General features: G+C 45.4%; 8 protein-coding genes and 1 long non-coding RNA gene across 26 annotated transcripts; 5 read left to right on the forward strand and 4 right to left on the reverse strand.

The window, feature by feature from the left end:
* Nucleotides 1–43,784: 43,784 nt before the first annotated feature.
* UPP1 (uridine phosphorylase 1) lies at nt 43,785–53,948 on the reverse strand. Of its 2 annotated transcripts, XM_077917677.1 has the most exons (8): nt 53,879–53,948; nt 52,494–52,556; nt 50,618–50,735; nt 50,237–50,395; nt 47,813–47,927; nt 47,498–47,707; nt 46,799–46,945; nt 43,785–45,715 (listed from the first exon to the last, which is right to left on the reverse strand). In XM_077917677.1, the coding sequence occupies exons 2-8, from the start codon at nt 52,538–52,540 to the stop codon at nt 45,558–45,560; spliced, it is 954 nt and encodes a 317-aa protein (XP_077773803.1). In that variant the 5' UTR covers nt 52,541–52,556; nt 53,879–53,948; the 3' UTR covers nt 43,785–45,557. The 2 variants fall into 2 exon arrangements, with proteins under 2 accessions (XP_077773803.1, XP_028559391.2); XM_028703558.2 differs by lacking the exons at nt 52,494–52,556; nt 53,879–53,948 and having other exon boundaries at nt 50,516–50,622.
* A 666-nt stretch (nt 53,949–54,614) lies between these two features.
* LOC144325178 (uncharacterized) lies at nt 54,615–57,909 on the forward strand. Of its 2 annotated transcripts, none has more exons than XR_013390510.1 (2): nt 54,615–55,858; nt 56,531–57,909. It is a non-coding gene; the product is annotated as an uncharacterized LOC144325178 (long non-coding RNA). The 2 variants fall into 2 exon arrangements; XR_013390509.1 differs by having other exon boundaries at nt 54,615–55,238.
* A 12-nt stretch (nt 57,910–57,921) lies between these two features.
* Nucleotides 57,922–80,542, reverse strand: C13H7orf57 (chromosome 13 C7orf57 homolog). 10 transcript variants are annotated; one of them, XM_028751813.2, is made up of 10 exons: nt 80,447–80,526; nt 75,525–75,581; nt 73,716–73,913; nt 72,550–72,673; nt 72,237–72,393; nt 66,571–66,618; nt 65,169–65,269; nt 63,605–63,720; nt 62,754–62,904; nt 57,922–58,720 (listed from the first exon to the last, which is right to left on the reverse strand). In XM_028751813.2, exons 2-10 carry the CDS (start codon nt 75,577–75,579, stop codon nt 58,678–58,680), a joined length of 993 nt encoding a protein of 330 aa, XP_028607646.2. In that variant the 5' UTR covers nt 75,580–75,581; nt 80,447–80,526; the 3' UTR covers nt 57,922–58,677. The 10 variants fall into 10 exon arrangements, with proteins under 10 accessions (XP_028607646.2, XP_028607645.2, XP_028607644.2 ...); XM_028751812.2 differs by lacking the exon at nt 80,447–80,526 and adding an exon at nt 76,516–76,621; XM_028751811.2 differs by lacking the exon at nt 80,447–80,526 and adding an exon at nt 76,020–76,149.
* Nucleotides 76,220–96,114, forward strand: SUN3 (Sad1 and UNC84 domain containing 3). Of its 2 annotated transcripts, none has more exons than XM_028751805.2 (13): nt 76,220–76,351; nt 79,089–79,229; nt 80,322–80,419; nt 81,404–81,494; nt 84,197–84,252; nt 86,481–86,569; nt 91,858–91,886; nt 92,550–92,721; nt 93,207–93,291; nt 93,784–93,899; nt 94,828–94,995; nt 95,515–95,607; nt 95,881–96,114. In XM_028751805.2, the coding sequence occupies exons 2-13, from the start codon at nt 79,114–79,116 to the stop codon at nt 95,995–95,997; spliced, it is 1,230 nt and encodes a 409-aa protein (XP_028607638.2). In that variant the 5' UTR covers nt 76,220–76,351; nt 79,089–79,113; the 3' UTR covers nt 95,998–96,114. The 2 variants fall into 2 exon arrangements, with proteins under 2 accessions (XP_028607638.2, XP_028607639.2); XM_028751806.2 differs by lacking the exon at nt 76,220–76,351 and adding an exon at nt 76,473–76,581.
* Nucleotides 96,115–96,339: 225 nt separating this feature from the next.
* On the forward strand, nt 96,340–105,749 carry HUS1 (HUS1 checkpoint clamp component). The gene is made up of 8 exons (XM_028751807.2): nt 96,340–96,489; nt 96,569–96,696; nt 96,776–96,952; nt 97,582–97,689; nt 99,323–99,397; nt 100,469–100,568; nt 104,089–104,208; nt 105,345–105,749. Exons 1-8 carry the CDS (start codon nt 96,438–96,440, stop codon nt 105,425–105,427), a joined length of 843 nt encoding a protein of 280 aa, XP_028607640.2. The 5' UTR covers nt 96,340–96,437; the 3' UTR covers nt 105,428–105,749.
* A 2,836-nt stretch (nt 105,750–108,585) lies between these two features.
* Nucleotides 108,586–201,550, forward strand: TNS3 (tensin 3). Of its 5 annotated transcripts, none has more exons than XM_077917678.1 (20): nt 108,586–108,655; nt 127,108–127,191; nt 144,683–144,758; nt 145,556–145,682; nt 146,534–146,599; nt 148,187–148,291; nt 160,308–161,558; nt 168,072–168,232; nt 170,720–170,846; nt 187,161–187,320; nt 189,876–190,507; nt 190,943–191,029; nt 192,550–192,681; nt 194,669–194,764; nt 195,611–195,688; nt 197,699–197,776; nt 198,233–198,401; nt 199,057–199,125; nt 199,256–199,282; nt 199,870–201,550. In XM_077917678.1, the coding sequence occupies exons 2-20, from the start codon at nt 127,136–127,138 to the stop codon at nt 200,012–200,014; spliced, it is 3,642 nt and encodes a 1,213-aa protein (XP_077773804.1). In that variant the 5' UTR covers nt 108,586–108,655; nt 127,108–127,135; the 3' UTR covers nt 200,015–201,550. The 5 variants fall into 5 exon arrangements, with proteins under 5 accessions (XP_077773804.1, XP_077773805.1, XP_077773807.1 ...); XM_077917679.1 differs by having other exon boundaries at nt 144,686–144,758; XM_077917681.1 differs by lacking the exon at nt 127,108–127,191 and having other exon boundaries at nt 108,639–108,655.
* Nucleotides 201,551–204,318: 2,768 nt separating this feature from the next.
* SART3 (spliceosome associated factor 3, U4/U6 recycling protein) lies at nt 204,319–232,668 on the reverse strand. Its single transcript, XM_028701996.2, has 19 exons — nt 232,301–232,668; nt 231,035–231,161; nt 230,483–230,587; nt 229,496–229,680; nt 228,472–228,577; nt 227,846–227,970; nt 222,902–223,057; nt 221,749–221,887; nt 217,383–217,490; nt 217,100–217,177; nt 216,518–216,576; nt 216,259–216,368; nt 215,305–215,417; nt 212,070–212,146; nt 211,422–211,596; nt 208,815–209,272; nt 206,220–206,372; nt 205,858–206,039; nt 204,319–205,365 (listed from the first exon to the last, which is right to left on the reverse strand). Exons 1-19 carry the CDS (start codon nt 232,487–232,489, stop codon nt 205,185–205,187), a joined length of 2,826 nt encoding a protein of 941 aa, XP_028557829.2. The 5' UTR covers nt 232,490–232,668; the 3' UTR covers nt 204,319–205,184.
* A 1,497-nt stretch (nt 232,669–234,165) lies between these two features.
* ISCU (iron-sulfur cluster assembly enzyme) lies at nt 234,166–240,656 on the forward strand. Its single transcript, XM_028701997.2, has 5 exons — nt 234,166–234,322; nt 235,881–235,994; nt 236,145–236,255; nt 236,894–236,972; nt 239,839–240,656. Exons 1-5 carry the CDS (start codon nt 234,224–234,226, stop codon nt 239,934–239,936), a joined length of 501 nt encoding a protein of 166 aa, XP_028557830.1. The 5' UTR covers nt 234,166–234,223; the 3' UTR covers nt 239,937–240,656.
* Nucleotides 240,657–249,998: 9,342 nt separating this feature from the next.
* TMEM119 (transmembrane protein 119) lies at nt 249,999–258,803 on the reverse strand. 2 transcript variants are annotated; one of them, XM_028702580.2, is made up of 2 exons: nt 258,528–258,803; nt 249,999–253,999 (listed from the first exon to the last, which is right to left on the reverse strand). In XM_028702580.2, the coding sequence occupies exon 2, from the start codon at nt 253,973–253,975 to the stop codon at nt 253,097–253,099; it is 879 nt and encodes a 292-aa protein (XP_028558413.1). In that variant the 5' UTR covers nt 253,976–253,999; nt 258,528–258,803; the 3' UTR covers nt 249,999–253,096. The 2 variants fall into 2 exon arrangements, with proteins under 2 accessions (XP_028558413.1, XP_028558415.1); XM_028702582.2 differs by lacking the exon at nt 258,528–258,803 and adding an exon at nt 255,800–256,013.
* Nucleotides 258,804–269,746: the final 10,943 nt, after the last annotated feature.

Genomic DNA, 269,746 nt, shown 5'->3' on the forward strand with positions numbered 1-269,746 from the left:
GAGGAAGTATATGGTCTAATAGAGCAACTGAACGTATCAAGGAGCACACCAGGGACAGTGAGTGCCTGAGGCATTATTTGTGGCTGCCAGAAGAGTCTTTAATGAAAGCAGTTCCCTGGATTGTGTGCTGCTGATCGCGGCAAGATCTGTTCATTGTGTTTGGGAATTAAGAACTTCTAAACTCACTCTAGACTGCCTTTCAGGTTTCTAATTGGAGCAATAACAGAGAACAAGTCAATGGAAAATGACATATGTGACCAAGTTAGGGGACAGAAAATGGAGAAAATCACCATGGTTGAAGAAAAAAGTCAGCACTTAAGACACCTAAGATCAATAAGACTTAGTCAATGCATGCCTAACTCTACCTAAGTGCAATATAGCAAGAGCAAGTCATTACTAAGTCCTTGTTCCACTGATTTCCTTGGGGCTGCTCTATTAGGGCACAGCCATGCCGGGAAGATTTGCAAGCAATTTAAAAAAATATCCCCCCCCCCCACAAATCAGCCAAATCGCAAAGCCACACTCTTTCATATCACCCCACTCCTAGGGGCCCAGGTCCCTTTGCTCACCTCCCCCCCTTTTTTAGGGTCCTCCCCTCTAAAAAGTTGGTGAGCATTCCTATATTTCTTTCTTTTCCACGGTTGCATTTCCCAACAAGCCCTGTAAATGAACTTGTAAAGGGTTGCTGGATGGCAAGAGAGCTGGGATTGGGCAAAAACCTCTGACATTCTTTCTTGTGGCTCTTGTGACTGGAGCAGAGAGACGGGGGTGGGGAGAAAGAGAGAATGCAAACTGCTTGCTCTAGACTTCTGGGGAGACATCTCCTTTCTAGACTCCATCGAATTTGCTAGTAATGTGCAGCTACATGGCTGCTTGCTGTAAGAGTGGAATTCTAGGAATGTATTTCTGATAAGCAAGGACTGTGTGGATCTCAGAGAAGGTACTCAGTACGCTGAAAATATTAAAAACATACCACCAGCTGTTGGTGTCATGCAGCAACTACTGAATGAGCAATTGAAAGAACCCAGAGCATAAAATGGGTTGGACGAAGCTAATGCTGGAGAAGGCACACAACCATGCTGTCAGGGGTTCAGGAGCAGAGGCGAGGGCAAGGGAGGAAACAGCGAGGGGGAGGAGTCCGAAGAAAGGATGAGTGATGGCGACGACCCGAGATCTCCGAGTCTTTCCAGTGAATCGGAAGAGTCACAGAAAGGAGCGCCAGTGGCCAGAGCAAAGGGGGGGCCTAGGGGGACACCCCAGGAGGAAGGGACCAGCGGGGGTTCAGAGGGCAGCAGTTGGAAATCGGGGCCAGCGTCCCCACCAGAGCGCAGTGGAGAGGAAGGACGTCAGGGATCGAGCCCTGGCAGCTCGCAGCAGGGAGGAGGGCATGAGTCAGGAGTGACCACACCCCCATCGGGGAGCGAAGGAACGGTCAAGCGGAAAGTGGAAGGCTGGGCGCGCGCGCCAAGTTCAAATGCACGGGAAGGCGGCGCAGTAAGCAGCCCGGAAAGGGAGCCAGGTCCTAAAGCCCGACGCAAGGAGACAGGAGGGTCCGGGGGGTCAGCGTCAGAGGAGTCCCGGAGGGAGGAGACCACGGGGGGCAGAGGGACCCAGAGAAGGACGGTCAGGCGGAAAAGGTGGAGTAAGGTGAGGATATTAAGTTGGTGTACGAGGGGCGGAGATTCAGACGGAGCTTCGCCGGTCTAGCCATAAGACATAGAGTTGCACGCAGCAGCTTGGAAATGGAAACTGTAACTCAATAAAGACTTTTATAAAGCGAACGCTGGCTAGCGTGATCCTCTGTGAGCTGGGATCGGGGAGCAGCTCTGACAGTAAGCTCCGTCTCCATTCCTGTGGGCATCGAAAGCCTAGCGGAGAGGAGAGAAGGCTGGTGCCTACTCGAGAGCTCACAAACGGCAGACAAGATGACGGCCGAACAACAGATAGCAGATCTCAGAGAAGCAGTGACACAACTGAATGCCGAGGTACTTGCATCCAGGAAGAGAGAGGAGGACGCAGCTGCCGCCTACAGAGATCTCCAGGTCAGATTGGAAATGCTTACGAAGCAAGGGCAACTGACACCCAGACCGGAGGGGATTGGGTTGGGGAGACGAGCAGGCGGTCTAGTCTCTCACTTCGATGGGAATTTGCAACAGTACCCCAACTTTAGAGCAGATGTAAAGTGTGCACTGCAACTGCTGGAAAAGGACTTTAGAGATGAGCAAGAGAAGGTGGGGTTTATCATGTCCCATTTGCATGGAGATGCTAAAGCATGGCTGCGCAATTTGTGGAGAGATAAGGATCCGGCGCTCCAAAATGCGGATGCCTTCATTAAAGCGATGGATGGGTGCTTCTTATCAAGCATAGACGTGGATCTTGCCCGGAAGGAGGTGCATGGACTTAAGCAGGGGAGGGCCAGTGTACGGCAGTATCATGCCCGCTTTTTTGCATTGGTCAGTGCCCTGGAATGGGACAGAGATTCGGCGCCTGTCAGAGACCTGTTTTGGGAAGGCTTGAGCGGCCCGGTTAAGGACGAAATTGCGAGGGGGGAGAGACCCCGGAGCACGCAGGAGATCGTTCAGAGGGCGCTCGCAGTTGGGGTCCGCCTGGAGGAACGTCCTTGGGGCAAGGACGAAGGGCGCGGAGGGCGCGAACCAGCCAGAGGCTACTCCTTCGTTCCCAGAGAAGCAGCGCGTGCGCAATCCACGCCTCCGCCAGGAGGAGGAGCGGAACCTATGGAGGTTGGCGGTGCAAGGGCTCAGTCAGCAACCAGAAAGCAAAGCCTCCTAGAGGGAACCGGAAGTGCTACATCTGCGACAATCCCCAGCACATGGCGAAAGAGTGTCCCCAGAGGCTCCACAAGCACACTGCAGCCTCAGCAATGGTAACTGCAGCGACTCAGCAAGGAGAACCACAGCAGGGAAACGAAGGAGTCTGGCTGGAGACAGAGGCACTGGGGCCCAGCCAGACGTGTCAGTGAAGCAGTCCCCAGAGATGTTGCAACCCACGGACCCCCTCCCGCCCAAACCAGTAGTACGGCTCACCGCATCGCTCCAACTACCCAATGGACTCACCATGGACGTGCCAATCACTATTGACTCCGGAAGCAATGCGGACTTTATAGGGCAAGACTTTGTCGAACAGCACGATATACAGTTGCTGCCTGCCACACTGCCCCTGCAGGTAGTCACGGTGGATGGCAGGGAGCTGCTCGGGGGGCAAGTCGTGAAGCAAACGCCACCAATGGTGATGCGACTTGGGAACCACAGGGAAGTCATCAGCTTCAATGTCACTCAATTATCGGACACGCCCATTGTACTGGGCATGAGTTGGCTGGACAAGCACAGCCCGGCGATGGCGTGGAATCAGAGGCAGCTGACTTTCGGCTCTTCCTATTGTGCTGAACACTGCATCCTGCCCCAGCAGGAGGGAGAGGAAGAGGAGTCACAGCTGCAGCTTGGGACGCTGCAAGCTGTTCCCCACAAGTACGCAGACTTTTTGGAGGTTTTCTGCGAGAAGGAGGCGGACAAGCTACCCCCCCACAGACCATACGACTGCAAGATCGAGCTCCTACCAGGGGCGGCGTTGCCAAAGGGGAAACTGTACTCCATGTCTGAGGACGAGCTACAGGACCTCAAAGAGTTCATAGATCACAATCTGGAGCGCGGTTTCATCCGAGAGTCCAAGGCAGTGGGGGGCAGTCCGGTATTCTTTGTCAAGAAGAAAAACACGCCCCAAAAAAGGCTCGTGGTGGACTATCGGATTTTGAACGCTGTGACCAAGCCATCGGACTTCCCCATGCCCAGGATCGACGACCTCCTCGCGACGGTGCACAAAGGACGCGTCTTCACCAAGTTGGACCTCCAAGGGGCGTACAACCTCATTCGTATGAGGAGGGCGACGAGTGGAAGACGGCCATGTTCACGCCCCTGGGCACCTACGAATACAGAGTTATGCCTTTTGGATTACAAAATGGCTCCCACTGCTTTCAAGCTTTTATGCATCACGTCTTGGCAGGGCTGCTCTACAAGAAGTGTGTCTGTTTCCTGGATGACATACTCATCTTTTCTGAATCGCAGCACGATCACGACAGAGACGTCAAAGAAGTGCTGAGCAGACTACAGCAGCATAGGCTCTACGCCAAGCTGGAAAAATGCCAGTTCGACGTGTCGGAGGTGGACTTCCTGGGCTACAGGTTGTCAAACAAAGGGCTTGCAATGGACAGCGCCAAGGTTCGCGCAGTTTTGGATTGGAAAAGTCCGCGCAACCGGAAGGAGGTCCAGCGGTTTGTGGGCTTTGCGAACTTCTATCGCAAGTTCATCAAGGGGTTCGCGATGCAGACGGCGGCCATCACGGACACGCTCAGCTCCAAGAAGAAGAAATTCATCTGGACGGCGCAAGCAGAGCAGTCTTTTCAGGCACTCAAGCGTCTCTTCGCGTCGGAGGAGCAGCTACTACACGTCAACCCCAGCAGACCAATGAGGGTGGAGACGGATGCTTCAGACAGAGCCGTAGGAGCAGTTCTGTTGCAGCAAGACCCACAGGGGGCTTGGAGGCCGGGAGCGTTCTACTCCAGGAAGCTCACCAAGTCAGAACAGAACTACACCATCTGGGACAGAGAGTTGTTAGCCATTCATGCAGCCTTCAAGGCGTGGAGGCACTTCCTGATCGGAGCCAAGCACACAGTGCAGGTCCGCACGGACCACAAGAATCTGGAGCACTGGCGCACGGCGAGGTTCCTGAACCAGAGGCAAATACGTTGGGCAGAGTTCTTTGCGGACTTCGACTTCCGTATAGAGTATGTCCCGGGGGACACCAACATCATGGCGGACGCCCTCTCCCGTAAACCGCAGTACCTCGAAGAGGCGACGCCAGCGGCGGCCATGCATATCTTCGCACCGACAGCGTGGGCGTGCGCTTCGGCGACTGTTGACCTGGAGGCGGTACGACGTGCATTGCGGGACGACTCTTTCGCGCGAGCAAAGATGGCAGAGGCGCACAGGGGCACGGCGGCGACCAACGAGTTCCAGGTTCGCAATGGATTACTCCTCCGTAAAGGGGCCATCTACGTGCCAGGGGACGATCTTCGCGCCAAGGTACTGCAGCAGTTGCACGACGCGCCCACTGCCGGGCACTTTGGCACAGAGAAGACGATAGAATTAGTCGCCAGAGACTTCTGGTGGCCCAGAATGAGAGGGGAAGTCGCGGACTACGTGGCGAGGTGCGACACCTGCCAGAGGGCCGAACCAGTACACAGACCGTCGGCGGGACTGCTGGAACCTCTGCAAACCCCGTTCGAACCATGGGAGAGAGTGGCCCTGGACTTTGTCACGGATCTGCCCAGCTCGAGGGGCAAAACGGCAGTGCTAGTGGTGGTGGACTTGTTCTCCAAGATGGCACATTTCATTCCGTGTGCGAAGGTGGCCACGGCGGAACAAACCGCCAAACTGTTCATAGATCACGTGTTCAAGGTTCATGGTCTGCCGCGGTCTATACTGTCTGACAGGGGGCGGCAGTTCATCTCGAACTTCTGGCAGAAACTGATGGGCTTCCTGAACGTCAAGATCAACCTGGCTTCGGCTAGACACCCGCAGACCAACGGGCAAGCGGAGCGGGTCAATGCCATCATGCAGCAGTACCTGAGATGCTACGCAAATCAACAGCCTGCGACGTGGGTGGACTACCTGCCGCTCGCCGAGTTCGCCTACAACAACACGAAACACGTGTCCACAGGGGTGATGCCGTTCTTCGCCAACAACGGAAGGCACCCCAGAACCTTCCCGGGACTGGAAAGAATGGGGGAGGGGGAGCCGCAGACAGCAGACGCGTTCGCGTCAGAGTTGCAAGAGGTCCACGACCAACTTCGGCGGCACCTGGAGCTGGCTAAACACGCATACAAGGTGCAAGCGGACAAACACAGGAGAGTCGGTGAAGAGATCCAGGTGGGAGACTGGGTCTGGCTGGCAGCCCAAGCAGTGCCGGCCAGGTCATTAGCGAAGAAGAAACTAGGGCATAAACAACTAGGGCCCTACCAAGTCGAAGAACAGGTCAACCCGGTGGCTTTCAGGCTGATGCTTCCGGAGGGTTCCAGAATGCATCCGGTGTTCCACAGGTCGGTACTCACTCCCTACAAGACACCTCACAGGTTTCAGGAACCAGGAACGGATCCGAGTACGCTACGAGAGGGAACCGAACAAGGGGGAGTGACACAAGAGGAGTCCATCAACGAGGTCACAGAGATTTTGGACTCTAGATGGGGAGAAGAGGGAGTAGAATACCTCCTCGCCAAGGAGGGCTTCCCGGCCAGTGCCAACAGCTGGGTGCCAGGCTACGCCTTGGAGGAACCTCTGCTCAAGGACGAGTTTCACGCCCTTTTCCCACACAGGCCCATGCCAGCAGACTTTTTCGACGATTGGCTTTTCACACCGACGCTTTCAGCCAGCACTTTCCACGGGTTCGACTCGGACGAGGAACCGACAATGGACATGCGTTCCCCGGAGGGGTCGCCCTCGGGATCTGCCTCAGAGCCCTCGTATTGGTGGGACGATAGACCAGAGGAGCAGTGGCGCAGGAAGTGGCTGGAGGTTCCAGGTCGAGCGACGGACCCGGGAACGACTGAGGCGGAGACGGACGTGGACATGTTCGGGGAGGACCTGGGCTTCGAGCACGGCGGCACAGAGATGGAAGCGGAGGTGACCGCTGTCGACGAGCGCAGGGAGGAAGAATCGGAAGTCTTCAGTTGGAGGCCCGCCAAGGGAAGCGAACTGTATCCGGCATTCGTCCCCATGACTCGGCAGCACCCAGCTCCCGCACCGGAAGGAGGGGAGGGGGAAAAGGGGGGCTTCGAGGGGGGGATGGATGTCAGGGGTTCAGGAGCAGAGGCGAGGGCAAGGGAGGAAACAGAGAGCGAGGGGGAGGAGTCCGAAGAAAGGATGAGTGATGACGACGACCCGAGATCTCCGAGTCTTTCCAGTGAATCGGAAGATTCACAGAAAGGAGCGCCAGTGGCCAGAGCAAAGGGGGGGCCTAGGGGGACACCCCAGGAGGAAGGGACCAGAAATATCAGCTTTGAAGGCAAACAGTAGCTGGGAATATGAGGGAGAATGACATGTGGCTATAATACAAGCATGGTGGTATTAATTTTTTGGTATATTTTTATTTATCTTGAAGAATAATAAAAATGTCTTTAGAAGTACAGATAGATATTTCTTATATTTGAGTTACGTTATTGCAAAGGTTGAGAAATGCAATGCATCAAGTAAAAATAGAATAAATAATTATTTACACACCCCCACAAGACCTCCCCCAACAATAAAAGTCTTTTTTGTTGTTGGCAAGTCATACACAATGTATCCTGCAGAATAACATTTCAGCAAAACTCTAGCATTCTGACATTAATAAGTTATTTATAATGAATACATGCCGGGGGGGGGACCCCACCTCTAAACTGTATTCCAGCCACAAGTGACAAAACAGAACTTCCTGATGAATCTTAACTCAGTGGCTCCACACAGTAGCCTCCCTTTGAAGTTCCTTTGCTCAAGGATGATCTCCTTAAGGTCAGGTACAGAGTTCCACAGAAACCACCTTCGCCTTGTCAATTGTCACATAATTATCCCTATCAGTTCCATTTTGTATTATTTTGAACCCCCTCACTCCTGCATCTTATCTGGCTCTGTTTGACAAGTTGGGCCGGCCTCATGAACCAAGGCTGAATGGAAGCATGTGTGCTCAAAACTGCTTCCTCCAGTTGTCTGGGCTGTGTGAGGGTCAGACAGCCACTTTGCCTGCATGCCTCATCCCTCCAATGGTGCGCAGGGAAAGCTATACCATCCCTGACCTCCACTGATGTCCAGGAATGCAGGTGTCCAGGAACCGTTTTTATTCCCCCCTAAGTGTGGCATTCCTTTCATAGGTCTCAAGTTCCTGAACCGATACACAACTTAATGCAGCTGAATGTATGAACTGCCTTTACTGAAATAATTCTCTTTGTGTTATATCTGTGATAACTACTTTTATGCGCACAAGTCATCACCTGATATTGCAGGAATTAAGTGATGTGTGAACATCATGATATCAGGAGATCCTTGGAAACCAAATTTAATTTCAGATTGTTACTCCTAACCTGATTCTCAAGAAAGGAGTACAAGGAAGTGGACAATATCCTGTTTAAATATGCTTAAATTGTTATAACATCTAAATTCCCACTACTGTACTTGGAATATAGATGTTGGGTGAGCAGAACACAACAAATTCAAAAGGCTAAGATCTAAAACTAGATATAAAATGTCTCTTATCTGTCCATTAGCAATACCTTGTAGAGTAGGCCAAGTCTGACCCTCAAGCTAACTCTTAACTATGGAGATCTAAAACCCCATCAAATTAGGAATTTCAAAGCACAGACTAAGCCTTAACTCAAGCGCTTAAGGGAGACTATTGCTATGATAAAAGGAAGCTCTCCAGAGCTCTTCTTGGTCTGATTCTTAGCAAGTTTTACTTTGATGGTTGATGAAGATCCCAAGACAATGTAGCCCTTTCGTACAATTGCTTGGTCTAAAAGTATTGGGACTTTTCTTTAATGTTCTGAGTCCTGTGCTCTATTTCTGATCATTTTATCTCCTCAATTAAAATTGCAATACATGGGGTGGTGCAATGATGCATCTTTCATTCTGTGATGACATTTTTGTTTTGTTCCTGTGTGTGGGTTGAATGCACAATGGCATGCTAACTGTGTGTGTCAGGTGCTGTGAGGCTTAAACATGGAATTGGTGGGACAAGTGCCAGTTCCCTCCCCCGGCAGGTCAAGTCAGGTTGCAAATGCCATGGAGCAGAATTCTTTTGTGCCGCTTAGGGCTGGCATACTACTAACTCGTTCTGGAGAAAACAGATCAGTAAGGTGGGCTTCCTCTCTGTGAATCTAGAACATGGTTTCCGCTGCCTGCCTCTCCTTCCTGCCTGATGCCCTGCCCCCCAACAGACATGGATTGCTCTGGATCATCTGGCCCGACCTGCAGTGATCCATAGCTGTCTGTACCAAATTCATGCAACTCCCCAGCCCCTCTGAGTGTGCCAGATTTGGCTTGGGACCTGGCTAAATCCAGTGCACAACCCAAATAATTATGGTGAAGCTTTCCCCATAATGTCTTTCCAAATGAGAAAAGGTTTAATCTGTTTAATTTCTCTTTAGAAATAATAATGATATTTTTATTATTTATACCCAGCCACTCTAGGTGACTTCCAGCAAAATATAAAAACATAATAAAATGTCAAATATTAAAAACTTTCCAGTACAGAGCACTTCCCAATACAGGGAATAAGACCGAAGCAGGAAAAGTGCATTAAAGAGGAAGGGGAAACTTCTTGAGAACCTCAGAGATCCTACCACTTGGTGTCCAAATTCACTTCAACTCTGGCTTCATTTGTTGGTCTGAAGCTCAACATCAAAAAAACGAAGATCATGGCCACTGGTCCCATCACTTCCTGGCAAATAGAAGGGGAAGAAATGGAGGCAGTGAGAGATTTTACTTTCTTGGGCTCCAAGATCACTGCAGATGGTGACAGCAGCCACAAAATTAAAAAACGCCTGCTTCTTGGGAGAAAAGCAATGACAAACCTAGACAGCATCTTAAAAAGTAGAGACATCACCTTGCCAACAAAGGTCCGTATAGTAAAAGCTATGGTTTTCCCAGTAGTGATGTATGGAAGTGAAAGCTGGACCATAAAGAAGGCTGATCACCGAAGAATTGATGCTTTTGAATTATGGTGCTGGAGGAGACTCTTGAGAGTCCCATGAACTTCAAGAAGATCAAACCTCTCCATTCTTAAGGAAATCAGCTCTGAGTGCTCACTGGAAGGACAGATCCTCAAGTTGGCTCCAATACTTTGGCCACCTCATGAGAAGAGAAGACTCCCTGGAAAAGACCCTGATGTTGGGAAAGATTGAGGGCACAAGGAGAAGGGGACGACAGAGGACGAGATGGTTGGATAGTGTTCTCAAAGCTACAAAAATGAGTCTCACCAAACTGCGGGAGGCAGTAGAAGACAGGAGTGCCTGGCGTGCTCTGGTTCATGGGGTCATGAAGAGTCGGACACGACTAAACGACTAAACAAAAATACTATAAATCACTGAGAAGCAGGAGCAGACAGCTTGCTCATTTCACAGAAATCACTTAGAAGAGTACCTGCATATTTTGTTTCATATCTTTTTTGTAGGATGCCTAGAGACTTAGCCCCATTCCTTTTTTAAAAACAAAAACCAAAAACAGGTTATCAATGAAAACCTTCATGCGCACCAGGGCTGGTAGCCCCTGCCTTAAGCAATGTAAGCAGAGTTCCACTACAGAACATTGATGTTTATTTGTGAAAACGCTTCATATTCCGCAAAGAGAAACACATGCGCTGTCATCTGAAATATACTCAGTGGGGGTATTTGGGAGGGGACCCATTTCCTGCAGGTGACTATAGTAGCATTTCTAGAAGCACTTAATGATTTTTAAAATATTAAGTGGCTTATAAATACATAGAGATAAACAGATAAGTGCAAGAGCTTGTGGTTTGAGTCATCTGAAAAGAATAAAAATTGAAATCGTTGCTGATCATCCTAAACCTGCTGATTAGAGTTAGGGTAAGGGTTATAAGGGATGCGGATGGCACTGTGGTCTAAACCACAGAGCCTAGGGCTTGCCGATCAGAAGGTTGGCGGTTCGAATCCCCGTGACTGGGTGAGCTCCCGTTACTCGGTCCCTGCTCCTGCCAACCTAGCAGTTCGAAAGCACGTCAAAGTGCAAGTAGATAAATAGGTACCGCTCCGGCAGGAAGGTAAACGGCGTTTCCGTGCGCTGCTCTGGTTCGCCAGAAGTGGCTTCGTCATGCTGGCCACATGACCCGGAAGCTGTACGCCGGCTCCCTCGGCCAATAAAGCGAGAAGAGCGCTGCAACCCCAGAATCGATCACGACTGGACCTTTACCTTTACCTTTTAAGGGTTATAAGGGCCACTTTTCCACAGAATTGTATGTCTGCATTTTGCTGATGGAAACTGCAAATTGGCGCTGTTCAGAGTTTCCCTCCAATAAACAAATAATAATAATAATAATAAATAATAATAATAATAATAATAATAATAATAATAATAATAATTGATTGGTAAGATTATCCTATTGATAAGAAACGTTCTCCAACTACCTTAACATTTATTCATACATCACAAAAAGAGTTCATGACCATTACAAAAACTGACATCTTCATAATATAAACTTAAAATCAAACAAGTTGGTTGTTAATTTTTCAGGGGTAACATACACCATAAGAAGCACAATGGTGCTACTATTGCTTCTGAACCTCTTCTTATTATTGGCACTGATATATTGCCACATTTTTTGCAAACAGCATATGGCTAGAGGTTAGAAATGTCGGCACGTTGCTGCGAAGGTGAGAAATCCCATATGGTGTTGATGTAGCAAAGTGCACCTTGTCAAGCTGGGCTGGAACAACTGTTCTTCTCTAAATCCGTACTTGATTAATTTTATTGATTCAACCCTTGCAATACCAAACATGAACTTCATGGCCCACATGGAAAGTTTTTTGAAGTTTTATGCATGTAACAAGAAAATAATTATCCTTGCAAATAACAGCTAATCAATCTGCAATAGATTAAGCAGAACATGCATGTCAAGCTAGTTTACAAAGAGGGTCACAGAAAAAGAAATTGAGGACTTCTCCTGACTAGCTGGGACACACATCTGCAGGATGAATTGTTGGTAAAGGAGTCTAAAGTAATTCCTTGTTGTCTACACTACAGGATGCCTGCAATAGTCATTTTCTATGCTGCTTTTCTGTTGTGGCATTTTGGTACATAATATAAAGTAGGTCCATTCCTTGTGGCCTGGCAGAAGCACACTGTTTACTCCTTAAAGAGAGAACTGCCACAAGTAAAAAAGGATTTCAGAAGATTGTGTGATTTTCTGAATGTCTACAAAGAAAATCTCCATGATCAGGTAAAGCATGTTGCCACTCTACAGTAATCTTTGAACTTTGGTCTTGAAGCTCATTTTCAGTGATTTTTAGTTTGAGTGCTGCTGTCAGACTTTTAGTTTCTCTTACAAGTTCACTTTCTAGAACCTCACCAGTTTCCTGTGGAACAGAATATGTTGCCAGGGTCATTTTTTTGGCCCACCATTGTGACTGGTTTACTGGATCCCTGAACTCTTCTGGAGTCATGACAGGACATTAAACTTTTGTACACTTTTATGTATATGAAGTCATCACTTACTTAAAGAAAATTGCTGCATGCATGGATCCAGGTTTTTAAAAATGGGTGCCCAGGTATTCTTGCCAACCATCTTTGGGAGCTCTCTGGTGGTTATGGGTTGCAAATGAAATGAGTGTTCTTTTGACCAGCTCCATATTCTTGAGAATATCATTGGATGCAGCCTGTTGGATTCCAGTTTCCATGAAGCAAGACTTGGCAGACTTGGAGTCAGGAGCTTGTACAAGGGATATGAAGGACCTGGGAGGGGAAGCCAGACCAAAATCCCTGTAGACAGTGGCTGAAATAGGAGGGAACCTGACCCCAAGGAAGGACGTCTGGGTGGAGAAGGAACTTTTCAGCCGTTTACTAAATTCTTGCAGTCTTTTAATGTTCCATTCTCTTTGAGAGTATTCTATGCATTTAGTATTTGAGCAACTGACTTAATTTTTTGAGTAATAAAATAACTTTTTCCCACATATGTCGTTTGATCTGTTATTTATATATCTTACATCATTATTTTTATTTATCTTGAGCTGCATGTCCTCCCTCGACCCTTTTAGTTCATGTACAATGGGGTTTTTTTTGTAGCAGATGGGTGGTGAAGAATTGGGATTCAGCTTATGTTGCTCTACCAAAAGTGTTTTCCTTCTCATCCAACTGCAATGTATTTGAAGACTATTCCAGCAATACAAATAAACAACATGTTTGTGTGTAATTTCATTTTGACCCCTTTCAGTAACTACCTCAACTAAGTTAGATAGGAAAAATATTTAAAAGGTGGGAACATGGTAAGTTTAAGGTAATCATAAAAAGGAGAAATTTAATCCACACATGTGAAAAGGCTTTGAATGGGGAGAAGGGGAACAGTACATGCAAAGTGCCATGAAGATTAAATTTCACCGGTCAGAAAATGGCTCTTGGTTTGAAAAGCTTTTGTATGTCCCCTTGTTTGTTTTGAGGGTCAAAAGCCACAGAGACACCTCTTGTCTTCTGCTCATCGGGATTTTGGTTTCTTTGCACTGGAACTGCACCACATACAGGAGCCTCGTTTTATGAGACTGCTGAAGCCGTCCACGTCAGCCAGCATTTTTGCAAACTGCAGCTTAACAAGGGCTCTGTATGCGGATGCCAGAATACGGAAATAATTAATGATCTCTTGCAAAGGCTGCCTCAGCTTGGTTCTCACCTAAATTAAACATCCTTGTTAACTCTATCCATCTTTGCAACTTCAATACATCACCCGTATTTCTGTAGAGACAAATGGTGATGTATTTAAAATGTTTCATTAGAGATCATGCATGAGTGAGCAATCTATTGCTGGCCACTGCCGTGGAGTCTCCAGCGTTAGGTAGCTTTCTCTGTACTACACAGCTCAAAAACTGTGAAAATCTACAGCACAGTTGATAAAGGTGGGAAGCATTGGCCCAGTCTACTCCTCTCTGAGGCGCTTGGGGAGGGGAAGTACGTACCTCTGGTTGGGGGCGGCAACTGCAAGTTACCTGGTCTCTGCAGCTGAGCAGGTGCTGCAATTCTCCAGCACTCTGACTTCACCCTGAGGGGTGCACTCCATTGTCTCTCGAGACAGACAGATGCCAACAACTCATTTAATCCATACATGCTCTGCTAAAGTGATGTGGGAAGAAAACAGCATGAATTGGAGCACTGAAAGGTGCTGGTGTTTTCTGGTGCTTCCAGTAACAATAATGTCTTAATGTCTTGCAAGTTGCCAGTGGCTTTTGTTCCACATCTAGGAAAATAAAATTGAATAGGCACAGGGGGTGTCAAGGGAGCCGTGGATTCAAAAAGGTTGAAAATCTCTCCTGTAAGGAGACTGCATTCTGTGTCTACAACCGTATGCTGTTTGCACGTACCTGGAATTGCATTACTGTCAGTAAAAGCAACTGACTCTTCTTAGAAGTGGCATTTCTCTGGTCTTTTGCACTCTGCACATGCCCCAACACCTATATGGAGATGCCAACAGGGTTGAACCCGGGATCTTCTGCCTGCAAAGCAGGGGCTCTGACACTGAACTTACAAACCTTCCCCTTCCTAAAGTATACAGCAGATTCTGTGGGGGAACTCTTAACACAACCTGCATTTATTCAGTTCTTTCAACAGATTCATTATCCACTATAAATACCTTTAATAAATCTAATGAAGGCTATAGTGAGGCCCGCCGGGCACCAAAGACTCTGCCCCCTGCCCCAGCCCAGCCACCCCCAGCCTTTGGGCACACACTTTTGTCTCTTGAGACAGATGGATGCCAACAAGCAACAGCCAACATAATTTTATTAGGGTATTTTTATTTTATTATTTTACTGTAAGTCGCTTCAAGACCTTCATAGTGGGAAGCAATGAACAATTCTGAAAAACCTAATAAACCCAAACCTATTTTAGGGAGGAATCATGGCTTAGTGGAGACCATGTGTTTTGCATGCAAAATGTCCCAGAAAATATATATATAAAAGGATTAGGAAGAAGGACCTCTGCTGAGTTTCACTGGCAGCCAAAGTCAACCCCCTCGTTCTACCCGGACACTGAGGTCCAGCGCTGAGGGCCTTCTGGCAGTTCCCTCACTGCGAGAAGCAAATTACAGGGAACCATGCAGAGGGCCTTCTCGGTGGTGGCCCCTGCCCTGTGGAACGCCCTCCCACCAGATGTCAAAGAGAAAAACAGCTACCAGACTTTTAGAAGACATCTGAAGGCAGCCCTGTTTAGGGAAGCTTTTAATGTTTGATGCACTATTGTATTTTAATATTTTGTTGGAAGCTGCCCAGAGTGGCTGGGGAAACCCAGCCAGATGGGCGGGGTATAAATAATACATTATTATTATTATATAAAGTTGACAACGTTAGACTGTATAGACAAACAGTTTAACCTGATCTAAGGCAGCTTCATATGTACACAGATTTATTTAATAGAATGTGTTTTTCAGTACCTTTTCTTCCACAATGAACATATTGTGGAAAAACTGAATTAGTCAAGTAATTCCCCCACCTGCAGCCTGAAGTGGTGCAGTCCAGGCATTTTGTGTAGATTAAGAATTTCATCTATAGCAGCTGTTTCACATCTGCATGTCACTGTCATTATGATCTTGCAGTAAACGAGTGATGGGTATGCATGCACAAATTCACTGCTATTTTAAAAATGTGGCTTCATTTTGACTTGCAGAATAGGTACTTGATTTTATAAGACTGCCCTCCCTTTCTCCATGTACCAAAGTTTGATAATATTTTAAGCACTATTCTCATTTAAACTGCTTGAGGTTTAAGTCTCACCTTCCTTAATTTATGAAACATGAAAGTTCTCCCAATTTTTTTCTGCACCTCCTGAAACTTAATGTACACACTCAGATTTTTTTAACCCATAGTGTAATATTTCTGAAAATCAATACAGAAAATAAGGCACTGCAAATAACCCAGGAGCTCACTAAACAATAAAGGAGTCTATAGCACCAAAGAGCCTTACTTCAAAAAATGATTAAATGGCCTATTCTGTGGTGGGGGGTTTTAATATAAAAAAGTATTTTCTTTTTCATGCTGCTCTCATAAAAAGATACCTTAGAGGTGCAATTCCATCTTTTACAAGAGGGATTTAATGTTTGTAATTTCAGACCAGAATAATTGAGATGATAGGAAAGGAACCGGAGACCGTTAAGAAAAGGACTTAGTGAGGCTTTTTAGTACGAACAATTATGGGGATGTATGCTTTCAATTTAAACAGTTATTTCCAGGCATTAACACAAAGAAAAAGAAAAATCCTGCTTTTACCATCAACAGAAATCCAGAGTGCCATTTTGAGATTTTGCATACAGCAGCAGATTATCTGGTAAGCGCACCTGGCATCTCTTGGGATCTCATGGAGACTGGGATGGTGTGTTACGATATAAAGCGCTAAAGAAAATAAATCAATTAATCAATCAAAATATCCCTGACCAACGTGGGAGCCTGTGAAAGACACTTTAAAGCAAACATTGCTTTTGTCTTCCATGAGTCTGGAGACTGGGAGGTATTTAGGACTGGAGACCCATTACACACACAGCCATATTTCCAACTGGTTCCACAATGGCCACTACCATGTGGTTTTAAATACAAGTGTTCTTGGGCAGGTAAAATAACTCTAGCATCTGCCGCAATGTTTGCAGCAGCAGGCGCAATTGTAAATGCCACTCATCCTTTATGCTTAGAACCTTTCTGTGAACCTGGATGGGGGGAAGGTGAGCTACTGTAGTTGCAAATTATTTTTCAAGTCCCTTGTGTTCAGGGAAGCTGCATGTGAAGGAGCAGCACTGAGCTGGTTGCTCCAGGCTTAGACCGCATGGCTCTAACAAGCCTTTTTGTGTTCCTATACCAATAATTTAGGAACTTTCACCACTGCAACTAAGTCAAGTTTCATTGCCTGATTTTTGTTTTGTTTTTGTTTTGTTTTTACTGCTATATGGAAAAGCACTCTTTGGAGAGTTTGTAAATAAACTGTTTTTAACTTCCCAAATGCAGTCTTTTTCTGTGCTGGGTAAGAGGGAAACTTAGAAGGGGATATTTTAAAGGTCTATCAGCCTATATTCCCACACTTTAATTTGCTGCACGTTTTGTAATTTTAAATCTTTGCTGGGTTTCTCTCACCAAAGAATCCTTACCCCAATCCTAGATCTTGGCATGTAGCTAAATAATATGCCAACAAGGTTTGGCCAGATGGGGAGTTCACACCAGCCTATCTCCAGCTGAGCTGGGATAAGGGAATTATGCAGGCCCAGCCTCAAGTAGCCCAAGTAGCCCAACCTATTCCTAACTCACTCATCCAGTGGATCTTGGATTTGGATTGCACCATAGGATGTAGCAACACAACCGTTAGATCACAAGGACAATGCAGCCCATCAGCCATGTTTCCTAGGTGCTTAGAATTGGGTTTGCAGCCTCCTTCAAAATGCGCTCAGTTTGAAATGGGACTCACCTCTTCTCCCCACCTTTGTCTAATCTTCTCTTCTAGTCTCCCACAAGTAGAAAACTACAAGCTCCATGATGTCTGAGAGGCCTTGTGGAGCATCTACACAGGAGCTAATCTGGTCACATTACCTCCTCCCTTCCTGAGAGTCAAGGTGTATTTGCTGCTGCTACTAAGAAAAGGTGCCCTTTAAAGTCTTTTATAAGCATACCGTCCCAGAAAACACAGTTTTCAACCTATCCAACAAACCAATATGTTTAAACAATTTAGAGGACCTGTTTCAAACATGGTTATGGTGGTAGCTGTCCCTCATGAGGCAGATTTAATTAGCTCCCTGCTGTGTCACAAGCTGTCAAGGAGATTAGTAGGCAGTTGAAGCAGATCTCAGATCAAGGCAGACTTTGATTTAACAGGATCTCCTCACCTGAGGCTGCTTCATCTGGGTCAGCTGGGGCTAATAATATAAAAATCATCTAAGTTCTCAAGCGAGTCAGCAATACAGGGTGGAATGAGTGAAAAGTTACCCCTGACAGTCAAAGATGTGTCACATCAGGTGCCAATTCAGCCTACTTTCAAAAAAGTTAGCTATCTAACATGTGTATTAAAGAGTTCTGCTCTGTTTATTCTTATTTGGAATTCTGAAGACATGGACAGAATCTTTTCCAATGATCTGTGAATGTCACCCTGTGGTGATTTGGAATTGGCTCGGTTCCATATTTTTCTGCGTACTTCCACCCCTGCAAATTCTTACAGCTCCAAAGCTTTAACTAGTCTTGACACAAGCTGATTGTTGCATGTTTTATCAATGAATAAGTCCTATTCGTATTCCGTTTCATACGGGACTAATTTGGCAACTGATTCATAGAAAGCTTGGCTATGAGCGCTTTCCTCCTTGCCCCACGCCCTTCCCAGGGAAAACCTGAACTTTAGCATTAAATAAGAAAAAATGGAAATCTGCAGAAAACCCGTCTGCTATAATTCGCTGCAATTAGGAGCTAAAGAGAGGTTTTCCCTGGGGGGGGGGGGGAGAGCAGGACAAGAGGAAGTGTGGATAAGCCCTAAGTGAGTACAGAATTGTATCCTAGGCGTTAGTTTAGGGTTGGAAAGCAGGGTTCTTGCCATCCTAACAGCTGTGTTATCATGCAAAATTTCAACAGGTTAACCTTTTCTAATACGGAAATACAATTATGGGGAAACCTTTATCTCCTCACATTCTTTCTGTCAGATTTTTTGTTCTGCATGAGAACCCCTGTTTTACTTGGGGGTCCTCCACTTCTCCTGCAAAGGAAGATGCATATATTTATATGACACATAGCATATGCAGCCCTCAGGTAGGTCAGGGGGCCCAATGCACACAAAGTGAGCTGTGGACGCCTTTGGGCAGCAGTGCCAGCCTGGGCCCCAGACTGTGTTTCATGTATTTCAGCCTTCCTTCAAAGAACTTATAGGAAGCCTCATTTTCCCTTCACACCAGCTCTGTAACTTAGAACGAAGAAGAACTTTCTGCCGGTAAAAACCTTTCAACGGATACCTCAGAAGGTGGTAGGTTGGATGGCCATCTTCCACGAATGCTTTAAGTGAGATGAATCATAGGAAAGGTGCTTCTAATTCATAGAAGGTCTGTTCCCTCTCTGCAATTCTGTGAATTCTGAGCGCCTTTCCTGGGCCCCAGGTGGGCTTTGGCACTACAGTCTCCTTCACCCAATGCTCAGTCCATATACTTGTGGTGGATTATTTGACTTGCTTAATGCTTCACAGCAAGTGCAAAATATCATCCATGATACACACCGGCTTTCAGTCTATTTTCTTTACTTTTGTCACATCAAAATATAACTCTGATAAAAATACTCTTGATAATAATTGCTCTTTTTTAATTCATCCCAATTAGTTACTCTTCAGAAGTATGAGACGCACCTAACTTTCATCTTGTGTATTTTATCATCTACTCGGGAAAGTTCTAAACTCTGAAGTTATAACTTTAATAAATTAAACCTAATTATGGATTCCACTCAGAAAAACAAGTCACCTGCCAGGTTGACAAATGCACTGAGAAAGGGGAACAAAAATGACTCCTCCTTCCTTACTCTTCACTTTGAATTCAAGCCATTTTACCTCCATGGCAGAGACAGCATCATTTTGCTGATGAACTCAACAGTACGCACGACACAATTCATGTGATACTTGCAATTATCCACTTGATTACCTAAAATTTTGAAGCTGATAGCATCACTCATCACAAGTTGAGTCATCATGGATGATTACTGCTTGTTGCCATAATGCCATAAGGGAAAAACTTGGGAGCTAAATTGGGAGGTGCTGGTGGGGAATGTCTGGGTGGTAACTCACCCCATGATGGTTAATGCCACTTTGAATGTATTAACTCATGTTCAGAGTGAAGGCGCTTAAAACATAGATACAAGGTTATTTTATAACCGCCCTGCAAAACTTATTCAGCTTTGTGGGTCACAAGTTGTTCAGAAATACGTTACTGTAATGTCATATAATGAAAATGGATCGGACCCTGAACTATATCTATTGTTATACAATTGGTGGCCTCCAAGCCCAGCCCAGCAGACACTTCCCAGGGGCACTTGGCTGGCAGAGGGAACAGCAGAGCTGATAGCATTGCAATAGAGAGCCATGGAGCTTGGTCCGCAACTCCTTGTCCCAGGTGTGACCAGAGACTGAGATTTGGAAGGCTGCCAGGGTAACTGCTCTGGGCGAGGGGCCTCTGGGAAGAAGAACGAGGAAGAAAGGCCGAGATCCATCTTGGAGAGGGTGAAGGAAGGACTGCCTGCAGTGCTCTGAGCCAAGGTGTAAGATCTGGACCCCCTCCATACAGACTGAGGGTGTAAATAGGCGAATAACCCCTCTTCCTTAAAGCACAACAGCCTCCACCATGTTTTCTTTTCTCCAAAGGGACACAGACCCTGTGTGGGCATCTGGGATCCCATGCGCTCTTGCTGCAGCTTGGCAGAGAGTGGGACAGGAGCTTTTGTGACACTACTCTGGTCTCACAGGGGCCAGCCAGATGCATACGGAAAGCCCAGAAGCCGGACCCAAGTGCAGCAGCACTCTCCTCCCCTGTAATGGGCAGCAACTGGTGTTCAGAGGCACACTGTCTCCAGCAGTGGAGGGAAAATATAGCTGGCAGCCACTGTCCTCCATGAATTTGTCTAATCCTCTTTTTAAAGTTATGCAAGTTGAGGGCCATCACTATTGTTATAGGAAAAAACTGCTCCTTTTTCCTTATGGGGTATCCAAGAGCCCGTATAGAGTCCTTAAATAGGTTCCCTATCAATAGGAGAAAATAACAGGCCAACCAGAGAATATTGAGAAGCAAGGCAGCTAGTAAGCCTGATCTTTATTAAAGCTGTTGCAACGGGGACCTCACTCACCACGTGCCAGAGGGAGGAGGAGCCCAGAACAATGGTGCACAAGCCCTTATATAGACTTCTGAAATTGCCCGCCCCGTAGCCAGATACCACCCCCAAAACATCATACATACATCACAGAAATAGGTGGTCTACAGCAGAAATCCTGTCTGCCAGGATACCTGACAATGGATACCTGACTACATTACCTGGACAGCCCGGCCATTCTTTTGTGATGGTAAATACTTTAATTCCTGAATCCTGGTCACAGGCTCACCCTGTTCATACACTAATACGCCCTTAAGACAGGTAATCAAAAGACAATGGAGGGGCTTTCCCATTTCCTTCCTCCTTGCAGAGAAATATTTGAGGTCAATTTGGGAGAGTCCAAATGGCTTCAGGATTGCTCTCCTGTACTATTTCAGACACGGGGTTTATATACTTATGTATGTGTTTGCCTTGTATATTTATGAACATATGATTTATATATATATGAGACCTTAGGAATTCTAAGATCTCTCATATATACACTCTGCAGGGAGGAAGGAAATGGCAAAGCCTCCAGATTGTCCTTTGCTTGCCTTTGTGGGAGCAAATTCTGCACTTTGACTGTGAAGTCCTTTCTTTTTTCTGTCCTGAATCTTCCAACATTCGGCTTCATTGGATGGACTCAAGTTCTAGTGCTATGAGGGATTATGCACCCACTTCTCCACTTCATACACCTCTAGCCTGCCCCACTTCTAGGCACTTTCAAACTCTCAGATGACCTCACCTTCATACTATTGTTTAAAATCATGCTGGGCAAAATAGATCCTTGCAGGATTCCACAGTGCATGCCATGGAATCAGGAAAAAACCCTGAAATGCTACTTTCTGAAACTCACCTTCAGTTAGGAGAGGAACCATCTTTTCACTGCGGCCCCAACTCCCATTCCGGGGTTGAGCAGAAAGATTTTGTGGCCAATGGGATCAAACACTGCAGAAAGATCCAGGTGAGGAAGCCGGATTGTCCTCCGCCCCCTCCCCCGCCCCCGCTCTCTGGGTCCAAAGCCAGGACCTGGCTAATCTGCTGCATCCAAAAGAAGCTGGACTTGCTTGTCATGCCTTTTGCTTTCTCTTCTTTCTCCCTTTGCTTGTGCAAACCTCTCTTGCTGTCCCCTTCGCCCACTGCTCTCTCTCTCTCTGTGTTTCTTGCTGCTTACTCATTTCCAGTTGTTTTTCTCCTGGTTTTTTCTAGTTGTTTTCAAAGTTTCATCCTCCTCTCTTTAGTTTGCTCTTGTGGAAAAATCTCTGCACCTATTGTTCTGAAAATTGGCATGAGCATCCCTCAGAAAGCACAACCATGCAGACAAATTGCCTCCAACTCTGGCAGAAAATAATTAAATTAGAGGCTTCCTTAAAAAAAAAAAAAAGTTTCCCTGCATATAAAACCCACTGAGTTGATTTGCCTGCAGTTTGGCATGCTCAAAGTGGCTGGGGAAACCCAGCCAGATGGGCGGTGTTAAGTTGTGGGCGAACATATCAGACGACACAGCGATTCTTCCAAAGCAGCTCTTTATTTGTAAGCTGGAACAGAACTGAACTGAGGAGCTCAGTCAGCCTGCTTATATAGAGCTCCAGAACAATGTAACTGTTGCCATTTTCTAAAACTATCCAATCACTGAATGTCACTTTCGATCCTTCATTTGCATACAAACTATCCAATCACTGAACGTCACTTTCGATCCTTCATTTGCATAACTATCTACAGTATCCCCCTGCTGGCCCAGAATGAGAACTTCAGTACATAACAGGCGGGGTATAAATAATAAATTATTATTATATTATTATAGTCTGGAGGGGCTCCTGTGCCTGCCAAATTCCATCCAGCTTACCTGAAAAGGGGGGGGGGAGATTATGATCAGTCCGTTGCGGGGGGCAGAGTTTTGGATTTAACATATCTGATTCATATCTGAATAATGTGGCACTGAAACATAACTTTAACTGTCAGCTTTCAGTTTCCATCTGTTGTGCTTCTCTTTTGGTAACCTGTGAGCTTACTCCCAACTCACCCGTTCTCTTTCCTGGGGAATCTTGCCTTGCACTCCTCACTAGGCAGATTTTCCAACGTGCCTAAGTATTGTGATAAAAAAACTGACCCTTTGCAATGGGCTCCCAAAATGGGTTTCACACTTTCCTTCTGACGCCATCATTTTTATCATAATTTTGTAGCTGAACAGTTTCTTTAAATAGAATTCATTGCCAAGGCTTGATTGCAATGGTGAGTCATTAAACATAATGACAGTAAATGCATCCTATTTATTCCTGCTGCTTAATCCAGCTCTTGGCTTTAGAGAAAAGCTCATCTCTCGCCTTCTCAAAATCAACTAAATACAAAGACTTGTGCACGTGAAAAGAAAATAGCTCTCACATTTTGTACTAATGTTATTTTCTTCACCAACATTTGTGTATTGCCATATCATAATCAAGAAGGATGTAGTTATCGGACTTCTGGGGAGGATCCAGGGCTGGTTATATTCACATCTGCTGTTGACAGGGGTAATTAAGTGGTGATTAACAATAGCTTCCAGTGTGACATCAGGTATGGAAAACACATGCATGTCCAGACCTTGCCTGCCCGCTTTAATATTAGGATTGGGACTAAGAGAAGGGAAATTAATTTTTAAAATCTGTTTGTATGGGCTAAGGACTTCTATCCATCCTTCCTTACAGTAGACCCTTCCGATTCATCCTGTTTTATTAGTATACGTGAGAATATATATTAAAATAAAAGATTGAAAATAGGGAAGAAACACCTCTTTTTTCTTACTCGTCAAAGCAATGGGGTCTTTCTGTCCCTGGGAAATCCAAGGCTAGTAGTGCTGTGGCTTCTGCGTTTGAGGGAGGGGGTCTATCAGGCTTCTGATCCCAGACCAGCCATACAGGAGTCTATAGGGAGAGAGAAAGAAGACAAATCCAGCAGAAACCAAATACTGAAGTGAAAAGGGAAATTAAACAAATGAAGCGGAAGTTAATTAAATAAAACTTCTCAGTAAAATTGCCAGAGTTCAGATCAACATTGTAAAGGAATGAATGCCAAAATATTCAATGCCACTAATTGAATTGTTCAATGCTATTAATGAGGTGCATAGATTTTTTAAAAAAGAACAGTGACAGAATGAATACGGTGGGGATGTTTGATGTTCATTATAATAAATTTGCTTTAATTCTCCTACTGGAGCACCATTACTTGATATATTAATTACAACTATAATTGGAAAGGTCATCACTTGCCAACAGCTTTCACATCCAAGAAGAAATATTACTGGTTAGAAAGTCATCTTTTGGCAGTCAGACAATTGTGGAGATAAAAAATTTGAGTGTGATCCATTGAAATAATTAGGTAGGACACATTGGCAAAATATTTTAGTATTATGTCCACCTCATGTCTCCAAGCTTGAGACGTTCCGGGGGTGCCGCACTTAGCCAGGCCCAGTTTCCTCTGGTGGGAAGCCACAGGCGTCTTGTAATGTCTGAGTTCATTCTCCCGTCTCGACTGGAGCATCGGTGGAGGCCCTGCATAAACACTGCAATAGACTGGCCCAGGCAGAGTTCACTGCTTCGCCTCTTATCTCTAGAGATAAGCACCTCATGTTTTAAGCTCACAGAGCTTACAGAGTTTTCCATCTTTCATACTGTTGTAAGTTCAGTGCAGTTCAATTTATTGTGTCTAGGAAACAGCCACTACACACGTGAAAATAATAATGACAAGAATACAACTATGAATAGTGGTTTAAAATTTCTACTCCCTGACCTTGAGAGGATAAATCATTTCCCATTCCCCTTTTAAGCTTTATTACACGAATTTGTAAAGCCTTTGCAAGAAAATTGGGTGTTCTAAAGGATATATACCTCTCCACATCGGACAGCATAAAACAGGTCTTTTCAAAAGACGCCCTTCTCTTCTGCAGTCTTCACAATGGACAGTCGCGGAGGAAGGGGGGTGCAGTGGGTCTGCCCTGGGTGTCATCCCGGGGGGGGGGTGACATTCAGTGCGCTGCGAATGGGTACACTTGGGAGTTGCGGGCGGGGAACATGACAAAGGTCTGCCATTGGTGGCTCGTTCCGCCCCTGAGCAGCTATCCCATGCCCCCCCTCGGGAGCACGTCTGCCCTGGGCAGCGCAGGCATATGCTCCGCCGCTGACAATGGATGCATTATCATAAACCCTATAAATTTATAACTGGTAGGGTTTTGATTATTTGGGATGTGAAGGGAGAAGTACAGCAGAGGAATTTCTGAGCTAGCCTATGTAAAAGAACCTGGCCAAGCCAGGGCCGTTAAGAAGTGTCCACCCCAGGTGTGAACAGAGGCTGAGGATCTCAAAGGTCACTGGGTGTGAGGTGACAGGGGAAGACTGTCTTTAGCTAGGGTGCCATATTTCAAAATGTGAAAATCCAGACAGAAAAGTTGTGGAGTTGACCATGCTGTGAAAGCTGGACTCCCTCCCTCTAAACTCAGGTGTAAATAAATCCTATTTCTCAAAGCTGTGACAGCCTCTGCCAGGTTTTCAGTTCTCCAAAAGCAGGACAGATCATGGTTGAGGGCTGCTCACAGCTTGGCATGGCTGGACTGGCATGGCTGGTAACAATCCTATATCTCAAACCGCAGTCCCTCTCCGCACAGAGGCAGCTGGGCTGCGGTATACTAGAGTGGGAGGGGGGATTCCTCCTCCTGCTCCCTTTCATTAGTGCTCTTTTGTCAAGATCAATGCAATTTGGTTTGCATTACAGAGACCGGGCTGGGGGAAGCCTGGCTTAATCCCCCTCATCTCTGCAGCCGCAGGTGAGACCTAGTGGCGGAGGCAGGTGGGGGGTTGCTGCCTGCAGGGAGGGAGCGTTGCAGTGATCTGTCCCTGTCCCACAGTCTATTGGCTTTGAGGGCAGGCTGGGTTTGAGCAGTTGCCCAGGAAAGATTCTGCTGCTGTGCCACCAGCCGCCCAGCAGTTCAACTGTCTTCTTTATGTTGGAGAAGTAATATGAGGACGTTTGCTTTGCAGTAGATCTTCTGCATCTGGAATGATGAAATGGAAACAACATACTCATTAGTTATTTCATTTGGCTATATTAAAGATTTGGTCTTGACAGATAATAGAGAAATTGTCCTAAATTAATGAATTGCAGCTCATTTGACCATTTCTCATAACTGGAAAAATATAAGAAATCCAGTACTCAATGATTGGATGATAAAAGTATGGAAGATAGTAAGTTTGATCAAATTAACATGGTCAGAGTCAGAGAATGAAGAGAGTTACCATATAATGATTTCATTGGCAAATGGAAAGTCTTTATAATGTATTGGGGGGGGGTTAAAAAAACCACACTTTGAAGTATGATGAAGTCTGTTTTGTGCATATGTACGGTATTTGTACTCTCTCTAGTTCAGTATACAATTATATGTTTATTCTATCTGTTTTCAAACTAATAATACTAAGGTTAAGCATCAATAAATAAATAGCATCAAAAGAATAATCAGTAGATAAATGTCAGAAAAGGGAGTCAATGGAAGTTGAATACCTGCACCAGTAAGGTGTTTTGAGGGGAAATATCTCTCCCTCTCTTCTGAAAAACAGGAAATAGGAGAGCATTTGGTAAAGTTTCTAATCATATTATACAATAAATGCACATCTTCAGCATGTGGCTGCAATCCTGTACACAGTTAGGTTGTTTAAGAAGGTCCATTGATGTCCAAGGGATTTGGGTAGCCTGTGCCTAAGATTGCAGGTAATGTTTAACTGTGCACCTGTTTTAAGTTTTCGTTTTTAAAGTGACAATTCAACATAAAAATGAGCCTAGTCGTTTCAGCTTCTACAAATAGGTTTTCTTAAATTTCTAACTGGCTTTCCTAATATAACAGAACCTTCTGCACTCACGTAGAATCCCCAGACGGCAGCTTGTACTGCATAGCAGATTAGAAGAACAGAAACATTTTCACGACTCAGTGAACCTCCGTGCTGCTTTTGTGGCCTCTAAAGCCGGGCTTCACCTGCGAATACCCACCTCCCCTCCGTGGCCGATAACCGACGTCCTGCACTTGTATAGGCCTACAGTTGTGTAAAGTGTCTGACACCCCCTGCTAGCATTTTGAATCAGCAGCATTATTTATTAGATATCATTTTAATTACTCGCCATTCATCTTTCTTTTAAACCAGTGCAATTTAACATAGTGAACTGAAAGAGAATTTGACTTGCTCCTTTGCCCATTAATAAAGGAAGCAGAAGGACCAGGTAAAGTTGAGCTAAGCCTTCAAATCTGCTTCACTCTCCAAAGGGTCATATGTGGTGTTGTGTAGCCTGGGTGGGCTGGGGGCTTGGTCATCTGAGGGGCTCCAGGCTTTGAAAAAAGCCTGGGGAAGACTGGAGCACGAGTGGTGCAAGCCTCCCTGTGAAGTGACCAAGCACTGGCTGGCGCGCATAATCTTGCTCACCATGCGGGCTGCAAAAAGGGCTCATTTTACAGCCTGCATTGCATCCCCTAGTAGCCGGCCAGCGGAGTTATTTCAGACAGTCCAGAGGTTACTGCCTCCCACTGCAGGGAGGGACCCGTGAGCCCTCAACCGCCCCCTGGGACCAACCAGAATAAAGTGGCTCAACTTCGGAGATTCTGCACCTGCGGCCAGTGGCCACGTGGAGGGTGTGTTGTGGGATCAGTTTCATTATGTGATCAGCTGGTGTGGACAAAGTACTGGCATCAATGCTACTTGCCCTCTCTTTTTATATATATAATTTTTTATTGGTTTTTTCCACAATTTTATACATTTTAACATAACCATTTCAAACATTCAAGTACTGTACAAGGTTCTTTTGAACCTTGAGACCTCCTTCCCTCCCTCCCTGGGTTCCATGTTTAAGATTAAATTTACTGCATCTTTTACCATTATCCATCTGTTAAATATCCATAATTAACATTTAAAAATTCCACATTGCAAGTGTCATTACATCCCTGCCAGTGATTTTAACTGTCTTTTAAATAAATTACAAATTTACTCCAGTCTTTGGAAAATACTTGATCTTCCTGGTTTCGGATCTACCCCATTGGTTTTGCCATCTCTGCATCTCCATCAGATTCATCTGCCACTGTTCTTTGGTTGGGACTTCTCCTTCCTTCCATCTCTGAGCTAGTAGAATTCTTGCTGCTGTTGTTGCATTCATAAAAAGTCTTTTATCCTCTCTTGGTAACGCTTCACCTATTATACCTAATAAAAAGGCTTCTGGGTTTTTTTAATAAATGTATTTTTAAACATTTTCTTTAGTTCATTATATATCATTTCCCAGAAAGCCTTTACCAATGTACATGCCCACCACATATGGTAAAAAGGACCCTCCCTCCCATTACATTTCCAACACAGATTTGAACTTGTTTTTGTACATTTTTGCAATTTTACTCGGTGTTAGATACCAATGGTACATCATTTTCATATAGTTTTCTTTCAACAAACAGCATGCAGTAAACTTTATTTCCTCTTTCCATAACTTTTCCCAAGATGAAAGTTGAATATTGTACCCAAAATCTCTAGCCCAATGTATCATCACTGCCTTAACTTGTATACCATTCTAAAAGTAATTTGTACATTTTAATAACACTTTCACATTATTTTCCAGCAGTTCTTTTTCAAACCTTGATCTCACTGTATCAAAACCTTTTTTTAATCAATCATTTAATTGGTGATGCTGTAGCCAATCCGTTAATAATTCTTTAATATCTTCAAATTTTCTCAGTTTTAGTTGGTCTCCTGCCTCTATTAACAAGTCTTTATAGGTGGCTCAATCACCTCTCAGATTTAATTTTTAAACTGAAATTGCTTCCAATGGAGAGAACCACCATGGTGTCCTCCATTCTAATAAGTTTTTGTACTTATCCCAATACCTCGTAGATTGATTTTCTTATCAAGTGGTTCAGGAATCCTTTTTGTGCTTTCATTTTATCATACCATAAATATGCGTGCCACCCAAACAACCGCGTGGCCTCTCAACCCCTGTCCTTCCTGGCTTCTAAGATATTGCAGAGGGGGTCTGACTGGTTGCGTCCAGAGCCTGGCTATTGCTTCATTGCCTGCGGGAATGGTTCCTGCTACCAGTCACAGCTTAGGTCCAAGCTACCCGAAAGACGAAATCCTCTCAGTCTCGCTGTTAAGTTGTGGGTGAACATATCAGACGACACAGCGATTCTTCAACAGCTCTTGTTTATTCACAGGCCAGAACAGAACTGAACTGAAGGGTTCAGCCAGCCTGCTTATATAGAGCTCCACTAGAACGCAGCAGTAACCATTTTCTGTAACTATCTAATCACTGCACGTCATTTTCGATCCCTTATTTGCATATGTGGACCTGAACTGTCTACAGTATCCCCCTGCTGGCCCAGGGTGAGAACTTCAGTACATAGCACTCGCCTCCCTCACAGGCATGTTTGGTGGGGATGCGGGAGAGGGCCTTCTCGGTGGTTGCTCCCAGGCAGCGTTGGGATTCCCTCCCTAGAGAAACTAGAATGGCTCCTTCCTTGCTGTCCTTCCACTGATCTTCTTGTTCCAGCAGAGTTTTGGGAACTGCCTGCTTTTAATGAAAGGGCTGGTGCCATGCTCTTTTAATTGTAATCATTGGTATGTTTTAAACAGGGGTGTGTGTTTTAATTCTATCTATGCTTAATTGCTTTTTAATGATTGCTTTTTCTATGTTTTTAGCAGTTCTTGTTTTATCTCTAAAGCATATTGAGCCCTATCATGGAGAAAGCTAGGACATAAACAAATATATATTATTGTAATAATTTGCACCACTCTGACTCTCTCTCCCATAAGCTGAACTGAAGTTATTTTGGCCATGGATGGGGTGGGGTGTGTTGGGGGGCATTTTGAGGAGAGCTTTAGCAAAGACAGCACGCACTCTGTTTCTAATAATGAAATAATATCCCTGTGTGTGTGTGGATCTTTGGAAGCTTTTCTCCTAATGAGTGTGGAACATCTTCCCCACCTGCTCCCCCCACCCCCCCACCTGCACTGTGCATCAGGCCCCGTGCAGCAACTTGTTCTCTCAGCCTGTGCTGTGAAGCAGTAATCATCTTCAAAGTGAGAATATCATGTTCCTAAGCAGTGGGGTATGGCAGCCTTTGAGATTTCTGCTTCTGTAACAGCAGTCCTGGTTCTGGAGCAGCGTTTCCAATCACCTACCCAAGAGAATCCGCAGGAGAGCAGCAGCTGCCAAGTTCTTGTGGAAAATGAAGGCTGGTAGCTGGAAAACAGCAATAATGCCGGTTGCAAAGGCTGGATGGAACCAGGTACAAAAGCTGCAAAAATAAAAAATAAAAATAAAGCACAGCATTAATGTTGGCACCCTGATGCATATGCTATCAATTCAGCCGAATGCTGTTTCACTTTGTCATATAACACAATCATATCCTAGAACAGTAAACACACCTAACTTCTCCAGAGTTCTTTTCTGGCTTCCACTGGTAGCCCCAGGGCTTCCCCACACTCCCATTTGTTTTGCCCTAGACGGGTCTTAGTGGTTTTCCCCTTGACCCACATTTGGTTGCCGAAGCACCTGAGCCACAAAGTTCCCAGGAGAACAATAAAGCAGAGTATTTTGGTTTATGGGTTCAAATAGGCCACAACTCTATTGGTTACAGATGTGAGCGGTTTGGCTTAGGCATTGGGGTGACGCCAGGCTATATCTTGACTCCCGCCCGTCTGCAGGGAGTCCACTGAAGGGTAGACCACGGATAGGAGTGCCCTATGCCTTACATCAAATAGGGGCACCCCGAGGGGTCCCCATAGGGGCTGTGACATGGCCTTAGCCCATGCCCAGGCTTCAGACAGGATTCACACCCTGGATCCCTTTAACAGGGTACCCTTGGTGAGGAGGGGCAGGCTAAGGCTACAACCTCCCCTCCAACCAAACGACGGCTTACCCAATGCCTGACCTCACACAAAGTTGTGACATTTGCTGCTAGGTAGGCGAAAACCAAATGGCCAGTGACAATTTGCCAAGTGGAAAAATTCCTACTCGGCCCCAACAATATGGCGGCCGAGAATTGTCCATAGCAAGGTCATATCTGAGCAAAGCATGAAAAGAGGGTGGGTGAGTTGGCTGATCCGGTGATGGGGAGAGAGAGGGGGCCAGCCAGCCGCACAAGTGGCCACACCCACACAGAGAGCTGATTGGCTGGGGCTGTCCCACAAGGGCATGACGCAGGTTAGAGGTGGCAATTCATTGAACTATCCATTCTGACCCTAAGGTCACATTCCTGGTGAATCACTGCCAGTTCAGACTGTTATGTATTGAAGTTCTCCCCCTGCCCACCAGGAGTATCATGTATATAGTTTTCACTCAGGTCCACGTCAGTTACTTTAGGTGGGAAACCCTGGGTTGTTGTTGCTACAATGCTGACAGCCGGCTGCCTATAAAAGCAGGCCGGCAGAGCTGTTTGCTGTTCAGTTCTGTTCCAGCTTACAAATAAAGAGCTGCTTTGGAGAAATTGCTGCGTTGTCTTCTATGTCTACCCACTATTTAACACAGTCCCCATTCATATACATGTGAAATTAAAATTTTGGGTTCAGTGTGCATCATTTTGCAATTGTTTACAGTGAATTGAACTTGCTATTTTACTGCTCATTTCCCCAGCTTGAAGAGATGCTTCTGGAGTTCCTTGCAGACTTCCTTTTTGTGTCCATCTAAGCTGGGCTGCGTTGAAAGGCATTTTGTGAGAATCTACTCACAAAAAAGTATCTTGCATGCCGGCAACTAGGCCTATCTCTCTCTCTCTCTCTCTCTCTCTCTCTCTCTCTCTCTCTCTCTCTCACACACACACACACACACACACACATATAAACACACACTGTGATTTACTGAGTGATTCGTTTTGCAACAGAAGAAAAGTATTTTGTAATACACTGCACAAAGGTGTACAAGATTACAATGACTCATAGAGCAATTTCCTCATACCCTAATTTACCATTCTTCTTCATAAAATTATGGATACATTATAACATTTACTGTCAGATTAACAGGCCCTAAAAGGTCAAAGTAGAAATGTGTCCATTAATTAGTGAAAGGTTAATGCAATAATTTGATACAACATCAGTCAAAAGGCACTCTCTGACAATAATTTACATTATAATGTGCCCTTTTAAACTCTAATATACAATGTTCAGGGCGGGGAAGGAAGCTTTCTCAATAACAGTTTGGCTGTGATTTATTGCTGAATGGATGATTCAAGAGTGTGTGCCAGAGATGTTAGAAATAAAGACAAAGGCTGATTTTCTGGGTTACTCCAAAACATTCTAAATTATTTATATGATTTTATGTCTGTATTTACAATCGCAAGGTGCGACATATTGCTGCTAACTGCACCAATTTCATTTCCCATTAAGTAGATGCAGGACAAGTGACATTTTAAGGCTCAAAAAATGTATCCAGCAAAATGCCAGACTAGCAAGAGCGTATTGCAGAAAGGGAGACCCTGGAAATCCTATGAAATGAAGCGGAGTAAGTTAAGTGAAATGCGAGGATGGAGGAGAGACACAGAGAAACAAAACCAAAAGGACAAAACAGTCCTTGTGATTCTTTCCCTTGCCCTCTCTACCTTTTCTTTATCATCTTCCTTCCTTTTGCAGTTTATCCATAGTTTTCTCTTTTCCATTCCCCCCTTATAGCTCCTTAGCCATTTCCTCCTTCCACAGTCCTGTGACTAGTTTTACTTGATATTATAAATAAATAAAAGCTAATTCCCACCTATAAGTTAAACCTTTCTTCCTTAGCATTGTAGTAAGGAAGCTCCACTTTTTCTTTTATGTGGGTTATTGGTGAAATATCTGGGGGAAACAGGAATTCAGGGCCATCTGCCATTGCCAGCGGATTCTGCCTCATCACTGACATCAACGCTTCCTTCTCCTAAATTGCAGTAGAATTCACTTTTAATTTATTCTTTGCCCTTTTTGAATTCTGCCTGTCTGTGTGCTCTAGTTGTGCTGCTTTTACCCCTCTCTTGTTTCTAACATTGCACCAAGCAAGATCCCCGGGGGGGGGGGGGGGAGGGAGGTCCAGGCACTCGCCCGGGGTCTGGGTTCCTTTGGCGAATGGAGTCTGGAGGAGACTGCTGTAGCTTTAAGAAATGTGGTTTATTCACTTATCTGCACCTTCAGTCTGCATAATATTTTGTACAAAAATCTCTGGCCATGGACACCTTATATTTACAGTGAATTATAATTAGTTCGAAAGCACGTCAAAGTGCAAGTAGATAAATAGGTACCGCTCCGGTGGGAAGGTAAACGGCGTTTCCGTGCGCTGCTCTGGTTCGCCAGAAGCGGCTTAGTCATGCTGGCCACATGATCCGGAAGCTGTACGCTGCCTCCCTTGGCCAATAAAGCGAGATGAGCGCCGCAACCCCAGAGTCGGCCACGACTGGACCCAATGGTCAGGGGTCCCTTTACCTTTTTATAGTTAGGGGGATGGATGCTCCCTGGCTCTTGAATTGAAGGGGAGAGAATTGAAGAGGTTTATCGTTTGCAATATATTTGCATTCAAAATGCTTAATTTTGGCCAGATAGTGCTCTAATCATTTATAAGCCAGATGGTTAATCATTTTTTTAAAAAAATAAAAGGTTATAGTAGCACTATAGGCCTATGTAAAAAGTTTTCCTAGCTATTTTGAACAATAATAGTGTCCTCTTTGGCAAACAAAATGTTAATATTTTGTACAAAAATCTCTAGCCATCCACACCTCATATTTACCATGAAATATAAATAAGGGGATGGATGTTCCCTGGCTTTTGAACTGCAAAGGGATAGAATTGAAGAAGTTTAACATTTGCAGTATATCTGCATTCATAAACTGCCATACACACAAAATGTGAAAAGGAAAAGCAGCAAAACCCCTCTTCAGCTCATTGCTCCAGGATCTTTTCTCCTGAAAGGCATCTATTTCCTTCCTAGCCTGTCACTTTAGATTGTAAGGATCAGCAAGAAGCAAGCCTAAAAAACTCTAAAGTGAAATAACCATGCTCCAGACAGCTCAGTTATATAAATGAGATCTTCTTCCAGCCCTATTCCAGATAATTGGTGGGAGTCCTTGCCCTGTATGTAAAGCAGAGAATGAAGAAGCAGATTTGGGGCCATGGCAGTGAGCTCCTCAGCCCCCATGGAGCAGTTAAGACAGAACTGGGCTGGTGAATCTAAGCCCGCTTTAACTGCGTGTTCAGACCCAGAAACCTCCCCCCTAAATAAATTCACACTTGACTCAAATTTTGGTTTTTGGCAGAATTTAGGCCATAGCTTTATTGATTACAGAAAGTGACTGGTTGCATAGGCTCTGGTTTGACTAGCTCCCTGCCATGTAGGTAGCGCTGACCCAGGGTTCCAGCATAGGTCAGCCAAGGGTAAACACCTGGATAAGCGGAAAGCCGGGAACAGGCTATCTCCACCACCCAAATGTCCCCCTGGACTCAGGCACGGGCACAACCCCCTCTCAGGGGTTGACCAAACCATTGAGTCCCTGGATTCCTTTAACGGAATACCCTTCACATAGGGATGGCAAGAGTGTTCTCCCATCCCTATCACCTGAACCAGAGCCTATCTGCAACCTTACAAGTTGTGACATTTGCTACGCGGCAGGCAAAACCCAAATGGCAACAGCCAATCAGCCAAGTGGGGAAAATTCCTGCCGTGCCCCTTTCTCAAGGACAGACAACACACGACGGCATAGCAAGGTCAAGCGCAAAGCCCTAAAAGTAGGGAGAGGTGGGCGGGTGTTCCAAATGCACAAGTCAAAAGAGAAAGCTCTGGGTCATGTGCATGGGCATAAATAGGTCCCTTGAACCATTTGGACTGTGTCCCATTGGCCAGATTGCACCCAGCTATGAGGGACCTACCAATCGGGTGTTGTGACTGACCATTCGTACCCACCCACAACACAGGGAGTCGGTTTTCCAGGTCTCACCTCCCTCTTTAAGGGAGGACCCGATTTCTTAAAGATTACTGCAGTCTCAGTTTTCATGCTTTGTGTGTGAGACAAAAACCTTAAGAATAATTTATTTTATCCACACATCTCCGAGTGTCCCAAAAGGCTTGTCTTTGGCATTCAATGCGAAATGGAAAATCTGACTTCAGCCAGTGTGCTGAATTTTTTATTTCTCTTCTGGTTTTGCAGCATTCGGGTTTCAAGTTGTTCGTGCACTAAGCTGTTAAAAAACCAAGGTACTACTGTATTCTGTTTAAGCTTGAGTAGTTCTTTGGAGTTGCTTAGGCTGAGATCCAGTGTCTACCGCCAAATTTGCGATGTCTTCCAAATGCACACCTAAGTCAGTGAGCTTGCTTTCTAGTGGCTTTAGAAATGTGCTCCAGCTTTTGGTTAGCTCTGCTTCGAAGCTTTGGAGCTGAGCTGTCCAGTCATCCTTGAGACTGAGTGCTTCTGGCTCCAAAGAAGTCGTCCCTGAAATATTTTTGTCCTTGCTGTATTTAGCAGGTTGGGCTGTCAGTTTCAGTCAAATCCCCTTCTTTGATCCCCAGCGTTCAGGCAGCATGTCCTAATACTCCATTGATGAACTGTGAGTAAAATAAGTTTTTCTGCTATTGCAGGAGGAGTTTGTATGCCAAAGGACTGATGAAATTACCGTATTTTTCGCACCATAGGATGCACCGGACAATAGGACGCACCTTGTTTTAGAGGGGGGAGAACAAGAAAAAAAAATTCTCTCCCTCTCTGCCCAGCGCCCCTTCAGCGAAGCGGCAGGAGGCGCTGCGCAGAGAGGGGGAGAATTTTCCCCCTCTTGTTTTCCCCCTCTAAAACAAGGTGCCGTTTAAGGTGCGTTCAGACACCTTCAGGCGGCTACCTTGGAAGCCTGGAGAGCGAGAGGGGTCGGTGCGCACCGACCCCTCTCGCTCTCCAGGCTTCAGGTTCCTTTCGACCTGCTCTTTGGGGCTGGCGGGGGGAAGCCCACCACCAGCCCCAAAGAGCAGGTCGGGGAGCAGCACAAAGGCGCGCGGCTATAGAGGCTCCTGCCATAGCCGCATGTCACCTCTCCAGCCGGGAGAGGGTCGCGGGGGGCTTCTTTAGCCCCATGCACGCTCTCCCAGCTGGAGAGATGGTGCGTAGCTAAAGAGTCTGCTGCAATTGCTGCATGTCACCTCTCCAGCTGGGAGAGGGTAAGCGGGGCTTCTTTAGCCCCGTGCACGCTCTCCCGGCTGGAGAGGTGGCGCGCGGCTATAGAGGCTCCTGCCATAGCCGTGCGTCACCTCTCCAGCCGGCAGAGGGTCGTGGGGCTATGCTGTCTTCACTCCATAGGACGCACACACATTCCCCCTTCATTTTTGAAGGGGGAAAAGTGCGTCCTATGGTGCGAAAAATACGGTAGGGAATTAAGCAGCTATTCATCAGCTGAGACAGCAATTTCCCACCTTCAATAGTGTTATGAGTGTTTTTTGGTGGAGAGTAAGCTGTAGGCCAAGGCTCTCCTCACCACTGGATCCAGCAAGCATAGGAGCCAGCTCCACCTAGGGGCTGAGGTCCCTTCACCCCCCATAAAATATTCAGTGGGGCTGGAGCCTGGACCCCCCAAAGTTGATAAGCACTGCCATTCAAATGTTGTGTGTGTGCTGCATCTTGTGGTCGATTATACAGGGCACGGCTTACCTGCCCCTTCATATATTTTTTAAGTTAGCACTCCGGCCAGTAAGTGTTAAATATAAGCCAGGCTAACTTCCTATTGAGGTGGAATAAGCCATTATGGGGAACAGAGGAAAGTGGCTCTCTGCAAGTGGGCAGGCGGGTGGCCCTCCCACAACTTATGGGTAGTTAGAGAGACAAAGCCAGAGTTGAGGACAGATTGTTGAGAGTTTGGAGTGATGTAAGCTAGAAGAAAATCAGCAAGCAGGAGAGAGAGAGAGTCAGAATGACATTTGATTTCTGTTTGAGGCTGTGGCTATGGGGGAAAGCAAGGCCTTCTTGGGGTGCTAATGCTGTGAACCCCCCATCCTAGGCTCAGGTTGCATATATGTGTATCACAAAGACACCCCAGTCTTTGCTGTGCCTCATTCCCAAAAGGAAACACAAACCCTGCTAAGCACCTGCAACCCCTGGAATCTCACACTGCTTAGAGATTGGGGTGGCTGCAAACATATAAATTTACAGAGGTGCACGTAAGTTTAGCCATTCATGTGTCCACTCTTTATCTTATTGGGGTCAGGGTCAGCAACCAGCACCCGCTTCTGCCCGTCTGCTGCAGCCAGCACCCCCAACTTGAAAAGTCAACGATCTGCCAGTGGAGAAGGTCGGTTCCTACTGAGGCCCCCATAGCCCAGGTCAAAGCTCCGAGCGCTGAGGGAGTAGCAGCGGGTGACCACAGGCATGCGGAGCGTGGCCTTGGCAGCCCCACTCTGCAAGGACCAGCTGCCCACTGACCCCCAGTCCCAGGGAGGAGGAGGAGGCTGTGCTGGGCCTCTGCGCCATGATGCCGAGACAAATGAAAATCACCTCCAGATTTCTAACCCTTATGGCAAGTTGTGTCAACATAAAAAAAAGGTAAAGGACCCCTGACAGTTAAGTCCAGTTGCAGACGACTCTGGGGTTGTGGCGCTCATCTCGCTTTACAGGCCAAGGGAGCCGGCGTTTGTCCACAGACAGTTTTTCTGGATCAGGTGGCCAAGCATGACTAAGCCGCTTCTGGCAAACCAGAGCAGCGCACAGAAACACCATTTACCTTCCCGCTGGAGCGGTACCTATTTATCTACTTGCACTTTGACGTGCTTTTGAACTGCTAGGTTGGCAGGAGCTGGGACCGAACAACGGGAGCGCACCCCGTCGTGGGGATTCGAACCGCCAACCTTCTGATTGGCAAGTCCTAGGCTCTGTGGTTTAGACCACAGCGCCACCCGCTGTGTTGACATACAGCTGTACAAATCACCACTGGATTGACTAGGCATTCAGACAATTCTCATAACAGAGGATACAGGTTTTGCAACTTTAAAAAGTCACTTTTTAAAAGGGACCCACCAAACACATAGTTATTTAAATTTCTGAACCACTGTAATATTTACATTAATAATTTAGCTGATCAAAAATCTGACCCAATTGTTAAAAGTTGTCATGCTTGACGTATGAATGTAATTACATGTAACAAATGCAATTACATCTACAATTAAATTATACTTTCTAATTCATCCCAATTCTCCCTTCTCATCTTTGAAGTGAATATGATTGATTACTACTTAGCTTTAATTTAAGCAGCTGTTATTGCTAGGTATTATTTGCCGTTTCTCCCTTTTTGTACGGTTTTCAGCATACAGGCAACTCTCCATTTACACAGGGGTTACGAGGCACCACATGTTCAAGCGAAATAGCGTATATTTGAAACGACATTGGAAAAGCCTGCAAACAACCTCTAAACCTCTGGAAGCCCTTGTTATTTCAGAGCCTTTGATTGGTTGACTGACCAAACCCAAGCAGTACTCAAGGTTCCTTGTCATCCTGGGAAAAAGTGACCAGTGGGGTTCTGCAGGATTCTGTCCTGAGCCTGTTGTTGTTCAACGTCTTTATAAATGACTTGGATGAAGGAATTGAGGGGATGCTCATCAAATTTGCAGGTGACACCAAACTGGGAGGGGGAGGTGATGCCGCAGACAGAATCAGAATTCAAAATGACCTTAACAGATTGGAGAACTGGGTGCAAACTAACAAAGTGAATTTCAAATGGGACAAATGCCAGGTTCTGCACTTAGGCAGGAAGAACCAGGTGCACAAATAGCGGATGGGGAACACCTGGCTTACTAGCAGTACATGTGGAAAGGATCTAGGGGTCTTGGTAGACCACAAACTTAACATAACAGTGTGATGCAGCAGCAAAAAAAAAAAGAATGCTATTCTAGGCTGCATCAACAGGAGTCTAGTGTCCAGATCAAGGGAAGTCATAGTCCCACTCTATTCTGCCTTGGTAAGACCAAACCTGGAGTACTGTGTCCAATTCTGGGCACCACAATTTAAGGAGGACGTTGACAAGCTGGAACGTGTGCAGAGGAGAGCAACTAAGGAGATCATGGGTCTGGAAACAAAGGAGCGCTTGAAGGAGCTGGATTTGTTTAGTCTGGAAAAGAAGAGACTGAGCGGAGATACAATAGCCATCTTCAAATATCTTAAGGCTTCTCACATGGAAGAGAGAGCATGCTTGTTTTCTCCTGCTCTGGAGAGTAGGACTTAAACCAATGGCTTCAAATTACAAGAAAGGAGATTCCAACTAAACATTCAGAAAAACTTTCTGACAGTAAGAACTGTTTGGCAGTGGAGCAAACTCCCATGGGAGGTGGTGGACTCTCCTTCCTTGGAGATTTCTAAGCAGAGGCTGGATGTCCATCTGTCATGGATGTTTTAGCTGAGATTCCTGCATTGTAGGGGGTTGGGCTAGGTGATCCTTGGATCTCTTCCAACTCTATGATTCTATGAAAAACCCTTTACAAAACCAGTAGCACTTACCAGATGCCAAACATCACCACAATCACTTCCTCCAAAGCGCCTTGCTGAAACTCCAACTCTTCATAGGCCTCAACAGGATTGCTAGGGGCTGGATTGCTAAGAGCTGTTTTTGCTGATTTTTTGCCCTTTCTGGGCTCTTTTAGGGCTGCTTTTGCCTTTTTTAAAGTCACTTCCAGGTTTGTCATAATGCACACAGTTGAGCATCAATTGGACCTGTGTAAATGGGGAGCTGCCTTGCCAACCTGGTGCCCCCTATATTTTGTGGACTACAGTCCTATCATCTCTGACCATCAGCCATGCTGACTGGAGATAATGGGAGTTGTATCCAAAACACCTGGAAGGCACTAAGTTGGCGAAGAGTGAGTTAGTATAAATGCAACACTTCGACACTTATTTTTTAGTTCATTAAATTAATTTCATTTATGAAATATTTTTTATAACTTTAAGGTAAATCTAAGGCTACATTCCTATAGGTTTTTGCTGCTTTCCCTACACTACTGTGCCCTTCAGTCCCTCCTCCACCATAACATGTCAGACTATGGCACTGTTCACAGGGAAAGTCGCTGGATGATTGCACTGCAAGCTGACAATAGCATATTGATCAGGTACTTGTAAGGATGAGTGGGGAAAGACCATAGGTACCCACGATACAAAGAAAATACAAAAAATCACAGGCGCGAAAGAACTTAGTCCCATTTTATTGTTTTGTCAAAGTAAAGCTGAATTCCAGACATCTGTGTCAAGATTTCAGCACAGGCTTCAGCTTCTCAGATCCATCCATTTTAATCCAAAACTCAAAAGTAGCCAAATGTCAGGACATCTCTAAGAAAGTGACATACAGTCCTCAAACGGGGCAGCAGCCAATGGTCTGAATCATTAGACCTGGCCCAGGAGATTTATTGTAGCCCATCAATTTAACTCCTTTTATGGGGGGGGGGCTCTACTTGGGCATCTATGAAATAGGACATTTGCTCCTGGCTGCCAGTAGATTAAATCCCAGCAGCAAGAACACAGAAGGTAAATGGAAAGCATTTTGGAAGAATAAAATGCCCATGTGCCCACAGGCTGTTTATGGTTGTCAGTCATATAAATTTACTAGGTGCTAAAAGGCAGGCAAATATTGATTACTATATGTCCAGGTGATAGAACTGTTCAAAGAGGCTGGTCCTCTGCTTGCTGAGGTCTAAAACACTTCCACATACCATCTTCCAGCCAAGGCAGCTGAGAGGACACGAGAGAAGAACTGCTGCAATGGAAGAAACTTTACAATTCATCTGAAGAGTGTGGATGTACTCATTCTCACACACACACACACACACACACACACACACACACAGAGAGAGAGAGAGAGAGAGAGAGAGAGAGAGAGAGAGAGAGAGAGAGAGAGAGATGGAGATGGTGGAATTTCTTGATCACCAACACCCATGGCAGCTGGTGAAACAATCCAGTGCTCTGTTTCCTTTTTTGCAATTTACTGGCTTCTATTCCTGTGACCACTGCAGAAGGAATGAGTCAGACTCCATTTCAGCAAACACAGGAAACCCAGTTGTGCAAACGACACAACAATTCTCTATGTCAATTCCAATTGTGCAACTATTTTGCATGTCTGATTTGTTTTTCCCTTTGAAGTGTCTCCATTTACTCTTTTCATGGCAGCCAGTAGCGTTCTTCATTGTCTTCCAACTCCTGTCTGCTGCAGGAAAGCCAGGTGTTTGTGTGTCTTCTGCTAGTTCTTGCCTAGGTTGGCATCCTTCTATCTTGGGAGACAATGGAGGAGGTGAGGCCCAACTGTTGGCAGGTTGCAGGACCTGCTGTGGCTGTAGAAACCGATGGGGATAGACATGTTTTGTTGCAGAGCCCTAGAATAAATAAGCTAGAGTTCAAAGGGGCTCTCTCATTTACGACCCAAGGCCCTTTGACGCTCTTTGAAGTGTGGTTTACTCATCTTCTCGGCCACATGGGTTCAGACCATCCTATACATGCACAGGATCATATAATATATAAGTGAAGGTACTTTCTTTGCCCCCAGTAAATTTGGGACCCAGCAATCAGGGACTGATGGAGAGGACTGGTGGTGCAATAAGATACTGATTTTTCATTAAGATTTTTATATTAATATTTTATTTGGTTTCAAGATTCAAAATTACATTTTAACACTCAATAATTATAATCCTATCCTACCTGTAATTACATATAGTTGCATTTTAAAGTTCCCTCATACTGAGTTTCATCCTCGTTGACAGGTCACTTAATATAATGTACTATTTCCCCCCCTTAAACTTCAAACCCCAATGTGGACTTCATATATAAACAGAGCCGTCTTTCCCATAGAGCTTAGTGGTGCGTTGCACCAGGGCGCCGGCCTCTCAGGGGTGCCCCAGCAAGTGGGGGTGCTGCTCGGCTTTGCCAGCGGCCTCCCCTTTCCCGGCATGCCCCCCAGCTGCACCCCGCCAACCATAAGGCTGGTGGCCACGCAGCTTCCCTCCCAAGTCTCTGCAGGGATTGCTCTGCCACAGCGGCATGGGGGAGAGTTGCACACACACACACACACACACACCGGGAGGCTGGCAGTGCGCAGCTACGGCCACCCCAACACTATCTGTGGTAATTTGGGGGCACTGGGCGGATATTTGCACCCCGGCGCTGCATCTGCTAAAGACGGCCCTGTATATACCGTATTTTTCGCTCTATAAGACGCACCAGACCACAAGACGCACCTAGTTTTTGGAGGAGGAAAACAAGAAAAAAAATATTCTGAATCTCAGAAGCCAGAACAGCAAGAGGGATCGCTATGCAGTGAAAGCAGCAATCCCTCTTGCTGTTCTGGCTTCTATGATAGCTGCGCAGCCTGCATTCGCTCCATAAGACGCACACACATTTCCCCTTACTATTTAGGAGGGGGAAAGTGAGTCTTATAGAGCAAAAAATACGGTAGTTACTTTTTAAATAGACTAAAAAAGTATTTCCAGTCCACCTTGAAAGAATCTAAACTTGAGTCTCTTATCAAGTGCTGTCAGTTTAGCCATCTCTGCATAAACCATGATTTTTGTCAAAAACGCTTCCTTCTTTTACTCATGAGCATAAAGATTTCATGCCGCTGTGGTTACATACATAAATACAGGTAAACAAAAAAAATGGAAAAGACCACCAATTTGTAAAATAATAATAGTAAAAGGAACTCCCCACCACCACCACAAGGGACCATTAAACCTGAACAAGCAAAAGATGGGAAGAATGCAGAATCCAAGAGGAGAAAACAAATTTCAGGAAGGTTGTTTATGGAATTATCAGGTGAGCTGAAGGAAAACCTCTGCTTAACCGAGAACCCCATTGCTGCAAGACGCCCAGGGAGATGGCACTCAGTAATTAACATTAGTAGAATTTACGTTGCACGATTAGTTGTGCAATTGGTCCTCAGAACAAACAGTTTGAAGTCAGCTGCATAAATTTCACACAAAAAAGTTTTGGGACAGTTAAAAGATAATTTGTAAGCCAAATGAATAAACAAACCAAATAATGGTGGAGAAAAAACTCTCTTGTTCCTTTCTTTGCTTTGTGGAGCACCAGCGACATCCAGTGGCCACTAAATTCCTGTTATCTCCAACACAGAAACAAACAAGCTAGCTAAAGCTACGAGAAGAAACTCAGAACTCCACTGATGCCTGCTGTGTTGTGTAGCCCAGATGGGAACATTTTGCAGGGAAGGCAATGCCTTTCCAAGCCAGATTAGTGCAGTAGGCAAGAGAGACAGGCATATGGCAGGAGTGGACCATTGGGTGTGTGCGCTCTCTCTCTCTCTCTCTCTCTCTCTCTCTCTCTCTCTCTCTCTCTCTCTCACACACACACACACACACACACACACACACACACACACACACACAACAGAAGCCTTCCAAACTGAGAACTTATTTTCCCCAAACTATACAACCAGTTAAAACATTTATTTATTTATTTTAAAGGTAAAAAGGGCAAAGTTCCCCGCTTGACCTCCGGGATCAAAATCTGCCTTGGTGTTGATGAGAGGGAAAGCGAAACAAGCTCCCTGAGCCAATCTGCTCCCCCCACCCCATTTGGATAGCCCCCTCTCCCAGCCCTATTCCCTGGGCCAGGGTGCAAAGGCACCCGGTAAGGAGACAGGGCTGCGGCCACAGGAAGCCTCTGCTCCCCCAGCCTGCCCATTGGAGGCCCTGGCTGAAAAAAGAAGGCTGGGAGTCCACAAGGGGTTTGTGCCGTGCTCAGAATAAAGCTGGCTACTACCCCAAAGGACCTCTCTGACAGGATCTCTCTCTTGCTCACAGACCAAGCAGCACAAAGGCAAAAGAGAGTTGAAGGCAGAGTCTGTCCCACGACCTGCACAGGGAGCCTAGGCAGGATCAAAACTGGAGCAGCTGCCCCCCCGCCACCGCCCATCAAGGTAAGAGTTGCTTAATTTGCCCAGTCCTGCCAAGTGGAGTCAGCAGGAAGGACAACGCTCCTCCACTGCAGGAAAATCTGTTATTTAAATGACTAGTAATTCTTTAAGCAAAATAAAACACAAAATATTATTGACTACTCCTATGGAACCCCCAATGGGATACTGTGGTCCTCAAAAGGGACCCCCTTCCCAATTTTTCCACATTTTTAACATGCTTTTTTAAAATTAAAATGAAAAATCGCTCATAGAAAAAAACCATCACAAAAAGAGGCATGGAAAATCAGAGCAAGAGACAAAAAGAGGGCCAGAGACATCAGCAATACATTCCAGACATTTAATTTAATAGAAATTACAACAAGCCTATAAAAAGTATAGGCAACACAATGAATGAATGAATGGATCTTTATTATTAAAAGCTATAAGCCATCACAATTGGTCACAATGCGTAGAATACAAATAATTGATTTAAAACTGAGCAACAGCAAAGGAAACTTGCAAAAATGTAAAAATCACTCTTGCCTAAGTTTACTCCACGTCTCACACTCCCCCTTATGATACTTGTCTTGGTGCCTAGCTCTCAACTTACTTGCAGCCAAGACAAATTTTGGAACCAGTGCAGTAATAAATACATTATTGCCAGCAAGCAAAATAGATTTGCTCAAGGGGAGGTCGGTTGGAAAGAGAGCAAAGGATGCAATCGAGGAATTTTTGTCCAGGGGATATATACCGTATAAAGGGCATCGTAACAAATAGTGTTGAATGTCCTCCACTTCTCCCAACCAACTCTTGACTCATCCTGATCCCATAAAAATCTTTGATAAATAGTCCTGGAAATTAGACCTTTCATGGTCAACTCTAAACCCAACTATTTAGTTAAACAACTTAACCATGGCTGGTTTGATGCTCAATGCGTCACTCAGAAGAACATTCTAAAAACACAACAAACATGGATACTCCTTATTTTGCAAGAGGGGTCAGCTGCATTTCCAGCAAACCATAGTTTGTAAAGCTCTGGATGTATTCCTGCTATGTTGTATTATCCACAGGCTGGAGGTTGGCAAAGACTGGTTATGTTCTGCATTATTAACGTAAACAATAAAATCATACCAAACAGAAAGAAAATTCTCTTCTTCTTTTTTAACCTCCAGAGGCTCTCAGTTTATACAGGCAACCCCTGATTTGCGTGGGGGTTGCATTCTGGCTCATCACACGTGACGGCAGAGCGTGTATAAGCCCATTCTGACCCCTTTTCTGGCCACTTCCAGGTCACCCAGATGCACATGTGTGCAGTTGGGTAAAAACTGAACACACGCTAATTGGTCCTTGCCTGTATATCCATTTTTATAGTAGAGCTTACCCTCATGCACCAGTAAGAAACATCTGCTGGGGTTAAAAGGTAAAGGTAAAGGGACCCCTGACCATTAGTTCCAGTCTTGGCCGACTCTGGGGTTACAGCGCTCATCTTGCTTTATTAGCCGAGGGAGCCGGCGTACAGGACTAAGCGCCAGCAGGACTAAGCCCCTTCTGGCGAACCAGAGCAGCACATGGAAACGCCGTTTACCTTCCCGCCGGAGCAGTACCTATTTATCTACTTGCACTTTGACATGCTTTCGAACTGCTAGGTGGGCAGGAGCTGGGACCGAGCAACAGGAGCTCACCCCGTCATTGCGGGGATTTGAACCGCCGACCTTCTAATCGGCAAGTCCTAGGCTCTGTGGTTTAACCAATACGTCCCTTCTGCTGGGGTTAGAACTCTGTAAAACCAAGCTATTTTTCCATTTATAATCAATAAATTAATTGATTAAAATTATTTTCCCTTTACTGTTCTCACTGGCTTCCTTGCTGTGATTCTAAAAGGTTTTTTTTCTGGCCCTTCCAAGCTTTCTAACATTGCCCATTAAAAAAAATAAAATCACATGTCCCCTTTTACACCTCAACCATCCCTGCGTTGAGATGCCATTCCCAGAAGCCTGAGCGTGGGGTAAATGTGCTCTCAGCCCCAAAAAAGCTTGTCACCCCTGAGTTACAAGGTTATTTATCATGAATTCAAAAATGAAGAAATGTTGAGTTTTGTATTTATTTACAGTATAAAGCTAACTAAAAATGGCAATGTCACTTTTTCCAAGACGTTTCTTAATCCAGTGCCCCACCAATATCTGCGGCCTCTTCTGGTATTCACCCAGCACATCGTGGGGGGTGGAGATTTGGTCGCCCTCCAGTCGGTTCAGGAGTGTTACACAGACCACAGCACCTGCGTTTATAAAACAGAACCCAAGACCAATACACAGAGGTTACTTGAAAATAACACTATGAACCATGTGGGGAAAAGGACACTTTACCCAGGATAAGATGAACTGAAACTGATGAATTAACCCAGCAAACAAAGAAACAGTCAAACACAGGGAAAAGTGACAGATAAAGCCAATTCACAATGGAAACAAAACCTTCAGCAGGAATTGGGCATTTGTTAACAAGCCCATAGCCTGTTTTACCTCCACCTTCAAAAAACAGAAGAGCAAGGAAGTTCCTCTGTGCACACAGGGTGATTATTTTGTTCCTCAGGGAGCTGCGGTCAGCAGGACATAACTCATCAGATCTTTGCTGTGGTGTATTTGCTGCTACCTCACTTTTCCCCACAGAACCAGCTCTTGTGATTTGTTCTTATATTTAAAAAAAAAAATAGGATACTTTAAAGCTTTCTTTCTGTGGTTCTGAAGTTTGGATCTAGTTAAAGGTTCTTCACCTTCAAACGTAAAAGCATTCTTAATCATGTCATGGCTAATTAGTGGAAATTCTGCACTTTGGAGGTATGTTGAACTTCGACTGAGATCAAATTAGGGGTAACGGGAGACTATCAAGCATCCCACATAAGCTGCTTAGGACCAGAAAAGGGCCAAATCATAAATCAAGCAAGAGAAGGAAGCAGTATAAACTGCAAGTGGCATCAAATCAGTTGGAAACATCAAACAAACATCAAACATGAACTGTATGCATGTTTTGGTCAAAATAAGAGAAGATCTAATGGACACAGCAATAGTTATGAAATATACTGTTATTCTGGATTCGGAATGTAGGGCAAGAAGCTTAGACCTTTGAAAGAAAAACTGAGCCCAAGATTTTCAGACTTAACTTTTCAAACTATTGTCTGTCTCCAGCCTTAGATAAGCTATTATGGATTGCACCTGGAATTATTGATTAAAAATTATACTAAAGCATTAAGATACTCAGCATGTATGATCAATATTAAAACTCCTCTGTGGCTATGAATTACATGATAAACTATTGACTGTTGAAACTGGTGACTTATGTAAGACTGGACACATGTGCTGCTTACCTTTGATACCAATAATATTGCACATGGCTGCAAAAACAGAAGATTCCATCTCAATATTCCTGACTCCGGCCTTGTAAGCTGCCGTTAAATATTGTGCCTTCTCTTCCTCAGTGTATGAGCAGATTGCGCCATCAAGACGAGCTTGGCCTACAAATGTATGAAATGCAGATTTTAATACATGCAATGAAATCTCTACAATAGTACCCCATGGAGTTGAATTGCCTGATCAGCTATACCCGGCTCACCGCTTGAACTTTGGCCAATGGATGGAACCAGAGCTACTGTATGGCTGGGGAAGATTTCAGCTCACTCTGCATTTGGGACCAAACCATCCCATTTCCCTCCACCCTACTTGGACCAATGTGCAGATCAGAACATAGTTCTGAGAATTAGGCCACACCATCAGTTATATGTGTTATTTTTCATGGGGAAGCATTCAACTGTGAGAATAATCCCCTCACATCTAAAATGTAAGGTGAAGCTGTTCCTTTAACCTATCAAGATTCTGCTTGTGTAAACTAGATCAGACTTGTGGGGGACTATTGGTTTAATTATCCAAATATTCAGATTTTATTGTTTCAATATTATTCCGTTTTGTTTTTAAATGCACACGTTTAGCGAACGTTTTAAATGTTTTGCTTCTCTTCTGTTTCCTTTGCTTTGTTGTTCATGAATATGGCTGCACCCTTTCGGCCTTACCTTCATAGAAATCCAGAGTGCACATGGTATTCCCAAAGACTGTTTTGAATTGATCCAGTTCCTTGGCACACTCCATCAAGTCTTGAGCCAGTTCCTCGTCTAAGTTTGTGCTACGATATACAGGCTCTCCCAGAACAAACTGTTCAAACTGAGGTTTGAAGGTGGCATCTACAGATTGCTTGGTGATCACCACAGATCCAGGTGCCAAACCTACATTTCAAATATATGTTTCATAATTATATCTAGAGCTCACAAACCAATAACTGTGATTTCATTTCATTTTTTGCTTTAAAGTAGTAAGGGCATGAGGAATACCTATTCCCCCAGATGTGCCGATACGAATAATGGTTACATTGGAACACTTGGAATGACACAGCAGCTTGAAGAGTTCATGCAGCATGATAGCAATGGAAGGAATCCCCATTCCATGCTGAAATGGAAAAAGGGGGGTGGGGGAAAATTCATAGTGAATAAATCATTCTGTTCTAGGTTATTGTGGGGATGTGGGAAAGGAAGAAAATAACTATTTTGATGGTTACAACCTTCTATTATATTGAAGCATTGAAGCAGGAAGCCAGCAAAGCATTTATCCTGAAAGAAAATATTGCACTAAAGCCATTTTTTATTCGGAGATTTTCAAAATACGGTCTGTAGATAACCATAGTAGCAAATATTAATGATAAAGAGACTTGCGGTTGCAAGAGTGTACAATGTGAAGTCAAGTACAGTGGTCCCCCGCAAGACGAATGCCTCGCAAGATGGAAAACCCGCTAGATGAAAGGGTTTTCCGTTTTTGAGTTGCTTCGCAAGACGATTTTCCCTATGGGTCTTGCAATTTTTTTCCCGCTCCCCCCCCCCTTTTTCTAAGCCGCTAAGCCGCTAATATCCTTTTAGCAACTAAGCCGCTAAGCCTTTAATAGCCGCTAAGCCGCTAATAGCGCTAATCCGCTTAGCCGCTAATAGGGTTGCTTCACAAGACGAAAAAACCGCTAGACAAAGAGAATCGCAGAACGGATTCTTTTCGTCTTGCGAGGCACCACTGTATATTAACTAAAAGAGTCTCTCCAAAAAGTGGAGGAACTATAGTGTGGCTACATTTATTCACATCAGCAAGAAAGCAACATCACGCATCATCAAAGGCAATTTTATTTAAACCCTTCAGAGCTTTTAATCTACCTGTTAATTTCTCAGCCAGGACCATTTGCCAAAGGTTAGCGCACCATCTAGAAATAGGCCATTTCCCCAGTGTTTAGCAATCAGTTGGTAAGCTGTCACTAACATGAAAGTTATCAAAAACCTTGTAAGCTATATCAGCATATTGATTGTCAAACAGAAATAGCAACACAACTATGGAAGCTTTCAGCTTTGCCAATTTCCTCAAATACCTTTCGCAAAAATTGACTGACTATAGAGCAATTCCACCACAAGTGGTAGAAAGTTCCTTTTGTGTTATAGCCTCTCCAGCATTCTTTGTTCTATAATCCGTATATCACTCAATATAATGGGTGTAACATGCCACCTGTAAATGAATTTGGGAATATTTTCATGGATTCCTGGGTAATTCCATGAAAATGTCAACAAATAAGACTCATTTTTCATTTTATTATATTGTTAGCATGTTCTATATAATTTTAAAGTTATTTCCCCAAATTTTATCATTTGGCAACAGGTTTTCACAATGGCATTTTACATGTGAATAAAAAGAATCAGAAGTATGACATGCAAGGTGACTCAGGATTTCTCTATTTAGCCCCCTGAAGCTCAGTTAAGCACCTCTGCAAGAAAATAAAGAACAGGTTAATGACCCTTTAGTGTACCGATAGCTTTGCCTTCTCATCTGGTGAACTGACAAGACATTTTATGTTAGGAGGAAAATCAGATGAGCTTAGGACAATAAAATGTACATTGGTTTAGTGTGTAATCTTGACCACAAAACATGTGCTTTTTTCCATCTCAACAAATGAAAAGAAAAATTCATATTCTTTAACTTTATTCTTTTTTTTTTACCATTTTTACCATTAAGAAAATGTGATGAGCTAGTAACTAATATGTGTTTTACATGCAAAATTTCTTGTGATCATTGTAACACAGTTACATTGTTCCTCTTCCTCTTTAAGACTGATTGTGCTTAAAAGGGAAGGGAAGAGATTTCTCTCTGTTATTCAGCGCTGAGTTTGAGCGCAACAGCATTCTGCAGGGAGCTGGTTGGCACATCTGAATACTTTCCTGAGCCCAGTGCTAAGGATCACCCATCTCCTGACAGGGGAGGAGTGTTCCTGCTTAGTGCTGAGTTTGGGCATGCCAGAAAGCTCCCTTAGATGGTTTTAGTTTCTGCCCTGAAGCCAAAGGAAGGAACCTCTCCATTGTGAGAGGCTGCCCTGTCCTGGAGCCTCCGCAGTGGTTCTCAACCTGTGGGTCCCCAGATGTTGTTGGACTACAACTCCCATCATCCCTGAGCTCTGGCCTTGCTAGCTAGGGGTGATGGGAGTTGTAGTTCAACAACATCTGGGGACCCACAGGTGGAGAAAGGCTGCTCCAGAGGAACACAAAGCACAAGCCCAAAGCCCCCATTAGCCCACAGTTTTGTGTCCTTTGTCAATTGTACATATGCAGTTTGTATATATACAAATCTAATCCAATAATGCATTAATGATAATTTAGAGATATTTTTAAAAGAGAAAATTCAGTTTTAATTGATAGACAATGTATTGCATACCCACAAATATCTGGCCCACTTACACTGATGGATAGCACAGGCCCTGCTTTGTACATCGCGTAACGATCGGTTCCTGCACAGATATTGGGGTAGTCCTGGCCTGGGCTGCCAACTCCCAACTCTTCAGCTATGTAGGTAATAAAAGCTTTCATTCGCGAAGGGCTTCCTCCAACACACACAAACTAGGCAAGATCAAAGAGAGGAAACTGTAAGAATATTAACCATGGAAATATTTAACAATGCATTTTTTAAAACATTTAAAAAATAGAAATATGAAAAGCCTGTTCATGCTACAAAGACACCTTTTAACAATTCACACTAGACAATGCAGGAATGTGCAGCTGCCCCACATGGGGATCAACCCTGCGACCTTGTTGTCACCAGCACCATTTACATCTCCAAACCTTTACATCTCCAAACAAGGCAGGGAAGTCATGGGTGCCAGTCCCCAGAGCAAAATGGTACAGGATGTCATCGCTCATCTTCTCAAGATGTTGATTTGGGACACAAATGGGGGTTTCCCTGTCAAAAGAAGGGAGAAACTTAGTATGAATTTATAGCAGCAGAATGAGCATCTTTAAACAAGGCAACAAGTATAACGTCTGGACAATTAGGATTCTTCTGGCTCACAGCCTTGAAGGTTTAGAATTGTCTCACATATCGTATTACCAAGAGTGGAGTTGGGCCCACCAAACTCAGCTGTGCCTGCCCAGGGACTCGGTGAAGGAACCAGCCAGATTGGAGAAGGGAAGGAGATGAGCTGGAGTTGGTTCTGTCGCCATCCAGAATAAAGCTGATATGCATTTTTCACCACTGGAGTGATGGCCTTTTTTCTGGCTTGCAGATGTCACTTCCCCGCAAATGTAGCAAAAGTTATCTGCACTATTAACACATTTACGAGGCATCACTACAGGTGGATTTACACTGCAGGGATCACTTGTGTAGAACTTATGACACAGGGTAAATGGGAGAGTAGCCCACAAAGTCACACAAATGACTTGCTCACCAGTTGATACTTTGCTTTATACTAATGATTGCTTAGTTATTTATTTACCACTATTGTTATTATAGTGGTAAATATACGCGGGTGGTGCTGTGGGTTAAAGCCTCAGCGCCTAGGACTTGCCGATCGAAAGGTCGACCTTTCGATCGGCAAGTCCTAGGCGCTGAGGTTTTACCCACAGCGCCACCCGCCACCCACCCTGTGAGGTAGGTTTGGCTAAAAGATGGTGACTGACTCCAAGGTCACCGAGGGAGCTTCATGGCTGACTAGGGATTCAAACCCAGCTTTCTCAGGTCCTAGTCCAACACTCTAACCATTACGCCACACTGCATTCATAAAGCCACAATGTCATGACTCAACTGCACTACTCAGCTGCATGCCATTGGTCCTGGTGTACCTGATGAGCTGGTGCAAGATGGCACCGTATGTCGCAACCAGAAGCTTGAAATGCAGTGTTACCAAATGAAATTCTGTACTCAGTGTGGCGTGGGTTGCTTATGCATGACCATCTTTGTATCTTCTAAACAGGAACCAATCAACAGATCCCACACACACACACCCCTTGTTTTTGTGTTCAGCATCTCAAAATTAGTAAAGATTGCTTATTTTCCTTTCAGAGGCATCTTGTGTGTTGTGGGGTGGTTTAGTTGGGATCTCCTTTCTTGTAGCTACCCTTCAGAATGCAGAGTGATGAGGGAGCAGGATTATACCCGTCACGCCCGCTGACCATGCTCTCTATGCACACACAACGTGACGTATGGGAGATCTGTGTGTACATAGTTAATATGCATGTAGGTGCTTTCAGACATTACACAGATTGCACTAAGGTGTAAGGCTAGCAGGCACAATCCCACAGCTTCTTCCACATCCATTCAAGCAAAGGCCTGAATACTTTCTAGCCCTCATGTGCAAAATTCCCTATTTCATTGATCTGCTGTTTACAGAATTACATTTCTATGGGCACAACTGCATGATTGTTATTTAGAAGGCAATCAAGACAAGATTTCTTAAAAACAAAGGTTTTGCAGCAATAAATCATGTTCTTAAAGGTTACTTGAAAGTCAAGTAAGCGTAAGTATAAGAACAAGCAGAGCAATTGAAGAAAGGGCACAATGGCAAGCAGATGTCCCTCTCCCACACCCTGCCTTATCCACCCCCACTTCTGTGATAGCAATACAATGGAAGTTTGAAAGTAATGTCCCCCTACTCCCCCCTCCCACAATTTGTGAGGCAATTTATACCTAAACCTATTAAATAGCACTTGATTGACTTCTTACGTGGAAGATGTGTTCACGGTCTTCTCCACAGCATCCCCAGAAGCCATGATATTCAGTCAGACTCTGAGGAAGGAAATTTAAGAAATGGGACATGTACATCACATGGTCAGCACTTGTATACGGAACAAGATAGTTTGCCAGCTACAGAAATAGATTATTATTATTACTGGTTACTATCAGTATTATGATTGCTCTCATTATTTTACTTTCTTACCCATCCTTCACTGTAATGTCCCAGGGCAAGTTACAATTTAAAATGCAGTTTAAAAACTTACAATTAAAAATGCAACTACAACAAATCAGATGGGGCCTGCAGATATACATCTCAGGTGTCAATGGGTAAGCATATAATGAGGTCGCCAGATGTACCTTTGTAGGGAGGGAGCTCCACATCTTGGGGGCTGCCACAGAGGAGGCCCTCTCCCAAGCCACCCCACTGAGAGTCTGGAGAGGGCTCCCACTGCTGGTCTTAGCACCCAAGAGGTTTGTAGTAGGGAAGGAAGAGGTCTTTTGGATATTTTGGGGCTGCGCGGTTTAGGGCTTTAAACACTAATCTGAGCACCTTGAATTGGGCTTTGAAACAAAATAGCAGCCAAAACAGGACTTTTCTGCCTGGAAGCCCAGCCCGTAATCTGGCTGCTGCATTTTGGAGCAATGGAAGTTTCCGAATTGTCTCCAATGGGAGTTGCTCCAAGTCAGGCAAGGATTTGGGATTGCCCGCATGAAAGGTGTCCGCTTCTCTTCCTCTCCTTTTCCTTTCCTGCTCCAGTCCGTGAGAAGCCTTTTTTAATAGAGGTGCTTTGAGCAACAGTAGCTCTGTCCACAAGTTATTTTAATTAAAATACAGTGAGCATGCTTTTTCAGCAACCATCCGTGGGGCTGCATCTTTTCCCTATGGGCTGCTGAAAGCAAAGTGGAATTAGAGGAGTGGAGCAATAGCCGCATCCAGCAAAACACCCGGTCAGCCGGGTTCCCATGATGCAACATGTGCTTTTCTATTGTATTTCCTCCTTTATTGAAGGGGCGGAGTGGAGTTGAGCTGCGGCAAAGCGCAGGCTGCCGGGCGGGGGGCTTTGTGCCGATCCCATAGCGAAACAAGAAGACCCTCGAAGCCCCTGCCCGAGCGAGGCGCGCCAAACTCCGCCCGAGCCGGGGAAGGAACACGGCCAGGGTTGGGCGGCAGGTGCGCCCGGCGCTGACGAGCCCTCGGGCCGCCGCCGCGGGACCCGCTCCGCCGCCTCGCCGCCCGGGACCCGCCGGCAAGGAAGCGCCTCCTCGCCCTTCTTCGCCCGGGCGGCGGCGCCCCAAAGCGCGCTCTCGCCTTCGTCGCCTCCCCCCCCCCCCGAGGCCTCTGGCCGGGAAAGGAGACCCCGCGAGGCGCCTACCTGAGGAGGAGCGAGGCCAGCAGCCCCTTCCTTCCTTCCTTCCTTCCTTCCTTCCTTCCTGGCGGCGTCCGCCTCGCAGAGACACTTGGCAGGAGCGCTTCCCCGGCCGGCGAGGTCCCTGCGGGGGGGGGCGGGGGGGGCACCGATCCCAGGCTGAGCTTTCTGAAGAGCGCGAGGAAGTTCTCTCGGGAAGCCCGAGGGTCCGCGCTTCCCTATTTAGAGCACTCTGGGAGGGCAGGATCCGGCCTCTCTCGGAGACCTGCTGCTCTAACCTTGCTCTCAAGGCGAGCAGAAATATCTCCTTGTTCAGGGCGTGGACTTTCCTGAAGTTTACTTCAGAATCCAGCTGGTAGTTTGACACAATATGCCGGAAGCACCGAAGGACGCAACGGGGGAAACTCTGAAATAACATCACGCAAAGTGACGCCAGAGATCACCGCCGCAATTCCTTTCACTAGCAAACATCCTCTAAAGAAACAAAAATTTCATCAGCAGAAAAAACCATTACTACCAGCTGTGATCACAAATATTAAGTAACGACCTAGAGATTAGGCAAAATGTAAGATGATCAGGGGAATAAACTTCACAGACAATTGTGAAACTACATTCCTATAATTTACTTGTGAAAAGGCTAGCTGGATTATTCTGGGCAGACAATGTCCCGCCCCAGCATAAGTGGCTGAACATTTTCCAGTTCCGTGGCAAGCAGTTAGAAACATAGCAGACATTCAGATGCCCCCCATGCACTGAAAGAACACATGGGGGGGGGGGGGTCAGACCTGGGTCAGCCAGTGTACCCAGCACACACACACACACACACACACACACGCCTTGCTGGAAAGGGTCGAGTGTCCTTATCGCCTTGCGGAGGTCACCTCTCCTCACATCACATTCATCAGTGTAATTGTGCGAAAGGCCCTTTCCCTCGAAGCACAACCACCTCGTCCCCTGGCAGGGAAATGAAGGCCGAGCAGGAATGCAAGACACTTCTACAGGCTGCCTCTGAGTGAGCGTCCAAAAAGAGGCAATCAGATTTTAATTTAGATAGAGGCTGGCATTACCAGCTTAAAACAGGGAGATCAGGTTTCTTCCCCCGCCCCCCCCCCCGCCGTGTTTCAGTTTGAGCTTGACCTTTTTCACGTTTCCACGCTGTCTGCCCACACCTGTGGGTGGGGAGGAAGTGGGGATCGTGTCTTAACCTGATGTGAATTGACTGACTGGTTTCCCTGCCCCAAACTCATCCCAAACTCCGTACGGCTGTCATCTTCCTTCCAAGTAAATGTGAATGCATAAGATCACAGCCCATGGTGCAGAAGTAAGTTTCAATGAGTTCAACAGGCTTTCTTCTCAAGTAATGGAGGTAAGCAATCCTATTCCCATTTATCTGGGGGAAAGTCCAACTGAATTTAATAGGCTTTGTGTTTGAGTAGGACATGGTTAGGATCACACTGAAAAACTCACTGTTGCATATGCTGCAAAGCAGTCCTAGAATGCTCTTGAACTGGGATGTCTGTTTTTAATGGGAAAGCATTTTACAGAGGGGCACAGAGACACATTGACTCCCTCCCTTTGTGGGTGCAAGCAAGTATCTTGGATTGTCTTTTTACTGGGAGAGCTGTGTAGAGACAGAAACATCATCATTATTACCATCTCTCTCCCCCCCCCACCCCAATTTTGCCATGCGGGGGACATGAAAGACCACCCACCTGCAGGAAATCTGGGCTTCAACTGCCAGTTGAATATAGCTAGTTCTCAAATCAGACTGAAGCTGGTTTAGGATAAAGCATTGTTTGAACATCTGCAAACAGGTACCTGCTCAGCCAGCTCCTCTGACTATATTTTTTAACGGATGCTGCAGAGGTCCTAACATTTGTTTGCTGTTTGCTGCTGCCCCCATCACCTGCCACTCTCCATGTGGCCCGGAGGCGGAGTCCCAGCTGTGTCAAGACTAGCTTTGCTTCTTCAGTCTTTGCATGTCTGGTGAGCAGATACTATAAATACATTTTCTTATCTTAGAAATGTTCATATGCTAGTGGCTGATACACCATCCTGCAGCACAACTCAGTTCTTAAGTGGCAAGCTATGTAAAAATGGTCCTGGAGATGAAGGTTTTGGAGAAAGGAACAAGTGCCTCCAGTTTAATATTTCATTATAAATTTTAAATTAAAATGTATAATCAGCTATGATGCATAGCCATCGTATGATAAAGCAATAGCAACAAACCAGTTCCTAAGTAAGAATAACTTATTGAGTTATTCCATGTTTCATTCCATTTTCCATTTCAATCGTGGGATTAGTCCAGTTTTGACCTCGAAACTGCCTTGGCTGCTTCATATAATGACTTTTGTCAGGAGTGTGTCACTCAGTGGCTTCCAGTATCCTCCTATTGTAGCTGCCTGAACTGGGGGTGGATGGCAACACACTGTGGTAGTTCCAATCCTACTTGGAAGGTCATTTTCAGAGGCTGATGCTCTGAAAGTGCTTTTCAGCCCCATAGAGCCTTCAGTGTGGGGTTCTGCAGTGTTCAATTTTATCCCCCATGATGTTCAATATCTACATGAAACCACTGAATGGGGGCCAACCAGAGATTTGAAGCATGCTGCCAGCAATCATCTGGTAACACACAACTCTACTCTTCTTTTACGCCTGCAGGTGCAGCAGTGGATATTCTGGACCAATGCCTTGCCTTAGTAATGAATCACATGAGAGCCAATAAACTGAAGCCTGGTCCAAACAAGATTGTGAGTGGGCGGCTCCCTAAACCTGCTGAGTGGGATGAGCCCTGCTCTGAATGGGGTTACACTCCCTCTGAAGGAGCAGGTGCAGAGCTTGGGGGTACTCCCAGGTCCATTGCTGCAATTTGGGCCTCAAGTGGCCTCAGTAGTACAGTGCACCTTCCATCAGCTGCTGCTGGCAGCTCTGCTTCACCCTTCTCTGGACAGGGACAGCCTAACATCTGCTAGCTGTGCTTTAGTAACCTCCAGGCTAATTATTGCAATGCATTATACATAGGGCTGCCTCTGAAGATAAAGAACAGTGGTGGACTTGGGTACTATGGCACCCTGTGCGAGGCCAAAAGCTGGTGCCCCTGCCCAGCCTTCCCAAAGGCAGGTAAGGAAGCACCTGGCTTTGGGAAGGAGGTACTGAAAAGGTGAGTAAGGGAGCACCTGGCTGGGAAAGTGCTAGCGGCCTGAGGGCTCATGCCTCCTTCCCAAATCCCAGTGCCTCGCTTACCTGGCTTTGAGATGGTGCCCCCCTCGGCTCAGCGCCCAGTGCATGCGCACTCACACTCCTAAATCTGACCCTGTTAAGAGACTAAAGCTTGTGCAGAATTTGACAGCCAGGTTGCTGGCCATTGCAAAATGGTCTGGACATATAAAACCAGTGGTGTCACTCACTACTGCACCAGCTATTAGAGAAACATCAAATTTTAGAACTGGAAGAGAACGTGAGTCATCAAATTGCAACTGAAGCATCCGCAAAAGATGACAGCCCAACCTCTGCATAAAAACCTCCAATGAAGGAGAGTCCACAGTCTTCTGAGGGTGTCTGCTTCATTGTTAAACAGTTATTCCCATCAGAAAGTTCTTTCCGATGTTTAGTCAGAATCTTTTCTTGTAACCCGAATCCATTGGGTTGGGTCCTACTCTCCAGAGCAACATAAAAAATGCTTGCTCCATCTTCCATGGGGCAACTTTTTGGATGTTTAAAGATGGCTACCATATCTCCTCTCTTCTCTAGGCTCAACCTGCCCAACTCCTCAACTGTTCCTCATAGGGCTTGGTTTCCAGACTCCTGGTTGGCTCCTCTGCACACATTCTAGCTTAAATTGTGGCTCCCAGAACTGGACACAGGACTCAAGTGCTCCAGAAGCTATGTGATATTCTCATTTGATATGCTCCTTGTTTTAGGTGAAATGTAACTTTTGAGTAGATTTTGTATCATAATTTTGTCCTTTGCTGTTGTAACATAAATTGTCTTGGCTAATGTGCCTAGTCGATAAAAAAACCACTTTAATGTTTTAAGAAATAGTTAAAAGGCAATTGTTATCACTCTCTTATGATGTTTATTCAAACAGAATTCCAAGTATATATGCAAGTTTATATGATGTGAGGTATACATCAGAACAATATGAGAATGGTGTTAAAAACGATCATTTCAATCCAACCTCCTGAATAATAACCTCAATGCCAATATACATACAAGTTCAAAATATATAAAACATCACAACAATCTGGCTTTCTACTTACCCCATTCAACACTTGGAAGCAGAAAAATAAAGACTCAGCTTTGCAAAGTTTATGTTGCTCAAACTGGTCTCAAGGGTTTTGTTCCACTAGAGACTCTCTACAGTAGTGCAACCCCATAGCAAAGCATCCATTAACCAGGACTGCAGGGATGCTACTGTTCACCAACTCTCAAGCAGCCCACGTAGCTTTAGAACATGAGGTTACAAGGCAAACCTTGGCAGAAGTGGGTGAAAAGTAGAAGCAGAAAGCAGGTTCAGGTACAGGCGGAGGCATTAACAGCAGAAGCAAGCATCCAGGCTTTAAAAGCTTACGGGGGTAGATTATTGGACCAAACTCACGTCAGCTGCAAACTTACTGAAACAAACAGGAAAACCAACAGGAATGAATGTGGTCCACTGTTTAAATATCCTGGTTAAAAAGACACATAATCTAACACATCAACATATAATTATTGAAGCCTGCTTCCTAAGCTCTATTATAGTCTTCTGCACTCAGTGCTGTTTTGAAATAGTGAGAATTTTGACAATTCTATGAAGTATCTGCTTTTACTCATTGTCTGTTTGTGTTGATTCTGGCTGGGATGTCTCTGAATCTGAAAAACAAGAGGTGACAGAAAAATGAGCATTTTTTCTCACTCAAAGACATTAAATATCAATTTCTTTCTTGTACAAAAAAGATTCTCTGAGGTCAATGAAGGATGGCCCTGCTTGCGTAATATTGAAATGAACTAACAGCAATGAAATTGGGTTGCTCCTTGTACATTTGGACTGCTCTTCCTCTTTCTAATTTCCTTTTCAGTGTGAACAGTGTTGCTTTAATAGTACATTCTAGGGGTCTTAGGAGGAGGGGACGACAGAGGACGAGATGGTGGGACAGTGTTCTCGAAGCCACTAACATGAGTTTGACCAAACTGCAGGAGGCAGTTGAAGACAGGAGTGCCTGGCGTGCTCTGGTCCAGGGGGTCACGAACAGTCGGACACGACTAAACAACAACAACAACAACAACAACAAGGGGTCTTAGATGACCATAAGTCTAAAATGTGATGCAGCAACAAAAAAAAGCCAATGCTCTTCCAGGCTGCATCAACAGAAGTATAGTGTCCAGATCAAGGGAAGTTAATAGTCCGGCTCTATTTTGCCTTGGTCAGACCACACCAGGAATATGGTGTCCAGTTCTGGGTGCTACAAGTTAAGAAGGCTATTGACAAGCTGGAAGGTGTGCAGAGGAGGGCAACCAATATGATCAAGGGTCTAGAAGCCAAACCTGCTGAAGAATAGTTGAGCAAGTTGGATATGTTTAGCCTGGGAAAGAGGAGACTGAGAGAAGATATGACAGCCAGCTTCAAATATCTAAATGACTGTCAAATGAAATATGGGATGCTCTTGCATGGAAACCTGGAAGGCCCTGAGAGCATCCTAGAGCCTGCATGCTGAGGAGGACTTGTCTGTTAAGCAATCTGGAGAGTTTAAAAGTAATCTGCTTTGCTTGAGGGGAGGGAGGTAGAAGCATAGAATTGTAGAGTTGGAAGGGACCCCAAGGGTCACAAAATAACAACATATGATGCCCATCTGACTGGGTTGCCACTCCAACAAAATCTAAAGAACACAATAAAACATCAACCATTAGAAAGGCCTGCTCTGCACACCAGCTCTGGAAAGTAAGGCTGGTGGGGCAGCCAGCCCATTTTTGCATATATGCACCACCCCAGAACATACCCCCCCTCACAAGATGCAACCATACCGTATATTATATTTTTGTATGTTTTTCTTGTTGGTGCTTTTAGTATTAAACCACTTCAAGAGGTTACATAGGAAGCAATTCATAAATGCAACCAAATCAATAAAAGAAATGAAATGAAATGAAATGAAATGCAAGTGCTGTTGGTTGCAGCTTCAGATACTAGAATTGCATTTCTTCCCCTGAAGGTTCAGGTGTGCACCTTGGGTGTGTTTCTGGGCTCTCTGCTAACACAGGGAATTAGATGTGGTATCCAGAAGAGCCTTTAACCAGCTTAGGTTGATAAGCTTGTTGTTTCCCTTTCTGGATAACCTGTTTTAGATGTGGCTACCCAGCTATTTGTGGGGGCCAAGCAATCAGTTATGTGACATCAATATTGTGCCAGCTACAGTGGCTGCCAGTTTGTTCCCAGTCCAAATCAAAGTGCTGGTGATTGCCAAGGAAGCTCTAAAATAGTGGTGGCAAACCTGCAGCCTGTATCTGAATGTAATAATGCATGATTAAAAATGCTTTAAAATAGTGCAGAGTTGGCGGGAAAGTCTTTTGGAAGGCAGTATTGAGAAACCAGTGCTCACCACACCAACTTTTGCCCCTGGAAGGATGACCATGGGCCAAAGGGTTAACCACCCCTGCTTTAAATGGCATGGGACCAGGTTACCTTAGGGACCACCTGCAGCAATATGGAGACCCTGTTGAGATGCCTACAGTAAAATGTATTAGTTTGGGGGTCATAAGAAACAGGGTCTTCTCTGCCCTGGCCCCTTACCTATGGAATTCAATCCTTGGGGAGATGCCCTCCCCAATTTCACTTAAACTAGCTTCAAAGTCACATCTGTTTAGAAAGGCATTTGGAGTTTAAATTGGAATGCTAGGTAATTGGGGCTCTTTGAGCAGGGCTTGTTTTAGTCAGTTTTATGGTTAGATGGAAATAGGGTGCTCTGCTTATTGTTCTATTAACGGTTTTGATGAATTGCATGCGAGGTCTGTTCTAAATGGTAGTACTGAAGTTCTTTAAAATAACAAAAATACACTTTTTTATATCCTCAGTATTCTATTACATTGATGACTTCCACATTACAACCCCCCCCCCCAAATCTATGGAAATACTGTCCTAGAATAGTAAATTCCATGTTTAACCAGCACACATGAACCAATGGAGATGGCGCTGATGTGGGATCCATTAGCCTGCCAAGCACAGGGCATCCCATGTGTGCAGGTAGATTAATGAATACCTTTAAACTAAATTCCTAGGCCGGGTGTATGATTCTAGTCATGCCATGTAATGCTGTGCACCTTTACTTGGAAGAAAACCCTGCTGTCAGTGGATCCTACTTCTAGGTAAGTGTACAGGACTAGAGCGTCACAGTGCAATCCCATGCATGCCTGCTCAGAAATATAAAGAAACACTGGCTGAATGGGATTGCAGCACAATTTTTAAAATTATGGGTTTTATGTAATAATTGAGGCATATAACAGAGTTGTTATTCTGACACACAAGAGTTCATTGTCCTAATTTGGATTATTGTCCTTTTCTAAAAGTATTCTGCTTTGCTTTAGTATACCTCAGCTGCATGAACAAGTTTAATAAACTTCTTAGAACAACTCTCCCCCTGTCTCAGCCATCCTGGCTAATCAGTTTTCTTTCCTTTTCTTACCTTCTCCAACACAGCACATACATGGTCCCTTTAGAAATCACTGTGGATATCTTAACTTTGCTTGATCCATTCTCTAAAGACACTACAACACAAATATAACCTTCCTACCTGTGAGCTTCTGAAATGTGGAATTAAGTTCTAAGAAACAGTTTGGATGTGATATATTCTATATACATGGAAACACTTGAACTACATATGCCTTCCAACCCTACTATTGTGTATGTGCTTTACATCATGAACTTTAGATTCTTCTTGAGTTTGCAGCCTTCTGCATAATGGCCTCATCCAGTGAGGCACAAGTGGAAAGTAAGCAAGTGCTGTAGGACTTTAATTTTGTTTCTCCAAACAGCAGCATCCCACAATGCATTGCAAGCAGCTACTCAGGGGGTTGGACTAGAATCAGGCATGGCCAAACCTGGCCCTCCAGCTGTCTCGGGACTACAATTCCCATCATCCCTGACCACAGGTCCTGTTAGCTAGGGGTGATGGGAGTTGTAGTCCCAAAACAGCTAGAGGGCCAAGTTTGGTCATGCCTGGACTAGATGATCCCCGGGGTCGCTTCCAACTCTACAATTCTATGGTTCTAGTGTTTTTAAAATCAGCCAGTGATGCAGTGCAGAAAAAAATGAAGTAAGCATCACTGCATATGCCGATCTCCTTCTCATGATTGGGGACCTTGTGTAGAATGTATCATTGTATTTTATTATGAATTTCCAAAGCAAAACTTTCAACCAATTTAAAATAAATGCAGTGTTACTGCCCTCTATTTGGATATGCCCGAGAATAAAAATTGAGAAGAAAATATTTTCTTCTAGGTCTACTAATACCCAACTGCAAAGACTTGAGGGAAGTGAACTTAAGGGAAGTGTGAGGTGTTGAGGAGTGACAGGAGAGGCTGCTGCAGAATTTATGAGAGCGCCCACCCCTGGGACACCGAAGGAGATCTCTGCCAGCGGATAACAGCGAATGGGTGGGAAATAGAAACAAACCACTGCTCTATACAAAGCAAAAGGGTTTTCCCCAATTAATTAATTAATTAATTAATTAAGCTAGAAGTAAAAATTCATATTAAAAACATTTGTAATAAGCTTTACGTTTAAAAAGGTTACTTTCCTTCACTGTTAAATTCTACTGACAATTAAAGAAAAAGACTATATATGTTTGGAAATGAGTAATTCTTAGATCTGTTAAGGCAGAAATGGGCTGGTAGGATAGTGTTTTGGGTGGCATACATTCTGAGGTTGAAGAATGGCTTCTTAGGCTGGGCCCCCATTTCAAGTCCAGATTGAGATCTAGGTTTTCTTTTGTATGACAATGTGTGTTTCCTAGCTTTCTGCCTCTTTTCTATTTTCTTCTGGTACTCACTTGGAGGAAGAAGAGAATCTGTAAGAAACAACAGAAAAGGAATTCTTTATTTAATATGCATTCATGTCATAAAATAAGCCTCAGTTGCTTTAATAGTCTTACAAGGTATTTGTTAGGGGGCAAATGAGCTAAAAAGGTGTCCAAAAGCTTTTGAATACAATAGGATATTTGCACAGGCTTCATTCTGTAAATGCTATTATCTTATTAGAAGGCAAGTCTTTTCAAAAGGAGCATTGAAAAATAAATATTATATTTGGGTGCCATTTATCCATGCTACCTTGCATCTTTAAGTGGAATTATGATTTGGCATAAGCAACGATGTCCGATGTCAGACTAAAGTCCAGTACATGCTGCCCTGGAAGCAATTTCCATTGGAGTTTACAGAAGTTACATATAAAACTGTGTAAAGGTTTAGTGTATAACATACAGCACTCAAGTAGTTTATTTTCTATATGCTCTACAAATACTGCAGAATGAATGCAGATTAAGTTAGCTCTACTCTATCTGAACAGAAACAAAATCCCAAAAACTTGTCCCGAATAAACAATATACCGGGTTTGTAGGCAATACAAAGAATAAGCTATGAATTGAAGCCCAATTTCCATATATCTACTGGAATGTTTTATGGGATTAATACACATATTTGCATAGGTCTACGTTACAAAGAAAGACATAGGTCAGTAAATACTGCTTATTTTTTTAAAGTCTAAAATGTTACCATTAGGCTGCGAGTTCTTTTTCTCCCAGTCATCACGCTGTTGAAGCCACTCATCTCCATAACCACTGCTGATCAGTTTGCTGAAGTTTACAGGTTCGTTTTTTTTGTGAGCAGGCCTATACGAGAACACCAAACAAGAAGCAAGCCTTTTATCAAAACTGGTACCCATCTTTTCTTTTTCTTTACTATGATAACATTTTTTAAAAATAGGCAAATAAAAGTCGTTGACATTTTTAGAAGAGTGCCATGAGTCCAAATGGTCAATGGTTATACCTGGCGCCATGGTTTTTCAACAGTTACTTACAATAATTTACTGTTAGTGTTGACAACAAACACTATGGGGAACCTGATGGTCATCAGAGCATCCCAATGCAAACATACAGAGAAGCAGAGCCAAAGAATTACATTAGGTGGATCCAAATGTTTGAACATGTCTGGTGAGGTTTTTAAACACCAGATCTCTGTGCTATATTAAAAAGTGTTTTTGAAGCTTCCTTTTGTATTCGAAGCATTCTGGCTTTGTGGCAAAAAGGCCTCTAGTAGAAGTATTTGCATGGTTCTTTGAATGCCAGCTGGTAAAACAGATCCACGTGCAAATCTTCACATAGGGACAACATACATTGATGCACACCTTCTCAACATCCAGCAGTGAAGAAAAAGTTGCTTCAAGTAACCCCAGTCAAAACAGGAACTAATGGTAAATATGAATGACTAAGACAAGTAACTTACGTGATCGAAAGACGTCAAGCCTACAGCAATCCCAAATGATATCAGGGGCATGCATTGCTGAGAGGGCGCAAGATGGCACAACCAGGCACCCCCACAACAGGCTCCCTCCCTCACCAAGCTGTGCCCTGGCTGGGCCTTCAGGGCTGCAGCAGCAGCACCTCCTTCTCCTCATGGCCGGCTGAGAGGGAGGAGGATGGCGGCAGCAGCAGCGCCACCCACCAAGGAGAGGCGAGAGCCTCTGGCAGCCGTTGCTGGTCTGCCCTCACTGTGAGCTGGCTTTGAGCCTTTCTCCATCCATCCCCTTGCCTCACTCGCTGCCGGCTCAGACCACTGTGGCTTGGTAAGCGATGAGGGCTTGGGTCCGCGCAGCCGCACTCTGCCCCCGCCCCAGCACACACACACGCATCCTGGGTGCAGAGAACCTGTGCTACGCCCTTGAATATGTTCCCAAAATAAAGCAAGGTGTACTCTGGTCTCCATTTTCACCTGTTCCAGATTACCAGTCATGTAACATGACATCCAACGAGGCTTCTCATCTGGTACACTGACAAATAACTGAAACAGTGTACATATGGTAATCTAGGGTAGTTTTTAATAAACTACACTTTTTTAAAAAGTGTGCATACTGCCTCCCAAATATATCTTATTGTGATTATATGCTTATTGTTAAGATCAGCATATAGCCATCACTATGATGCAATACACTAATTCATACTCAAACTGAACTGGAGCAAAGGGTAACAATTTTATGCACAGCTTTACACTGGCAAGTTGAGTACTTGCACATCCATCTGTAAGGTCTGGATTTAAAACACAGCAATTATATTTAGCTAACATTGGAGGGAAGTAGAGTCGGTTTCCTCCATGAAATTCTTTAGTTGCAATAGGTTGTGGTGTTCTGTGTGGGTATCTTGGCGTTATAGCAGGAAGCTTTATCTGTGTAAAAAAGATAATGCTAATTCAGTAATGGACATACATATACCTATGATTAAAACAGGTTGAAATAACAGCTAAAAAGGAAGAATATTCCCTGCAATATATTCTGTAGCAATCTGTACATGGCTCCTGTATTAGGCTCCTGTTTTTGTGATGTTGTCGCTCAAAGTAATCTGATCTGTCTAGGCTGAGAAATAAAAAAGTTTGATATGTGATGACTAGAACTTTTGAGTTGGGCTGATCAAGACTGGACCCGTTCCCCATATGCTATAAACCCAATTCAAATCAGTTGTAACACAACATGTAGATTGACCCTTAGCATTACTTCCAAAGGGTGGTTAAGGTTGCTTAGTTTCTGTTAGGGCTTTATGCAAGGTTAAGTGCACCTTTAACGTGCAGGTTTTAAATATGTACACTGAAGTGAGACGGTGTTGGAAGGAGCATGTGTGCAAGTTCACATTTGCAATGTTGTGTCTGCACTACCTGTGTTTATTCAAGTTCTGATTACCAGTGGTATGTGCCATTTGAATGCTAAAATTGTAAGCTTTATCTTAAAATATGAGGGCCAAACTGCCCGTGCTGTTATATGCCTCTTTAAATTTTGTGTGCAGATTTGGAAGGAAATCCCCCACTGGTGACAATTTAGGATTTCCTCCTCACCCTACAAAGCAAATACCAGAGGAGGGGTTTTCCTCGGGAGGAAGGCAGAGAGTTAAAATTGCTTTATAAACTTGCTGGGATTCCAGTTACGATTACCATCCTGCATGTTAAATACAAGAACACATTTAAAATCTTGTCAAGTTTAGTCTCAGGTTTTAAGAAAAAGCTCACATTTTCGAGCAGGTGCATACTTCAGAATGACAAAACTTGAGTATACACAGGGTGATGCATACAGAAACTTCAGAATTTATTAACCAAGGTAACAGTGGAATATGAGCTTCCACGTGCCCATCCCAGCCCCTCCACCACAGTGAACTCCTTAGTCAGGCTGATTGGAATACTAAAAGAGCACTGATTGGAACAGTACTAAAAAGCTTTTCATGCTAACCAGTTTTATTCTTTACCAGAATCTGAAACTTTGAAGCTGGCTAGAAAACTACTAAAAATACAAATGCATCCAGGAATCAACCCTGACTTTTAAAAGGAGGGGAGGCCACAGCAGTAACTTGGAGAAAGATTTCGCAATGATGTGCTGATGGAATCGCCAAATACCTGTTTCTTGGCTTAGTCTTTAAAATGGTCAATTTGAGATTTTCCCTCTGTCTTTAATCAAATCCAATTCTAGTTTCAGAAAAACTCACCTCTTCTTTTGTGCTGCCTGGAGAGCCCTCAACTTGTACTCCATTTTCCTGTTGGGATTTAAAAAAACAAACAAAACATAATTTAAGTAATAGATCTTAAAGATAACAGAAAAGAGATCAGGAAAGAGTGTTTAATGTTTTACAAAAATGATCAGCTTGGTCACATAAAGTGTATACTACCTGACTTGCCTCCGAACAAACTTCATTTCAGAAAGAATAGAACCTTTCTGCTGGGGTGGGGGGCAAGGTAAAATTTAAATCATGAAAATGATGTACACAAATATTATGTCTCCTCTCTGAGCCACAGCTCCAGCAAGATTCTGATACTGCTTTTAAATTTTTTAAAAAGGTAACCCTCAACAGATCCCTTTGTTCCTGATCATCCCATTTCACATCTAGTTCCATACTCTTTAGAAACAGAGTATGGAAGCTTTAATAATAATATAAAAAGATAACCAGTGTTCCTGAAAACACTCCCAAATAAACATTAACGTTCAGAAAAAAAGAACATATATTCTGGAAGCTGAAAAGAATGGATCTATAATCACTTGAATAACCTGATCTAGAATGCACAAGAGGCTTCCATGTTTTTAATGAGACCTGAGAAGAACCCTCTGGGATTAAAATGTTTTTGTACTGTGATATGTCCTTAAGGATTTATTTCTTTACCTGGAACCAACACACTTTCCCCTGATAGAATAAACTAAGGAGGCTGAACTTTAAACAGTACTCCTGGCTAGTATTTCTTATATCCTGACAAAACAATTAAAACCCATAACTCTAAGTAAGCAGGTATCTGAAAATAGTTTATGACTGCAATCCAGTAATGTACTTATCTGAGAGTTAGGCCCATTAGACCCAATGGGACTTGCTTCTGAGAAGATATATAAAATGAAAGTTTCAGAAAGCTAATGAAATTTAAATCCAAGATTTCAGCAGTTATTTCTCAAGATTTAGCCATAAGGGTTGGCCATCAGGCAATTAAATTAAGTTTATATGTGATTCCTGTTGAAGGACAAAAGCCACACTATCCATTCAAAGTTAATTTCACCCAATTCAGTGGGAGAGGTTTTAATCAGAACAACTTTGCTACTGAAATCAACTACTATGCTTCATTTTGGCTGAATTGTGCCCAATATTACTTCAGAGGGATCCTTAAAAGAGCTGGGAGACAAATGCAGCAAAGTAAGATACTATGACCTGGTTTGCATGCGGTGCTATGCCAAACTATGGTTCGGTGTTACGAAGCAAGGATGCTGGTGCAGAGAGCAACAATCTCACCTGCGTCACTTCTTCCCCAGTCCTGCTGTTGCCACGAATGTCCTCAAAGGGCACAAGAAGCTATCCCTGAACAGAGAAATCTCTTTCCCATTTAGTCAAGGTCTTAGTTTGACAAAATTTGTATAAATTAAGCAGGGAAATTAAAAAACAAACCAACCTGATAATAATTTTATTAGTTTGTCAGCTTAATTACAATGATACAAAAAGCATCTTAAGTCATAACCAGGATGACAGAATGAGTTGGAACGCCACCTCCCCCCCCCCCCCGCCAGGGTCATCTAGTTCAAATCCCTGCAATGCAGGAACCTCAACCAAGTTACATAAGAAATTTACACCCTTCAAAGGGATTATTTCACACTATATTCTTCACTAGTGGGAAGTGCCTGGCACTTCCCAGGAATCTGAAGAAACCCCAAAATATTGCGATTTTTCAAAGGATAGTGTAATTAGTGAGTTTTAGGGCTGTGCACAACTATCCACTTACCCACCCGGGCTTCACCCTTCCCTGGGGAATGCTTGACCCAGCCCCAAATCAATTTGAGTGTGGCAAAGGGAGCTAATGTTTACTTAGTGTTATTCTGGCCTGTCATCTTGAGTCAACGTGTCATCTGGTATCTAAACATAGACCACCTCCTCCACCTTGGGAACGATCGTGCTGACGCTATCTCTTCAAAGGCATCTAAGCTTGGCACTGGTTGGCAACGTAAGAGTAAGTAAGAAGAGTTTGGATTTGATATCCCACCTTTCACTCCCTTTAAGGAGTCTCAAAGCGACTAACAATCTCCTTTCCCTTCCTCCCCCACCACAAACACTCTGTGAGGTGAGTGGGGCTAGGAGACTTCTGAGAAGTGTGACTAGCCCAAGATCACCCAGCAGCTGCAGGTGGAGGAGCGGAGATGCAAACCCGGTTCCCCAGATTACAAGACTACCGCTCTTAACCACTACACCACACTGGCTCCCATCAGATCACATCAGATTTGGCACAAATCACATCAGATTTGGCAAAGTTCCACCAAACAGGGTGATAGTATCTTTAGAGGTGTACAATTCTGCGTAATTTGGACCCATCATGCTATATTGGGCAAAGTCATATATCAATCCGTAATCTTGAGTCAACATGGTGCCCAGTGTCCAACTGTAGGATTAGACCACCACCTCTACCTTGGGAACTCTCTTGCTGGGTTTGGTGATGTTATCTCAAGAGGCATCTAAATTGGTGCAAGTTGGAACTGTCATTCCAAATTGGGCAAAGTCCTATAAAATGGGGTGACAATATCTTCAGAGGTATAAAAATCTGTGTACTTTGAACCCATCCTACCAAATTGAGCAGTTACACCAAAGTCACATTTCGGTCTGCCACCTTGATTCAAAATGGTGCCTTGTGTCCAAAGACAGATGCATATTGCCACCTCCATATGAGGAACCCTGATGCAGTTTGGGGACAATATCTCAAGAGGCATCCAAACTGGTGCAGGTAGGAACTACCCTGCCAAATGGGGCAACAATATCTTCAGAACCATCCAAATTGGTGTAGTCTGGACCCATTACACCAAAAACCAGGCAAACTCACACCAAAGTCACATTTTGATCTGCCATCTTGATTCAAAATGGTGCCTTGGCATCCAAACATTGATGAAAGCTGCCATCTCCCCCTCGGGAACCCTTGTACAGAGTTTGGCAACAATACAGTATCTTGAGAGGTAGCCAGACCCATAGAGAACAGAGACATACAGAAAAACGACTATCCAAAATATATGCTAGATTTTAGCACCCAAATACCATACTTTTTCCAAAAAAATGTTGATTTCTATAAACTGTAGGCACACTCCAGCTGTTTCTAAAAGTGACAAAAAGTACAAGTGTCTGCACCCCAGCCCCCAAATCTGCTGCAGTTCATGGAAGACATTATATATGAGGATTGTGTTGTTAAGTCCTACAACACATTCTGGGGCTGGAAGGTAAAGGAAGGGTCTGCAACTAGTCTAGTTTTAAGGATTCTGGAGTCTATACAGAGCCAACATCAATTTAGCCGCTGATAGTTTCTTTCCAGTTCTAGGACACAGCTTGGTTCTGAATGAAACAGCATCATATGGTGACATTTCATGTTCAGTGCAAATAAATTTGTGTAATTCAATAGAAAAAAATATTATGATTATTTTCATTTATTACCCACCTTTCATCCTAAGGCCCCATGGCAGTGATTATTATGTGACCTTAGGGTGAAAGTTGGGTAATAACTGGTTTCCCACAGGCATCTGGCTGACCACTATGACAGCAGGAGGCTGGAGTGGGCGGGCCATTGGCCTTGTCCAGCAGAGCTCTTCTTACGGAGAGGTATATTTTTAGGACCCACCTGATTTTTGTGATTGTAAGTTGCTTTGGGGCCTGAGTCAATCAGAGCTATAAACACTGTGAACACCATGGGCTCAGAAACAAACTGGCCACTAGTGCAGCTGTTTTAAAACAGGGGTTATGTGAGATCGAAACAGAACGCCAGCCAGTAATCTGGCCGCTGCACTTTGGACTAATTGAAGCTCCTGCTGTGTCTTCAAGGGCAGCCCCACACAGAACAGAGTGCAACAATATGATCTGGAAGTTATCACAGCATGGAGTACAGTGACCAAATTGCTTTGTTTAAAAGGTGTCGTAGCTGGTGAACCAGCCACAGTTGGGGGAAAAGGCACTCCTGGTCACCAAGGCCACCTGAGCCTCCAGGGTCAGCGCTGAATTCAAAAACACTCCCAGGCTGTAGACCTGCTCTCACCAGAACAAGCCATCTCCTCACCTCCTGGACATCAGAACTTGGGACACATAACACCTCTGTCTTTTCAGGATTCAGCTTCAGTTTAATGGCCCCCATCCAAACCACTGCCTCCAAGCACCTGTCTAACACCTCAACTGCCTCTCCTGATTCAGATGAAACAGAGAGGTAGAACTGGGTGTCATCTGCATACTGATGACGTTCCACTCCAAATCTCCTGATCACAGAACCAGAGACCTCATATAGATGTTAAATAGCATGGGAAACAAGATACGACCCTATGGGACACTACAGGACACCAAATGCTAGCCTCCCATAACTACTTCTTAGAAATGTCCCAGGAAGTAGGAGTGGACCCACTGAAGTACAAGGTCCCCAGCCCCAACCTCCCTGAGACAATATGCTCCTCTAGAAGGATATTGTGGTTAATAGGATTGAAAGCCACCAAGAGATCAAGCAGAACAAGCAAACTCAAGCTCCCATCTCTTTCCCAACAAATGTCATCAACCCAAGTGGCCAATGTGGTTTCAGTGCCACGGGCAGGCCTGAAACCAGAGTGGAATGGATCCAAGTAATCAGTTTCCTCCAAGCATGCCTGCAGCTGGACCAACTTATCGAGCACCTTGCCCCCAAAGGGGATATGATCATTTTTAAACACTTCCACAAATTCTATGAAATGAGCCAGTCTGGCTGCTCCTGCCTATCAATGTTTTTAGCCAATGAGTGAAGACGGATTTGTGACTGACAAGTGAGCTGTTTGGATACCAGATAACAGGAAACGCTGGGTCCTAAAGAGCTGCTCTTCCACCTGCCCTTTAGTGCACTTTTCCTGCTTCTGTCTTATTTTTTAGTTCCTGGAATCTCTGTAGTTTGTCCTCTTGCTTTCCCTAGCAGCCAGGTTGCATTTTGTTTGTGGTGGCTTCATCTGAGATCAGGTAGTTTCTAGAGGTTATTTTCTGCAAATACTGTTAAACAATGTTTGAGTGGATGTTAACTTCAAAAGGAAAATTTGAAACATTTGCTAAGGGGCATGTCACCTGCTGTACAGCAGTTCAAGATCAAGCACTCATTAAGAATTCACTGTATAGGTAACTTACAGTATAATGTAATCTACTCAGAAGTAAGTTTCTTTTTATTTAATGGAGCTTGCTCCCAGGTAAGTGGATGCAGGATGGCAGCCTAGGCTTTGGTTTAGGGTTGGCACTGGGGCGAAACAGGCATTTCTGCATTGTAGCAGACAGAAAATCAATAAGTGAAACCTTTTTGGTGGGGAAATAAAGTCATGGGAAAAGCTTCACCATGACTGTACTCTCTAATGTTGTGTTATGCCACACTCTCCATGGCAGCTGTGTTGTGTTATGCCATGTCATTTCCCCATGGTGGCCATTTTTTGATTGGCACCCACAGCAATACCTGATATAGATCTGCCCTGAAATCTATGGATGCAGGGCAGTATACAAATTCTAATAATAAGAAGAATAAGAATATATTTTCAACTGCAAATTTGACAGAGACCCACATTATTAGGCAGAGAAATACAAAACACCAGATGTGCTAGTTCATTGGGATTTGCGTGAGGTGCTGCTGTCCTGACCCACTCACCAACCAAGAGAGATTCACATACCTCTCTTTTCTCTTTGTTCTCTTTGTCTTCAGCATCTCTTTGCCAAACACTTTTCATATCAAAATCAAAAGGCCCTCTTTTAGGCTCATAGCTGGCAGGTTGATCAGCCTTAAACTCCTCGTGGACCATGTAGTCTGGCATAGCTGAAACTCGAGGCCTGCAGAAAACAGTTTTACCGTTTACTGTGAAGTATTTTGTTATGAAAGGTTCCAGGTGCTTCCAAATGCTGTGACATTTTCTTCCTTTCAACATTCTTCAACTCCACTCTTCCTCAGTCACCCAAAAGAGATTAGCATGAAGACAGAATACTTACTTAGACTCATCAGCTGCTGCTGCTGCTGCTGCTGCTGGTTTCCCATGATGTGTATACCACTCAGGTGCACCATAAGACCCCAGAGACACTTTCCGTGGAGTAGGTGTAAAATGTCTCAACAAGTCTTAAGTGAAGGAGACAAAGTTATTTAAGTTTTGTTTTTTTAAGCAAGTAGATAACTAGTTTTCTGGACATTATTAAAACAAGAGGGCAATATAAAAAATGCTTCATTCTATCCCTCCCCATGAGATTAAGGGGCAAACTATACTAGGTGACAGAGACCTACGACAGGATCTCCTGGTGCTGGCCCTGCCACTAGTATGCAGCCTGTAATCACATTTCCCTGAGGGAATGTGGTCCTTGGCCCTGAGAAGGTCGTCCACTGCTGCTCTAACCAATGTGCCTTCCCAACAAATGTTTCAAGCATGATTTTTTTTTAAGTAGACGGAGAAACTTATTTTCTCTCTCACACACATGCTCATGCACCATGGCTCACACACAAATCTGCCTGCCTTCCCCAATTCCCTACACTACAAAAAAGAATACTGAAAATATCCAAATAGAGGCAGAAAAGGAGGGAAGGGAAACAGATCAAATGATTTCATTTTTTTTCATTTGAATTCAAGAGAAACAATCATTTGTCAGAAGATCTCTACTTACTAACAGAGCAAACCAATATACAGAAATAAAAACACAAAAGCAACTGCATTTATGCCTGGATTAACTCCCCTCCATGCTGATTTACAAATAAAATTGTTCCCTGAGGCTGTTACTTATCTGGGGGGAAATGTGCATGTTTCCTCTGATAGCTGCTTTCAGGTAAGGTGATGCATTTACAGCTTGATTCAATGCACTTTTACTCTGAAGTAAGCCCACTGATTTGAATTGGCCTTACCCAAAGGTAAATATGCAATTTTTAGTTACGTAAGTATGAATTCAACCAAGATTGCCACAAAAGGTTACAGAATACTGCTAAAATTGTGGGTTCTTTCAAAGCAAAAGAACCTGCATTTCTGCAACATCAAAGCTTTCAGGGTGGCATGGAACATCCATATTTTGTGTTTTTTATCCTCCCCAATGTCCCCAAATTTCTTATAGCACTTTCCAGACCATTTATATGTATAAGCCTCCTGAAATTGCCATGAGATTCATATGATTTTAACTACCAGGTCGGCCTCCTTGTTTTGCCAGCTTTACATATTCCGAGTCAGTGTCTTTAATCCACTTCCTTCGCCCCCCAAATGTAATCTCACTGTGAGGATCTCCAAAATCACCGAGACCTGGGATCTGGGATGTTGGCTGCTGTTGAGCTTCAGAATTAACCGACTCCTCTGATCGCTTGAGTGGCACGTGATAGTACCAATCTGCATTAACAAGCAAAAAGATGAATATCACATTTTGAGATTTGTATTATATTAAGTGGTATAAACTTAATTTGATTTTGTTCTGTGAACCACCCTGAGACCTCCAGGTATAGATAGGGCAGTATATATATTCAATACATAATAATTATAGTTATTATAGAAAACAATGAAAAACAGGAAAACTATTCCATTTTTTGTTTTTTTAAAAGCATTTATAAAGAATAATTTATATAACTTCTACTCCCCATTACTACAAAAATCAATGACCTAATATAACAGGAACCCACACAATTAAAGTCCTGGCTGCCTCTCCTGGTACTGTTCATCAGTTAGAAAGATCAAGGGCATTTCAATGCCAAGTCAGATAGAAATGTCTCTACATCAGGATAGCCCAACCTGCAGCCCAATGGCCACACATACCCCCCCCAAGCTCTTTCTGTGAACCCCGCAAGGTGCTTGGCTGCTGCTGTAACCCTCCTGGCTTTCTCCTTTACACTGTTCCTCATTGATCCAAAAGGCATCATTTACTGCCGCTTTCCTGGTCTTCTTTTCCTGCCCTTTACTGCAAAAACACACCAGTCAAATTGTTTCTTCTTGTCTCCAAGCAGCTCCATGACTGCTTCTGTTGGTCCTCTTTTAGTCTTCTCCTCCAAACTAGAATCTTGGTCAATTTTTCCCTCCTGGACACAACAACAAGTGTGCACAAGAATGTGTATGTGTGCAAGCATAGGAGTCAACTCCTAGGGGTCAAGGTCCCTTCGGCCCACCAATAAAATATTTGAGGAGGCAGCTACCCCCCCCCAAAGTTGATGGGCATTGCCATTCAAATGGTGTGTGCACACCACATTTATGTGGGGTGTGGCTTACCTGGGCTCCCCCAGTATTTTATTCAAGTTGGCACCCCTGCATGGAAGAGAAAATAGGAGCTTTTCTCCTGGTTGCCTGCCTCCCCTTTTATTTTTAAATTGCCAAGCATGTAAAGCTGAATGCACACAAGTTAAATGTGCATAAGTAGTGAGCTTACTGTACAAAATGAAGATGTCTAAACACTGTAAACACCACAGGATCTAGTTCTGAGAAAGGTATTATACAGTCCGGAACTAAAGTTTGAGAAAAGATATATGCACAAAGATGGAAAGATACAGCCCTACCTACTATGGGGAAATGGTTGGTAAAATTATTCGACTTAGCCGAGATGGCAAAGTTAATGTGATTAATTAAAGAAAAACCACTGATATTTACTAAGGATTGGAAACTTCTTATGGACTTAATTGTGTGAAACAGAAAATGAACTTGTTATAGCTGGATTTTAAGACTGAAAAAGTATTGGCGTATAGAAAACAGAACCGTTGGATGTTGATGAGCCTCTAGCTGAGGGCTGGCTGGACGGCAGGGGCTGCCTTGGCAGGTCCCGTTGTCAGGACCACCATTTTCTGCACCTGCCTCTTGCCTTTATTTTGCACTGAAGACACTGATCCACAGTCCTTATTCTTTGCTCTGTGCGTCCTATCAAATTCAAATGTACCTAAGCTATTTTCACCAAAATAAAAAAGAGCGCAGTTTTGAAACGCTTTACATGAGAAATATCACATTTATAAACTGTGTACTTGCCACATGGTGCGTATCGATTTGGGGGTCCACGGGGCTCTTTATTTGTATTCCTCATACCTGCACAACGGGGAGAACAGGGGGGGGGGGGTTTTCAAAAGGAAGCATTTGGCCAAATCCCTGCCAAAGAAGCCAGGCCAGCCGGCCAACCCCCCAACCCCCCCATTTCTGAATCCGAAAGGCTTTTGCGCGAACTTTCCCGCCCACCTCGCAGCATCCTGAACCAAGTTCACCACAGCCTCGCTGCAGAGGCGGACTCCGGGGCTGCAGCCGGAGCTGCCCGACTCGGGTCCCTTCTGAATCCCCGGGTCCGCCGACCCGATTCCCCGCTGAGCCTCCCGAAGGAGACGCCGCCCACCCCGACCCAGCCGGGGGAGGCTCCTCCGACGGCCGCGGTTAAGGCTGCCGGGGGAGCCGCTCCGAAGGCGGTTCGCCCGGCTGGAGACCCTCCGCGAGAGGAAGAGGAGGACTCTTTCCTCCCTGGTCGCCCTCTCTCGCCTGGTTCCGGGCGAAGCCGAGGGAGCTGGCCCCGCGGGAAGACACCCTCCGCCGCCGGGCCCGATCCTTGGCGCCGCCGCCGCCGCCGAGTTCGAAGTGGGACGGGAGGCCGCCGCCGCCGCCGCCGCCGCGAGAGCGACCCAGAGGCGGAGGAGGAGGAGGAGGCCGCAAACAATCCCGTCGCCCGGCAACGGCGGCTTCGCGCGCCCTGGGAGCGGGAGGCCGAGCGGGGGAGGGAGGCGAGGCGGCCGGGAGAGGGAGAGAGCGAGCGAGCGAGGGGGTCTCGCCGGCGCCCCACGGAGGGCGACCCCAGCGGCAGGGGGCTTCCTCAGGTGAGCCGCCCGCCCGCCCGCCCGCCTCCAAGCGGGTTACGAAAGGGCGAAGCAGCCCTGGAGTCGAGGGGGACTCGCGAGAGAAGTTCAAGCCCTGAGGCAGATGGAAACCCCCTCGGCTCCCTTCGCCTCTGAGGTGGCTTGTCGGAACAGGAACGCGTTACCAGGAGGGTGTAGCTGGATTCACACGCGCACACTCGTGTGTGTCCCCAGATACACGCTGCTGAGAGGTTTGATCTTAATCTTGTCCCCACGAGAAGCTCTCACACCAAGAAAGCTTGGCTGGTTCTATGAAATAGGAGTGACAAAGGGGACTGTGGGTGCCCTGGCCTCTGCCACCCGTCTGCGGCCCCAGCCCTCGGGCCAGAGCGCGACAGGATGATGCTGCTGCTGCTGCTGCTGCATTTCCATAAGATCAACCAAGGCCAAGTCTGGTTTCCTTAAATATATCTATTGGTCTCTTTGAGGCTTTTTGCGTCCCCTCTTCTTGGTTCTGTACAAATCCTTTCAAGGAGTTTTGATATGTAAAACTTCAACAGGATTCCTTTAAATTTACTTTTGTTTGATTACTTGTTTCAGGAAATTATACTTTTGTTGTAATTTTAGGTCCGGCTTAAGGTGAAGAAATGCTTTTTGCGAGTCTAATTTCGAGTAGAAAGTGCCCCTCCAATAATAGTAATAATATTGGTTGCCCTGGCCACTTTCTCTCCCTCCCTGAAAGTGGGGGGGGGGGGGGTGACCTAGCAGTGCCTTCTATAGCAATGTACAGCTCTCTGGTCCTTCACCCCTCCATTTACTAACTAGCATAGATATGCAGGGGTAGATTTGACTACAAAAACAACCACACAAGAGATACGGTTTATTTACACATAAGTGGTACCTTGGTTTAAGAACAGCTTAGTTTATGAACAACTTGGATTAAGAACGCCACAAACCCTGAAGTAGGTGTTTTGGTTTGTGAACTTTGCATTGGAAGTAGAACATGTTTCACTTCCTGCTGAGTGTAAATTGGGCCCCCCGCTGCTATGGGAAAGCACGCCTTGGTTTAAGAACGGACTTCCGGAACAGATTAAGTTCATAAACCGAGGGACCACTGTATATACAACCTGAGCCTACAATGGGTTCAAAGCATTAACACCTCAGAAGGTCTTGCTTCTTCCCATAATCACAGCCTTGGGTTGAAGCCAAAATAAGGCATGGCTCTGACCCCCAACTTCTGCCTGCTAGCCCAGCTCTCTCACACCCCACTCTACCTCTTGTCCTTCTCCTCATCTGCCAAGTGGGGGGGGGACCCACCCATTTGCTCTCCAGCACAAAGCCGCTTCCTTTGTTATACTAACGACCATGCTCAGGCCCCAAGAAGCTGGCCTGGCTACCCCAGAAATTAGAAGGGACTTGGGCATCATCATGACCATAGCAGTTTCAAAGATAATGCCTAAATAATGACATGTTTGATATGTTTTTTCATTCACACTGATATAAGTAAAAAACCCTCCTTTTCCCTTGGGGTACCCAAGAGCCCATATAGAGTCCTCTTTATAGGTTCCCTATTGGTAGGAGAAAATAACAGAGGCCAACCAGAGAATATTGAGAAGCAAGGCAGCTAGTAAGCCTGATCTTTATTAAAGCTGTAGCAACAGGGTGCTCCCCACACACACGGGGGGGGGGGGGGGAGCACAAGTGTGCAAGCCCTTATATAGACTTTTTGAACTGCCCACCTTCAAACTCTAGACCACCCCCAGGAACATCATACATACACCACAGAAGGGGTGGTCTAAAACAGAATCCTGAGTGTGTTGTTTATCTCCTGTCTGGCAAGTTACCTGATTGCATTATCTGGGTTTTGGCCACTCTTTTGTTATTAAAGTAAAGGTAAAGGTACCCCTGACCGTCAGGTCCAGTCGCGGACGACTCTGGGGTTGTGGCTCTCATCTCGCTTTATAGGCCGAGGGAGCCGGCATTTGTCCGCAGACAGCTTCCAGGTCATGTGGCCAGCATGACTAAGCTGCTTCTGGTGAACCAGAGCAGCGCCGTTTACCTTCCCGCCTGGAGCGGTACCTATTTATTTATTTACTTGCACTTGACATGCTTTTGAACTGCTATGTGGGCAGGAGCAGGGACCGAACAACAGGAGCTCACCCCGTCGCGGGGATTCGAACTGCTGACCTTCTGATTGACAAGCCCTAGAACCTAGGTCACAGGCTCACACCTTGTTTATATCTTGAATGTGCCCTTAAGACAGGATTTGTGAGGACAGGATTTGTGAGGAAAGAGACAATGGGGAGGTTTTCCACTTTGACGTTGCAGATAAATATTTGAGGTCAATTTATTCAGGACCTTTTCTGTGGTGTTTCAGACATGTACAGTTATGAACATTTCACCCACATTTAAAATGGCACATTGTTAGCTATTTTAGGTCAGTATACGCTGCAATTAGGGATGCGGGTGGCGCTGTGGTGTAAACCACAAAGCCTAGGGCTTGCCGATCAGAAGGTCAGCGGTTCAAATCCCCATGACGGTGTTTCCATGTGCTGCTCTGGTTCACCAGAAGCGGCTTACTCATGCTGGCCACATGACCCAGAAGCTGTACGCCGGCTCCCTCGGCCAGTAAAGCGAGATGAGCACCGCAACCCCAGAGTCGTCCACGACTGGACTAAACGGTCAAGGGTCCCTTTACCTTTACGCTGCAATTCTTTTTAGTTCCCTTTTATATATTTCCTTATTCATATTATTTTAGCATCAAGGAGTAAGCGCATAAAAATATGTACAGAATCCCAAAGAGCTCAGGGAGTATCTATTCAACAGAAGACTCTAATGAAGCAAACAATGGCTGTAACAATGACACCTCAGACTCTGACACCCAACAGCTTTTGGAGAGGTATGCATGATTTTGAATATTAACTAATTTATTTCAGTATTCAAGAAACATACAACATGACAGATGTGGTGAAATGTTCTCTCTTTATTCTTCCCAAATAGCTGTCCAGCTGTAGTAGCTTGGGGCTGGGGACTGCATGGCACAGACATTACTTTGTATTTCATGTTATTTAAGGATATTAAATCTATTACATGTATTTACTTATATATATTTAATTAAATATTTTAAATAACATTAACTATAACACAAACACTTTAATTTACAATGTGGAAATTTAATTCATTGTGTGGCTTTCATGTTCTTGTGTCTGAGAGGTTGCACCATCCTGCTATAGATAGTGGATAAAAAACTTGTTTTCCTTTCTAATTATTTATTTATATTTCTTATAATGTCTGTGTTAGCATCCAAGATGCCATGAAACAATGTAGAAATATCAAAAGCAATACATAGGTAAAGACAGGTAAAATTAGTCCAATAAAACAGAACTGCCTCATAATTTAGAAGCTGGGGTCATTCAATGAAGCTCATTCAGGCTCAGGACAGACAAAAATTGTGACCTGTAGATTAAATGGATTTAAAAAACACACACGAAATAAGCTTAGCCTTTCAGGGATGTACCAGCCATAGCAGCTAAATTAATCTGTGTGTATAGAAGCAGTATATTCTGAACAGCAGGTGCTGAGGATGAACATCACCTTCATGCCCTGCTTAGGTTCTTCCAGAAGCAAGACTTTTGGTCAAATCCACCTGGTCATTTCTTGAGCTCTAGTCTCAGTCAGTTTTATTGCACATAGCCAAAGGCTGCCGCAATGTACACAGAATTATTTGACAAGAAAATATACTGAATTGGTTAAAAAAGACTTAAAACATTTGTATTATTAAAACATTAGGTACTCTAAACAAAGCTATAAAAGTACCCCAATGTACAAATAAAAACATTAAACAATAAAATTCATAAGCTAAAATCATCACATGGTCACTAATGTTAAAAACAGTATCAATTAATACAGTGTGCAATTTATACTCAGAGTTTGGTGACAAAGATAGACCCAAAGGGGCTTCTTGAGCTCTAACACTTTTTTCATTTTGTAGTTTGTCCCAAGGGAAAAAATCACCTTGCAGCTGCACCAACAGCCACCCTCTCTTCTCTCATAAGGGGAAAAATGTTCAGTGTCCATGCCCACCCAAGAGTAAGTTCAGTTGTAGTTATTACTCACTTATAAGGGGGCTTTTGCATTTTTTATGGTTTGTGAACCCAGATGCTGAACCAACATGTTGACAAGATTTCCTTCACTATTTCACATCCTTCAGTCCTGTGTAACAAACAAAAAATACCAAAGCATAGTAAGAAAAAAATGATTCAAAATGGTCAGGTTGACTAAATTAGTTTGTCCCTTGAAACAGTGTTCCTTTTTGCTCTTATCCTTTTATTTCGAAATAATATTTTTGAGAGCTCAAGAGCTCATTTTGTGACTCTGTTCTAAAGTCATATTGGGCCACTACAATTACATATTTTCTTGTTTTATCCAAATTTACTGCCTATTTTCATAATGCTATGGGTTTGCAGCATTTCTGTGGGGGAGTTGGTTGACATAAACTTTCATATTTTTTCTGGTGTCTAAAGAGTTTAATCTTGGGTTTTGTTTTGTTTTTCAAATCTTGATTAATGAGGCTAATAAACATTAGTTCAAACAGCTTGTCAATACAATAGCATGATTGAAAATGGAGAACATTTCTTTTGAAATAATTGCATTGAGGTTACATACTGAAGAATGGATCTGTGTTGGATAAGGACAATAAATACAATTAGAATTTCACAGAAATAAGAGATTCTTCAGCTGTGGGAAAATTACATTTCTCATGCTTGGCTCCGGTTATAGGTTAGCTTTTCAATTTATAAAAAACAAATTGTAAAGTACGTTCCAGTAATTTTCATTAGTATGTCTGTAATACAAGCTGTGATCTCCTGAAAATTAAGCACATTCAACTCCTATTGATTTCAATATACCCCCTCCCCATTTTCCTGGAAAACTGCCAGCAAGTATGGTCTTAACAAATTAACTGCATCTGCTGAATAAATATGACCAATACAGCAATTGCATAGCATGAGCTTTGTAAAGTCATTCTAACGATGTGTTGCATTGTTTAATTGTCCTCTTGTGTGTATTTTCCAGAAAGTTTCACTAGACTCATCTGTAATTTGATAGGGCTGAGCCTAATAACTCCATTTTGCTTAGTGAAAAGAGTCTGCATCACTTTATCAAGGTAAATATGAGGGGCGGGAATGTTTTCTGAATAACAAACTGAAAAAAGGCTGCAATCCTAACCCCATTTTCCCAGGAGAATTTCCCCACTGAATTTTCCCCACTGAATTTAATACGACTTATTTCTAATGGTTAGAATTGCACTGTAACACAGTACTTTCCCATGTTTTTAAGCAAGACCCACAAGTAAACCTACTCATCCTTTCAAGACCCACTAGTAAACTAACTCCACTTCCTTCACACCTGGGCCAGCACAGATGCTGCTTCTGCTCCCGCCCGCTGCCTGAGATGACACGAGATCGCCCAGTGAAGAATACACATCCCTTATTGTGCGGACCACCCAGGAACATTTAGGGACCCACATTGTGAGGTGTAACATAACATAATAACTGGAGTAACAAATTATGGTACAGCCTACAGTCAAATCTGATGTGATGTTAACCATGTGGTTCCCCCACCCCTTTCATTACTACATTACATTACTGGAGATGCTTATCAGGATCAGGAGGGCTGCAGGAGCAGGAGAGGCTTCAACCCTTTTCCACAGTCGTGATCCCGATTAGGGCCCCTACAGCTTCTGTTGCATTGGAAGGAAAAATCACGTTCTTTGTAACAAGTGGAATCCCTTCTGAGGCATGCAAAGTATTTTGCCATGTGTTAGCACCATGCCGCTGTGCCATTTTTGTACTTTGCAAGGTATTAATATTGGTGCTACATTGTACTGCACTGATGTACCAGTACAAAGGAGTAAGCAATACCTGGTTCCTCAGTTTGAGTCCTCCACCTGCACAGATATCCACAGGAACGAACAATGATGCATGCTTATTCTTATTTATTGAATTTATATACTACCCTATATAAGGAGGTTTCATGGCAGTTCACAGAAAAGAGCAACATAAAAACCACAGTATATATAATCAAAATAAAAACAACAACCCAATAACACCCCCCCCCCCAGACACACACCAAAAAAGAACCACAATTTAAAAGAGCATTGGATGTCAATCAGATCAACCAAAGGCCTGGTTAAAAAGAAACGTTTTTGCCAGGCACCTCAAGGTGTACAATGAAGGCACCAAGTGAACTTCCCTGGGGAGAGCATTCCACAAATGGAGAGCCACTGCAGAGAAGGCCTGTTCTCGTGTTGCCACCCTCCGGACCTCTTGAGGAGGAGGCACATGAAGAAGGGCCTCAGAAGATGATCTCAGGGTTCGGGTAGGTTCCTATGGAAACAGGCAGTCCTTGAGGTATTGTGATCCTGAGCCGTTTAAGGCTTTATAGGTCAAAACCAGCACTTTGAATTGGCCCAGAAACTAATTGGTAGCCAGTGCAGTTGGACCAGGATCGGTGTAAGATGCTCAAACAATCTTGCTCTGGTGAGCAACCTGGCCACTGAATTCTGCACCAGCTGAAGTTTCCGAACCGTCTTCAGAGGCAGCCCTACTCATAACACATCTCAGTAATCTAACCTTGAGGTTACCAGAACATAGACAACAGTAGTTAGGCTATCCCTGTCCAGATAGGGGCATAGCTGGGCCACCAGCCGAAGCTAATGGAAGGCCACTGAGGTCACCTGAGCCTCGAGGATCCAGGAGGACCCCCAAGCTATGAACCTGCTCCTTCTGAGTAAGTGTAACCCCATCAAGAGCAAGTGGTCTCCCACCCATCTGGTCTAGGGAACCACCCACTAACAGTGCCTCCATCTTATCTGGATTGAGCTTCACTTTGTTGGCTCTCATCCAGTCCAGCACTTCCACTGCAGATGTAAAGGAGAAATAGAGCTGAGTGTCATCAGCATACTGCTGACAATGTACTCCAAACCCAGCGGTTTCATGTAGAAGTTAAACAACATGGGGGACAGGATTGAGCCCTGCGGAACCCTACATTGAAGGTTCCACGGGGCTGAAAAGCATTCCCCAAGTCACACCTTCTGGGAACAACCATCCAAGTAGGACTGGAACCACCGCAAAGCGGTGCCAGCCACCCCTAGTTTGGAGAGTTGCTCCAGATATATGCACTTGTGCAGGCCAATGAATGCTTTTGTGCAGAAACAGGATTCATTCAAAACAGGGGAAATGTGTTCTGCCAATTTCTCCATGAGCTTTTCTAACACTTAATTGGGGTTGAGGCAGGCTTTAAAAGGGAACTTCTCCAGGTTGCATCCACTAACTCTATTTCACTATCAAGCTAGATGCCTCTAAACTGTCACTATTTTGCAGGAGATTGAAGTGCATACCAGGAAATTTAGATTTGAACAGTTAAAGCACTGTCTCCTGTCTCCACATGCTCACTTTTTAAAAAAGAAACAGGAAAGTGGTGAGGAAATACATTGACAAGCGTAGAATGAACAAATGATAAATGGAAATGTAAAAACACCCCACCAGAAAATCAGAATGAATGTTCATTGTTGTATAACCTCCCTGCAAACAAATCAAAATGAAAGCTCAATAAAGACAGGATGAGTAAGACTTCTTCAAGCAAATCGGAGTGAATGCTTAAAAAATCTGGAGGAGCCATCTTATTGAAATTAGAACCAGATTATTGTACAGTATACCTGAAAGCAGTAAACAGCATCAAGCCCATAATAGAACCAACAGTCTGGGCTTTCTGGGGTGTCTAAGTTGGAGTGGCTAACTTAGCTGTTTGTTCAAAGTTTTATATGACTAGAATGTAATGCTAGAATAATTCTCTGTTGTTTTGCAGGGCGAGCTCTGCTCAGAAAGTTGTGTCTTGGGTGTCCCTGTTCCTACTGTTTTTTGGTGCGCTTCTTCCTATGGGGCTAAGTATACACTGAGTATGCACTGGTGTACATTATGGCTAGCTATGTTTACAAGGACATAAGATTCACATAATTCAGTGGAACTTACTGTACTAGCCTATGCTGGACGTGGATGGCACTGTGGTCTAAACCAGTGTTTCCCAACCTTGGGCCTCCAGCTGTTTTTGAACTACAATTCCCATCATCCCTGACCACTGGTCTTGCTAGCTAGGGATGATGGGAGTTGTAGTCCAAAAACAGCTGGAGGCCCAAGGTTGGGAAACACTGGTCTAAACCACTGAGCCTCTTGGGCTTGCCGATCGGAAGGTTGGTGGTTCCAATCCCCACGATGGAGTAAGCTCCCATTGCTCTGACCTAGCTTTTGCCAACCTAGCAATTCTAAAGCATGCCAGTGCAAGTAGATAAATAGGTATCGCAGCGGCGGGAAGGTAAATGGCATTTCCATGTGCTCTGGGCTCCGTCACAGTATTCCATTGTGCCAGAAATGGTTTAGTCCTGCTGGCCACATGACCTGGAAAGCTGTCTGGACAAACGCCAACTCCTTCAGCCTGAAAGCGAGATGAGCGCCGCAACCCCATAGTCGCCTTTGACTGGACTTAACCATCCAGGGGTCCTTTACCTTTACCTTTCACTAGCCTATGCACGTCTGTTCGCAAGTAACTCCCAGTGGGGCTTACTCACTATGAAGTGTGTTTAGGATTGCAGGTTTGTCAGCATGCTGAGGATAGTAACCTTAAATTGATGGGCCCAAAGAGGACTTTGGTTACCTGTCCTTCTATGTACTAGCTATTACTCATGTGATTTAATAACATGTTTTATAGCGCAAGGAATGGAAAGTTGGAGTTACTGTGAAGTGTCTTTCTGGTCAGCATAGAATGGCACATACATGAATGAATTAACTCATCTTCTAGAGGCGGGCTAATTTTTTTAAAAATAAAAAAATTGCTAAGACCAGCCAGAATGGGAGGTGACCTTCCTGTAACTGCCAGATATGAGCAAAGCTGCTAGCGGCAGGTAGAGGACAGCAGAGTTGTCATGGGGAGCCCTGTCTGACCTTCCCAGAGTACTGTGCAAATGCAGATTGAGAGAAGTTGCCCCCTAATCCTAGGTTTGACCTAGGTGGGGTGCGTACAAGGTGGAGCTGACAGGAACAGGATGTAAACCAGTTTTCATCTGCTACTCCATGTGGGAGGAGAACCTAAGCCACAACCCACTGGAACATCTTCCTGCTGGAAGCTGCTTCTGCAGAAGCACATTTGTCCACTTAAGCGAAGGTGGACAGGTGAGCCCAGGTGATTGCCCTGCATATAGATTCTAGCAGGGTGCAGGTGTGTAAAGCTGTGGTGGTGATTACACACACTAAGTGATATTGATGCCTGTTGGAGGACTCTTGGCTTTTGCCTGGTATGCAAGCATGATTCAGGCCCTGCCCGACCTGCTGATAGTGTCAGGGTACTTTCCTACTCAGGGACCCCTGTTTCAAGGAGGCAGACTAGGATTCTGATTTTCTTAAGGGCTCTGTGTAAGTCAAGTACACCCTGAGGCCCCGCCTGATGTCCAGTGTATGCCATTTCCTTCCCTCAAGGTGAATTGGATGGAAAACAATTTGGGTGACATGATGGCCTTATTCTTATGAAAGGAAAAGTCTTCTTTTGTTAAGAAGTTGAGTTATGGTGCTAGGCTACCCTGAGTAGCATGTGCAGATAGCAACTGGCTTAAGAACCCCCTTTGGCTCCCTGGCTACGCAAAGGGATCTGAACTCTATTCTCCACAGTCCTGACCCAGTACTCAGTCTAGTTACCTTAACTCTGGTTTCCGCTAGTGCTGATGAGAGAGCCTTTGTTCTTGCCTGGCTTCTGCATTCTTAAGCCCTGCACCAGCTCCAAGTGCTTTACTTGGGAACACAATGTGTGAAATAAAAGAAGCAGATAAAGCCATGTTATGGGTTAGCTAACCTACCCATGTAGGAGCGCTTTTTTCAGGAGGTACTCAGGGTATGCAGTACCAGCACCTCTTCTTGTTGTTGTTAAAAAGTGTGGCAATTACTGTAACAACTTCATGGTTAGTGCTGGCACCTATTTTTCTAGAAAAAAATCACAGCCATGTAGGATGACATACTGAGATTGTTGCCATGTTTAATCTGCTGAGAAGGAAGAGAATAATCAATCTTGTTAATACAAAGAGGGTTTTTATTACTATTATTAATAGGTGCTACCTACATGGGACTATTTGATGGAAAAAAATTTCAGATTTTTGGAGAAGAATGGAGGGACTTCTCTATTTGTGATCTCATCCAGGTGATTTTTTGTTTTGCTTTGTTACAACAATCTCCCTAGGTAAAATCTGAGAAATTATAGAGCACAAATTATGTTTATGCATTATCTCAATTCAATTTGCAGCCAGAACAAATGCTGTCCTTGAAGGTTTCACAGATAGAATATCTTATGATCTCTTTTGTGTTGAGAGTAGGATTACACCTTTTTCTAATCCTGCATCTGCTTCATAGAACCATAAAACTATAGAGTTGTAAGGGACCCCAAAGTAATCGAGTCCAACCCCCTGCTATGCAGAAATCTCAACTAAAGTATCTAGCATACCTAAGCCAGTGAAGCAGGGCTTTTTTTAAAGCCGGAGCTCACTAGAGCTCAACTCCGGCACATCTCAGGTGGGTGCCATTGCCGTTCTAAGAGAACAAGGGAAAAGTTCATGGTGAGCTGCAGCAACTCTTTCTTTCAAAAAATAGCACTGCAGTCAAGCTTTTTCTGACTTCATGCCAGGGTCAGCTTACCAGCTTATGTCAGTTTAAATGCATAAGAGCAGGGCCAGTAAAAAAGGTGGCGACCCTAATTTTGGCAAAACCAAAGATTTCCACCTTGGCTAATATTAGGGAGTCTCATCCTCAGAGCACCTTACCTTTGTGAGCATTCAGTGAGGCTTCCATTAGCTTTTTTGTGATCAGGTTTGTACTGGAAAGATCCCTGCACTAAAGGCAGATTATATGTCAGCTGCAGAACCTTCTGATTTTGAACTTTGAGGAAATACCTTAGTAAGGGGGGAAACCACCAAAGAGGAATTCAAACAAATAGCCAGCACGTGTAGACACAAAGTCAGAAAAGCTAAAGCACAGAATGAACTCAGGCTTGCTAGAGAGGTTAAAAGCAACAAAAAAGGCTTTTATGGGTATGTTCGTAGCAAAAGGAAGAACAAAGAAACCGTGGGGTCACTCAGAGGAGAAGATGGTGAAATGCAAACAGGGGACACAGAAAGGGCTGAACTCCTCAATGCCTTCTTTGCCTCAGTCTTCTCCGATAAAGAAAACAATGCCCGACCTGAAGAATTTGGAGCAAATGATTCAGCAGAGGAAACACAGCCCAGAATAACTAAGGAGATAGTACAAGAATACTTGGCTAGTCTAAATGTATTCAAGTCTCCAGGGCCAGATGAACTGCATCCAAGAGTATTAAAAGAACTGGCAGATGTAATCTCAGAACCACTGGCAGTAATCTTTGAGAATTCCTGGAGAACAGTCGAAGTCCCGGGAGACTGGAGGAGGGCAAATGTTGTACCTATTTTCAAAAAGGGGAAAAGAGAGGACCCAAATAATTACCGCCCAGTCAGTCTGACATCAATACCAGGGAAGATTCTGGAGCAGATCATTAAGCAAACAGTCTGTGAGCACCTAGAAAGGAATGCTGTGATCACCAATAGTCAGCATGGATTTCTGAAAAATAAGTCATGTCAGACTAACCTGATCTCGTTTTTTGACAGAATTACAAGCCTGGTAGATGAAGGGAACGCAGTGGATGTAGCCTACCTTGATTTCAGCAAGGCATTTGACAAGGTGCCCCATGATATTCTTGTAAAGAAGCTGGTAAAATGCGGACTTGACTATGCTACCACTCAGTGGATTTGTAACTGGCTGACTGACCGAACCCAAAGGGTGCTCATCAATGGTTCCTCTTCATCCTGGAGAAGAGTGACTAGTGGGGTGCCACAGGGTTCTGTCTTGGGCCCGGTCTTATTCAACATCTTTATCAACGACTTGGATGATGGACTCAAGGGCATCCTGATCAAATTTGCAGATGACACCAAACTGGGAGGGGTGGCTAACACCCCAGAGGACAGGATCACACTTCAAAACGACCTTGACAGATTAGAGAACTGGGCCAAAACAAACAAGATGAATTTTAACAGGGAGAAATGTAAAGTATTGCACTTGGGCAAAAAAAAATGAGAGGCACAAATACAAGATGGGTGACACCTGGCTTGAGAGCAGTACACGTGAAAAGGATCTAGGAGTCTTGGTTGACCACAAACTTGACATGAGCCAACAGTGTGACGCGGCAGCTAAAAAAGCCAATGCAATTCTGGGCTGCATCAATAGGAGTATAGCATCTAGATCAAGGGAAGTAATAGTGCCACTGTATTCTGCTCTGGTCAGACCTCACCTGGAGTACTGTGTCCAGTTCTGGGCACCACAGTTCAAGAAGGACACTGACAAACTGGAACGTGTCCAGAGGAGGGCAACCAAAATGGTCAAAGGCCTGGAAACGATGCCTTATGAGGAACGGCTAAGGGAGCTGGGCATGTTTAGCCTGGAGAAGAGGAGGCTAAGGGGTGATATGATAGCCATGTTCAAATATATAAAAGGATGTCACATAGAGGAGGGAGAAAAGTTGTTTTCTGCTGCTCCAGAGAAGCGGACACGGAGCAATGGATCCAAACTACAAGAAAGAAGATTCCACCTAAACATTAGGAAGAACTTCCTGACAGTAAGAGCTGTTCGACAGTGGAATTTGCTGCCAAGGAGTGTGGTGGAGTCTCCTTCTTTGGAGGTCTTTAAGCAGAGGCTTGACAGCCATATGTCAGGAGTGCTCTGATGGTGTTTCCTGCTTGGCAGGGGGTTGGACTCGATGGCCCTTGTGGTCTCTTCCAACTCTATGATTCTATGATTCTAAGGGGGTGAATGCAATGAGGACTATCTCCACGGCAGTGTCATGCGGTCAATGGACTAGGGGGACTAGCCTAGTCCACTAAATGTTCCTGGTAAATTAGAGTATTAAAGTATTAAAGCCTTGTGCCTCCTTCCTAAAGCCCAGGAAGCTTAGGTAGGGAGTAGGGCTGGGTGATACCTGGTTTTCAACATTACGATATATAACCAGTTAAACATTGTGATATTTCAATATATCACGATATCTAAAATAAGACTGGAGCTATGTAGAGGTGAACATGGTCCTGGCAACTGCTATTACTTATGGGTCTAACTCTTAAAACTGATAAAATTTTACTTAACATATTGTTACAACTGTTATGTTATAGTACTACTGTGTACCAACAATAGTACATTTTCTCTAAAATTAAAGCTGTGGAAGTAATTAGTAGCATAGATACCAAAGGTTCCCTAAAAAATTAATTACATTACTAAACAAGAAAAAAGCAAATTCAGTGTCACACTTTTAGATACTCAAATATCGAGTATTAGTTGAATGTATACATCGCACAACACCAGTTATTTGATTGATTGTTAATTTTCTTTTCTAAACGAGGCCAAAATAGAAAGAATGGAATGGATAAATTTTAACAGAACAAAATATAAACAAAATTTATATTTTAATTGTCAGGAAAATTTGCATTTCTTTTATAAACCAGGCCAAACTGGAAAGCATGGATAAAATTTTACAGAACAAAAACTATTAAACGCAATTTATATTTTTTGCAAGGGAAATTTGCATTTTGGCGTTTTCTGGCAATAGAGATGCCCTTTGTATTTGAAGAACATTGCCAGCCGAGCTGAACACACTTTCAGATTGCACACTTGTTCTTGGAATAGCCATAAACTTTTTTGCAAGCTCCTTCAACATTGGGAAGGATGCCTAATGTGCCTTCCACCCCATCCGAGGGCATTTGTAAGTGTCCACTCTTGGCGTAGCCATCTAGGAGAAAATGGGCAGCATAAGGAGGTGGGGGGGGGAGACACCCAGAAGAGGCTCAAACGCAAAGCAGGGTGGGGTTTTTTCCTTTTACTCTGAAGCAACTTGCAAGCCAACAAGCATCTCAAGAGCGTATTTCCCTCCTGTTTGCGTCAGGGGAGGGAAGAGCTGAAGACTGGCAGAGTTAACCTGAGGCTGGCAGCGTAGGCTGGGTTAGTAAGAAACCTGTGGGCTGCTCTTCTTCCCCAAAGAAAGGCACACACAACAAACACTGGGTGTTTCCCCCCTTTTATTCTGAAGAAACATCCGAAAACACACACAGAGAGAGAGAGAGAAGCAGGGAAGGCGAATTGGGGCTCATTCACAGAGCAAGGAAGGGAGAGAGAGACTGAGCTTAAGCAGCCTGGGGCTCCCGCAGCCTCTGCACAGCCCCGGCCTGGCTCCGAAAGAAGCATCACTGGGGGAGTCAGGGAGACACCATCCCACCCCCAAGCAGGACACTTTTAACAAGGGGGCGGCTGCAGCTTACAGAAAACGAAGTGAGAACTGTTGGCTGGGTTAATAAAAAACGCCGTTCTTTTAGCCTGGCTGGTGGCTGCGCCCCCCACCCCGCCATCGGGAGGGGGGCAGACACACAGGCAGGTGGAGGGGGTGGCAGAAGAGGGCCAAATGCCAAAGGAAGGGGTAGTAAAGGGGGCTCCCGAAGTCTGAAGCCAACTCCCAGCCTGGCGCCTTGAAGCAGGAGCCTGGCGGGAAGAAGTCGCTGGAGGCAGGGAAGAGCTGACCGAGGTGGAGGTAGCACCCACAGGAAGAAGCATCGGCTTCCTGGTTTTTCCAGTATTGTGATTTTTTAATACCACAAAAAACACGATATGCGATAAATTGCAAGCACATTTTAAAAAAAAACGATTATCACAATTTGATGTAAGACCTGGTATCGGATGATATAGCACAGCCCTCCTGGGGAGGCGTGATGCTCCAACGAGGTCCAAGAGCCCTTCTGCATCCTGTCAGAGGCCTGGCGCCTCCTTCCCAAAGCCCAGGAAGCTTCTGGCCAGCTTAGGGAAGGAGGTGCGAGGCTCAGGCACGCCTGCGATGTTGCCCCCCCATCACCCTTGCAAGCTGGTGCCTCTGTGATCCTACAAAAAATTTCACTGCACACCACTGCTCTAAGGGCCAAACCAGATCAGCTAGATTAATTCAGTTAGCATATTGTTTAGTATGGCCCAGCATTTTTTCCTGCACCAAGATTTTCTGGCATGGGCTACTTAGATCTGACCCTACCCAAAAGCCACTGGGTGTTTTGTCTTTGGCATCAGTGGCTGAATTATTTAAAAATTGGGGGGGGGGGGTTAATTAAAAAATCCAATTTAAACATGTTTACTCAGAATAAGAGTTAGTTTGCTTATATTCCACTTAGAGCTGCTTACCCCTCCAAAGGATTGTTTAACTTCACTTAACCTCAACAAAGCTACTGCATTAATTGCTTCAAGACCATTTGCTGGGACCCAAATATGCATAGGATATTGGTGTAATGAGAAGCATTATTCTTATTTCCATTATTTTACTTTCTTGCCTTTGTGGAATGATCTCTTTGGTGTAAGCTTGTTTCTAATTAAACTTGCTTCCCCCCCTTTTTTTATATATATATACAGGGTGAAACACAAGATCTGAGATCCCTAATGTAAGAACAAGTTTAAAATAATTTATGTAAATATTTGGCAAGTGCCTGTACCTTCCTTCCTTGTCCTTCTGACACACCTTCCCCCTCTCTCCTGGCTCCCACCCAGGGCCTAAACAAACTCACAGCTCACCCACCAAAGTCTCACAAAGATTATGAGACTGCCCTCAGGCTGCCCACAGCTGTGTCCCATTTAGTCAACTGCACTCCCCATACCCAGGTCTGAAGGGACTTGGTAAGAGGATATTTTAATTATATTTTAATGGGGGGGGGGCTAACAACGAAAGAATGGTTGGTGCTGGTTTTAAAAACATGGGGCTAGCACATAGAGAGCCCTAGTAGCAGAGTATTAAGCCCCATTGTTAGACACATTAATGAAGCCTAGGAATATTAACTTTTTATTCCATTCAGCTGTATGAAGCAGCTGATTCCCCATTTTGGCCCATTTTCAATGAAACAGACCACAGGCTGCAAAGTAAGTTTAAAATGCTTTAGTTTCTAGGTCCCAGACATGCATCTTTGCTTATGCAAGAGCAATAAAAGAATGCAGGTAACAATATTCCTAGAACTGCAGCAAAGCAGCCTAAGACACATGCACTCCAGAACATATAAGCACAACTAAAGGAACAGTGCTTTGTATTACTTTCCTCCATTATTTTCCCCCAGCAAGGCAAATAACATCTTGGAAAGAAAAGCACTTGAAATTGCACCTCTGAAGGAGCAGGTGAATAAGTTACAATTGCGGCTTCATGATGTGAGATCTGATATGAAGGACATTGCCCATCATGCTGTCAGTAAAGTACTGGAAGGATATACTAGCAGAGGCATTACAAGATGGGTAAGATGAAGTAATGTGATTTGTAAACAACTGTCAGACTTTTGTATCTATTTTACTCTAATCAGGAACGACCAATCTACTTGACAACTGTACCATAAGTCGGATACTAACACTATGCCACTCCATTGCACACTGCAGCACAACATACGCACAACCTTTTGCCTTGTGATTTTTTGGCTTCCATCTCATGGAGCTGAAGAACAAGTAACATTCCAAGGGAGGGAGGCAAGCGTGTCGGCCTCATTCTACCTATGCTATAGTCAGGCGCAATAACAGAAATGCCAACGACAACCCTTTATTATCTGCACCTTCTAAGGTGCAGGTTGCCTGCCCCTGCCCCCCCCCCCCAATGAATAATTATAGTTTATGATTTCTGAAAAACTGCAGTCACAATTTAATATTATTCTTCAGGTCAGGTTGCCCATTGTTTAAAGTTTTCCTATTGTGGTAATGATAAATGAATTATACCTCTTATCCATTGACAGAGTATTGAAAAGATGCTTAAAAAACTAATGGAAAAGCTGGATGAAGATGACGTTCAAATGCCCGACTATGCCCTCAAATCAGCAGGTATTAGAAACAGTTGTTAAACAAACTTGCCCATGGTATTTTGGACATTTTTTGTTATTCAAACACAGGAGTCTGTCAATATCACCGTGATCATTACGATGTTAGTTCTGGTAAGCAGCTTCCACCAGTAAGATGCTGCAGTATTCTGCCCTTAAATTGGGAGGGCAAGGCCTGCTGACATTTTCCGGATTATTATTATTATTATGCATTACTAACAGACCGACTGGGGACATAGCCTTTAAAAATTCCTCCCATGCATAAATGTCCTTTTCAGTAGTCTCCCATCTCCACAGAGTGTTTTCCTTCTCTAGACTATGAGAAAGTGCATTTGTGGACAAACTGCCTCCATTAGCCACTCGCAACAGCTAAAAGTAAACACACACATGCACTTTGGCAGAGCCTAGACTCTCTGCATAGTCTTCTGTGACAAGCAATACTACTGTTGTGTGCCTGAAATATCAGAAGTATTATTCTACAACTGTTTAATTTTAGGTGCCAACATTGTTCAGTCCAGAACTACTAGAAGCTACCGCCATGATGGAGGAAAATACTTCTGGATGTCCTTCATTATGCTTCCTTTTGTGAGGTCTCCAGATGTAATTCTTGAGGTAGAAATCAACTTTCAAGAAAGTATTCATATTTTCTTATTTTGGATATTTTCTTTCTGCACTACTTTTTCCACTTATGTAACCATTTTATTCCTTTCCAGTATTTTCTGTCCAAAACCTTTGTCACTGCTTATGCCTGGCAGGCCAATGCTCTTGTAAAATCCTAAGGAGTGTTTCCTAAATTCTCTGGGATTTAGGAATGATTAATTTGAAAATTGCCTCGAGTCACAACTTTTTCAGGGCTCATCTTGCCTTTTAGTGTTCAAAAAAGAATACTGTACAGTGTGAGCTATGCAGTTTTGTCGACAAGCAGAGAAATGAGTCATGAGTGCGACAGTAGGGAAGAAAAGGGACAATGGGAGCTATAAAATAAATGTCAGAGCATGAAGTCAAATAAAAGATTGGTGGTGATAGAAAATTAATGGAGGGGTGTTTTCTCTGGATATTTAATTTTTAAAGTCATGCACATATTGAACGCATGTAAATGGAGGGTTCCGTGTACTGCAGAACATTGGGGTAGTGTACAGCAACATAAAAATCCATTTAGAAGCAATATAGAATGACTCAAGCACCATTTAAAGAACTGTCTAGGCCTGCTGGTATAAAAAAAAGTATTCAAGAGACATTTGAAAGTCAAATGCAAGGAAGCCCAGTGAATTTCTGCTGCAGGAGTGTTCCACAGCATTGGGACAGTGATGCTTAATGTCTGACTTTTGACTGTTTGCTGGCGTTTTCAACGGTGTTTCAAATATACATGATTTCACTTAAACACACAGTGCCTTGGAACGTAACCTGAAGTAAATTGCCTGTAATGTCAATTTTAACTACATGGACCAGTTTAAATTCATTTGCTCTGGCTGAATTATAGCACCTATAACCTTAGCCACATAATACATAACCCATTCAGAATTTCTCTGCTCTCTTGCAGCCCAATTACCAACCTGGAAACTGCTGGTCTTTCCCTGGGAATCAAGGTGAAGCTGTTGTCAGGCTAGCCAAGGAAATTATTCCAAAATCTGTTACAATAGAGCATATTTCTAAGAAGGTCTCCCCAACAGGAGAAATTTCTAGTGCTCCCAAAGACTTTGTCATTTATGTAAGTCTAATATTCCAGTTTTCAGATTTGAGTTAGGGAATGAGTATTTCTCAAAGCAAATTATGAAATTATTATAACATGCAACTTGGATTTTTTCTCTTTAACATTTCTCTATAACATTTAAACAGTAGTATTTTTAATTGTATTGATAACTTAAAGAAATTAGCTGAAATAATTTCCCAATGCTTTGAGCATCTTAGCATGCAGCTACAGTTCAGGGATCCTGAACATTCTTGTTAACCCATTAACAGCAGAAGCATATGTATCAAAAGTAAATCCTAGATCTACTTACCTGGGCGTTGGTAGGCCTTACTTCTTAGTAAACATGCTGTAAATGGTTTGTGCCAGTTATGGGGAACTTTTGGCCCTCCAGATGTTGCTGCTTTACAAATCACATCAGCCCTAGCAAGTGTGGCCAATATGTAGGCTGCTAGCTAGCATAGTTGTCATTGGAAACTGTGCATTTGTTTTCTGATCTAACATTTCTTGAGTGCTGATGATATGCTTTTTACTGTCAAGGGACTAAAAGAGGAAAAGGAGGAGCAGGGAACTTTCTTAGGCCAGTTTCTTTATGACACTGAAGGAGATTTAATCCAAACATTCCAACTGAAGGTATGTTGAATATGATGGGAAATCGCCACAAAATTCTAATAAATGCAGTTGTTAGCTAGTTGGGTCATTAATACTCTTGGCCCATGCGATCTGTGTGTCTTTTTGATCACCAATACCTTGTGGGTAAAAGTCAGAAAAACGGAAGTCTGTTTCTGGAAGTCTGGCTATATGATTATCTTATATTTTATGTCAGGGAAAACTTAATTGATGGATAATTTCATTCAGCTGCACCAATAGGACAAGGATTAAAATGCTTACTTTCTTTACTTTCAGAATGAATCGTCTGAATCTATGAGTTATGTGAAACTGAAAGTGCTGAGCAATTGGGGCCACCCAAACTACACCTGCATTTACCGCTTCAGGGTGCATGGAAATCTGCAGTACATCTAGAGGCTCTGCGAAGGGAGAAATAAACTGCTGTAGAAATAAAGCCAAAGCCTCATAGCGCTGATCTGAAGAGAATTTGCTGTGCTGCTTTTTCAGTTATAAAAGAAATATGCAACAACAGTTAACAGCTTGTGGAAAGTTGCTTTATTTGTCACTTTCTTAACTGCGTAGCTGAATTTTAAACTATTTAGGGAACAAAAATTGGGAAGGGGTGGAGATGTGCTCCATAGGGTGGGTTTTCCTTTTAGGATTTTCTGAGCACTGGGGGTCGAAAGGAAGTGGTTGCGAGCGACCTGCGGAGCCCTTTCCCGCGGAACCGGCGCGGCGGCGGGGGGGGGCGGGGCCGCCGAGGCCTTGGCGACACTTCCGGCCCCCGAGGGAAGCGGGGAGGAAGGGCCTCCCGCCCGCCCGCTCCTGGCGCGCCGCTTCTCCCGCCGCCCGCGATGCGCTTCCGCGCCAAGATCTCGGAGGCCGGCTGCCTGGCGCACTTCAGCCGTGAGTGGCGGGCGGGCGGGGGGCGCTGCTTTCCGGCGGGGCGGCCTCGGGGCTAACCCGGCTCTCCTTCCTCCCGCAGGCGCCGTGGCGACGGTGGCCAAGCTGGCCAAGGCGTGCGCGCTGCGCCTGACGGCCGAGCAGCTGGTCTTCGTGGCGGGCGCCCGAGGGGCCGTGGGGGGCGCCCGCCTGTGGTGCGAGGTCCGCCAGGTAGGCCGGGGCCGGGGGCGGCGGGACCCCCAAGCCGGGCGGCGGACGCCCCGGTCTCACCCCGCTCCCGCTCTTCCAGGGGAATGTCTTCGACGAGTTCCAGATGGAGGGAGTGGCCGCAGAGAAAAATGAAATTTATCTCGAGGTGACGCCCGAAAACCTATCCAGAGCCTTAAAGACGGCACAGAATGCGAAGGCGGTGAAAATCAAGTTGACCAACAAGCACTGCCCTTGCCTCACGGTAGCCGTAGAATTGGTGAGTAGAAATGGGTGCGGGGGGGGGGGCGTCTCTCTCTCTGCCTCAGGAAAACAGGTAGGTTCTTGCCCGTGAAAAGTGAGGTCGCTCAGGAGGAAAGGCTGCATTCCTCCCCCTGGGCGGCAGGTGGAGCTCCATTTGGTGGGAAGAGGTCCCAGTGCCCCCCCCCCCCCCTGCATGCAGGTGTCAAATAGTGTTGGGGACCAAATAGTGCCCTGCAGAGCCCCATAGCATTTGTACTAACTAGGGGACCGAAGCACACTCCTGCAATGCTGTTCTCTAGACTCACCTGTGCAGGTAGACATGAAACCACTGTAACTATGCCTTTGAGCCCCATCTGAGCAGTTGGGCTGAGGGCACCATGATCAATGGGATCAAAAGCTGCTGAGAGTATGAGTACCTCCTGTCCCCACACTCATCCCAGGGATGAGTCAGTCCCAAAACTAGGCCTGAACTGAAGTTGATCCAGATAATCATTCTCATCCTGGAACACCTGAAGTTTCTCTGCCATAGCCCCCCCCCCCTTTTTTTTTTAAAGAAAGGCAGCATTCTTCCATATGTGTTTATAGGATTACAGCCTTTACTGTTGTGAATTTTGGTTACGTAACCTTTTGTTTTCTTCTCTCTAGCCTTCTTTATCCAGCACTAGCCGTGTTGTGACTCACGACATTCCTGTGGGTATTATCCCAAGAAAGCTGTGGAATGACTTCAGGGAACCAAGTGTGCCGGACTTTGATGTGAGCCCCTTTCAGTTTCCACAATATCAAAATTAAATTCTTTAAACAGTATTCCAAATACTTCCCATCTCAAAGGTATTCCCCTCCAACAACAAAATTAATTTCCTTTTAGTTAAGATGATTGGATTTCATTCAATCTAAAAGTGTCATAGGCTTATAAGCACATTGTGATAATGTAAACTGAGGATGAGTTGACTTTACATAAAGTTGTTTTTCATTATTCATCTTTGAATTACAGCCATTATTCAATTACAGTCATTCTTCTATCAAGGATTGCAATTAGTGCAAAAACTACTTTTTAGAGAGAATGTGTATTTTACCATTGGAGACCAGTGAAAATTTACAGTGTGCTTTACAGTATCTCCTGAGTCCATTCCACATTCACTCTTTCATGCCCATTCATATGACTTGCAAACCTAACTAATGTACCATTCACACAGCCATGCACACCCTCTTCATAATACTCAGCTTAACACTTGGCTGCCAACATACCTACCAACTGGTCCTCGCTCTTGAGTGCTGACCATTTAAAAACAACACAAACTTGGAGCAGTTGAAATATTTTCAGAGCCAAAACTCTCACAGCCAAAAGCAAATGTGTTTTCAAATAATGCAACCTGAGTTTACTTCATTTTTCTCCCTTTCATTGGCTTGGTTTGCACTTAAAGTGAAGCAGTTGTTTATTCCCCACAAGCAGTTAGCAAATATACACACCACCAATACAATTCATTGCTAAGGGGGGCATCCACATTTCAGCCAAAAACTCATCTCCTCAAAAGTGTTTTAAGGCCCTGATTACAGTTTTGACAACTGCAAGGACTTCAGAAATGTATCTCTCTCCAAATAAGTTACTAAACATAAAACAAAACTTTAATTATCTTATTCTAATTAGAAGAAAGGGAAAGTAAACATTCCCTTGTGAAGAATGTTTTTTACAGTTATCTGAGGAAGTTCTTTGAAACAGGACCTTATTCAGAAGCCTGTGGCCAGCTGCTTAGCATTCTTCAATACAGCAACAATAATGTTTGTGCTCTATAGTTCATTGTAAGCCTTGCTGGAATGTTCACTTTCTGCTTATACAGTGGTGCCCCGCAAGACGAATGCCTCGCAAGACGGAAAACCCGCTAGACGAAAGGGTTTTCCGTTTCTGAGCTGCTTCACAAGACGATTTTCCCTATGGGCTTGCTTCGCAAGACGAAAATCTTGCGAGTCTTGCGATTTTCCCCCCGCTTACCCCCCTTTTTCAAAGCCGCTAAGCCGCTAATAGCCTTTTAGCAGCTTAGCCGCTAATCCTTTAATAGCCGCTAAACCACTAATAGCGCTAAGCCGCTAATAGGGTTGCTTCGCAAGACGAAAAAACCGCTAGACGAAGAGAATCGCGGAACAGATTCTTTTCGTCTTGCGAGGCACCACTGTAATGATATATTGTTCATTTTACTGCAAACCTTTCTCATTATCAATCTAGTTTCTCACAGTCTTACGCCCTTCAACATTCTTATAGTTGCTATATAGAACTGTGCCCTTGCATGTGACTTTATCCCTTTTAAATTGACACTGGGGGTCATTGCCCAGTAACAGTGTGGGGCAGGCATGGCTCATCTGCACTTTCAAGGCAGTTGATTTGATTTTGTAGGTCAGCATTTATTTACCAGCGCTGAAGACCATGAAGAGTGTTGTGGAGAGAATGAAAAACCTCTCCAATTCTATAGTAAGTTCTTATATTCTTAACGTGGGGAGAGAGAGATGCATCACTTGGGGTGAGTTTTTATGCAATCATTGTAACCACTGGGTCAAACTGGACAAGACACCATTCATACAACTGGAAATTGTGCATTTTTTCTTACTTTTTAAAAAAATATTAACTAGCAGGCTTGTGTGGCTAATCTAGTTTGGGACTTTGGGGGAAGCTGGAGGGCTTTAATTCTTTACCCCCACTATGGTACTGATCCAGATTGGATACCCTGTGCTTGGTATTTACTTTAGAAAAGACCATCTTGCAGTTGCTAATTGTGTGAATGGTGCCTGGTCTTGGCTCTCGCTTGATACTTTGCGCGTAAGACTCCCATCAAGGTTTAGTTATCCAGGATTGCTCTCTGAGTACACAGCTGGTAAGCAATTGGAGCCACTGGAGATGACTAGCATATCTACCTATATGATCCCTCAACCCAGAGGTTTTCAACCTTTTTGAATCCACTGCTTCCTTGACCAACTTCTTCAGTTCCTTGTGGGATACCTGGTAAAAACTAAAACTTGACCATCATTCAAAGCACCCTAGGGCACCGTGGCACCATTTGAAAACCATTGGCCTATGCCAGTAAGTAATGTAAGGAAAAAGGATCCACACTGCAACATTCCATCTCTTTTAGACTTTGTAAGTGATAAGTAAGCATACACAGGGCTTTTTTTTCTAGAAAAAGTGATGTCAGAACTTGACCTTTTTAGGGGAGCACCCACCCAAAGTTATTGCGCTTTTTAAAGGGGGGATCACCCAGCCAAAGTTGTTAAGTTGGAACGTACCTAAGATGTGCCAACTGGAAAAAAGCCCTGACCATACACATTTTATATAGAATGCTTTACCTGGTTGCATGTCCTGTATATCTGTACAGCCTTCATTGCGAGATGGTGCCAATAATTCCCAGGCCACTGTCTGGTCCCTAAGACTATACAAATTAGTTATCCCTTCCAAACTGACCTTGTGAATGTACAATATTTTCCTCTTTTTTTATTGCATGTTTATGTAGTTGTGAAAAGCATAGAAACTGTTTTGTTTACATTGTAGGTAATAGAAGCAAATCTAAATGGAGAAATGAACTTGAAAATAGAAACTGATCTAGTGTGTGTTACAACCCACTTTAAAGACCTTGGGAATCCTCCCTGGGGTAAGCAATTTTCTTTTCTTGTCAGATAACAGATCCTAACAAAAGTACACAACAAAAGCTACAGTCCTGTGTACACTTATCAGGCAGTAAGGGCTTGCTTCTGAGTAACCATGCATAGGTTTGCAGTGCTCTGAAAGTAATCGCCAACAATTTTTAGCCAATTTTATAGTTGTTGTAAAATAGAGCTAGCTTGAGTCTGTCTTTAATAGTTTTCTTTCCCCACGCTCAGATGTTAGTAACAAAGTGAAAGGAAGGAAATACTGATTTGCGGGTCAAATAACTGAAATAACATTGTAGCTTCAAACAATGGACTAATATACATAGTTAATTATCATGAATGGGGAAAATACAGGTGTATTACGACTCGCAGGGGACCACATATACGTGCAGTGCCATGAAATAAATAAATCAATTCAAACCTGGAAATGGCAGGAGAGAGCTGGAGAGCCCTTGTGGCTGGTGAGAAGACCTTCCACAGAGCCTGAAGAGGACGTCGGAGGAAGCCCAGAAGAGAGCAGAGGCGTAGCAGGGCTTTGTTTACACTGCTCAGCCTCCCTAACAGCTGATGCGCACGGTAGCGCAGCAACAGCAGCCACTTTCCCACATGTCCTCCAGCCTCCTGCCGGCCCCAGAGCTTCAATTCTAGTATTTTTTGTATGGATTGAAGAGAGAGCGGCAGAGAGGGTGCTTAGAGAGCATTCCCCACTTTATGAGAATTCACTTATGTACACGGGGCCCCAGAACATAATCCCCATCTCCTCTACAAATATAGAATTAGAGGATAGGATGAAATAGCTATTTGTCAGTATTCTTGGAAGTTCACAAATTTTAACTGATCTTAATGATTAACTGGGACGCGGGTGGTGCTGTGGGTAAAACCTCAGTGCCTAGGACTTCCTGATCGTAAGGTCGGCGGTTCGAATCCCTCCCCACGGCGGGGTGAGCTCCCGTCGTTCGGTCCCAGCTCCTGCCCACCTAGCAGTTCGAAAGCACCTCTAAGTGCAAGTAGATAAATAGCTACCGCTTTATAGCGGGAAGGTAAACGGCATTTCCGTGTGCTGTGCTGGTGCTGGCTCGCCAGCTGCAGCTTCGTCACGCTGGCCACGTGACCCGGAAGTGTCTTCAGACGGCGCCGGCTCCCGGCCTCTTGAGCGAGATGAGCGTGCAACCCTAGAGTCGGACACAACTGGCCCGTACGGGCAGGGGTACCTTTACCTTTTTAATGATTAACCAAAAAGGTGTGGTTGCCAGGCTCTTGCTGCTCCTGCAAGGTGTTGTTCCTGATCTCATATGCTATCACAGCCAGAGCTGGGCCACCCATAAAGGGGACTAAGCCAGCTGCCTTGGGGGGTGGAATCCCAAGGGGCAGCACTCTCGCAGGGGCCCCACCCCTGCTGCCACCACCAGAGAAGCGAGAAGAAGTGGTGGTTGCCTGCTCCTCTTGTGTCCAGCACAGGGTGCACTACCAGAGAAGCAAGGAGAAGTGCCGTGATCATAGCACAATATCCTGTTCCTTTTCCCAGCTCCAGACTTGGGAATTCCTTCTACTCTTCTTCTGCAGCTTGAACTGCATAGAGAGAGGTGGAGACTCACTGTAGTTGCACAGTCCTTTGAAGGGCCTCAGAAGTCGGGTGCAGTTGCCGAAACAGTTTGCACCTCTTCCACAGAACCAGTATGGACACAAAGATGGTTGTTTGTAGCGCAGAAGCAAAATATCCTGCTGACCTCCATTGCGGCAAGGGAGGGTTGGGCTTAGTTTGCTTTGCTGGTGCCCTTTTAAGGCACAGTACTAGAGTTCTCTTTCCTTGCATCTGTGAAGAAGATTGGGGCTTCTCGGTTTGCTCCTGTGCTTCAGAGATACTTGGAGCACCTTGAAGGTACATAATTGAAGCCAGTTTCCTTCCCATCCTTGCAGCTGGGGCAGGGATTGCTCTCCATAGTTGTGATGGGTTTCTGAAGTTCTGTGCAACTTGCAGAGATAGTCTCCACAGACAGATATATAGCTCCAAGGTTGGGATGGTGGCTAGGATTTGTTAGGTGTGACAGAAGATGGTTGCGCACACTTCATGGTAAACATGATGACTAAAACTGGGGGCTCCTGGTGGTTCTGCTTATTACCTGATGCACTATGAAAAATCATTTTGGTAACACACACTAGTCTTCTCCTTTTCCTGAATGTATTGCAATGATGACCAGTACACACAGGAGCCTATGGACAGAGACATACCATGGGGTTGGCGAAACTGGTCCCCACTGCCCAGGCCCAGGGGGTGCAAAAATCACCCCAGATTACTCCAACCGAGGAAAGAGAGTTGTGTGGGGTGAGAGACACAAGAGGCAGATTGCATGGATGACAATTGCCTCAGAAGAAGTTGAGATGGGTGATGACTGGGCAGCTGGTGTCTCTGCTGTCGTCTTTGCTTCCACTACCGATGGAGGCTTTTAACTTCTCCCAACCTTCATGTGCACACACAGCCCTCAAAGTCCCCACTTTTCAGGGGCCTGCCTGCCTGCCTCCCTGCTTGCTGCTCTTGTGTGGTACTTGCTCAGCTGATGGCTGTTGTGATGAAGTCATTTTTTTCTGGGGTGGGGGTGTGCCAATACAGCACCTCTGCCTATGAACAAATCTCTGTGTGTACAGAAGCCTCTGGCTGGATGCAGTACAGTGTCTGACTATTACTGTAGTTGGTGTCAGTGAGCCCCATTCCAACACGTTCATCATCAGTGCCTGCCACTGCTAGTTCCTTCCTCTCTTCCTTCAGCCACTTCTGGCAGCTTTGGTAGCTCCTACAGCTAACCAGAGACTTACTTTCATGCCAGCATCTGTGTGAACTGGCTCTGGGTCCACCCCTCCCCAGTGGCTGAGATTGGAGCTGTGATCTGGTCCCACGTGGTACTTATTTTATTTTTTATTTATTGAATTTATATGCTTCCCTATACCTGGAGGTCTCAAGGCAGTTCACGGAAAAGATCACAATATATAAAAACAGAATAAGAACAATAACCCAATAACACCCCCAAAAAAAGAGCCACTGCCCTGCTGAGAGCCTTATCTTGCCTTTTGACAAGTTAGCTACTAGCCTTGGTTTGTTCTCTCTGAAATGGAAGTATGAGGTGGTTGTCACAATGATGAATAGAACATAGTACATACTGGCTGCTTGATCATATTCATATGTACAGTGGTACCTCTAGTTACGAACATAATTCGTTCCCGAGGTCCGTTCTCTTAACCAGAGGCGTGCTTTCACTAACGGGGCCTCTTGCTGCCGCTGCGCCGCCAGCACACAATTTCCGTTTTTATCCTGGGGCAAAGTTCTCAACTCGAGGTAACTTCCAGGTTAGCGGAGTTTGTAACCTGAAGTGTTTGTAACCTGAGACGCTTGTAACTCGAGGTACCACTGTACTTGGAAGTAAAATGCACAGATTACAGCCTTAAACTGTTAATGGAAATTATGTACAACCCTTTTAAAAACTATTGTTCTAGTTAATAAAAGGTTCTATTTTTTTGTGAATTCTGTAGGCTCCCAAAAGTCGAGTCAAGAGAGAGATCCCGAGACCATGGCCGAGGCCCGCATTGACATTAAGAGACTTCTCCAGTTACTTGCAGGGCAGCAAGTGAATCCCACAAAAGCCCTATGTAGTAAGTGACCCTTTGGGCCTGTTGTGTGAACAAGTCATTTGCCACTCGAGAGAGCAGTGTATGAAGAAGATATCGCGTGTTTGGAAGGGATTGCCACATCCTTCCTGTAAAAGCAAATTTCAACATTTCCACACACCGGTGTATTTGGACCAGCATTCTTAGGGCCAAACCGGACACCATGGGGGGATTGTTACTGTTATTGATAGTACCGTATTTTTCGCCCTATAGGACGCACCGGCCCATAGGACACGCCTAGTTTTTTGGGGGGGAAATAAAGTAAAAAAAAATTACTTCCCCCCCCAGGTGCGGGGCTGGGGCAGGGGAAGCCCGAACTTCCCCTGACCCCAGCCCCCAGAACAGGCAGCTCTCCGCAAGCCGTGGGAGCCCAGCGCCGGGCTCCCACGGCTTGTGGAGAGCTGCGCAAAGCCTGGAGAGCGAGAGGGGTCGGTGCTCACCGACCCCTCTCGCTCCCCAGGCTTCAGCCAAAGCCTGCATTCGCCCCATAGGACGCACACACATTTCCCCTTCATTTTTGGAGGGGAAAAAGTGTGTCCTATAGGGCGAAAAATACGGTAATTTTTCCGTATCTTTATTTTAGATGTTATGATTTATATGGAGATTTGGTTGTGTATATTTTGATATTTCTTTATTGCTTATGACTACTTTTCTTATATTTGTAATTAGGTTCCGTCCCCGTCCACCACCATGTTGTAAGCCACCTTGAGCATGGTTTTAACTGTGGAAAGGTGGCATACAAATAAAATTATATATGTATGTATGAATCATGTTTATGTGACTCAACTCAGCCCTCCCTTGCCCAGCTCCACCATGGCATATGCATCTGTAGGCAGAGTCAGGTCTGCTGTCAAGTGGAGGTTGTTGAAAGTGCCTTTTGTCTAGGAGGGAGGACCTGACGCAGCTTTTCTTTTTGTTGTCTTTCTCCTGGTTGGGAAAAACAGTTTTGAAAAGTTTTGGAGGTTGATTGTAGCCATGTTCAAAATATTCCAGGCCACCTGCAGCTTGGCCTCTGCATCTGTGTGGCCTTCAAAACTGGAGAATGTTGGCTCTTGTTGAACGTGATATTTTGGGCCCTCTGTCATCCTTTGAAGTTTAAAATATGGACTTGTGTTTTGCAGATATTGCAAGCAAAAGGATTGTTCACTTCATCTTGCTCCACGAAGATGTTTCTCTTCAATATTTCATTCCAGCCCTTGTATGAATTGAACAGTTCTTCCAGCTCACCTGTTTTCAATGCTGCAGCGTCTTCTCAAAGGCACTGAACCAGGCACAGAAAGACGGAAGACGGGGTGGGGGACATGAGTGCTTGCTATGCTTGTTTAAACCCCTTTTGTAGTCAGATTCTGTGCAGAGAACTGTATATTTAATACCTTATATTTGGTAAATAGAAGAAGTAAAAAAAAATCTGTTTGACTGGGCTATATATTTTATTAAAGAAACAGTCCATTAGATCTTTAGTTATTCTGGTGCTCCATGCAGCAAAAGAACTGTTGGTTTTTTATTAAAAAATATATTGTTTCTCAGTCACCTGTCGGTTCCATATATTCTACGCCTCCTGTCCATTCCACCATTCATTACTGCATATAGGTCACTTCAGTCATATTAAAATTCTCCAGTACCCTCAGAGCTTCCATACCACAGTGCCTAGGGCTTGCTGATCGTATGGTCGGCGGTTCGAATCCCCGCGGCGGGGTGAGCTCCCGTCTTTCGGTCTCAGCTCCTGCCCACCTAGCAGTTCGAAAGCACCCCTAAGTGCAAGTAGATAAATAGGTACCGCTTTATAGCGGGAAGGTAAACGGCATTTCCGTGTGCTGCGCTGGTGCTGGCTGGCCAGAGCAGCTTCGTCACGCTGGCCACGTGACCCGGAAGTGTCTTCGGACGGCGCCGGCTCCCGGCCTCTTAAGTGAGATGGGCGCACAACCCTAGAGTCGGACACTCTAGCAAGCCCTAGGCGCTGAGGCTTTTACCCACAGCACCACCCGTGTCCCTGACACCTTGCTAATCCATTGGAATTTCATTGCTGGCATCCAACTGTCTTAGGAAACAATGGAGGAGAGTGTTTTGGGGGTGAAATCAAATGGTTGAAAGGTTGCAGCGCCTGCTGTGGCTGTAGAGACCAATGTGGGAGAGACATGCTTTGTTGCAGCTGGGGCAGATGAAGGCATCCGATTGCACTGATTCAGATGCACCAGGGCGTTTATTTTCTCTGCTGCTCCTCTGGTTACTGCTATGAATGCATGAGCTGACTGGCTGTCTCCAGGCACGGCAGGGTTGGAGCAAGACAGGCACTCGGAGGCAGCAGGATTTCTCTTTCTTCTTAGAACACACTGGTTCCCAGGATTCCTGGCTCATCCTGTATGGAGCTGTTATCCAAGATGTCTGTCTTGTGACAGATTCAGGCTGGCCAGAATAAATTTAGCCTCTCGAAGCATAGATGCCATCAGAAACCCATCAGCCTTTACTGTAAGTTTAAAAGGGAACTCCCACCAATATTGCGTCCTCACGTTTCAAAGTATTTATGTAGTAGGTTTGGACTGTCTCTATATTTTTAACATTTCTGGGAAGATTACCTGCAAAATTTGGAGTGCTGCATATTGATACTAGACAATTCTAAAAATTCACAAGGCATCGTATGTGCAATATTTTTTGAAACACGTGATGAAATTCCTAGAGGTCCCTCCATTTTATCTGCAGGGCCCTGGCGCTCTGCGTTCCATTTCAACAACAGTAGTTGGGGCAAGCATGCACTCGAGATCTATGTCTTTAACCCACAAGGAAGCTGCAGAATTCAAACAGTCCCACCCTCTTCCTGTTCTCATATCTCAGCTACAGCAGTAAAAGGGGAAAGGAAAAGAAGCACCAGGCTTGTCTGTACTTGCAATCCTCTGTCCTTTCAGGCATAAGAACTGTAACTTTAGGAACCCTTCTCATTTATACTTACACTTGCTAAGATTCAGTGGCCACCAATCAGCCATGGAAGTAACAGAATTTTTTCTTAAATGAAAAATTGGCACTGACAGGAGTCCAATGTCTCTCTCAAGGCATGAATAAATCATGCAGCCATCCTCCTTCCCTTGGAGTAGAGAATGGCGTCAGAAGGCAGAACATACATGTCACTAAACCGCTACACAGCCTCAACTTTACGTGATGTGGCAGGCACAGCGGGGAGCGTCCCTAAGCTGAATGAATTACAAGGCAATGCAAGTGTGCTTTGTCTGTGCTTGGAGAAACAATATTTTGGTTAGCTGGGCCATGTTTTCTCCTGTACTTAAAAGCTTTGGGAGTTGATGCAAACGGTTATGTTGCCATAGGTGGGCCCTGGAATAACATCCTTCTCTTTTTCTGGCAGAATGTGTGTGTGTGTGTCTGTCTGTGTGGGTCCCTGCTGTTTGTTCTGTGTCTCCAGAAAGGCTTTGCAAACTGCAGCGTCAAGTGGAAGTGGAAAAGCAGGATGTTTTCTTTGCAGGAAGGTCCCCCGTGCAGTTAGTCTGCCATCAGCATTTGACTTTCAAAACAGGAGTTGCCTGGTGCGAAGCAGGCAGGGGGAAGTCCAGATGCCACCACCGAAATCATCTTCCCCTGTGTCAGTTCTCAACTGACAAAGCAGAATGAAAAGAACACAAGGGTTTTCCACCCATCAAGGCCTTTTAAACCTTTCCTCTGCTGAAACTCTAGTAGTGGTGTTAGAAAGAAAGCTCTTGACTTGGTCAGTATTTTGAAATGAATGTCATTTTGAAATGAATGTCAAAATTAGGGATTTGTCCTTGTCTGAATGGGCCTGCCACTAAATTAAACAGCAAAAAAAGGGGGGGAGGGGACCACATAGGAATGTCCACCCCTTGTACATGCATGCAAATCACTTTCTTGCTCAGCAAGTGGATTACAAATGCCGCTGTTGTTTCCTCCAGATAAAGTTATTTCCGATTTTGAAGTAAAGCTGCAATCATAGGCACACTTATTTGAAAGCAAGTTCCACTCAATTTAGTTCTGTGTGATTTGCTTTCAACTAAGTGTGCCTTGAACGACAGTCTTACTTCCAAATCAGAAATCATTTTACCCAGAGGAAACCATGGCTGCAATTATCATTAATAATTTTTTATACCGCCCTTCATCTGATGATCACAGGGTGGTTTGTAGAATAAAGACAAAAGCATCCAGTTGCCTTAGATAGATGATTTGAGGCAACGCATCCCGGGGGGGGGGGGACCTCTCGGGGATGCTTGCGCGGGGGCAGGGATGGCGGCCTCGCCAGGGGCCGGATCCCCCTCCTGGGCAGGGCGCTTCCTCGAGGAGCTGCCTCCGCGGCACAAGCCCCGCCCGCCCCCGGCTTGGGCTGCAGGCGCGGCTGGGAGAAAAGCGGCAACGGAAAGACAACCGGAGCCGCTTCTCGGCGGATCCCGCCCGGGGGCCGCGGCGGCAAGGCCAGCAGGTAAGCCGGCGCGCTGCCTTCCTTCCTTCCTGCAAGGAAATCTCAGCCGACCTCGCTTTGCTCTCCGGCTGCCCCACATTAAGTTTGTTGTCGGTTTGCTTCTCGCAGTTGCTTCCCAGTGTGGGGCGAATTCAAGAATTGCGCGGCGGGATTCTGGAAAGGAAAGGCTTTTGTGGGGCACGTGTCCTCTTTGCTCCTAGTCCCACCAGGAGCTGTTGAGCTAGAAGTGGGAGCTGCCAGCGAGGGCCACGGGGGGGGGGGATGCAGGTGGAAATCTTTGCAGAGCTCTGAGCTCCATTCCGTGGGGCACACACTCCAGCAGCCCCTGGGTGTCCCTTAAGGAGGAAGAGGTGCAAAAACTTCTGGACCAGCCTTTGCTCATCTGCTCTGTTCCTTGTCCTGGGGAGTCCTGCTCCCACTTTCTCGCTCTCTAGGGTGCCTGCAGCCTAGCAGCACACCATGGGGAGCCCCACTCTTTGACCACTGCCAGAATTTGGAGACTGCCCACCAGCTAAAGGCAGAGAGTGGTGGATGCCACTAGGCTGTTTCCATAGACTGTACTGGTTCCAAGGCACATGCAGACATTATTCCTGTGTGCGGTTAGGGACACTGAGCATTCCTTGGGAGCAGAGATGATGGCCCTGAGCACCCTAAGCCCAAACCCTATTTGGCCGTGAGAGTGAGGCTCCATGTCTCCAAAGGAAGTGGAGGATTTCATCCTTAAGGAAGGCGATGGATTGGCTGTGGATGACTTTGCCGCTGGAGACAAGGCTCCTCAGAGAAGCTGCTCATGACTGTCAGGTGTCTCTGGAAGACCTTTCTATACCTACAGGCCTTTACAGCTGATTGGCCAGCAATGCTAATGATTATCTATAGTGCTTTATGTGCTATAGTGGCACACCACCTTGATGTTTACGGAGGTGTAAGGAGAGGGAGGGGATGCAGGTGGCGCTGTGAGTAAAAGCCTCAGCGCCTAGGACTTGCCGGTCAAAAGGTCGGCGGTTCGAATCCCGCGGCGGGGTGCGCTCCCGTCGTTCGGTCCCAGCGCCTGCCAACCTAGCAGTTCGAAAGCACCCTCGGGTGCAAGTAGATAAATAGGGACCGCTTACCAGCGGGAAGGTAAACGGCATTTCCGTGTGCGGCTCTGGCTCGCCAGAGTAGCTTCGTCACGCTGGCCACGTGACCCGGAAGTGTCTGCGGACAGCGCTGGCCCCCGGCCTCTTGAGTGAGATGGGCGCACAACCCAGAGTCTGTCAAGACTGGCCCATACGGGCAGGGGGACCTTTACCTTTACCTTTTAAGGAGAGGGAGAGACCTCTAGCGGGAGACACCTTTGGTCCCCACCCTGAACTCAGCTCTCACCTGTGGCTCTAAGAAGCCGTCAGCCTGTGACAGCGGCCACACACGGGAAAGCTAGCTAGTGCTCCTCTGTGTGCAATGGATGGAGCAAGGTTTCTTTGCTCTTCAGAAAACAGTGTGTCCATTTTGGGGGGAAACCCCTCAACCAACAGGTTTGTTTTAATAATTGGATGCTCTGTTTCTAAATTCCAAACGTTCATTTGCTTGTGTCTTGCTACATTTCACACACTGACGGACGGGGATGCTGTTCCCCGCCCCCCTCCAATACTAGTACAGGCGTACCTTGGTTCTCGAATGCCTTGTGACTCGAACGTTTTGGCTCCCAAACACTGCAAACCCAGAAGTGAGTGTTTCTGTTTGCAAATGTTCTTTGGAAGCTGGTCGTCCGATGCGGCTTCCGACTGAGTGCAAGGAGCTCCTGCAGCCATTCGGAAGCTGCGCCTTGGTTTTCAAAAGTTTTCGGGAGTCGAAAGGACTTCTGGAACAGATTCCGTCCGAGAACCAAGGTATGACTGTAAGCCCATCTTTCATGCATTGTTGAGGAAATATTTGGACCCTTTTAGTAGTTGGGTTTTTCTCTTCAGCAAAGCTTGTCTTTGATGTTGTGCAAGAGGCCGGGTCATCTTTACCACCATTCTGGTTGCATTTTCTTACCAAAAAGGCTTCCATGACATCCAAAAGGATTCAGCTGTCCCTCCTCATCTGTATCTCCACTTGCTTCCTGTTCCTTTTGCCACCTCCTTTCTTTCTCCATCATTCTTTTCTTTCCTCATGTCACCTGTCTTGCCTTTGTTTCTCTCTCTTCTCTCTCACCTTCGGCCTTTTTGCCTCCTTCCGGCACTCTCTCAGACTTGCCGCCTTCTTTCACAGCCCTCCAAAGACCAGCTGTCTCCCTGTTGCTGTTTCCTCTCTGCCAACATCTTCTCCCACGTTTCAGTTCTTTCTTTTTCTCACCACCTTATACTTCCTTTCATCTGTTCTTGTTGCCTTTCCTATGAGCATTCAGTTATCCCATCCATGTTGAGCAGCTACAATTCCCTCTCCACAGCTACCCCCCCCCCCCCAGTGCTGTCTGAAGTGAGCGTTTGGCCTGAAAAGATATCCTGAAATGGGCACAGGGAGGAGGAAAAGGGCATTAGGAACTTTGCCACTGCAAGGAGGGAGCTTTTCGCTTAGCCCAGCTCTAGCTCAGGTTACAGGCAGTGGGGTGAGGATGCTGTAGGCATTGCTAGAAGAAGCTGGGCCAGAAATACCTATTGTGTTGCAAAGGCTCACTTCCGGCCCTTCTCCTGCCACACTGCAGCACTGGTCGAAAAAAAGGAACCTTTATGGCATTAGTCCTAAGGCCAGTGCTCCCTTAGTGGGTGGTGAGATTACCTAGGGGCCTACGATGTAAGGGGTGGAGGGGCACGGAAGGTATAAACGACTTTGAAAAGCTAGCATCACTCGATCAAGTTCATCTTGTTGAATTAATTAAACTAAATAGTTTTAATTGGATTTTGAATAAATGTGCAATGAATTATGACTGAATTTTATTGTTTCTCTAATGGGTTGTGCAAACTGCTATTCTGAATAAAAGTGGTCTTTCTAGGGCAGGGCACTGGGGATGCATTTATGGAACCAAGGGGGTGTCCCCCCCCCCCCAAAAAAAAAGTTTGGAACCACCACCTTAGACCATAGCACAGAGTGTGATAACAGCATTTCAACCAGGTAACAAAATTTACAAAACTTACATTAAAAAAATCACTACTTGCTCACTATTCAAAATTCATGATAAAGCATAAAGCATACTCTTAAAATAACACACATTGTTTATTTAATACAAAACATCATAAGCTTATATCAAGGTTCATTTCTCTTGCTTGCAAAACTTCAGGGCAGTTTGCAGCCATTGTGGCCACGTCCTTTTCCCTTGGCATGGCAGCCTTTTCTGCAAAGGAAGCTACCCTTTGTGCCACATAATGAGGAAAACCCAGTTTCTTTTTAGCAGCCCAGAAATTCATTTTCCTGAAACATGGGTCTAAATAACAATTCCTGATGTCAGTGTATAATCAACATTCAAAATAGAACGTGCCAAATCCTGCACTTGAGGAAATGGGGCAAAATGAGTGCCTCCTTAGAAGAACATGTCACAGCCCAAACATTGTGTCTTGGTGTGTGATGCTCCTCTGGTTTGGTCAGCCTTAAATGGAATCTAATACACATTTGGAACTACAGTGGTACCTTGGGTTAAGTACTTACCGTATTTTTCGCTCTATAACACACACCCGACCATAACACGCACGTAGTTTTTAGAGGAGGAAAATCCGTAGGCATGCCACCCGTAGGCATTCCCTCCATAACACGCACAGACATTTCCCCTTACTTTCTAGGAGGGAAAAAGTGAGTGTTATGGTGCAAAAAATACGGTAATTCGTTCCGGAGGTCCGTTCTTAACCTGAAGACCACTTTAGCTAATGGGGCCTCCTGTTGCTGCTGCGCCGGCGGAGCACGATTTCTGTTCTCATCCTGAAGCAAAGTCCTTAACCCGAGGTACTATTTTTGGGTTAGCAGAGTCTGTAACCTGAAGCGTATGTAACCCGAGGTACTACTGTATGTCCCTTGTGATTTTGCTCTTAAAGCGATATTATTGTCATGAATTTGTGGGGTGCCTGGGATCCCCTTCCAGTTCCTGGGTGCCAGACACTGGATTTAGTATGTTCAAATGCAAGCAAGCCTAGTGATGGGTCCTTAACTGGAACAAAGGGCCAGAGGGCAAATGAGAGGCGACCCACTTTCAGCTCAGTTCAAAAGACAGAGTGTATAGAGTTGGAAGGATTGCAGCTGGGGGTGATGTGGGCTGGAGGAAAAGTCCTTGCCACCATGACATGGGGAGAAGCAGGACCCTCTTGGAGTGTAAGGCTGGAAGCCCCTCCATCCCAGGCTCAGGTTGTGTATATGTGGAAAGACACCACAATCTCCGCTTCGCCTCATTGTCCAAAGGGAAACACAGAACCTGGGTAAACATGACTGGTGCCCCTGGAACCTTACACTGCTCAGTGATTTGGGGAGCAGCGTGTAACAGTATTAAGCAAATAGGATTTCCCGTTTTATGAAGGGGAGCATTCACTTCTTTAAAACAGGCTTTTTTTCTGGTGTTCAGCTGCAGTTCTGAGGCGACAGTAAGAGCTGTTCGACAGTGGAATTTGCTGCCAAGGAGTGTGGTGGAGTCTCCTTCTTTGGAGGTCTTTAAGCAGAGGCTTGACAACCATATGTCAGGAGTGCTCTGATGGTGTTTCCTGCTTGGCAGGGGGTTGGACTCGATGGCCCTTGGGGTCTCTTCCAACTCTATGATTCTATTCTATTCTATGAGGCTGTTTGGCTCTCTTCTTGACACAGAGCACTTGCTTTTCAGAAGGGGCAGAAACAAATGCTTGCAGTGCGAGGGTTGGAGGAAAGACACAGAAAATAACGCAATATTTGGTATTCTTAATCAAACAACCGGTGATATAACGGGGGGGGGGGGGGAGGCAGCGTTGTACCACATGTGAAATGCAGCCTTCCACTGTTCTTCATTTCTGGGGCTTAGTGGCATGTTATGCTGGAAGAAAACCAACTACTATAGTGTGACATTATCTGCTTGCGTTGAGCAAATGTATTTAATTGCACAGGCAGCAACTGCTTACTAATTGTACCTTTTTGGGGGTGTAACACTGATATAAGAAAATATATTGGTTATCTTGCCCATGATTGCTGCTGCCAGGATTCAATTTGGAGTTTAGTTTTGAGTGCAGTTTTGTGGTTAATCTTAAACTGCATATTGTCTCAACAAGCAGGCTGGAACCCATAGTTGGGACTAGCCGCAGTACATAACACGGTATTTAGTAATCTTGTGAGAGTTTTCCAATATCCATTGTTTAAAGTTCACCAATAAATATTTTGGCTTTTGTTTCAACTCCAATCCCTGGGAATAAATACTCTCTCAACAGTGAGATCATCAAACTCCCTGTCAATTAAACATGCAGAGCTCTTTCTCGCCCCTCACCCGCCCGTTTCACGCAAAGAGCACATATTTAGCTACACAGAAACAAATATTTCCTAATAAGTTTTTCCAGATGAATGAACAGTTACAAAAGGCTGCCTCCGAATGTAGCACAAAACATAAATAAATCACAAGATAACCTCTGCAATATAATTACAGGCTATTTTCCATCGTTAGCAGGGAGTCATTTGGTTCTTTGTACTCTGTCTGAAGATATCTGAGGTTTTCTTGTTTGCTCTAGTTGCTTGTTAGACAAGCTAAGGTCAAACTCAGTCTCACACCCCTTGTGTACTTACGTGCACAGAAGCAGACATAACCAGAAAAAGGCACAACAATTATATTTCAGTTCCCATGCATAGTATTTTTCTGGATTGCACCACTCTGGGGGGTGGTAACAAGGTGGGTCCCCCTTACTTGGAAGATGTGGGGCATGCCAGCCGAGAGTTTGCCATTTTGTGCAAATGGCTGGGGAGAAAAGCTACTTCAGCCGGTACTCCACAACGTCAGGAAGTCAGACAAAAGATAAGGACATTGTCTATGCCCCTTAACATGTTCTATGAGTGGGCTTCATGTAGCTAAAAAGTCAAAATGTTGCCTTTCTTCCTGACAATTGTGCATTGAGCATGTTTTTCTACAAGCACCATATGCAAATGTCTATGGAGCTGTTGCTCAAAAATTAAGTTGACCGTCGGCTTCCAGGTTTTTGCAATTTCTAGTTCAGCATCTAGTATCAGAGACCCTGCCTGCTCCTCAAAGTCTTTGTTTGACCTTTGGAGTGTCTGGTTTGTCCTTTGGATTCTCCATGCTTGGTACCAGGTCAGGGCCACACATGATGTTCCACCCCTGCTCCACAGCAACGAAGGATAAGTACATAGAACTCCATTTGTCCTCTGTTACCCCCCAACTCTCCATTTCTCTCTTGTCAGGGGGCTTATCAACCATAGTTAGCAGTTATGCCCACTGTGAAGCTACCGTTGGCGTCCATCTCAAGCAACAATGGAGTGCGCCTCCAGGGATGAAGTCCAACCCTTGCATTAGCAGCATCAGAGAGACTTCCCTGGGGCGCACGCCTGTGTACAGAGGGCCTGGGCAGTCCAAACACAAGACCCGCTCTCGGCCACACTGTTGTGGTCCAAAAGAAAGCAGAGCCAGGCGCTTGGCTGCAGGAGTTGCTATAAGGAGGCGGACAAGGCGCCCTCCAACTGTCTCCACCCTGGATTTGTGGAGGGTTTCCTCCTGAGCCTTTTCTTCTCCTGAAGATACCCAGCAAGGCAGTGGAAGTTTAGGATCAGAGTTTTCCTTCTCCTAGATAGGATCCCTTCCCAGGCAGATGAGCCCCATCTGCCCCTCACTTCCCTCTATGGCATGGGCAGAAACCGCTTTCTTGACCGTTGGACTCACCCACTATTGGTCTCATCTGCTCAATCCACTATAGCCCGTCTTCGCATGCAGGGAAGTCCCTAACTCCCCAAGGGTTTGAGACCCCTTGGCTACCCTCCCCTGGTTTAGCTGGCAGTCGAAGCAGTTTCCTGGGATTGTGGCCACTGCTGCATGCTGACAGCTTCTAGGAGCCACAGGTAACCTGGTTACAGTTTATTTATATACCGCTCCTTGACCCAAAGGCTGCCAAGGTGGTAAAGGACATAATCAAGCAAAAAGTACAATATTTTATAATAAAATGTAATAAATCAATCAGTAAATAAAGTAATGTAAGACCAAAATCACAACATAGGTCAAACAAAAACCTCATTGAGCTCTCAGCAGCCCTCTATCTCTCACACCTAGGGATTAAAAGTATACCAAGGCAATAAGAAATGGTTTTAAAATGGGAAGAATTAAGGTTGACAAAATGAGTGAGATGTTGAAAATGTTGTGGATCAAGGTGGTGTTCAGCGTGTATCAAAATTTCCATCTTTAAATATGTTGTCCTGCTTTGGAGTCTTCATTAAGATGCTCATTGAAGGCGTCCGTTACCTGCAGTGGGAGAGCACGTGGTGCTGATACATGCATTATGTATAGGCACAAGAAGATTTCCCCTGTCTTTCATTTTATAGGTTCATTCTGCTGGGTCATCTATTTCTCCTGAAAGCTGGTTTAACTGGGCTGATTTCTAAAATTAATTCTGGAATCTGAGCCTATGAGGTATTCAGTTCTTCCTGCTTCCCCAAGGCCATCTCTCTCTTGGAAGGTTTTCCGTTCAGGAGGCCTTCAACCACAGTCTTTCAAAGAGCAAATGTGCAAACTGAGCCATCTGGCCAAAATGTGGCAGTGACTCCTCTAGTGTCAGCCATGTGTTGAGGCAGCTGTACCTACTGGGCTGCACCTGCAGCTGACTCCCAGACAAACCTCCCCTGAACAGCTGTTGGGTGAACAATGAAAGTGGGAAGACAGGTGAACTTTGTTCAGTTGATCTTGGCTCAAACATTAAAGCTCTTTAAGCCTTGACTTTTTCTTAAATGCGCTTTGAACTTTGTTATGGGTTGAACTGTTCCTTTATGCTCGTTTAAAAGGTAACGCTCTCAGGAAATGTTCTCTTGCAAAATGCATTGATGGCAGCCTGGATCAGAACAGCAAAGCAGGAAGACTCCTGAACCCCAGCTGTAGATGTTTGGCTGAATAAGGCCGTGGCTGGGGGTGGCTGGGCCTCGTTCCACTTCCACTCTAGTCAGGCCTGGCCAGCACAGCCAATGGTCAGGGATGATGGGAGTTGTGATTCAGGAACATCTGGAGGGCCTGACCCACCCAGTGGCCCCGCTTTCTTTGAAGGTGCCCGGGCTCTGCCTTTCTCCCGGGGTGCCCCATTTCGCATGGCCTCTGGATGTGGGCCACGGAAGCAGCTCCTGGATGGCCACAGGGTAACCTCCATTGGCATAGATAAATGGTTAACAGGGCACCATTGCAAAGATTGTGGTGTCTGAGGTTTAGGATTCTTAAAATGTGAGACATGCTAATTGGAAGGCAGAATCCCATGTGTTGTTATCTGCTTAAGAAGACGGATTAGTATTTTGTGTTACCTAATTAATAGATGCATGTTGAGATTATAATGGTTCTTTACAACTTTGTCCCTTTTTCAAAAAATGTGATGATGTGCTGATTCTTATTTGTAACAAGGTGTTATTATTCCTATTGTTATATTTGCACAATTGATAATGCCATAGAGTTCCATGACATTTTTATTTTGTTTTAAACATAAATAATATCCTTTGATCTGAAAGGTGGTTTACGATAAAACACGCTTCAGTCCATTCTCACATGTTCACAGCTGCCCACTGCGGAGGAATGGCAATAAGGCTCAGCAAAGCCCTGTTCTGCCTCATCTTCACCCCTGCCCCTGCTCTGTTAACAGGAGCGGACCTCTCCTATCTCCACGCAGCACAAACATATCATACATGGGCTGGTTCATATATGACTGCAACCTCAAGTGAAGGCTGGCACAGGGGAATGGGCTATCATAGATCATCACCTCAAATGCACATTTTGCTGTCTCACCAGTACCATCCATTGACAGTGGTACCTCGGGTTAAGTGCTTAATTCCTTCTGGAGGTCCGTTCTTAACCTGAAACTGTTCTTAACCTGAAGCACCACTTTAGCTACTGGGGCCTCCTGCTGCTGCCGCGCCGCCGGAGCACGATTTCTGTTCTCATCCTGAAGCAAAGTTCTTAACCCAAGGTACTATTTCTGGGTTAGCGGAGTCTGTAACCTGAAGCGTCTGTAACCTGAAGTGTATGTAACCCGAGGTACCACTGTATATCGAAATCAGCCCCTCCTGCTTCACCCTGCCTAACATGTAAACTTGCACAGAGTTCGCAGAGAACCGAAGCATCTTAAGTTCTGTGTCCTTTCTCCACACTGAGGAGCTTTCTAAAGGCAGAAAGAAAGAGAAGGCAAGAAGACCTGAACACTTTATATTCTGAAATAGACTCCATCAAGCAGGTAAACCAGAAGCAAGGAGCCCTCCTTTTCCCAGGTTCTGGGTGGGGGCTGGCCTGACCTTCACGCTCCACCCCTTAAGAAGTTGGGCACCATTTGCAAAGCTATAGAATTCTGGCTGAACAGTGACTCTCAGCATGTGGTGGTGATCCATTGCCAAGTAAGTGAGCTGTACCTGTGGGAAAAGGAGAAGAGGCCCCAGGACTCCTAAAAGGGGGCAACTGTACCCAGAGAAATTGCCTTATGCAATTAGCATATCCACAGGATCCCTGCAGGGTTGTGAGCCTGCTAACAGCCTGCTTGTTTGGGAGGATGGGGTGGGGGGGGGGGGAGAAAGAGAGCCTGGAAGCTGCTCTGCATCTCATCTGTGTCTTTAATCTGGGCTGACGATGGTCCTTTAAGTGGAAATCCTGCTTATTCCTCAAGCAGATTAGGAGCTCTGCAATTGAGGGCGATGCTGGAGGACGTTCTTGATAGGGATGAGGCCTCTTTTCAGAAGGAACACTCAAGGTCCTCTGAAACCCTCTGCTTTCTTAAGCTTTTTGGCCTTCTTTCGCTCGCTATAAGTGGTTCTAAACTTAATATCTTTCCTCCTCACTGGATGCAGATGGCATCTCCTGAGTGTCCACAGGGCTGTGCTGTTGTCTTTGGACAGGCCTCTGAATGTGAGAGCATCTGCGTCCCTCTGAGCTTTACAGGTCCCTCTGTAGGGAAGAAAGTTGTAATGGCCTATTCCTCATTGCCTGAGGGAGGGAGGCAGCCTTGGTTGTTTTGTACTCTTCCTCTGCTGGAAATTTGTAGGACACCTCTGTGAACTGCCTTCTCACCTTCCATAGACACTATATAGTAAACTCTTCCTAATCTTGGAGACTGTATTCAGTGGGAAGATTCCCTAAAAAGGCTGTGCGATGCCAGGGAGAAGCGTAGAGGACGCCTGCCCAAGCTCTCGATGCTGCTCTGACCCATCGCCATCGGAACGTCCTCCAGCAGCATCTGGCAAACACAGAAACTAGCCTTGCTGTGTATTTCTGTTTGGAGATGATGCAGGATGGGAAACTGCCAGGGAGATATTGTCCATCATGGCCCCAAGCCGGCTGTCGGACATCCATCGATCTCCCGTAGCCAGGCAGATCCAGCAGTTAGCGACACGAAGCCTCAGAAATAGATTGCCACATTCCAGGCTTGTGCACACTGTTCTTTATCAGCAGAAAACACAGCCAGAAAGCTTGCACCGAAGAAGAGCATAATTTACAGATTTTATTTAGCGTTGAACAGAACAAAGAGAAAACATGACCGTTCTGAGTCAGTGACTCCGACCGACTGAAATCGAAAGGAAACAGCAAGCATAAACATCCTGTGACTAGGACATGCGCAGACTCTGTGACTCTCAAAGCCTGCTCCCTCTTAAGGTGGAACGGAAATATCCTAACATCCTCCCCCTTTCCGTGTAACCTGTTGTACCTGTGGTTCACTCAATTGCAACCTTTGTACATAAACCTTATGTTGTTCTCTGTTAACAACCTTAGACAACAGATCAGCAGGAATTTCATTTCCTGGCATGTAGGACACCTGAATCAGTCCTTTCTGAATACACTCTCTTGCACGATGTAGCTTAATCTGCAAGTACTTGGTTCTTTGCTTGCAACTCTCGGAGTTCAGCAAAGCCAAACACGATCTATTGTCTTGATACACTTGTATAGGACATTTCACAGAAACCCCGATGTCCTTAAACAGTTGCATCAACCATTCACAATCCATGAGTGAAAATGACAGAGCATTGAGTTCTGCTTCACAGGAACTTAGGCTCACTGTTGTTTGCTTCTTGCACAACCAGTCAAACAGGCAGTGGTTGTACATGTAGCATACTCCAGAAGTGCTTGTACCATCTGTGGTGTCACTTCCAAAACTTGCATCTGCAAAGATTTCAAGACCTCCAGTCTTCTGACTGGTGAACCTCAGCCTGTAGTGCATAGTCCCTTTCAAATAGCGGGCTATGCGCTTCAGAGCTTTCCAATCCTGAACCGTAGGATTGTTGGCATGTCTGCTAAGCAGATTACAGCTTACAGCTATGTCAGGTCTCGAACATCTGGCAATGAAATTCAGCTTGCCTAGAACGCATCTGTACAGCGTTGTGTCAGAAAACGCTTCAGCAGTACTGTCTACCTGGTAACCTGTCACCATCGGTGTGTCTGCTGGGTTTGCATCAACCAAATTCAACCTGGTTAATACATCAGCAATTTTCTGTGTTTGGTGTACCAGAAAATTACCTGCTTGGTCCTTCTCCACCTGCAGAGAAAGATAGTTGGATACCTCACCAAGATCCTTCATGTCAAAGTGCTCCTTCAGTTGAGCTAGGGTGCTTTGATAGAAAGCCTGATTCTTCCAAAACATCAGAAGATCATCAACAAAACATAAACAATACAGTTTGTTTTGCCCCTCCTCCTTGACAAACACACATGGATCAGCTTTGCCCTGGTGAAAACCTAGAGAAAGCAACGTTTCAGTGAGTTTTGTGTTCCAACACCTAGCACTCTGCTTGAGACCATATAAGGATTTCCGCAGTTTACAGACCATTCCCTTCTGTATCTGCATCCCGTCAGGTGGAAGCATAAACAGCTCCTCGTTCAAAATCCCGTACAAAAAAGCTGTATTAATGTCGTGGTGGGAAACATGCAGTTTCTCCTCCGCAGCGATCTTGAGCATCAGCCGAATGCTCTCATATTTGACTGTGGGTGAGTAGGTCTCGTGGTAATCCTGTCCTGGTACCTGTGAAAAACCTCTGGCAACCAATCTGGCTTTGTGTCTGACTACCTTGCCATTCTGGTCTGTCTTGGCCTTGAAGACCCATTTGCTGCCAACCAGTCTCATTCCTGGGACTACCGGTACCAGCTCCCAAGTTTGGTTCCTGTTCAAGGAATCAACTTCAGCCTTCATGGCATTTAGCCAAGGCTCAGCATCTTTAGAGGTTAACTCCTGAACCTCTTTGAAGCTTGAAGGTTCCCACACCTTCTCTGAGCTACTAAGAACAGCAGTTGCAGTCTTAGCAAACTCATCAGCAAATCTCTTTGGAGGTCTGCCTTTGGTCGCCCTTTCAGACCTGCGAACCAGACGCAAGTCTTCTGGACTCATCTCCTCTTTCTTAGGAGAAAAATGACCAATGGTGAACAGTGGTTCTTCCAGTTCATTGTCAGACGCATCAGATGGTCTGACTGAGGCCTTTGCACTCTTGTAGTCTGCTGTGTCATCACTCTCACTGACATCAGCAGCAGCGCCGCCCAGTGAACTGGAATCCGAACTCTGATCATCATCATCATCATCATCATCCTCATCATCATCATCCTCAGCAGCTTCCTCAGCTTTAGCTGCTTGCTTGACATCACCTTCATCCTCCTCTGGGTAACTCTGGAAAATTCCCACATTTTCCCCCCACTTAGGATTGTACTCAACACTCCTTGTGAACTTTATGGACTTAGAGTCAGTCATCCATACCCTGTATGCACCTTTTTCGTACCCCATGAACAAACCATGTGCCCCACGCTTCCCAAGCTTGTTGGTTTGTGGGGTGCGTACCCACATGTCAGAACCAAATATTCTCATGTGTTTGGTGTTGGGTTTCTTGCCAAACATCTTCTCATAGGGGGTACAACCAATGGGTGATGACAATCTGCGATTAACGGAGTAAACCAGATTCCCCAAAGCTTCCCCCCAAAACTTATCAGGGAGATTGGCATCATGCAACAAGGTTTTCATTCCTTGCAGCAATGTCTGATTTGCTCGCTCCGCAAGCCCATTCATCCATGGCGATCTGGGGGTTGACATGTCATGCTGGATTCCCTTCTCAGTCAGGAAAGCTTCAAACTGCTGAGAAGTGAATTCCCCACCTCGATCGGAAAACAGACAGGAAATACGTTTACCGTGCACATTCTCCAACCAAGCACAGAATGCTTTAAACTTCGGAAACGCTTGCGATTTCTGTTCGAGCAAAAACACATGAATGTACCTAGAAAAAGAATCAATTAGAACCATGAAGAACCTTGCTCCTCCTAAAGAGGGCGTAAGTGGCCCAACTAGGTCTGCGTGCACTAGCTGGTAGGGCTTGGAAGCCTGCCTGCTAGACTCTTTGCCTTTTGGAGCAACCTTCACCTTGTTCTCTGCACAAGATACACATTTCATATGAAATTTACAGGGTTTGATGTTCAAACCCTCAACCACCTCTGGCATCTTGGCCAGTGCCTTCCAAGAGAGGTGACCAAACCTTCGATGCGCTTCATGAATGCAACCTGCATGAAGAACTTTGTTAGTTTGTGCAACACAACAAGAATCAGCATTAGACACAACAGCAGTGTCATCATAAGTTATATGGAACAAACCATCCATAAACTTTGCATGCAAATAGTCCTCTTTGCCTTTACTGATGACACAGACGCTCCTCTTGAAGGAAATCTGAAAACCACGTCCAGTAAGCTGCGGGACGCTCAGCAAATTGTCCGCAGCTCCAGGAACATACAGAACATTACTGATGGTTGTATGCAAACTTGCAAGTTTCACAGTCCCTTCTCCTGCAATTTGCAACGTCCTTCCATCAGCCAGGTGGATCTCACCTTCCTGAGGCTTGAAGGAGATAAAGAGGTGCCGATCCTTTGAGATGTGGCGGGTACAGCCCGAATCAACAACAAAACTGCCTTTGGCTGTTGGAGCAGCCTTCACAGCAAGCAAACCCTTGTTTTCCACTGGCTTGGGCTTTTGCAGCTTGCCCCCCTGCTGCTCCTGGCCAGCAGACGTGCCTTTAGCCTTTGGTGAAGCAGTGCCAGCTAACAAAGCCTTGTTTTCCACTGGCGTGGGCTCTTCACCCCCCTTCTGCTTCGGGCCATCTGCAGACGCCTGTTTACCTTTGCCTTTCCGGCCTCTGCAAAGGCGATGACCTTGGTTCTCACGAGAAACAGAGCTCTCAGCTGCTGACTCCTTGGCTCCCCCTGGAGGCTGGAATGCTGCCTGGGATGACATCACAGTCTGCTCCCCCTGCAGCTTGCAACCGGTGCCCTCAGCATCCCTGCATTCACTCGCATTCTGGGAAACAGCCAGGACCTCCGATGCAGTCAAACTCTGGGCTGGGACAACTGAGTTGTGAGCTTTCATCAAAGCATACCACATTCCACGTGCAGTGGTGTTGCCAGCCAGCGTCTTAATTTCCTCAAGAGATACGGATAAGACTATTACGTCAATCGCCTTCGAATCATCGGCTTTCCATCTCTCTGTCAGAGGAACTGGGGGGGCCTCACTCACGGTATGCCACACCCTAAACTGACGCAGCAAACTCTCACACCATTTTGCCCAGGTCTGATAGTTGTGGCCATTTAGCTTCGGTGGACACGGAGCTACTTCTGAGGATTGTAAAAGATCCATCTCAGGTCTTTACGTGAGCCCAAGTCTTTATGCCTTCAAAGACTTATTATCTCGGCAGCCCATTAATCACGAACTCCCTGGCTTGGCTCCCAGGCCAATTAAGCCTTGCCGGAGTTCAAAGGCTCCTTGTTGAGGTAAACAGAAAAGCCTCCGCTCTCGCTGCTTTCGCTTTTCACATACCTCTCAAACGCAGTCTGTTGCAGCTTTACTCTCCTGTAGGTGCTGTGAATCTGGGCCCGAAACCTTGTTGTTGGGAAACTGCCAGGGAGATATTGTCCATCATGGCCCCAAGCCGGCTGTCGGACATCCATCGATCTCCCGTAGCCAGGCAGATCCAGCAGTTAGCGACACGAAGCCTCAGAAATAGATTGCCACATTCCAGGCTTGTGCACACTGTTCTTTATCAGCAGAAAACACAGCCAGAAAGCTTGCACCGAAGAAGAGCATAATTTACAGATTTTATTTAGCGTTGAACAGAACAAAGAGAAAACATGACCGTTCTGAGTCAGTGACTCCGACCGACTGAAATCGAAAGGAAACAGCAAGCATAAACATCCTGTGACTAGGACATGCGCAGACTCTGTGACTCTCAAAGCCTGCTCCCTCTTAAGGTGGAACGGAAATATCCTAACAATTCTGCCCAGCTCTCCTTCCTCTGCTGTGGGGCTGATGGCTTCTTCTGCCACCTCACATACTGTCAAAGCCTTTCTTAGGCGGCTGCTCCTTAATTGGAGGTTTCCACTTTTTCTTATAGGGGAAGTTCTTTTTGTTACTGAAATAAAAAATTTAAGGTCTTATATATATATATATATAATAAATGTTCATAAATGTACCAACCAAGCACATACATTCATGTGTGGACCACATGTCTGGAGCAGCACAGGAAGACTGCCCTGGAACCATTTTGACTCCCAAACTGACCAAGTGTTTTCTCTGCAAGGAGGGAGGAGGTGTGGGAGCCTCCCCATTGTCTTTTTGTTCACAAATCCTGTCTGAAGGGTATGTCTGTGTATGAATAGGGTGAGCCTGTGACCTGGCTCAGGAACTAAGTATTTGTCTTTACAAAAGACTGGCCAGGCTCCCCAGGGTATCCAATCAAGTAACCATTAACAGGTAGCCTGCCGGACAGGAGATAAACAACACTCTCAGATTTCTGTTGTAGGTATGTGATGTAGGTATGATGTTTCTGGGGGTGGTCTTGGACTCCAGGGCAGGCAATTTAAAATGTCTATATAAGGGCGGGCACACCTTTGTTCTGGGTCCTCCTCCTTTCCTGCGTGTGGGGGGAGCACCCTGTTGCAACAGATCAATAAAGAGCAGGCTTACCAGCTGCTTTGCTTCTCCATATTCTCTGGTTGGCCTCTGCTATTTTCTCTGACCGATGGAGAACCTGCAAAGGACTCTATAAGGGCTCTTGTGTCCCCCATAAGGGAATCAGGGCACATTTTTGTTTATTACCTTACCCTTTGTCTTCTTGTTCTTCCCCTTTTTTCCTTCTCTGTAGAGTTGTAATTGTGGGACTCTTGTCTTTGTTGTGGTTCCAGTTACATGATTGTTGAGGTGAGTTGTTGGCTCTGCAGGTTGGTCTGCAGAAAGGGATGACTCCTTCTTCCCTAGAGAGGCGGCAAAAGGGTCTTCCCGTTGGAGGAGCCACCAATCAGGAATGTTCTCTTGCTAAAACAAGTTTCTGTTTTTCAAAAAATCAACTGGTTTTGTAGCAGTATCACTTTAGACCAGGGGTCGGCAAACAACGGCCCCCCGGCCCCTGCCACCTGCTCGGTCAGTCCCCGTGTGGAGCTAAATGGCACGGCACTGGTTCGTCGCACGGGGACTCACTTCCGCTATGCTGAAGCGGCTTCCTATTGGCTGCAGGAAGTCACGGACGCCTCTTCCGTGCCTCTTCCGTGCCTCCTCCAGTGTGTGCGGAAATAGCACGTGTGCGGAAATTGCACACACTCCGGCCCAGCAAGAGGTCTGCGGGGGAGTGGGCCGGCCTGGGCTCGGTAAGTTTGCCGACCACTACTTTAAAAACACTTTTTTTTTTAAACTCAATTTATCAATGTGCCATTTGTTCATCAATCTGAACTTCCCACCATAGATATGTTGACTAAGTAATTATCTATCAGTAATTTGTACTAATTGCTTGTCATACATTTTAATAAGGTTTTGAAACATTGTGAAAAGGGTCTTAAAATGCAGTCATTGCTATAAATCATAGGTGTCAGAAGAAGATTCTAGCAATCATTGTTTGAATACACCTGTTTTCCAGAATATATATATTTTATAACGTATCATGCCAGACATTGCAAAGATGCCTAGACTTGTCTTGAATAACTACCAAATCTATTCTCTGAAGGGAAGAAATATCAACACAGAGCTACTTCAAGTTGCATTTGGGCTTCTTTGCTACAATTTATTGCTTTGTTTTGATATTGTTATGATTTTAAAATACCATAAAATACTGGAAAACTATGAAAAGTTGGTGGAATGCAACTGAATCTCAGGATTTTGTAAACTGCCTTGGGAAAAGAGTTAAATAAAATAAAATGAAATGCTGATTTTTCTGTTTATAGGGTGGAAAAGGAAGAATAGGAGTAGTGATATCTGCATACATGCCCTTTGCAGGTGTGTCTGCCAGGTAAGAGGAAGCAGCTCTTCCGCTTGCCTACGTCTGAAGCCCCAACCTCACCCCTTCCAGATGTTTTAGAGTGCCATTTCCAGCTGCCCCAGCAAGTGCAGTTAGTGGTCAGGGAATGTGGGACTCGCAATCCAAATCATGATTTATTTATTATTATTTATTACATTTGTTGGTCACTTTTTAACTTAAAAAGTTTTGAAGTGACTTACAAGATAAAATACAATGGATAAAAACAGTTAAAGTCAGAAAATTTAAAACAATACAAATATAATACAAAATACCTAAAATGCCCATTCAATAACATAATAAGTACAAATGAATAAAAACCAAACACCAAAAAGAATTGATCACATTAGTGCGTGTTTCTCTGTGGAGAGCATTCCACACCTGGTGGGCCACCACTGGAAAGGTCTGTTCTTGTGTGGCACATGGACAAGGGCCTCTGATGAAGACTGCAGGGTCCAGACTCATTCGTCTGGAGGGCACATGGTGAGGTAAGGCTAGATTAAAATACGAAGTGGAGAAGACAGGATCCTACTAAAAGCACAAGAAAAGGCAGGAAGCCTCCAGGGTTAGAATTGTTTTCTGTCCTTGGTTTCAGAGCAAATGTCAGGTGGGTGGAGCATTTCAATAGGGGCAGAAAGTCATTCTTGGCACTCAGTGGAGCTTCAGTTACCAATGCAACTAACCTTGGTTGGAAATGAGGAGAATGTTGCATAGCAATTCCCACCCCCCACTCCTTAAGTATGTAGTTAATTACCCTTCTAAGGTAGAAATGTGCTAATTGATTCTATGACTCATTTTTAAAAATGTGCCTGAGGGTCAGGGCTTGTCTGGTCCTGGTGGAGCAGGGAAGGAAGCATCCACATTTTAATACGTTTTTGGCCAGTTTTCAAAACGAAAAAAGATTCCCAAGGCAACTACTGTAAAAACATCCATGTTCAAACAATAATGGCCCTATCAGATCTAGAATCGAGTGCGTTTGCCAATTAACCCAGAACGTGATTCAGTTGGTGTGAATCTATGAAATATCCTGATTTCAGAGCAGCAAAGCTACTGCCGAAAACAATATAATTTTTTTCCTCCCCTTCTCTCAACAGTGCAGATCAAGCCCTAGATAGATTTGCTATGAAGAAATTCTTTGATGATAAAGTTTCTGCTTTAATGCAACCATCCCAGAAAAGGTATTTTCATTTATCTTCTCATATACTTCTGTTTAGGCAAGTACCATACTTCCCTCCCTTCTCCACAGTCAGAGGGCGGTTTCCTGCATCTTTCACCATCCATTTCACCATCCTTCCCTTCTTGAGGGTGTGTATATTTTGCTGGGCTCATATAAGAGGCAATCTGCATTATAAAAGGTGTGGTTAACCATGTTTTGGCCCAAGTCCACACTGAGGGTTAGGCTGCCCTCCAAGGGCCCTGTGTGCAAAGTGTGCGTATGCACACACACACACACACACTTGCCACACACACACACACAACATGACTACAGACAGGCTTCTTCATTTTGTTTTCCCATCATGGCAACTTTGGGCTTAGGAAGAACCCCCCCCCCCCGCCCCCCCCCCCCGGCCAGTTCTGCCACAGGGTGGGAAAACAGTACTATGAAGGTGCCTGCTTGATCTCAATGGGTCGTTCCAAAGTGCAGGTGCTGCCACGCTAAGCCTAGAATCATAGACTCACAGAGCAGGAAGGGACCCCAAGGGTCATCTAGTTCAACCCCCTGCAATCCAGGATGCTTCAGCCATTTTAGTTCTTCAGAGTTGTTCGCTATACTAAAGTCAGATTTACAGGCGGCTGAAATTGCCTTCATAGTAGCAGATCTTGATTACCAGATCCTGTTGATCATACCAAACAATAAATGTAGCATGAGAACCCCAGTTTGCATGTAAGAAACACAGATAACATATTCATAGAAGTGGTTACAATGCAAACATGACTTGAAGTTATATGACTGGAATATTCATTCAATTTAGGATTAAATTAGTGGGCCTTGTAATACCAGAATGGGAAGAGGAATTAGGGCACAACAATTGGCCAAAAAGAACAGAAGCAATCAGCTTGGCAGCTTGGGGTGGTAACCCTAGTTACCCATCCATTCCCTTCACCAGAAAGCAGATGAGTATTGTAGAACTTGTTTGGAGAGGGAGGCTCTTGCTAGCCATTGAGAGGACAATGTTTGGTAGAAAGCCAGGCCAGGCAGTACATCTGTTTGTCTCTCACTGCATAAAAGCTTTCCCAGTGAGCTGCTGCACTTTTCTCTGGAGACCTACACAGCTGCTGCTGAAGTAGAAAAAGAACAACACATCCCCTCTGAGGCTTTAATAAATATTTAGCCTTGAGAGATCCTTTCCCATTCTGCTCCAGGTCAGCAAATAAATGCAGCATTATTAGGGCGGTTGGGTGTGCTTGCAAACATTGCTTTGAAAGGCACAGATGAGCAGTGCCGTGGGATCGAAAGGAGCAAGATGTTTCCATTGGCCCCTTTGAGAGGATGTGCAATATAAACTGTTCTGATTTTCTCACAGCCTTTCTCTTCTGCAAAGAAGGATCCATGAAAAGCAGAAGCCCACAGAGCAGCATTTGCAGAAGGTGCTTCATGGCAGTAATTGCAGCCGGGGAGGATGGTCAGGGTGGAAGGTGTCAAATGGTGTCTTCAGTGTGCGACACCCCACCCCCCACTTGCAATATAATCATTTTTGAAAGGCTTTGGGAGAAATTCCGTTTTATGGCAGATGCAACTTCCTGTCCATTGGCATACCTGCAATGCCTTGTGCTGTACAGCTCTTCAAACTGTGTCGGGAATTGGGGTTGTACTGGAGCATCCTTCCCCTTTTTGCCATTTGCATATTAAGTCATTACTAATATCTATGAGACAAGTTAGTAATGACTTAATTTAATTCCCATCGGTGTAAGCAGGCCTGTGCAGATCTTGTCTGAGGCCTGAGGCTTGAGTCTTGTTAGAATAAAGTTATATACTGTACTCAGAGAAGAAAGCAGCCTCTCACTGGTGGGAACTGGATTTAAGTGCTTACTAAGTGCACCTAGGGACGCGGGTGGCGCTGTGGGTTAAACCACAGAGCCTAGGACTTGCCGATCTAAAGATCGGTGGTTCGATTCCCCGTGATGACGGGGTGAGCTCCCGTTGCTCAGTCCCTGCTCCTGCCAACCTAGCAGTTCAAAAGCACGTCAAAGTGCAAGTAGATAAATAGGTACCGCTCCGGCGGGAAGGTAAACGGCGTTTCCGTGCGCTGCTCTGGTTTGCCAGAAGCGGCTTAGTCCTGCTGGCCACATGACCCGGAAGCTGTACGCCGGCTCCCTCAGCCAATAAAGCGGGATGAGCGCCACAACCCCAGAGTCGGCCACGACTGGACCTAATGGTCAGGGGTCCCTTTACCTTTACCTTTAAGTGCACCTAATGAATCTGGATGCAATGAATTGTGTCTAGGCCACTAATGGAATTTTCCCCATTTGCTCAAAATAATTTAGAAGAACGGCATTTCCGTGCGCTCTGCCACTCATCACGGTGTTTCGTGCATCAGAAGCAGTTTAGTCATGACCCGGAAAAGCTGAATAATGGGGAGGAAGGATGGGATGCAAATGCTAACAAATCGTAATAGTAACTGCTATCACTTTAGTACCAAAGCAGTTTGAAGGACTGCACTGCCTACTGTTGCACGGGAGTATGAGCAGACTGTGCCTTAAAAAACACGGCCAACTATAGGAAGAGCTTTTTCATGTATAGGTAGAGTTTTTTCTTGAGAGCAGTACATGTGAAAAGGATCTAGGAGTCTTGGCTGACCACAAACTTGACATGAGCCAACAGTGTGATGCAGCAGCTAAAAAAGACAATTCCATTCTGGGCTGCATCAATAGGAGTATAGCATCCAGATCAAGGGAAGTAATAGTGCCACTGTATTCTGCTCTGGTCAGACCTCACCTGGAGTACTGTGTCCAGTTCTGGGCACCACAGTTCAAGAAGGACACTGACAAACTGGAACGTGTCCAGAGGAGGGCAACCAAAATGGTCAAAGGCCTGGAAACGATGCCTTATGAGGAACGGCTAAGGGAGCTGGGCATGTTTAGCCTGGAGAAGAGGAGGTTAAGGGGTGATATGATAGCCATGTTCAAATATATAAAAGGATGTCATATAGAGGAGGGAGAAAGGTTGTTTTCTGCTGCTCCAGAGAAGCGGACACGGAGCAATGGATCCAAACTACAAGAAAGAAGATTCCACCTAAACATTAGGAAGAACTTCCTGACAGTAAGAGCTGTTCGACAGTGGAATTTGCTGCCAAGGAGTGTGGTGGAGTCTCCGTCTTTGGAGGTCTTTAAGCAGAGGCTTGACAACCATATGTCAGGAGTGCTCTGATGGTGTTTCCTGCTTGGCAGGGGGTTGGACTCGATGGCCCTTGTGGTCTCTTCCAACTCTATGATTCTATGATTCTATGTATTGTGGTTGCTTTAATTTATCTACTATGACCGTTTCCCCTTTCAGGTATGCACAATTCTTAAGTGGCCTTCTCTCTGGATCTGTAAAAATGAACACATCATCTCTTTTTTTAAAAAAAAAAGATTTTTATTAAGGTTTTCAAAGTATTACAAAACGAAAAAATAAAAAGAAAAAGTACAAAATAAAAACAGTATCTTTTCATGTCTTATTTTTCATTTGCGTGTTCCCCGGACCTCCTCACACCTCCCTTTTTTGTATCCAGTTCAATTAGATGGTTCAGCAAATCCTTTCCCTCTTTGTTTTTATCCTAATCTTTAATCTTAATATATTATAACTTTAGATTATCCCCTGTTAACAATCCATTTTTACACATCTTTATAACATTACTGCTGAAAACCACTTTACTTCAATCCAACATCATTCTAACATTCATTAATTTTGCAGTATTTCTGTAAATAGTCTTTAAATTTCTTCCAATCTTCTTCCACCAACTCTTCTCCCTGGTCTCGGATTCTGCCGGTCATTTCTGCCAGTTCCATATAGTCCATCACCTTCATCTGCCATTCTTCCAGAGTGGGTAGATCTTGTGTCTTCCAATACTTTGCGATAAGTATTCTTGCTGCTGTTGTGGCATACATAAAGAAAGTTCTATCCTTCTTTGGCACCAATTGGCCGACGATGCCCAGGAGAAAGGCCTCTGGTTTCTTCAAGAAGGTATATTTAAATACCTTTTTCATTTCATTATATATCATCTCCCAGAAAGCCTTAATCCTTGGGCACGTCCACCAAAGGTGAAAGAATGTACCTTCAGTTTCTTTACATTTCCAACATTTATTATCGGGCAAATGATAGATTTTTGCAAGCTTGACTGGTGTCATGTACCACCTGTATATCATTTTCATAATATTCTCTCTTCAGGCATTACATGCCGTAAACTTCATACCTGAGGTCCATAACTGTTCCCAGTCAGCCATCATAATGTCTCTCTTCATCATCTCTCTTCCTGCATTACGTTATCCTACACAGAATTCTGAATTTTGATGCTGGGGGGGGGGGGTGTGAGTTTATTCTGCTTGCAGTTGTCCTTGCTCCTAGCTGTATTAGCACGGGTCCTGATTTCATGCTAATACAAGCTCTGCAGAGGCAGGTTTAGGATTGTGCAACCGGTGCAGCTCGTACCGGGTGCCGTGTTTCAGAGAGCACCACAACAATGCTGTCAAATGGAGTGGGGGAGCAGGGGTGTGTGTGCCAAATTTTAGCACAGGACACTGCAAAATGTGGGGGCCATACCTTTCTCTCACCAGTGGTGGCCATAATCCTTAGAGGAACAGGTGGTAAATAAATCTAATAATTTCATTTATTTGCTTGCCCGACCTGCTCCATCAGCTGTCACACCATCTGTATTGCTTTGGCCTTGGGCACCACTTCCTCTTCCCCTAATGTAAGGAAAGCTCACCTGTGGCCTCCCGGATGTTGCTGAACCCCAACGCCCCTTAGCCCCAGCCAGCGCGGCCAGCAGTCCGGAACACAAACAAGCTGTAGGAAGGCATCATCCAGGTCTTCAGTCTGGCTTGGTGATCTATAGCAGACACCCTATTGTATCCTATTGGATGGGAGTAGAGAAATCCTCACTGCTTGGAGGAATTCTGGGTAGTTTGTGGCATCTGTTCCCCAACTGGAGACCAGAAGGCAGAATCTCTCTAAAGTGAGAGCACTTCCTGAAGATGGAAGACCAGACCAGCTTCTGCTTGCCCACCTCTGGACTCCTGCCACAAGGTAAATGAAACTGAAACGATATCAGTGCCCGAGAACTGTGGGATAATTGCTGTTGCATCAACAGAAGACGAAAGCAAAAGACATCCCTGAGTGGTCTTGCCAACTTCTAATCACATGCAGCTAAGCAGGCACAAGTGGCCTAAACCAAGCTCTTGGCTGGGTAGGTAGCCTGGATGTGCGTTCTAACATAACAGTGTAATCCATGATGCTATGGGAACACCCATTTTTATAAAGCCAATCCCCTTTTTTCTCAGCTTGTCGGCCTTTTCTGAAGGTGTACCAGGCCATGCAGCCAGTTTATACATCAGGAATATAGTAAGTAGTAAGCAGCACTTCAGTCCCTTATCTGCTCCTGGCTAATCTAAAGTTCTTAATGGAGCTCATGTGCGATAACAACCCATCACTGAACAGTTTCAAAGTGAATGTTGTGGGTTATTTGTTTGAATGCCTCCCCCCCCCCCTTTTAAAATACTTTTTATCTTCTTGTTACAAAATTGTACACACAAATAATAAAACATGAGTGACTAACAAAAAAAATGGGTCATTAGGTCGGTAAAATACTAAACATATTAATTTATAATAATGAGGTGATTACAGTAAACCAATAAAACTTGGAAAACACAAAGCAAAGCAAGTCAGTTAATGAGTAGTACCTGCTTATCTACACCATATTGCAATATACTGACAGGATTGAGCCAGCAAGAAATCACAGTGAGCAAGCTGGAGTTTTTATTAGCAAAAATAGGATCTGCACAGGAGTGTCTGGCCTAATGAGCATCACAACTCATCTCTGGAAGGTCTTGCACACATGAAGCAGTTGCTGAGACTGAAAGTCCCCTCCTCTCCAGGTCCGTCCGTCCCCCCCCCCCCCAGCAATCTGAGACTGCACCTCCTTGGCCCTCTTTATGCCTCTCCTGGTTCTGGGAGACCTGGTGGGGAGGGGAGCTTGCCGCAATAGGAGGGAGAGACGCCTGTGTCTCTTCACCAGCCAGACTCATCTCTGCTTCTTGGCCTCCCTCTTCTCCTGCTTCAACTTCTGCCTCTGGGTCTGAACTGCTCTCTGCCCCAGACTCTGCCCGCTCACTAAGCCCTGTTTCCTCTTCAGCTTCCGACACCTCCTCCTCCTCCCAGTCTGCTCCCTCTGACCTCTCATTGTCGTCCCACCACCAAACCCCGGAGCCTTCTTCCCCAGGGGGTTGCCTTAGGGGTTCCCCAGATGGGGTCTCCCAACACTCCTCTGCATCCAACCAGCCTGTGACATATACTCTGTACATATTACTCATCTCTGTGTTGTTTTATTAGTATATTTAATAAAATCATACCATACAGTATAAAAATTATCTTGCTTTTTCTCTCCCCTTGCTACCTTCAATTTTTGTGACAGCTTTTTCATTATGGCTGTTTGCCAGATGACATTATACTAGCATTCAATATTCATTAATTGCAAGGTTTTCCAGGTTCTGGATATTATCGTTTTAGCTGCTGCTAATAAATGTGTTATTGATTCCTTACTTCTTAATTGGTCCATATCTGAAGTATATAAATTATGCTGGGTTATTGGGATTGTCTGAGCTGCAATCCGAGAGATCTCTTCCTTCCAAAATAGATGCATTTGTGGACACACATTTGGTAGGTACCTGTCATTAGACATCCTTCCCAACATAACAGAGAGCTGTTGGGCTTTATATAAGATAGGCACCTCGGTGCTAAATACCACCCTGGAGCAATTGATAGTGAACGTTCCCTAGCGATAGCTGAGAGATATTTATATGGCGCTTTTGTCCAAAAATTGTTTCATTTATCCTCTTCAAAGTTTGTATCCCAATATAATTCCCACCAGCCTTTTAGATTTTGTTGGGGGCAAAATGGGTTCTCAATAAGGGTGTTGTGTTTTACATATATGAATGAAATTAATCTCTTGGTCATTATACTATCTCTTATTACTATCATTTCATATTCTGTTCGTTTCCTTGTAGCCTCATTTTTAATTTTTGTAAATGTAAGAAATGATCTCAACTGATATCCTAACAGCCATGAAAACTGATTATTTTCTCAATGGACTTGCATCTCTGCTGCTGTAAGAGGTTTTCCTTTCCCATAATAGATAGCTTTCAGATAGCTCCAGGAATGGCAGCCGGTCTCACAGATCAGAAGATGTTATGCTTTAAAATGTTAGTTAGTTTCCTTTTTTGAATCTGGGCTTGCCTCACTCTGACTCCCCTCCATTCCATGCTGGAATGCCAAGAGCTGTAACTTACGGAGTTTACTTTTTAATTGTGTTTTTATCTTTCTCGCTGTTGGCTTTAAATTACTGCCCCGGAGCTGCCATGCACAAGCAGAAATGAATCAGACAAGGTTGGCTTGTTGCTGCTTAAGTTTGGTGAAAGACAAAAGCAGGAAGGATTTTAGATGGGAAGTTGTAATCACTCGCTTCATCCATAGGGCTCACAAAAGGGGCAGTTGTGCCTCTGTTGCATTGAACAATTCTAGCTGGCCAGAACATCAGGGGGTGTCATTGAACTCCTGTACCCTCCTCTCCACCCCGCGGTTGGCATCCAGCGCCTGGATTTTCTACCTCCATGATGGCACTTACCCATGGTCAAGCCCGTAGGGGCCCCCTCCCTCCTCCAAAAGCCCCAGGACGTTCCCCACAGAAGAAGTCTACACTGGACTTTTTTGGGAAAGGAAAGGAAATACCATTTGGGAATGACCTTGCAAGCCTAGAGAGTCCTGTTGCTATAAACCAGGGGTAGGCACCCTAAGGCCCGGGGGCCGGATGCGGCCCAATCCCCTTCTCAATCCGGCCTGCGGATGCTCCGGGAATCAGCGTGTTTTTGCATGAGTAGAATGTGTCCTTTTATTTAAAATGCATCTCTGGGTTATTTGTGGGGCATAGGAATTCTTTCATTTTTTCCCCTTCAAAATATTGTCCAGCCCACCACTTGGCCTGAGGGATAGTGGACTGGCCCCCGGCTGAAAAAGGTTGCTGACCCCTTCTATAAACCAACCACTGCTAGATTGCTGTCTGGGTTCCCCTGCTAATTTTGAATCTGGTTTTGCCACAGCTGACGAGGTGTTTAATTGATGTATTGATCTGGACCTTGGTGGTGAGGTCTTTGCTGACAGTGGACAGTACCAGCTCCCGCAGGACAAAATTACACTGATCGTAGGAAAAGACGCCCCAAGGCCAGCATGGACTACTGGAATCGTGTGTAAGGCCACCTGTGCTAGTACCTGGAAAGATTCATTTCACCCCCTGGCGCTGCCCCCCTCTGCCCCTGAGCTAAGGGGGGGGGATGAGCTTGGAAGGCGGGATTGTTGCAGGGCTGTCCACCCACATGACCTTGCCAGGGTTATGGCTGCCAGACTTTGATGCCTTGAAAGAACAACATCCCCGGGAGATGGACAACTCTTTTTTCCAACATAGAGAGCAGCTGCCAGCAAGATGATTGGACACCACTTCCATGCTCCCATGCTGATGTGGTAGCTACTATTGAGGCCCCTAATCTTAAGGGAGCTAACTCAAAATCTCATGCTTCTGCCCAGGGCTCGAGCTCTAAGGAGATCCTACGCAACTGGCCAGTTCCGCATTCCCATGGACTGGAGGCTGGACTGTTTCTGACTGACGGTTGAATAAAAGGTTGATTATGATGAGGCTGAACTGTTAGCGGACATTCGGGACATTTTAGGGCCATCTATGAAACTAGACAATGACCTCTGCTGCAGCTGGGTGGACATGTACGAGCAGAGGGGCAGCATTGAACTGGTTTTCCATGACAGTGTTGCAGAATAACTTCTGGTATCTGATACATTTGTCTGCAAATAGACAGCTCCTTGTTGAGTTAATACAGGCCTGTAAATATGCTGAGTGCAGACACATAACGGAAGTTGGGCTGCAAGGAGAGGAAATGTGAGGCAGAGCGGTAGAGGCAGGGAGAGAGCGAGGTTGAGATCCCAGCGTTTGTCACCTCCCCCAGTAACATCCAGATCTGCTCTAAGAAGCTCCCAGGCGGCAGGCAGTTCTTGGCTCTTCTTACAAGAGCCCCATGAGTCTTTGAACGCGGACAAGAGACATGTAAGGAACTGTCTCTGTTGAAATGAAGTGGGAATTACTGATCCAATTTCCTTATTGGATCAGTTATTCCCCCAAGAACAAACCCAGGTTGGTCTGGGTGTATATAACTGCAAGTAAACATTTTTAATCTAATGACCAGAATGGCTGTAAATATTTTATAATCTAGATTTAACAAAGAGATTGGTTGGTGGGATCCTTGGGAAGAACCACGATGCTTGAATGCTTTGAAGTTGCGGGAAGTGGGTTACGGGCTAAAATAGTGTTGTGTTGCATTCCACCCCAGTCTCTGAGCAGTGAGGGGTTGCAGCAGGCACTTACCCAGGGTCCGTGCTTCCTCTGCAATGAGGTTATTTGCACATGTATACAGCCTGAGCCTACGATGGAGGAGTTCACAGCATTAACGTATTGCTTCTCCCAGAGCCACAGCCTTGGATTCCAACAGAAATCAGGCATCGCTCTGTCTCCCAGCTGCCCAGCCTGCAGCTTCTAGCTTGCACACCCCACTCAAGATTTTTGTCTTTCAAACTACCAGACACGGGAGGGAAGGGGCCCCACTCATTTGTCCTCTGGCACAGAGCCACTTCCTTCGTTACCTTAACAACCCAGGCTTAGGCCGTTACCTCATCAGGAAGCTCGTCTGGCTATTCCTGGAATTGAATCTGTGTGGGATGCAAGAATTGGAAGGAGGCTCGGGCTTACAGCCTCCCCCCCCCCCCCCCAACACATTGTATAGCCTGGCCATTTGTGGAAATGTGTGTTCCTTAAATGTTTTGCAAAAGGGTGTTTCAAAACCATCACGACGGGGTATAAATAATAAAATAAATAATAAAATTATTATTATTATTATTATTATTATTTATTAGGGCCACATGATTTCCCCACCTTCAAGTTTTAAATTACTTCTTTTATCTTCTCTGTTGTTGTTGTTTAGTTGTTTAGTCATGTCCAACTCTTTGTGACCCCCTGGACCAGAGCACACCAGGCACTCCTGTCTTCAACTGCCTCCTGCAGTTTGGTCAATCTCATGCTGGCAGCTTCGAGAACACTGTCCCACCATCTCCTCCTCTGTCCCCTTCTCCTTGTGTGCCCTCCATCTTTCCCAGAATCAGGGTCTTTTCCAGGGAGTCTTCTCTTCTTGTGAGGTGGCCAAAGTATTGGAGCCTCAGCTTCACGATCTGTCCTTCCAGTGAGCACTCAGGGCTGATTTCCTTAAGAATGGATGCGTTTGATCTTCTTACAGTCCATGGGACTCACAAGAGTCTCCTCCAGCACCATAATTCAAAAGCATCCATTCTTCAGCGATCAGCCTTCTTTATGGTCCAGCTCTCACTTCCATACATCACTACAGGGAAAACCATGGCTTTAACTATATGGATCTTTGTTGGCAAGGTGATGTCTCTGCTTTTTAAGATGTTGTCTAGGTTTGTCATTGCTTTCCTCCCAAGAAACAGGTGTCTTTTAATTTCATGGCCGCTGTCACCATCTGCAGTGATCATGGAGCCCAAGAAAGTAAAATCTCTCACTGCCTCCATTTCTGCCCCTTCTATTTGCCTGGAGGTGATGGGCCCAGTGGCCATGAGCTTCGTTTTTTGATGATGAGCTTCAGACCATATTTTGTGCTCTCCTCTTTCACCCTCATTAAAAGGTTATTTAATTCCTCCTCACTTTCTGCCATCAAGGTTGAGTCAGGTGGTTGATATTTCTTCCGGCAATCTTAATTCCAGTTTGGGATTCATTCAATCTAGCCTTTCGCATGATGAATTCTGCATATAAGTTAAATAAGCAGGGAGACAATATACAGCCTTGCCGTACTCCTTTCCCAATTTTGAACCAACCAGTTGTTCCATACCCAGTTCTAACTGTAGCTTCTTGTCCCATATAGAGATTTCTCAGGAGACAGATGAGGTGATCAGGCACTCCCATTTCTTTAAGAACTTGCCATAGTTTGCTGTGGTCGACACAGTCAAAGGCTTTTGCATAGTCAATGAAGCAGAAGTAGATGTCTTTCTGGAACTCTCTAGCTTTCTCCATAATCTAGCGCATGTTTGCAATTTGGTCTCTGATTCCTCTGCCCCTTCGAAATCCAGCTTGCACTTCTGGGAGTTCTCGATCCACATACTGCTTGAGTCTGCCTTGTAGAATTTTAAGCATAACCTTGCTAGCGTGTGAAATGAGTGCAATTGTGCGGTAGTTGGAGCATTCTTTGGCACTGCCCTTCTTTGGGATTGGGATGTAGACTGATCTTCTCCAATCCTCTGGCCACTGCTGAGTTTTCCAAATTTGCTGGCATATTGAGTGTAGCACCTTAACAGCATCATCTTTTAAAATTTTAAATAGTTCAGCTGGAATACCATCACTTCCACTGGCCTTGTTATTAGCAGTGCTTTCTAAGGCCCATTTGACTTCACTCTCCAGGATGTCTGGCTCAAGGTCAGCAACCACACTACCTGGGGTTGTACGAGACATCCATATATTTCTGGTATAATTCCTCTGTGTATTCTTGCCACTCTTCTTGACGTCTTCTGCTTCTGTTAGGTCCTTTCCACTTTTGTCCTTTATTATGGTAATCTTTGTATGAAATGTTCCTTTCATATCTCCAATTTTCTTGAACAGATTTTTGGTTTTTCCCATTCTGTTGTTTTCCTCTATTTCTTTGCATTGCTCATTTAAGAAAGCCCTCTTGTCTCTCCTTGTTATTTTTTGGAAATCTGCATTCAATTTCCTGTATCTTTCACTATCTCCCTCGCATTTTGCTTGCCTTCTCTCCTCCGCTATTTGTAAGGCCTCGTTGGACAGCCACTTTGCTTTCTTGCATTTCCTTTTCATTGGGATGGTTTTCGTTGCTGCCTCCTGTACAATGTTACGAGCCTCCATCCATAGTTCTTCAGGCACTCTGTCCACCAAATCTAAATCCTTAAACCTGTTCCTCACTTCCACTGTGTATTCATAAGGGATTTGACTTAGATTGTATCTTACCGGCCCAGTGGTTTTTCCTACTTTCTTCAGTTTAAGCTTGAATTTTGCTATAAGAAGCTGATGATCTGAGCCACAGTCAGCTCCAGGTCTTGTTTTTGCTGACTGTATAGAGCTTCTCCATCTTTGGCTACAGAGAATATAATCAATCTGATTTTGATGCTGCCCATCTGGTGATGTCCATGTGCAGAGTCGTCTCTTGTGTTGTTGGAAAAGCGTGTTTGTGATGACCAGCTTGTTCTCTTGACAGAACTCTATTAGCCTTTGCCCTGCTTCATTTTGAACTCCAAGGCCAAACTTGTCAGTTGTTCCTTTTATCTCTGGACTCCCTCCTTTAGCATTCCAATCCCCTATAATGAGAAGAACATCCTTCATAATAGGTAGTTGTTTGTAAACTTGTTTTGAACTTGTTGCCCTGTGTCTTGGCTCCAGGGAAGAGACTTCCTGTTGTAACTGTGTATTTTGTGCCTTGTAGATTTTATTCACTCTTGATTTTTCTTGCATACATAGACCTTTAAACACTGTCTTCATTGTTTCCCACAGCAATTCTGAAACTGTTCCTTCTGTATTATTTTTCTTTTTTTTTAAAATCTAATGACATCAAGGACAGGACCAAAATACCAAATATGGGTCACAATTTCTGACAGAGTTAATAGGAACTGTGCACTCACTGGAACATGGTCTGTTATTTTGATTTCGCCAATATGAGCTGTCTGCACTTCCTTTAAAAGTCTATTTTAGATTGTGAGCTAAAAAAAGGGGTGACAAATGTGTGGATTGTGTCCCCTGGATTACTCTCACCCCATACATCCCTTAGACCCCACGCCTACAATGTTCTCATCAATTTTAGTTGTTTCTTGCCCCCCCCCCCCTTTTAACTTCAGTGTTGTTTTACATTGCTTTTTCCATGCGGAATCAGGAAAACATGAGAAAAGCCTCTTGCATTCTAATTTTAATCTCCCCCAGTTATTGACTTGTAAGAAGAAAAGTTGTTGAGGCACGACATAAAAAACCCCACTTCCCATATGAGTTACTCAGAGTTTAAAGACAGCCTGCCCTCTCTCTGAGTCTCTCCCAAACCTCAGAAAAGCAAGCTGGTCACTTACAACTCCAATCCTAAATGCCCAGTAGCCTGAATGCCAAGTGTCTGGGCACCTGGAGATCCTAAAACCCTGTGGTTAACAATTGCTGTCAAATTAAGAAACTTTATTAGGAATAAAGGGTGGGGGGAAGCTGGCAGTAGGTCAAAACAGATTGCTAAATAAATCTGAGCTCTGTGGCTCTAAAAGGACATTATTATTATTATTATTATTATTATTATTACTACTACTACTACTATTACTACTATCATACAGGCAGTGACCACTTCAGGCGTGTCCAACTGACGCAATCACTGACGCATGCAGCCTTTTGGACCTGGAGGAAGGCAGAATGGGGGCAGACCAGGGGTGGGGGGAATTCGACACGTGGGTTCCAGGAACAGAACCGCCATGCAGAATGATTGCCACCTGTAATTAAAAAACAATAAAATATTAATAGAAATAAAATTATATCTCTACCTCTATCTGTATTGATCTATCTAAGACCTATTAAAACATACAGATAATTCCAGTGGAAAGGGCACAGCACCAGTCTTTTCCTTAAAGGCAGTCAGATTCCCAAAGCCGTTTGCAACAAGAAGGTCTTCACTTGCTGACGGAAGGACAACAAGGAGGCAGCCATTCTAGCTTCTCCAGGGAGGGAGTTCCAAAGTTTGGGAGCAGCCACCAAGACGGCCCCAAGAATCCTAGCTGCACCAGTTCTGGTTTACTCATAAGCAGCAAGGATGGTCAACTTCACAGAAAGTCCAGTTTGGAAGCCTGATTCTAAGAGGGAACCTGGATTCCTGGTGCTGCAAGAAGCGGATCAGCTTTTCTAAGTCTTCCGCTTAACGTGGGAGGAGTGACCCCCAGACTCTTTCTGACCATTAAGATTTTGAGTCGGTCACATATCTCTTGTCTCAAGTATCCTCTCTGCATTTGAAAAGGACTTGCAAGGGATACCTGACAGACTGGCTTGGAGAAAATGTGGGCAGCTCAGTGCTTTTCTTCACATGGTGGAGTTCTCCAGTCTGTTAAGGTCATCTTGAGTCCTGATTCTATCTTCTGCAGCATTAGCTACCCCTCCCAGTTTGGTGTCATCTGCAAATTTGATGCTTCTTTCGGTTCACTCAGTCAAATCCACTAGCATTGCACAGCCCACATTTTACCAGCTTCTCTACAAGAATATCATGGGGGACTTTTTTGAAAGCTTTATTGATATCAAGCAATGTTGTATCCACAGCATCCCCCTGATCCACTAAGCTTGTAACTCTCTCTGTATTTTAAAAATAAATAAGATTACTCTGGCATGACTTGTTTTTGAGAAACCCAAGCTGTCTCTTAGAAACCACAAAATACTTTTCTTTTCTTTTCTTTTTTTAATGCATTTTTATTGAAGTTATACACAAAAACAGACATATAAGAAAATACAAAGAGAAAATTACAAAGAAAAGAAAAAAGAAAAAAAAAGAAAAAACACTCATCCGAAAAAAGAAAAACACACAATCTGAACTTCCTTCCATCCTTTTGATAAGTATCAAATATCTCCTTCCATTACGTATTTGATTTTCAATCTATAGTCTTAAATTCGCTCGCTGGTCGTATTGTTCTAACCCCGTCAGTTCACTTTAAACATTCATTCCAATATATTTCCAAAATTTGCTCCAATTTTTCAGAAATTCCTGTTCATCCTGATCTCTTATTCTACCTGTTAATTTGTCAAGCTCAGCATAGTTTACCATTCTAATCTGCCAGTCCTTTATGTTGGGGATAGTTTCCACTTTCCAATATTGTGCCAACATAATTCTCGCTGCTGTGGTGGCGTAGAGGAATATCGTCCTATCTTCCTTTTTAATTTCTTTATCCATCATTCCCAACAAGAAGGCTTCAGGCCTCTTGGGAAAGGTATACTTAAATATTTTTTTAAGTTCATTATAAATTGATTCCCAAAAGCCTTTCACCTTTTTACATGTCCACCATAAATGATATAGGTCACCCTCCACCTCGCCACATTTCCAGCATCTCTTGTCCTTTAATCTATACATTTTGGCCAATTTCACAGGGGTGTGGTACCATCTATATAGCATCTTCCAGATATTTTCTCTCAGTGCCATACATGCTGTGAACTTTATGTTACAATTCCAAACTTCTATCCACCTTTCGAAATCAATATTATAACCAAAGTCAATTGCCCATTTAATCATTGCCTCCTTCACCTCCTCGTCCTTTGTGTACCACTCTAATAGTATATCATAAATTCTGGACAGGGTTTTGTTTTTGCCTTCTATTACTTCTATATTAAATTTTGATTTTTTATCATCAAAACCCACCTTCCTCTTATCCTCTTTTAACAAATCATTCACCTGGTGGTATTGCAGCCAACCAGTGAATAAATTTTTTATTTCTTCATAAGGTCTAAGTTTGGGCCCTTGGTCTGTTTTTCTTAACATTTCTTCATAGGTGGCGTTTATCTCCTCCATATTTATTTTCTTGACCGTTAAAGCCTCTATTGGTGAAATCCACCATGGGGTCTTTCTTTCAAGGAGGTTTTTGTTCCTTTCCCATGCTTGATATAATGGTCCCCTAAAAATATGGTCTAAGAAACTCTTGTGGACTTTCACTTTCCCATACCAAAGGTACGAATGCCATCCGTACCGATTATTAAAGCCTTCCAGGTCCAGTAGCTCTCTATTCTCCAGTTTTATCCAATCTTTTAACCAAAGTATACAAGCCGCTTCATAGTATAAACTTAGGTCCGGAAGAGAAAAACCCCCTCTTTCTTTTTTATCTATCAAAATTTTCATTTTTATCCGTGGCCTTTTCCCCTGCCAAATATACTTTGCTAAGGCTCTCTGCCACTCTTTACATTGTTTTAGGCCTTTAAGTATGGGGATGGTTTGGAATAAAAATAACATTCTGGGCAGAATGTTCATTTTAACAACAGCTATCCTCCCCAAAAAGGAGAGTTTCATCCTCCCCCAAATTTCCATGTCTTTCTTTATAATCCTCCAGGTGGCATCGTAATTATCCTTGTATAAATTTATGTTCTTAGCTGTAACCCAGATCCCAAGATATTTCACTTTCTTAGCTACCGCAATTTCTGTCCTTCCTTCTAGATCTATCATTTCTTCCTTTGTTAAATTTTTAACTAACATTTTGGTTTTATTTTTATTTACCTTAAGTCCTGCCACGGCTCCAAAATACTTTTCTGACTGCTCACAGTGCAACTGTTTAATGGTCTGTTCCATGACTTTTTCTGGTATTGATACTAAGCTGTCCTCTCCCCGCCCCTAACATTTGTCCACCTCCAGTCTGCAGGAACCTCCCCTGCTCTCCAAGAACTCTCAAAGATTATAGATAGAGGTTCTGAGGTTACAACTGCGAGGTTCTTAATACCCTTTGGGTGCAGCTCATCAGGGCCTGGAGATCTGAATTCGTTTCAAGTAGCTAAGTGTTCCCTGACCAGCTCTCTTCCTTGCTTGAGCTGCAGCTCCCTCCTTGCATTGTTTCTTCTGTTACCACCAAGTTTGGCATCGCTTTCCTTTTGGGTGAAGACAGAGGCAAATGGTGTTGAGCAGTTCTGCTTTCTCTCTGTTACCCAAGAGTATTTCTCCATCTTTTCCATGCAAAGGACCATTTGCGGTTCTTCCTCTTCCTTCAAAGAGAAATGAATAAACTCTTACTATTATTGCAGCCTGACCTCATTCTGAAAGGTAGCCTGCCTGACTTTCTCCCTGCAAGTGTGGGCTACTCATGTAGATTCCTCCTTAGTGATTTCCCCTTCCTTCCTTCCATTTCTTATACTGTACATGCCTTTATTAACTCTCAGCTCATCTGTGAGCTCCTTATGCAGCCACACTGGTTTCCTTAGATGCCTCCCACTTTCCTTTCTTGTTGGAATTGTTTGCAATTGTTCCTTCAACATTTCACCTCTAAGAAACTCCCATCCACCCTGAACTCCCTTCTCTTTGCATATTTCTGACCATGGATTTTCACCCAGTTGTTCCTTAAGCTTTTTGAAATCAAGTCCAGAGTGTGCATCTGAATACACTCCATGTTCTCTTCTGTATCAGGAATCCCAAATGGAGAGGGCCACTTTCTCCCTAAGCAGCTATTTTTCTGTGTGAAAATGGCTCAGTTAAACAATATTATTCCTGCACCTACTTAATGAGTTGGTACAATCCCAGAGGGGCTGAGATTTTTTAAATGTATAAATCAGGTTTCAGCCATTTGGACTCCTGGACTTCAAAATTATCTCTTCTGACGGCACTTTGAAATACAGCCTCTCACATAATTCCCCTTCTTTGTTCTTTAAGTAGTGTGGGGCCAGAGAATAAAAACAGTGTCTCTATTGGAGTGGAACCAGCCCAGCTGCTGAAGGGAGATGTTATGGTAAGCATTAACTGGACTTCGTTGATGTTTAAATGCTCTGGGTGTATTTTTTCTACAGAAAAACACTGTCTCCATCTTCCTTGGAGGAAGAAAACCTACAAATATTTAGTGTTTTAGCTAAATTTAGGCAGCTCAAAAGGTTATCCAGAGATGAGCCAAAGTAAAGAGTCATCAAGAAAACCATAGATAAAAAGTCACTTAGTACATTATACTGGGTATTATTATGACTTTTTTTACAAACTAAATTGGATCCTTTCTGTTCAATATGTCTAACAACAAGGCAGAGAAGTAAGACTAGAAGGCCCTATAGAACAGGGTTGGCTAAAATTCAACACCCTGTAGATTTTGCTTAGCTTTGAATCAGGTTCTTAGGTTGCAGGCTGCACTGGGCAGGAACGGGGGACCATTCAGTCATGTGCCGTCTGAAATGGTCGAGATCTAGAGACAAGGCTGATTAAGGTGGATGGACAGCCCAGAGGGCCCAGCCCATGTTGCTTTCGAAGGACTAAGAGTGGCTATGGTCTCATTCTTACTATAGCCCTGTGAGGTTACTCTGAGGGATTATGGCCAGAGGAACAGTCTGCATTGCCTGAGGCTATCCAGCAAGATTCATGGCTAAGCAAAGTTTTGCATCTTGGGTTTCTCATGGCTAAACCAATGCTTACTGTCTGCACCACACATCTGCCCCACAGTACAGTATATGGATTTTTTTGCTGATCTATTCTGCTACATACCTAAGCATTTTGTGCCTGCATGAATACTGGAAGTTGCCTTACCTGTGTTTTCCTCTATTTCAGCTGAAGTGCTGCCATAAAAAATACGGATGTACCACCTGTGATATTTCCCGCCTGCAATTCCACACAGGGGCTGTTCAAGGATATAGTCTGGTGCTTGACAAAGAGGACTTGGAGAATGCAAACACAGGCAAGTATCCATCTACCTTTGAAGATGGCAGAGGAGGATTTAAGCACATCTATGTGCTTAAACAGTACTTCTGTCTTGTCAGGATCCAGTCTCAATCTGTTAGCTGCCAACCGCCTCCAGACACTCACGCAAGACATTCACCGCCTTCACTGGTTCTGATTTAAAAGAGAGGTAGAGCTGGGTATCATCTGCATACTGATGAACACCCAGCTGAAACCCCCTGATGATCTCTCCCAGCAGCTTCATGTAGATGTTGAAAAGCCTGGGGGAGAGGACAGGACCCTGAGGCACCCCACAAGTGAGAGCCCAGGGATCTGAACACTCATCCAGGCAGAAGTACTGTTTGGGGGGGACGGGGCGGGTAGGTGTGGAGGACTACCTGGTCCTGAATGGGGTAACTGCCCCTGAAGGACCAGGTGCACAGCCCACTCCCAACAGAGCAAAAACAAAAAACCCCAACATTTAAAACACCACAGATTTAAAACTATTTAAAAGCATTTAAAAGCATTTCCAGCAGCAGCCATGTCCCAGTGGCCTCCCAGGAGCCTTTTAGCTGTTCCGGGTGGGGGTGGCCCTGCCCCTGAGGCCAGGTAGAAAGGGGCCTTGCAGAGCAGGGAGCAGGGCCTCCTTCCAACACCCGCATAAATAAATACGTTGTGCACATTAAAAGAAAAAAAAGTTTGGTAACCAGGCATTGATTTTTTAACTCCTTTGTCCTTTGGGCCAAAGCATCAATAATTTTTAAGTGTCTTCAGATGAAATAATCCTTCTATAAAATCTTGATTTCCATATGTGCCCGACTGTTCACTGGGAAATTAACTTTCTAAAACAAATTGTGGTACCTTTCACAGATGAACATTTCCCTGATTATGGAAAAGCTGAACTGTTGTTTTCAGGATCCTCAGAAAAAATCCAAGGTGAGTACCCCTCAAAAATTTCCTGCCTTGCAGCTGAATCCTATAAGTTGTAACTCCAGACTAGGCTCACTTGAGTCCAAAGGGCTCACTGAGGAAGGACTCATGGGACTTTAGTCAATGGCTGGGAACCAAAGGACGTTGTACATGTTTCAGCACTCCCTTCAGGAGGAATGGGGGCTGATAACCTTCAGTACATAGAATCATATATATTTTTTAGAGGTGGAAGGGACCTTGAGGATCATCTGATCCAACCCCATACAATGCAGGAATATGCAGCTGTCCCATGAGTGCAAGCCTGTGATTTCTGCCTTTGCATTTCAGCCTTCATGTGCAATATCCTAGTTTCATTTAGAAATATTTCCCCTGGGTTGGTCGGCAACCAGTAGCTGGCAGTAATCTGTGTGAAACTGATTTCAGTGCATCTCAGAATGCAGCACTTACTTCATCCATTAGGAAACCATGTTAGAATTTTATTTATTTTTAAACCTTCTATGTGAAGCCCACTTTACCTTGATGGTTAGAAAAAAGCTAAGCCCTCAGTATCTCCCCTGAAATGAAGCTGCATAAAAGGAACAATAAAAAACAATTGTTTATTTGTGCTTCTGTTTGCGCTTCAGGAGGATGAGTTTTGCTTTTTCTGGGGGTACTCAAGGGTACACTCCCCCCCCAAAAAAAAGGTTAAAAGTGTGGCATTTACTTGTAAGAACTTCCTGGTGAGAACAGGCACCTTTTGTTCTAAGAAAAAGCACTGCTTAGAAGGCTTAGGACAAAGACCCCATGATACAAATTGGCATTCAGATTGGAAATGCTACCTTACATGTATAGATATGGGTTTAGGCCAACTCTGGGTCTTGCTGTCAGGGTTTCCTCTGTGCTAGAGATGTCAACAGGATTTTCTGGACACAGTGCTTTGCAGTAGGCCGTCCACAAATGGAAGTGGTGGGTGGCTGAGATCTCATCACCATTGTGCTTTGGCAGCAAAGTAAGAAAAGAAGCAGGATCAGGGCCTCCCTCCAGCTAAACTCTTGCTTGCATGTTGCATCACCACTGCGGTGAGCTTTGGACCTTATTACACAACCATGTTATCTGCAGTGATAAATCCCTTGGGCTGGGGGGGGGGAGCCCAGAACTTGCAGTTAACTTTATTGGGAAATGAAAACATCAGAAATACTGATAGTTAAAACCCTAGGCATGATTTTATGGGCTTACATTCATTAGTTATTTAATGCAGAGGAAAAAATGCACCTTTCAGTTCTTCCCCACACCTGAACTGTCAGCTCAAAGAAAGCTAGAACTTCGGGAAGAAGCAACTGTGCCAGCTTTTTCACATAGAGAGTTTTGAGGTGGGGAAGAATTCAGCCATGAGACCTTCTCGCCTATACTACTAAGTGGCGCAGTCTGCCTTGCAGCATAGCTTCTCTTTCCCTGCACATTTGAGTCACTTCTTGTTCTAGTTCTTGATGAGGAAGTGAAACTCAAAAAAGTGATTCTGCCCCCCATAGTGACCTCAGTGAACTAGCCAGTGCTGATTGGGGGGGGTGGGTATTTGGAGATGCCTAACTTAAACTTCTGGTTCTCATCTTTCAGGATGTGAACAACTACAGAATGGCCATGGTGTGTTAGTGGAGTTCAGCTGTTCAGATCCACTGATTTGCTGGGATTCTTACCAAAACATGAGTGCTGATGAGGAAGGTGAGTTGCTACCAGGAAGCAAACAATACAAGCGATGAGGAAGCCAACAAGGTCCCTCTCAGCCTGTCCAGCTGTGCTTGCAGTCTTGCTGTCATTCATGGCTTTTGTTTTTCCAAAAAACCTAGTTTATTAGGTTTTTCACATTATTACAATAGGACAGTACAGTACCGTATTCACCTTGCCAGCTTCCCTGATGTCCTCTGACCTCATGCCCTCTTTTTTTAAAAAAGCCATCAGCTAACTCAGTTGTTTGGCATGTTTTGCAGTGTTCAGATGTGCACACAGGGGCTTAGAATAAATGAATGACAATGCTCTACTGAAGTCCAGATTAGGATCCATTAAGTCATATTGACAAATTCCACATCAGCTGCAGTTTCATAGTAAGCAAGGCTGTTATTTATAGTCAAGAGGAGCAGACAGGGCCAAGTTCAAAGGTTGTTTATCATCTGCAGAGACCTCCCTGGTTTTAATTAGAACTCCCACAGCTTTGCAGTTTCCCAATATTGTTTCCCAATATTGATTGCAAGCTACATGGTAGAAGCTATGGCAGCAACAGTGGGTGATATGATTCTTGGAGGCTGGATCTGCTGCCCCTATGAATCCTGCCACCCGAGGCGGTTGCCTCACCTTGCTTCATAGATGAGTCGGCCCTGCCTATGGCACTGTGTAACTACATTGTTGGTAATTACTTTATTCCAGCTGTGGTTTGTTTTCTTGCACATATGTTCTTTAAAAGATTCTCCAACTTGTGTGCAGTAAAAAGAAGAAGGAAAAAGTGAAATTTGGGATTGTTTGGAAGCTGAAGTTGAATCCCACATTCCTGTTATTTATTTATTTATTTATTTATTTATTTATTTATTTATTTAATAATACAGAATTATGGCATTCGATGGTCCTGGTAGATAGATGCCAACAGTGCCTGCAGCAATTTAGCAGCAATCCATGAAAGTGCCAGGTGTCAGTAAAAAGAGATTTACACTTGGAAAGAGAGGTCCACTACAGCGTTAGTGGAAAGCAGCCATTGGTAAAAGACTTTTGCTGACTTTTGGTGAAGCTTTCAAAGTTAGGGCAATAAGTACTGTGAAAACCAAAGCTTTAGAAACTGCCCTTGTCTCTCTGGAGTTATTAAGAACTGCATCCAGGTGAGCAGCAGCTGGCTTTCAGGAATTCACCTATGACAAGATGATTGTTTTTCCCCTGGGACAGTTGACTTTTCAGTTTATCTTTCTCCCGCCCTTACTCCCCTTTTAACTCAAGGTAAATAGTAGTTGAATGGGGAGGTGCCCTCTTGCATAGTTAAATACTTGGTTTCCCAGAGGGCTGCTCTGTATTACAAAACTCTAGATTTGAGGCAAGATTACTTTGGCTCTGGTGCTTTGGAAGGAATGCAAATGCCTACTAACAAAAACAGCCCAGTCACTGCCGTTTCTGGTAAGTGAATAAATGTGTGGTTTGATTTCTGAGCTGTATATGCAGTTCTTTGAAAGAAGTGTGTGTGAGAGAGGGGAGGGGTGATAGAAATTTGGGAGACAAAATAGGTGAGTTTATTTTAAAATCCAAAATATTATGTACTGTTACATTTCCCTCTCCATTTCCATGTGGCAACCAAAGCTTTATCTGACAAAACTTTAAATTCGCCTTTTAACTGATAGCTCTGATAGTGATTTCTTATCTTTTATTGCAGAATCTTTTGTCAAATCAATAAAACACTCATGCTGCTGTGTTCTTAGACAAGCTGGTTTTTCCTGACACAGAGAATGGGTTTACAACACAAACGTTTTCTTTAATTTTTTCATGGAGTTCTTCCAGAAAACAACAGTTGAAACCAGGACTATTTTTCTAGAAAAGGAGGCGCTGAAACTCAGCATGAATGCCTCCCTTGTTCTCTTATAATGGCAATGGTGCCCACCTGAGAGGTTCCCTATCAAGCAAACTTAGCAGATGAATGTGAAACTTATTTAAGATATCTCCTCATATGTCAGAATCTAGTTCTTCTCTAAATTCTTTTCCCACTTGTGAAGAGATCCATGCTTTGAGCATGGAAGGCAGTTGCAGAGAGAGGGTCAGGAGGGCTTGCATGAGTGGTTAAAAATAATAATAAAGGTTTCTTTGGCTATGTCTGAAGCAAGAGGAAGAACAAGTAAGCAGTAGGTCCCTTGCGTGCAGAAGACAGACAAATGCTATTGGCTGACAGAGAGAAGGCGGAACTACTCAACACCTACTTTGCCTCTGTCTCCACCTAAATGGAAAGCAATGCCCAACCAGGTGATAACAGAATAAATGGTGTAAGGAAGGAGCTGCAGCCCAAGATAGGAAAAGAGGTAGTAAGAGATCACCTAGCGACTTTGAATGAATTCAAATCTCCAGGGCCTGATGAGCTGCACCTGAGCCTACTAAAGAACCTTGCAGATGTAATCTCAGAACCTCGCTCTGTAATCTTTGAGAATTCTTGGAGAACAAGTCATGCCAGATGAATCTCATTTCTTTTTTTGATAGAGTTGCAAGCTTAGTGGGAATGCTGTGGACATTGTGTATCTTGATTTCAGTCAGGTTCTCAACAAAGTCCCCCATGATAGGTGGATTTGTAGGTGGTTGACTGACCAAATCCAGAGTGCTCATTAATGGTTCCTCGTCATCCAGGAAAAAAGTGACCAGTGGGCTGCCTCTGGGTTTTGTCCTGAGTCTGTTGTTGTTCAATGTCTTTATAAACAACTTGGATGACAGAATTGAGAGGATGCTCATCCAATTTGCAGGTAACACCAAACTGGGAGGGGTAGCTAATGTCGCAGAAGGCTGAGTATATTTAGCCTGGAAAAGAGGAGACTGAGAGGAAATATGATAGCCATCTTCAAATATCTCAAGGGCTGTCACATGGAAGAGGGAGCAATGCAACAGATTCAAGTTGCAAGAATGGAGATTCCAACTAAACATCAGGAAGAATTTTCGGTCCGCTTAGCAGAAAAACACCCCGAAAGCATAATATGTCCCCCTCCATGTTTGACGGTGGGGATGGGGTTCTTGGGGTCGTAGGCAGCATTTCTCCTCCTTCAAACATGGCGAGTTGAGTTGATGCCAAAGAGCTCGACTTTGGTCTCATCTGACCACAACACTTTCACCCAGTTCTCCTCTGGGTCATTCAGATCATAGAATCATAGAATCATAGAGTTGGAATAGACCACAAGGGCCATCGAGTCCAACCCCCTGCCAAGCAGGAAACACCATCAGAGCACTCCTGACATATGGTTGTCAAGCCTCTGCTTAAAGACCTCCAAAGAAGGAGACTCCACCACTCTCCTTGGCAGCAAAGTCCACTGTCGAACAGCTCTTACTGTCAGGAAGTTCTTCCTAATGTTTAGGTGGAATCTTCTTTCTTGTAGTTTGGATCCATTGCTCCGTGTCCGCTTCTCTGGAGTAGCAGAAAACAACCTTTCTCCCTCCTCTATATGACATCCTTTTATATATTTGAACATGGCTATCATATCACCCCTTAACCACCCCAATGCAGTTTGTGCATTGGCAAACTGCAGACGGGCCTGTACATGTGCTGTCTTGAGCAAGGGGACCTTGTGGGCTCTGCAAGATCTCTGTCCTTCACGGTGTAGTGTGTTACCAACTGTTTTCATGGTGACTATGGTCCCAGCTGCCCTGAGATCATTGACAATTTCCCCCGTATAGTTCTGGGCTGCTTCATCACCGTTCTCCTGATCATTGCAACTCCATGAGATGAGATCTTGCATGGAGCCCCAGACCGAGGGAGGTTGACAGTTATTTTGTGTTTCTTCCATTTGCGAATTATTGCACCAGCTGTTGTCACCGTCTCACCAAGCTGCTTGGCAATAGTCTTGTAGCCCAGTCCAGCCTTGTGCAGGTCTACAATCTTGTCCCTGACATCCTTGGACAGCTCTTTGGTCTTGGTCATGGTGGCTACTTTGGAATCTGATGGATTGATTGCTTCTGTCGACAGGTGTCTTTTGTACAGGTACTGTAAGGAGCTGGGATTACAGGTAAGACCTCTCCCTTACAGCAGGTGCTTCTAATCTCAGCTCCTTACATACAGAGAAGATACCAGGTAGCCTGACATCTGGCTGGTTAATAGGGGATCAAATACTTATTTCACTCATTATAATGCACATCACTCTCTGACTTTTGTCTTCTGGGTTTCTGGGGGTTTTCCTGTTGTTATTCTGTCTCTCACAGCTACAATAAACCTACCATTAAAGTTATGGGCTGGTCATTTCTTTGTCAGAGGGCAAAGAGGCAAATTTAGCAGGGGATCAAATACTTTCCCCCCTCACTGTAACACCGGGAAGCCCAACTTAAGCTGATTTAGTTCAGTGGCCCAGTGCATCTTATGAAAACCCTTCTCCCCGAGAAGATAGCAGAAACAGCTGGCCCTAGGAACTGGTTCCATCAATATCAGCGTCTTTTGATTCCATATAAGTACACTTGGAACTTTTTAATATTAGAAGCCTTGAGTCTCACACACACTGTCCAGTGAAGGAAGTGGATGATCGCCATGCCTGCGCCCACCCAGAGAGAGAGCAGGGGCAGCTCGGGTGGAGCAGTTGCCATGCGCTCGCTGCTGCCTACCTTCTCCAACGGGCAATTTGACAAAATGGGTTGTTTTCAAAGATGCCTTGCTTTTGAGATTCAAGTACTAGAACTTTGAGTTCTAGTCTTTTCATTTCAGGCATCAAAGTTTAGTTTGTTAGCTTGAATACTGTTTGATTGCCTTTGTAGTAATTATAGTCATCATTGTTATACAGCTTTTGAAATGCCTGTTGCCAGACAGGCAGCCCCTTTCCTGGCCACGGCTCATAATGCAGACTCTGAAACAAGAAGCCTGTGGCCTGGCTCGCTTGGTTGGGATGTGTTAACATTAGAGAATGTTTTCAGGAAGTTTTCATAGGGTTCAAAGAAAGTTTTGTGGGCTGTGGTGTGGTAATGATTTGCTGGAGTGAACTGTAGATTTTGGCAGACTTATTTATTTACGTATTAAATTTGTATTCCGCCCTTCATCTGAAGATCACTAAGCAGTTATGAGTATGTATGTAATGAAGTATGTAATGAAGGTGCCAGGGAGGACTCCTTGGGGGGAGCATTCCACAAATGGGGAGCCACCACCAAAAAGGCCCGTCCTCTTGATGCCACCCTCTGGACCTCTCGTGGGGGAGGCACCCAAAGAAGGCCCACAGATTATGATTGCAGGGTCTGGGTCTGTCTGGGAGAGGCTGTCTGGGAGCTCTTACAGTCCTGAGCCCTTTAAGGCTTTATAGGTCAAAACCAGCCCTTTGAATTGGGCCTGGAAACTAATTGGCAGTCAGTCCAGTCCAGCCAGGATCAGTGTAATATGCTCACACTGTCTTGCCCTGGTGAGCAATCTGGCCGCTGAAGTCCACATCAGCTGGAAGTTTCTAAAGCATTTTGCGTTGTAGTAATCTAACCTAGAAATTAGCAAAGCATATATGACAGAAGTTAAGCTATCCCTGTCCAGTTACAGATAGGTAGCCGTGTTGGTCTGCCATAGTCAAAACAAAACAAAACAAAATCCTTCCAGTAGCACCTTAAAGACCAACTAAGTTAGTTCTTGGTATGAGCTTTCGTGTGCATGCACACTTCTTCAGATACACTGAAACAGAAGTTGCCAGATCCTTCTATATAGTGAGAAGGTGGGGAGGGGTATTACTCAGAAGGGTGGTGGGAATGGGTGATTGGCAGATAGCTGTGATGAGCCTGTTGACGACTCTTAACCCTGTCCAGTTAGAGGCACAGCTGGGCCACCAGCCGAAGCTGATGGAAGTTTGAGTTTATCCAGATGAGGAACCAGAGTTTGCTTTGTTGAGTGCGGGAAGCTGCTGTTACCAAATAAAAATCTGAGTGTGGTTAGGACTGAACAAATCTTTTGCAGCATTCTGCACAGAGATGCATAGGGAGTGAGCCAAATGAGGATGTGGGCATTCAGAACAAATATTTGCATAACAGTTCCGGGGAGAACCTCACAGAACACTATCTGTGTCATTTGGTGATGCAAGAATTAAGGTGGACTCGTGTTGGGGTCCGGCATCAGTTGACTAAGGCTTAATGGCGGTGAGATGGGCAGAGGGGAGAAGAAAATAACGTTTGTGAGAAAGAGTTTGTAGCCTGAATTACCTTCTGAAACACCACTGCTTCACTCTCGCTTTGCTGCAAGGGTTCAAATTTCACAGAACCTGACTGCACTCTCTGGCTCCTCCCTTATGTTTACATTTTTACTCTTTTTCTTCTGAATCCAAAGTTTCCTGCTTCTCTAGTGAGAGCGATTTACCTTCAGCAACTGCTGCATCGAGAATGGCAAAGTAGCTAAAACTGATGGTGTTTTCCAGCTGCTTTTCAACTGCTCCTGTTTTGTGTGTGTTGCGTTTGCTGCTGTAGTGTGTGAAGCTGATTTTAAAATAGGGCAACCATTTTGCTGCTTCAAAACCTTATGGGGCTTCTGTAATTCCTCTGCAAGGTAAGATACCATTTTCTTTAGACTCTGTTTGTATGTGAGAGAGAGAGAGAGAGAGAGAGACATGCTGTGTTCATACAATGCTTTGTGAGTTTGTGTTTAGCAAAGGAGGCAAGGCAAAGCAGCAGAAATGACTTAACCTTGCAGCAGAGAATGCAGTTCTGGGCTTGTACAGCTTTGCCTAAGGGCGGAGATTTATTTCTTAGGTGTGGGAGGGCACCTAGATTACTTCCTACTTAAAGAGGGATAGCTGGTGGTGCAGGATAAGCAAATAAGTTTCATATATAGCGTTATCCAACCCAATTTAGAAAAACTGGGTCAAAACTGTCATTGCTGGGCCCTCCAGTTCGTGAATTTACCTCGCTAGTTTGCTTCTTTGAATGTGCTTTCTCAAGTCCTGAATGGCTGGAAAGGAGATAGCTGTGAGACAGATCAGAAAAAGCTGAGAAACAGAAGTGGGTGAATTTTGCACAGAGGAAGTTTAAGAACTCTCTCCTAATCAACTTTAGTTGGTAAGTGTTCGTGGCTTTGGCGTTGCTTTTGTTCACGGGATCTGCTTTCAGTGTGTTCGTTTGTAGGCATAAAAAGACACATGCAGCCATATTTCTGTGTGTGGCTGCTGATCCCATTCAGTTTATAGTTCAGATTCAGGGCTGGCATTTTACCAGGTCTCTCGGTCATTCAAGAAGAATTTCCTTTTCCCCCTTTCCTGGAGGGAGTTGAGCTTAAGAGGAAACGGTGTAGGGAAAGAAAGGGGTTGTTTTCAGTTTGATGTAGACAAATTCCATCACCACTAGCTCAGCTTTACAGTCTCAATCTGCTTTTGGTTTCTTTTCTTTTTGGGGAGGGGAGGGCGGAGTTTGGGCAGCTGTGTTACTGTACCATTTTTGCAGAAGGCTGTTTCCTTGGAAAAATGAGAGCAAGGTTTGAAGTGAAATGAAGTATTCCAGCTGTTAATGAGAGTGTCAGCATATTTGGTAAGGTGATCATTTCCGACAAGTCTTGCTCTCCTAGCCTATCTCCCTCCCCCTGTTTTTGGAAACTTCCTTTCCTTTCATGCTGTGCCTGAGCATATTAGTTTCGTAGCTTTTGATCAGTCTCTTTGGCTTTTAAAGATGTGAGCAGGTGATGCAAGTGGCAAAGAGACTTGCCAGAAGTGTCTTCACAGCAGAGACTTTCCATGTGTGGGACTTCAGAAACAGGCAAATGACCAAGCACTGGGCTGACAAAATACCAAGCTTATGTGCTTTCCTAGAATCCAACCGTTCGTATTTTGGTTCTTCTTTTAAATAGAAATGAGAGGTTTAGTTTGCCCTGTCTAATAACAACTTAGAATAATATCGAGTGCCTCATCTCTAAAATTCTTCAGTCAGGTCGAGTCAAGGTAAGTTGAGAAATGCAGCCCGTTCAATTGGAAGGAAAACTTTTTGCAGACTTTACTGGCGCATGAAGAACAAGGCCCTTCTTTGTATGGTGGAGTTAAAAGCGGCATGGATTCCTGAGGAACCGTGTAAGCTCCTTATGATTTGGTATAAATAATTTGAGTGACTCAGATGGAAAGGAATGTTCCTTGAAGGTCAGGTGAAGAAAATGTTACCTGCTGCGTATTCTCCGTAAATATTTTATTTTATCAGACATGCAAAGCACACAAGCTGGGTCTTTTGCCTGCCTAGTGCTTGTCCCTTTCTTAAGTTTCACTCATGGAAAGCCATATTACAGTGGCTTCTTCAGCCTGAAAGGATGATTTGCAGGGTTTCTCAGGGGTGGGACAGAGCAACTTCATCCCCACTGAATCTCTCCACCCAAGTTGTATATTTGAAGGATTTCCATAACTAGAAGTTCCAGGACGTTTCTGAAAACAGCATACTGTACAAAGTGGATCTAGCACAGTTTGAAAGGCACATGGGCAAGATCCCTGCCATGCCTGTGGAGCAAGGGGGTGGTGTCATCACCCCAAGAGATGTTAGGTAGCTTTGTTAGTTCTCCTTGAACACGGTACAGTGGATTGTGGAATCTGTTCCAGGTTTTATAAACCACTTCAGAGTTTGGACAAAGTGAAATAAATGTATTCTGCACTCCACCAAAATTTCCAGAGAGAAGCTGTTTTGCTCATTCCTTGCATCAGTGCTTGTCTCATAGTGGGCTCTTGCAGGCGAAAATCTGAGTTGGGTCTAAAGGGAATATTCTCTCTGGCGGTGACTGCTGAAATTATTGTCCTTTGGCAATTCTAACTATATGTGGAGCTGTGGTCCTAGCCTCTGGCCATGTCGTGAGGTGAGCGTTGCCATCTTTTGCAGCGGTGACGCAATCTTCTCTCTGTCCATGAATAGCTTTAAACATGACTCAGCTGAGAGGCCCTGGGGAAGAATTGACTTGTAAGGACCATACAAGCTGGGAGACTATTGTTCATTAACAGATTCCTATCACATGCTCAGATCTCTGTCGTCTTTTCCCTACGTGGTGGCATAGAAAGCTGCCTTATCCCAAGACAGCCCAGTGGACCGTGCAGCTCAAGACGACCACAACTGGCAGCTGCTCTCCTGGGTGTTCCAGCTCCACCTGAAGTTGCCAGAGATTGAATCTCTCACAGAGCTCCAAGGGTTTGCAAGGAGCAGCTTGTAGGAGGTTGGACTGGGACACTGGTGCGCCTCCCCCATGAGTAAAACCCGCACTCTTGTCATACGTTTTCCCTCATGGGCCTGGGTTGCATAGCAGTATTGAGGCAGCCACAGTTTTTATCAGGAAAACAGCTTGAGGGGTTAACCCCACCTTCTCTTACTGCTGCGCTAAGTCAATGTGGGACCATGTTTGCTCAAAAGAAAATAATTACTCTGCAGTTGACGTTTTGTTTTTCCTTTAAATGGAAAAAGTTTGATTGTTCCATATAAACTGTACAATATTTACATGTAACTATAGTTACCGTAGTAAACAAATCCACAGAGCAGATTTCCCTCTTTGATCAAGCTGTATAATCACAGGTTTGAGACACGTCAGTTGATATCAAACCTGCAAGCTCTTGCTTGGAATCCAGTGCGCTGCTGACAGAATGGCTGTGCAGTCATTCATTTGTTTTTCCAATAAGTTAGGGCTCTCTCAAAAGACCGTTAAAATTTTCTGCATGAGCTTCAAGTGCAGAGAGTGTAATGCAGAGCTTTGGAGAAAGCACCTTGTTTATTCCCTCAAATCATAATTCTTTTGAAAAGCCCATTAGGGTACTGCATAGAATTGTGGAGTTGGAAAGGACCCCGAGGGTCATCTAGCCCAACCCCCTGCAATGCAGGTGTCTTAATTAAAGCATCCAAGACAGATGGCCATCCAGCCTCTGCTTAGAAACCTCTAAGAAAGGAGAGTCCACCACCTCCTGAGGGACTCCGTTCCACTGCCAAACAGCTCTTGCTGTCAGAAAAGTTCTCCGGATGTTTAGTCAGAATCTCTTTTCCTGTAACTTGAAGTCGTTGGTTCAGGTCCTACCTTCCAGAGCAGAAGAAAAGAAAAGCCTGCTCCATTCTCTATGTGACAGCCCTTGAGATATTTGAAGATGGCTCTCATATCTCCTCTCAGTCTCCTCCTTTCCAGGCTAAGCATACCCAGCTCCTTCCACCGCTCCTCCTGAGGCTTGGTTTACAGACCCTTGATCATTCTGGTTGCCCTCCTCTGCACACCTTCCAGCTTGTCAACATCCTTCTTAAATTGTGGTGCCCAGAACTGGACACCGTATTCCAGGTGTGGTCTGGAATAGAGTGGAACTATGACTTCCCTTGATCTGGACACAAGACTTCTGTGGATGCAGCCCAGAATAATAGCATTAGCTTTTTTGCTGCTGCCTCACACCTTACATTTGTCCCTATTGAAATTCTTTTTGTTAGTTTTGGCCCAGTTCTTCAATCTCTTAAGGTCATCTTCAGTCCCAATTCTATCTGCTGCGGCATTAGTTACCCTTCCCAGTTTGGTGTCATCTGCAAATTGGATGAGCGTTTGTGGAGCTTATGCCCATTAGGGGCAAAGAGTGCCAGAAGACCTGCAGCAGCAGTTGGTATTTCTAGGAAGCTGGGAAACAGACTCACCCTCCTTTCTCTCCCATCCATTTGCCTTTGGCTGCTGTCCGCCTCCTCTGGAGTAAGGATGTGCTTAACTTCAGCTGGGCTATGTACTATAGTTTTTAAAACAAGTGAAATAGAATTGTAGAGTTGGAAGGGTCATGAGGGTCATCTAGTCCAACCCCCGAAAATGCAGGAATCTTTTGTCCAGCGTGGGGCTCAAACCCACAACCCTGAGATGAAGAGCCTCCTGCTACGTGTGGAGTGAGATAGTGGATTATCAGGAGTACACAGTGAAGTAATTGTTTTGGGAGTGGGGGGCAGCCAGAATTTTATTCTTACTCTCTCCTCTTTAAAACCGTGGTTTGTAATTTGTTTTTAAATTACCGTATTCTCTGTGGGCCACTAAAATGATGTTCTGAGTGAAATAAAGGTAAAGCGACCCCTTACCATTAGGTCACCTTACCATTATTCACCTGTTTACACTTTCAGTCTGCATGGAGGGAGTCCAGATCTTACAGCATAGTCATTTCAATGGAGCCAGCTTTCAGCCTACCTACCCAAGATGGATTCCAGTCTTCCTTCCTTCCTCTTCTTCCCAGCAACCCTTCCTCAAGACTCCCCCCCCCCGTCACCTCCCACCCAGTTACCCTGCCATCCTTCCAACCCCCCAGTCTCTGTTCACACAAGGGGGGAGGACAGCTCTCTTGCATTGCCAAGGGCTCTCAATGGCCCTCTCTTGTATCTTAATGGCCCTAGCTTGGCCAGGTTGTTTTGCCTAGGCTAAGCCAGGAATTCCTCGGCAGCTTGCATTTCTCCCTTCACATTCCAAATAATCAAAACCTCACCATTTACTAATATCTAGGGTTTAGGAGGGGTTTCCCCCCAAAAAAAATTCTATAGTGTGTGTGTGTGTGTGTGTGTGTGTGTTGCCTCGATATTAGACTGGATGAAAGCCAATAAACTGAAGCTCAGGCCAGATAAGACAGAGGTGCTGTTGGCGGCGGGGGCGGTTTCCTAGACCAGATGGCTGTGAAGATGCCTCCTCTGAAAGAGTGGGCACGCAGCCAGCGGGTCCTTCTGGATCCTTTGCTGCAGCTTGAGGCTCAGGTGGCCTTGTGTCACAAGTCAGTAATCACACTCTTCAGAGTTGAAGTCAACTCATTATTAGCAAAATACGATCTTCTCGGACTTGGTTGAGTGTCAGGCCTAATGAGCACAGCATCTCACCCCAGGTAGGTCTGGCCCCATGGATCACTTGCCAAGACTGAAAGCCCCGCCTCCTCACAGCCTCCTTTTCCTTAACGTGGGGCTGTGAGGGTTGTCCTTCTGTCTGTTTGGTTGTGGGTTGCTTTGGACTGCCCTGGGCAAGATAAAGCAACCAAAATTTTTAATAAATAATAATAAACAATATTAAATAGTTTCTTCTTGCCCCCCTTCCCCAACTCTACTCTGTTTCGTCTTATATAATGCCTGCTGTATTTCTTTGCAGTGCTGCGCACCCAGGACCCCACGGGGGGCAACTTGTATGCTGAAGCGAGGAAGAAAAGCTGCTGTGAGAGCCCCTTTCCCCGCAGGGCCCCGGCTGCTGTAGTTACCAGCCCTGACCCCAGGGACTATGCCTTGTCCGTGGGCAGCGACTCGGGACACTCTACAGCCTCTCTGAGGACGGACAGGACTGAAGAGCGTCCCCTGCCAGAAACCCAGAGTGTCCTGAGCCCCCTGGAGAAAGAGGGGCTGGAGCAATTGCTGAGCGGCCTTGGTCTGCAGCACTCAGCCAGTCCTCCTAAGGATATGACCGATGCCCAAAGCACGTTCAGTGGGACTCGCCACATAGTACCCGCCCAGGTTCATGTGAATGGAGGGGCCAAGCACAAGGACAGGGAAACAGACATTCTGGATGACGAGGTGTCCAGCCACGAGCTCCACAGCGTGGGCAGCCTTGGGACTTTGTCCTCCTCCGAAGGGCAGCATTCCAACCACCTTGGAAACTTCCGCTGCCACAAAAGCAGCCAGAATTCTCTTCTGTCAGATGGCTTTGGAAGTAATACTTTGGAGGAGGAGTACAGCAACACTCTGGTCCCAGATTTGGACATTGCTGGAGACGCCAGATATGAGAGGCACTTTGGAGGCACCGACCCAAAGCAGTCTCAGCAGCTGCCGAGAAATACTGCCGTTTCCACCGAGCCGCAGGCCTACAGCCTCAGTGGCTACCCAACCCAGACATGGGTGCGGGAACAGCAAATGGTCGTCGCTCACCAGTACGCTTACAGCCCAGAGAATGAAGTACGGCTTGGTATTCGTGGTGTGGCTGAGAACTCCGGCAACCTGCGCAGCCAAGCCAGAGGTCCAGATACCCCTGCGCGGGGATCCAGCAGCAGAGATGCTGTGCAGAGGAGTCTTGGGAGTGTGCCACCGTCCAGCAAGATAGCACAATTCCCTGGCCCTGAGGTTTTAAAATTACAACACAACCTTGAGCTGGGATTGAACGTGGGAAACGATTCAGCAGGTTTGCCATCCTCCCCCACCCTGGATATTGATCAGTCCATTGAGCAGCTTAATAGATTAATATTAGAACTGGACCCAACATTTGAGCCTATTCCCACATGTATCAAGACAATAAGCAGAGACACAAGTCAGCTGAATGGCCTTGCCAGCCCTCAAATGGACATGGGAGGGTTTGGGATGAGCCCCAGATCCCATGGGAAGGCAGAGGTCCTGGACAGAAACCTGCCTCAGCAGGGTGAGTGATTCTTCATGATGCATCAATGAAATGTGTTTTTCTTCAGTGGTTAAAAGCTTCCATTTGCCATTGCATAGTGTGAATATGTTAAAAGTTTGCCACTGAGAAATGGAGTATCTCAGTATCTCCCTATTACAGATCTCTGGAACATTGGGATGGAACTGAAGTCATTTACAGTGGTGCCTCGCAAGACGAAATTAATTCGTTCCGCAAGTTTTTTCTTCTTGCGAGTTTTTCGTCTTGCGATGCACGGTTTCCCATAGGAATGCATTGAAAATCAATTTATGCGTTCCTATGGAAACCGACTTCGGACCAGGTCCGGGGACAGTCTGTCCCCCGACCTCTTCTGAAGGCTGGGGGGGGGGGACAAGGGCTTTTCTTCCCACCCACCCCCCAGCATTTTAAAAAACCCCGGGACAGCGGAGGGCTTCTCCGCTGTCCGGGGCGATCTTAAAATGCTGGCAGGCGGCATTTTAAAATCGCCCCGGGACAGCGGAGGACTTCTCCGCTGTCCGGGGCGATTTAAAAGCCCCTGGGAAGGCAGGCAGGGGGGACAAAGACTTTTGCCCCCCGCCAGCCTTCAGAAGAGGTCCAGGACCTCTTCTGAAGGCGGGCGGGGGGCGAAAGTCTTTGCTCCCCCCGCATGCCTTCAAAAGCCGTCGGGGACAGGAAAGCCAGGAGAAGCCGTGCAGCCCTTTTAAAGTGCGCGCGGCTTCTGCCGGTTTTGCGGGAGGTGGGGGAATTCCCCCACCTCCCAGAAAAGCCAGGAAAGCCCTGCGCAGTGTCTCCCGGCAAGGAGAGGCTGCACGGGGCTAAAGGGGAAGGCAAAACAGCGAGCGGGATCCATCCCGCTCGCTGCCTTGCCTTCTTCCATAGCTGCGCGCAACCCCTCCGCAAGGAGAGGCTGCGCGGGGCTAAAGGGGAAGGCAAAACAGCGAGCGGGGTCCATCCCGCTCGCTGCCTTGCCTTCTTCCATAGCTGCGCGCAACCCCTCCGCAAGGAGAGGCTGCGCGGGGCTAAAGGGGAAGGCAAAACAGCGAACGGGATCCATCCCGCTCGCTGCCTTGCCTTCTTCCATAGCTGTGCGCAACCCCTCCGCAAGGAGAGGCTGCACGTTTCTCCGCTCTCCCAGGAAGGCAGGCAGGGGGGAGCAAAGACTTTCGCCCCCCGCCCGCCTTCAGAAGAGGTCCAGGACCTCTTCTGAAGGCAGGCGGGGGGCGAAAGTCTTTGCTCCCCCCCCCCCCCGCCTGCCTTCAAAAGCCCTCCGGGACAGCGGAGAACAGGAAGGCAGGCAGGGGGGAACAAAGACTTTCGCCCCCCGCCTGCCTTCAGAAGACCTCCAGGACCTCTTCTGAAGGCGGGAGGGGGGCGAAAGTCTTTGCTCCCCCCGCCTGCCTTCAAAAGCCCTCCGGCACAGCAGAGAAACGCGCCGCCCGGGGCGATTTTAAACCCGCTGTCCCGGGTTTTTTTAAATGCTGCTGGGCGGCAGCGCTGCCACCCGGCAGCATTTTAAAATCGCCCCGGATAGCGGAGAAGTCCCCCGCTGTCCCGGGGTTTTTAAAAAACCTCTCCGCCCCACGCCAGGCTTCGGAGCAGCCTTCCGAAGCCTGGCAGCGGGAGGAGGTCCGAGGACAGTGGGGAAGACGCGCTGCGCTTCCCCGCTGTCCCGGAGATTTCCCTATGGGCTTTCGTCTTGCGAAGGAAGCCCATAGGGAAATTCGTTTTGCGAAGCGCCTCCAAAACGGAAAACCCTTTCGTCTAGCGGGTTTTCCGTCTTGCGAGGCGTTCGTCTTGCGGGGCACCACTGTATCTTTTTTCATTAATATGTTTTTTTCTACACCTTATATCAAAATAAATTCTATCTTTATATTTCAATCATTATATTAAACCCAAAGAGGCACGCATAGACCATGAAATCCCAAGATTCAAAGTGGCCAATCAGATCTTCCCTGTTACGATTTGGGTCTCTCATGTCACTTCTTCTGCCACATCCTCCCTAGGAGAAGATGTCGGGGGGGGGGGGTGAGAATGGCAGGCGACCCATCAAGTAGTTCTCATTCCTTTAAGTTGCTTTAGTTCTGTGGGGTTCAGGCTGGGGAGACAGATGAGTAAGGGGAGAGTATATTCAGATATTTATTTATTTATTGTTATTTTATTTGTTAAATTTGTGTACCGCCCTTCATCTTTAGCTCTCACAAAATATATAAGAAAAACAAGAAGAAAAAAGCACAAACCAGTAAACCCCCTCCCTCACTCCTCCCACAAACACATTAAAAAAAGGGTATAAGATGTTAATGAAGCCAAAGGCCTGGTGGAAGAGAGACATTTTGGCCTGGCACCTAAAGGTGTACAGTATAAAGACAGTCTAGAGTTGTGAACATTTTTGGAATTGTGAGCAGCGTTTATTTTGGAGACAGTTACAGTGGCACCTCCAAGTTAATAAGAAAGAGCTGTTCACAGAGTTAGTTGCTCCGTCCTCCTCCCAAGCTGGAATGAGCATATCCTATTTGTGTGATTGTACAAATACCCCCCCCCCCCATTGTATATAGGGGACTGCATGTGTTTGTGCCTCCACAATGGGAAGATGGTCAGAAGCAAGGTTTAGGGCTGCTCAGAATAAATCTTAATTATTTGGGAGTATTCTATCTTGCCCAGCATTCTGTCTCCTTAGCAGCATACATAGACCCAGGAGAAGTTGACTTACTTTTTTATTTTGTCTATAATGCAGGTACTTTACTTGTGATTTGCCATTTATGGGGGTGGAAATGTCATTATTCATTTACTTTTTTCCCCTTAGGAGAAACTCATGAGACAATAATTATGAAAGACTCCCTGTATAAATCTTTCCTTTTTATTATGAACAGAGTTCTCAAAATACAAGCAATATGTAAAAAAGAAAAAAAGATGTAAAAATTCATCATCATCATAATTTATTATTTATACCCTGCCCAGCAGGCTGGGTTCTCCAGCCACTCTGGGCGGCTTCCAGCAAAATATTAGTAAAGGTAAAGGGATTCAAACCGCCGACCTTCTGATCGGCAAGTCCTAGGCTCTGTGGTTTAACCCACAGTGCCACCCGCGTCCCAGCAAAATATTCAAATACCATAAATAATGAGACATGTGGAAAGCACCAAACATTGGGAGTGCTTTGAATCTGAGTGTAGTGTTTCGTGTGTGTGTGTGTTTGTGTTCCCCATCCCTTTTAAGCTCTGAAAGACTTTTGGAAGCATTTGTGCTTTAACCGTGGCTGTGACATCAAAATCGGGCTCAACAAGGAAGACCTTTAAGGTCTGGCGAGAGCATCGCTGACCCTGCGTGCTGAGCAGGACTTGCCCAGTAAGCAAGGTGGAGAGCTTCAAAGCTCTCCTCCAGCTCCGCAAAGGTAAGGATGCTCACACAGGGGCAGTTCCAAGGGGACGCATACTCATGTATACTCACTTTTGCATACACGCACCATCCCCCAAACATCACCCCCACATAAGATGCAAATGTGCTGTATTTTCAGAGACCACTGAAACATCTCTAGGAGAATCTTGCTGATGAAAAGCAGATCTCAGAAAATAGCCGCTGTGTTCTCTGCCCGGTTTGTGGAGGAGGAAGCTGCTCTTCCCAGTTTAAGGCCAACAGAAATGGCTTCGTTCACAGCTGATCCAGGGGTTGAGAGGCCATTGGCTAATGCCTCTGGCCAGGCCACTCTCTCTCTCTTTATATATATATATATATATATATATATATATATATATATATATATATATATATATATTAATTTCAACATACCAATTATTATACATTACAGAGAACTTCACATCTTATACAATATTTTTGGACTTCCATCAGCACCTCTGATGATCCACCATTTTTATCATTTCTTCTGCATTTCTTAAATTCCTATTGCCTTTAATTATCTTAACTCACAATCCACCTCTTTAACCATTTTTGCAATAATTCAAATAATTTACCTCACAAAACATCTTGCAAACCTACAAATGTAATCTGGTCATCACAATTACATTTCAAATAGTCCGTAAATTTACACCAGTCTTCTGTGAATCTCTGGTCCCGCAGGTTTCAAATTCTTCCAGTTAGTTTATCCAATTCTGCATAGTCTATCAATTTCATCCTCCATTCTTCTTTTGTCAGTAATTCTTCTTGCTTCCGTTTTTCTGCCAATAATATTCTTGCTGCCGTCATTGCATATAAAAACAATTTACAGTCCTTTCTGTTTATATCATCTCCTACAATGCCAAGTAAAAATACTTCTGGTTTCTTAATAAATGTATATTTCAACATTTTTTTTCATCTCATTATATATTTCTTATGTTGTCTTTCATCTGTCTGCCAGGTAAAAAGCCTGCTTGGTCCTTATGAATTATCTCATTCAATATCTTTTTCAATCTATTTGCCAGTATGCTTGCAAATAGTTTGTAATCATTATTTAACAGCGAAATCGGCCTATAGTTATTTACTTGTGTTAAATCCGAATCTTGTTTTGGTATTAATGTAATATATGCTTCTTTCCATGTTTCTGGTAATTTTCCTTTTCTTAATATATTGTTCATCACTTCTTTCAACGGTACAAGCAGGGCGTATTTCATTTCTTTATAATATTTTGCTGTGAATCCATCCAGTCCCGGTGCCTTTCCACTTTTTAGTTCTTTTATACTGGCCAGGCCACTCTCAGCGGAATATCTGATGGGAACGGAAGTAAACCCAATCTCAGGGTTCAGGCTAATGTCTCTCAGGTGTTTCCCTTCCCTTTCACCCCAGTTCTCCCCTCCAGCCAGGAAAGCGGCAAATGTTTACTGTGCTATTTCTAAAATTGGATCATCCAAGTTTTCTGTGGTGATAAGATATTTCATAACTTGAATTATGAATATCCAGCTCTTCTGGACATCAGTCATACAAGAAATATGCAAAACAACTAAGCAAGTATTAGAAGTCACCCCAGAACTGGCCTTACTAAACAGCTTCCAAGATAATAATGCCCATTTACACCACAAAGAGCTCATAACCCACCTACTCTCAGCAGCCAGAAGCATCATAGCCAGACACTGGAGAGACCTGTCAGGAGTAAGCCTGGACGAGTGGTACCAAATAGTAGGGGAAACAGCCCTAATTAACCAACAAACTGAAACTGACACAGGGACAAATAGAAGAATACGCCTTCATCACATACACAGCCCAGCAAGACAACAACAGGAACCCGCCAACAGCATTCGAATCAATCTGTCTAACCTGATCCAAAAGCACACACACACCTCACTCACACACGAAAACAAAGTTCATCACAAACAAGCAACAATCACACCCTAGGCCAACCCCAACCTCTCTCACCACCAAAGGAATACAAGCGAATAGTAAGGAGAACCCGCACAAGCAACACTGACACGAAACCCCACAAATACAGTAAATAGAATAGAAGCATTGCCACCCAACCCCTCTTCCCCCTCTTCTTCCTAATGTAACACTAATGTCTCAACAAGTGAAACTGACCTGTAGAAAATGTAACTTGAAAAAAAGAAACATTGCACATAACTTTTGTAAACCAAGAAATCTTTAATAGAAATATATTAAAAATAATAATAAATTGAATCATAAACAGTGTACTAAAGCAGACCACTTTTTGCCTGTTCCCTGGAAAGAAAACATTTTAGGATGGAAAAGGGGCTTTTAGCCTAACTTTCCCTTAGGCTGTGCTTAAAAAGGGAAGCTTCCATTTTCCACCCTGCTATGTCTTCCCCATTTCTTTCTCCCCTGCGCTTACATAAAAATACACGCATGTGCTGACAGCTGTAGCATTTCTGATAAACAAGGAAGAATGTCTTATTCAGCAACCGGTGTTAGTTCCTTTTTATGAGCAAATAGCAGTACAGGGATGACATATGGCAAGTACTGACCAGGGCTCACTTGGAATGCAAAATGTTAGAATTTACTTTGGCTAGGTTTGCTGATGACACTGCAGTCAGTGATGCCATTTTAAGTAAATCTACTTGATTTTATCCTTGGCAATGAATTACATCCCTTTACTGCAAACTCACTTTACCTGGTGGTCACTTTTTATATCGCCCAATAGATTTTGCTGCAAAGTATTTGTCTGAATAGGGACGCGGGTGGCGCTGTGGGTTAAACCACAGAGCCTAGGACTTGCCGATCAGAAGGTCGGTGGTTCGAATCCCCGCGACGGGGTGAGCTCCCGTTGCTCGGTCCCTGCTTCTGCCAACCTAGCAGGTCGAAAGCACCTCAAAGTGCAAGTAGATAAATAGGTATCCAGCGGGAAGGTAAATGGCGTTTCCGTGCACTGCTCTGGTTTGCCAGAAGCGGCTTAGTCATGCTGGCCACATGACCCGGAAGCTGTACGCCAGCTCCCTCGGCCAGTAAAGTGAGATGAGCGCTGCAACCCCCGAGTCAGTCACGACTGGACCTAATGGTCAGGGGTCCCTTTACCTTTACCTTATTTGTCTGAATGTTTAACGTGTAACCAGATCGAGCTTCTCCGTGTGTTTGTATCTCCAGGCTCTCAAGCAGATGACGTATTGAGTGGACTAAACAAGAAGTTAAGCCGGGCACAGTTTGAGAACAATGTCTCAGCCCAGCCATTATATCCAAAGTGTGAATGGGCCGAGCCTTCTGCAGAAAGACTAGGTTCATACAGGCCTGGAGGGGAGTCAAATGAGGTAAGAAAGTTGGTTGGCATCCATCTGTCTTGAGAGAGAATGGAAGAGTGCGCCTTTGGGGGTGAGGCCAAGCTGTTGGAAGGTTGCAGCACCTGCTGTGGCTGTAGAGGCTGATAGGGGAGAGACATGTTTTGTTGTAGCTGGGGTAGAGGAAGACATCCGGTGGTGCTGCTGCAGGTGTACCATGGTGTTTCTTCCTTCTGCACTCCTCTCAGCAGTCATTCCTCCTCTGGTCACTGCTGTCGATATGTGACCTGACTGGTTGTCTCCAGGTGTTGCTGTTGTCTACAAGGGAGTCCCACATGGCGGGGTTGATGTTGCCAGCTTTCATGTCATGTTTGCAGGTACCTTTGTGTAACACAGTTGGTCTGCCAATGGGTCTGATGCATGAGGCCAGCTCCCCGTAGAGCACATCCTTGGCGAATGTTGCTGGTGTCAGCAGCAAGTTGGATGCTCTGGCACAGCTCTAGGAGTCATTGGCACATCGTCTGGCAATCCGCTGGGCATCGCTCCTTGCCTTTCTCAGTGTAGCAAGTGTATTTTCACAGGGAACACACTTGTAGTTGAGGAGGGCCTCACAGCAATAACAGATTCCATGTCCTTTAATGCCAGCCTCTAACCAGCCAGGAGTTGGTTTGTTTCTGTTGCCCAAGGAGGACATAGCTGTGTTGTAGGTTGCCTCTTGGACGCGGTCTCACCTTGCTTCAACACTATGTCTGGTGCAGGTCAGTAGAGCTTGTTCAACAAAATCAGGGAAGCACTCAAAAAGTTCAGGCATGACTGTTCTGGCAGTGTTGATTCAAGGCCGCACTTTCTGCTTTGGGCTTTGGGCTGTCTTTGGCTGGAGATGGATCTTTCTTGCCACCAGGGAGTGACTATCTGTGTCACAGTCAGCATTGTGGTAGCTCCGTGTGGCACAAACACAGTTCAATGCTGATTGCCTGGTGACAATCAAGTCCAGCTGGTTCCTGTGGCCTGATATTGCCTGTTTCCAGGACTCAATGTTTTGCCTTGGTAGAGAAGAACGTTCTCGTGGTGCAGAGGCTGCGCACAGTTCAAGCCCGTTTTCCTTCATGCTGCCAATAATACCAAAGTGGCCTATGCAGTGTCCAATGTGTGATGATCGTTCCCAACTCTAGCACTGAATTCTCTCAGCAGGAATAGGTGTTCTCAGGCTGGGACCCTCCTGACAACCTGGTCTTGCTCCTCTTAGAACTGGTCCTTGGTCTGTATGGTCAGAGCACAAAGTGGGAGCCTAGACACTCAAGATGCTAACCAGACCGGAGGTTGTTGAGAGGCGGAGGGAAAGCAAGCATTCTGAGCCCTCAGGCTGGTGATTCTGTCACAGACAGAAGAGAATTCCTCACTGTGAAAGCTATGCCGTGAACTTGCCCTCCTTGCCAGAAAAAGGTGTGGTTTTACTCTCAGAGGCTGCCATTCGAAGTGAGTCTGGTGTCCTGTAGAGCGGCAAGGTCAGTGTTGAGCCTTTTCAGCTCACGGTCAATGATGGCCATCTTCCATGAGTCATTGACCTGTAACAGGCTGGTGGACAAGCCAGGACACATGGTCCCGATGTACCAGCTTGCTAGGCACAAAGGAGTTTGTTTCCATTGCCTTAGGGCCTTCATTCCAGATTTGTTTACTCTAGTTTACTCCTTCACCTTTTCTTCTCTCAAAGATGTTCCGCAAGGCAGTGGGTTTGGATTGTTCCTCAGGGTTTACTCCTGAAACTTTTCTCAAGAATGAGTATGGCTGCAAGGCAGTGAAGGTTTAGGATCAGCATTGTCCTAGACAGGCTCCCTTTCCAAGATGACAAGCCCCACCTGCCCCTCATTTCCCTCAGCAGCAGGTGCAGGAAGCGCTTTACTGACCATTGGACCCAGTGTTGGTCTTGTCCACTCAATCCGCCACAGCCTGTCTTTGCATGCAGGGATGTCCCTCACTCACCAAGGGTTTCAGACCCATCAGTCAACCTCACCTGTTTAGCCAGGCATTTGAAGCCATTTCCCCCCAGGGTGTGTCCGCTGTCACCTGCTGACAGCTTCTAGGAGCCGCAGGTGAGAACTGAGTGCGGGGGGGGGGGCAAAGATGAGCAAACTGCCCAAGAAGGAGCACTGCGTGTCCCCCACCAGAGGTACTTCCCCTCCCCTGACACCCCATACACCCCAGGTAAGAAAGTATTACTTGAGTAAGGATGCCTAATCTATCACTGTTTTTGGGATTGTCTGCATGCCTTCAAAGATTTGGAAGCAGCCCTGTGCTGTTGTTGTAGTTACCACTTTGGACCCAGGAGATGTAAATCTGGCAATGGGGTCAGTGGTCATTTCCCCAGCTTAACTGTGACTGGGCTGCATGTGTCCACTTGTCTGCGGCTTTAGGAGCGCTGAGATCTTTCCGTTTTAAAAGTGGGGCAAAAGGTTTATGTAGGCTGACTTGATCATGCCTGGGAAAAATGGGCTTCCTCCATGTTTCTATTTTATATTCCAGAGGCGTGTTGAACACTGTCAGAAAGACCTGGATGAAGCAGACAGCAGCATCTTCTCACCAACAAAAAATGGGAATGAAAAGCTCCACACTACTCCAGCATTTCCAGTATCACCAGAGACTCCCTATGGTGAGACAGCGTCTTTTGTATTTTGCTTCTATATCTTACAACCAGGGTTTGTTCAGCCAGAACTCACCGGAGCTCAGTTCTGGCGCCTCTCAGGTGGGTGCCACTGCCATTGTCCTCACAGCTCTGGCCTCTCAGAGCTGTGCTCTTAGAACTGTTAGAATTGTTCCACAGTACAGACTAGACTTTCCTTGTGCAAAATAGCTGCAGCTTCTTCAACTGTTTGCTTAACATTAATAACGGGAAGTAAAACAGGGAGTATAAATAGATAAAAAAGTAGGTATCTTGTGCACTTAATGGTCATATAAAAGACGGAATTTCAGCTGACATGTCTCTTCAGACTCTCACATGGCAAGGTGCACCTGCCAAAATTCCCTTTTCTGTATAGCTGTTGAAAATACAGGGACTTCGTTCTTCTTTGCATTTGATCACCCTAGAGACCCAGACCTATTGCAGCATTAACAACAATAAAATTGCTGAAGTGTGCAAGAGGCCTGAGTTGGATCAGATGCTATATATAGCTTTGCATGTTTTGTCAGCTAAAACAGTTAATCATTTACAGAGAATCCAGGTACACATATTCCTGAATGTGGACTCTGCTCATAGGTGACATTTTAAGTACCGGTATATTTTCTCCTGCATGGTTGATGAAGTTTGGCGCTTCGTGAGAACAAAAAAATTATAGAATATTTTTCCTGCTGCTAACATTTCTGTGGACAGTCTGCAAATTCAGTCATTTTGGCTGCTTGAGCAGTGTTACTATGCTAATTACTGAAACATTTCATTGCATAAATGATATCTTAATAAAGCACAGCCTTCAGAGTTATATAATCTATTCAATACAGAAGGCTTTTGGAGTGTGGGGTGTCCGAGTGTGAACTTGCACATGCATCCATACTCACCTCGATTATTATTACAGGGATTTCCCCCCCCCCCCCGTTTACACAGGGGTTACATTCCAGGAGCTTGTGCATGTAAGTGAAACTGTGTAAAGTGGGGAGCACCCCACTTTAATAGGGAGAGAAGAAAGAGAGACAAGTGTCTCTGGAGTAGAGACGCTTGGAAGTTGGCAAACCCCCCCCCCCCAGTGCATGGTGGGGGCGGGAGTGCAGTAAGGTGCACCAGGTGAGCAATAAGGGGTTGAGGCTAAGCTGGACAGGTTGACCTTCCCTCCCCCTGGCCCTCCCCGCTGCCTCTCCACGCACTGGCACCTCATTCCCAAGTGGGGGTTGGGGTGCTTGGGTTGCCTGCAGGCTCCACCCCAAGGCTGCCAAGCCATCTCAGCTGTGGTGCCCTGCTGCAAGCTGGGCAAGAGGGCAACCGAGAGCAGCCACTGTCCTCCCACCCACCCCCTTGATGCTGCCGCCCACCACATCCTGGTGCTTCTGCGCTGCAGCCTTTCCCTGGTTTGGGCAGCAGCCCCAGCGAGGGGAGGGAGGGAGGACAGTCTATGTAGTTATATATTTTGTGGCCGTCCACATAAATGCAGTCACACAGGAGTGGGAAGAGGGGGGGGTATATAAAAACAGGATGAAATAGATTAAGACCACCGAGCCATCCATATTCCCACCTAGGCAAAGAGAAGGGGGCACATCTAACCTAAATAATATACATACAGAAACATCACAGTAGAGGCGGTGATACCTACTAGGGGCAGGTAACAGAAGCCTGGAGATCCTCTTAGCAAAATGGGACCAATTGAGCACAAGTTGCCATACTTTGTGCTATTTCTAGAGCTGGACAGAACTTCTCAGAGGGAGCTTCTATTATTGGGCATGTTCGTAAATGAACTGTTTCTGGTGGTATTTTTCCCTTTTCTCCTTGACAAAAACATGTTTGTCAGAGAGGACTATGATCTGTGCATGTTCAGTCAAGCAGGGTGCTTTCTGTTTCTGCATGCCAAAATATGTTGTCACTGTCAGTGAAAATGACTTGGAAAAAACAAATGATCTGCAACCAGACTATTTCTATGAAGATCTGTCAGATAGATGCCCCAGAATTCTTTGGCTTGTTAGGTTCATCCAAGTTTTTGATTAAACTGGTGTGAGATTCCTCTTTGGAAACTATAAAACAGAAGCCACTGATAGGACCTTAAAGAAAGTTAGTTTTTAATGTTTACTCCATGAGTATGTTCCTGTTTTCTCCTCTGTTTGTTAAAAATATACCCTGCCATTCACCTCAGTTAGACCAAGGCAGCTGGACAGTAAGCATAAATGCTGCAGCGCTCTGAGCACATTATAATACATGACTGTAGATCTGGAGGAGATCCTGCACCCAAGATCCTGCCCACCCCATTCCCATATCCATACATTATATCTAAATGAATGTGTGAGAAGGGCTCTAGTCTGCACTGAGCTAGTGTCTTCTTTGAGCCCAGAAGCTCTTGGTTCAAATTTCATCCATGAACTCCCTTGGTGGTCTCAGGGAATGCACTTTTCTGTCTATCTTGTGCTATTTCCCCCCACTATGTCGCTGTGAGAATAACTGCTTTTTCTGCACCCTGCATTTTGTGCTATCGTAAGGTACCTTTTGTGTGCCTTGCTGCTAATTTATTCATCATGTTTGTCTGCAGGTTTAAATTCTGCATTTACTGAATGCTTCTGTTCTTATGTTGTGTTCTTACCTGTTTGTGAGTCAGATAATGAAGGATTGGTGAGATTGAGGGTCAGGACACTACTGATCAGGCTTGCCTCCCATGATTGAGGGGTCTGGGGCCATGCAATGTCACCACACACATGCGTGCACTCCCCACAACATGCACGCATGACGTCAGCACGCCCCATGGCCCCACATAGATGGTGCCCCTGCCACTGATGCTTGGGTCTCCAGCAGAAGGAGTTATGGCAGTGGAGATGCGAATGGCCATGAAAGGGAATTGAGCACCCTGGTTGTTGAATCAGCAGCTCCCTTGAGCCTTCAGCTCCTTCTGTTCAATGCCAGTGGAACATACAGTGGTACCTCGGGTTACAGATGCTTCAGGTTACAGACGCTTCAGGTTACAGACTCGGCTAACCCAGAAATAGTACCTCGGGTTAAGAACTTTGCTTCAGGATGAGAACAGAAATTGCATGGCGGCGGCTGGGTGGCAGCAGGAGGCCCCATTAGCTAAAGTGGTACCTTAGGTTAAGAACAGTTTCAGGTTAAGAACGGCCTTCCAGAACGAATTAAGTTATTAACCCGAGGTACCACTGTAGTTCATTTAGGATTTAATCCTGGATAAGCATGTTGTTCTGGTTTGTATTACTAATACCTAGCTGGAGAAATGGGGTATGTTTGTAAGCCCCTCCCAGTTATGTCCATGAGGTTTCTTGGAATGGTCTTCATAGGCAGGAACCTGCAATCTTCTAATTTCAAGTTCTGACGTTGGGAATGGGCAAGGCAGAGACAGGCTAAGGAATAGGGGTTCAGCCTGTCTTAGGTGAGCTGGAAGATTCAGGTTCACAATTTGGGCATTCCTGGGATTATTTTATGTTATTGATTTATTTATTTTATAAGACTACTTATAAACCACCAGCTCATTTAAAATACCACATTGGTATCATTAAAACATCATAATACAGTGGAACCTCGGTTTTCAAGCTTCTCGGAAGCCAAACGCCAAAACCCCGGAAGTAATTGCTTCCGTTTTTGAACACGCCTCAGAAGTCAAACGGCTTCCGCTGCATGTTTTTCTTTTTTCTCAGTGGATTTTGCCGACTGCCCCTTGCCCCTGATTTCCAACGTTTTGGAAGTCAAACGTTCTTCGAGAACAGATTATGTTAAAAAACTGAGGTTCCACTGTACTATAAAATTATAAAATACAGAGCAAAATACTGCTGCAATCCCAGGAGTTGCTGTGGAAGATATCCACAACTGGCCAGTTTACATATTGCATTTGTCCATTTGAGGCTACGTCCTGGTTTGCACAAAAGAGCACTGTGAAAATGTGTCTTCCTCTACTTTTAAGTGGTGTGTCAGGTAAGCAATCTGGCCCACGAACAGCTAATCCCATTTTGAAAAGCAGGTAGCCTTCTTCAAGCAGTATGTAGTTCCCCCTGGCTTTTCAAATTAAATGTAAACATCAAAAACATCCAGCAGTGGAAACTTGGTAGCTGGCATTGTGAGGGCAGCTAGTTTTTCAATGGAGGGTTCCTGTGTGCTTCTGAAGAAACAAGAATGCTCTGTGTATCCCACTCTGGGACTTATAAAGACCCTCTTGTCTTATGCCTCAAGCAGTGAATTGAGGTCCCTTTGTGTAGCTGCATTACACAAGCTAAAACATTCTGCACCAAGCCAATTGCCAGAGATTTGAGCTGCGTCTCACAAATGTTCTGTGCTTGAACATTTGCTGCCATAGAATCACAGGACTTGGAAAGGATTTTCAAAGGTCAGCAGAAGCTGACACAGAGACTGGATTCATTAAGCCAAAACTGTCCACAGAGAGAGGTTTCTTCAGTCTAGCTTTCAAAATCTCCAGCCCATATATTAACCCACTCCTGCAAAACCGTCCCAGCGTGCCGGGGGGGGGGCAGTCAGGACATGGTGGAGGGCCACTTCTCAAATGGCTAGCCTGTGAAGAGGCCTGGCCTGGCTAGTAAGCAACAGGTTTTTTTGGAAGCTTGTAACTGAGCTCACAAAACACCCCACCAAATAGCATTTGTTGTCTTTCTTTCTTTTAAAACTTCTCTTCGTTCAAGGAGCCTTAAGGAAGAAAGGCTCACAAGAAGGAAGAGAAGTGGACTGTTCTGCTTAGCACCATTGCTCTGGCCTTGTATGCAATGTCAGGGCCTTCCTGAGAAGCAAACTAAGCACCCAGGCAGGGAACAAGCACACCTGCAAAAAGTGTGTCCCTTATGTGCAGACAGGAAGGGCCAGGCAAGCGTCTGTCTTGCTTTCCCTGCTCCCCGTGACCGCAAGCGAAATATGCCTTTGCTACTCTCTTGCTATCTTTCTCTTACTGGCACTGGGAAGCAGTTCTTGTGGGGAAGGTTCTATAGGTTGGGCAGTGAGGCCCATCTCTTCAGTCCCTGGCCATGATCCAAACAGAGATAAGCCCCCATAGCAAGGGAAACTGCTTTCTTAAGGCTTCTGGGTTCAAGCAGGGGTGGGTGGGGGAGTGATTTCTGTGTTGTTCTTGTGGTTGGGGAGAGGAGTGGTCTCTTTCTGCCTCCTTTTCAAGCAACCCACCAGCAAAATTTGCCCCATTCCTTCCATCCCTGATAATGGCCCGTCTGGCTTCCATTGAAAACTTCTTACCAGTGGGGTTCTTGTAAGAAATATCTTCAAATATATAATGTATATGTTGCATTGCATAAATTCTGCTGCTTTTTATTCATTTTGGGTCTAATCCAACCCAAGTTGGTCATGGTGCCTTGTCTAACTTCATTGCTATAGTCATGACTGGATTGCATTGGAGATATTTTATGGCTGCCAGATCTACCCTATGTAAGTATATGTCTGTCTGTCTGTCTGCATTCACTCCTTTACTAATATCAAGGCGATGGTAATTGCTAGAAGTAGAAATCAAACAAGGTGTGGATCAGCCCATATTTATCTGACTTCATCTTGCTTTTTTTCCTTGCTAGTATCAGTTCTTCAGAATTTCTAGCATCTTTTGGAAAGGTGGTGACACTTTACTGCCTCTCAAACCAAGTTTGAATAATTATAAATGTGCTGTCAGGAATAACATTTATTGTTGTTACATGGAAAGCTATCCATGTCTCCTTGAGTGGGGGGGGGGCGCTGTGGCCCCTGAGATGTTGTTGGCTGCACCAGCCCAAGGATAAGCGTAAGGATCAGGGACAGTTGCACTCCAACAACATATGGGAGCCTCAGGTTCCCCATTCCCGTCCTCAAGGATGTCAGTCCCCCCAGCTTCCTGGATTATTCTTGCTACCAAATGTTTGCATTGTTCTGTTTCTTGTGTTTACACAGAACTTCCAAGAGTTTGTGGATCTCAGAACTCAGGTGGAAGGTATTTGATGAGATGGATACCATTTTAGCTTCCAACAACAATACCCTAAAATTTGTAATTGCAGATAAAGATAAATATTTGCTACAAAGCAAAACATGTGTGTCTCTTGTTCAGTATGCAGCAGGCTGGATTTTCCTGAATAGATTTTAAAAGGTTGTTTGTTTTAATAATTGGTAGGCCGCCCTTCTGCATAAATATTTCTAGGATGGCTTACAAGTTAAAATATAGAACACATGCAGACAATGAAAATCAAGATAAAAGATAAAGCTGTGACGGGGTGGGAAAACACTCTGCCCCACCCCCTTCTTTGTCCAACTGCAACCCAACAGTCCTACAGTGCTGTCAACGGGTCTTACTCTCTGGTAGTTGCTGCCACCAGCTTCCCACTTATGGGAGGGGACCTGGGTGCACCAAACAGATTACTTTTGGAAAGGCTGCAAGCCAGTGCACTTGGCACTCCTCAGTTTAACCGTGACACAGATTGCTAGGGAAAGCAAGGCTAGCTTCCAGCTGCCAATTCCTTGTCCAAGATCAAAGAAGCTTGTTGATTTCCCCAGCAGACCCTGGGGACTCTGGGACCAACGCGCCTTTGTGTTTCCCAGGCAGTTCCCTTATTAGTTACTCAGAGTGTACAAGCAGCCTATACTCCCCGAGTCTCTCCCACGTCTCGGAAGAGCACGCTGGTCTATTACTATTCTGATCCTAAACTTCCTAGCCTATTCTTTACATGACAGATGTTCTGGTTTACTCACAAGTAAGTAGCAAAGATAGCCAGCTTCATAGAAAGTCCATTCTGGACTGCAGGGAACTTGACTCTCGGAACCCCTTCCAGCTCAACAGTATGTGTGTGAATGTGCTTATTAAGATTTTTCCTAAGTAACAAAAGTACATGCAGCGTCTGTTTTCAAATCATAGAGTCCTTCAAACAGGTCACTTACATTCAGGGTGAGACATTATTGCCTCTCTCCCCTCTCCTGGGAGGAGTGAATCCTGGCTGTTTCTGACCAGTAAGATCCCAAATGTTCATATTATTACCAAGCAAAGTATTGAAAACTGGTGGTTTATTCTGTATGTTAAATGTTGGAAGTAAAGAAAGTTTGCTCATTCATTCATTCATTCATTCATTCATACAAGGAAACAAACACTGAACTTTATTTGCTGCCAGTTAAAGTCTCCGCTTACAATACAGCCATTACTCATTTCATGCTAACTGTAGGTAAATAATTTGTTGTCCAGGTAAGACTCTCTAAGAGTGCATGGCAAACTGATAAAGAGCACACTCTGAGAGGGAAACTCCAGAGCCTGCAATCCTAAACTATGAAATAAATTCAGTGAATTTAGTGAAACTTACATCTGAGCAAACATGCAAAGGATGGCACTGGAAAAGGATGTTTTGCTCTATGAAACTTGGAAGTAGGTGATGAGCAGGTCTGCATTCTCCATCACCCAACAGCCTTTCTCCATCTCCATCCATGCAAAGGACCTTCTCCTTCCTTGGTCTTTCTCTTTCTTCAGCCATTAGTGAAAAAACCACTTTCTATTATTAACTTCTCTTGCAAGCCTGAGCTCATTCTGAGCTTTAGCCTGCATGACCTTCCCTCTGCAAGTGTGGGCTCCTCATTTATATTCTTGTAGCATTTCTAGCCACAGTGCCCTATGTTTGACTGCTAGGCCCATTTATGAAAGTAATTTTATAGAATAACGTCCTATTTCGCTGCAGATTTGTTCAGCTTCTCCTGAACAGGGAAATACCATCTGAAAGCTGAGAGGGAGGGAGAGATAACAAATCATGTTTGGGGAGTCTCCCACTTCCTTCTTGGGTCTCATTTTTTAATGTGGAAAACATCCTCTCCACCCCCCCCCCCAAATAGGACTGCTTGCTTGTCCTTTGGAGAGGCCCCAGCAGCAGACATGTAATCTAAGGAAATTAACCAAGATTACTTTCTTGTGGGAAATGGGGCTTCTGTGCTTTCTCTTTTAAAATGTTGGCAAAAACGCTGAGATATTACAGTCCACGATGGAATGGCACAAGCAGGCGGTTGTGCTGCTTAATTTGAAATGGCTGTGAAAACAGAAGTGCTTGGCTCTTTTAGCAGGTTATAATTTTCCAGAGAGGATTGGGGGACATTCAGTGAGTAGGATGACTTTTCCTCACCTGGACCAGACAGGCTTTGCAGGCCTTTTGCCACCTCCTCCTCCTCTTCCAGGGCCCTCCTTTTCCCTTAGTTATTTAAATGCACAGTGTTTTTCTTGTGAGTTTTTCCTTTCCTTTTCCTGGCCCAAAGCTTTCTCTCACGGCGCCTGGGGCTCACAGGGGTTGGAGCCAGCACTCAGTTAGCCACTCAGCCTTCCTTCCAGGGCTCTTCTCTTGGCTTCTCGCCTTCTGTGTTATTAGCGATGGGGAGGGCAAAGCAAATCACAGTCTTAAGCCTGTCTCTGAGAGAGAGTGGAGGAGGGAGTCTGCAATGCTCCTGCCTTCTCTTGCTTGGACTACTTTGCTATTCTTGCAGAGTTCATTGCTCCAACAGCAGCATGCCTGGTATTGGTGCAATTCTCCTTGTTGAGTAGCAGGATCTCCTTTAAGAAGTTGGCAGGTGTGGTCACTGTTTTTTTGGCAGGAACCAATGTTCTTAATTCACTTTGAGCGGGAGATTTGTTGGCTTTCAGCTGCTAGCCTAGGACAGTGAGGTCCTACACAATACAGTCATACCTCATGTTACGTTTGCTTCATGTTACGTTTTTTCAGGTTGCGTCCCGCAGCGACCCAGAAGTACTGGAAAGGGTTACTTCCGGGTTTCACCACTCGCGCAGAAGCACTAAATCACGCTTTGCACATGCACGGAAGCGCCAAATCACGCTGCGCACCTGCTCAGATACGGCGCTTCAGGTCGCGGGCTTTTCATGATGCGAATGGGCCTCCGGAACGGATCCCGTTCGCAACCAGAGGTACCACTGTATCTTGAGATTGAAGAGTCACTGTTCTTTCCGCCTGCAGTGCATTTTACAGTTCTCTTTGGGCGGTTTTTTAAAGTTGTATTCCACTGCATCTGTAATGCACTATAATTGCTCCTGGCCATATTCTGTGGGAAAGGAGGGATCTATTCTCTACCTGTGTTTACTATAATTCTGGTCGTGAACATCCCTGGGCAGGGGGAATATCTTTGTATTGTCCTTTCTGTAATGTCCCAAGAGGTGGGCTCAGTGCCACCCTCAGTCATGTTGGGGGGCTCAGGACTCAGGCTGGCGTCTCCTTTCTCCCTCCCTCATAGTAAACATAGAAGGGGAAGGTCCTCTTCCTAGGGAGCCCATAAGGGAATGAGTTGGCACCACCCGCGAGGTTTATAAAAGAGGACCTTACAGAGCTCTCTCCGGTTGCCATTCTGTGAGGTCTCCTTTCTCCCTCTGTTTCAGGGATGGTTCGTCTCCTGTTGTCATGGTGCCAGCTGAGAAACATGCTCAGGGGCCAGAGGGTGCTGGTCCTGTTCTCGCCTCTCCACAGTGATCCTCTGTAAGGAAGAAGGAGCACGGTCTGGATCTCACCATTCAGCCTAAACCTCTTGGGGTGGAGGGTGAACTTTCTGAGGAAGAAATGATGGTGGTTGGCTTCTCTCTTGTGCAACATTCTTGGTTTTCTTTTTCTTCAGGATGGGATAAATAAGCAGCTTACCGCCAACACCTTCAAAGACAAGTGACCTCTTGTCTGCATTGTCTTTCCATCCTACGTTCAAATGTTTCTTCAAGAGAGTTGTGTTGTCTTACTCCCCGGTCATATAGATTCCTTTTCTACAACCTAAATTGGTTTGTCACAGCTCTCCCCATTTTGAGTCCTTAGCTACCTATGATCATAAGTTTATAACCGAAAGCTTATACCCAGAACAAACTGAGTTGGTCTTTAAGGTGCTACTGGACAATTTAAAAAAAAAAATGTTTTTGACTGCGTCAGACCAACAGGGCTACCTAGCTGACTCTAGAACCTTAAAACTGTTTTCCTAGCAGCCATCTTCCTGCACTCATGACATGCCTGTCAGAGTGATGGGTGACCCGGGAGAGCTGCTATTTCTCCCTCGCATAGCACATGTTGGGGCAGAGGCTTCGCTGGGAAGGCAACGTGTGCCCAGAAACAGAAACTCTGAATTGGCATCTACTGTACTATATATGTATATGTGGGAGGCAGTGGAAGACAGGAGTGCCTGGTGTGCTCTGGTCCAGGGGGTCACGAAGAGTCGGACATGACTAAACAACAAGAAGTATATGTAACATTAGCCGGTGGGACTCCTTGAAGATGTTTCCCTGCAAGATGCCTGGTAGGGCAGCGCATTCTCAGGAATTGCCCAGTGGTCAGCTCAGGGTGGCCCGTGGGGTGAGGGCCCATATGCCTCTTCATGTGGGGATGCAAAGGGAAACATCTTGAGGATGCCCTGCCATCCTGGTTCCCGAGGGCGCAGCATGCCATGTGGGAAGCTGCCTTTCCTGGAGCCCCGGGGTCTCAAGAGCTGGGAGGCCGAGGAGGCTCCTCCTTCCCCGGGCGGGCGGGCGGGCGGGCGGCGGGAGGAGGTGGAGCCTGGGCGGGTCTCTGGGCGCCGCTGGGCGGCCGCGTCTGGCCGGGAGGCTTCCCCGGGGAAGAGGCGGCGGCGCGGGGCTCGGCCATGGCGGCGGCGCTAGGTAGGCGGCGGCGGGGGCTCCGAGGGGGCGGGGGGCGCGCGGGCAGCTGGCGAGCCCGAGGCCCGGGGCGGGGGGGCGGCTCCTCCTTGCCGAGCCGCTTGCCCGGAGTCGGCCCCGTGGTTTGGCACGGGCTTCCCCAGAGCGGACAGGGACCCCGGGGCCCCGATCCCCCCCCCCCCAGAGGAGAAGGGTTTTCCGTCGGGATGGGAGCGGGCCTTGGTTGGCCGCGGAGGGGGACTGCGCTCCCGGCCCGGCGCGCCATCCTGCACGGGCTCTTTCCCCGCAGCTGAGGGGTTAGGATGGCCGCCGCCTGAGTGCGCGTTTGGTTTGCGCGAGGCGCAAGAGCTGTTTCTTGCAACTTCCGAAGGGGCCGAGTTGGCCCGGGGGGAATGGGCAGGCCCTCCCTGGGCTGGAGGAGTTCTCGAGGAAGAGATTGCGCGCAAAATATTGGGCAAGGCGTAGACTGGAAGTAGTAAGTCTTCCCGGGATCAGCCTAAGAATGCGGCGGGTGCCAGGCCCCTCGGAGAATGGGCAAGCAAACCGGCTGCTGGAAAACATGGTGAACAAGGTCATCTCGGAGGAGCCCTCCTGCCTCCCAACAGGGCATCTTCCAGCCTCATCCTAAGAAAAGGAAGTTAACATATTGATGAAATTTAAACCTGCTTTCTCTCTAGGAGGGTGCCTGTTTGGCTCCAGAATCTTCATTTCTTCTTGACAAACATAATATTTTGTTTTGCATTGAGGCACCTGCTCATCTGGATGCGGGTGTTGCTGTGGGTTAAACCACAGAGCCTAGAGCTTGTTGATCAGAAGGTCGGCGGTTCAAATCCCTGCGACAGGGTGAGCTCCTGTTGCTCTGTCTCTGCTCCTGCCAACCTAGCAGTTCGAAAGCACACCAAAAAGTGCAGGTAGATCAATAGGTACCCCTCCGGCGGGAAGGTAAACGGCGTTTCCGTGCGCTGCTCTGGTTCGCCAGAAGTCATGTGCTGGCCACATGACCCGGAAGCTGTACGCTGGCTCCCTCGGCCAATAAAGCGAGATGAGCGCAGCAACCCCAGAGTTGGCCACGACTGGACCTAATGGTCAGGGGTCCCTTTACCTTTACCTGCTCATCTCAGGGGGCACCATCACCCGGTGGGAGAGTTGCTAAATTCTCACAGATTAAAAGTGCATAACTGCTGAGATGGTGCTCAGTGTCACTTCTGAAGAATACCATGTGTGCTAACAAGCAAATATCTACTTTGCCCAGTGCCCAGATGACTCTTGCTTCTCTCCTCAGAGGCTTACCTAGAGGGCACAAAATTTGCACCTCTTTTGGAGGAATGAGTGGGCCCTCACAGCAGCCCTGCGGAGCCCCTTCCCCAGCCAGCCTCTGTGCTGGCACTGCTGGCTTCTTTCCAGCCAGCGTACTTACGTCTGAGTAAAGTGTGCACTGGGGAGCAACCTCCAAGTTAGTGCCTTTCTGCTGGTGCCTCCTCAGAAGTAAGGAAAAGCCAAGCAAGGTATTGTCAGAAGTTCTTGCCTCTGGCTTGCCAGACTTAGGCTGCAGTCCTGTGTACCCACTTTCCCAGGACTAAGCCCCATTGAACTCAGTGGGATTTACTTTTGAATAGGACGGTGTTGTTAAACACCCACTTTAAGAGTTGCTTGTGAAGACTGAATTATGTCTCTTTTTTGTGTCTGGACGTGGTGGGAGGCACAGCTACATCTCCTTGCCAAGGGCGCAGAGGAGCCTAGGTGCACCTCTGTCTCCTCTACGAGTTCTTTTTATGTTTCTGATGGGAGTTTTAGTCCGACCACATTCACTACTCCTTCTTACAGTGGTTCAACCCAGACAGGTTTATTACCAGTGTGAACTGGGCCAAAGTTGCACAGGAGTGATGATAAGAGGTTGATGATAAGAGGGTTCCTGTTTGCAAACGTTCTTTGGAACCCGAACTTCTGACGGGGCTTCCGCGGCTACCGGAATTGGCTGCAGGACCTTCCTGCAGCCAATCGGAAGCTGCGTCTTGGTTTCCGAACTTTTTGGAAGTCAAATGGACTTCCAGAACGGATTCCGTTTGGCTTCCAATGTATGACTGTACTTGTAATTGCTTCCAGATATTTCAGAATAAGCCAGGATGCACAAAGAGACTTGTATCTGTCTGGTGGCGTATGATTAAAAATACATCCTCACTTTGTTTCTGTCCCTAGTCAAACGAAAGGCATCTTTGCCTCATTTGAAAATAAAAGTAGAGCACTCCTCGTTTTGCTCATAAGCTGGCACTAGTGTGAATGTCACCACTGACATCCCAGTGTGGCCAGGAGGGGGAATTCAGTGGGTGTCTCTCCCCACCTCCGGTTTAGTTTGATCCCTAATTAGCATAGCTGTTTTGGCAGAATTATCCCTCACCCCATTTATCTCCTTTGTGTCCTAACCAGCAGTATGCAAGTTGCTATCATCTAAGAATTTCTGCCATTCCACCACATAACCCAAATCAGCTAAACTTTTGGGAGCCTCCCAAAATTGCTGATGGAGCTATTGCAGCTTCATTGTGAACATCTGAAGGGCTTTCAAGGCTCAATTTAAGAACGTATCCACAAATTGAATTGCAGCATATTAGTAATTCCAAATCACAAAATCATTATTTTTTAAATAAATAATATAACAGCTGGTATTTAAAGCCCCAGAAAGAAGTAACATTTCTAATGCTCCCCCCCCCCCCATGCAGGGAATTGGGGGGAAAGTGTTGTTTTTCATCTGCTGGGTCCTAAGTGTAGGGTTAAAAAATGTGGGAATGCGGGTGAATTTATTTTTAAAAAATAAATAAATACGTGGTTATTGTGTGCAGTGTTCATATACCATTTTAGAGACAGTCTGGGGGGAAAGAGTGGAGTAGAATGACCAGTTTGGTTCCTGAGACTTGTTGCACAGACTGTAATTCAGTCATCCCTAAGCTGGGACCTCCTGATGTTTCAGACCACAGCTTTCATCTGCCCCAGGGAGTGTGGCCCATGGTCAGGGAGCCGCGGTTCAAGACATCTGCAAGTAGATGGTCAAGGGCTCCGTTATTCCCTACACAGACACACCAAGAGGCTGTTTCTTTGTAGGAGTCATGGCACACGTAGAGAGGTTTCTTTCTGCCATGAAAGGAAATTTGATCTGTGGGCCATGCTGGAGATACAACTTCCAGACTACACCCAGTGGATGTTCTGAATGCTGATGACTCTCCAGAAGTGGATCTGGCCCCGTGATGCCTGGACAGGAGACTACTGGAGAGCCATATATACAAACCACTCTGAGCAACTCAGAACAACCTGTGCAACTACAAAAACAAGGACCAGTGCTTACTTAGAATGATTTCAGAATGTGTTTAGGTGCCAAATTTTGGGACACAAAATCTCTGCAGGACAAGAAAATTTTTCTGCTCTAGAGACAGTAGTACCAGCAGTGGTAACGCTGTACCAACACAACCCACCAAGCACTTTCTATCTTTGCATTATTTGAAGATCAAAACAAATGTACAGTGGTACCTTGGTTTTTGAACATGTCTGTTGATGAACATTTTGGTTTTCAAACGCCGTAAACCCAGAAGTAAATGCTTCGGTTTTCAAACACACCTCGAAAGTTGAACATGCCACACAGCTTCCGTATTGAGTTTTCAGTTTTTGAATGTTGCAGAACTTGAACTTTCTTCCGGAACAGATTACTTTCAAAAACTGAGGTACCACTGTATTGTTGTATTCAGTCTTTGTTTACACATGCCACTTTGGAGTAGTAAGGTTTGTTCTGGTGCCTCTTAATGTGTGAACTCTAGGGAGGGCTGTGGTTGGTTACCACCTGTATGTGACACTGGGCTATGTTTTGTGAGCCACAGGCTATACATGATGCATGACAGTGATGCACATTTGTATACTCAGTGGTATTTAAAGTATGTGATCAGAGACCTATCTGTGCAAATTAGAGACCAGGAAAGGGCTTGTAGTAAACCTACCAGGGGCCCCGGGATGGTGTAGTCTTGGCACCTCTTCTGTCTGCTACTAGCCAAGTAAAATTGTGGCAAAAATCAATATGTAGTCCCTCAACTATGTCTGAAGAATTTGTGGATGAGGATAGGAAGAGGAGGGACCATTTTAATCAGTCGCTATTCTCCAGCTTTGTTTTGATGGAGGCCAACAGATTGAGGTTGAACCCGACAAGACATAACCCCAACAAGACTGTTTGTGGGGGACTCTCTGGGGTAACTGCTCCTGAAAAACCAGGACACAGGCTTGGGGAAGTTTGGTACTCACAGCTGCTAATGGAGGCACAGGTCAATTCTGTGTCCAGGGCAGCTGCCCGGAGTGGCTGGGGCAACCCAGTAACAAATTATTATTATTATTATTATTATTATTATTATTATTATTATTATTATTATTACTACTGCTACTGCTACTACTAGAGTGGCTAAGAGTTCTGTGTTTAATGTGATCTCAGCCAGGTTAAAAATTTAAAGAGTGCTGAGAGAGAGCCTGGTGCACAGATGATGTTTCTTTGGGCATCTTGCCTTGCTTTCAAGTGGAAAAGTGGCATGGATTTAGCTTTTAACTGTATTTTAAAAAAAATAATAATGATGTATAGCTGGAAAGTCCAGGATCAGGTCTCTTTCAGGAATTAAAAAAGGAAGTGTCAGGCTAAAATTGGGGAGCATGGTGTCAGTAGCAACAGGTGATCAGTGATCTGGCCAGGCTGCTTGGAAGTCTTGAATGTGCGGGCAGTGAAATAATTGATCAGGCTTTCTCCCCATCTTCCTCCATTTCAAAGACAACTGAACATTTAAGCATTAAGTACAGATACTCTGTTCAGTTCTGGTTATTTCCCTATCCTCCTCCTTTGCACTTAAGCATTAGACCATACGCCATTTTCCTCTTGGTGTGTTTTGTTGTTGATTTGGTAGATTGCATACCTACATCCTATATTTCTTTATTAGCAATTGTGACAACTTAATCCTTTAGAAAAACAAACAAGTTTCCTCTTGTTTCATTTTTCTGTAGCCTCTTCTGTTAAAATTCAGTAAAAATAAGGAGGAAGTAAAAGTTGTTCTATGATGGCTGTTCAGTTGAGTGATGAAATTTGTGTGTGTGAATCTACCTTGGGAAGAATTCAGTAAAGAACTCAACACCTTTAGTTTCTAGGCCCAAGTGGGATACAATACATTCATTTCTCTTCATTCACATCTTCATTTGTTCTTTTGCTTAGGCAAAAGGTAACAAATGCACTGCAATTATTATTTATTTTATTTTATTTCCAGCTGAAGTGACCATATATTGTTTGCTTCGTATCCTGGATAGCAGGATTGTGCAGCAGAATGATACTGACCTTGTGAAGAAGTGAATCCATGCAAGGGAAGAGGGATGATGGCACCTTCTGCCTCTGAGCAACTTGTGTCCAAGATGATATCTGCTCAGGAGCTGCCATGCATTCCCTTCTCTTCATGAACCTTCCTAGGTTTCATGTAGGGGACCTAAACACATACGTTTGAGTGCCTGCGCAACAGCTCCTGCACAAATAACACCTTGTTGAGGTGGAGGTGGGGGTGAGCCTGCAGGTGTGACCCCAATTTCCTCCTCTTCCCCCCTTTTGGCTGCAGCACAGTCCATTTCTACTAATATCCATAACTAGACTGGTGACCATTGCAGGTTTATGGACCATAACATACATTTCCTTCTTTTCACTTCTTCAGAACCCCAGAGTTACGTGGAAGGCCTCAGTCATTCCACTGTGAAGCCTGAAAGCCCCGCAGGCCCAAATCCTGCTTCGTTGCTGACGGATCCTTCCTGCCGGCAGCCTTTTGCGGCTGTGTGCTCAGTCCCATGTCATCGCCCTGCCCAGCAAGGAGACAGGTAAGACAACTTCTGCGTCTCTTAATTTTCAGCCACCTCATTTGGATGTAGAGGAATCTGATTCCAGGAAGAATTCCTTAAACAGTTTATAGACCCAACCCTGAATTGTGTCACCTTGAGGCGTAACCCTGAGGCAACCTTTCTGAGTGCTTAATGGTCATTTTTGATACTTGGTTTGAAAGTCAGGAAGAACAGATTATTCTGTTTCTGGTCCATGTCAATTTCACATTTATTAATAAATCTGTCGCATTCTACTGCCACATTAATCTGACTTTAAAAAATATATCTGCATGGCAGTTTGTATTTAAATACATATTTGTATACATTTTATTATAAAGTATTTAAATACCTATTTCATTGAATTGAGAACTGTATCACAGAAGTCAAAGAAGTGTTCAATCTGAAGGAGAAGTACATTCAAATCGTCACATTAGTCTGGAGAGTGTAGATCAGATCCCTTCTCACCAGATTTTGCCATGCATTCCCTGGGCCAGTGTTTGGATGCAGTGTTGAGGTGGATGAGGAAAAACAAGCTGAGCTTGAATCCTGGCAATATGGAAACACTCTAGTTGTCTATTTCCTTTAATTTGCTCCCATAATCTTTTCTGCCACAATTAACTTGCTGGTAAATGTTTAAGCTGGTAGCTTCAGTGCCTCTAAATGTTAAATGGGAAGCTGCCATCATTATTTATATAGCTGCATAATATACCCCACACTTTTTGCAGTAACTTGAGCACAAAGCAAGGCCTTATTCTGCAGCGCTTGCAGCCTAAACATCTCGCTTCAGGGGGACCAGCAAGTGGACAGGAAGGAAGACATGGGAGAGGCAGATAGAAGGAGGAATAGATGAGGCAGTTTAGAGAACTTCCTGTCTTCCTGAAGTAGTTCCATCCTGTCTGGATCCTGTTTGTTGCAGCCCTACAGACCCAAAAAGTTTTCCTGCGGCTGCACCTTTCAACTGAATAGGGAGCTCTCCTGAGAACTGTGCTGTGAATTGTTCCCAAAGTTAGTTTACATTGAGAAAGCTCAGTCTCCAGGATGTGCAGTGCTGGGGTCAGGGAGCATCTTCTGCAGCTGGTCCAATGGGAGGCGCACAAACAAGGACCCTGAGAGGGCCCTTTCTAGGCTCTTTGGACTTGTGGTGCAGGCCCAGAGTACCCGTGGTTGCAGGACAGGAGTATTCACAGCTGAGTAAGATTTCTTTTGCCTGTCCATAGATTGGCCTTGCCGTGCCAGAAGGTGTTATGGACTTCATAGATTAAAATAACCCTTAAAAAGGTCAATTGGTCACATTTGACAGGAAAGTGCAGAAGTTAAAGGAGAAGAATGTGGCACCTTCAAAGGTGTTGTGTGTTTCCAGAGGCCAGCTGCTAGGAGCTGTGGTGCCCTTAGCCAGATGTGGAGCATCTTTGAGGCTAACCTCACCTGTCTGAAATTGTGGGGCCTAGGTTTGGGTGGGGTCAGGAGGGCTCACATGAAGGGCCGGGTGTGTCTTTCCTATGGCACTGATTTAGCCTGGTTGCCTTCACTGTTCATTCCCCCTTTCAGTCAAATGTGGCCCTAATTCAATCCATGTTCTGCGTCCCGCCTCTTATTTTCTGCCCTTCAGTTCTCAATGTATAAAACCCATTATTTTATTTTTATTTTTTTATTATTATTTTTCCTTGTTACTTTTTTACTTGCTTCTTTTTAATTTTGTAACTCATTTTTGTCTGTAAAATCTTAATAAATATCATTTTTTTAAAAATAATAATAAAAAAATAAAACCATTAGTCTTCAGCAACCTTCTTTGAAGATGCAGCCAGTGGTTGGTTGGAGGGAGCCCCTTTGAAGTCTCCGCAGAGGGGGAAAGGCACCTAAAATGGGAGCAAGGAAAGCACAGGGGGAAGCATTCTGAATGCAGACTACTTCATTGGGGGGGAGGTCCTTTTAAGAATGAAGCATTCTTTTCTTGCCAAAGGTGTTTGGAAAACCCCTTCCATTTGGGAGGTGTTGCACTTTGCACAGTGCTTTTGAAGCGCCCAACAACCAGCCTATTCCGTCAAGCGCTGCCCTGACCTGTCCCAAAACATGATGAATGTGACTGAACCAAAAAGGTCTCTCAAGCCAAATAAGGCGGTCCCCCAACCCTGCCAAAAAAACTTGTTTTGTGTAGGTGGCAGAGTTGGTAGGGAAAGCTGAGTCAAGTTGCCTCTTTAAGTGACCACAAAATGGATGATTATGTGGCCACTGCAGACTGTGCTGGTGTTCTTGAAATGAAAATTCCCTAGAATGTGCCCAAGGTTGCAGTCTTTTCAAGCAACTTAACATCTCTCACATTATGTTTTTAAGTCTTTGAATGTATTAGTGAACACGGCAAATAGAAGTTACGTTTGTCAGGGATTGAACTGAATACAGAACACTTTCAGTAGCAAACTTGAGTGTGCTGCCACATAATGTGAGGTATAGCCATTGTACCACAAACTAAAACGCAGCACTTCATATTCAAATGTTTTAAAGTGCATTTTTGAAATGGTTTGATTGTTGTTTCACATTGTTTTCACTTTTTCAAACAGTCCAACTGAACAAGTTTGGCAGCAAAACAGTTCTCAAACCTCCTCAACATCCCAGTTTTCTGGAATAAACGACAACAAGTTTACGGGAAATTATCTCACATCTCCAGAGTTTTCTGTTCCTGTTCAAGATTGCTCACACTTGTCTCACTTCCAGATCAAGGGACTTCAAGCTGGGTCATTTAACAGCCAGGAAAGTTTGTCACTGGGGCAGCAGCAGGAAGCTGGGGCAAACACCAGCACCCGAACACTCCTCACTTACGGAGGGGTCAGTGCCAACAGCTGCCAGCCACTGGCGGAAATACAACCTGCTTTTGCATCAAATGCCAATAACGTGTCTCCCCAAACTCAGAAATCTCCAGGGGACAGTGACATTTTGCCACACCGTTTTCTTGCAACAACTTTTGGACACAACAGCCAAAGCGGTGCAAATCAACAAAATCATGGAATAAACATTCACCCTCAGCCCCCTCTTCCAGAGAAGAAGAGGACGTCGGAGGGAGAACGTTCTTTCAGCTCTGTCTCACCGTCTTCGAGTGGCTTCTCCAGCCCACACAGTGGAAGCACCATCAGCATTCCATTTCCAAATGTTCTCCCAGATTTCTCTAAAGTTTTAAACACTTCACCGTTGCCAGGTATGCTCTGTGCTCATCAGAATGAATTCCAGAAGAATAACTGTGTTAATCTGAAAATGAGCCTTGGGCCGGGTCAGGGTTTTCCAAACATGGGTCTCCAGCTCTGGGTAGTGTTGGCACCCACAGGATTCGCAAATGAGGTGGTGTCGTGAATTGCGCTACTCCAGTCTAGGTTTGGAACGCTCCCCTCATGTGAAAAAGAAATTTGTCTGCAGATAGAAAGCCAGAGGACCAGAGGGAGAGGGTCTGGCTCAGCACTTTGCCTCCCATGCTCTGAAGTGGCGCAGCACATTCTGCCACTTGGGCATTTTCGTTCTGCTGCATGTTTAGACTACAGCCAGCTCCTCAGATGCTGCTTTATGTTAGGACAGCCATAGTGTGCTGCTGCTGCCGCCTTTCACTTCTCTTGGGCTTACTTCTCTTTTTACCCCATAGAAAATCCAGCTGACAAGCAGGTGACTGTGAAGTTTGTCCAAGACACCTCCAAGTTCTGGTACAAACCGGAGATTTCAAGAGAGCAAGGTTTGTCAAGTCATGCCAAGTTAAACACCTTCCACAAGGAGGTAGCTTAATAGCTCTTTGTATTTACTTACAAATACTTTTGATTCATTCTAACTTGGAGCTGCAGGGTGAGTTGCACAGGGTTCCTTTTCAGTTTTCACTCCCAAAGAGAAAAAACGCCCAGCTTCTAGTGGAGACTATCAGTAGGCCGGAAGAGGTATATTTTAAGAATGCAGGGAGCATGTGATTGCTCTTCAGGAGCACTCTCTCTCTTCCTCCGCCCCCTTCGTCTTAGATCGCATATGATTATTCACAGTACCACCTATATCTTTCGTCATATAGAAAAGTCAAAAAGCAAGTGTTAGGGGAAAGTTATCTGTTTAAAACACGCGTGGAGTTGGTGTCCTCTAACACTTCTACAGATCCTCGATGAACTTTGTCCAATTTACACTGCCTGCTGGCAAACAATAAATCTGTTTTAATATAGGTTTTCTGAAACTGCCAGTTGCTGCAGGTGTAGCAAGATCACAGAGTAGAAAAGATTATCAGAGAACACACCTGCTTGTTTGGATTCAGAAACCCAAAAGCTGAACATGAAGTACTGTACAATTAACAGACAAAAGGTGGTTTCTCCTTTGGGGGCGGATGCAGATGGTTCTGGGAAAATTGACTCTGGGCAGCGAAGTATTGCTAGTTCCTAGAGATCAAATATTGTTACAGGGAAGCTTGTAAAGGTTGAAAAGGTTTGGCTTTTGGACCAAACAGTTTTCTATTGCTTCTCTCATTATTCTGCTGCTTTAGCCAGGTACAGACAGAAGGTTTTACTATCCCAACCATGGTTAAGATATTGTAAAAGCACCAAGTAGGTTTTTTTCTTCTTCTTCCTCACCCTTTGAGGGCTAACCATGCTTGGTTTCAAATCAGAGTTTGCAATGGTGCTTGCAAGTAGCTTGGCAAATTGTGGTTCCAGCTAACCCCAGTTTATCATCAATATCCCTACAGACCTAATACTTCTGCCTGACAAGTGAGTAGGTTCTTCTGGAACTCAGAAGTGACTGAGAAGTGTGTGTGCTCATTTCTGGTACTTTTGACCACTTCACCTGGCAGTCTGTGGGTGGTCAATTAAATTTCCCATAATATCTTTTATGCAGCATCACTCTGGGGTATTGTGGGAAAATTAAATACCTACGCGCCATTTCCAGGTTAGCCAATGGCTGGGCATCCACCAATGTGAGGGGGTCCTCCTTTTCACAAGGAGCTCTGCTTATGTGGCTCCCGGGAGACTAGACTGACTTCAGAGAATAAGGAACTGAGACCATCCATGGTGTGACACGCTAAGGGGTGTGACTAAGGCTTCCATAGATAGACCCAGTTAAACAAAAATGAGGTCCTCCTTTTTAAACTTGGTTTGCCTTGTTTTAGGAGAGGAGTTTTATAGCACTTTCCTGTCGGATTACCAGCTACGTTTGTTTGTTTGTTACTTGCCTAAAAGCAACTCGCTCCCTCACTCTTTTCTCTTTCTTTTTTCTTCCCTCATGCAGCCATTGCTGTCCTGAAGGACAAGGAGCCTGGATCCTTCATTGTCCGGGACAGCCACTCTTTCAGGGGAGCCTATGGCCTTGCCATGAAAGTGGCTATACCTCCTCCTTCAGTGTTGCAGCTGAACAAGAAAGGTGTGATATGTTTTCTCTCTCCAGTTTGGGGAAAGGGATCTATACCTCCAAAGTTGAAAAAAATCCTTTGCCCTTTGCATTCTAACGTAAGAGGTACATTTTTCAGATTGCCCCATCGCTGTTCTCCCGTTAGTGTTTGGCATTTGTTTTTAGCAGATGCTGGGAATTGGCAAGTTCTCCATTATTTAGTGCAACTTCGAAAATAAGTCTGCGCAACTAAAAAGAAAAATGAAACAAGCCTCCCAACTGCACCACCGCCACAGATACACACACACACGACCAGTTATTTGTGGCTTAAAATACTAAAACTTGCCAGCTTGCATTGGGCTTCTTTGCCTGATTGCCTGGAGCTCAGAAGCTGTTTACAAGCCTGGCTGAAGTATTGCCTCACTCTCTGAGCCTCCATAATTGTTAGGGACCCTGGAAAGAGTCAGATTCCATTGTATAGGAATTCTATCTTTATCTGGAGGCAGTAATGCAATTCCTTGGAGGAAATAGGGAGGAAAGAACCCAGAGCAGGGTTTGAAGCAGTAGCTCCGAAAGCCCTTGGCAAAGGTAACAGAGCAATAAGGAGCCCTCTCAAATCCTTGTGCTTTGCCACATAGCATGCCAGTCTTGCTGAGGGAGAAGGAAAATGGCATGCAGCGTTGGGCTGCAATCCTATACAATTTACCTGGGAGTAAACCATATGGAACTCAGTGAGGCTTACTTTGGAGCAGACATGAATTGGATTGTGCTGCAAATCAGTATGCCTTCCTAGAAGAGACATGGTTGGTTTTTAAAATACTTTATACTCAACAAACTATTCTTCATTGAGCTAAAATCCATCAAAGTAATATTTTGTGAATGAGCAGTGGAAATGAAACTGCAAGTGTTCCGTTTTATGGCAAGTGATAGTTTTTTCTGTTCCTTACACCATGTAATATTTCAGCAGTAGAATGCAAACTGCCACGCACAATTTGAGGATTGTGTTTTCTTGCTATGTACCAATTAAATTGTGTGTTCTGTGTCTTTCCTTCACAAGTTTCATCAGTGGAGATTCTGGGGTGTTCCAGTGCTACTTGCTTACTCTTAGGAAGTCTAGTAGTTGGATCAAATTAGATCAGTTTCCTCTTGTTTGTATTAGCTGCTTAGCTATTTGAGAGCTGTACTGCCCCCACCCCTCCATATCCAAGCAGAGGTGGCCAAAGGTATTTTAGTGCCCCAGTTGGATACATTTGAGAGGCGTTTCCAGCTTTTCTTGCAGTGTTGCAAATAATACAGTTGTGTGCCTTTTGGATTACATGGAAGTTTTTCATTGCACCCCGAAGTAAATAAAGTAATAAATAAATAAAATAAAACTATTGGTGTATTCCAAGCAGCCACCCAAGATGGATTTAAGGGAGCGTGACCCATTCGGTCACACTGGGTACCAAGCCACAGGGGGCACCATAACTATTATGTAAGGGGGGGGCAAATTTTGGTGTCACACGGGGCACTGCTGAAATTTGAGACCTCAAGGACCGCCACTGCAGCCACTAGTCATCAGCGGCTTCTCTGGATGTTGTCTGCTTCTCCATCAAGCGTTGCTCTCCGTTGCTGATATGATCTACGCTTCCCCTTCACTGCAAATGCAGATGAACCAACAGCACGATCCGTCTGCTATGGTCCTCATGTGTACAGTCCTTTTCTTGTGTACTGTGACTAGGCAGTCAGCTCCAAGGCATGTACAGTGGTACCTTGGTTCTCGAACTGCTTAGTTGTTGAACAAATCGGCTCCCAAATGTCGCAAACCCGGAAGTAAGTGTTCCGGTTTGCGAATGTTTTTCAGAAGCCGAACAATTGCAGCCAGTTGGAAGCCGCACCTTGGTTTTTGAACAGTTTCGGGAGACTCCCAGAACGGATTACATTTGAGAACCAAGGTACCATTGTACTTGTAGGTGATGCCATTCCTTCACATTCCTTCATTTGGTCTAATGGCATTGTTTTCTGTTGTTTTATGCCGCAGTTGGAGATCTGTCTAATGAACTTGTCAGGCATTTCCTGATTGAGTGCACCCATAAGGGAGTGAGGTTGAAAGGATGCCTCAATGAGCCATATTTTGGTAAGGATATTTTATCTTATCTATAGTTCATAAGTGGTGGGCTTTAGGAAGGTGATGAATGAAACTTGGGCAATTTTTAAATTCCTGCTTTTGAATACCATTTAAGGCCTTGCCTCCCCTTTTTCAGTGTTGTTGCTTTTTAAAAAAAAGTTTGATTACACTTCTCCTTTTCTCCTCCATCCCACACTGATGCCTTGGCAGAAGGAAGCACCACTGGAAAGTAGGCAGCTCCTCCCAGGAATGGAGCTCTCAGTCTCTCTGTGCACCTCACTCTGCCCTCTGCATGAGTGTTGCAGCTGCTCCACTTGGTCCTCCTTCACTTTCCCTAGTAATGTAGAGATTCCCAGAGAAGAAATGCAAACCAGAATTCAACTTAGGGGGCCAGATATGTGATGCCACTTTAAACCAAAGACTCGTACAAAGTCTTTTCAGATCAGGGCTGCTGAGTCCTGGCATATATACAGAAACTACAAGTTGAGACACTAGCATTTCATGGCCTCCTTCCACCGCTGCTTCTACATGTGATAGTCAATATTTTTCATACTCGGTATTCCATGTTGGAAATTCAAGTAGATGAGAACTCTGTATGCATGGAAGTGTTTAAAGAGTAATCTAGCAAGTGAATCCTGGGTTAGTTTGCTGAATTGAGAGGCCCGCGAGAAGATCAGATAGAGGTAAGTTTCAAGAGATAAGTTATCGAGTGCAATCCAGTTCTGTGCTGCCACAGAGAGAAACCTGTTGAGAAAGGATAGCTGCTGGCTTAAGATGCAGGACGTAAGAACAAAATAAGAAACTTGTTACACAAGCCGGAAGTTAACTTGATGCCTTCCTTTGTTTTAACCACAGGGAGTTTGACAGCCTTGGTGTATCAGCATTCAATTACTCCTCTGGCCCTGCCCTGCAAGCTGCTCATCCCAGACCAAGGTATTCCCATTAAAAAAGGAACAGGCTGTGCCTAATCCAGGTCTCGTGTAAACGTCTGAACCAATATGCATGTCCAGCACACTCACGTATTCAACACACAGCTCAGAGAGGACTAGGAACTATTATGGACACACCGGAGGAATAGAGAAAGGCTGGTTTATTTATGGAGGCTCCTTCAGAGAGCAAGTGGGCAGCAAATCATACAGCAAACACGCTTTTAATTATGAGAACAGAAGAGCGAGTGTAGCCTTTCACTACAGTAAGCGAAAGAAAAACGGAGAGGAGCGGTGGGTGAGCCTGATCTAGTTGTGAACAGAGAACTTTGGCCTCCATAGGTGTTAAACTCTCCCCTTAGAGTGCTTTGCACTGGCAAGGCTACAAGTGTCTTCCACACATTCCTTGGTCTGTGGTCCAGCGAAGCATGAATGCAAGGTGCCCAACCATTGAATATCTGGGGTTTAAATGCCGCTTTTAGACCAGCTAAACGGGGGGGGGGGGGGGCCTTCCTGAGTAAGTACTGTCATGCTTTAAGTCCTTTGCTTATTTCGCTCAAGTTCCTGTCAGTTTACTAATCTGTTCTGTAAGATAAGTTTGAAGTTGAAGTGACGTGGCCATAGTCTGAAATGTATATTCATTGAATAATAAATTTATTCTTGTATATTCAGTTTACTTCTCAGCAGAATCTCAAATTGTGGGAATCTAATTGGGACATAGAAATAGAAGAGGCAAATTGGAATAGGAATACTTTGTAAGTCAATTTCTTCCAAGAGAATGGGGCTTGTTAAAAATCTCTTCGGGCTGCTATCATACCAATAGGAAGCGATCTTACCTAAAACCTAATAGCTCTCTTCTCTGCCACCCGTCTTGGGACACACAGACATAAGAGGTGCTTGGACTGTTCAAAGATAGAAACATTTTGGAAACATATTTTTCAGGAAATGTTTTTAATCACATGCCCAAATGTCCCTGTAATTCTTTCTTTGGCTCTTTTTAATTTATATAAAGGAGAAACAGAGCAATTAAGAAGTAAGGAACTCAGAATGTGCTTGCTAACTGCAGCACATACAATCATAGCCAGACATCAGAAATCTTCAAGCCTTTTCGCTATCAGTGGTATAATACAGTAGTACCTCAGGTTACATACGCTTCAGGTTACATACGCTTCAGGTTACAGACTCTGCTAACCCAGAAATAGTACCTCAGGTTAAGAACTTTGCTTCAGGATGAGAACAGAAATCATGCTCCGGCAGCAGTGGGAGGCCCCATTAGCTAAAGTGGTGCTCCAGGTTAAGAACAGTTTCAGGTTAAGAACGGACCTCCAGAACGAATTAAGTACTTAACCCGAGGTACCACTGTATAGTTAAGCAAACTGTGCTACTAGGAAAACTGTCTCACAAGTTAAAGGTGACAATCGAGCAAAAGAAACGTGGCAGTTCTAATGCCACTTGGTATGATTTTATTGTTTATAAAATAATGAAGCACATGGAAGCGATGTTCTTCTCGGTCTGGCTTGTATAGACTTGAGACACTGCTGCATTTTGATCCATCACCAGCTGATTTGTAATTCAAAAACCTGAGTTTCTTTCATCATGTGATCTTATAAAGCATACAGTATTTAAAAATGAATAGTTTCAGTTCCTTTATCATATATTGACAGTTAAATAAACACTATTTTAACCGTCCAAAGCAAATATATAAAAAGCAAGCTTGAATTTTCAACCTTGTACTACAAGAGGCTGCAAAGTGGCTGTTTGCTTTATTTACAGTCAAGCACTTTTAAATATCATGCACTCACTGAAATGACTGGGACTTAGAAGTGCTTGACTGAGTGTGAATTGTTCCCAGAGTTTTCTCCTCCCTTCTCATATGTAGCTGAAGGGGTGAATGTACTTTGGACCTGGGTGCTTTTCTTTATAATAGCTCCAATAAGGTGTCATGTAACACCAAGAATCTGACTAACTTCTCAATCCAATTTATACGGAAGATGCAAGTTTCCATTTCTGTCTGCAGACCCCCTGGAGGAGATACCTGAAAGCTCTCCGCAGACGGCTGCAAACTCTGCCGCAGAGCTTCTGAAGCAAGGGGCAGGTCAGTGAATAGCTCTTGGCGCATCAATATGAGAAGGCTTTGCATGCCACATAAGCACCCAAGTGAGTTGTGATTAAAGGCTGCAGACTGTTCTAAGCTCTTTTAAAGAGAAACCTAGAAATATAAACAGTTATTTTTTTCATCTTTTTGGTGTAGCCTGTGAATGTTATAGTAAACTTCTCTGTGTTCCTAAGAGAGGGGGGGTGGGGCAAAAATAAATAAAAAGTTTAATTAGTGCACAGTGGGCCTGAATTTTCAGGCTAATAGCTGCTGCATGGCATTCTGTGAGCTTGTATACATACGAGCCTGAATGTCTACCTAAACGTTGTGTGAAGGAAGTTCCTGTGTCTTCTTTGCAATATGTCTGCCATCAGAACCAAAGTAAGATTTTCCTGTACAGATCCTGCTCACTTTTATAGTTCTTTCCTTGTATTTCTTCCTTTATTGCATGAACAGCATGCAATGTTTGGTACCTGAATTCTGTTGAAATGGAGTCCCTCACTGGTTATCAGGCAGTGCAGAAGGCCCTGAGTTTAACCCTGGCTGAAGAACCGCCTCCTGTCTCTACTGTGGTCCATTTCAAAGTCTCTGCACAGGGCATCACACTGACAGACAACCAGAGAAAGTGAGTGCTGGCACAGCTATGTGCCTGGTTTGGGGGTTGTTGGAGGTTTCAAAAGAATTTCTTTTTTAATACGTATGAGCCTATTGGAATGCTTCATGATAATTTTAGTTAGTTTCAATGTTTACCTGCTGTTTTTCTGCCAGGCTTCCAAAGTACACATTGTGTTCAATGCCTAGTTAGGTTCTTTTTTTTAACATGGAACAGCAGCCATGATAAAGGGCCTAACCAAGACCTATTCAGTAGTGAGGGTTTTTCTTAAGCTTTTATGCTGTGATTTCAGTTGAAATCGCATCCCCCAGCAGCTGCCGCTGCATTGCAATGGCATTACCATTGATGCAAGCAGCAGCCTTCCTCACAGGTGAAATAGCAGCCTTAACGGCATGAGAAGAAAGGGTTAACATCCTCCTGCACCACAATCCTTATTCTGATTGGCACCTTCACAACTGTCAGTTAAAGGTTTATAAAAGAATCATGCAATGCCCGTTGCAGAATGTATTTTGTTCCTACAACAAACATTGTCTTGCAATTGCCTATCCCCTCAGGAAACCACCCCCTGGTAGACTGTGCCTGAGATGTAAGCACATAAATTTATGTAGACATAAATTTATCACAATATTTTTAAAGCCTATTTTGTCATATTTTCTCTTTCCCTCAGGCTCTTCTTCAGGAGGCACTATCCGGTCAACACTGTTATTTTCTGTGCTTTGGATCCACAGGACAGAAAGTAAGGACGGCAAATGCTTTTCCTAATTCAACATTCATAATACTGTGTGAGACTACAAAAAACACTAATAGAAATATTAATCTTTTCTCTCCCCCACCCGCCTCTCCCTGCCTCTGCTGTATGCAACAAGATGGATGAAAGAGAGCCTTTCAGCAAAGTAAGTAACAGCATGCATCTTACTATCCGACCACCTTTGCAAACAGCTTATAGCACGTCCAGGACTCTGCATTTCCTTCAGATATCCTCTAAATCGGGACTATTGAGCAAGGCTTGGGGACTCTTATCAGGTGGCAATTTGGAGTCTCAAATGTGACCCATGGCATCTTCCACACTTCCTACAATTTTTGGAACAATCTTTATGTCCTGGAAATGATGCCCTTAGTGGGACAAGAGCAGAGACATACAAATGGCGTCTGCTGCTCTTCTCAACAGCCCCCTTTCCTCCGCATTCCGATTCAGCGAGCATTGCAGGAATTGGGAATCATGGCATATGCAACTTGCTAGTATTTGTAGCCAAGGAAGAAAGTTGTAGGAGGAGTGATGGTCTAGTCTTGTTGGATTGGGTGAAGCAGAGTCTGCTGACCTAACATCTCCTGTAGTCGCAGAAGGCAGCTGGGAGTGGGGGGCAAGTTTACAAACTACTTTCTCTTAGTTCTGGCCTGCAAAGTAATTCCATTATTCGCTCTGTGGCGCGTGATGCTTCGTTCTTTTCATGCGCATTTCCTTTGCTTTTGCTTTCTACAGGGTGTTTGGGTTTGTTGCAAGGAAACAAGGTGACGCTGCAGACAACGTGTGCCACTTGTTTGCAGAGAATGATCCAGAGCAGCCTGCCAGTGCCATTGTAAACTTCGTCTCAAAGGTCATGATAGGTTCCCAGAAGAAGAACTAAGAGCTTCCAACTGAGTGCTGCAGACGAACTCACAGGAAGGATGTTGAGGCAAAGTGTTATGAGATTATGGCCACTCAGCCTGCATCTAGCGGTTTCCCAGGACGACATCCCACATACAAGGACTGCCATCAGTAACATCACCTGACCATTTGACAGGTTTTGACATACAAGTTAAGCAAAGAAGGGACCTAGAAGTCAGCAAGATTCCTAAAGCCCATATCTGAACAAATTTTGGAAGAAACGACTTAAAGCAAGGGAGCCAATAGTATTTTCCATGTGCGGCTTTCTGATTTTTCGCCACATTGGGCTAGAATCATAGAATTGTAGAGTTGGAAGGGTCTCGAGAGTCATCTAGTCCAGCCCCCTGCCATGCAGGTAGAAGGGGAGGTGGGAGCCACATTGCTTTTAGCTGGAATTCTTGCTAGGAAACACACAATCAAGGGCAGAACTACACTTAAAGAAATCACAAAGGGAACAGCCTCTGGGTGCATTTGTAGGGAAGAAGTGGTAGCTACAGTCTGGGTTATAATTGCAGGTTCTCCTTTGCAAGTGCCCACCTCTGCATTAGTGTTATCTCAGCAAATTCAGCTTTGGAAATGCATTTGCTGATACAGCCTATATTTCCACCTGTAAATGATTGTTGTAGCTTCATTTGATGAGAGCCATGGCCATTCTCTTCCCTTGTTTTCACATAACAATCAAACTTTAAATGGAAAAATGTTGTGTTCAGAGGAAATTGGTGCAGATTTATTTGGGATGGTGCAGAGGGAGAGAGGGGGGTTTTTGGACTGCAAAAAGAAGCTTGGGTGCCTTTAATTTATTTGAAGGTAAATGGGAGGGGGGATTGGTTAAAAGAGAAAAATGCAATGCATGTTATGTTATTTTCATGTTGCTTCTTATACGAAGAATTTAAGTAGGGAATGTAACTCTTTTCATGGTTGCAGGATAAAAAGGAGGGGGAAAGCACACAAGAGAACATTTCTGTATAATTTATAATATATTGCTGTAGTCAGACTATTTATGGCAGGCGTGGAGAACCTGTGTGCCTCCACATGTTGCAGGATGGCAACTCTCATCAGTCCAAGCCAGGAAGGCCGATGGTCAGGCCGATGGGAGTCATAGTCCAATGATATCTGGAGGTGCCACAGGTTTCTCAACCCTTGTGGCGCAAAGCAGGCCTCTCTCTGTTGTACAGTATCCTAATTCTGAGCATACCGTTCATTATGATAGGACTTGGGCAGGAGATCCATTCAAGCCCTGAACTGAATGGGGGTTCTACTGCAGCACCACTTGGAGCAAAGCTTTTTTTAATGTATCCTGTATTCCTTCAGTAGCGGAGACTTCGCTTGAGCCTTGCTGTAGGAAGTAGTTTTGTATTCTGACTTTAAAAGCAGCCTTCACGTTTACAGTAAATATTTTCATATTATTTTCTATTACTTAAAATGATGGTTATGAAATCCAATTTGTATGGATGGTTTTTAAGCTGATTTTTATTTTTAAAATCTGGAATAAATAAAACATAAAGAGGAAAAAATATTTTTGTTGCACTTACCCATATTTTGAAGATGGTCTGATTCTGTTTTGACAGTATGGCACATCCTGTGCATGTATTGCTTATGAAGACAACACATGTGACAACTGCCTCTTTAAGATCCATCTTGCGACTTCCTTCACACACAGACCCAGCAAGATGGAGAGAAACTTTCCATTGATTTGAGCCCATTTCACAGGAATCCATGTGTGAATATGCAACCACATATGCCTTTGAATCAGGGTATCTGAGAGAATAAAGCCTCATAGCAGCATTCTCACGGTCACGAAAGGAGCTAGGTTTAGCCCCCCAACCAGATATGTCAATCTCCCTTCTTTTTTGTTCTATGAGGTTTTTTGGCTCCTGTTTGTTTGCAGCGTTTTGAGAGGGTTGTGATCTCCCGTTCTTGTTGGTTAATTTCTGAGGTGGTTTGCTTTTAAGGGAAGCTTTTTCTTTTATACAGGTTTCTCTGACAACCATTTTCATTGCGTCCCAGAGGAGGGGGGTCAGGCATGGCCAAACTTGGCCCTCCAGATGTTTTGGGACTACAACTCCCATCATCCCTAGTTAACAGGACCAGTGGTCAGGGGTGGTGGGAACTTTAGTCCCAAAACATCCGGAGGGCCAAGTTTAGCCGTGCCTGAGGGGGTTGTTAGGTTCTCTACACCATCGTCCTTCAAGTAGTTTTGGAGGGTCTTCGAGAGAAACTCTCTTGCCATTTGGTTTGTGTTCAGTATGGGACTAAAGGACCATGATGAGGTGGTTTGCATTTTCTCTCCTAGCTTGAGAGAAGGCATGGTCCGTGATCTTAATGTTATCAACATTTGTCGTTCCAACCAAGGGGATCAGGCCTGGTGAGAGCAGAATGCTAGCCAATCTGGACATTATGGTGTGGTGCCCGGACTTGAGAATGTGTGGCTGGTGTTGCCTGGGTTCTCTTCACCCCATATATCGTACAGGCCTCCGTTTTTTAGCCTTTCTAGTAGCCTATGAGAGTCTGTTTTGGGGTTTCCCTTGAAGGAAAGTTGCCCATGTGGTTGTGGGGCAGATGTCTCTCACGGAGGTGCCTCTCACATTTAGCTTGAGGTTGCCTCCCAAGATTGCTTGCCCTTTGGAGATGAATTTATTTAGTGTTTTCTGGACAAAGTCTGTTTTGAAATTGGGAGCCAATCAAGCCTCAGCGCCTAGGGCTTGCCGATCGAAAGGTCGGCGGTTCGAATCCCCGCGGCGGGGTGCGCTCCCGTTGCTCGGTCCCAGCGCCTGCCAACCTAGCAGTTCGAAAGCACTCCCGGGTGCAAGTAGATAAATAGGGACCGCTTACTAGTGGGAAGGTAAACGGCGTTTCCGTGTGCGGCTCTGGCTCGCCAGATGCAGCTTGTCACGCTGGCCACGTGACCCGGAAGTGTCTCCAGACAGCGCTGGCCCCCGGCCTCTTGAGTGAGATGGGCGCACAACCCTAGAGTCTGTCAAGACTGGCCCGTACGGGCAGGGGTACCTTTACCTTTTTATAGAGCCAATCGTCAATTTAGTTTTGCCACCTAGTGTTCTCTTGGAAAAGATGAATCTGCCTTTTAGTGTTGTTGTGGCTTTTAAGTCTCTGCTGAGCACTATGGCTCCTCCACATGCTTTTCCTGAGCCAGGGGACACTCATTGTTGGCTAAAGAAGGATTCATTTAGAAGTTTTCTACCTTTAGGTGGGCTCTGTATCTCTTGTAGGAAGAAAGTGTGGGTTTCATGGTGCTCATGTAAGAGGTGATGCGGGGTTTTTTTTTTGACAGGGTTCCCTGCCCTCCTCACATTGTGTGATTGCTTTTAAGGTAGCTATTTTTGTTTGTCTGCTTTGGATGGTGTTTCCTTGTCAACCCACCTGCGATGTTCTGTGTCTCTTGCTTCTAGAGAGTTGGGCCTAGTAGGTAGCGCTGACAGGGTATGATGGTGGGGGACAGAGGGGGTTAGAGTTAGGTTGTGGGTTACATAGAGTAGCATATAGTTACATAAAGACTTACTGAAGGTAACTTGGACTGTGTGGCTTCCAGCCAGGTGGTCTCAGGTAATGTGGAGGGCCTCCCTTAAGAACAGGTCACCTCCATTGTCACTTGTGATAGGGGAGGATCAGTGAGACAGTGCCATGCTCCTTTGCAGCACTTGGATTGCGGTGTAACAGTTGAAGGTTTTTAAGCAACATTGTCAGCAGTAGTAATAACACTGCTCGATTGTTAGAGCAAAGGGGTAGAGCTGTAAATATGTTCACCATTCTTGCTAATAGTGCTAAAATCCCACTCTACCACAAAGTCCAAACTTGTGACTTCCATTTACCAGGAAGCGGGTAGGGAGAAATTTGGATGTTGCATTAGCTTCCTAAATCATCTTTGTCAACCTGATGCTCTCTAAATGCTCTAAATTCCAGAGACTGCAGCAGTTGGAAGCTGTAGTAAAATAGCAGCCGGCTGGTTCATTTCCATTGACAAATTTGGAGCATGTGTTTCTGGATTCCTCCTTGCCAGGTGGTTTAGCATATTTTGCAAAGTAACCCATTTCCTTCAACTGGTACTGAAGTCCATCATGCTCTTACAGGCCGCTTAAGGGAGAGTTTCATTAAATCCGTAGAGTCAACAGGGCACTGTCCAGTGTTGGACATCTATCAGCCCTAGTCAGTGGTGGGCACAACACTGGCTGCCCCTGTATTGCTTGAAAGGGCTCTCGCCCGTCTTCTGCAGCCTAAGACACAAAGGCAGTGTCTTCACAGCCACACAAGCAAGAGGCCCCAGGCAGCTTTCAAGAACTTGCTTTAATGGAGCCTGGAGTAGGAACATAGTCTTACACTTCACATGGTGTACAAAACCAAACAAAAGTCTGAAGCCAAAAAACAAAGAAACAAGATATAGACAAGTACAGATCTTTGGCAAACGAAATGCCAAATGGTCCACAGAGGCAACACATCCGAGTTTACAAGTGATCCTTCTAGCATCGTGTCAAAGCTGAAAAATAATGGTCTGGCACATCTTTACAAATACTCAAATATTTAGATAGATACATCTATTTTTTTAAAAAAGCAGACCAACTTGAGCAAATGGTCAATAGAAATTCTTATCCCTGCACCCCAGTACTAAAATAGGCCATTACGGTGAAGTTACTAGCATCTGCTATTTATAACTTTTCATAGGAGGAGGAGATGAGTAATGCCACAGATCTGAGGGTGCCTGGGTGTTTGTAAAGTGTACTTGCAGGTGAGACAGAGAAGCTGCCCCAACAAACTGGATCTGAGCCTGCCATAGGACTTGTATAAACTTAGAGCCATAAGCTTTCACATTATAAACTTCTCATTTGTCAAAAAGTTTCCTTTAAAAAAAGAAAGAAGCTCCATGAAGCATCATGAGCCACCTCTAAAGTGAATTTACATCCCTCATCACATCCCTCAATATGAGGGAGCATTTAAAGCCATTTCAACCAGGATTTCCCCTCCTGCCCGCAAAGTACATCATCTTTGCCACCTGATTCTCAGAGAAAAACCAGACCATTCCCATATCAGCAGCTCCCTGCTCTCTCTAGCTTGGTAGGTGTGGAAGTCCAGAGAAGTGAGGGGTGGTCACCAGCTGCCCGTTTTTCTCACTGGCACACGCAACACACATCCCCACTCGCTCACTTGTTCAGAAGCAGCCGGGCAAAGTCTGCGTTAGACATCTTCTTAGGCTCCTCTGCCATGGGGAGGGATGGCGCTGCTGGGTTCTGGGCCATTCCATTCTCTGCCTTGGCCATGGGGGTGCTCTGGCGCTGCAGAGCACGAGGGACCATCGAGAGCTGGGTTCTCCCTTTGCCGCGGCTTTTGAAAGAACAGATTAAACGAGATATAAATGTTGGGGGCTTTGCTTACTGCATGCTAAAATTCTGTGCCTTGCATTCATTGTGCAGATTCAACTGTTTTTCCTACTACTATATGTCTAGCCATGAGAAGACATAAGCCACACCTAAGACCCAAGTGCCTGGGTAAGGTTTTACATGGTCCTGAAAATAAAATAAAGATGCCATCATTTATTTGTTTCTGATGCCAAGTAAGAGCCTCTCTGCGAAGGGCTTTCAGGAGACACAAGGCTTCTTTTCTGGTCACATCTGCACAACACAGAAGTCTTGACTACTATGAGACTTACCCATTGGCACCATTGGAGTGAGTGTTCTTCAGCCCAGAGGTCTCTTTTTTTTTAAGTGACAAGGCTTGGGAGAGAGAGAGGTGTCCTAGAAGACGTTGTGCTGCTGTGCAGGGTGCAAGCCACACTGCACTCCCTGAAGGAGGAGACCACACCCAAAATATACTCACGCGCCATAGATCTGCCGGGGTCCCATGGCTCTCCCTGCTGCCTCAGACTTCTCAGGGAATCTTCGGGCAGGCGGGTTGCTAATTGCCACCTTAATGATTTGATCTTTGATTGTCAGGCCATCCATTTTCAGCACTGCTTGGGAGGCCTGCATCTCATTCTCGAATTCCACATAGGCTAGGCCCTAACAGTAAAGAGAAGATGTGCTATGAAGCCAGCACACTGCATTTCCTGTACTTCTTAATGGGCAACTTGGACAATGATCCAAATACAGTTCTCCAACCAAGCTTTTTAAAAGCCACTCCCCAATATGGTCTCTCTCTTGGGGAATCTGCTCAAACCACTAGTGGTGGTCAAGGCCTACCTTGGGTTTGCCAGCACGAGTTGTGACCAGCCGGATCTCCTTCACATTCCCATGGGCTTTGCACACTTCCTCCAGTTCCTCCTTAGTACAGGAAAAAGGCAATCCAGAGATAAATAGCTTGTGTTTCTCCAGGACAGTGCTATACTTGAACACCTTGAGGGAAGAGAAACAAGAATTTCTAAAACTCCAAAAACAAGCAGCGTTTGAGAAAGATCCAATCTATTCAAAGTTGTGTGGGTTTAATAAAAAACATATATGCAGGATTTCAGTTTCACATCTTAAAATTCAAAAAATTGAAGTTGTGTTGATCTTTAGGGGTGGGGGCTCATCCACAGCCGGGCAATATCTTGTTTGGGACCACGAAGTAAGCTTTTGAGGTCTCCAGAACTTTTAAGTTTACATCTTGGTTGAAGAACTCAAAAGCTTGCCGCACTTCATGGCATTTTGATTTGTCCCAATTACGTATTGCCCAACTACTGATCTTAAAATTCAAATGCCTAGAACTGTACACTGACAGTCTTGGGAGAAACTATATACAGTCATACCTCATGTTACGCCCACTTCATGGTACGTTTTTTCATGTTGCGTTCCGCAGCGACCCAGAAGTACCAAAAAGGGTTACTTCCAGGTTTGGCTGCTCGCACATGCGCAGTAGCGCTAAATCGCACTTCGTGCATGCGCAAAATCGTGCCACGCACATACGTAGAATGGATCCTGTTCGCAACTGGAGGTACCACTGTATTGTGTGTGTCCCCGTCTGGCAACCAGTTTGCCTTTCTTCACAGGCTCCCTGCAGGAGCCATCTTACTGCACACTAACTGCAGTTAGAGAGGAGGGAGATGGTGAGAACAAAGAGGGAAGGAAGCTGCAAAGTAGAAGAAAAGCAGACAACAACATGCACGTAAGAGAAAGGGTTTAGAGCAGGGGGAGCCAATGCCATCCTCTCGGCCAACATGGCCAAAGGGGAGGGATGAGGGGAGCTGCCGTCCAGCAACATCCAGTGGGACACATTGGTTGCCCTCATTTCAAAGAGCTGAGTAAAGCAGGCCTGAGAGAGATGCCCATTACCATGCTTCTTACTGTAAAGCCAGCCTGTTTTCATGTTTGGGGCACTCCCTTTCCCTTTCCTGTCTCTTTGCAACACCTAGGAGGTCACCCCCCACCCCCATGCAATGAATTACAACTGAAATTCAATACTCTACAGAAGGTTTAGAATTGGGATAGGTTAGCTTTGTTATTTTATTCTGGTTTTATTCCCAACTGCTTTGTCAATTAGACTTCTAAGTGTACATTTATGGGCCTTTTGGGCCCATTTGATGCTACAACCTTTTATTTCGTGACAGCAGTCCCGAAATTAAAAGATGCCTGCTTCTTGGGAGAAAAGCAATGACAAACCCAGACAGCATCTTAAAAAGCAGAGACATCACCTTGGCAACAAAGGTTCGTATAGTTAAGGCTATGGTTTTCTCAGTAGTGATGTACAGTGGTACCTCTGGTTAAGAACTTAATTTGTTCTGGAGGTCCGTTCTTAACCTGAAACTGTTCTTAGTCTGAGGTACCACCTTAGCTAATGGGGCCTCCCACTGCCGCAACACGATTTCTGTTCTCATACTGAAGTAAAGTTCTTAACCCGAGGTACTACTTCCGGGTTAGCGGAGTCTGTAACCCGAAGCATTTGTAACCTGAAAAATTTGTAACCCGAGGTACCACTCTATGGAAGTGAGAGCTGGACCATAAAGAAGGCTGATCACCGAAGAATTGATGCTTTTGAATTCTGGTGCTGGAGGAGACTCTTGAGAGTCCCATGGACTGCAAGAAGATCAAACCTCTCCATTCTGAAGGAAATCAGCCCTGAGTGCTCACTGGAAGGACAGATCGTGAAGCTGAGGCTCCAAGACTTTGGCCACCTCATGAGAAGAGAAGACTCCCTGGAAAAGACCCTGATATTGGGAAAGATTGAGGGCACAAGGAGAAGGGGACGACAGAGGACGAGATGGTTGGACAGTGTTCTTGAAGCTACCAGCATGAGTTTGACCAAACTGTGGGAGGCAGTGGAAGACAGGAGTGCCTGGCGTGCTCTGGTCCATGGGGTCACGAAGAGTCGAACATGACCAAACGACTAAACAACAACCTTTTATTTTATTTTACTATTTCTTAATAAATCTACCAAATTTAAAATTGGGGTTGATCTACTTGGGTGAAGCCTTGGGGTACTAAAGTCCAGTTCCTAACTTCTTGCTTGCTTCTCAGCTGATGACCTCCTCCTCAGCTCTTGCTTCTCTAGACACCTTAGTGGTGTCCAGTGAGGTCTGGGGGTCTCCCTGACCCAGGCTGGCTGAAGGGGTGGCGGCAGCATACCTTGCAGGGTGAGTGGTAGACTCTGAAAACCAGATCCAGCTAAGTCACCAAGGCCTGGTACCCGGGGTTTGGGGAGCAGTCCTTGACAAACCTGAGCCAGCATGACCAGTGAGTGGCAACATGCTCCCCAGTCCTGCCACAGCTGCACCACAATGGTCTTTGCCCCACCTGACTTCCTCACCCGATACCCAGAGGCCAGCAATGGGGTTAGCAGCTTAAGGAAGGAGGCAGGTGTACCTTAAACTCTGGATTCTTGTTCTTATCGACACACGGGGACACAAACATGGGCCTCCCCTCCACATCTGTCCGATCTAGGCTGAGGGCTTTCAGTGCTGACTTCTCTTCCTTGAATTCCACGTAACAGTAGCCCCGGAAAACCCCTTTGTTGGTGAAGATGGGACGGACCTCCACCACATCCCCACAGTCTGCAAAGAGATCTTTCAACTTCACCTCAGGCTCTGCCATGCTGTAGGAGAGGTTGCTGACGAAGACAGTGACGTTATCCTTTTCGCTGTCATGAAAGGTTTTGGGGGTGTCTTTCCACTTGGAAGCTGCCGCTGCTTCCTTGGGTCTCAAACCTGCATTTGTGGGCATGTTCTTTCCGAAGAGCCCTGTTTCCATCTCCATGTCTTCAACCTCCTCTTCAGCCAAAGTATCACCGCCCCCCGTCTTGTGCCTCTTGCTGGGCTGTTCAGCTGGTCAAAGAGACATTAAATGACATTCCCAACTGAAGTGGCTCCACTGCCACATACAGGCTTTTGCAGTACAAAATATTAAGCAGAGGCTATTAAAGAGAAGGGGGAAGTTCCACCTGAAGCTATCACTTCACATCCCACCGCACGTACTGGAACTAATTTATGAAAACCACACAAAAAAGGGGTTAAGGAGCAGGAGGGGGCAGCCATTGGCCTTGTCGCCCCAGTGTCCACAGAAGGAAGGCAAGGGAAAACTGGGCAGCAAACATTGAAGCCACAGTCACACTATACATTTACAGCACTATGGTACTACTTGAAAACACTAATGAAGCAGGTATAAAGTCCAGGAAGAGAGGGATGGTTCTGTCCCTCCCACTGGCTAGAAAGCCTCTGCCAAGTAGACGACTGAGTCGCTGTTTAGGGCGTTCCATGCAGAAGACCAAAGCTGCACAATTTATTGGGGAGAGGGAAAAGATGCAGGTCGCTTTTTTACTTTAATCTGTTATGTTTACTCAGATGTTCTACCAAATTCAAAGCACTAGCTCCCTAGCAGCTGTGCAAAAGATACTACAGTGGTGCCCCGCAAGACGAATGCCTCGCAAGACGGAAAACCCACTAGACGAAAGGGTTTTCCGTTTTTGAGTTGCTTCGCAAGACGATTTTCCCTATGGGCTTGCTTCGCAAGACGAAAACGTCTTGCAAATCTTGCGATTTTCCCCCCCGCTCCCCCCCCTTTTTCTAAGCCGCTAATAGCCTTTTAGCAGCTAAGCCACTAAGCCTTTAATAGCCGCTAAGCCGCTAAGCCGCTAATAGGGTTGCTTCGCAAGACGAAAAAACCGCTAGACGAAGAGAATCGCGGAACGGATTCTTTTCGTCTTGCGAGGCACCACTGTATTTAATTAGTTTCTCAAATGTTTTAAATTGTTAACTTTGATTTTACAGATAATTTTGTTTATCCTCTTGTAAACTGCTTTGATTTTTCTAAAAATCATTCAAGTGGTGCAATTATTTTACTCATAAAATTTATACACCACTTGACTGTCCAAAATCCTCAAAGCAGTTTTGAAAAATCATAAAGCAATAAAATTGTAACTTAGAAAAATTAACAATAATTTAAGACATATGAAAAGTTAAAATAACAATAGACTAAAAACAAGTTAGAACTAGTATCAGCTTTCTGAACACCTGCCAGGGTGAATAAAAATCAATGATTCTTTTTATTATAATTTTTTTTAAAAAATCAGATTTTTAAAATTTAAATTGGATTTTTAAAATAAAATGCTTTTGGAGGAAAAATCTTTCTAAAGATAGTTTTCTATTTAAGTTACATTATAGTCCAAAAGCTATCCCTCAGGAAATAAGGATTTGTTTTAAGTTTTTCGTGTGTGCTAAAACTCAGTCTAAGGTTTTTTTTAAGAAAGAAAGTTTAATGCCACATCAGTTAACAAACATGAATACGCATGCTATAATGTTATTGTTTTAGTTAAATAAATTGTTTAAATTGTTATTAAGGAAATGATTATTTTTCTCCTTCCAATAAAGTACAGCAGAAAAGTTATACAAATATAAAGTTAACTTATTAAACCTCACAATCATTTCATAATTATCTGTCTATGTATTTCTAATAGTATAACCAAATCAGTAATTTTTGATACAACTGTAAAAATCACTCTGAAAACTTATTATTCCAAAAATGAAGCCTACATCTGATTGTAAATATTAAGATTATACCAGCAAGAATGAGTCTTTCTGTAAAAAAAAAATACTTAAATCAAGTCTTACTGACTAGTGACTTAAATTGTGATTTATACTGATTTGATTTAAATCAAATCCACCCTGACACCTGCGTAGGCTAAAATGGTTTTATCAGGTGCTGAAAAGCGTACCATGAAGCCGCCGGCTTGACAGGGACAGGCAGGGAGAAGCCAAGTGCAGGTGCTGCCACACTAAAAGTTTCTTACAAATGCTGAACGGGTAATTCTGTGGCACCGCTAACAGTGCCAGTTCTGCCAACCAAAGCGAATGAGTGGGCACATATAGGGGAAGGCACTAACTGCAGCTTCTGGGTCAAGCGCAAGGGAAGCCCCACATAAAGTGCATTGCAGTACATACGTTTTGTGACATAAATAAAAACAGGTGGAGCCAGTACCTTCTTCCTCCTCCTCCCGCCCCCATTCGCCATCATCACTGTCAGCCTTGCGCTTCTCTCCAGTTTTAAACTTCCTGGACTTTTTGGCAGCCCTCTTCTTCTCTGCCCGCGAAGGCTTCTGCTGCTCGGCTCGCTGTGCCTCCTGTTTCGCCAGGACAGCCTCCTTCTCCGCAACCTACAAACAGATGCAACAATGCAAAAAGTTCCAACTGAGGCCGTGGCCTCCTAACAGACTCCTGTGCCCTAAGAAGCAGAGGAACCCCCAGGCCTTGCGCCTTCAGATCCAGATTCCTTCCCACCCAATTGAACTAATCCAAGGAGCTGCTGGACAACAATGATGGATAAAGGCCAGTATATAGTGTAAATTAGTAAAATAAAATGAATAAATAACAGAAAACCCTGTCGCTACCTGGAACCACAGGAGACCTCATCCCACCCAAGGTTTAGTGAAAGTTTTGCTTAATTTGCAGGGTCTGCAATTAAAAATATGTCTTTAAAAAGCAAGGAAGGAGCACTACGTTTGAATAAGGAAGACTTCCCAACCAGGTGCAGGATGGGGCCAATTGCATTCATAGTCCAAAACACCTGGAAGGAACCAGGTTGGGAAAAGCTACAATAGGAGATTTAAAAAGATGCATGTATCCTGACCTTAACTCGTTGCTCATTGACTCGAGCAAGCCGGTTTTCTGTCTTCTGAACAGCTGCATCCCAGTCTTCCAAAGTGCCTGAGAGAAAGAGAAGGATTTTATTCTGCATACGCCTCCTTCAGAACTGGGTATACATTGCCAATATGCAATATCCAAGGGACGCAGATAGCGCATGGTCTAAACCACTGAGCCTCTTGGGCTTGCTGATCAGAAGGTCTGTGGTTCAAATCCCCACGACGGGGTGAGCTCCCTTTGTTCGGTCCCAGCTCCTGCCCACCTAGCAGTTCAAAAGCACAGCAGTGCAAGTAGATAATTGGGCACCGCTTTGGCAGGAAGGTAAACAGCTAAAAAAGTGATGCTTATTGTTGTAATTATTTTATGTGAACCACTTTGTGAGGCATGCCTGAATAACCTGAATAAATAATAACCTGAATAAATAAATAAAATTAGTCTTCTCAAGCTTATGTAGCCAAAACTGCATCACTCACGCATAAGAAAAGGGCATCAACAGACTTGGGGAGATTTACAGAGAAGCAAAAAATCATTTAAAGAAAGTTTGTAAAAACCCCGAAAGAGTCAGGTAATAACTAGATGGCACAGAATGCTGTAGGAGGGGGGAACAGAATGCAGGGGCTAGAAAAGGAAGAAGCAGCTAGGACTTCCGGGTTGGCGCCATCGTTTAATGGCGGATTCCCTCCGAGCTCCGGAGGGAATCGGCTCCGTAGAGTTTGGGTCTGGCCGCTGCGGCGAAGCGGGGACCCTTAAAATCACAGGCGCGAAGGCCTGTGAACATAGAGACTCGGCGGGCACCATTTGCGCCCCCCCCCCAATACGTGAAGGAGCCTTTTTAAAGGCTTCGGAACGGGGACGGGGTGAGGCGTGGTGCTGAGAGTACTCCCTCGTCTACGAAGTGAAGCCGCAAGCCATTGACGGAGAGCGCTGACTTTTTCCTTGGATCAATCGGACTTTAAAACATCAACCCGTGAGTAATACGGAGATTTGAACCCTAAAATTCTTTTTTTGGATCAGGAACGCGCGGGGAAGGGTTAAAAAGGAAGTCCACCCCCCCTCTTTGTAAACAATCTAAAGCAAAGGACCTGTCACCTGAGGTCGAGAGAACTTTTCTTTGTTTTTGTATAAGATTTTAACTTCACGGTTCTGACATTACAAGAAGATTTACTGGAGGATAAAAGATAAATTTTGGGAGCTAAAATTTCACACACACCCAGACCCGGGAGCGTCCCGCGAGAAAGCCTGCTGATGTAATATTGAAGAGTTTGACAGCTGTCAAGTTAGCTGTCAGTCGGAAAAAGAGAACTTTGTTTTTGTTGCCTCTGCTGGTTTATTTGTTACAATTTGCTGAAAATAAGGAAGGGCTGACACAAAATAACTGGACTTTTGGTTTTGAGCTGAAAGGAATATTAAGGAACTAAAATCCCCCTAGAGGGGTTTTAGTGACATTGCAGGAATGGGCGGAGGATGGAAAATTCAAGCAGAACTAGACAGAGCATTTGTTCTCTTGGGAAAGTTACAAGATCAATACAATGTTTTGGCTACAGAGGCTTCAGCACTACGCCTGACAGTAAATAACAGTATTGAACCTGATAAGGATTTGAAACAGGAAGCCCATTCAACTGAACAAGTAGATGAAACTGAACAAACAGATGAAACTGAAAGTTTTGACAAGATGGAGCAATATGTCGCTTTAGAAGGAAATGAAGGAGGAGCTGGAATTTTGCAGATGTCAAAGGAGAACTGCAATTTGAGGCCTGACAGGATGACAAAAGAGGAAAATAAAAATTTGATGTGGAAAGCCTGGCCTGAATTGGTGACTGAAAAATGGAGAGATCTCCTTTTGTGGAGATCTGAAGACCTGAGGATTATAAATTTGCTGAAGGTGAAAGTTGGAGCTTTGGGGACTTTTGGATTTGAAAGAAATATGAAACAAGTGTTGGAGTACCCCATAGGCTTTGTTTCCAAATATGGAGGTCTGGCTGGAAGCAACATGGATCCTGTTGGGCCGGAGCCTCTCCGAGATTTGGGGTTTAATATCAAAGACTATCAAAAAGACCGGCAGAGAGGAACTAAGAGGGATTTAAGGGCCTCGGACGTGAGATCTCCAGGCTAAATAACATATAAAGACTGATGGATATTGGTTGGGGACTGGAACCGGGAAAAGGGTGGGTGGAGTTTGAGAATCCAAAGGGTATACAAATATAATCTGCTTTGTTTTTATATTTTTGCTAGTTGTATGGAAATTGGGAAAACCGTGGAAGGGAAATTTTGGTCGACTTCAGGAAAAAGGTTTAAGAATAATGAATGAGGTATAAATATTGATGTAAATTTGGATAAGTTAAATTTGGTTTTTTAAAATCAAATAGAAATAAGGTTTGTAAAAGTAAATTGAGGAAATGGAAGAAAGAAGAAAAGTATAATAACAGCATGTTAGAACAAATTATTAAGTTAAAGTGGAGAAATAAGTTAAGGACTTGCTGAACGGATAATCTAAATTGGAATACAAGAAGGGGAGGTGTGAGGAGGTCTGAGAAATAAGGTTAAAGAAGATAAGTAATTGAAACTTTATGTGTTTTTAATTGTTGTTAAGTTTTGAATTTTTTGTTTTTTGGGTGGTTTTTATTTTGTTTATTTTTGTTTTTTGATTTTTATATGTATGCTGAAAATACCAATAAATTTTCATTTAAAAAAAAAAATAGAAAAGGAAGAAGCACAGTAGAGAAAAAACCATCTCATTGTTTTGGGAGATGACTTCCTAGTTCAGACTGAGAAGCCATTTTTAAAGAATCACCAGAGACAGAAGTTAAAGGCAACCCACAGAAATTATTGGAGAAATCTAAGTTTTTAATATGGTTGGCGGCTGGGGCACAGTGTGTCTCAGCACAAGCAAGCAAGAAATTTAACTATGGGGCAGGGAGAGAAAACAGGCCAATAAAGATTGAGCATGCCCAGCAGGCACAAAATACTGACCACTGGGAGGGAGAACACGGAAAACTAGTGGAGAAATCATTTTTTGCTGCAGGGTCTAGTTTATTTTCTAATGAAGGGCTCCTGACAAGAAAACAACATACAAATCACGCCAAGAGAAAGAGGAAGCCAGGACCGAAGCCCCCTTGCTGAACAGATTTCAGAACATTCTGTGACACCACAGCAGTTCAGCCAATCAGGGTTTTAGCCACTACAAACGCAATACACATAATAGCTTCACAAAAGCAGCTGACCTTCAATTCTCTCCAGCATAAGCAGCACCTCACAGACATGCTCTGGGTAGTCGTTTGTGCACTGCACAGCCCGGTGTAAGGCCTTCCTGCAGTGCTGGGTGTCGCCATGTGCCCTGGAATCAGAGGGAAAGAAGGGTTTGGCAGCTGCAAATGTACATCAAGCACAGCCTGTTTGTTCTTGTAGCACATTTATGCTTCATGAGTGGTGTCCAAATAATTTCACTAACTGCAGCCTGTGGACTTATGTTGGACCCAAGCTTTCAACCTGGGAGAGGCCCAAAGGCCAGAAAGGCACACTGGAAACAAAGTGAACCCGTGCAAGGACACTTGGGAGAGCTCCGGACACGGCTTAAAATCCAAAAGTACTTTGACCCCACACAAAGGGAATACGATATTCAGGTCCTCCCCAACCTGGTTCCCTCCAGATCCTTCTGGACTCCAACTCGTATCAGATCCAGCCAATGCCAGCGATTATTGGCCTCATAGTCTAACATTATAGTGTGGCAGCAACTACACTTTGGAACTCCTTGATATTGATATCAAGCAGGTGACTTCACTGTACTCTTTTCGGTGCCTGCTAAGAACATTGTTTAAACAAATGTACCCAGATGCTTGGAAAGTAGACATAATTTTAATCTGTTTTAGTATTTTAACCCCTGAATGTTATAAAGTATGGCTGTACTTTTTTCCTTGATTTTATTGCTTTATCTTTTTGTAAACTGCTTTGAGGGTGTTTGTTTTTACAATCAAGCAGTATACAAATTTTATGAAATAAAGATATAAACAAACAAATCTTGAGGGTTAGGGAAGGCTGCCAAAGAGAAAACCCTGGCATGAGACCTGAACGATTGTTTTCTTAACTGTAGGGTTTCTGAACAGGAACCTGGGAAGCCGTAAAATAGGTCCAGGGCCAGAGCTGAAGCATCCCAGGAAGGCAGCTGCCAAATCTCTTACCGTTCCAGGTTGTAGTACTCCAGCCACATGTTGGCATACTTGGCATTGCCCTTGGTCATGATGCTGTCCCAGAGTTCTCGTGCCTTCTGCATGTTGTTACACAGGCGAGCCTAACAAGGAGAAACAAGAGGATGCCCGGCATCCAAAGAAAGGGCAGCGTTTAAAGCTCTGATAAGAATAGCACATCCTTTTAGACTCACAACCCCCAACCCCAAAAGCAGAGCAAGACATACACCATGGTGGAATGAGCCACGGTTACCTCAATCCTCGCCCAGGTCTGCATTACGGTGCACGAAGGATCCCCACTCTCACTAAACCCTGTGGGCAAAGCAGGGAAAGTATGATTCCGAGAAGATTGGAACAGCATAGGAAGTGGCAAATCAAGCTCTGATAAGGAAAGGTCTTCTGTATTATGATTATAAAATTGATTGCCCACCCATCACCGGCAGGTAATCTGGAATTGTTAACACATATTACATTCACAAGAATAGGGTGGGTCCTGAAAGCATACATCTCAAGTGTCAAAAGCCAGGGTAAAGAGGTGCGTCTTCACCATTTTCTGGAAGCTGTATAGTGAAACTGCCAGATGCACCTCAGTGAGGATGGAATGCCACAGCTTAGGGGCTGCCACAGAAAAGGCCCTTTCCTGGGCCACCACCACTTGAACTTCCGAGGGAGGTGGAACCATCAGGAGGGCCCCATCTGATGAGTACGGCACCCAAGAGGGTCTGTAAGGGCTTGGGCAAGTAAGCAGGGGTCACAAATTGCATCAGAAGCTTTTCAGTGCATTCATAACCCCAAAATATACATATCCTTTTTAAAAATAGAAGCCCCAACATACGTTCTTCCACTTCTTGCTTTAAGTATTCTATTGCATGGGCAAATGCAGACCGAAGTTCTTCCAGCTCTTTACTGGAGTCTGAAAAAGACCAAGTGAAAGAAGAGCACCATTCAGAGACCAAAATGCTCCTAAGAGTTTTCTGCTGTGCTGTTTCTGTACTAAAGTGGCAGAGACCAGAGACAGGATGGCTACCTCACTGACTGGCTGTAGGAACTAAGTCTAGAAATACAGCAGTTGCCCAAATGACTATTAGAAGATTCTCCAACACCGTATTAAATTTTACCTTGAGTAAAATCCACCCTTCTCCTCAGGTAATCCAAGTACGCCTGCCAGATTTCCACATAGTCAGTAGCTTGAATGAAGCCAGCGTTCAAAGCCTTTTCAAAGTTCTCTAAACACAAGAAAGAAAAGCAAGCGGCATGAATGGGGCTTTTGTGATCTGCCCACCCCGCCCTACCTGGTCAATTCTTTAGCTTTAATTTCTGCATTGCAGGGGGCTGAACTGATTGACCCTTTAGGTCCCTTCCAACTCTATGACTGTATCCTCCCATTGGTAGCAGGATGAAATTTGGAGTTCAGCTCCTGGATTTGGGAGTGACCAAGCTTAAGACAAGGCCAGTGGAAGTGATGGTATTCCAGCTGAACTATTTAAAATTTTAAAAGATGATGCTGTTAAGGTGCTACACTCAATATGCCAGCAAATTTGGAAAACTCAGCAGTGGCCAGAAGATTGGAGAAGATCAGTCTACATCCCAATCCCAAAGAAGGGCAGTGCCAAAGAATGCTCCAACTACCGCACAATTGCACTCATTTCACACGCTAGCAAGGTTATGCTTAAAATTCTACAAGGAAGGCTCAAGCAGTATGTGGATCGAGAACCTGGAGGTGCTCTTGAACATGATCAGAAGGGACCGGTCGATTGAAGGAATTCAGGTCGGAGCTAAACAATACAAACTTAAGGCTTTTGCAGATGACCTGGTTTTGACATTACAGGAGCCAGAATCGAGTACGAAAAGAGTTTTAGAACTGATTCAAGAATTTTGTCGGGTGGCAGGATTTAAATTAAACAAGCAGAAAACTAAGGTTTTGGAAAAAAAACTTGACAACTTTGGAAAAAGAAAGGTTTCAGAAGGAGACAGTTAAATGTGGTTAAAAAGGTTAAATATCTAGGGGTCAATATGACGGCTAAAAACTTGAATTTATTTAAAGATAACTATGAAAAATGCTGGTCAGAAATCAAAAGGGATCTAGAAATTTGGTCAAAATTGAAGCTTTCCTTGCTGGGTCGAATTGCTGCTGTAAAGATGAATGTATTGCCAAAAATGCTGTTTTTGTTTCAGACTTTGCAGATTGTGGACAAAATGGATTGTTTCAAGAGGTGGCAGAGGGATATCTCTAGGTTTGTCTGGCAGGGCAAAAAGCCCAGAATAAAATTTAAAATATTAACTGATGCTAAAGAAAGAGGGGGGTTTGCCCTGCCAGACATGAAACTGTACTATGAATCAGCAGCTTTCTGCTGGTTGAAAGACTGGCTACTTCTTGAGAATACAGATACTTTGGATTTGGAAGGGTTCAACAATGTGTTTGGGTGGCATGCATATCTGTGGTACGACAAGGTTAAAGCTCATAAAGCTTTTAAGAACCATATAGTCAGGAAGGCAGTGTTTAATGTCTGGACAAGATACAAAGATTTATTAGAAAGTAAGACCCCAAGGTGGTTGTCACCAATGGAAGCTAAGGCTCAGAAAAGACTCAATATGGAGGCCAAATGGCCAAAATATTGGGAGATAGTAGAAAAAGATGGAGACACATGGAGATTGCAGAGTTTTGAGAAACTAAAGGATAAAGTGCGAGATTGGTTACATTATTCTCAGATTAGGGAGGTTTTTAATATGGATAAAAAAACAGGCTTCCAGGTGGAAAAATCGAAACTAGAAACAGAACTGTTAGAACCAAAAATTAAGGTACTTTCAAGAATGTATAACTTGCTGTTAAAATGGAACACTCAGGATGAAACGGTCAAATCAGCCATGATAAAATGGGCGCAAGATATTGGCTATAATATTATGTTTGCTGACTGGGAACGGTTATGGACCACTGGTGTGAAATTCACGGCATGTAATGCCCTGAAAGAAAATATTATGAAAATGATATATAGGTGGTACATGACCCTAGTCAAGCTTGCAAAAATATATCACTTGCCAGACAATAAGTGTTGGAAATGTAAAGAAACTGAGAGAACATTCTTTCATCTTTGGTGGACGTGCCCAAGGGTTAAGGCTTTCTGGGAAATGATCTATAATGAACTGAAAAAGGTATTTAAATATACCTTCCCTAAGAAACCAGAGGCCTTCCTTTTGGGCATTGTTGGCCAAATGGTGCCAAAGAAGGATAGAACTTTCTTTATGTACGCAGTAACAGCAGCAAGAATACTCATCGCAAAACATTGGAAGACACAAGATTTGCCCACCCTGGAAGAATGGCAGATGCAACTGATAGACTATATGGAATTGGCAGAAATGACTGGCAGAATCCGAGACCTGGGAGAAGAGATAGTGGAAGAGGACTAGAAGAAATTTAAGGATTATTTGCAAAAGTATTGTAAATTGTATGAATGCTAGAATGATGCAGGATATAAAGACAATATGGCATTAGTGATATAGTTGAAAGGAGTATGTAAAAATTGGTTTACAAGAACAAAGGTGAAATTAGAATAATATTATGTCAAATTTAAATAATTGATAACAAGGGGGGAAATTGGAGACATAATAGCTGAAATGTACAATATAGAATAAGATTGGAAAGAAGGTGAAGCATTGCTGAACAAGATTTTATAAAAGGGAACACAGAAAAGGGAGATGTGAGGGAGTCTGGAAGGAGGGTTATGGAAATAATATTTAAGAAATTGAATTATTTTTTATGTCTTTTTTATGCTTTTTTTCCCTTCTATTTTGTAGGGGTTTTTTTTTCTATTGTACTCTTTTTTTCTCTTTTTGATTTTTTTGATGGCTTGTGATGGTGTGTTTCTTTTTTGGTTGTGAATGTGAAGTTTGTTTTATTGTTAAAACCTTTAATAAATATTTTATAAAAAAAAAGAGAGAACTCCCAGAAGTGCAAGCTGGATTTCTAAGGGGCAGAGGAACCAGAGACCAAATTGCAAACATGCGCTGGAATATGGAGAAAGCTAGAGAGTTCCAGAAAGACATCTACTTCTGCTTCATTGACTATGCAAAAGCCTTTGACTGTGTCGACCACAGCAAACTATGGCAAGTTCTTAAAGAAATGGGAGTGCCTGATCACCTCATCTGTCTCCTGAGAAATCTCTATGTGGGACAAGAAGCTACAGTTAGAACTGGATATGGAACAACTGATTGGTTCAAAATTGGGAAAGGAGTACGACAAGGCTGTATTTTGTCTCCCTGCTTATTTAATTTATATGCAGAATACATCATGCAAAAGGCTGGGCTGGATGAATCCCAAACTGGAATTAAGATTGCCAGAAGAAATATCAACAACCTCAGAAATGCAGATGACACAACCTTGATGGCAGAAAGTGAGGAGGAATTAAAGAACCTTTTAATGAGGGTGAAAGAGGAGAGCGCAAAATATGGTCTGAGGCTCAACATCAAAAAAAACGAAGATCATGGCCACTGGTCCCATCACCTCCTGGCAAATAGAAGGGGAAGAAATGGAGGCAGTGAGAGATTTTACTTTCTTGGGCTCCATGATCACTGCAGATTGTGACAGCAGCGACGAAATTAAAAGACGCCTGCTTCTTGGGAGAAGGGCAATGACAGGCCTAGAAAGCATCTTGAGAAGTGGAGACGACACCTTGCCAACAAAGGTCCGTATAGTTAAAGCCATGGTTTTCCAAGTAGTGATGTATGGAAGTGAGAGCTGGACCATAAAGAAGGCTGATCGCCGAAGAATTGATGCTTTTGAATTATGGTGCTGGAGGAGACTCTTGAGAGTCCCATGGACTGCAAGAAGATCAAACGCATCCATTCTTAAGGAAATCAGCCCTGAGTGCTCACTGGAAGGACAGATCGTGAAGCTGAGGCTCCAGTACTTTGGCCACCTCATGAGAAGAGAAGACTCCCTGGAGAAGACACTGATGGAGGGCACAAGGAGAAGGGGGCGACAGAGGACGAGATGGTTAGATAGTGTTTTCAAGGTTACCAGCATGAGTTTGACCAAACTGCGGGAGGTAGTGGAGGACAGAGGTGCCTGGCGTGCTCTAGTCCATGGGGTCACGAAGAGTCGGACACGACTAAACGACTAAACAACAACAAAGCTTAAGACTTCCCTCAGAGCCTGCCGTTCTCCCAATGGCAGGGAGGGTGTGGGCTGACTACAGTCACAGGAAACTGCCAGACAGAGTCAGTCCACTGGCCCATCTAGAGCCTCGTGTTGCCCACACTAACTGGCAGTGGCTCTCCAGCGCTTCAGGCAGCCAGGGACCTTCTCCCTGAAGAGCAGATGCTCTACCAACTGAGCCCTTCCGCCAGGGCCATTCAGCATCAAAGGAAGCACCACAGCCAAGACAAAACGGACGGAGGCCTTGTGTGAACCATCGTCACTGCTTGCATAACACCCAGTGTAAGGTAGTAACGTAAGTGTGTGTTCCATTAAACTGAGTGCTTCTTCACCTGAAATCAGCTCATGCTCAACATGATGCCTCTCCATGGCCAGGAGGTACTGGTTCCACAGCTTGACAGTCCACGGGCAATTCCTGACGGCTCGCTCATGGGCAGAAAGCACCAGCTCCTTCACTTTCAGCTGCCTGTCCTGCAAGACAAAGCCAATGCCAAAGTTAGTGTGTGTGTGCGCTCAGTTCCACAGGCGCACAGAACATGGCCTCTGGGTGTCACTTTCTGCTTTATGAATAACCTTTTATTGGGTTTTATAAATAAGGATCATAGAAATAATAAAGGATATAAAATAACTAGCCTTCTTGTGTTGTTTGTGTATCACAAAAATAGTGGCATAAATTTGCAATAATATCTACAGCATATGGTTCATTATTAGAGGTTAATGTGTACGTTTTTAATTTGCAAATTGGTTTAAACCAAAACAAAGGGGAAACAGGATAGAACTGAGTTAACACATAACATTCAACATCACATAACTAAAAGCCTAATCCAAGAGCCCTTGTGGTTGTGCTCAGATTAAGGAGAGAGTAATAGTGATTTTTCCTCTTATGTTACCAATGAAACAATATAAAGTGTTGGTGATAAATGTGGAAGGGGTGCTCAAAGTGAGGATAATAATTTATGTTTAAATTTAAATTTAGATAAACCAAATTGAACAAAATACTGTGGGGAGGGATTGTTTGTTTCCTAGAATACTAGCATATGTTACTGAATTAAACCACACCAGAGTAAAGCCATCTCTGTTCACACTTAGTTTATTTGTTAATCTCTCAAGGACATATGTTTCCCAATCTGTTTTGAACTTCTGCTTTGTGAAGGTCTCTGCTCAAGATTCTAGGCCACATGGAGAAGATACACTTAAAAGCAGGTGACATCTGCTAAAACCACATTAAGCCAAAGAAGAAGCTAAAATAAGATGCCTGTGATTCAGAAGCCCTCTCCCCACAATGAGCAAAATCAGAATAAACTATACAGAGTCAAGAGCAATCATGCAAACCTGCACTGCACATTCATGGGGTCTGGATCTCTTTGGAGAAGCATTTTAAATTTCTTATAGCAAGCAACACAGCTCTGGTTAAAACTAGTGGCCTTAGACTACAAGAAAGGTGCCTCTCAGGAGGCTCAGAGAAACTCTCTCAGGGCTCCTTACCAGATACTGCGTGTAACGAGCCCAGAGGTCTGGCACAAGGCAGTTCTCCGCCAGGGCACGCTCATAGGTCAGCTGAATGCGAGCCGGGTCTCCGGCCTTCGTCTCAAACTCTATATAGGCTTGGTATTCTGCCAGCTTTGGCGTCTCAGCTACTAGCTGAAATTAAAGGGGGAGGAAGGGAACCATTTCAGGATGTTATGAAATTATCATTAGTAGTAGTAGCAGCAGCAGCATATATTTATTTATACCTCACCTTTTTCCCTGACAGGGACTCAAGGCGGCTTAGAAATAAAATAGGAACAGCCGGTGGAGAAAGGACTTGATTTATTTACATGTGTTCAGCGTTTTCTACCAATAAGTCTCATAGCAAAATGCATTACAAATGTAGTTCACACAAATAAAATCATCAGCATACTAAGAAATGAATTAATGAATATACAACAAGTGAATAACTATGGATTTTTATCCTAATGTTGGAGGTTTTTTGTTTTGTTTTGTTTTGTTAAGTTGATATACTGGACTGGAGGAAGACTATGTTTGACATTTAGTTTGACTGGAGAGCCCCATTTAACTTTGGATGTCTGGGGTTGAAGATCAGGAAAACATTGCCTAGCAGAATGAGAATATTCATCCGAGCCAGCTATCTATGCTGGTCCTACATGGGCCAGCAAAAAAGCCAAGGGAAAATTTATATACCAAATCCCATATAAGGGGTCAGAGTGAGTCCAAGCCAAAGGCCAGGCAGAGCAGCTTCATCTTGCAGGCCCTGCGGAAAGATGTCAAATCCCACAGGGCCCTGGTCTCTTGTGACAGAGTGTTCCATCAAGTCAGGGCCAGTGCCAAAAAGGCCCTGGCCCTAGTTGAGACCAATCTAACCTCCTTGAGGCTTGGGACCTCCAAAGTGTTGTTATTTATGGACCTAAAGGTCCTCCGTGGGGCATACCAGGAGAAGCGGTCCCGTAGGTATGAGGGTCCTAGGCCGCGTAGGGCTTTAAAGGTCGAAATCAGCACATTAAACCTGACCCTGCACTCCACAGGGAGCCAGTGCAGATGGTAAAGCACTGGATGAATGAGATCCCGCGGCAAGGACCCTGTAAGGACCCTGCTGCATTCTGCACCCACTGGAGTTTCTGGGTCAGCTTCAAGGGCAGCCCCGCATAGAGTGAGTTACAATAATCAAGCCTGGAGGTGACCGTCGCATGGATCACTGTGGCCAGATCAGGGCGAGAAAGGTAAGGGACCAACTGCCTAATACGGCAGAGATGGAAAAATGCCACCTTTACTGTGGCTGCAACCTGCGCCTCCATGGAAAGGGAGACATCAAACGTTACACCCAAGCTCTTGACAGAAGGCACTGGCACTAACTGAGCCCCCGCAAGAGATGGGAGTTTGCCCCCCAACCCCTTGTTGTCCCAATCCAGCCAGAGGGCCTGTCTTCAAAGGATTTAACTTCAACCAGCTCCCACGCAGCCATCCAGCCACAGCTTCCAAGCATCTGGTCAGTGTGTCCGGGGCTGAGTCAGGGCGGCTGTCCATCAACAGATAAAGCTGGGTGTCATCAGCATATTGATGACAACGCAGCCCAAAACTCCAGACAATCTGGGCAAGAGGGTGCATAAAGATATTGAAAAGCATCGGGGAAAGGATTGTGCCCTGCAGCACTCCAAACACCAAGGAGTGCTGCGACAACTCCTCTAGCACCACCCTCTGTCCCTGACCTGAGAGCGCAGCCATTGTCGGACTGTGCCCTGAATCCCCACATTGGCAAGGCGTTGGTCCAAATGTTCGTGATCGACCATGTCGAAGGCTGCTGACAAATCTAAAAGAATCAGCAGTCACAACTCGCCTCTCTCTAGCTGTCTATGGAGATCATCTGTTAGGGCGACCAAAGCCATCTCCGTTCCATGACCAGGGCAAAAGCCGGACTGAAATGGATCCAGAGCCGATGTTTCATCCAGAAACCTACCAAGCTGTTCAGCAACCACTCTCTCAATTACCTTACCCAAGTACGAAAGATTCAAAACCAGGTGGTAATTGGATAGATCTAAAGGATCTAGTGATGTTTTCTTTAAGAGCGGACGCACCACTGCTTCCTTCAATTCCGCTGGGAATGTCCCCGTGATGAGGGACAAGATGGTGATCTCACCCAGAGGGAGTCCGCACCTCCTCTGGACACGCTCTAATCAGCCAGGACGGGCACGGGTCAAGGAGGCAAGTGCAGCTCGGAGGAATCTGTCTACATCGCAGGGAGCATCCGATCGAAGTGGTCCAATACTGGACCCAAGGACAGTCGAGGGGCCTCCATTTCTGTTACTGTATCCAAATTGGCAGGGAGGTCACGGCAGAGCAGCAAGACTTTCTCCGCAAAAAAGCTCGCAAATGCCTCACAGCTATGGGTCAAATTCGTATTTAAATTTGGTTGTCCCTCTAGGGATGTTAGAGACCTGATTATTCTAAAAAGTTGTGCTGGGCGAGAGCTAGCGGATGCAACGGAAGCTGAGAAGTAAAACTTCTTCACAGCTTTCACTGCCATCTCATAGGCTTTCATAAGCATCCTATAAGATGTTCTTGAGGCTCCATCGCGAGCACGCCGCCATACTCGCTCTAGCAGTCTGAGGTCCCGCTTCATTTTCTGGAGCTCCTCGGTAAACCAAGGGGCCCGGTTTCAGCGGGGTCGCAGAGGGCGCTTAGGTGCGATCTCATTGATGGCTCATTATTCCAGTTCTCGACAAGCTCATCTGCTGAGCCCAGAGGGAGCAGGGTCCCGCAAGACCTGACAAAATCCATCAAGATCCATTAGCCTCCGTGGGCGAGCCCAAATTGGCTCACCACCCAAGTGGGGTGGGGCAGGAAGTCAATCCTGGCTTTCAGGGCATAGTGATCAGACCATGGCACTTCCACAAGGGAGGACATGATCACATCTATACCCGCACCAAAGATCAAATCCAGTGTGTGGCCTGCTTGATGTGTGGGACCCAAAACAAACTGGGAGAGCCATAATGTCGCCATGGAAGACACCAGGTCCAGAGGAGGGGGTGCATCAGCATGAACACTGAAGTCCCCCAAAACCAACAGGTTAGGGAACTCCAAGGCCCAGCCTCCCACCACCAGCAGGCCTGACAGGGTGGCTGCTGGTGCACCAGCAAGACAGCCAAGCTCTCCTTGGTGCCCCACACTAGGCCAACACATTCAATGCCAGAGGTTGATGGTGCTGGCAGAGCCCTGAAAGAGCAATCCTCCCAGATTAACAACGCTACCCCTCCCCCTCAACCCACAGTCCACGACTGGTGGACAGAGAAACCCAGGGGTGCTATCTCATGCAAGGAGACTATTTCGCCTTCACGCACCCAGGTCTCCATCACACAAGCCAGGTCAACCCCCAGCGAGATAACAAATCTCGCATGGTGGCGATTTTATTGCCTATAGACCTGGCATTGCACAACACCAGTGACAGAGGTGGGTAATCCCTGCTCACCCCATCATTGTCCCTCGGAACGGGGTGTAGACTGAAAGGGGTTCGAGCATCACCCCATTTCAAAACCCTCCGCCTGTAGGGTCTACCCCCACTGCCAGACCTCCCTCTGACAGAACAGATTAGTTTTATTTGTTTGTTTGTTTTATTATATGGTATGTTGAAAAGTTTCAGTAAAAACACTTTGTTAAAAAACCCACCCCACCCAGCCCAACTGGCTGGAGTTGATGGAAGCTGCAGTCCAAAACATCTGCAGGGTGCCAGGCTGGGGAGGCTGGAAGCAGCTCCCCAAGGTCTCAAAGAAGAGAAGGGTTTTCGCTAGTCTAGCTGGCTTTTGGAACTGGAGATATCAGGGATTGAGCCTGGGACCTTCTGCCAGCAAAAGAGGTGCTCCAGCACTCAGGCACAGTAAAGTAACAACAGATGCAGTCATGGGGAAAAGAAAGTGCACCCTCTTTGAATTCTGTGGTTTTACAAATCTGGACATAATAGCAATCATTTGTTCCTTAGTAGGTCTTAAAACTAGGTAACTACAACCTCAGATGAACAACAACACATGACATATTACACCGTGTCATGATTTATTTAACAAAAATAAAGCCAAGATGGAAAAATCATGTCTGAAAAACTAAGTACACCCTTACTGCTTCTATGGGAATTAAAAGGCTAAGTAGCAGGCAGGGGCTGCTAATTAAATGTCCTTGCTTAACTGATCATCGGCAAGTGTGCCCACCTCTGTAAGAGCCAAAGTTTTAGCTGTTTGCTGGTCTGGAGCATTCAGGTGTGTTTTCAATGCCAAGGACATTGAAAGAGGACACAATGCTCTAAGAGAAGCAAGTGCTGCTGCCCGTGAAACTGGGAAGGGTTCTAAGGCCACCTTCAACCAATGTAAAGTCCATCATTCTACAGTGAGAAAGATTATTCAAAAGTGGAAAACATTCAAGACAGTTGCCAGTCTTCTCAGGAATGGACATCCCAGCAAATTAATTTCATGTTATTACTGCTAAAGGTGGTTCTACAGGCAATGGAGTCCTAAGGTGTACTTAGTTTTTCACATATGGCTTTTCCATTTTGGCTTCAAATAAATCATGACATAATATATAACATGTCACGTGTTGTTGCTCATCCGAAGTTGTGTTTACCTCATTTTAAGACCTGCTAAGGAAAAGATGATTGTTACTATGTCTTCATATGTAAAATCACAGAATTCAAAGAGAGTGCACTTTCCTTTTCCCGTGACTGTATGTGAGAGAGAAAAATTCATTATCAGAGGCCAGATAAAACACACACTGTATTTGAGCTTCAGTGACATCAGAGATTTTGTCTAATACAAGTTTGCTGTAAATAAGTTTACACTGCAAGAGGTGTAGAGTTGGACGGGACCTGTTTGGATCCTGTCCAGCTCTGCATTTCTATGATTTCCACTGCTGGTAAAGAGCAGCCCCATTCCACCCAGCAAGGAAGCACCTTACCAGGGCCTCTTCGTACGGTTTACATTTAGCCATCTGCTGCAAAGCCTTCTTGTAGTTTCTGATCACTGCTTCAGGGACTGGCTCCTCAGACCACTCTTCATACTCTGCATATGTAGCCTCCATATCTTGGCATAAGTAACAAAAACCATTTCAGAATATTTCCTACCTGCTTAGCATGGCTCTCAGCATTTGAAATGAGAGTTTCTTTTCATGAGGATGAAAAATTATATTGCAACCAACTTGAAACTTATTTCTCTGGCACAGGAAACCAATAGCAAAAGTTATTCTTCCTTAAAAAACACATGCCACATTGGAAGTTACCTGTTTCCCCCCTCCCCCTTCAATTCCCTCCTTAAATCCCCAAGATCCATTTAAAAAAACATTCCGAAGAGAAAGTTGTGTTCAAAGGCTCTCTGGGCAATACACCTTATTGATGGCAGGAGTCCTTTCTGTGCCGCTGCCAAAAGGAATGCCTGCAGTCCCCCACAAGTTCAAATGGAGAAGGCACCCAGAGCTTTGCACCCAGATCAGAATCACAGTAGATTTGTCTCGAGGTGCACACTGCACACACCCCAAGCAGATGCAGTTCCACCAGACTGGAGCCACTAAAGCTCACAGGTTCTTACCAAGAAGTGGGATCCCCAGCTGGCGCCTAAAGAGCACATGAATCCTTCCAAGCTGTGCGCTGACTGTCTGCTGCTGCTCAGCAGATGGAACGCTGCCGGCTGCCGGCTGCACAAGAAGAGAGGGAGAAAACAATTGGTGAACATCAGACAAGGCTACGAGATGCAGCAAGGAGTGGAAGGCCTCTAGGAGCCCACCAGCCTCATCAGAAACAAATGTGCACATACACAAAATGAAGTCCCAAGCATCAAGGGCTGCTGATAGGGCCCCCAAGTTGCACCATCACCCCCGGCTTGGAATAGGGACAGAAAGCAGACCTTCCTCCCCAGATGAAGGCTCCCCTCAGAAGGCTACTGACCCCCACCCCACTGCACTTCTTAGTGGCCAATTATTCAAAAAGAGTTTGCAGGGAACCAGGAAATCCCACTTCCCCAGAGAGTCAATAAGTCATCCTTTCGCCTCAACAGAATACAGCCCCTTCTTGGGAGATTTGCCATCCGCACAAGTACAAATTAAGGGTAGCAAAGCAAGGTCTTTGTATACTGCTATACCATTAAAAAAAAAATCAGCATGTTATATATATTAGATTAGAAGCACATAAAAACTTAAGCTCAAAACTTAAGCTCATAAAGCAAATTATGTATTCTTAACTCCCTGCATAAGCTTGGACATAAAAAGCTGGCGCAGAAGGCATCTCCTGAATCTCTACTGGCAGAGTGTTCAACAAGATTGGGCCAATGACGCTCCTGCAGACTATCGCAGTAATCCGACTATGATACTGTATAAAGGTTCAGGAGATCCCAGAGACACCCTGGATTCAAGTTGTTCAGGGATTTGTAAATTAATACAAGGACCTTGAATCTGGCTCAATGGCAGCCAGAGCAATGTTGTTCCATCAGCAATCTGGCTGCAGCATTCTGCACCAGCTGGAGCTTCCAAACCAGGCCCAAGGGGAGCCCTGCATAGAGCACATGGTGGTAAATCATCTTCAAGGTTACCAATGCATAGACTACAGTGGTCCTTTACCTGCACTGTTTCCAGGATGGCATTTTCAAACTCCCGATATGCCTCCCAGATGGCAGCTCCTTTCGTCATGTGAAGACCAACAGCCGTTAGCGCCCTTTCAAAGATTGAACGAACTTTATCAATGCCTCCCTCCTGGCCAATGCCTCCAATCGAGTACTGGGCATATTCCAGCCATATTTCCGGACCTAGAAAAAAGCACCAGAATGCTGCCCACTCAGGTCTGCATGCGATTTATTCCAAAAGTGCAGCTTTAAGATCTTTTAACTGTGATCAGTTTTAACTGGGTTCTACCCGCTCTTTTTCATTATTGACTTCTGTACTGTATTTTTTGCTGCTGAATTATGTGTAAGCCACCCTATTAAATTTTATGTGAAGAGTGTGGAAACAATTCTTTTAAAGATGAACTTATAGATTTCACTGCTCAAGCATACACATGGATAAAAGCAAATGCAACAGTCAACATTTGTACTCATTTGTAAGGGAGTCTTGGGAAGTTAACCAGAGATCAGGAACCCCTAGCCCTCCAGGTGTTGCAGGACACCAAATTCCCATGAGCCCCAGGTAGCATGGCCAATGGACTGCAGTTCAACAGTATCTGGAGGACTACAGGTTCCCCATCCTGGGTCTAAATTATCTCTGTGTTGGGAGAGCAAAGGCAGAAGATGACAAACCAGCCTAAATGGACCTCACTTTTGCCTATCCCTCAGCTCTTCCCCTAGAGCTACCTGAATTCATTCTCTCCCCATTCCAATTATTCTCTCCATGTACCATGTTTTCCAACAGAAATAAACAGCAAATATTTAGAACCCAGAACTTTGCAAGCCAAACTGCCAGGAATGGTTAAAGAGTCGGACAATCAGCCTTCAGTTTACACTTGCCTGGCTTAAAATTTAGTATCCTGCAGTTTAGGTGGCTTGTTTAGGCTGTTTTGGCTTAGGAACATGTCAAAGTTTGTGGTGTTAGATTTTTTTTAAGGTGAAAACTTACAGATGTAGTCTTTCACAGCTCTCTCAAAGAGATCATAGATCTTGTCTCTCTCCGAGTTTTCTGAAGCCATCCGAATCTCATCCTTCAGCCAGTCTAGCCAGATTTCTGCAGTATACAGGATATGTACATTCATATCAACAGAACATGAGCACAACAGGCATACAGCCTTTCAACTTGGAGGTAGCACATAACCGTTATGACTAGTATACTTTGATAGGCAATCCATAGGAGACAAGGCTAACTCCCTTTTAAAGCCAGCACGACATCGTGTAGAGGAGCCAGTGCAGAGTAGTGGTTAGAGTGCTGAACCAGAACCAGGGAGACCAGGGTTCAAATCCCTGCTCAGCCATGAAGCTCACTTTGTGACTTTTGTGCCAGTCACTGTCTGTCAGCCTAACCTCCTTCACAGGGTTTTTGTGATGATAAAATGGAGAGGGAGAGAAGTGTGCATGCCCCCTTGAGCTCTCTGGAGAAAATGTGGGATATAAATGTAATGATAAATAAAATAAATAGCGTAAGGTTATGGCAAATCAAGCTATAAAAACAGCCTACCTTCTGTAAGGGGAAAGAGTTCACTCATCTTCTGACGGGCTCTTCGGAGTTTGACTAATTCTCCTTCCTGGTGCAGCAATTTTATGAGATCCAGGTGACAATTGTAATCAAATACATTGATGGATAGCTTAAAGACAACAAAAATAGCTTTATTTGTAAGCTTTTAGTGGAAGAACAGGTAGAAGTCAAGCCTCATTGGCTTTTTTCTTGGGTGTGTTCTTGACTTAACAAGGCACCACAAACAATCATTCTAGGGGGAATCTATGCATCCGTTCTCTCAGGTCATGCTCAAGTCCCTGATATTTTCACAGCACACTAAGTTGCAGTTTGCACCAGCTCCAGCTCATAGACCAGGAGCCTGAAATCTATGCACACCACTGTCTAGTTATGATGGCTTCCGCTACATCTCTGTACATGTCATCACCCAGGGCTGGCCTCCTTCCCCAAAAAGTCAGGCATGGTTTGCTCAAAACATGGTCTCAAAAAGTACCTCAGGGAGATCTCTCTCTCTCTCAGTGCAGAGGCGCAGGGGATCTGCCTACATTGGAGGGCAGTAGTAGAACACCAGGTTTGCATGTAGAAAGTCCCAGGTGCAACCCCCGCTTCCTCCAGGCAGGGCTGGGAAAGACTTCTTGCGCATTTTAAACTGAGTTAATTAGGCCAACAGGAGCCAGTGTGGCACAGTGGTTAAGAGCTGGGGAGACCAGGGCTTCAGCCACTCACTTTCAGCCCAAGCTACCTCACCTCTCCCCATGTGAACTGACCCGGACCCCGCAAGCATCACTTCGCGTGCCCCCTCCACGAGAGGCCTGGAGGGTGGCAACACGGGAATGGGGCCTTTGTTGCGTATCTTTAGATGCTGAGCAAAAACATTCCTCCTCTCCCAGGCCTTTCTTTAATCAATGAATCTATGGGGGGGGGGGAATGTCTGCTTGTTATTGTTACATATCTTTGTGTTTCTATGAAGCGAACCGCTCTGTGATCCTCGAATGAAGTGGCATAAAAGTAAGTTATAACAATGAAAAACGAGGAAGGAAAAGGTGTGATATAAAGGCAGCAAGATAACGAACTAAACAGCTCGGTGCTGCCAGCTGCACCCCTGAGACTCTTCCCCAAGCACACGGCGAGGGGAGGGGAGGAGGTCCAGGCTCACGCAGGAAGAGAGAAACCAAAAGCGACCCTCCTCGCCCCCCCCCCCGGCCCCGTCTTCGCTTCGGGCGGGGGCGTGGCCTTCTCCGCCGCAGCCCCGCCCCGCGCGGCCCTCACCTGCTCTTCCAGGCGCTGGATCTCGGCCTCGTTCTCCTTCTCCGCGTCCTCATCCTCGCCTTCCCCGGAGGACTCCTCGGACTCCCCATCCGCTTCTTCCTCTTCGCCGTCGCCTTCCTTCTCGCCTTCATCTTCCGAGGCCCGCGCCTCCCGCATCTCCTCCTCAGCGGCTCCGCCAACGGCCGCCATCTTGTGCCGCCGCCGCCGCGCGCGCCTCTCTCCCACTCAAGGAAAGGCCCCCTCCCGCCAGCCTTTTCGCCCGCCGCGCTTCTGGGCTGCCCTGCTCTAACGCCTGACTGAAAAATAGAGGCAGCTGCTGCTCCGAAGGCGTCTGGTACAAACAAGGCCGGGGGATGTCTGTCCCGCAGAGCTCTTAAGAAGGGCCGCTGGACAGGAAGCGTCCCCGGCAGGTGAAGGGCATCGCCATTTGGTTCTTTTCGAAGGGGCATAAATCACGGGCTTTCCCAAAAGCGCCTCAAGGAAGGTCAGAAGGACCCTCTCCATCGCTCAGGGAAAGGCAGGCCGGGGCCGCCATGTTGAGTGTGTCAGCGCGCCGCTGCTCTGGTTCCGTTGGCTTGAAAGGGAGCTTGCGCAGGAGACCTTCCTGTTTGGTTGTGTCTCGTGTGTGCTATGACACTGATATCCCGCCTTTTCCGTAGAGTGGCCCCCGAGGGAGCTTCGTCGCTGAGTGTAACTTTCAAAATAGGCCAGCCCATTTGCCCAAGCAGTGGCGCTGAGAGAGCGGGGGAGGCATCTGCTCTGAAAGCAGCATTAAATTTGCTCCAGGGCCCCGGTTGGGTGGGGGGGGGGGGGCCAACAGCCACGCATAAAAGCTTGGTCCTCTCCAGAGTCGTGTCAGGCCATAAATAAAAGAATTTGTACGCCCACCTGCTTCAAATAATAAATCATTTATTTACTCCCATTATTTGCATACTTCCCAATAAAATATTCAATAAATAAAATAATTGGTGTAAAAATACATGTAAAACTGTAAAATCAAAGCGGATGCCAACACTGATGGCATTCTCTCGTGACTGCTAAACATTTATGCTCTCAATAATTAAGTACAGTAATTATGGTCAGCAAATATCGGTTTTGGCCTGACTACTATTTTTTCTGTAAGTTTCAATGTCGTTTAATGTGTTTTTGTGTCCCCTGCCTTGTGATGCTGACATGAAAAGTGAGATAGAAACAGTTCTAATAAATAAAAGGCAACAAAGCAAAAAAACAAAAAAAAAAGCATAGCTCCTTTGCACCCGGCAGCGGCCTACAAATGACGCAGGCTTTCCCCGCACTAGGCCTGACAGAAGCGGTGGCGCTGAACAGCCTCGGGCTTGGGAATTCTTTAAGAGGTTTTGTTGGGAGGTGGGTGGGTTGTTACAGTTATTGACTGTAATCTTTAGTATTTCATTTCAGATGTTACAGTACTCTGATTTATGCTTGGTTGTGTGTTTTTTGTTATATTTATTATTTATGACTACTGTTGTTACGTTGGAATTGTGCTTTTTCATGTTGTAAGCCGCATGGAGCATGGTTTGAACCCTGGAAAGATGGAATTCAAATAGAATTATGTATGTATGTACATAATGTCTACTCAGAAGTAAATCAAACTAAATTCAGCAGGATTCGCGCCCAAGTGGAATTAGGACTGCAGACAAAGCAACAAATCAAAACTTGCAATAATAATAATAATAACGATAATAATAAGACAAATGACAATAATGAGAATAACATCCAGGCAGCAACAGGCTAATTCCCTCCCCGGGAGGGTTAAGTTTATTCCTCCCGGAGGGCGTGGCTAATGACGCCCGTTTCGTTTTGCCCTCAGCAGGGCGCTGTGGCCTCACCTGGCGCTGCCGGCGTGGCGTCACAATCTCGCGCCGCCCTTGTCTCCTGCGTCGCAGTTCTCCTCCAGCAGACAAGATGGCGGCGCTGAGGGCGAGCGTTGCGCAGCGGGCGGCGGCGGCTCTCCTGAGGCCTGGGCCGGCCCAGGCTCCTCTCGCCGCGGGATACCACGAGAAGGTAGGGGACGGGGGCTGGCTCACCCAAGGGGGGCTTTGAGGGTCGCAGGAGAAAGGCGGGCGAGGGGGGAGGACCCAGCAGAACAGGGGTTTTCGTGGGGGGGGGGTGTCCCTCAGAAGGTGGCGGAGCCTCCTTCCCTGGAGGGTTTTGAGAAGCAGAGGCCAGGCGGCCACCTGTCAGGGATTCCTCAGCTGTCACTCCTGCATCGCAGGAGGACGGACTCGAGGACCCTTGGAGGGCCCCTTCCGCTCTGCAGCTCCGTGATTCTCTGAGGCAGCGGCTGTCATTCTAAATGGGTAGCTGGATTGTGGGGGATATCACAAGGGGGTGCAAGGGAACGCTGCGCAGGTATGGGGGTCATAAGGGGTGTTGGGGGGTAACCTAGGGGGGTTGGAGAGGGGATGTGATAAGGATTTGGGGGACTAAGGTAGGATTGGGGATCTTTGTAGACCTGGGGCTGATACAACAAGGGTGGCTGGAAACTGAGTGGAACATCAGAAAGGGGGTGAGAAGGGAAGCCTGCACAGATTTGAGGAGAGGACAGTTTAGTGGGCTTCAAACAGAATAGATGCCTGAGAGGGGTTAATTAGTATAAATAATGAGGACACTTCGTTTAAAAAATAATAATAATAAATTGAGTGGTGATCTTTAACAAATAGCTGGTGGTCAGAGGGAGGCATGGGGAAAGGCCTTGCAGTGGGGCAGGGGCTGCATTGTGGGTAGATAGAGAAGTTGGTGACTGAGGTTGGCCTTTTTTACTCTCATTCCTTTTCCATTTTGTATCATGGCCTCTATATTGTTAGCCTGCAGGCAGGGACTGCCTTGCTCTTGTGTACAATGCTTAGTGAAATCCATGTGCTCTAGGAATGATTAGCGGTAATCATAAGCTGTGGGAGTTGGCGTGATTCATGGAGGGAAGGAGGAAGGATGCAGAAGGAACAGGGCTAACATAGTCAGAGAGCTGGCATATGAAGGGTGGTATACTAAAAGGAGGCACAGAAGGAGAGGCAGGAAACGGCGCACAGTGGTGGGGGTTTGCAGACATCTGGCTTAGAACTGGTATTAGTATTGGCTAGATACTGTGCACCAGTATATTCCCTGCTGGGTTCGAAGGGCCATGCTGTTTGTTTCTCCTGCCCATAATGTGGAGGAGCACTTTGACTACAAGGTTGTGTACACAGGGCATTGCAGACACTCCCCCTCCCCTTGACAGATATTTTATGAGACTGGGGTAAGTTTTAATCATTTCTTGGGGATCTCTTTAAGTTGTGCTGGACTGAGTGGCAGAAATCAAACAATTAGAAGGGTCCCTGTAGGCTGCCTTGTCCAGCCACCTGTGTGATGATGCAGAAAATCCAAAGATAGACATCCCCGTTGTCTAGGGCTCAGTCAAGAAATGTCTCCAGTAGGTGGCAGTCAGAGACTTTGCGACTCCATTAAATGATAAGTGAATAGTCCTAGAGTTGCAGAGCTGGAAGGTTCCAGGATGATTATCTTCTTCAAGGATTCACCTTTGTCCTCTGAAGATGCACATCAAACCTTTGCTTTTGAATTCCAGGTTGTTGATCACTATGAGAACCCACGAAATGTTGGTTCCCTGGATAAGAACGCAAAGAATGTTGGGACTGGCCTTGTGGGAGCACCAGCCTGTGGGGACGTCATGAAGCTGCAAGTAAGTTAGTGCTGCCTTGAGGCACCAAAGGCTGTGAGACAATAAAGCCTCTTCCAGTCTCTCACCCTCTATACTCTGTGATCGTGAACAAGAGAAGTGTCTCTTTCGTTTCAATGCAATGCTTAGTCACTCTCATGAAAATGTCCTCAGGTTGAAGTAGATGAAAATGGAAAGATAACAGATGCCAGGTTCAAGACGTTTGGCTGTGGGTCAGCAATCGCTTCGAGTTCCTTGGCTACTGAATGGGTGAAGGGCAAGACGGTAAGTCTGATGCCTGTCAATATATACCTTGGCCTTGTTTTGGAAAAAAACCTTTCATGCTGCATTACCATCTCTTAGGCTGCTTGAAGAAAGTCGTTTCCAGTCCAGGGAGGGTAGATTTTGCATGCATCATCCTAAGAGTCTAATAATGTGGAAGTCAATTGTGGAGGCCTGCAGCTGGATCAGACCAAAAGTCCTTTTTGTCCAGCATCCTGTTCTCGGTGATCAGCCAGATGATTCTGTGAAGCCTGCAGACAGGATATGATTGCAGCAGCACCCTTCCTACCAGTTCCCAGCAGCTGAATTTCAGAAGCATACTGCCTCCAGCAGAGGGGTGGTAAGCTGAAATTGAAAATGAATAGAAAATGAAATTGTGTCTGTGGAGCAGAGTTAGCAGCAGTTGCTATGGAAAAGCTGTAGCTTACGGACCTGTTTTGTGTTCAGAAAGTATTAGGTTCAATCCTCAGCTTCTCCAGGTAGGACTGGGAAGATACCTTCTCTGAAAGAACCACTGCCAGTTATTCTAAACAACACTGAGCTCGATAGACCTGAAGTCTGGTAGTGCAAGACAGTAGTCCTGTGTGCCTAAGTCCATGGTATGAAATGGAAGGCTAAATAGTAATTTTTGTATGTTTCAGGTTGATGAAGCCTTGAAGATCAAAAACACAGACATTGCTAAAGAGCTCTGCCTTCCTCCAGTAAAATTGCACTGCTCCAGTAAGTAACTTTTTTTTCTCCTTTGTTACCATTGAAACTCTTTGCAGACAAGTTGTTGGAAAGAAGCACCACAAGGCCCCAAATGCAAATAGTCAATCATGAACAAGAAAGGTGGATGTAAGTGAAGTTCTTTTACAGCGATGCCTTCTATGTAGTTGGTATGTTCATAGAGAAAGTGAAGAGCTAGAATATAAGGGCATATGCCTTTCTCTGATTGGTGCTAAGGAGAGTTGTAATCCAACAACATCTGTACAACTACAAGTTCTCCAACCTTGGGAGGCTGGAAATTGGTTCTGGAGCTAGTGTTGTGATAGACTGAACCAGGAAGTTCCTGTTATAGTTCCTGCCGTTAAACTCAGTGGAAGGCTGTTGAAAAGGGAGTCAGGGTTGAGACACAGAATAATATTGGCTTATCAGTCAGTCTCAGTCAGTTTTATTGCACATAGCCAAAGGCTGCCGCAATGTACACAGAATTATTTGACAATTAAAAGAAAATATACTGAATTGGTAAAAAAAGACTTAAAACATTTATATTATTAAAACATTACGTACTCTAAACAAAGCTATAAAAGTACCCCAATGTACAAATAAAAACATTAAACAATAAAATTCATAAGCTAAAATCATCACATGGTCACTAATGTTAAAAACAATATCAATTAATACAATGTGCAATTTATACTCAGAGTTTGGTGACAAAGATAGAGCATAGCCTGAGGTAGATAGATAGGATCAAATAAATTCATCTCCTTTACAGTTAATGGCTACCTTGGCTATATAATTTGCTCTAATTTTCCTAGCAGCAGTTGCAAAAAGTGCTACCCGCCAGGTCACATACTTATCTGTGTCTGCAAGGAGATATAACATCATATCGAGGGGGTTCTGGCCAGGGGACCCTGTCATTATAGTTACCAAAAATCTTTTTCTTGCATCATTATATAACGGACAGTGCAAGATATAATGCATAAGGTCCTCTACTTCAGAATATCCCCTAATGCAAACACGTTCGTTTTTTGGTATGCCTCTATGTCTCCCATCTCTATAAGCAGAGCTTATTGTATTTAGTCGTAGCTCTGTAAAAGCTTTTCGAAGCTGTGCAAAAGTCAATTCATTAAAATAAGATATGTGTTCATTGACCTCTCTAAGTTTAAAATACAATGGGGCACATGTAGATGTGCACATAGAGTTTAGATCGTTTTTAGTTGCCACTGCCCTTATGGTTCGTTTAAAAATATTTTTCTGTGAATATAAGGGGAGTTCTTTAATCTCAGTCACTGAGAGATCATATTTGCCCATCAGTTGGGCAGCATGATGTACCCAGTTTTTAAGGGGTAATCCATTTGAGAGCTCAATCAGGCATTTTTTTGGTAGCCTAGTGTTGTCCATCTGTTGAACTCTAAACCAGTAACAGAGAATTCTTTTATCTATTTGGCTCTCTATGCTCAACATGTGAGTTTCCAACCTGACCATGGCAGATTGCACGTCTTTGGGTAAACCTAAAAGAACTCTTAAAAAATAATTCTGTGGGGGTTCCAGACCGGAGACCTTTGAGGTACCCCAAACCTCTGCACCATATAAAATCTGGGCCTTTGTTTTTGCTTTATACACAGATAGAGCTGGGTTGACCAGATTTCCACCTTTACATGCAGCGAATTTCAGAATGGCTTTTGCTGATTTAAAGGCTTGCAATTTAATATTGGATAGCTGTGTATTCCAAGATGCCGTTTCTGAATATATCAATCCCAGATATTTAAACGTATTTACTTGGTTTATGATGTGTTCATCCAGGTGCCAAACATGCTTTTTATAACGCTTCCCAAATACAATGACCTGCGTCTTATCATAGTTTATAGATAAAGCATTCCTCATGCAATATGAACTTAATTTTGCAAGCAGCCATCTCAGGCCCACCTGGGTTCTAGATACAAGTACTAGGTCATCAGCATACATTAAAACTGAGAGTTTTTGGTCGAGAATTGTGACAGGGGCAAACTGTAGGCCCTCCAGTTCTTTAACCATGTCATTAATATAAAAATTGAACAGGAAAGGTGCCAAAATGCATCCCTGTTTGACTCCAGTAGTGGTCTTAATTCTAGTGGTGAGATGGCCAGCCAGATCCACCTTTACTTGTATTGATGTGTCAGTATATAATGTTTTGATGAGAAATAATAGACGGAGGTCTATATTTGTCTTCTCCAATTTTTGCCACAATGCGTGTCTTGGGACCGTATCAAAAGCTGACTTTAGATTGATAAAAGCAACATATAATTTTTGCTTCAAATTATGGATGTATTTACATAGCAGAAAGTTCAGCACAAAGCACTGGTCCAATGTGGATTTCCCTCTTTGGAAACCAGCTTGGACTTCAGATATCACCTTATTTGTATCTGCCCATTCTTCTAGTCTCCCAAGAAGGAGCCTGGCATATAGTTTGGAGGCTACATCTAACAAACTAATGGGTCTATAATTGGCAGGGTTTTTCTTATCACCCTTTTTATATATTGGGGTATTGGCTTATCTTTATGGGGCTGTTGTAAAGAATGCTGAGAAGGCAAGTGAACTGATTTGTGCACAAGTGCTGTGCCCATGCTAAGTCATAAAACTAGCCTAAGAACACCCCTCAAAACTCAGAAATCTGGGCTCGTAGGAAATCTCTCCTTCACTTTAGAAATGCCTAAAGGTCACCACAAGGTGAATGTGGGGGTTTACTGCCAAGGTTGTGAATTGGCCTGCTGAATTGCAGGAGAGACCCAGAAGCATGGCTCTTCTCCCAGAGTCCTTGGCACTCAGGATTGAAATTATTTTGCTTATTTGACTTCTGCTGTTAAACCAATGTAAAATTTCACTTGTGTTCTTCCTCCCTTAGTGCTGGCAGAAGATGCCATCAGGGCTGCCTTAGCAGATTACAAGTTGAAGCAGGGGCCGAAGAGCAGTGAGCCAGGAAAAAATGCAAGCGTGGCCTAGAAGGAGGTGCTGCGTGTCAAAAGGCCTGTCCCGCGACAACCTCCTTGTCATTCCAATTGTAATTTAGCAGGGCAATTACAGCAAGGAGCGCATTTTGGAAGCATGCACAATGTCAGGCTGCATTGGAACCACCTCAGGGCAGTCGCCTTGATCATCTTTGCTACCAGCTTTTCTGTTTTCCTTCCACATGTGGGAGGAAAGAGAAGAACCTTCTTGTGATTTCAGTGTGAGAATTTTGCTATAAGTAATCGTTCCAGCTTTCAGTGTGTAGGAGGCAATTGCCTACATGTTTGCTAGGGCATGGCCTGCTGTTGCAAGGAGCAGCCCCATCTCCGCTTTGGGCAAAGCTGCCTGGTACGAGAGGACAGTCAGGGACCTGTAACCCTCCCCACAGGAAGGGAAATTGAGCCCACTCTAGATATCTTTGGGGACTAAAGAAGGTAGAAGTTCCTCTCCTGCTGTTTCCGCAGATGAGGCAGCAAGCAAGAATCTCCCTTCCCATTGCCAGCAGCATGTTCTTCTAGCCGGGAGGGAGGAGATTTACCCCAACAGCAGATTAAGGCAGAAACAACCATGTTCCTATCCTTATTCCCTAGTTTGGGTTTTAAAGAAAAGGATTGTGTGATCAGACAGTTTATGCACAAGTTTCTGATTTATTTTATGTACAGTGTATGCTATATAGAAATATATAGAGATAATATATGCTGTGCTCTGGCTCAATGAATTGTGTGTTTCTTCCTAGCAAATTTCAGGCTGAATTTAGAAGAGGAATTTGTATAAATGCCTTATTTGGCACAACAGTATTCAGCCAGACCACAGAGAAATAAGAGAGAGGTATCAGCCTGCTTGGGGTGGGTGTGGAGGATGCAACATAGAGTGACAGTGGGAAGAGAGAAAACAAACTGAGGGGGAGGGAAGACTGTGGTGCCTTCCTTGGTGGGAATGGCTGGCTGGGACCCTGTAGGGTCACTCCTTTTGGGAGATAATACACAGTGGCATTTTGTTGCCGATTGCTTGTATGGCCCTTCTAAAAGTAGGGAATGTAGGCCACAGTCCTCTTGCTCCCCAGCAACCGACACTCAGGAGATTTGCTCATCATCTTTGGAAAATGCCAGCCCTGTGCTCTTTGAAACAGCCTTGAAAAGCAGTCAGCCCCATTAGAGAACAGCATTGCTTAGAAGGACAAGATAGCTCAGTTTCTCAGTAAGAAAGGCAAAAAGTCCTTCACCAATGTGAGGGGTGTATTCATAGCAAAATCTGCATTTATCCCCCCCCCAAGGAATGGGAGGGGGGTACTGTTGCCCAGAAGAACTCAGTTGGGGTTTTCTTACACAGTCCTTCGCTTCAGGAACAGTGACAGGTCAGAACTACATTTCCAGGTTCCTTGGCTGATTTACAACCAAAGCAACCTGAAAAATAAAAAAGGTTTAATGAACTAGTACTTAAGGAAGACTTCCCTTTTTAGTTTCTGGGTGGTGAATAGGAGAGGAGAGAAAAAGTCATGTTTCAGTTGGACTGATTCTTGAAGTGTGTTTAGTAGTGGAAGGGGTTGCCTTGGGTGGCATATGATAGGGAGTGGCAATAAGAAGTCCCTGAGGGCAGCCTGCCCCGTGCTCCCTAAGCTGTCTCACAAAGACATCATCAGCATCCAGACAAGATTCAGCTGCCAGTCCAGCTTCTGTGCATGAAATGGGGGTGCCATCTTGTCCTTTGCCAGATGTCTGATGCTGCTGCTGCTGCTGCTGCTGCTGCTGCAGGGCTCCCCTTAAATTCTTAACCAACCAACTATATCCAGCCTGTCCCAGGGGAGCATTTCAGATTGAATCACTTCCCCTTGCTTTACACCAGGGGTAGTCAACCTTTTCATACCTACCGCCCACTAATGCATCTTTTTCGATGGTAAAATTTCCTTACCGCCCACCAGCACTCGATGGAAAGAGGATTCAGCTGGTGCCATAGAACCCCCTACCACCCACCTAGAATCCTGAAACACCCACTAGTGGGTGGTAGGGACCAGGTTGACAATCCCTGCGTTACACACTGCAGAGAGCTGCCCTGCACCAGCAGTGAGGTGGGTCCACTCACGTGTGAATCACCCCCACTAACAGAAGACATGAAGAACAGCGCTGCTGGACCAGGCCAGTGCGTGCCCATCTAGTCCCGCCTCCTATTCTCACAGTGGGAAGCCCACAAGCAGGCCCTGGGTGTAAGAGCCCTCTCCTGCATTTTCCAGCAACTGGTATTCAGAAGCATTCCTCTGATCATGGAGGCAGAGCACAGCCATCTGGGCTAGTAGCCATCCCCCCCCCCATGAAATTATCCAGCCCTCTTTTAAAGCCAGCCAAGTTTGTGGTTATCACTGCTTCCTGCGAGAGGGAGTTCCGTAGGGAGTTGCATAACTGCTGCATGAAGTACCCTCTTAAATCCTGAATCTTCTAATGCTCAGCTTCAGCGGATGCTGTACATAAATACCCTCAACAATTCTGCTTTGCATCCCTCTGCGAGTGAGAAACGCTTGCCACTTTTGCAAGGGACTTGCGAGTATTCCAGTTCATGCTGAGCAGCAGTTGCTCTCTCATTGGAGGTCTGTGGCACGTCAAATAATTTATTAGTAGCTCAGGTTTCTAACTGAAATGTCTCTACAGCTGCTCCAGCATCGTGGCTTATAACAGCAGCTGTGCACCATAAGACAGACGTGCAGGCTGTAAAACTATTCCTGTTGCCAACGTGTCGCTCCTCAAATGCAGGAAAGGGGGATTTATATATATAAAACATCTGAAATGTTTAGATTTTAAAAGCATCTGGTTCTTGAGGGAAAGTCAAGGGGCAAAATCTGAAGGGCAGGGCAGCTCTGCCCCCTCCCAGTGCTGAGCTAAAGAACAAGGCTGCTTTTTGTGTCCAGCACAGCTCATGTCTAGCGATCAGACTCTTCTCCAGGGGTGTAGCAAATGATGTAGTGCAGGAGCTTCCTGTGATGTCCCCCATAGCCACATCCTTATGGAGAGCCCCCAAAAGCAGGCAGCTGTTTTGATCCATCTACATACATAGCCCTCCCGAAAACAGCAGCACAAGATGCAATATTGTGTTTAATTTACTGGATGCAAACCTTTGCAACAGCACTGCATGTCTTGCTTAATTGTGCATTTCCCAAGTTGGGGAACAGTGCTCTTCTCTTGTCTGAAGATTCAAGCCCTTCGCCTGCCTTCTGGAGGTGGCCAGAAAAACACCTCTCAAAAAATGGCTGAGTACAAGAGGCTTGACTTCCTGGCGTTCTCTCCTGTTTTATCAGAAGCCTCTCCAAAAGGCCCGCCGATAATGCTTTCCCTTAGCCCACAGAGCGGCCAAGGCACCAGAAAAACCAGCACTAGGGCCTCTCGGCTTTTGCCTTTTTGCACAAGTATGCTGGCTATTTCCTCCTTTAATCCCAGGAGAGAAATAGATTTCATGACAGCTTCCCCGCCCCCTTCCAGATGTGGCACTGAGACATGCAGGCACTGGGGAAGAGAGGCTGGAAAGGAGTTGGGGGAAATCCAGCCTTCCATTACTATTTCAGAAACAGGAGGGAGCAAGAAGAATTGCAGATCTCACAAAGGGCGCGCAGGCAATGACACGTGGCAGAAGCGTCCAGAGCTTAACAGGGAACTCAAATGCAAAGAATAATCTCACTCCCTTGAGTGGATATTGAAACATGGCCTGTATTTTGAACAGTCATCTTCATTCTGTGGGGTGTTCCAGAAATTTGCAATTTAAAAGGGAAGGTGGCAGATCATGAATTCTGTCATTTCGACTGAAAGCACCCACTTGTGTGTTCACCTATGGTGAGTAGGAATCACCTGTAGATAACCAGGGGACATTACTTTAAAAAGGATTTTACTTTTATGCCTCTGAGTGCCACAAATGCATAATAAAAGCATGTGTGTTCAGATGGATTGCTAAAAAGAAAAAAGTGAATGCAAGTACAGTGGTATCTCGGAACTTGAACAGAATCCGTTCTGGAAGACCGTTCGACTTCTGAAACGTTCGAGTTTCAAAGTGCGGCTTCCAATTGACTGACAGCCAGGTTTTTGCATAGCGGAAGCCGCGTTGGACATTAGTTTTCCAAGGATCGTTAGAAAACTGGAGCACTTCCTGGTTTTTGGCATTTGGGAACCAAAACATTCAAGAGCAGCCATTCAAGTTCCGAGGTTCCACTGTAGTAGTTTTTGTCTATTTTTAAAGGATGAATTAAAAGAAATCATTACCTGGTGTCAGGTATCTCCAGCTCATTCTTCATTTGGAGCCCAGGGGAGAGGGCCTACACACACTTGCCTTGTTTAAATCCTGAAGGGTGCTACTTCCCTAATATACAACTATTCGATCATGAAGTGGGGGTGCTAGAGGCCTTCGGATTGTATGGGGATCAGATTTAGGCCACCCAAACGAAGATCACAAATGAGAGGGAATCTGGACCGCCCCCCCATGAAAACCATCTCTGCTCGCTTACAGGAGGCCTCGCTCAAGGTCATCTTCCAATGGCACTGGACACTGGTCAGGCTGGCAAAAATGAATCCCTCCCTCTCCCCCATACCTTGAAAGGGTTGTGGAAAACATGGTTCATTCATTCACGTTGGGTGAGAATGCCCCCATGTTAAAAACTTTTGGAGCAGCAAATACCCCATTATATGTATAATTACAAGCCAACCTCTTTCTCCAAATCCTGCCTTAGCCCTAATATCTTTGGACATGGAGGGGCTCCATTTTGCACGACAGAAAACCAGCAGGCTTCTTACTGACCACAACAAGATTAGCGATAGCTCAGCAATGCAAGAACAAGACTGAAATACCCCTGAAGATAGGGGAAAATAATATTTGGGATACAGCAATGTCTGAGCATCTCGGCAGACACAGGAGGGCAATTAAAGGCATAACAAAAAGAGACACCTTCCAAGAAAGGTGGACCCCTTTCTTGAACTGTGTTAATGACCAAAATCAAGACCTTGTTATCCCAACCACTCAATTTTCTCAGTGGAGAAGTAAAGTTAAGTAGTAGGTTTGAATACTGAATGTGTAAGCTTATATTTAAAGTCAATGGGTAGAACAAACAGCATTAAATGTACTGCTGGATAAGTGTTTAATGGTTCTTTTATTTGTTTAAAAATCAATAATAATTACAGTGGTGCCTCGCAAGACGAAATTTAATTCGTTCCGCAAGTTTTTTCTTCTTGCGAGTTTTTCGTCTTGCGATGCACGGTTTCCCATAGGAATGCATTGAAAATCAATTAATGCGTTCCTAGGGAAACCGACTTCAGACCAGGTCCGGGGGCAGTCTGTCCCCCGACCTCTTCTGAAGGCTGGGGGGGGGGACAAGGGCTTTTCTTCCCACCCCCAGCATTTTAAAAAACCCCGGGACAGCGGAGGGCTTCTCCGCTGTCCGGGGCGATCTTAAAATGCTGGCGGGCGGCATTTTAAAATCGCCCCGGGACAGCGGAGGACTTCTCCGCTGTCCGGGGCGATTTAAAAGCCCCCGGGAAGGCAGGCAGGGGGGACAAAGACTTTTGCCCCCCGCCAGCCTTCAGAAGAGGTCCTGGACCTCTTCTGAAGGCCGACGGGGGGCAAAAGTCTTTGCTCCCCACGCCTGCCTTCCCGGGAGAGCGGAAAAACGCAGCGCGTTTCTCCGCTCTCCCGGGAGGGCTTTTAAAGGCAGGCAGGGGGGACAAAGACTTTCGCTCCCCCCGCCTGCCTTCAAAAGCTGTCCGGCCAAGGCTTTGCGGACCTCTCCGCAAGCAGCGGCAGCGCTGCCGCTGCTTGCGGAGAGTTGCTGGCATGCCAAAGCCTGCGCGCGCTGAGATCAGCGCGCCCAGGCTTCGCGGCCCCACCGCCCGGCTTCGGGGTGAGAGGTTCCCGCCCCGCCGCCCGGCATCGGGGCATCGTTCCGAAGCCCGGCGGCGGCGGGAGGAGGTGTCCCCGCCTTGCCGCCAGGCTTCGGAGGAGGTCCGAGGACAGTGGGGAAGACGCGCTGCGCTTCCCCGCTGTCCCGGAGATTTCCCTATGGGCTGTCGTCTTGCGAAGCAAGCCCATAGGGAAATTCGTTTTGCGAAGCGCCTCCAAAACGGAAAACCCTTTCGTCTAGCGGGTTTTCCGTCTTGCGAGGCGTTCGTCTTGCGAGGTACCACTGTACTTAAAACATTATAAGAATCATACCGGGAAAATAAACAACATTAGAGCAAAAGAACCTGAGAGGGGCATTGCTTCCTATGCCCATTGCTCCTTCCTATATGAAACTGATGGAGCGTGTCCACAAAATTGAGCCAAGTGGTCCTGCTGAGAACTAAGGGGGACTGTAGTTTGGTTTAACGGTCAAATCCTCTTCCCAGGGAGCTCTGGGAATTGTAGCTCTGAGAAGAGAACTGGGGTCTCCTAACAACTCTCAACACCCTTAACAAACTACAGTTCCCAGAATTCTTTGGGGGAAGCCATGACTGGCTAAAGGGGCATCATATTGCTGTTTGAGTGTGGATATGGCCCCTTTGGCTTCCCAGCCGCAGCTCACCAGATGCCTCTGGGAAGGCCACAAGCTGGACAGCAAGGGAGCAGCCCTAGCTTCTTCCCAGCAGCCCATATCCAGTGGCATTCATGGCTCCCCAGGGGCTATTCTAAGATACACTGCGGATGAACATGGAGGAACTCTTATAACTTCCCATCTCAGTGGTGTCTCCCTGTTTATGGCATGCTCTCCACTATCTGCTTTTGTGGGAGACTAGCAGCCAACTTAACAAAGGCATATTCTTGCTAGTTAGCATGAGAAGGGGCCAAGTCCACAGAGCTGTATTGCAGTACTGCTGAGACCATAGAAATACAACTGGTAGACAGGCCTTTGCGTGATGTCATTTCCCCTTGGAGCATACCGCACTTGCGGTTCCTCTCTCTCTTCCTTTGACCACCATCGGATGCAGACATGCCTCCACTGGCTCCGCTTCCTTGAAGCTGCTTATACTGTAGATATAAGTATGTTGCCTGCATAGTTTTTACTGCTGCCATTGCTGTGAACCAATGCATGAGTATAAGTAAGTAAATCTTTTTAAACTTACTTCCCAGGTTGCTGCCTGAGTCTTTGTTAAGCGGGTTAGAAGGGGGGAGCCAGCTTATTTCATAGCTGGACTTGCTCAAAACAATATTTTACAGCCTGATTCCTATGCTTTAAATTTTGCTGCCAAAGGTGGGAGTTTGAAACTCTGTTCAACCTGCACATGAGGGGCCTGACTCCAGCCATGGAGGCCAAGCCATTTTGGGTGTTCATTGTGGTCATCTAGCCTTATCCAATAAGAACCATCCAAGTTGGTGATCATCACTGGCTCCTGTGGGAGTGAGTTCCATGGTTCTAACTATTGTGAATTTTTGGTTGTGCCATCCTTGTTTTTTAGTATTTGTATGTCGCTTTGAGTTTCCCTTTTGGGAGAGGGACAGTGGCTAATTAAAAAAACCAACGATTAATAAGTAACTTTGCATCAGCATCAATTTTTTTAAAACAGAAAGCACTTACTGTGCAGTATTTTCATCACCAGCTGAGGCGCCATTTTGCTGACCCCAGAAAGTGCCTGGTAAACATTGGAACAGCTGGGACTTTGGGGACGGGGCCTAGCTCTGGGGCAGAGCATCTGCTTCGCTCGCACAAGGTCCAGGGTTCCATCTCTGGCACCATCTTTGGGTGGGACTGGGAGCAGCCTGACCTGTAATCCTGGCAAGCTGCTGCCAGGAGAGCATACCATAACTGTGTTAGGTGGGCCAGTGGTCTGATTCTGTCTACAGCAGCTTCCCCTGTTCCTAAGCAAACTATCTGGCCACAGACTAGAAGATTTGGCAAAGGAAGAACCAGCTGTGCATGGGAACCACCCAAATTGCCAGTGACCAGAGATCTTCGAAAATGGCTCCCAACGCTTCTCTCACAGAATGGTTAGGGGGGGTTTCTCCCCATCTACTAATACCAGACTTCAGTTTAGCCAGAACTGGTCAGGTTTTGAAGCTTTCCCAGCTATTTGCTGTCTTTTTTAAAAATAAAAATAAAAGATTTTGTGTTATATAGATTTAGATCAGTGGCCAATTCTTACCTATATAATTTGATTGACCCCTAAACTAGGGGTGGCTAACACCCAAGGGGTGTGATCAGGCTCTCACCCTCCCAAGCAAAATTGTCTGGTCCCTGCCAGATCCTGCCAATTTTGGTGATGGCATTGAAAATATTTTGTTGTATCTACTGTATATTTTAGAATATTTTATGTGCACTATGCATTTAGACACCTTGTAATATATTATAACCAAATTTTGCCTGATGGCTCCTGAGGAGCAGGTTTCCGTATATGGTTGGTAACAATTGGATGCCATTTTGAATCAAGATGGCGGGTTGAGCTTTTCAGAACTGCATTCATTTTTTGGGTTTCTTTGTCCTCTCAAACAACACTGAGGATGAGACATCCGCAGTTAAGACTTAGCTGGTTGTAGCTTTAGGGAGCTTGTGCCAGGAGCCTGTGAATGCCCTCATTTAGTGGGGGCGTTTGAGGGGAGGCCCTACACACACTCCAAGAGACATGGAGGGCGAGGGCCTGCAGCACTTGCACCATGTTGGTCTTCCTGCCAGAGAGCATGCAAAAGTACACTTGTAGCAAGTGTGCATTGGTTGGAAGAGAAGGTACAACAACTTGAGGCCTGCCTAGCCACATTTCCAGCTACAGGACAAGATGCGGAGTTTCTTGACAGAGCTGAGTGGAATGTGCTGGAGCAGCAACACAGGTGAGGTGCCTGTAAGGAGGAGGAAGATTGCCCGTTGCAGGAGATGAACCCCTGGAGGAATGTGGCACCCCAAAGTAGGACTGTCAGGAACCATGTTGTATCATTGGAGCTGCAAAAACAATTCCATGCTTCCTCCTTGGACACCGATTCTGGACCAGAGGAGCTAGGACAGCAGTTGCTGACCTCAGAATACACCGAGGGGGCTGTGGAAGGTACAGTGCACAGAATGATTCCTGCCACCCTCCAGAGGAGGAAGAGATGGGAGGAGATGGACTTGGAGGAGTCATTTTCCATTCTTGACCCTTCACGTCCAAGGCTATTGATTGTGGATGAGTATGCAAATAACCCACTTGCTACCTTCCAAGGAAATGATCTCAGAGAAAGGGAATTGCAGTCTGGAGAAGGCAAGTTGAAGGAGAAGGAAGTACTCAAGCCATAAGGCTCCTGCCTTTATAACATATCCTAATAATATCCAGATAAGCTCCAATAAGCAATAAGGGGAAATTCATTATATTGGTCCAAATACAGGGATTGGGAGAAATATGTCCAGATGAGAGGCCCTAAACTCCTACCCTGCTAGCAATCTATTTTCTGATTCTGGGCCAGAGGAGCAAGAACCGTAGTTGCAAACCTATGAATCCACCAAGGTGGCTTTGGAGCATGCAGTGTTTAGAATGATCCCTGCTGCTCCTCAGAGGCGGAAGAGACAAGTGGGGGTGGTGGGTGACTCCCTACTGAGGAGGACAGAGGCTGTAGTGTGAGGAGGAAACAGGGTGTGCCAGGAGATGTGCTGTCTTTTGGGTGCAAAGATTCATGATGTGACAAGAGAAGTCACTGAGTCTTATAAAGCCCACTGACCACAGCCCTGAAGTCTCTGCATAAGGGATGCTCTGGACCTGGTAACTCTCGTTCTAATCACTTCCCCAAGGCTGGCCCAAAATATTTTGCTGTCTGAAGCAGAATAGGCTGTGGCACCCACCCTCCACTGCCCAGGTCAAAGCACTCAGTGTTCATGGCTGGCCAAGTTAACTTGGCACCCAGTGCAGAAAAACCCACAAGTGCCCCTCCCATGGAAAGAAGGAATCAATGCAGATCATAACCATCACTTTGATCCCCATCCACAACATCCAAGTGCCTCACTCTACTCAATGGTAGGGCTGGCCCTGCATCCTTCAAGAGAAAAGCTATTTGAGGTTGTTTGCGTCCAATGGAATCTGATATCCGCCTCCCCTTGAATGGATGCTCTTACACAGAGACATATCACACCTGTAGCAGATTAAAAAGAAAACGTTTCTAAACTTCTGTTTCAAAAGCAGTTTACCACAGAGCAGCACACAGAAAAAAACAAATACCGGTAACTGAAAAATGGAACATAGGTCTGCATAGGAATGTATATATGTGTGCTTGGGTAACTGAAGGTTTAAAGAGGTTGCGAAAGGAGGGGCAGGGAATATACATTGCAGTCTGCAACTTTACTTAACTAATTTGTTTAATATTCAGGTTATTTCTTAAGTAATTGGTTAGATTTCAGTTTATAAAAATGCAGAGATAACCCCTCTGGTTTATTGCTCTGAATCTCTTTGGGCAGCTGCTGTGACTTCTGGACGAGATGGCAATGATTTCAGATATGCTGCGGTGGTTGCCCAGGGACCGAATACTGTTTTGCGAAGCCTGCCAACATTTTCCATGGAAGAGTCCAAGAGAGTAGCTTTGGTGGAAGCCATTCTTAGGAATCCCTGTACTGGTCGTCATTCCCCTTCCACACTTAATGCCAAAGTAGCTTTGCAAAAGGGCCCCAAACTCCGTGCAGTAAGTAGCCTTTTTTTACCCTGTGTGGTTTTAAACAAAATGTTTTTCAGAACATGGCATAACCACTGAAGGGGAGAGTTGCTTTTTCCATCAGAGAGAACGGGCACTTCCAGATAAATCATTATTTCTGCCCAAGTAACTCTAGGCCACGAGGTTCCTGGTTGAGGCCCTGTAGCCCTTGACCCCCAGAGTCTTAATCAGCCAAGGACCTCTGGCCCCTTATGTTGCCTTTGCTCCCACTGGTCACGCAAAGGGATCCCGGAAGCTGTTCACCTAAAAACCACCCAATCCCTGGTGCTTGTTGAACAAGAAAGGATGAGGGGGCGGCCTACCCGGGTTGTTGGGTCCTCCTGGGTTTGAATGCAAGGGGCTCCAGGGTTCTAATTCTCCACAGCACCCCAGGAGAATGGTGTGCCTGGTATTGTGCGATAGAAGACCATCACAAGAGCACACGCCTCTTTGGTGGCTTCCAGCACCTGGTATTTGGAAGCATATTGGGAAATTTAAGTGGAGGCTGGACGCAGCCAGCCAGAAAGCGGGCAGGGCAAACAGCACTAATGCATTGCAGGGGGTTGGACTAGATGGCCCTTGGGGGTCCCTTCCAACTTTACAATTCCATGATCCCAACCTAGTTCCCCAAGCCCCTCCATGGCACACAGCCACAGCCGAAAATGAGGGCCCACCAGCCTGGATTGACAAATCCCTGTTCTTAAAGAGAGCATAACCATCAATGTTTTTTTGTTGGCTTTTGTTGACTTCAGAGAGGGCTTCCCTATTATCTTGTGTTCTGAGGAATGGCCAGAGTCATAAATATTATCAGAACCTTTGTGAAGAAGCTTGGCGAAAATGGTGGTCCCCCAATAAAACCCTCCGCTCAAATTCTTCAAGGCTTGTCACATGTAAAGATAAAGAGTTTCTTGGTCCAGCTGTAATGTTTGCTAAAAGTATTCCTCTCTTTCCTGAGCAGGCCAGAGAAGAAAATGTCTCAGAATCCCAAGTGGAAACAACAAAGCCACTCAAAAGTCCTTCACAAAAGTACAAAAGTGAGTTTTAAAACAAATTAGTTTCCCTCCCCCGAACCCCGTCAGAGCTGGTAGAAAGAGTAAAAATGTCCAGCCAACATTACTGGCGTTTTAGGCAGATTTTTTGAGTTTCCCAGATATATGCTGTTTCCACAGATATTATAAATTCAAAATTATCTTAAGATCCTTTGCTGATGATACAAATGCTTCAGGGTTCAAGTGGCGTGAACGGCCAGTTCTGGTGTGCTTCTCTCACACGTGATGGATGTCCTCTCCACCCCAAAATTCTTGTAATAATATAAATGCCTGGATGTTTGTGAAACTTTAAGCATGCCAGTCCATCAGCTGGGCACATCCCAGATCCGAGCCCATTCTCTTGAGCAAGGATCTTCTGTAGGATTGTTTGAGCACTGAAATTGACCACGAAGGCACCTGTGGTGTCAAAGTTGGTGTCTCCCTGGCTGGTGTCAGAAGTGGCATCCATTATCAAGTCCAACTGAGGTTTCTGTGTCACGTGGATGGGAGTTAAATTTAAAACCTAACATCACGAAAAAATATCCAGGAGAGATCTGGGGAGCAGAGCTGCCCTGAAATTTCAGGACTGAATCTTGGACCAAGAACCTCTAGCAAAGATTGTCAGGCCACAGGCTTGTAAACAGTGGCAGAGATTTTTCCTGAGAGGTGAGCTGTGCTTCCACCTATGCACCTTCACTCCTCAAAGGGCACATATACTCAGCTTCAGATTGAATCCAGATTGTCATTTTGCCAGCCACATTTTTAAGCATCATGCATTGTTCTTTTATCAACAATTTGTTCAGCACCTGAAAAAAGGCTCCAAGTAAGAGTGAGGTGGCTTTGTGATTGACACGAAGGGCTGACCAATCAGTTCTAAGTCCTGTGCTAAGTCCTACTTCCAAAAAAGGCGGGTGTGGTGGCTTTGTAATTGACCCAAAGGCTGGCCAATGGGCATGTTGCACAGCCTTGCTTCAAAAGGAGCGATTGGCTTCATGATTACCCAAAAGGCCAGCCAATCAGCACTGTGTAAATTCAGCTTTGGCAGAAAACCAGAATGGGCTACTGATCCCAGGGAGAGTATAGAATATGGAGCAGCCAGGCACTCACCTGGAAAGTGGGGATTGGGTAGGCAGCTACTATTATTGGGGACTGCTAAAAAAAGCCTCATCCAGAACTGGGCTTGAACCACAGGTTCTACCATATCTATTCACAAAAACCTGTTTCAAAATAGGTTTAAACCCAACAGTGGTTTCAGTCCTATATTTGGATCTCAGTCAGTGCTCAGTGCTGGATCTCCTCCAGTCATCCTCACCTACTAAATAACACCTTGTACTTGCGTCAGAGGAGAGTGGCTAAGTCATTCAATGTTAAGGCAAACCTCAGTATGCTACTTCTAATGGGGCATCTCTAAAATGGAGGTGGGAAACGTCAGATACTGAAGGGCCTGGTGTTGCCCACAGAGTAAAAGTAAAGTCCATCACAGGTTCAGTATGATCAGCTTTTCAACACGATAGCCAAGGGTGGAAAGCCAAGCAATGGAGTCCCTGTGTCCTAGTCTCCTGGGGTGCAAGTACTATCAGGGGGTGCAGCCCCCGGCTCATCTGCCTCACTTTCTGAGACTTGTCCTGTGGAATTATCAGTCCCTGGCGATTCCTTGGGCTCTTCTGGAGATGCTGGGTGAGTTTCTTCTTCCACCTGTTGATCCTTCACATCTTCACCATTGATTTCCGCATCTACCGAGTTTGGCAGGGCTGGAGTCTCAGCCTCCTCCGCTGGACCATCCTGTTCTTCTGGAGTGGCTTTCTCTTCCTTCTCAGCCTCTTCCATCACCTTTGTCCCTTCCTCCTTGACGTTGGTTGCCCTGTCCTCCATTTTGGCACTCTCCCCGTTCATCGTGACAGCCTTGGCTGGGGATTTGAGGTTCTGTGCAGCAGCTAAAATATCCGCCTGCAGCTGCTTGGTGGAGTCAACGGGCTCTTCCTGGTCGGCATCCGACAGCTTCTCTGGCACTTCGCTGAAGGCCTTGGCGCCTCCTGACTTGTCGTTCTGGTCCACGTACTTCTTCTTTGGAAAAGATGATGGATAGTAGGCCGAAGCCTTGTGTTTCTGCCGGACGATGACGGCGGCACACACAATGAAAAGGAAGAGGAAGACCAAGGAGCCGACCACAATGATCAAGAGCATGTACTTCTGGAAGAAGTCCACAATCCCGTCCAATATGTTGAGGGATGTTGAAGTCCCATTCACAATGAGGTCATTCAAGGTGGGGTTTGCACCTAGTGTCACGCTTGCAGAGGGTGGGATGGAGGAGGCCCCCTCGCTCTCTCCGCTGCCACCGTTGTCTTCAAGCCCTGCTTTGTGTATGGATCTTGAGGCGCACAAGGGCACCATCAGCATAACAAGCAGGCAGATGTCCATCAGGATGGCCATGTCAGCGGTTGGATGTGGCTAGTTCTTTGGAAAAAAACAACAAATACACACACACACAAACAAACAAACAGAAAGGAATGGTTATTCTTAGATGTGTAGCATGCGCAAATGAGCTAAGTCCCATTCTTAGATCTGGAGGAACTTCTTCCATGGGGGTGGGGGGCTTGCTAAAGTTAATGGTGAGCCTCTTTGCACATGCTCAGTAGGCCTCTCATCTGTCCTAATGACTTCACATATTCGACAACTAGTTCTGGGGTTAAGCTCTGGTGAATCCCTACCTCAAACTGAGATGTGGGCATAAGCAAAAATAGCCAATGAAATCCCACGAAATCGACACATTCAGCGAAGTTTCAGGCCCAGCTGGAGGTAGGGCTTCTTCCATACATACACAGTTCATGGATAAGGTATGTTATTTCTTCCCCACTCCTGTCACTCTGGTTGGCTAATGGAATTGTAGAACTTGGAAGGGACCCCAAGGGACATCTAGCCCAACCCTCTGCAATGCAAAAATTGCAGCAAAAGAATCCCTGACAGCTATCCTACTCTACTTATAAGCCTCCAGTGAAGGGAGCCCATCACCTTCCGAGGCAGTTCATTCCACTCTTACCCTCAGGAAGTTCTTCCTAATATTTAGTCGGAATCTCCTTTCTTCTCATTTGATCCACTGCTTCCCCAAAGCCAAATTTAAAAGTCACTCTCCACCGCCTGTGATAGTGGTGGTCCCCCTGCAACCCTCCCCCCAAAATGAGATGCAAAATAGACAAGACTGGGCTAGGTGGATTAAGACCAGGGATATGACCGTGACTCATAGCTCTGCAAAAGCCAACTCTGTATGTGTCAGCCCAGAAGAGCAGCTCAGGCAGGCAGCCTCCTCTGAAGGAGGCTATTTCTGGTCTGTCCGTACGAGTCAGGAGTGATTGAACGATCCTAATGCCATCCAGTCAAGAGTCCGAGGCAGAAGGAGATCAGAAGAGCCCCCTAACAGGAGGGGAGCATACAGTGAGATGGGGGGCTTTGGGCCGACAGAGATGTGTGGATGGTCTAAATTCATTTATTTCTCAACATGCAGAGTTGGGAGCTTACTGGTTTAGGAGTTCTAATAAATCTCTGAGCTCCTGAGCCTGATCAGATCCTGGCCTGAGCACACCACAGTGGTTGGTGGGTAAATTCCTGAGATTTGAGGTTTGCAGTGGAAACTGTTACACAGACCGAAGAGCGCAGACTCAGGCATGCAGCCCCTGCTGATCCAGCTCAAGGCTTACTTCACCAGCTGTTGGATCTGTCAGTAGATCTAGACAGATGTTTAAATGCTGCTGTTTCTGTTCTGACTCTCCAGTGACACAAACCCAGTTTTTAATGTGGAAAACAAAGAGGGCTTCCTCCCCCCCCCCCCACTTTGCCTTCTTTTGAGCTCTGCCTTCTGCCCCCAGTGCTGCACCCCAAATCCCAAGTGCCAGCCTGGCAGTCAGGAGGTGCCACTCTGCACATGTTTGGAACTAACATGCTCCTCCAGAATTTTCTTCTCCACTGCTCCTTTTTCTAAGCAACATATTCAGAGTCCAGATGTTCCTGCTGTGCCTGATGCAAGCAGTTTCCCCTTGACTCAAATGCAACGTGCCCAGAACCTTTGCCAAGTTTGGAGACATTAACTTCCTGCAAAACTGCTAACTGAAACCCAGGGTGCAGCCTCAGCAACTGGAACAGCCAGAGGTCCCTGGATGAATCATCTGGTAATGTGTAGCCTCAAAAGAGCCCTGCAGCTGATCAGGCCCAGAGCTCATCTAGTCCAATGGAGACCAGCCCAGATGTGTCCGAGAAGCTCACCAGCAGGGGATGAAGGTGGCAGGCACCCGCTGTTGTGTGTCCTCAGAATCTGGCCTTCCAAGCCGCCTTGCCTCTGAACAAGGAGTTTCCATCTGGCTCACAGCTGATGACCAATCTCTCCCAGGATGTTTCATCCAATGCAAATTACAAAGACTTTTGAAATCCGTATATGGGGATGTTTCCTTTGCAACAGATATCTAGGCTTCTCACTTCCACTGGAAAGGAACATTCCACCCAGATGATACTTCAAGAAAAGAACTTCTCCTTTATCATCTCTCCCTGACCCCTTCATCGGCTCTTCTCTCCTTAGGACCAATTTAGCCCCGGATCCACAAAATCCAGGCAGGGCACCGACACAAGGGCCCTCTGTAATTGTTTCTCTACAGCCCTTGGCATTCAGAGGTAGACTGCCTTTGGGCATGGAGGCTCTGTGGATCTATTGAGGCTAAGCTGTCAATATCCTCCCCACCATGAAACCCAATTTGAGCTCCATCCTTGCAACACTTCAGCAGGAATCCAGAACTTTTGTGCTTGCCAGAAATACGGGGAAAAGGGGTCCTCTAGCCCAGTCCCCTGCAATGCAGGGGTCTCAGCAAAAGCATCCATGACAGATGACCATCCAACCTCTGCTTGGAAACCTCCAAGGAAGGAGAGTTCTTGCACCCTCCCTTGAGAACCAGGGTCAGCAGGATCCCATCAAATGGATCAGCCATATCTATGCAAGGCCTGCAGCCTCTCTCCAGATCCCAGTGACAGGCCAAATTCCATACCCTCCAACATTTCTATGAAGGAAATAGGAACGTCCCATTCCCCCATGGTTTCTTTCCTATTTATACCCCACATATCTGACTGGGTTGCCCCAGCCACTCTGGAAAGCTTCCAACATACATAAAAACATAATAAAACATTAAAGAAAAAACCCTTCCCTATACAGGATTGCCTTCAGACGGCTCAGGGATTGGATAACTCCATACCCTCCAACATTTCTCCAATGAAAACAGGAACGTCCTAAGGAAAAGCGTGACATTCCGGGATCAAATCAGAAATGGGAATGGCTTCTGTAAATCTGGGGCTTTCCCTGGAAAACAGGGACATTTGGAGGGTCTGAAATTCTTCAAACTCTAAATGCACACAGTCTCCCCCATCCCTCGGCCTCCTTTCTTCCTCCTCCTCCCTGGATGCATAAAATATCCCCTAAATCCCCTCTAGTTTTAAAAGCTGTGTAATCCGAGAACTGCCCCATCTCTTCTGATCTGGAGCAAATCAACTGGCAATTAAATCAGCAGGCAAGACCTTCCTCTGGACTCTGAGCACAAACCTTCTCAGATGGCCAGCTGCATAATGCAAGCTTTTAATTCAATTTTGTTTTCATCAGGTTGTTATTTTTCAAAGGCATCCCACATTCTTAAAGCAGCTGATCTACCAAGTAATAGTGTTGATTTGATTGCACCAAAGTCTGTGCTACTCCTTTAACAATGGTGGCTGGGCCTGTCCTTCACCTGACTACAAATGGGACCAGTGCTAGATGACCCATAGGGTCCCTTCCAACTCTGTGATTCTATGAAATCAACATTATGTGAACGCTACAATCAGCACCCGCAGGACATGGCTGGCGTTCCATGCCAAGCCCAAGGCTGTCGGTGGCCGGGGGTGATTAGCACCTCTGAGCATGTGCAGAATGCTCTGCATGTTTCTTCCCCCTGCAGCCCCGCCACTGCATGACCACAAACCCCCATGTGTGCCACAAATCCCATGACATGGCTCCAAGGGAAGCACAAACCCCGGGTTGTGTTGAGGAATCTCTGCTTCATAGCCGGGGTCTTGGGGCACAGACCTCTGGGAAGTTCTCCTGCATAGGCACACACACAAAGTTCATTTCAACAGTGCAGGAGAATTTCCCAGGGAGCTGCCCCTGAATTTTGAGTTTTCCTAGGGAATAGCAGCCTCATCATCTTCAGTGCGCAAGGCAGAAGCATCTAGGACAGAACTGATTACCGGGTCCTTCTGCCTCTTCACGGGAACATCAGAAGAGCCTGGCTGCTGGATCAGGCCAAGTGGGGCCCATCTAGCCCAGCATCCTGTTCTCACGCTGCCCTACCAGATGCCTCACTGGGAAACCTGCAAGCAGGACCCAAACACAAGAGCCCCCCCTCCCCTCCTGGCATTCAGGAGCATTGCTGCTCCAATTGCGGAGGCAGAGCAGAGTTCTGTGGCCAGCAGCCAGCATTGGCCTCTCCTCCCCCTGAACTTCTTCGGTCCTCTTTTAAAGACATCCCGGTTGGCGGACGCCCTGCCTCCTGTGGCAGCAAGTTCCATGGCTTAACTCTGAGCTGCACAGATTCCTTTCATCTGTCCTGAAGCTTCCAGCACTCAGCTCCTGGGCTGCCCCCAAATTCTAGTGTTCTGAGAGAGGGAGGAATTTTCCCGCTGTCTGCTTTGTCCAGGCCACATAGACGATTATGAACTTCTATTGCATCTTCTTCGCCTTTTCTCCAAACTAAAAGCCCCCAAGACGGCACCCTTTTCTTACAGGGGGGTTGCTCCGTCCCCCTTGAGCCACCCCGGTCCCAAGCAGGCGAGGCTTTTGCGGGGCCCCATCCTGCCCGCCCCAAAACGCTGAGCAGCAGTTGCAAGCCTGCCAGAAGTCAGCGGGAGTTGAGAAAAGGTGGGGTGGTGCTGGGCCCCCAAGGTTTAGGGTGAGGGTGGGGAGTTGCGGGCATTTACTCACGGGAAAGGAAACTTTGCCGTCTTTGCTGGCTCCTGGCTGCCTGCTCTGCTGCTGAGCAGCCCCTTCCTCCTCCGAGCTTGGCCGCTTCTGTGCCTGGCCAGCTTTTTTGCATTAAGTCTGGTTTCATGTGGGGACAGGGAGGGAGGGAGGGAGGGAAGGGGAGGGCAGCCCCCCACATGCGGCTCTCCTTTCCCTCCCCCTTTCTCCTGCAGGCAGCCGCCCTCCAAGCTGGGAGGGAAGGAGAGGAAAGGAGGAGGCTGGATAAAGTTTTGCTGCCTCTGTGCATCCCTCCAAGGGGAAAGTTCCCAGCAAAGCCAGGGCCAGAGGGGGGGTTTGTTTATCAAGGCAAGCAGCTGAGGAGTTAGGAAGTGGGGGGGGGTGATGGTTGGTGGGATTAAAATCATCTCCCCAGAGAACATTCTTCCCAGAGGTGACATGATAAAGTGATGCGTGCATGGAGAAAGACGACAGAGAAAAGTCTTTCTTCCTCTCTCAGAACCCGGGGACATCCCATAAAGCTTGAATGCCGTCAGATTCAGGACAGAGAAGAGGAAGGGCTTTTTCGTGTAGCACATAGTTACACTGTGGAACTCACTGCCACAGGAGACAGTGATGGCCATCAACTGGGATGGCTCTTTTAGAGGGCGGGAGGGGGGGATCACAGAGGATAAGGCTACTAGTCCAAATGGCTGTGCTCTCCTTCTACAGTCGAGGCAGCAAGGCTTCTGAGTCCCACTTGCTGGAGAGTGTTGCTCTCGGGCTCAGCTCCTGCGGGAGAGTGTCCTAGAGGACATCTGGCTGCCCCCAGTGAGCAGATGCTGCTGGGCTGGATCTGCTGGCTCTTCTCATGTTCTTAACAGCTTCCTTTTTCAATCAACAGCTCCACTCCGTGATGATTGCAATAAACTATTAAGGGTTCCTGAAAGAAGCATCACTTCATTCCTCCCCCCCCCCCCCAAAAAAAATATATCCAGGATCCTGAAGTTTTTCTCTGAGTTCCTTAGAGAGAGGAAGAGATTGTGTGGAAGGAGCCAAGCAAGGGTTAAGGACTTCTTCTTCTTCTTTAAAAGGTCCAAAATTCCTTATCAGCCTCATAAATATATTGCTGTGTCATGTCACTTAAGATTCCCCAAATAATGCATTTCCCGTGAGAAACAGAAAGAAAATGAGGACGGGAAGAGGGAGGCAGAGGCGGGGCATTTTGTTCTTCAGAAGGAAAACGGAGTGTGACCTTCCCAGGGAAGCGCAGGAGTGTGGGGACCAAGATGACTGGGGGGCCAGTTTGGGCTTAACTGGGGGGAAAGGAGGGCAGAAGCCAGGGAGGTGGGAGGGGAAACCTAAACCTAAATAGCCCCCTGCATATGGGAGGAGGGGGGAGATGGCAGCAGCTGGCTTTGGAGAATCCCAGACTTTGGAGAACTACAAAAAACACTGTACTCTGGAGGGCCACATCTGGAGGGCATAAATGTGGGTCATTTGGAAATTCACATATCAATTTCTCGAGAATCACAGAGCTGCAGAGTGGAAGGGGCCCTCCAAGGGTCATTGAGTCTGTCCTCCTGCGATGCAGGAATGACAGCTGAGGAATCCCTGACAGGTGGCCGTCTGGCCTCTGCTTCTCAAAACCCTCCAGGGAAGGAGGCTCCGCCACCTTCTGAGGGACACCCCCCCCCACGAAAACCCCTGTTCTGCTGGGTCCTCCCCCCTCGCCCGCCTTTCTCCTGCGACCCTCAAAGCCCCCCTTGAGTGAGCCAGCCCCCCCCCCGTCCCCTATTTCGCCATCTTGTCTGCTGGGGAAGGACAGCAACGCGGGAGGATGCTGCTATCAAGTGTGCCCTCTGTTCCTCCTCCTGAATGTGTCCAGCAGCAGAGGGAGACTGTGCCAGGAGGTCCTCTGGTCCAACCCCCTATTCCATGCAGGAGCTGCAAGGCACTCCCTAGGCCTCATGGGGCCACCACACATCAGTCCCTGTGTCTCCGTCTTCCTATATGTCTGCTTCCATGAAGCTGAAAGCCTGGCAGGTTTGAGTCAGAAATCTCTGCTCCCCTCCTTGCATTATGGTGGCCTCAGCTCAAGAAGGATCATGTGCAGTTGGAGAAGGTTCATAAAAGGACAGCCAAAATGATAAAGGTGGTGGAGCAACTCCCTGTCTCCCTGGGACTTTTTTATTTAGTCCACGCTTACCTTTTTGCTCAGCGCTTTCCAGGCACACGTCTGTGCTTTAAAGCTCTGTGTCTGAGCGTTCTTTCCACCCCAGATCTTTCCCTGAGAAAACTCACCCTTTAAAGCTGAAGTGCAACAAACAGCAATTCAAGTCTTCTGCAAATTGCTGTCTGTTCCGATTCAGCATTAAAGAGCAGGTTTTCCCAGGGAAAAGGGGGGGGGGGGAAGCCACTCAGAACTTTAAATAGTTTTATGTTTCATTATGATCATTACTATGCCCCCCACCTATTCTTTCTCTTTCCTTTCTTTTCTTGTTCTTCTCTCTCTCCTCTTTCTTGTCTTTTTGATTTTATTTGCTCTAGATACTATTTTATTGTAATGTGAAAACTTTAATAGAAATCTTTGGGGAAAAGAAAAAGAAAGCACGGTGCAAAAGGAAGTTTGAAAGAAGCGGCACAACTCCATAGCTGAGCATCTGCACTGGCTGCTGAGCCAGGTTCAAGGCCCTTGCGCTAATTCACAAAGCCTCCTTGGGTCCAGGATGCACCAGGGAGTGCCTGAACCCTGGCACCCCAGCGTGATCACTGGGATCATCTGCAGGAGCGTCACCAGTCGTTCCCCAAGTTGGCGAGGCTCATTTGACAACAATAAGAAACTGAGCCTTTGGTGTCATTGGCACTGTCCTGGGGAACCCTCTGCCACTAGAGATTCATAGGCAACATTGGTGCCAACATTTACACAACTCCTGAAAACTTTTCTATTCTGCCAGGCTTACGTAGGCCATATCTTTTCACAATAGTAAGCTGATTTCTGCTTTTAATTTTTTTATATTGTTTTTATTGCATGGTTTTACATACGATTGTTGTAAACTACTGCAATGTTTTTATCCTTAATTAATTTTTATAATCAATTACCTTTTTTAAAAAAATCAAAAATAGCCCAGTAGGCATAGTTGCGACTTGGAAGTTGGTGCACACTTCTCCACTGGAGATTTTTAAGCCCAGGCTGGGCAGCCGCCTTGTCAGGGCGTCTTTAGCTGTGATTCCTGCATTGCAGGGGGCTGGATTAGATGACCCCAAGGGGTCCTTTGCAATGCTACAATTCCATGATTCTGCCAGGTGCTAGAATAAGGGCTGGTCTGTAAACAGAAGCTGGCAAGCCCCTGCTCCATCACACTTTCAGAGCTGTGCCTTATTTCCACTCCTCTAGCCCGAACACTGAGCAAAGCTCCTGTCTTCCTTGGCCACGTCCTGCCGCTGCCCCCTAACCTTGCCCAGGTCTTCTTGCACAGCCTCCTTGGCCTGGCTGCCGCTCTGTAATTTAGCTCTTGTGGGGTGTGCTGCAGCTTTGTGGGAACACTTCAAACCAACGTGCAATTTGACCAAAAAAAAAAAAAAGAGCCCACGCAAAACCTCTCGGCCGGGCGCTGCTTCTAATTTGGTTGGCCAAGGAGGTTTTTCGCTGGGTCAGCAAGTCTGCAGCCAGACTCCTCGGCCAATTCCTGACTTGCTGCAGAGATTTATGGAGACTGCCTTTGCCTGCACGCAGGGGAAGGGACCTCTCAGGCCAAGCACTCTGATGCTCCCATGACATATAAGCCAGAAGCTTTACAGTGCTTAAAAGGAAAAGTGGGTTTAGGAATCTATGTCCTTTCTCTTCAGTCTGCTCCTCCCAGTCCACCTGACTCCACAGCATGTGCTTCAGCACACCCAACACAGGGTTAAAGCCAAGGGGGCTGCAAATGGTGGCCCTGCAGAGACGTCAGCACCCAGCCTGGGGGGGGGGGAGCCACGTGTGCTGGATGTGCTTTCAGCGCATAGTGCAGCTCTGCCCTTTGCCCTTTTAAACAACCCACAAGGAGAGGCCAATGGTAATGCCAGACTTTGCCAAGCTGGTGTGTTGGGAGGGGCCGATGAGAGCTGGAGGTCCCCAGGCTGGTGAAGGATGGGTTGAGCACGGCACACACCCTCCCCCTCACTTCTGGATCACCCAACAGGGAGGCTAAGGGCATTCTTAGAGCACCAGCAAAGCAGGGGAACACAAACAAACACAAATATTTTTAACAATAATTTAACATTTCAAAAAAGGCACTGAAGTCACCATCCTGAGAAAAATCAGAACTTTGTTAGACTTCCTTGCACTGTGCCCACCACGCTTTTTCCTAATTTTTCTGTTCTCTTTTTATTATCTCCCACTAAACCGGTGAGAGTGGAGCAGCCCACTAACAGAGATCAGAATAATGCAAAGGAATCAAATCCTGTCATGTGTTGCACATGGTATAAGTTTTGTGTCAGCTAAAAAAAATATAATGTTACTTTGATTTGAATTGCATATAGGAGGAGCATCATCATCTTTCCTGGAGTCTCTAAAGGTCTTTCTTGCTCATGCCCTGCAGGCACTCGTTTCAAGCCTGGTCATTTTTAACTGTGAGGACTAGAAGCTTGCTCCTTAAAAACAAGCAAACTAAAATGCAAGTTTTGCAAGAAGCTGTGCTGAATGCACCGCACAGATCTCAGTAGGAAACCTCATTCAGGGCCTGTGGTCAAAAGGAGGATAAGCAGAGATGCCAACAGGATTTCCTGGGGTGTAGCTGTACATGGACTGAGCGCCTGCCTCCTGCCCTCACTCCTTGCAATCTGTTGGTGAGTTCTGGCTTATGTACCTCCACTAACTTAAGATACCCTACTTCACAGGGCTGTTATAAATGTAAAAGAGTGGGGAAGAAGAGATACATAAGCTTGACCTCCTGAATGGGAAAGCAAGGTCCACATTTTGTTCCCTGCCGCCCCAACCTCCGAGTCGTGCAAGATTCCAGGGGTTCCCAGGCTCTGACTCAGGGCTCGTCCTTTTGGGAAGGAGGCACAGCGGAGACTGGGGTGTCTTTAGGAAATATGGCTTATTTACACATATATACAACCCGAGCCAACAATGGAGGTGTCATGGCATTAACACCTCAGAAAGGTCTTGTTTCTCCAAGAGCTACAGTCTCTCCTCAAAGAGGAAAAGAGCGAGAGAAGATGGGAAAAGAAGCCATGAGAAAACATCCCACCAGCCCACCCAGAGATCCACACGCTACAATTAAATACATCCAATGCACATTTAAAACACATGACTCCCCCCACCCACAAAATCCTGGGTACAGAGCTACAATTCCTAGCCCCGTTAGCCCCCCCCCCCACTTTGGGGGAAGTCCTGTGCTTTAAATGTGCATTGAATGAACTTAAACGTACGGGATGCAAAGGACAGAGGCAGCATGTTGTTGACAGGAGTAGATGAGCCTTTGGGTCCCTTCCAACTCTGCAATTCTGTGATAGGGAGCAAATGCTGGCAGGGGGACTGGGAGCAGCCACACAGCTGGAAGCAACTGGATTTTGTTTACAGTGGCTTTGACCTAGCAACCAGGCGCAAGATGCTGGTCCACATGACAACCCTTTGACTCTTGAAAGTTGGGAAGTAAGGCTGATTTGTGCAGGTTCAAAAGTCTGTCCCCTGTTCCGCCCACCTTCCAAATTCAAGATTAGTATTTTGACAACAGATCTGTATAACTAATACCTAAGCCTGGGTCTAAATTTGCCTAATATAATATACAATGTGTGGTTCCTCTGTCCCCCTCAATCAGGCATACCTGAAATTGCAGCACAATTTAACAAATAACGGTCAGTTTAGGAAAGCCACACTTTGGCAGTCCAGTTTCTGACTTTGCACCACTTGCCTGAGAATTGTTTCTCCTGGGGGAGGGGGAGTCTGGCGCACAGCCCCTGGCCCCCACCCAAGTGCCAGAGAGAAACCTCTCTGTAATGCGCCAGAACTTCCCTAGGGAGCTGAGAAACCTCAGCCCCAGAAATTAAAATAAGACACACTCAACTCTTCAGGTGAGCCCCACCAAAATGTCTGAGGTTGCCAAACCCCTCCCCGCCCCCTACTGAGATGCAAGATGTGGGGTAGAGGCCAGAGATTACTGTGGGGATGCAGACTTTGGTTCTTTTCTTTTAAAGTTACCTGGCAGAACTCTGTGTTGAGCTTTTGTGCAAATACACAATTGGGAAGTGGCAGCCCATCCCATCCCCATTGGAAACCTCCCCAACCCCCAAAGACCGTTTCTGCAGGAAAGATCCAGGCTCCCCTGAACTGCAAGTGAAACAGCTGCTGCAGCTGCACAACATTGTTTATAGGAGGCCAAACCACAGATTTTTCTCCTCTGATTTTTAAACAACGGGGGGCCAGCAGGACAGACGGACGGACGGGGGGCTTGCAGGGTGAGAGAGGAAGGGGGAAAGGGGGAGGTTCATGTACAGAGGGTCTGCGTGTATTTAAAACAACAAAGTTCCCGGCCGCAGACCTGTTAAAACACAATGTGATAAAAAGGGTTTTTAAAACCATGATATGACAATTGCAATTAAAATGAGACCGTTGAGCAGAGAAGAGGAACTTGGTCACTAACTCTGTTATTAATGATAGAATCCTCGTTTTGCAGAGTTGGAAGGGACTCAAAAGGTCCTCTAGTCCACCCCACCCCCACCCACCCCGTGCCAGCCAAGAAACATTTCCAAGTACTGTTCCAGTGTGCTTCCTCCGAATTGCACAAAGTAGCCTGTTACCAGGGGCGGAGGAAGGGGGGCGGTGGGGGCGGGCCGCCCCGGGTGTCACCATTGAGGGGGGTGACAAATGCCGGGCAGCACTCACCACGGGGCCTGCAGCGCGCCCAAGCCACACAAGCCTGGGAGAGACAGGGTGGCTTGGGCGCACACAGGCTCCACTCTGCCTAAATGGTCCGCCTGCTGCCTCCCCCCAGCTGTAGGGCGGCTGAGTGGGAGGAGGCAGGCAGACTCCAGAGGCCCCGCGGTGCGCCCCACCCTCGCCCCGTCCCAGGCCCACCCGAGCGGCTTCCTCCGCCACTGCCTGTTACATCCCTTTCTGTGAAGACTACATTCAACAAAGAGGTGACACTCAGTTTTGGCTACTTCATCTCCACAGGGACACAGAATTATGGGAACTGTAGTTTGTTAAGGGTGCTAAGCGAAGACCCCCTTCCTCTCCAAGAGCTACATTTCCAAGGGTTCTCGGTGATGAGGGATTGATTGTTAAACCACTCTGGGAATTCGACCTCTCATCACCCTTTATTAATATTTTTATTATTTGTACCCGGCCCACCTGACTGCTGCTCCCAGAATCCTTTGGGGGAAGCCATGACTGTTCAGAGTAGTAGCATGGCCCTTTCAATGTATGGTAGGAATGTGACCTTGGTGGGGGCACATAGGAAAGCCTTCCAATCTCAAGGTCCAGGCAGGAACATATCAGAGGAGGCAGTCCATTCATCTCTAGTCATTTGATCAAAATAATCACCTGCAGGATCAGGCCAAGGGCCCATCTGGTCCAGCATCCTGTTCTCATGGGAACCCCACACATTCCCCAATGGGAAACCCACAAGCAGGATTCGAGCACAAGAGCCGCTCTCCTGTGGCTTCCAGCAACTGGGATTCAGAAGTGTTTGCTTCCTCCTCCTCCTCCTATGTAGGCAGAGCCCGGCCATCCTGGCTAGGAGCCATCAAGGGTCCTCTCCTCCTCCATTCATTTGTCCCATCCTCTTTTAAAGACATCACTGCCTCCTGTGGCAGGGAGTTCCAGAGTTAAACTGCAGAAAAGCTTTGGTCAAATATGCAGAATTTATACAGGCAACAGAATTTGAGCTGACGCTTTAAAATGAAAAAGTCAGTATGCCCAACCAGGGGATGAGAAAAGGTCGTTGTTTGGCTGTTCTGCCTTGTAAGCAGAGCACTACTCCAGCCAAGCACCCCACCCTCCACATTAACATGAAAAAAGAACCACAGTCTGTAAAAAGAAACTTTGTGGACATTTGTTTCAAAAATCCAGTTTCCACAAAGCCACTTTCTGCTCCCTCCCTCTGCGTCTATCTATGGAAACAGAGTTTTTGCATCTTGTTGGATGGTGGAAAACTTAGAGCATCTGCTATTTCAGTTGGGAGTCTAAAAAGAGACGCAGAGAGCCAGAGACGCAACCCTCTGGCTCCAAAGCAGCAAGAATGCCTGTGATGTGTGCGTTTTGGCGCTGGATGTTTTAATTGTGGAAACACGTAGGCCTTCAAAAAAAGCCTGGTTGGCGCTTGAGGGTGTATTTCTGTCCCCCAGAACAGCCGTCGCCAGCAGGGGTGGTCATTACAGAGCCACAAACCTCTCATGTTTGCAGAAAGGGAAATGCAGATGCAAGAGCCTAAAGCCAGGCACTCCTTAAATAATGCAATGGTTGACATAATGGGGAACAACCTCAGCGGCAATATCTATACCTTAGATGGATCTAAGCAATCGATCAAGTGGGCAGAACGACTTTCCTATGGCGAAAAGGAGTGTTTGAGATTTTTCAGTTTAGAGAAAAGGTAACTAAGAATCTTAGACTGAAGGGAAATTGGCACAGAAAGAACAGTATATGAAGTTCAGAGGCTCCCCCCCCCCCGCAGATGCACCCAAACACTTGCAGCAGCATGACGACTGTGGCCCATGGGCTTGAAACCTCAAGGCTGGATGGCTCCCTTGCGCTCTCTGTGGGGCTCCCCTTGGGCCTGGCTTGGGAGCTCCAGCTGCAGAATGCAGCAGCCACACTGCTGAAGGGGGCAGCTGGCCGACAATATTTGATACCATTATCCAAACATCTGCACTGGCTGCCCATCTGCTATTGAGCCAGGTTAAAGGTCCTTGTCTCAGTTTTCAAAGCCCAAACAACTTTGGGCACTTCAGGGACCGCCTGATTCCTTACATCCCAACTCGACCACAGAAATCATCTGCAGGAGCATTGCTGGTTGGGAGTTGGCGAGTCTTGTTTGACAACTACAAGAAACTGAGCCCGTAATGTTATCACCCCAGCAGTCCTGTGGAACTCTCTGGCACTAGAGATTCAGCAGGCACCTTCTGTTTTAACTTGTACATGCCTGCAAAAAACTTCTATTCTGCCAGGCTTATGCAGGCAATTAAGAATCCAAATTTCCACAATAGTTTGCTGATTCCTGATTTTTAAAATATTTTTACAGGGTTTTTATTGTGTTGTTTCATGTATAATTGTTGTAAACTGCTCTGATTTTTTAAAATGAATCACAATAAAATATTCCCTCTGAGCATGTGCAAAGTGCTTTCACCATGGACCAAGCAGCTTGCTGCACCTCTGAGATCAAATAGTACTTTCTACATTGTGGCAGGTTTAAGTCTGCTGTTGCAACTGAGCCCAAAAACAAATGGAGAGAAGTGGAGTGGCCTGCCACCCACAAACTATCAAGCCCACATGTGTGGACCAGGCCTCTTGGCTTTGAAGCTCCCACCCCCACCAGCTACCAGGAGGCAAAGCCACCACAGCTAACGTCTGAAGTTTCTCCACTTTGATTCTCAATTTGCAAAAAAAAAATGAGGCAAAGATGGGCAGATCCTGCAATCAGCAGAGTCGCTGTGCCCCAGAGCTCCCCACCTAATGAGCGGAATGCTTCTGGCCGCAAAAGCTGAGCAGATGCTGATTCATTTCTTTGCTTGACGTTTACATTCACCAGGGGGATGGCGAGAGAGAGCATGAACCTCAGGCGGAAAATATTCAAAACACAGGAAGAATGCACAAACACAGAACAGCTCCAAAGGCCACAGCAAAGCAGAAGAACCTCTTCTCGTTCAGCCCCCTGCTCTGCCCACCTGCGATTTTCAGCAGCTGCCCTTCAGAAGCACTCCTGCCTCCAACAATGGCTCTGCTCTGGTCTGCAGTCCAGAGTCTTACAGCCCCTGGATGAAAGTCAGCTAATATGAGTGCCTGATTTAAACCTTCCTCTCTCAAAAGCAAGGGGAGAGTCAACTATGTGTAACATCAGAAGAGCCTGCAGGATCAGGCCAAGGGCCCATCCCATCCTGCATCCTATTCTCCTACTGGCCAACCAGATTCCTGTGCAAAACCAGCAAGCAGGATTCCAGCACAAGAGCCCTCTCCTCTGCTGTGGCTTCCAGCAAGTGGGGTTCAGAAGCATCTCCTGCCTCTGATGGTGGAGGCAGGAGCCACTGGTAGACTTCTCCACTAATCTGTCCAATTGTCTTTTGCAGCCATCCACATTGGTGGCCATCACTGCTCCTGTGGGAGGCTATTTGGCTTCTGAGGGGCAATTGCTCTGGGGGCTAAAGGCACACCCCAAAACATATTTCAGAGGACCTTCTCTAGAGCCAACAGCACCTTCAAACTCTAAAACGGCAAGGCAACATTTAACACTGGCGGGAACTGGTTGACATGGCAACCTCTCTGCCCACCTAGGTTTGCAAAGTTTGGGGTGGGGATCTGGTGGGAGAGAGGACGGCAGTCAGAACACAAGAGCAGGAAGCTGGAAAGGTCAGGGCAGGTTTCATGAAGCAGTAACTTTCACACAGCCAACTCCATAGGTCCAATCAAATGTTGGAATCCTGACTGGGGCTTATAAAATACAATGGGGCATCTCTCAACACAAGTAAAAGAGAACTGGTTTTGGAGGGGTCTTTTGCTAAGCGCGTGCAGAGTGCCTGCTTCACACACAGGTCTGAGGTTCAATTACTGGCCTCAAAGAGTGGCTGCCGGTCAGGGGAGACAATACTAAGTGAGATGGTCCGCTCCCTGTAAAGCAGGTTCCTAAATTGTTTTTACCACGCTCTTTAGCCCCAAACTGCTCCCAGAGAAGCTTACAAATGCCAATGATAAGGCAGTTCCTGACTTCCACCTTGCCATGTGAAAAACATGACGCCAAAGGAAAGGGGCCTGGAGGGGGGAGCAAGCTCAGGTATTGCTGACGACAGAGTTATTGCAATGAGCCACAGGAACAGAAATATTCTGAGGCAAGGAGGAGCCAGAAGCAGCTGGCCTTTCAGCAAGACAGATGCAGCAAGGCAAATGGGAGCCAGGCTGGGGGGTGGGAACACTCCTTTTGCAGGCAGAAGTCCTCCTGGTTCAGTCCCCACAGGCTTCTCTTTTCAAAGTGTCTTTGGCAGCAGAGGATGGGAACTGCCTGTCTCTGCCAGAGCCCTTGGAGATTCTCTCAGAGAAGATAACACTG

This window comes from Podarcis muralis, chromosome 13, assembly GCF_964188315.1.
Source record: "Podarcis muralis chromosome 13, rPodMur119.hap1.1, whole genome shotgun sequence".
Taxonomy (NCBI): Eukaryota; Metazoa; Chordata; class Lepidosauria; order Squamata; family Lacertidae; genus Podarcis; species Podarcis muralis.

Excerpts from the sequence above, each read along its gene's own strand:
- UPP1 (XM_077917677.1), bottom strand. The coding sequence starts at position 52,540 with ATGGCTTCTGGGGATGCTGTGGAGAAGACCGTGAACACATCTTCCAC. Across the intron at positions 50,736-52,493 it reads ACCGTGAACACATCTTCCAC|GGAAACCCCCATTTGTGTCC; the intron begins GTAAGAAGTCAA and ends TTCTTTTGACAG. Across the intron at positions 50,396-50,617 it reads CCTTGTTTGGAGATGTAAAG|TTTGTGTGTGTTGGAGGAAG; the intron begins GTTTGGAGATGT and ends GATCTTGCCTAG.
- C13H7orf57 (XM_028751810.2), bottom strand. Across the intron at positions 62,905-63,604 it reads AAAGAACTCGCAGCCTAATG|ATTCTCTTCTTCCTCCAAGT; the intron begins GTAACATTTTAG and ends TGTTTCTTACAG. Across the intron at positions 58,721-62,753 it reads CCATTCTTCAACCTCAGAAT|ATTCAGAGACATCCCAGCCA; the intron begins GTATGCCACCCA and ends CTTGTTTTTCAG.
- SUN3 (XM_028751805.2), top strand. The coding sequence starts at position 79,114 with ATGTACAGAATCCCAAAGAGCTCAGGGAGTATCTATTCAACAGAAGAC. Across the intron at positions 84,253-86,480 it reads CCTGTTCCTACTGTTTTTTG|GTGCTACCTACATGGGACTA; the intron begins GTGCGCTTCTTC and ends TATTATTAATAG. Across the intron at positions 91,887-92,549 it reads CAAGATCTGAGATCCCTAAT|CAAGGCAAATAACATCTTGG; the intron begins GTAAGAACAAGT and ends ATTTTCCCCCAG.
- HUS1 (XM_028751807.2), top strand. The coding sequence starts at position 96,438 with ATGCGCTTCCGCGCCAAGATCTCGGAGGCCGGCTGCCTGGCGCACTTC. Across the intron at positions 96,697-96,775 it reads TGTGGTGCGAGGTCCGCCAG|GGGAATGTCTTCGACGAGTT; the intron begins GTAGGCCGGGGC and ends CCGCTCTTCCAG. Across the intron at positions 97,690-99,322 it reads CAAGTGTGCCGGACTTTGAT|GTCAGCATTTATTTACCAGC; the intron begins GTGAGCCCCTTT and ends TTGATTTTGTAG.
- TNS3 (XM_077917678.1), top strand. The coding sequence starts at position 127,136 with ATGAAGAAATTCTTTGATGATAAAGTTTCTGCTTTAATGCAACCATCC. Across the intron at positions 168,233-170,719 it reads CTGGAGGGGAGTCAAATGAG|AGGCGTGTTGAACACTGTCA; the intron begins GTAAGAAAGTTG and ends TTTATATTCCAG. Across the intron at positions 194,765-195,610 it reads CCTCAATGAGCCATATTTTG|GGAGTTTGACAGCCTTGGTG; the intron begins GTAAGGATATTT and ends TTTTAACCACAG.
- SART3 (XM_028701996.2), bottom strand. The coding sequence starts at position 232,489 with ATGGCGGCCGTTGGCGGAGCCGCTGAGGAGGAGATGCGGGAGGCGCGG. Across the intron at positions 231,162-232,300 it reads TCCAGCGCCTGGAAGAGCAG|CTATCCATCAATGTATTTGA; the intron begins GTGAGGGCCGCG and ends GTTGTCTTTAAG. Across the intron at positions 216,577-217,099 it reads AAAGCAAGAAGTGGAAGAAC|GGTTTAGTGAGAGTGGGGAT; the intron begins GTATGTTGGGGC and ends CTTTGCCCACAG.
- ISCU (XM_028701997.2), top strand. The coding sequence starts at position 234,224 with ATGGCGGCGCTGAGGGCGAGCGTTGCGCAGCGGGCGGCGGCGGCTCTC. Across the intron at positions 235,995-236,144 it reads GGGACGTCATGAAGCTGCAA|GTTGAAGTAGATGAAAATGG; the intron begins GTAAGTTAGTGC and ends AAATGTCCTCAG. Across the intron at positions 236,973-239,838 it reads AGTAAAATTGCACTGCTCCA|TGCTGGCAGAAGATGCCATC; the intron begins GTAAGTAACTTT and ends TTCCTCCCTTAG.
- TMEM119 (XM_028702580.2), bottom strand. The coding sequence starts at position 253,975 with ATGGCCATCCTGATGGACATCTGCCTGCTTGTTATGCTGATGGTGCCC.